Source organism: Ranitomeya variabilis, chromosome 2 (assembly GCF_051348905.1).
Source record: "Ranitomeya variabilis isolate aRanVar5 chromosome 2, aRanVar5.hap1, whole genome shotgun sequence".
In the NCBI taxonomy this organism is placed as follows: Eukaryota; Metazoa; Chordata; class Amphibia; order Anura; family Dendrobatidae; genus Ranitomeya; species Ranitomeya variabilis.
The window spans coordinates 594558665-594802457 of NC_135233.1; the positions used below are offsets into that span (position 1 = coordinate 594558665).

General features: G+C 45.4%; 4 protein-coding genes across 10 annotated transcripts; 3 read left to right on the forward strand and 1 right to left on the reverse strand.

Annotated features, from left to right (window-relative positions):
- The first annotated feature begins 39547 nt into the window (after positions 1–39547).
- Positions 39548–98668, forward strand: ACSF3 (acyl-CoA synthetase family member 3). 2 transcript variants are annotated; one of them, XM_077288438.1, is made up of 10 exons: positions 39548–39789; positions 46506–47294; positions 50175–50330; positions 61957–62111; positions 62451–62596; positions 71826–71938; positions 72750–72876; positions 79277–79411; positions 80017–80128; positions 80744–81891. In XM_077288438.1, exons 2-10 carry the CDS (start codon positions 46647–46649, stop codon positions 80859–80861), a joined length of 1710 nt encoding a protein of 569 aa, XP_077144553.1. In that variant the 5' UTR covers positions 39548–39789; positions 46506–46646; the 3' UTR covers positions 80862–81891. The 2 variants fall into 2 exon arrangements, with proteins under 2 accessions (XP_077144553.1, XP_077144551.1); XM_077288436.1 differs by lacking the exon at positions 80744–81891 and adding an exon at positions 98646–98668 and having other exon boundaries at positions 39556–39789.
- CDH15 (cadherin 15) lies at positions 98646–164301 on the forward strand. 4 transcript variants are annotated; one of them, XM_077288429.1, is made up of 14 exons: positions 98646–98778; positions 126567–126725; positions 127327–127482; positions 127577–127721; positions 127882–128042; positions 128128–128256; positions 128810–128995; positions 155099–155352; positions 156290–156432; positions 156776–157012; positions 157258–157497; positions 162547–162683; positions 163335–163499; positions 163577–163777. In XM_077288429.1, the coding sequence occupies exons 2-14, from the start codon at positions 126642–126644 to the stop codon at positions 163775–163777; spliced, it is 2238 nt and encodes a 745-aa protein (XP_077144544.1). In that variant the 5' UTR covers positions 98646–98778; positions 126567–126641. The 4 variants fall into 4 exon arrangements, with proteins under 4 accessions (XP_077144544.1, XP_077144543.1, XP_077144545.1 ...); XM_077288428.1 differs by lacking the exon at positions 98646–98778 and adding an exon at positions 111249–111960 and having other exon boundaries at positions 163577–164301; XM_077288430.1 differs by lacking the exon at positions 98646–98778 and adding an exon at positions 123017–123229.
- Positions 163804–201838, reverse strand: SLC22A31 (solute carrier family 22 member 31). Of its 3 annotated transcripts, none has more exons than XR_013221660.1 (10): positions 201332–201838; positions 171356–171459; positions 170207–170361; positions 169063–169231; positions 168624–168769; positions 168350–168458; positions 167228–167436; positions 167022–167133; positions 165252–165394; positions 164578–164711 (listed from the first exon to the last, which is right to left on the reverse strand). XR_013221660.1 is itself a non-coding variant. In XM_077288435.1 (9 exons), exons 1-9 carry the CDS (start codon positions 201617–201619, stop codon positions 164330–164332), a joined length of 1674 nt encoding a protein of 557 aa, XP_077144550.1. In that variant the 5' UTR covers positions 201620–201831; the 3' UTR covers positions 163804–164329. The 3 variants fall into 3 exon arrangements, 1 of the variants encoding a protein (XP_077144550.1); XR_013221661.1 differs by lacking the exon at positions 164578–164711 and adding an exon at positions 166627–166800 and having other exon boundaries at positions 165260–165394; positions 201332–201837; XM_077288435.1 differs by lacking the exon at positions 165252–165394 and having other exon boundaries at positions 163804–164711; positions 201332–201831.
- A 15955-nt stretch (positions 201839–217793) lies between these two features.
- LOC143803892 (uncharacterized) lies at positions 217794–239429 on the forward strand. The gene is made up of 5 exons (XM_077281651.1): positions 217794–217850; positions 236125–236199; positions 237021–237219; positions 237374–237536; positions 238324–239429. The coding sequence occupies exons 1-5, from the start codon at positions 217794–217796 to the stop codon at positions 239330–239332; spliced, it is 1503 nt and encodes a 500-aa protein (XP_077137766.1). The 3' UTR covers positions 239333–239429.
- The last annotated feature ends 4364 nt before the right edge of the window (positions 239430–243793 follow it).

The window sequence follows — 243793 nt, forward strand, 5'->3', positions numbered from 1 at the left end:
TAGGGAGGTGGCAAACTGGACTGACCGCAAATCTGAACCTATCCAAACACACTAGAAGTAGCCGGTGAACGTGCCTAAAAATCCTAGACGTCTCGAGCCAGCCTAAGGAACTAACTACCCCTAGAGAGAAAGAAAGACCTCTCTTGCCTCCAGAGAAATAATCCCAAAAGATATAGAAGCCCCCAACAAATAATAACGGTGAGGTAAGAGGAAGGCACATACACAGGGGTGAAAGCAGATTCAGCAAATGAGGCCCACTAATACTAGATAGCAGAAAATAGAAAAGGGAATCTATGCGGTCAGTAAAAAACCCTTACAAAATATCCACTCTGAGATTTCAAGAACCCCCACACCAACTAACGGTGTGGGGGGGAGAAACTCAGTCCCCTAGAGCAACCAGCAAGCGAGGAAATCACATTTTAGCGAGCTGGACTAAAAACATAATGAACGCTGATAATAAAAAAATGATCAAACAAAAACTTAGCTTGTCTTGGAGAGACTGGGAGCAAGGTAGACACAAGGAATCTGAAGAGCACTGAATACATTGATAGCAGGCAAGGAACTGAGTATCCAGGTGAGCTAAATAGGAAACCAACCAAGGATAACGAACCAGCTGATGCTGCCAACCTGCAGAAAGACAACACTATACAGTACCGCTTGTGACCACTAGAGGGAGCCCAAAAATAGAGTTCACAACAGAACTGCCTAACTCTTGCAGACCGGTTGTAGACCCTGGCCTGAGCTTCTTGTGCCTGGAGGAGGTGTTCTTTCATGATAGGCATCACCTTTGCAATCCTCTGCTGCATCAGGGCCATGTGCTCAATGACGTTTCTGTGGGGCGTGACTTCGGCTTCCCAGGTTTCCTTGGCTATATCCAGGAGACCTCGCGGATGTCGGCCATATAGAAGCTGAAACTGTGAGAACCCTGTGGAGGCCTGTGGAACTTCACGAATGGAAAACATCAGATATGGTAAGAGACAGTCCCAGTCTCTACCGTCTTTCTCTATAGCTTTTCTCAGCATGCTCTTCAGTGTCTTGTTAAATCTCTCAACAAGGCCATCTGACTGGGGATGGTACACCGAGGGCCTCAACTGGGAGATTTTCAGGACTTTGCATAACTCCCTCATCACCTTGGTCATGAAAGGTGTCCCCTGGTCAGTCAGGATCTCCTTCGGCAGACCTGTCCGGGAAAACACATGGACCAACTCGCGGGCTATACTCTTCGAGGAAGAATTTCTCAGGGGAATTGCCTCAGGATAGTGGAGCGCCCCCAGACGCAGGGCCGCGGGGTACTCGGTACCGGGCCTCTCTGTCTCGGTCCTGGGGTTGTCACGGTGGCTAGACCCGGTCCGTGACCCTGCTAAGGGGCGTCCAATGAAACATGTGATGATGGTGCGCGGTGCAAGGTGCAATGAATAACGAGGACACAGGGTTGCAGTCTCTTTACCTCTTTACTGAAGGCTTCAGGATCCGCAATCCAGAGCACTGCTAACAGGGCTGGCTGAGACCGGCCGGTCTGAAGGCACATCCAGAGTTTCCTTTGCAGATGGAAATCAGTGCCTACCTTCTAGTGCCTGTGTGTTGTAGTACCTCCCTGCTGAGCACCACGGGATAGTCCTCACAACTGTTGTGTCGGTTTCTGATGTTCTTTCTCACAACTATCGTTTCTGTTCTGATGTTCTTCTCCGTCCCCCAGATGATTTGGCTAGGACGCACCCGTATGACGGGTAGGCCTGGAGTTATTCTGGGACCCTAGAGACGCCCCTCTCCCACAATTGCCTCCTATGTCTGCTTAGGTGATTTAGGTGAGACAGCCAACCTATAATTAACTGTCCTGCCGCTGTTTGAAGTAATGCTTGGAGCCCAATACTTCCTCGGCGTTCCGGCCACCCACTACGCACCTCAGTAGGATGTTGCCACGATCTTAAGGCACGACTCCTACTGGTTCTATTCTCCTTTGTGCTGTGATCTCGTTTCTCACTTCTCCACAATAAGCCTCGCTTCGTGTCCTTTCTTAGGATGCCACCGCAACGGGTACAGGCGCGGCTCCGTAACGTTCTGTCCTTTTCGCTAGGCCGCTGTCAGGATCCCACCCCTGACAGAGACCCCCCTGAATCTTCCCCGCAACACCCTCTGCCACAGGATGTTGCCTGGATCAAACCCAGTCAGCTTCTCCCTAACTTCCTATCCAACCCCCAGTTTTACCAAATTGTGAGGAGTGGCCTAATACATAGAACCCTTTGCTCCCCCTGAAGGCCAGAGTGTGAAGTGTAGTGTGTGACTGTGATACCTGGTCAGGTGAACTCCTTTAGGGCCATCAGACGTACCATCACTCCCCTTAGTGGCGGAGCATCAGTACTGCAATGACCAGGACTCTGGGGTGCTGCACTCCCCCCCGGCTAAATCCAGTACTCCCAGACTGGGAAGAAGAACAACAATACATGTTAGCAAAAGACATACAAATTTTTGGAATGCAATGAACAAGTAAATTTAACAGTGCTTCCCTTTATGGGAGGTAAGGACGCTTGAACGTTACAAACAAAAACATATTTACATTTTTACTCAAGGTTATAAATAACACTTATGACTAACTCAACTATAAATAACCATCATTACCCAGCCGGGTATTCTATCTATTAAGTGCAAATTTTTGAACAATAATTTAACTTTTCCTTTAAGGGCGTATAAGCTGAACCCACTAAAGGCCTACTATAAAACTCTAAGATATAAATTAACTTTGTCTTCATTTTCTAAATATAACACTTTTACTTTGAACATGCAGGACCGCCTGGCTACTCGTCCGAGCCTACTGCCTCTTTTCTTCTATTAGCTCAATTTTTATTCACAGTACAAGATCAATCAACCATCTTTCTGTGGTTTCCAGGAGGACTCACTAACCCCTACGGGTTCACTTTATTGAAATTCGGCTTTGAACTCTTTCCTGTCCTCAATCTCTAGTAACATCATTAAACAATTCCTATTGCTATCTAACTAACTACATACTAGTTCTATTCAAACATTATTACAATCCAACTTTCTTAAGGCAACATCATACTTAAGTGCAACACGTGAACATTCCCTTTAAGAGGGACTCAAGTCTCTTTGAGGTAGTGCAGACTCTCTATCTGCAAGTCCGTTTAAAGGCAAGAACTTCTGCGCTGTATTCAAGAACAGTCTCTTCAAAAAGCTCTCCTTTTTGTAAAACCAGTAGGGGTCACCTTTAAGAAGGTTCGAACTATTTACAACACAGTTTGTGAACCATTCACCATCCATGATTCGGCAGTCTTAGTAAACAATGACGAACAAAAACAAAAACAAAAAGCAAAAACAATAGGGATCCCAGGTAAACAAAGGGATCCCTTTAAAAATAACCCTGGTCGGGTTTAAAGCAGCAAAACATCAGGAAGACAAACAAGTAACTATTTACAGTTTCAGAGTACCAAAGCTTACTCTGGTTCTGGCGGCCTCCACCAGGGCTTTACCTGACAGGTGGCCCTCTGTGGCCCAGGCAGGCTTGACTCCAAGTCTACTCCCGGCGCCAGGTACACTCCATGAGTTTGGGTCTTCTGAACGACTAGGTCGTTTGCCGCGATGAGTGTCTGCATGGGCCGGTGGATAATGCTGGCGGTGGCAGAGGCTGCTGCAGCCGCTTCGGCGGCAAGCTCCTCCCCCTCGGTTCTGGATACCGCCAGGACGGCTGTACAGCGCTGCATGTCCCGGGCCCACCAACCTCTTCCCTTGAGATGCCGGCGATACGTCACCACATCTCCCGGCTTCAGGAGGGACTTGGCGGCGTCTCCACACAGGCAGGGCTCCACCTCGTCCCGAGTGATGCGAACTCTCAGGGCCGCTCCAATTTCTTGGACGAAGCCTTTCCCTTCCTGAGGCTGGTAGACAATCACAACGCCCCATTTCGGCAAGGAGCCATCCAGCAGCTCACCTCGCGCTTCCCGCTCCACTTCTCGCTGGAACTCTGCGATTAGGTGGTTCCGATATTCTCCCCAAGGGAAGGGCCCGAGGTCGTGCCCCCCCCCGGTAATTTGGGGACAGGCGGCGGGGCCACCGGGGCACCAGTGGTCGCAGTGGTGACTGGGTCAGGTGCGGAGGTGAGGCGCCCTCTCCGGGAGTCGCGGCACTGAGTACCCTCGCTTGAGGTAACTCCTCCGGCGCCACTCCACTCTCCTGAGGGAGGCGTACGGACTGGGGACCGTTCAGGCATGGGATGCCCCATCGGCAGCTCCCACGGGTCGAAATCCTCCAACGAGGGCATGTCGGAGTAATCCTCCGGTGACGGGGGTCGGTGCGGGGCCATTCTTTTCCACAGGCCTTCTCTGGTCTCCAGTCCCACCTCATCTGAGTCATAGTTTTGTTTCTTCGGTCTCCACCCGCCATAGAAGATCAGGAGGCGGGTCTCAGCTGCTGACGGACACATCCTCAGGATACAGAAATATTCAGACTGGGCGGCCATTGTCTTTCACGCTCTCCAGCTCGAGTACGCCCACTTCACGCCCCTCTTCTTCTCCTGCACTCCTCGTAGCGCTGTAATGGCGGCGGTTTTGGTGGGCATTTTTGGCGGCAAATAGCAATACACAGTCTTTGCAATAAGTCACAGTTCAAGCACAATTCAGACACAGTTCCAAGGCACACATGACCCGATTCTTCAGGCTTAAGTAGATCCTGTTCGTGACGCCAAGTTGGAGCGCCCCCAGACGCAGGGCCGCGGGGTACTCGGTACCGGGCCTCTCTGTCTCGGTCCTGGGGTTGTCACGTTGGCTAGACCCGGTCCGTGACCCTGCTAAGGGGCGTCCAATGAAAGATGTGATGATGGTGCACGGTGCAAGGTGCAATGAATAACGAAGACACAGGGTTGCAGTCTCTTTACCTCTTTACTGAAGGCTTCAGGATCCGCAATCCAGAGCACTGCTAACAGGGCTGGCTGAGACCGGCCGGTCCGAAGGCACATCCAGAGTTTCCTTTGCAGGTTGAAATTAGTGCCTACCTTCTAGCGCCTATGTGTTGTGGTACCTCCCTGCTGAGCACCACGGGATAGTCCTCACAACTGTTGTGTCTGTTTCTGATGTTCTTTCTCACAACTATCGTTTCTGTTCTGATGTTCTTCTCCGTCCCCAGATGATTTGGCTAGGACGCACCCGTATGACGGGTAGGCCTGGAGTTATTCTGGGACCCTAGAGACGCCCCTCTCCCACAATTGCCTCCTATGTCTGCTTAGGTGATTTAGGTGAGACAGCCAACCTATAATTAACTGTCCTGCCGCTGTTTGAAGTAATGCTTGGAGCCCAATACTTCCTCGGCGTTCCGGCCACCGGCTACGCGCCTCAGTAGGATGTTGCCACGATCTTAAGGCACGACTCCTACTGGTTCTATTCTCCTTTGTGCTGTGATCTCGTTTCTCACTTCTCCACAATAAACCTCGCTTCGTGTCCTTTCTTAGGATGCCACCGCAACGGGTGCAGGCGCGGCTCCGTAACGTTCTGTCCTTTTCGCTAGGCCGCTGTCAGGATCCCACCCCTGACAGAGACCCCCCTGAATCTTCCCCGCAACACCCTCTGCCACAGGATGTTGCCTGGATCAAACCCAGTCAGCTTCTCCCTAACTTCCTATCCAACCCCCAATTTTACCAAATTGTGAGGAGTGGCCTAATACATAGAACCATTTGCTCCCCCTGAAGGCCAGAGTGTGAAGTGTAGTGTGTGACTGTGATACCCGGTCAGGTGAACTCCTTTAGTGCCATCAGACGTACCATCACTCCCCTTAGTGGCGGAGCGTCAGTACTGCAACGACCAGGACTCTGGGGCGCTGCACTAGCGTGTGGCATAGTCCAGGATGACTAATATATACTGATGGCCCCTGGCTGATTTAACTAAGGGACCGACCAAGTCCATGGCAATTCTCTCGAATGGCACCTCAATAATGGGCAATGGCAAAAGGGGGCTCCGGAAATGAGGAGTGGGGGCAGTTAGCTGACATGTAGGGCAGGACCTGCAATAGTTCACTATTTCCCGGTGACACCCAGGCCAATAGAACCTCTGCACAACCAGTTCCTGCATTTTTTCCACCCCTAGGTGTTCACCCTAGATGTGTGAGTGGGCCATGTCCAACACCTTCCGTCTATATGGACCCGGCACTACCAACTGCTCTACCAACTCCTCTCTTATTTTCGTGACCTGGTACAACAACTCCCCTCTCATCAGAAAATAGGGAAATCTTGTGTCTGCCCCCGGCTCCTGTACAACCCCATTAATAACTGTGACATTATTAAAGGCTTCCCTCAGAGTGGGGTCCCTATGTTAGGCAGTCCCAAAATTTTCAACGGTTACCTCTAACTCCAGAATGTCAGATGCAGGGGACACTGCCTCCTCATCCCCAACCAGGACACAAAGGAAACCTGTCTGTCTCTGGGTGTGGCGATACCTTTTTAGGGTTCATTGGTTCCCTAAAAAGGTATCGCCACACCCAGAGACAGACAAAGGAAACCTGTCTGTCTCTGGGTGTGGCGATACCTTTTTAGGGTTCATTGGTTCCCTAAAAAGGTATCGCCACACCCAGAGACAGACAGGTTTCCTTTTTGTGTCCTGGTTGGGGATGAGGAGGAAGTGTCCCCTGCATCTGACATTCTGGAGTTAGAGGTAACCGGTGAAAATTTTGGGACTGCCCAACATAGGGACCCCACTCTGAGGGAAGCCTTTAATAATGTCACAGTTATTAATGGGATTGTACAGGAGCCTGGGGCAGACACAAGATTTCCCTATTTTCTGATGAGAGGGGAGTTGTTGTACCGGGTCACAAAAATAAGGGAGGAGTTGATAGAGCAGTTGGTAGTGCCGGGTCCATATAGACGGAAGGTGTTGGACATGGCCCATTCACACATCTCCTGTGTTAAGCATTAGCCTTTTACTTTTATAGGTCTAACCACACCCAGGAACCCATCACATGATTAGACATGTGGTTATGACATCACCACAGGTGCTGAAACACATATAGATAGGCATGGTTATATCAGAGCGACAAGCCACCTATGTGACACATATCTCCCGTCGACTATACAACCTTTAGCCACGCTACACAACGATGATCGTTTTGGTGACATATACCAATGATGATCGTTTTGGGGACATTTACAAATGATGATCGTTTTGGTGACATAAACCAACGATGATCATTTTGGGGACATTTACAAATGATGATCGTTTTGGTGACATATACCAACGATGATCGTTTTGGGGACATTTACAAATGATGATCGTTTTGGTGACGTATACCAATGATGATCGTTTTGAGGACATTTACAAAGGATGATCGTTTTGGTGACATAAACCAACGACGATCGTTTTGAGGACATAAACCAATGACGATCGTTTTGGTCGATTGATGTCAGACTACCATCATCTAATTTCAGTAACATGTTCATTTAAAAAGAAAAGTCATTTGTCCCTTCCCTGGTATTATTGCTACTGTAATGGCCAATATGGACTTAAAAGTGAATGGCTGCTTGTGAGTAACGCTCTTTTGCCAGATTTTTTACCCATCATCTTTCTTCCACCTACTATGGATGTGGAAACTTGATTTTTTTCCTCTGACCACTCGATCCGAATGTAGCATCAACATTGGCAATGGGTCCATGGAAAACACTGGACTTGGATGACATCCGAGTGTGGTCTGATTTTCACGGACCGCCTGATGGAGAAATGTTGTGAAACCTTTTTTTTTCTCTCCACCTCAGAGGAAAACAAATCCCACTCTGATCAAACTGATCAGAGTCTGATCAGATTAATTGGACCGTTTTTTCTCGGATGGAAAGAAAACGGTTGGGAACCTCCATCAGTTTTATTTTTGCATGCAAGAAAAATGCATCCCACATGGATTATGAATTAGCCGTAGGTTAAGGACCGTATCAGCATCCATGCCAGCAGTCCTGATCTGGTTGGACAATTCTATGGACCGAACAGCAAAAGGAGTGCGGCTTTCTACAGAGGGATTCTCAGTTAACTCGTTCTGAGCCATTGATAGATAGAAAGCAAGCGATGCAAAATTATAAATGAACCCCAATTACAAAAATGATTTTTAACCCCAATTACACACGCATACATAAAAAAATTGCCCCAAAGCTCGATAACCCCTTTAGTTAAATTTTTGCACTGTAAAAGACTCAATGACACCCTGATAAAGGAACTATAAAGTTCAATAAAGACCTCTTAGGTTTTGACAAACCTTCTGATATAACTAAAAGTACCCCAAAAATTGCTTAGCGGCCCTCCTTTATCTGTCTCCACTACTGCTGTGGGTAATTTTATGTGCATTTGACTTAAGTTTTGACTGACATTTATCACATCGAGTGGAATGAAATTAGCGTTGAAGACCCAAATCAGTGGAAGGCTGTGAAGGTTGGAGACTGCAGATGTGTTAGTTGGCAGCTCACACCCTGTTGATTTCGGGGAATCCCTGAAATAAAACTGAAGGTTAATGATGAAGAAGACGACACACCTCAGCGTCTGGCTGCTGCATGTGTTAGAACGGATGTATACACCATGTTGCACCCCACCTTCGTCTGCACACAGTGTTTCCCTCCTCCGTGCTGCTTTGTTGTGGGTTTTATGGTTTGCAAGAAATTCTGTCTAAAAAAGAATATTTGCAGAAACAACATATGAAGATGTCGTATCGGGGTAATACTAAGCTGTAAAGGAAAAATCCTTTAGTTATATGGATTTCCATCCAATATCTGTGGCCCTTTTTTAAGGGTTAATCCACAACTGGACAACCCCAGGGTAATCCATTCAGTGCCTCACATACAGTAACAACACTGGATATTCACCTCCAGTATTGGTGCCGTACCAGCGATGTTGTCGTTGCTATTCTCTTGGGGAACGTGACTGGTGCCGCCAATCTGTGGTGCTAATCAATATTCTGTCATAGAGGCTGCAGCTAATCGGCAGGCGTTGACTGGCTCCAGACAAAAAAAAATGTCCCGTGAGCGCTGTGCGACCAGCTGTATCGGCATCGGTGGAAAAAGGTGAGTATAAGCTTTTCTTATTGTACTCGGGGGATTTTGGCATTTGGAAAAGAGTTATCCAAGTAATGGACAATTCCTTTAAAGCAATAAAGTTATGCAAAACTTGTGATGCACTATGCAATTCAATTTATGCTTCTCTGGTCTGGTGCCAGTCTGGTCCTAGATGGCAATCGGCCTTCACTTCTGTGACTGGTAACTTGGGCACCATTAATGCTCTCTAAACCCCTTAATATCATGACAAAGCATGATGCCTAGCCATCATTAAGTTGCAGAGTTGGACAGGAATGTATGCTGGTCCAAGGGTGCCATGAGCAGAAGTCAAGGTCAGGTTCCATGTTGGACGGGAATGGATGCTGGTCCAAGGATACCATGAGCAGAAGTGAAGGCCAGGTTCCATGTTGAACAGGAATGGATGCTGGTCCAAAGATGACATGAGAAGAAGAGAAGGCAAAGTGCCATGTTGGAGAGGAATGGATGCTGAATCAAGAATGCCATGAGCAGAAGTGAAGACCTGGTTCTATGTTGGACAGGAATGGATGCCGGATCGAGGATGCCCTGAGCAGAAGTGAAGGCCAGGTTCCAAGTTGGATGGGAATGGATGCTGGTCCGAGGAAACTATGAGCAGAAGTGAAGGCCAGGTCCCATGTTGGACGGGAATGGATGCTGGTCTGAGGATACCATGAGCAGAAGTGAAGGCCAGGTTCCGTGTTGGACGGAATGGATGGTGGTCCAAGGATGACATGAGCAGAAGTGAAGGCAAAGTGTCATGTTGGACAGGAATGGATGCTGAAATCGAGAATACCATGAGCAGAAGTGAAGACCAGGTTCTTTGTTGGACGGGAATGGATGCTGGATCCAGAATATCATGAGCAGAAGTGAAGAGCAAGTTCTATGTTGGACAGGAATGGATGCTGGATCGAGGATACCAGGAGCAGAAGTGAAGGCCAGGTTCCATGTTGGACGGGAATGGATGCTGGTCCAAGGATACCATGAGCAGAAGTGAAGGCCAAGTTCCATGTTGAACAGGAATGGATGCCAGATTGAGGATGCCATGAGCAGAAGCGAAGGCCAGGTACCATGTTGGACAGGAATGGATGCTGGTCTGCGGATACCATGAGCAGAAGTGAAGGCAAAGTGCCATATTGGACAGGAATGGATGCTGGTCTGAGGGAGCCATGAGCAGAAGCGAAGGCCAGGTTTGATGTTGGACAGGAATGGATTCCAGCTTGAGGATGTCATGAGCAGAAGCGAAGGCCATGTGTCATGTTGGACAGTAATAGATGTCAGACCATGGCAGCTGAACCACATTTCTTATTGCTGCAGTTCTCTCCTACTCCAGGACTACTTAAGTTGGGCTGAATGGATCTGCTACTTTGATCTACCAAAAAGAAATGTTAGTAAATACGCTCCATTTTCGCCGTCTAAAATAAATTCTGTCTTGTGCCTAAGGGGCATGTTAACATCATAGAAAGCGGCAATGGCGTACCTTAAAGCTCATTTACTCCAATGCAAAAGCTCCCACAGGACCCCCAATTATTGCAAGTCTTTAATTGTACTGGTCTTTTCATATAGGCCAAAAATACTTTTTGTGCCACTTAGGCTCCAGGACACGATGTGACATGAATGCAACCCCTGCACCTATTATAGTTACACCCCTGTAAAGCAGGATCTTGGGGGTTATTTTTAGGATGCCTTTCAATGCCGAATAACGATGGATTATGGATCACAATACAGGGTGAATGAGCTGTGATGACATTATATAGGGTTCTTTACTGTCACAGCATGTTTTTTTTTTTACTGTATGGACGTCTTCTAGCTGGCAGGGGCCAGAGAGCATCCAGAATTGTATACCTCTACTTTCTATGCCATCCAAAAGCTGGACGACATAGATCCATTTTTCCACGTAGATGTCTGTAGCAATTGCCTAGCATAATACTGATATCGAAAATAATGAAGGACAGCTCGAATTTTCTCCAACCGCATTTCTAAAATCCGCAGACAGCGTAGGTGAAGATAATGCAGCGCCAGACTTTAAAGAAGAGAAGTATAGATGGGTTTTGTGCCTGGGGAATGCAGTTTTTGTCACCACTGAAAGGGTTAATGTCAACCTGTCACATGAACATAACAAAAATACAGTCCTGGGGGACTTCACTCTACAGTTTACTAGAGGGGGGCACCAATTACGGGTTAACACCCACTCCAGAGACAGGCACAACTTGTCAATGTTCAGCGGCGAGTGGGCAATTATCAGGGTCCCTAGACGGCAATGCCCACAGGCTGGAGATAAAGGGGGGAGAACGGTGCGATTGTGAAGTAGGTACCAAAAAAAAAAAGTCTCCAAAAGTAGACATAACAATAACCATTTTTGAGCGTGACGAGCAAAATACATCATTTAGACATAAATCTAATATAAATCTACTAATGGCCCAGAAAGTCATTTCATGGGTTAAGAGCAAAAGTTTGCCAAAACAAAAGGTATAAAGTAAAGTTTTTGAACATCACAACAAAATAAAAAATAAAATAATAAAAAATGTAAACAGAAAATGTATTTAGCGATGGCAAAAAGAAAAGTTGCAAAATGTATTATTATATAGTAGTAAATTGACAGTGTGAGGCCAAGTGTTGGTGATTGCGGAGATCGTGTGTTTATTTCTGTTTTCTGATCTGATTTCTCGCAACATTTTGAGAATTATTTTTCTCGGCAGAGACAAATCTTTCTGGTAAATATCTCCATTCCGAGCGACTAATAAACAAAAATGAAAATGTATTTGTAAAATGAACTCGTAAAGGCTTTTATAAAAGCTCCCACTGGCAGAGACTTTGTGAAAATTAATTTGCAAAAAACATAATAGAAAAAAAAAAGAGAAACCATCTAATACCTTTCTGCAGCTCGCTGGATCTCAGAACTTGTCTACAGTTTCATTATTTTTCATATCTGGGTATTATGATCTTGGAGACGCAAGGGAAGAAGACAAGGTAGAGGCGCAAGGGAAGAAGACAAGGTAGACGCGCAAGGGAAGAAGACAAGTTAGAGGCGCAAGGGAAGAAGACAAGGTAGAGGCACAAGGGAAGAAGACAAGGTAGAGGCGCAAGGGAAGAAGACAAGGTAGAGGCGCAAAAGGAAGAAGACAAGGTAGAGGCGCAAGGGAAGAAGACAAGGTAGAGGCGCAAGGGAAGACAAGGTAGAGGCACTAGGGAAGAAGACAAGGCAGAGGCACAAGGGAAAAAGACAAGGTAGAGGCGCAAGAGAAGAAGACAAGGTGGAGACCCAAGGGAAGAGGACAAGGTAGAGGTGCAAGGGAAGAAGACAAGGTAGAGGCGCAAGGGAAGAAGACAAGGTAGAGGTGCAAGGGAAGAAGAAAAGGTAGAGGCGCAAAGGAAGAAGACAAGGTAGAGGCGCAAGGGAAGAAGACAAGGTAGAGGCGCAAGGGAAGAAGACAAGGTAGAGGCGCAAGGGAAGAAGACAAGGTAGAGGCGCAAGGGAAGAAGACAAGGTAAAGGCAAAAGGGAAGAAGACAAGGTAGAGGCGCAAGGGAAGAAGACAAGGTGGAGGTGCAAGGGAAGAAGACAAGTTAGAGGCGCAAGGGAAGAAGACAAGGTAGAGGCGCAAGGAAAGAAGAGAAGGTAGAGATGCAAGGGAAGAAAACAAGGTAGACGCGCAAGGGAAGAATACAAGGGAAGAAGACAAGGTCGAGGCGCAAGGAAAGGCAAGGTAGAGACGCAAGGGAAGAAAACAAGGTAGACGCGCAAGGGAAGAAGACAAGGTAGAGGCGCAAGGGAAGAAGACAAGGTAGAGGCACAAGGGAAGAAAGCAAGGTAGAGGCGCAAAGGAAGAAGACAAGGTAGAGGCGCAAGGGAGGAAAATAAGGTAGAGGCACAAGGGAAGAAGACAAGGTAGAGGTGCAAGGGAAGAAGACAAGGTAGAAGCGCAAGGAAAGAAGACAAGGTAGAGATTCAAGGGAAGAAGACAAGGTAGAAGCGCAAGGGAAGAAGACAAGGTAGAGATGCAAGGGAAGAAGACAAGTTAGAGACGCAAGGGAAGAAGACAAGGTAGAGGCGCAAGGGAAGAAGACAAGGTAGAGATGCAAGGGAAGAAGACAAGGTAGAGACGCAAGGGAAGAAGACAAGGTAGAGGCGCAAGGGAAGAAGACAAGGTAGAGGCGCAAGGGAAGAAGACAAGGTAGAGGCGCAAGGGAAGAAGACAAGGTAGAGGTGCAAGGGAAGAAAACAAGGTATAGGCGCAAGGGAAGAAGACAAGGTAAAGGCAAAAGGGAAGAAGACAAGGTAGAGGCGCAAGGGAAGAAGACAAGGTAGAGGCGCAAGGGAAGAAGACAAGGTAGAGGCACAGGGAAGAAAGCAAGGTAGAGGCGCAAAGGAAGAAGACAAGGTAGAGGAGCAAGGGAAGAAAATAAAATAGAGGCACAAGGGAAGAAGACAAGGTAGAAGCGCAAGGGAAGAAGACAAGGTAGAGGCACAAGGGAAGAAGACAAGGTAGAGGCGCAAGGGAAGAAGACAAGGTAGAGGTGCAAGGGAAGAAGACAAGGTAGAGTTGCAAGGGAAGAAGACAAGGTAAAGGCAAAAGGGAAGAAGACAAGGTAGACGCGTAAGGGAAGAAGACAAGGTAGAGGCGCAAGGGAAGAAAACAAGGTAGAGGCGCAAGGGAAGGTAGATGCCCAATCCATCTAACCTTGACGTGTGTCATTGGAGAATTGGGAAACCCCCCAAACACATAGGATACACTCACACGCTTGGTTTCTGTTCTCTACGGAAGAAGCTGCTGCCAGTAACCTCAGGTGGAGATTTGCAAAGGATTGGGCCTGAAGAAATAAGCCATCTATACCCCAACATCTGACAGCAGACCAATTTATAGAGTTTTAGTGCTAAATACAACATATTTCTGATTGAATATTTACTTACAAGTTGCAAAAAATTACATATTCTAGAAAGGTTACAGCTGTCTTAAAAAAATAAAAAAAATATGTTGTAACCATTTTTAACATTCAGAAAAATTTGCAAGTAAACTTGAATTGGTAGTTTATGCTGGTTTCATCCACTAGATGGCAGCACAAAATTCACAAGGATAGTCTGATAAATTTTTGTAATTGAAATTTTTTTTTCTAACACTTTTTTTTCTTTGCACACAAGTCAAGATGCAAAAAACATGCATGAAACACAAGTGCATATGAGTTCACTACCCTCTAACCTGCCTTGCATTTAGGTGGAGACTCTATTTAAGCCAATAGCATTTGCAAGATTGTGTTTTAAAGGATATTGGAGAAGCATTCCTTGATAGTCTAGTCTGGTCTGAGACCCATCAGGAGAAATAATAAATTGTCAGTTTACATATGAGGTGGACCATAACTGACAATTGTCATGACGGACCTGGAAAGCTTGATGGGGTCTCACAAGACTGCTTAGATTCTTTGGTAAATTTTGTGGTGAAATGAGAGAACTTCCCCTATTACCTGAAGGGGTGACTTAGAATTACAACTTATCCTTATCCAAAGGACAGGCATCCATAAAATATGGTGATTGGATACATAGTAAGTGACTGATCGCAGGTGGTCCCATCTATAAGGTAATCGGATAGGTAATAAGTGACTGATCACTGGTGGTCCCATCTACACTACTGTTCCAAAGTTTAGGGTCATCCAGACAATTTTGTGTTTTCCATGAAAACTCATACTTTTATTAATCAAATGAGTTGCCAAATGAATTGAAAATCTAGTCCAGACATTGACAAGGTTTGAAAAAAAGATTTTTATTTGAAATAATAATTGTCTCCTTTAAACTTTGCTTTCGTCAGACAATGCTCCCTTTGCAGAAATTCCAGCATTGCAGACCTTTGGCATTCTAGCAGTTAATCTGCTGAGGTAATCTGGAGAAATTTCCCCCCATGCTTCCAGAAGCCCCTCACACAAGTTGGTTTGGCTTGATGGGCACTTTTTGCACCATACGGTCAAGCTGCTCCCACAACAGCTCAATGGGGCTGAGATCTGGTGACTGCGCTGGCCACGCCATTACAGATAGAATACCAGCTGCCGGCTTCTTCCCTAAATAGTTCTTGCATAATGTGGAGGTGTGCTTTGGGTCATTGTCCTGGTGTAGGATGAAATTGGCTCCAATCCAGCTATGTCCACAGGGTATGGCATGGCGTTGCAAAATGGAGTGATAGCCTTCCTTGTTCAAAATCCCTTTTACCTTGTACAAATCTCCCACTTTACCAGCACCAAAGCAACCCCAGACCATCACATTACCCCCACCATGCTTGACAGATGGCGTCAGGCACTCTTCCAGCATCTTTTCAGTTGTTCTGTGTCTCACAAATGTTCTTCTGTGTGATCCAAACACCTCAAACTTGGTTTCATCTGTACATAACACTTTTTTTCCAATCTTCCTCTGTCCAATGTCTGTGTTCTTTTGCCCATATTAATCTTTTCCTTTTATTAGCCAGTCTCAGATATGGCTTTTTCTTTGCCTCTCTGCCCTGAAGGCCAGCATCCCGGAGTCGGCTCTTCACTGTAGATGTTGACACTGGCATTTTGCGTGTACTATATAATGAAGCTGTCAGTTGAGGACCTGTGAGGCGTCGATTTCTCAAACCACAGACTCTAATGTACTTGTCTTGTTGCTCAGTTGTGCAGCGGGACCTCCCATTTCTCTTTCTACTCTGGTTAGATCCTGTTTGTGCTCTCCTCTGTGTAACAACTCTGCTGGCATCACGGCATGGCATCTCATTTCTCACACTATCTTACCCACTGCTCCAGGCCATGATGTGGTTTCTGTTTCATGCCAGCTGCATATTCTGTCTCTTTGCTCTCTGCATGCTTCCTGGCTGTGTGCATAGGGGGCCGGCGCCTGAACTCTCTGGTTCTTATAGGAATCAGGTGCATCTGTCTAATCTGTTCCTGACCAATTGCCAGGAGGCCTCCAGTATTTAGTGCAATTCCACCCAGTGGACTGGGCCTGTGCAATGTGTTAGCTCAGTTAGTGTTTAGCTTCTGAGTTTGCCAGGCCTTGCTCTGTGTTACTCCCTCTCTGGAGGCTTTTCTCTGTGCTATTGCCTTGGTCTTGTTGTCCGCCCTCCAGGAGGCAGAATATCCTGATCCCTGTGTCTTTGTCCTTGTTTCTTGTGTTGTTCCATTTCCTTGTCTGAACTTAGTCTTATCTCGGTCTCCTTGTCTGTGGCTTCCTTCCCTGCTGTGTCTTTCCTCGTGTTCTCAGTCTGCTTACACTCCGCACTCTTGCGGCTCTGCCTGCTCTGTACCTTTTTGGCTTTACCTCTGCTCCGCACTCCTGCGGTTTTGCTCCTTTCTACTCTGCTTAGCTTCTGCAGCTGCCGTAATCTCTTGCTGCAGCTCCTCTCCGCATTCCTTGCGGTTCTGCTCTGCTGCTGCAGTTATCCCTTGCTGCAGCTCCTCTCCGCATTCCTTGCGGTTCTGCTCTGCTGCTGCAGTTATCCCTTGCTGCAGCTCCTCTCCACATTCCTTGTGGCTCCGCTCTACTTAGCTTCTGCAGTTATCCCTTGCGGCAGCTCCTCTCCACATTCCTTGTGGCTCCGCTCTGCTTAGCTTCTGCAGAAATCTCTTGCTGCAGCTCCTGTCAGCATTCCTTGCGGTTCCGCTCTGCTTAGCTTCTGTTGCTACACTATCTCTTGCTGCTCTACCATTCCTATCCGCAGCCTTGCGGTTCTCTTCCTGTGTGAACAGGTCCCAACCTGTTCCTTCATACCTCATTTTCTTTCTGCTTGTTTCCTTTCCTGCACCTCCTGTGTGAACAGGTCCCTACCTGTTCCTCCAAACTACATATCCGTACCTGCACCTCCAGTGTGAACAGGTCCCTACCTGTTCCTTCATACACCACATCAACCAGTCCTGTGTTCTCTGCCGTGCTTTCCAATCCAGTGTTCCTGCCAGTCCTGCCATTCCTGCCATGCCTTCCAGTCCTGTGTTCCTGCCATCCTAGCCAGTCCTGTGTTTCCTGCCGTCCCTGCCAGTCCTGTGTTCCTGCCAGCCCTGTGTTCTCTGCCGTGTCTCTGCCAGCCCTGTGTTCACTGCCGTGTCTCTGCCAGCCCTGTGTTCTCTGCCGTGTCTCTGCCAGCCCTGTGTCTCAGCCGTGCCAGCCTACTTGTCTGAGTTTCAGCCGTGCTCTTTTGCCAGTCCTGCCTGATGCCCGCACCAATCCTGGTGTTCCTGTCTCCCAAGTGGGATCAGCAGCCACAGCCAGACACCACCCTGGAGTAGCACCTGGCAGCTGCCTGCTGCACAAGCCTGACCTCACCATCGGAGGCTCCAGTGAAAACCCAGGCAGCTGTCATAGTCACGCCCCTTCCAGGGTAGTCTGGTTTGTGGCACAGTGGGGCCACAAATCCCCCGAGCTCACGCCCATCAGTCAGGGCGTGAGTGTGACACTCTGAAGGGAGTAGTACACACCGTTGTAGGAAATCTTCAGTTTCTTGGCAATTTCTCGCATGGAACAGCTTTCATTTCTAAGAACAAGAATAGACTGTCGAGTTTCACATGGAAGTTCTTTTTTTTCTGGCCATTTTGAGAGTTTAATGGAACCAACAAATGTAAAGCTCCAGATTCTCAACTAGCTCAAAGGAAGGTCAGGTTCATAGGTTCTCTAATCAGCCAAACTGTTTTCAGCTGTGCTAACATACTTGCACAAAGATTTTCAAGGGTATTCTAACCATCCATTAGCCTTCTTACACAGTTAGCAAACACAAAGTACCATAAGAACACTGGAGTTATGGTTGTTGGAAATGGGCCTCTATACACCTATAAAGACATTCCATTACAAACCAGACGTTTACAGCTAGAATAGTCATTTACCACATTAACAATGTATAGAGTGTATTTCTGAATTATTTAATGTTAACTTCATTGGAAAAAAAAATGTGCTTTTCTTTCAAAAATAAGGAAATTTCTAAGTGACCCTAAACTTTTGAACGGTAGTGTAATAGGTAATAGGATAGGTTGTAAGTGACTGATCGCTGGTGGTCCCATCTATGAGGTATAGTCGCAGGATATGTAGTAAGTGACTGATAGCTGGTGGTCCCATCTATAAGGTATAGTCGCAGGATATGTAGTAAGTGACTGATCGCTGGTGGTCTCATTAATCTGCTATCTCTACCACTCCTTTCTAATAAGAGACTCAGGACCCCCATTCTCCTGATTGATGTTGGTTCCAGCAGCAGACCCCCAGAGACTAGGCGTGACAGCAGAACAAGAACTGAAGCATAAAGTTGTTTCCACAGTTAATCAATGTAATTAATAATGTCCGTCCAACTGTGGTGAAATCAAACTGGTTTATCTACCTGCACTGGTTACTGATATTTGCACTTAAGCAAATAAGTGAAATAAATATTGGTATGGATGGATATTCTATAATGGGAATTACGCCTTCACCAAAGTTTGCATAAATCAATAGTACTGAAAAGGTGAATATACCAAACTTTGTAAAATATTTTTTAAGAGAATTCTGCTTTTTTTTTCTCCATATGAGGGACACTTCTTCCGCTCTCACACCTCCTGAACTAATCACCTACTCTGAAGAACAGCTAAAATCCATTTTACAAAATACTGTACATACTGTGAAGGGTCAGGTCACAGCCAATATTATAATCTTTGGGGAGATGGAGGATGTGTAAGAATACAGTTAGAAGGAAGCATAGAAAATTTGTGCTGACCTTTCCAACAAGTCTTTTATCTCAACTGGGTTCACATCTGCACCGCTCAGTACTACTGTATAATGTCTTCCATACTGCTGCTTTTTTCTGTGTGCTAAGGAATGAAGAGCGGGAATCACTCTGTGTGTGCTGTGCTGTGTATGGGAGAAATCAGCTAGTCTCATCCCAGCAGCTGCAACGTAAGAGACAGAGCTTGTAGAGGGGAAAAATGGAGAAAATGCAGAATACAAGTCATAAAAAGGCCAGATATAGTGTTATTCCAGATGTACATACGTCACCCTATTATGGAACGTTACTTAAAAGTATAGATCCTCTTTAAGGTTGGATGTTGACCTATTGTCACACGTTTACAGTGACAGTGAGGTGCCAGAAGACTGCGTTGTCTGATTTCACGTACTCCTGCACTGATTAGAAACACGTCTCCTTCATATGAAACAGTGCTGGTTTCTGCTAGCAGTGCAGGAGTTAATCTGTTCAGCTGAGAGCTCCTGGAAGCTTACCTGCATTGATGGTCTCAGCTGTTCAGTGTTGGTCACTCCCATCTCCTATATACACTTGTCTCTAGCAATCAGGGATTGTCAGTGTTAGTTTCATACTGCCTGGTTCTGAAGTTGGAGGTGTTGGTTGTTGGAGCAGGCGTTTGGAGTGTTGTTCAGAAGACTGTTGCTTGGTGATTTGTCTGTGTGAATATCCTCATCCTCTCCTATTCGGTTTTTCTTCCTTTACTTCCCAGTGTTCCACTCTGTTGTTTGTGAGTGCATATTTGTATGATTGGTATTTTCGTTTATCCCTGTACGTCTTCCCTTGTTAGTCTGGTTTCTGTATTCTTATACACTACAACTCTCCACTTCCCTGGGAGGGGGAGAGAGAAGGGAACAGATAAGGACTTATTTAGGAGCTCAGCAAGGCACGTGGCCATGGCGTCTTCACCATCAGAAGTAATCCGAGGAGCAGGGATAGCTAGGGTGCTCCCAGTTTTAGGGATAGGTGTTGTGAATTCTGCTCTTGGGCTCCCTCCGGTGGTTGTTGGTGGTAGTGCAGTTGTCTTGGGGTTGTAATCCAGGGCAGGTGTTTCTGCTGATTGCAGCTCTATTAGGTATTTAGGTGTGCAGGATCCATGAGTCAATGCCAGTTGTCCATTGTACTTGGAGGGATTGCATCTCTCTCTGGCTCCTCATGCCCTGCTGCCAATTCAACTAAGATAAGTGTCTGGTTTTTTGTCTCTGTGCACACATGCAGTGTGCTTTGCAATTCAGTGCTATTTATTGTGTTTTTGTCCAGCTTAGACTTTGTTTGGATTTTTCAGTCATGCTGGATTCTCAGGAGATGCAGATATATACTTTCTATGTCTTTAGTTAGATGTAGAATATTTGTATTATCTGCTGTGGATATTTTTAGGATTTTAATACTGACCGCTTAGAATTCTGTCCTGTCCTTTTCTATTTAGCTAGAAGTGCCTCTTTTGCTAAATCCTGTTTTTCTGCCTGCGTGTGTCTTTCCTCTTATACTCACAGTCAATATTTGTGGGGGGCTGCCTATCCTTTGGGGTTCTGCTCTGAGGCAAGATAGAATTCCCATTTCCATCTATAGGGGTATTTAGTCCTCCGGCTGTGTCGAGGTGTCTAGGACTTGTTAGGTACATCCCACGGCTACTTCTAGTTGCGGTGTTAGTTTAGGGTTTGCGGTCAGTACAGGTACCACCTACTCCTGAGAAAGTCTCTCATGCGGCTCCACGGTCACCGGATCATAACAGTACAACTGGCCAACAATGAGTTAAATGCATCTCAGAAGAAGGGAAGAAAGAGCCATTTTTTTTCTGTAGCCTGCTTTGTCTTTTCTTCCCTCTTTTCCTCTGGGTGACTGAGGAGCAGGGGCGTAACGACCGCGGTCGCAGCGGTCGCCATTGCGACCGGGCCCCGCAGGTCAGGGGCCCCGGGCCGGCAGGTCAGGGCAGGGCCGGGCTGGACATCGGGCACTTCTGGCAAATGCCAGAAGAGCCGATGCCAGTAGTGGGCCGCTGCACTGTTCCTCGCCGCCGCCGCCGCATTTAACTATACCGGCGTCTATGACACCGGTATAGTTCAATGCAATGATGGAGGAGAGCGTCACCTGACGCTTCCTCTCCCATCATTCCCCGCTCTGCCTCTGACAGTACACTGCGGGTGCGCGATGACGTCATATCATCGCGCACCTGCAGTGTCCTGGGCAGACTGCAGCCACCAGGAGCAGCGCGGGCAAAAGGAAAGGTGAGGAGAGTTTTTTTTTCTTCTTTTTCACCGGACTGTGGGGCCATTATCGGGGGGGGGGGGGGGGAGATGAGATGCGGGCTGTGCTCCATATACCCCTGTGCTGGCTGTGCTCTATATACCCCTGTGCTGGCTGTGCTGCATATACCCCTGTGCGGGCTCTGCTGTATATATCCCTGTGCGGGCTGTGCTGTATATATCCCTGTGCGGGCTGTGCTGTATATATCCCTGTGCTGGCTGTGCTCTATATACCCCTGTGCTGGCTGTGCTCTATATACCCCTGTGCGGGCTGTGCTGCATATACCCCTGTGCGGGCTCTGCTGTATATACCCCTGTGTGGGCTCTGCTGTATATACCCCTGTGCGGGCTGTGCTCTATATACCCCTGTGCGGGCTGTGCTCTATATACCCCTGTGCGGGCTGTGCTGTATATACCCCTGTGCGGGCTGTGCTGTATATACCCCTGTGCGGGCTGTGCTGTATATACCCCTGTGCGGGCTGTGCTGTATATACCCCTGTGCGGGCTGTGCTGTATATACCCCTGTGCGGGCTGTGCTGTATATACCCCTGTGCGGGCTCTGCTGTATATACCCCTGTGCGGGCTCTGCTGTATATACCCCTGTGCGGGCTGTGCTCTATATACCCCTGTGCTGGCTGTGCTCTATATACCCCTGTGCTGGCTGTGCTGCATATACCCCTGTGCGGGCTGTGCTGTATATATCCCTGTGCGGGCTGTGCTGTATATATCCCTGTGCGGGCTGTGCTGTATATATCCCTGTGCTGGCTGTGCTCTATATACCCCTGTGCTGGCTGTGCTCTATATACCCCTGTGCTGGCTGTGCTCTATATACCCCTGTGCTGGCTGTGCTGCATATACCCCTGTGCGGGCTCTGCTGTATATACCCCTGTGCGGGCTCTGCTGTATATACCCCTGTGCGGGCTGTGCTGTATATACCCCTGTGCGGGCTGTGCTGTATATACCCCTGTGCGGGCTGTGCTGGATATACCCCTGTGCGGGCTGTGCTGGATATACCCCTGTGCGGGCTGTGCTGGATATACCCCTGTGCGGGCTGTGCTGGATATACCCCTGTGCGGGCTGTGCTGGATATACCACTGTGCGGGCTGTGCTGGATATACCACTGTGCGGGCTGTGCTGGATATACCACTGTGCGGGCTGTGCTGGATATACCACTGTGCGGGCTGTGCTGGATATACCACTGTGCGGGCTGTGCTGGATATACCACTGTGCGGGCTGTGCTGGATATACCACTGTGCGGGCTGTGCTGGATATACCACTGTGCGGGCTGTGCTGGCACCCAACACCATGTTGCAGTGCAGGAGATTCCTGCAACAGTCCGAGGCGTATCTAGGGGAAGGGGGTGGGGGGGCGTCACGGAGGTGGGGGGGGGGGGCCCCATTTGGAAGTTCGCACCGGGGCCCATAACTTTGTAGTTACGCCACTGCTGAGGAGTCTTGTGCTAGCATGGATGTTCAGGGATTAGTTTCTCGTGTAGACCAGCTTGCTGTTAGGGTACAGGGTATTTCTGATTATATTGTTCAGACTCCGCTTTTAGAGCCTAGGATTCCTACTCCTGATTTGTTTTTTGGGGACAGGTCCAAATTTTTGAGTTTTAAAAACAACTGTAAACTGTTTTTTGCTCTGAAGCCTCGTTCCTCTGGTGATCCAATTCAGCAGGTTAAAATTGTCATCTCCCTGCTGCATGGCGACCCTCAGGATTGGGCATTTTCCCTGGAATCTGGGAATCCGGCCTTGCATAATGTAGATGCCTTTTTTCAGGCTCTAGCATTATTATATGATGAACCAAATTCTGTGGATCAAGCGGAGAAGACCTTGTTGGCCCTGTCTCAGGGTCAAGAAGCGGCAGAATTGTATTGTCAGAAATGTAGAAAATGGTCTGTGCTGACTAAATGAAATGAGGATGCTTTGGCGGCAATTTTCAGAAAGGGTCTTTCTGAATCTGTTAAAGAAGTTATGGTGGGGTTTCCCACACCTGTTGGTCTGAGTGATTCTATGTCTCTGGCCATTCAGATTGATCGGCGCTTGCGGGAGAGCAGAACTGTGCGCGCTGTGGCGTTGTCCTCAGAGCAGATGCCTGAGCCTATGCAGTGTGATAGGATTCTGTCTAGAACGGAACAACAAGGATTCAGACGTCAGAATAGGTTGTGTTTTTATTGTGGCGATGCTTCTCATGTCATTTTAGTCTGCCCAAAGCGTACAAAGAGAATCGCTAGTTCAGTTACCATCGGAACTGTACAACCTAAATTTCTGTTATCTGTGACCTTGATCTGCTCATTGTCGTCATTTTCTGTCATGGCGTTTGTGGATTCAGGCGCCACTTTGAACTTAATGGACTTTGAATTTGCCAGGCGTTGTGGTTTCCCCTTGCAGTCTTTGCAGAACCCTATTCCTTTAAGGGGCATTGATGCTACACCTTTGGCTAAAAATAAACCCCAGTTTTGGACACAGGTGACCATGTGCATGGCGCCAGCCCATCAGGAAGATTGTCGTTTTCTGGTGTTGCATAATTTGCATGATGCTATTGTGCTGGGTTTTCCATGGTTGCAGATACATAATCCTGTGTTGGATTGGAAGTCTATGTCTGTGACTAGTTGGGGTTGTCAGGGGGTTCATAATGACGTTCCTGTGATGTCAATCTCCTCCTCCCCCTCTTCTGAAGTTCCAGAGTTTTTGTCTGATTTTCAGGATGTATTCGATGAGCCCAAGTCCAGTTCCCTTCCACTGCATAGGGACTGTGATTGTGCTATTGACTTGATGCCAGGCTGTAAGTTTCCTAAGGGCCGACTTTTCAACCTGTCTGTGCCTGAACATACCGCCATGCGGAGTTATGTTAAGGAGTCTTTGGAGAAAGGGCATATTCGGCCATCTTCTTCACCGTTGGGAGCGGGATTTTTTTTTGTTACCAAGAAGGATGGCTCCTTGAGACCCTGTATTGATTATCGCCTCTTGAATAAGATCACGGTCAAGTTTCAATACCCTTTACCTTTGCTTTCCGATTTGTTTGCCAGGATTAAGGGGGCTAGTTGGTTTACTAAAATTGACCTTCGGGGGGCATATAATCTTGTTCGTATTAAGCAGGGTGACGAATGGAAAACTGTGTTTAATACGCCCGAAGGCCATTTTGAATACCTTGTGATGCCATTCGGGCTCTCTAATGCTCCATCTGTTTTTCAGTCCTTCATGCATGATATCTTCCGGAATTATCTTGATAAATTCATGATTGTATATTTGGATGATATCTTAATTTTTTCCGATGATTGGGAGTCTCATGTGAAACAGGTCAGGATGGTATTTCAGATCCTTCGTGATAATGCTTTGTTTGTGAAGGGATCTAAGTGTCTCTTTGGAGTGCAGAAGGTTTCTTTTTTTGGGCTTCATTTTTTCTCCCTCATCTATAGAGATGGATCCGGTTAAGGTTCAGGCCATTCATGATTGGATTCAGCCCACATCCGTGAAGAGCCTTCAGAAATTTTTGGGCTTTGCTAATTTTTATCACCGTTTCATTGCTAACTTCTCCAGTGTGGTTAAACCCCTGACCGATTTGACGAAGAAAGGCGCTGATGTAACAAATTGGTCCTCTGTGGCTGTCTCTGCCTTTCAGGAGCTTAAACGCCGATTTACTTCTGCCCCGGTGTTGCGTCAGCCAGATGTTTCTCTTCCGTTTCAGGTTGAGGTTGACGCTTCTGAGATTGGGGCAGGGGCCGTTTTGTCTCAGAGGAATCCTGATGGTTCCTTGATGAAACCGTGTGCCTTCTTTTCCCGTAAGTTTTCGCCTGCTGAACTGTCATGATCTCTGCAGGCAGAGATCATAGCAAGCCTATAGAGGGACAAGCTCTCGGAAGATGGAACTATACTGACCATGAACTAAGCCTGCCGCGCAACTAGAAATAGCCAGGTAGCATTTCCTATTTATCGCTAGATGCCCAGCTCTGGCCTAAGACCTAAATAGCTAGCAGAGGGAAATATAAGACCTGGCTCACCTCTAGAGAAATATTCCAAAGAAGACAGTAGCCCCCCACATATAATGACGGTGAGTTCAGATGAAACAACAAACGCAGCAGGAAAATAGTCTTAGCAAATTTGAGGTCCGCTTACTAGATAGCAGAAGACAGATAGTATACTTTCATGGTCAGCAGAAAAACACTAACAAAACACCATCCAGAGATTACCTTAAACTCTGGCATTAACTCATAACGCCAGAGTAGCAATCCCTGATCAACGAGAGCTTTCCAGACACAGTAACAAAACTTCAGCTGTGAACTGGAACAAATAGGCAAAACAAAACATGGACAAAAGTCCAACTTATCTAGTAGTTGTCTAGAAGCAGGAACAAGCACTGAGAGGCATCAGATAACATTGTTGACCGGCAAGAAACCACCAGAGAAATGAGCTTAAATAGCGACACCCACTACTGATGGAACCAGGTGAAACAGGAAAGAGGATGACAAGTCCAATTCCACAAGCGGCCACCGGGGGAGCCCAGAATCCAAATTCACAACAGTACCCCCCCCTCAAGGAGGGGGCACCGAACCCTCACCAGATCCACCAGGGCGACCAGGATGAGCCCTATGGAAGGCACGAACAAGATCAGAAGCATGAACATCAGATGCATTGACCCAAGAATTATCCTCCTGGCCGTAACCCTTCCAGTTGACCAGATACTGGAGTCTCCGTCTGGAAACACGAGAGTCCAAAATTTTCTCCACAACGTACTCCAACTCACCCTCAACCAACACCGGAGCAGGAGGCTCAACTGAAGGTACAACAGGTACCTCATACCTGCGCAATAACGACCGATGAAAAACGTTATGAATGGAAAAGGACGCAGGGAGGTCCAAACGGAAAGAAACAGGATTAAGAATCTCCAATATTCTATAAGGGCCGATGAACCGAGGTTTAAACTTAGGAGAAGAGACCCTCATAGGGACAAAACGAGAAGACAACCACACCAAATCTCCAACACAAAGCCGAGAACCAACACGACGATGACGGTTGGCAAAACGCTGAGTCTTCTCCTGGGACAACTTCAAATTGTCCATAACCTGCCCCCAGATGTGATGCAATCTCTCCACCACCGCATCCACTCCAGGACAATCCGAGGATTCCACCTGACCGGAGGAAAATCGAGGGTGAAACCCCGAATTACAGAAAAACGGGGACACCAAGGTGGAAGAGCTGGCCCGATTATTGAGGGCGAACTCTGCCAATGGCAAAAAAGCAACCCAATCATCCTGGTCAGCAGAGACAAAACACCTCAGATATGTCTCCAGGGTCTGATTAGTCCGCTCGGTCTGGCCATTAGTCTGAGGGTGAAAAGCAGATGAAAAAGACAAATCTATGCCCATCCTAGCACAGAATGCCCGCCAAAATCTAGACACAAATTGGGTACCTCTGTCAGAAACAATATTCTCAGGAATACCGTGCAATCGGACAACATTCTGAAAAAACAGAGGAACCAACTCAGAAGAAGAAGGCAACTTGGGCAGAGGAACCAAATGGACCATTTTAGAGAAACGGTCACAGACCACCCAGATGACAGACATCTTCTGGGAAACAGGCAGATCTGAAATAAAATCCATCGAGATGTGTGTCCAAGGCCTCTTAGGAATAGGCAAGGGCAACAGCAGTCCGCTAGCCCGAGAACTACAAGACTTGGCCCGAGCACAAACGTCACATGACTGCACAAAGACTCGCACATCTCGTGACAGGGAAGGCCACCAGAAGGATCTTGCCACCAAATCCCTGGTACCAAAAATTCCGGGATGACCTGCCAATGCAGAAGAATGTACCTCAGAGATGACTCTGCTGGTCCAATCATCCGGAACAAACAGTCTATCAGGCGGACAACGATCCGGTCTATCCGCCTGAAACTCTTGCAAGGACCGCCGCAGATCAGGAGAAACGGCCGACAAAATTACTCCCTCCCTAAGGATACCTGTGGGTTCAGAATTACCAGGAGAGTCCGGGTCAAAACTCCTAGAAAGGGCATCTGCCTTAACATTCTTAGAACCCGGTAGGTATGACACCACAAAATTAAAGCGAGAAAAAAATAAAGACCAGCGCGCCTGTCTAGGATTCAGGCGTCTGGCAGTCTCAAGATAAATCAAATTTTTGTGGTCAGTCAATACCACCACCTGATGCCTAGCCCCCTCGAGCCAATGGCGCCACTCCTCAAACGCCCACTTCATGGCCAAAAGCTCCCGATTCCCAACATCATAATTCCGCTCTGCGGGCGAAAATTTGCGAGAAAAGAAGGCACAAGGCCTAATGACGGAGCAGTCGGAACCTTTCTGCGACAACACTGCCCCAGCTCCGATCTCCGAAGCGTCAACCTCAACCTGAAAAGGCAGATTCACATCAGGCTGACGCAACACAGGGGCAGAGGCAAAACGGCGCTTAAGCTCCTGAAAGGCCTCTACAGCATGAGGGGACCAATTAGCAACATCAGCGCTTTGTCTGGTCAAATCAGTCAGTGGTTTAACGACATCCGAAAAACCAGCAATAAATCGGCGGTAAAAGTTGGCAAAGCCCAAAAATCTCTGAAGACCCTTAAGAGAGGAGGGCTGAGTCCAGTCACAAATAGCTTGCACCTTGACGGGATCCATCTCAATGGAAGAGGGAGAAAAAATATACCCCAAAAAGGAAATTTTCTGGACCCCAAAAACGCACTTAGACCCCTTCACACATAAAGAATTAGACCGCAGAACCTGAAAAACTCTCCTGACCTGCTGGACATGAGAGTCCCAGTCATCAGAAAAAATCAGAATATCATCCAGATATATTATCATAAATTTATCCAGAAAATCGCGGAAAATATCATGCATAAAAGACTGGAAAACTGAAGGGGCATTAGAAAGACCAAAAGGCATGACCAAATACTCAAAGTGGCCCTCGGGCGTATTAAATGCGGTCTTCCACTCATCCCCCTGCCTGATCCGCACCAAATTATACGCCCCACGAAGATCAATTTTAGAGAACCACTTAGCACCCTCTATACGAGCAAACAAATCAGTAAGCAATGGCAATGGGTATTGATACTTAACAGTGATCTTATTCAGAAGCCGATAATCAATACATGGTCTCAAAGAGCCGTCTTTTTTTGAGACAAAGAAAAACCCAGCTCCCAAGGGAGAAGAAGATGGACGAATATGTCCCTTTTCCAAAGACTCCTTTATATATTCCCGCATAGCAGCATGTTCCGGCACAGACAGATTAAACAAACGACCCTTTGGATATTTACAACCCGGTATCAAATCTATGGCACAATCGCACTCACGGTGCGGAGGTAACGACCCAAGCTTGGGTTCGTCAAAGACGTCTTGATAATCAGAAAGGAACTCAGGGACTTCAGAGGGAATGGACGACGAAATAGAAACCAAAGGTAAGTCCCCATGAATACCCTTACATCCCCAGCTCAACACAGACATTGCTCTCCAGTCCAAGACTGGGTTATGAGACTGCAACCATGGCAATCCCAGTACCAAATCGTCATGTAAATTATACAGCACCAGGAAACGAATAATCTCCTGGTGATCCGGATTGATACGCATGGTTACTTGTGTCCAGTATTGTGGTTTATTATTAGCCAATGGGGTGGAGTCAATCCCCTTCAGAGGAATAAGAGTCTCCAAAGGCTCTAAATAAAAACCACAACGATTGGCAAAGGACCAATCCATAAGACTCAGAGCGGCGCCAGAGTCAACATAGGCGTCCGTGGCAATGGATGACAAAGAGCAAATCAGGGTTACAGACAAAATAAACTTAGACTGAATGGTGCCAATGGAAACAGACTTATCAAGCTTCTTTGTACGCCTAGAGCATGCTGATATAACATGAGTAGAATCCCCACAATAGAAACACAATCCATTCTTCCGTCTAAAATTCTGTCGCTCGCTCCTGGACAGAATTCTATCACACTGCATACTTTCTGGCGTCTTTTCCATAGACACCGCCAGATGGTGCACCGGTTTGCGCTCCCGCAGACGCCTATCAATCTGAATAGCCATTGTCATGGACTCATTCAGACCTGCAGGCACAGGGAACCCCACCATAACATCCTTAACGGCATCAGAGAGACCTTCTCTGAAAGTTGCCGCCAAGGCGCACTCATTCCACTGAGTAAGCACAGACCATTTACGGAATTTTTGGCAGAAAACTTCAGCTTCGTCTTGCCCCTGAGATAGTGCCATCAAAGTTTTTTCTGCCTGAAGTTCCAAATGAGGTTCCTCATAAAGCAAGCCCAAGGCCAGAAAAAACGCATCCACATCGCGTAACGCAGGATCCCCTGCTGGCAATGAGAAGGCCCAATCTTGAGGGTCACCCCTGAACAAGGAAATCACAATCCTAACCTGCTGAGCAGGGTCTCCAGCTGAACGAGACTTCAGGGACAAATAAAGCTTACAATTATTTCGGAAATTCTGGAAGCTAGCTCTATTCCCTGTGAAGAACTCCGGCAAAGGAATTCTCGGCTCAGATACCGGAGCATGTACCACAAAATCTTGTAAATTTTGTACTTTCGTGATGAGATTATTCAAACCCGCAGTTACACTCTGGAGATCCATTATTGTCAGGTGCACACAGAGCATACAGAGATTAGGAGGAGAGAGAGAAAAAAGACTGCAGCAAGGCAGACTGGAGGAAAAAAAAAAAAAATTCCAGCAGACTTGTTATAACTCTCCTTTCTCAACCTGGGTCTTTAACACTTTATTGGCCGGTCAAACTGTCATGATCTCTGCAGGCAGAGATCATAGCAAGCCTATAGAGGGACAAGCTCTCGGAAGATGGAACTATACTGACCATGAACTAAGCCTGCCGCGCAACTAGAAATAGCCAGGTAGCATTTCCTATTTATCGCTAGATGCCCAGCTCTGGCCTAAGACCTAAATAGCTAGCAGAGGGAAATATAAGACCTGGCTCACCTCTAGAGAAATATTCCAAAGAAGACAGTAGCCCCCCACATATAATGACGGTGAGTTCAGATGAAACAACAAACGCAGCAGGAAAATAGTCTTAGCAAATTTGAGGTCCGCTTACTAGATAGCAGAAGACAGATAGTATACTTTCATGGTCAGCAGAAAAACACTAACAAAACACCATCCAGAGATTACCTTAAACTCTGGCATTAACTCATAACGCCAGAGTAGCAATCCCTGATCAACGAGAGCTTTCCAGACACAGTAACAAAACTTCAGCTGTGAACTGGAACAAATAGGCAAAACAAAACATGGACAAAAGTCCAACTTATCTAGTAGTTGTCTAGAAGCAGGAACAAGCACTGAGAGGCATCAGATAACATTGTTGACCGGCAAGAAACCACCAGAGAAATGAGCTTAAATAGCGACACCCACTACTGATGGAACCAGGTGAAACAGGAAAGAGGATGACAAGTCCAATTCCACAAGCGGCCACCGGGGGAGCCCAGAATCCAAATTCACAACACTGAACGCAATTATGATGTCGGCAATCGGGAGTTGTTGGCTATGAAGTGGGCGTTTGAGGAATGGCGACATTGGCTTGAGGGAGCCAAGCACCGTATTGTGGTCTTGACCGATCATAAAAATCTGATTTACCTCGAATCTGCCAAACGGCTGAATCCTATACAGGCTAGATGGTCCCTGTTTTTCTCCCGTTTTGATTTCGTGGTCTCGTATCTTCCGGGTTCTAAGAATATTAAGGCTGATGCCCTCTCTAGGAGTTTTTTGCCTGATTCTCCTGAGGTACTTGAGCTGGTCGGCATTCTGAAGGAAGGGGTGGTCCTTTCTGCCATTTCCCCTGATTTGCGACAGGTTCTGCAGGAATTTCAGGCTGACAAACCTGACCGCTGTCCAGTGGGGAAACTGTTTGTTCCTGATAGATGGACTAGTAGAGTGATTTCTGAGGTTCATTGTTCTGTGTTGGCTGGCCATCCTGGTATTTTTGGTACCAGAGATTTGGTTGGTAGGTCCTTTTGGTGGCCTTCTTTGTCGCGTGATGTGCGTTCTTTTGTGCAGTCCTGTGGGACTTGTGCACGGGCCAAGCCTTGTTGTTCCCGTGCTAGTGGGTTGCTTTTGCCTTTGCCGGTCCCTGAGAGGCCCTGGACGCATATTTCTATGGATTTTATTTCGGACCTTCCGGTTTCCCAGAGGATGTCGGTTATCTGGGTGGTTTGTGACCGGTTTTCTAAGATGGTTCATTTTGTGCCTTTGCCTAAATTGCCTTCCTCTTCTGATTTGGTTCCGTTGTTTTTTCAGCATGTGGTTCGTTTGCATGGTATTCCGGAGAATATTGTGTCCGACAGAGGTTCCCAGTTTGTTTCTAGGTTTTGGCGGGCCTTTTGTGCTAGGCTGGGCATTGATTTGTCTTTTTCTTCCGCATTTCATCCTCAGACAAATGGCCAGACCGAGCGAACTAATCAGACTTTGGAAACTTATTTGAGATGCTTTGTGTCTGCTGATCAGGATGATTGGGTGGCTTTCTTGCCATTGGCCGAGTTTGCCCTTAATAATCGGGCTAGTTCGGCTACCTTGGTTTCGCCCTTCTTTTGTAATTTTGGTTTTCATCCTCGTTTTTCTTCGGAGCAAGTTGAACCTTCTGATTGTCCTGGTGTGGATTCTGTGGTTGATAGGTTGCAGCAGATTTGGGCTCGTGGTGGACAATTTGGTGTTGTCTCAGGAGGAGGCTCAGCGTTTTGCTAACCGTCGTCGATGTGTTAATTCCCGGCTTCGGGTTGGGGATTTGGTCTGGTTGTCTTCCCGTCATGTTCCTATGAAGGTTTCTTCCCCTAAGTTTAAGCCTCGGTTTATTGGTCCTTATAGGATTTCTGAGATTATCAATCCGGTGTCTTTTCGTTTGGCCCTTCCGGCCTCTTTTGCCATCCATAATGTTTTCCATAGATCTTTATTGCGGAAATATGTGGTGCCCGTTGTTCCCTCTGTTGATCCTCCTGCTCCTGTGTTGGTTGATGGGGAGTTGGAGTATGTGGTTGAGAAGATTTTGGATTCTCGCTTTTCGAGGCGGAGGCTTCAGTACCTTGTCAAATGGAAGGGTTATGGCCAGGAGGATAATTCTTGGGTTTTTGCCTCTGATGTCCATGCTGCTGATTTGGTCTGTGCCTTTCATCTGGCTCGTCCTGATCGGCCTGGGGGCTCTGGTGAGGGTTAGGTGACCCCTCTTCAAGGGGGGGTACTGTTGTGAATTCTGCTCTTGGGCTCCCTCCGGTGGTTGTTGGTGGTAGATAGAAAAAAATTACCGCACACTCAATATTGATATAATGCAGAAAAAAGGTTTATGCCAATTTTATTCAGGAAAAAACAAAATGATAGTTCGCCACAGTGATAGAGTAGAACCCGACGTTTCGACCCTCCCGGGTCTTATTCATGGGGTTACTCTAGTCCTTAGGAATGTATGTACACAAGGTGGCAGTAGTAAACGAGGACCAAACGATCCCTGATACAGAGAGCAAAACCTTGGTAGAAGGCCAGTAAGGGTTATTATCCCAAAGAGTTAATTCAGAAGGGGTCGTGTACTTCATGGACCTGGTGTGGGTCCTATGGGGGTAAGCGGCGCATCCCGCGCCTTGCTGCACGTTTCCAGAGGTCCCCTGAATTAACTCTTTGGGATAATAACCCTTACTGGCCTTCTACCAAGGTTTTGCTCTCTGTATCAGGGATCGTTTGGTCCTCGTTTACTACTGCCACCTTGTGTACATACATTCCTAAGGACTAGAGTAACCCCATGAATAAGACCCGGGAGGGTCGAAACGTCGGGTTCTACTCTATCACTGTGGCGAACTATCATTTTGTTTTTTCCTGAATAAAATTGGCATAAACCTTTTTTCTGCATTATATCAATATTGAGTGTGCGGTAATTTTTTTCTATGTTAGACTTGACCACACGGTCAGTTTACCAGCACCTCACTATCCTACGACCTGAGTGCACACCATTTTTCTTATCTTCATGTTGTTGGTGGTAGTGCAGTTGTCTTGGGGTTGTAATCCAGGGCAGGTGTTTCTGCTGATTGCAGCTCTACTAGGTATTTAGGTTTGCTGGATCCATGAGTCCTTGCCAGTTGTACATTGTACTTGGAGGGATTGCATCTCTCTCTGGCTCCTCATGCCCTGCTGCCAATTCAGCTAAGATAAGTGTCTGGTTTTTTGTCTCTGTGCACACATGCAGTGTGCTTTGCAATTCAGTGCAATTCATTGTGTTTTTGTCCAGCTTAGACTTTGTTTGGATTTTTCAGTCATGCTGGATTCTCAGGAGATGCAGATTTACTTTCTATGTCTTTAGTTAGATGTAGAATATTTGTATTATCTGCTGTGGATATTTTTAGGATTTTAATACTGACCGCTTAGAATTCTGTCCTGTCCTTTTCTATTTAGCTAGAAGTGCCTCTTTTGCTAAATCCTGTTTTTCTGCCTGCGTGTGTCTTTCCTCTTATACTCACAGTCAATATTTGTGGGGGGCTGCCTATCCTTTGGGGTTCTGCTCTGAGGCAAGATAGAATTCCCATTTCCATCTATAGGGGTATTTAGTCCTCCGGCTGTGTTGAGGTGTCTAGGACTTGTTAGGTACATCCCACGGCTACTTCCAGTTGCATTGTTAGTTTAGGGTTTGCGGTCAGTACAGGTACCACCTACTCCTGAGAAAGTCTCTCATGCGGCTCCACGGTCACCGGATCATAACAGATAGGGAAGGAGCCCCTAGAGCCCTGGGATATCTTGAACAGTGCCGTGACACCTATACAAGCTCATCTCAGAGCTCTTATTTTTTGTCTCTTAGGATAATTAGGGATGAAAAGTTCTGTTTCAAATGATTTGGTTTACCAGGGGCAATGTGCTGCTTATAGCGATGATTTAAGAAACGATCCGATCACCCAACAACACCAAGTGTATTGCACATTTGTTGGATGATCGCTGGCACATTGGGACTAGGAGGATAATTTGATACAAAAGATTAGCTATTGACCTGGTGGTCCCATCTAGTCGGTATGGTAACAGGATAGGTAGTAAGTGACTGATTGCTGGTGGTCCCATCTAGTCGGTATGGTAGTAGGATAGGTAGTGACTGATCACTGGTGGCCCCATCTAGTCAGTATGGTAATAGAATAGGTAGTAAGTGACTGATCGCTGGCGTTCCCATCTAGTCAGTATGGTAATAGAGTAGGTAGTAAGTGACTGATCACTGGTGGTCCCATCTAGTCAGTATGGTAATAGAATAGGTAGTAAGTGACTGATCGCTGGCTGTCCCACCTAGTCAGTATGAAAATCCAAAAGCTGTGGTTATAGCAACCGAGAAGGGAAAAGACGTCTCCGCTGTAACGTGGATGAAGCACCAAACAAAGCAAGATTTCCAGTTCCAGGACGTAAATATAAAAATATTGTATCTTTATTCCATAATTTAAAATAGCAAAGGCTGACAAAAAAACGGAGAAAAGATCACACGGCAGTCATGACTGAACGTGTTTCGAACACTAGGTTCTTAGTCCTCAGACTGATCACTGGTGGTCCCATCTAGTCAGTATGGTAATAGAGTAGGTATCAAGTGACTGATCGTTGACAGTCCCATCAAGTCGGTATGGTAATAAGATAGGTAGTAAGTGACTGATCGCTGACAGTCCCATCTAGTCAGTATGGTAATAGGATAGGTAGTAAGTGACTGATCACTGGCGGTCCCATCTAGTCAGTATGGTAATAGGATAGGTAGTAAGTGACTGATCACTGGTGGTCCCATCTAGTCAGTATGGTAATAGAGTAGGTAGTAAGTGACTGATCACTGGTGGTCCTGTTGTGAATTCTGCTCTTGGGCTCCCTCCGGTGGTTGTTGGTGGTAGTGCAGTTGTCTTGGGGTTGTAATCCAGGGCAGGTGTTTCTGCTGATTGCAGCTCTATTAGGTATTTAGGTGTGCAGGATCCATGAGTCAATGCCAGTTGTCCATTGTACTTGGAGGGATTGCATCTCTCTCTGGCTCCTCATGCCCTGCTGCCAATTCAACTAAGATAAGTGTCTGTTTTTTTGTCTCTGTGCACACATGCAGTGTGCTTTGCAATTCAGTGCTATTTATTGTGTTTTTGTCCAGCTTAGACTTTGTTTGGATTTTTCAGTCATGCTGGATTCTCAGGAGATGCAGATATACTTTCTATGTCTTTAGTTAGATGTAGTATATTTGTATTATCTGCTGTGGATATTTTTAGGATTTTAATACTGACCGCTTAGAATTCTGTCCTATCCTTTTCTGTTTAGCTAGAAGTGCCTCTTTTGCTAAATCCTGTTTTTCTGCCTGCGTGTGTTTTTCCTCTTATACTCACAGTCAATATTTGTGGGGGTCTGCTTATCCTCTGGGGTTCTGCTCTGAGGCAAGATAGAATTCCCATTTCTATCTATAGGGGTATTTAGTCCTCCGGCTGTGTCGAGGTGTCTAGGACGTGTTAGGCACATCCCACGGCTACTTCCAGTTGCGGTGTTAGTTTAGGGTTTGCGGTCAGTACAGGTACCACCTACTCCTGAGAAAGTCTCTCATGCGGCTCCAAGGTCACCGGATCATAACATGGTCCCATCTAGTCAGTATGGTAATAGAGTAGATAGTAAGTGACTGATCACTGGTGGTCCCATCTAGTCAGTATGGTAATAGAGTAGATAGTAAGTGACTGATCACTGGTGGCCCCATCTAGTCGGTATGGTAATAGGATAGGTAGTAAGTGTCTGATCACTGGTGGCCCCATCTAGTCGGTATGGTAATAGGATAGGTAGTAAGTGACTGATCGCTGACTGTCCCATCTTGTCGGTATGGTAATAGGATAGGTAGTAAGTGTCTGATCGCTGGCGGTCCCATCTAGTCGGTATGGTAATAGAATAGGTAGTAAGTGACTTGTCGCTGGTGATCCCATCTAGTCGTTATGGTAGTAGGATAGGTAGTAAATGACTGATCACTGGTGGTCCCATTTATTAGGTAATCAGATATGTAGTAAGTGACAGTTCGTTAGATTCACCACTAGGGTAATAGCAGATATTGAGATGACAAATGGGGTTTGTATATTTTGTTTGCTACTGGAAAGAGGTAAATTATCATCCATTCTGCAGCTAAATAAAACCAATGCCTTGAAAGGTCACAAACATTCCCTTGGGCAGTCATTGCAATGGCGTTGAATATTCTCACCTGGCTTTTGGCAAGAGCTGCATTGATATTCCAAAGTCTACCGTCCTCCCACCCATGAGTCACAGTAGTAGTAAATATAAGAGGTGTATTTTGGCCTCGTGGAGAGCTCTAGGCTGCGGTACTGGTAGGTTCAATCACTCTTGGGAAAGTCGTTGCAGCTGTTCTATCACCTAATGTTATCAGCATAAGGACTGGCGTGTATACTTATGCAATGTTTACATAAGGAAGACAGTAATCGAGCGCTACAGGTAGGTGACACAATCATCCGTGCTGAGATAATAACACCACACATATTTGTGTGTGCCAACACATGGCGCAGCTGCTATCGGAAGAGGCAGATGTGCCCGACGTGTTCTGCGTGCCAAGTGGATTGTCATCTCAAAAAGCGGTGCGCTGTGCCAAGTACTTGCTCATCTGCTGCTGACACGCGCTATGGTGCTCACATGGGTCCCTATTCTCAACCAGATTTCCACATTCTTACACATGTCTAGGGCTGGGAAAAGCCTGGCGTCCCCACAGGGAGCAGCTGGAGTTGGGGAGTCTCAAAATACCTATAGAATGATGGTATTTTTGCGCACGGGGTTAGTAGAAACAAAAGTTTTAATTAAAATGAATAGGTGAATGCAAAATAAACCTGCACAATATCCATTATCTATTAATTAAAATAGTAGAAGACTGGTGCATTCAAACTATTGGATCCGACAATTTTCACCATCGCGCCAACGGCTTCGACTTCTATGTTATTTCAATTTTTTTTTGTGTTTTAAAATAGTTCACTATGTTTCCTTAAAGAAAAATTGACCACAAAGTTGATCGCCTTACCAAAGCCCACTATACACTTTACATGGTTGTTGGCTGAACAATGGTTTGGCCGATAGATCAATTGTTCAGCTGGCGGTCATCATGGCCGACTCTCCCATACACAGGAAAACTCATTCTGCCATTCTGTAAGAGAGACGCTGCCAAACATGTCTGCGGAAGAGCAAAGGGTTTGGCAATCCGAAATCGGACTTGACGGATCCCTAAATACCCCCTGATAATAAATTGTCCAGGTCCCCCATGTACATTATACTGTCTGCCAAACCTGTTGATAGCGGTGATTTTGGTCTAATGTGTATGCGTAAAGGCCTAATATATTGGGTTTCTGGTGATGGATCCAACCATTTTTGGTGCTACAGAGTAAAACTTCCTTCAGAATTCCATGAAACACAGTCTGAGTACAGTCCGCAATGTACGGATGGGCTGGGGGTCTGCTGACTTCAACTTGACAGCTTCATATATGTCTCTTAGGCTGTCACGGTCAGATCAGGAGACCCCAGGCCGGTTTGTAAAATGCGGTCAGGACTCGGAATGTTTTTTACAGACATTTGAATGAGGCTTTAAAATAATGTCTGACATTCTCAGCTATTCACTTCAGACATTTTACTGCCATTCATTCCGCTTGCATCCAAAGTTATGTGCATGCACACTTGGCTAAGTCATGATCTGCAAACTAAAGAAATGTTAAGATCACTGACTATAGCGAAAGTTCACGTTGGCGGTTTAATAATTTTGATATGAAGGATGATAGGAATTATCAGAACATCAAAACAGATAGAAAAGGCAGAACAATAAATATAAAACTTATATCACGCTATGTTGCGTAAGCGTAAACGCCATGACTTTTATAGTGTAGGGTTATTTGGGCAGAAAATCTTATTGAATTACTTGAATGGGTTTTCCATATTGATGACTTATCCCTGGGATAAGCCATTAACATCATATGTGACATCCTTTCCGCCATTGTGTACGGGCTGTGAATGGTACTACAAGCTTTGGTGGTGGTGGCCCCAGATTAGTAAATAATTAATAAAATAATAATAGTAAAAAATAATAAAAGTAATAATAACAATAATAATAAAAAAGTAATAATAAAAGTAAAATAATAATAATAATAGCAATAATAATAAAAAGTAATAATTCAAGTAAAGTAATAAAAATAAAACTCCTTTAAACAGTGATTTCCTACTAAAATATCATTATTTGAAATGCTGAAGCATCCAGAATTTACTGAAGGTCTATCCTTTGGACTACAGAGCGCAGTACACAGTGGTCTATACTCCATGAATGGGGTCTGGATTATATACTGTGGCTGACACTGAAATCAGCTGATCAGCGGAAGTGTCGGGTGTCGAGCCCAGACCGATCATACATTGACGACCCATCCTAAGGATAGTTCATCAATGCAAAGTAGTAGACAATATGCATCGAGATAGGGACTGTGGTAATCCACTGACACAATCACTCCTGCAGATAATGGGAGTGATGCTGGTATTCACATTTTATTGGTAAATTGCTTTACTATATTGATAAATGTCTGATAGATGCGGGTCCAGGGTTGGACTGGCCAACCAGAGAACGGAGAATCCTCCGGGGGGCCCTGGCTTCTCCCTCAGGCAGGGTCATCCATATTGGCAGACTTGGGGCCCTTGAGCCGGGGAGAACCCAGCGCCACCATCTGGATTTAAACAGAATCTCAATGATTACGTGATAATCAATCGAATCAGCAACATTATGTATCTTATGGCTATACTGTAAGATACGGTGCCTGACGATAATTAGCGCTGATCTGAAAAACCCCGTTAATGATAATGAATTGGTTTTGTATGGAAGATAGGTGGGACCTCAGAATCGAGTCCTCTGGGAGCCCAATGTTGCTCAGTCTGACATTGTGGGGGTCCCGTACCTATCCGTCTCAATGAAAAGGTGGCTCCGCGTTCATGGCTCTCTTCATTCACTTCTATGAAGGGTGAAAAATTGCCGAGCGTGTTTATTTCACTATCTCAAAAGACAAGTAAATGAAGAGAGCAGGGTATGAGCGGCCATCTCTCCCCTCACAGCGGCCCCTATAACCGTGAGACCCTCAACTGCCATTTATGATTTGTCCTGTGGAAATCCTATAAATGAGATGAGAATACCACTTTAACCCCTTAGGAACTGGGCAAGTTTTCATTTTTGCTATTTTGATCCTTTTTTGTTCCCCCGCCATTTTTCCAAGAGCCAGAACTATTTTTTATATATATTTTTTTGGTAAATATAGACGTATAAGGGCTCGTTTTTTTCTTTTTTTTTGTTACTTTTGAATGAAGTCTTTCATTTTACCATTCAATGTACTGGAAAACCGGGAAAAAAAATTAAAGTGAGATGAAATGGTGAACCCCCCCCCCCCCCCATAATTCTACCAATATTTTGTTTTTATGACCGTGCCGCGAGGCAATGCGACACACGACTGTGCAGGCCTAAGAAAATGTCATATTCAGCTAGGCCTCATGTAGTGTGCAGTTGCCTATAGCAACCAATCCGATTACACTTTGCATTCTCCCTAAGCAGGTCGGAAAATGAAAGCGGCGAGCTGATTGGTTGCTATGGGCCAACTCCGAAGCTTCCATGCAGGAGGCAGTGGCACTTCAGAACGATACACAAGTGATGAGAGCTGCACATTGAGACGACATTATTATTAGATATGGGGCACGTAAGAATGACATTTCGATAAGCACGGCTTTACTCGTTGGAAAGCACTGTACGGTACCTGACCGACAGGCGGAACCATGAGTCCTCGGCTCAGTTTCCGGGAGGAGCCGTGCAGTGTCGGACCTGTCCCCCAGTGATACAAGGTGAGAGCGATGTGTATTGATGAATAGTCAGGCTTCGTCTCCTGTAGACATGGCGGCTCTTCCTCCTCTCTGTAGCGCTGTCTGAGCTTGTTATACAGCAGGAGGGACATGAGCTCGGTTATTCATGTGTCAAAACCCATTTGCCCCCCATAGATAACCTGTTCACTGCTTGTGTCGTGACAGTGTGTCAGGATGGAGCTAAACCAAAAATTGCCCCTTACATTGCGATATGTCACTGCCCGAAGGTGTTTTTTTTTTCTTCAAACGCTTTTGTGCTTTATCAGGTCAGGCGCAGCTAGACGACAATTCGCTGGGGGTGCAGCCATCCAATAATCCCTTTAACTTCTTCAGAATGCTGTCATTTTTTATTTTTGCGCTTACGCCCCCCCCCCCCCCCCTTGTTTCCAAGAGCCATAACTTTTTATTTTTCCAGGGGTTGTTTTTTTTTTTTTTGCTTGACCTCATTAATGATGAATGAACGTGCTTGGATAAGGTGTTATATGAGCATGCTCCGGTGCTAGCCGAGTGACTTTGGCGTGCTCGAATAATATATTTGAGTCCCGTGGCTGCATGTCTCATGTTTGTTAGACCATTCCTGCGACTAACCGCCACGAGATATGCAGTCACGGGGACTGAAACGTATTATTCAAGCACGCCAAAGACACTTGCTTAGCACAAGAGCATGCTCATATAACACCTTATCTGAGCACACACGCTCATCACTATTCCCCATTCTTTTCACCATATAATGTATCAAATGGGGAAAAAACAAATTACAAGTGCTGTGAAACAGCAAACAAAAAGCATTAATTGTGCAGTAAAAATGTCAGTGCGATTACGCAGATACTGAACACCATATGTATTTTTCATGGTTAGTTCAGAACCTTGTAAAAAAAAGATCAAATAAAATGTAGTTTGTATCCCCATTAGTGACTATAACTTTTATTTTTCCATCAATGGAATTGTGCGATTCTTTGTTTTTGAGGGGGTGAGATGTCATTTTTATTGATACATTATGATCGCCTTATATTACTTTTTTTTTTTTGTGGGGGGGTATGGAAGAAATGCAGTGATGGCAACAGCAGTTCTAGCATTTCCATTTGTTTTTCTTTTTGCAGTTTGCCATTTTGGATAAACTATTTTACAGACATGGCGATACCAAATGTTTTTTTTTTAATTGGGGGGGGGGGAAGGTGATTTAAAGGGGTTCTCTCATCTTATTAAAGGTGTAAAATTGCAAAGTTGATTTTAAAGCAAGCAACATTGCAATTTACCTTTTATTAAGAAATATATCAATATATATATATATATATATATATATATATATATATATATATATATATATATAAAATTTATCAAGAGTGGAGGCTTTTTTTTTTTTTTGAAAATCTGTTTATTAGATTTTAATAAAATCATACAAATCCAAAATCAATAATACAGTATTGTGACAACACCATTAACATTGCATCCCAAAACCCTCCCAACCCAACATAAACCCAAACATGGCTCTCCAAACTCTGCTTACACCTAACCCAAAAGATCTTCATGGAACTGGTGATTCACCACCTATCCGCTGCAGTAAATACCATTGAGTAGCTTCAAACTGTGTTCTCAGTTTCTCCCTTGTTTCTAAGGGAAGTGATGGAATAAAGGTAGCCCATGTGGAAAAAAATTTGCCTACTTGTTTTTCTTTATTGGTCAGTGCCTCCAACCACTCCATCCTAAAAATGAACTGTATTTTTGTGCGAATAAAAGGAAGTGAAGGGACTAAGGGATTCAACCACTGGTGTAAAATACTCTTCCTGGTTGCCGAGGCCCATATCACAAGTGTTGCTTTGACGTGTTTGGGTAGTTTTCGAGATGTTTCATCTAGGATATTAAAAATAGCCCATTGTGGAGTAAGTACAAAACCGGCTCCACAAATTTTTTGCAATTCTTTATGTATCTCTCTCCAAAGTCTCTGAATTTGCGGGCAGCTCCATAAGTGATGATATATGTCAGTATTATGGGTTTTACATTTGGAACATGAATAGATGATGGATGGGGACATCTTAGATTGCATGCAAGGTGTAATATAGGCTCTATGTAATATTAGAAGTGCCATATCAGTATAGCTACTATATGGTAGAATTTTCTTTTGTGTCATAGTAGCTTCAAAGAGGTCACCCACCTCCAATTCAGGCAAATCTTTCAGCCACCTTGCCACACCCGTGATTTTCCCCTCCCCCACCCACCTCCGGCGCAAGATTGAATAAATGTTACTTATAGAGGCCGGATTAGACTTAGCATTTCGGATAAACCCATCTAGATTGATCCTCCCCTCAACCGCCTCTTTTAGGGTCTGATATTTCTGCGCCAGGCTACGTGCTTGGAGAAATAAAAACGGTTTATTGTTAAATAATGGGTAGCGTTGTGATGCCGTTTCAAAGGATATTATTGAAAAATTAAGATCCAAGAGATCCATTACTTGCCCACATCCCTGAGAGGCCAAAATCTTATAAAAGGACGATACGGAGCCCTCCATGAACCTCGGGTTTCCCAAGAAGGTCTGAAATGGGGATAGATTGTATTTTAAACCACAAATTTTTCTACATTGTCGCCAAGTTTGCAACGTTTGCCATAAAGACGGGTGGTCATGTATTCCTACTGGGAGTTCCTCCCCACCCAGATGTAATAAAGTTGGTAGTGAAATATGTGGGTAAAATTGTTGCTCTATTTCAACATTTGCAAAGTGAGAAAGACCCCTGATCCAATCAATTGCATATCTGAGATTGGCCGCTAGATTATATCTTCTCAGATCAGGGAAGTTAATACCACCCTCCAACTTGGTCGCTTGTAGTTTTGCAAGACTTATACGTGATCTACCTCTAACCCCCCAGATAAATCTTCTAAAGTTTAGGTTTAACAAATTCTGATCTGACTGGGTTAAGAGAAGGGGCAGAGTCTGAAAGGCGTAAAGTAACTTGGGAAAAACTATCATTTTAATTAAATAGCATCTACCAGAGAATGACAGTGTAAAGTGTTTCCAGGAGTGTAGAAGATTAATTATAGAGGAGATTAATGGTTTGTAGTTAACTCTATATAAGATAGATGGGTCCGCAGGTAACCGTATCCCCAGATATTTAATGGATTCTTGGCACCAATGGAATGGGAATGTGGGGTCATTCATCCTCCCCGATCTAAAAACTGCCAGGGCCTCAGATTTACTATAATTAACTTTGAATCCAGAGCATTTACCAAAACTCTCCAATATATGCATAATGGCTGGGATTGCTCTAACCGGGTTGGTAATAAATAGAAGAATATCATCAGCAAATGCCGAGATTTTTACCGATGTGGTTCCCAACCGCACCCCCTCGAAGGTCACCTCATTCTGTAATTTTCTCAGGAATGGGTCCAATGCTATGTCGAATAATAGTGGAGACAGAGGGCATCCCTGTCGGGTCCCCCTCTGAATCTCAAAAGGTTTGGATAGGACACTGTGGAGGCTTTTTTAACTTCTATAGTATACTGCTCGTGGAGACTGCAGAGGTGTCCGGTTTCCGTGGCCAGCTTTGCTGTCCCTGCACTTCTCCCGTGTATCAGCGGCAAAGCTTCAGCATAAAACGCACAGTTCTGACTAATGACGTAACCATGATGCTGGCCCATCTTGTCAATCTTCAGGAGGGCACCTTTCCTAAGCAAGCAGGAAGTTGTGAGCCAGAGGAGCAGAACGCTGATGATGCAACACCTTTAAACCTTAAAAAAAAATTAATATATTTTTTTAAATAAAATTTTCTCCTTTATTTTTTAGTCCCTTTTTGGTCTAGAACCTGCTCTCGTATGATCACTTTTACTGTATACTGCAGTTCTATAGCATTACAGTATGGAATGAACCCGTCGTTCACCTATATGTGATGGCATGACGTGATGAAATGAGTTACCCAGCGCTGACATAGAAAGGCACTGCTGACGTGGCTTCTAATGTTTGGCATGTATCACGCATGCATCCTGTTCTAATTAATAGGAAAGGTTCACGATACCTGCCAATCTTCTAGTGAAGGAAAATTCTTTACCCCTTTCCAAAGAAAAAATAACATATGGGGGGAGCACAGACCCCAAGACTGGTCAACAAGGTTTTCCGCTCATCACTATTCCTCCTGACCATCATTACACATGGGACTATTGTGTACTTAGTATAGAGGGGATTTAGCCACTGACAGGCACCTATGACATCAGTTTATCTCCATTAAATCGGATCTGTCACCAGTAGAGATAAGTGAATTGAATCATTGGAACCTGCAGCCAGGTGAGTATTCCGTGGGGCTGGATAGGAGCTCTGTAAACCGCCTCCTATCTGTTGGAGTGATGTGGGCAGTTAGGAGGTGGTTTGATGAGCTCCTATCCCTCGTTCACAGACTACTGACCTGGTGCTGGTCCAGAGTTCTGTGAATCTATTCACTCATCTCTGGTCACTAGGGTTGAGCGACCTTGACTTTTTTAGGGTCAAGTCATGTTTCGCGAAACCCGACTGTTGGAAAAGTCGAGTCGGGCGAAATCGGCTGATTACTGCGCAAAGTCGAGGATCGGCCGGAACACGAAACCCTATGCACCTCAATGGGGATTTTTTTTTTCTCTCTCTCTCTCTCTCTCTCTCTCTCTCTCTCTCTCTCTCTCTCTCTCTCTCTCTCTCTCTCTCCCCCCCTCTCCCCCTCTCCCCCTCTCTCTCTCTCTCCCCCTCTCCCCCTCTCTCTCTCTCTCCCCCCCTCTCTCTCTCTCCCCCTCTCTCTCTCTCCCCCTCTCTCTCTCTCCCTCTCTCCCCCTCTCTCTCTCTCTCCCCCTCTCTCTCTCTCCCCCTCTCTCTCTCTCTCCCCCTCTCCCCCTCCGTCCCAGCACAGAAAATTTTGTATTGCACATTCCAAATCCCTACTGCGCACAAGCGATAACATGACGATAGGCGTTCACTCCCCTAAGACCTATGTCATCACTCTGCCCACGCTCATTCATTGGCTGAAAAAATGGCGCTAAACGCGTCATATGAAACGCGACTTTTGCGCCAAGATCACGTACCGCATGGCCGACCCCGCACAGGGATCGGGTCGGGTTTCATGAGACGCCGACTTTGCCAAAAGTCGGCGACTTATGAAAATGAACGACCCGTTTCGCTCAACCCTACTGGTCACTAGTTTTCACAATACACACTGATTACTATATAGATCTCTAAGACCTGATGAAGCTGTTTTGTTTACTTTGATTATCAGTGTCAGAATGGCCATATAATTCTTTATAAAAGTTTAAAGGGGTTGTCCAAGCCTGCAGTAATTCTATGTGACTGCAGACTTTCGAATTCTTACAGTGTGCAGTGTGTGCTCTGTCAGTGTTCTCTGGTCCTAACACCGGGAGCAGGCAAGCACGTGACCGCAAGTATGAGATTTGCATAAATGCAGTTACGTGCCTACAAGACGTGCGTGGCCTCGCTCAATGCAAAATAATTGAGCAAGGTCAGACATGTCTAGTTGGAATGTGGCCAGAAGTATGCAACTTGGGGCTGTCCATCCTTGGGCTACAAGTCTGCAGTCACTGCATGTGACTGTAGACTTGTCAAGCTTCACATCGCTTGCACTGCACGCTGTCAGGGTTCTCTGGTGCCGGGAGCTGCGGGCCCTTGACTGCAAATATGCGATTTGCATACATGCTGTCACGTACCGACTAGATGTACATGCACTCGCTCATTGCAGGTACATTGAGTGAGGCCAGAATTTGGTCTGAAGTATGTAAATCACATACCTGAGATCACATGGCCGCCTGCTCCTAGCGCAAGCATGAGAAGATTGTGCACTGCGAGGATTCACAAGTCTGCAATCACATAGAGTGACTGCAGACTTGTACCCCAAGGCCGGATAAGCCCTTTAACTTGCTGTGCTCTGCCTGTTGCCAAGTGTAATCTGTCTGTGGTAGCAGAGACTCCTAGACAGATTACAGAAAGGGGGGCCCGATCTTTGCATTTCTGTTCTTGCTTTTCTGTCCATCAAGCTTCATATAAACCTATCAGGAAGGTGGCTTTGAGGTCACCTTGGGCAATCAATTGGATAATGGTTAACACACACATTACATGCTTGGAGGTCAGGTAAAGGAAATTACAGCACATATAGTGCTGGCTGAAAACTGATAAAAAAAAATATACCCACTGAAAAAGAATGTGCAGAGCATGTGATTTGGGATAATCCCTGGACTTATTGGACTGGAATGTACACCAAAAGCAACTTTATTTAAATCTGAAAGTGGACAACAAGACCATGTTTTTCTAATGGTGTGATAGGTTCACTTGTGTTCTCAATATAGAAGTAAGTTACTGCTGACACATCTGACAGCAACTTATCACCTGTAAGAGCAAAATAAATGTTCATGTTAAAATACATCAGCCTGAATAAAATGCGGCAAACCCCTAAGATTCCGCAAAAAAACCACAAATGTCCTGTATTTTGACATATATCTTTTTTTTTTGTGTCGAAGATTTTTTGGTTGCATGTGGTTATGGTGCCATCAGATGGCCAAATACTCAAGGGAGATTCGCATCGCAATCCTCGGACTGGATGTCGAGTTCTCCTGTCCTGAGAGTGACAGCTGAGTGCTCTAAACAGCAGCTCTGGAGCACAGACTGCTGCATTGTCCAATTTATTATTATCTGACAAGTATTCCAAAATAAAGTAACATTTTCCTTTTTCCTTTTTTTACAGCGCAAAGGAATCGCCCTGCTTCAATTGTTCATCATGGTTCATAGGTAAAATGACTTTGCTTCTAAGACCGGACATTGTGCTCCCATATACTGCTCTTCCTTTTTATTTTATTTTCCGTTCCACTGTAAGACACAGAGGGCAATGGCTGGAGGATGTCGCCTTCTATTATCAACACTAAGACTTCACTGCCTCCGTACGCTTTCCTGCTCCCTTCATACTCCTGGACCCAGCCAGACCCAGCCTTGTACTCCGGTGTTTTATCACGCTGCAGTCTATGGTCACAGAACAGCTCTGGTTGACCAACATGGATCTCACAGCTACCAAGATTTATATCTCAGGAGCTTCACTCTATCTAAAGAAATAACTCGTCTTCTGGGTATCCCCAGAAATGACCTCCCTCCAGAAAGAGTGTCCTTTATTTGCCCCAATGACTCCTCCTATGTGGTGTGTCAATGGGCAGCGTGGATGAGCGGTGCCATTGCAGTCCCTTTATTTAAGAATCACCCCCCTTTAGAGCTGGAGTACATATTGAAGGATTCCCAGAGTGCGCTGGTGGTTGCAGAGACAAACTACACAGATGTAATTGCGCCTTTAGCAGAGAAGTTGGGGATCGCAAACCTTACTGTACCTAATTTCCACCAGCACAGCATTACAGAACAAACAGTACATTTAGAGGATGATCCTTTTGACCTGGATTGGAAAGAAAGGGGAGCTATGATTATTTATACCAGCGGAACCACTGGAAGACCAAAAGGTGTCCTCAGCACCCACCAAAACCTAAGTGCTATGGTAAGAAATCAATGTGGAAACTAAAAGTAGACATCCTCTGAATAGGGTTGCAGCAAGAAAGATGGCTGCTTGTGTAATAGAACCATACCTATCCACAAGATAGATGATCTATGAGGGTCTCACTAATGTAAGAATCGGGATCCCAGATCTCGTCTAAATATAGAGTGGTCTTGTATTTGCACTACCGCTCCAATCATTGTCTATGGGACTGCCAGAGTGTTGTAGTGACCATACTCCATTTACATAGGTCATCAATATCATACTGGTGGGAATCCGATACCCAGCGCCTTCACTGATCAGCTGCTTACTGGTTCACAACTGTTGTAGAGCCTGGACAGCTTAGCTTGAGTACTGCAGCCCAGATGACAGAGGTATGGAGCTGAGATTCAGTATGCCAGAACAACTACTACTCGGTGTACGCCCCGGGGCTGTGGTGTCCTGGCTCCATACACAGCTACTTCCTCCTACCGTGCACCTGTAAATAGCTTCAGATAGATCATTAATATCGTATTCATGGGGGTCCGACACTAAACACCTCCACTGCTCTGATATTGGTGATCTATCCTGAGGATAGGTAATTATTAATATAACTGTCCTGGAACCCTGCGATGGAACCCATGGCCATTATAGGTGATAATTGTTCCTGATTTGACAAAGCATTGTCCCCGACAAAACCTTACATATAAGATATGCAATCATAGCATAAAAATGTTGCCTCTCTTAACACCTGATTCCCAAACATGCTGTGAAAAAATACGTTTTCTCTGCTTGAAAACTACATAAGTTTCCTAATGTGTCATATGGGCCGGAGTTGTCACCCAGTTTTTTTGAGGTTTCTGAAAGGAGAGTGTGCTAAGTGCCAAGACATGTATAGTTGCTTGTGAAAGTATTCACTCCCCTTGGCTTTTTACCTATTTTGTTGCATTACAATCTGTGTTTAAATATTTTTGTAATGTGATTTATATAGTCTCAAGTTGGTGAAGTGAGAAAAATGTAGGCATGAATTACAATTATGGGATCAAATAGCTAAAAATTGGCATGTGCATATGTATTCACCCATTTTGCAATGAAGCCCCTAAAAATTTCTGGTGAAAGCAATTCCATTCATAAGTCCCGTGCTTAATGACAGAAAGTCCCCTGTGTGCAATCTAAGTTTAACATGGCTGTCAGTATATACACTTTACCTTTCCTGAGAGGCAACAGAGGCTGCAACACCATTAACAAGAGATGCCACTAACCAAACACCACTATGAAGACCATGGAGATCTCTAAACAACACCATGAAGACCAAGAAGATCTCCAAACAACACCATGAAGACTAAGGAGATTTCCAAACAACACCGTGAAGACTAAGGAGATCTCCAAACAACACCATGAAGACCAAGGAGATCTCCAAACAAAACCATGAAGACCAAAGAGATCTCCAAACAACACCGTGAAGACCAAGGAGATCTCCAAACACCACCATGAAGACTAAGGAGATCTCCAAACAACACCATGAAGACCAAGGAGCTCCAAACACCACCATGAAGACAAGGAGATCTCCAAACAACACCATATAGACCAAGGAGATCTCCAAACAACACTATGAAGACCAATGAGATCTCCAAACAAGTCAGGGACAAAGTTGTTGAGAAGTACAAGTCAGGGTTGGGTCATAAAAAAAAATAAAAAAAAATCCCAATCTCTGATGATTCCCCGCAGCACCATGTTCCATTATCATCAAATGGAGAGAACACGGTACCACACAAACCTTCCAAGAGAGGGCCGCCCACCAAAACCCTCAGCCCGGGCAAGGAGGGCATTAATCAGAGAGGCAGCACAGAGACCAAAGGTAACCTTGAAGAAGCTGCAGAGTTCCCAAACAGAGACTGGAGTATCTGTCCATACGACCACAATAAGCTGTATACTCCAAAGAAGTGGCCTTTATGAAAGAGTGGCCAAAAAAAGCCTTTACTTACCCACAAAAATTGTAAGGCTCATTTTCAGTTTTCCAAAAGACATGTGGGAGACTCCCCAAATGAATGGAGGAAGGTGCTGGGGTCAGATGAGAGGTCAGATGAGACCAAAATTGAACTTTTTTGGTCACCGAGATAAACGCTATGTCTGGCGCCAAACTAACAGCTCCTCACCCCAAGAACACCATCCCCACAGTGAAACGTGGTGGCAGCATCATGAAGTGGGGATGTTTTTTAGCAGCAAGGAAAGTGGACAAGGAAAATGGTCCGAGTTGAGGGGAAGCTGGATGGTGCATAATACAGGGATATTCTTGAGCAAAACCTGTTTCTGTCTGTCAGTGATTTGAAACTGGGACATAGATTCACCTCCCAACAAGACAATGACCCAAAGCATACCGCTAAAGCAACACTGGAGTGGTTTAAGGGGAAAAGTGTAAATGTGTTGGAGTCACAGCCCAGACCTTAATCCAATCGACAGTCTGTGGTCAGACGTGAAGGTGAAGATTGCTGCTCACCGGAGGAAACATCTAACCTGAAGGACCTGGAGCAGTTTTTCCTTGAAGAATGGGCAGAAATCCCATTGACAAGATGTGGAAAATTCATAGAGACTTATCCGAAGCAACTTGCACCAGCTATTGCCCCAAAAGGAAGCTCTACAAAGTACTGACTTTAGGGGGATGAATAGTTATGCACACTGAAGTTTTCAGTTATTTTGTCCTATTTGTTTTTTGTTTCACAATAAAAAGAAAACCAAATGTCCACAGTTGGAGGCAGGTTCTCTACATGAAGTGATGCAAATCCTCAAAAAAACAGTGAAGTTCCAGGTTGTGAGGTATCAAAACACGAAAAATGCCAAGGGGGTGAATACTCTGATCCACTTAAGACCCTCATTCATTGTTATCTGCTGTTTCCTTCCTTGCAGGTATCCGCTCTGGTCAGTGAATGGTCGTGGACTAAATCTGACTGTATTTTGCACATTCTGCCTCTCCATCACGTCCATGGAGTGGTCAACAAATTGCTATGTCCACTGTGGGTGGGGGCGACCTGCGTCATGCTCCCTGAATTCTCTCCAAAAAAGGTAAGAAGTGATTAGTGTATTTAAAGGGACTGTGAGCAGCACAACAAAGCCCCTCTAGTTGCCGGGGGGGCATTGCTCTCCTGTGTGATTGACAGCTGGGCTGGTGACATTGCTGTGCCACTGCAAGGAGAGGACACTTTACTTCCTCAGAGGCACTGAAACTGACCGGATCCAGTGCTCTATAGCAAAGAACATGTAAGCATTCCACTCATTGCATAGGAGACCGACCACTGCAGATGGACTGCAGAGGTGGCTGATCACCTAGGCAATGAGCTGAAAACAATATAATAAAAAAAAACCTCCGTTCTTGAGAACAGAGAGGATTTATAATAACAAGTAAATTGCAAAGTTGCCTCTTTTTACAAGTCCTAGGCAATTTTAACAATGATTGTAACCCTTTAAATACACGGATATGTCTATGTTCAGTGCAGTAATTAAATACAACACTTATCATCTCATATTAAGAAAGCAATAGCTTTAAAAGATCGTAGGAGTATGCTTACATCATTCAAACCCCAAAACAATAGACTATGGCAGGGAAAGGGGAAAGGCAGTTGCTGGACTCAAAGTGCTGGCAGAATGCTGATGAGATAGAATGAGTGGAATGGCAAATTACAGAGCAGGAGAATCACAATAGTTCCTGTACATAGTAGAATGATATGTGCATCGAAAATGGGTGCAAGTTGTTGGGGAAGGGGGGAGTGAGAGCAGGGGTTGTACGGACAAATATGCTGTGAATGATACTGCAGGAAAAGGCAAATATTTTTGACGGCAGTGCAAGAGGTGAGTACACAGGTTTTTTCTTTGTACACTTAGGACATTTGTTAAAATTGCTTTTTCAGTAAAATATTGCTTAAAATGTCTCTTGTGCGTACAGCCTGATGGGACCGAGTCTTACAATATACAATGTTCCCTGTAATATAGGACATAACCTGTTCTGCCAATTAAAAGCTTCCGACTTCCATCGATCTGAGCCGACCATTAGCCAAAGACCCGGCCGCGTGGTCTGAACACTCAGCGTAGATTTTTCCAGTCTGCTCGTCCGGCTGCGCTGAATTAAGAGGTTCCTCTGCGGTCTTGATGTCTCTCTCAGCTGCAGTAAAGCGCGTTAATACTCGCAGCATTTTACAGAGAATTGTTCTGGAGCAGCGGTGTGAGGAGTAGGAGGGGAGCTGAGACCGCGATCAGCTCCTGGGAATCTAAAGCCTGGAGTTTTCTACAAGAACATGGAGGGCGTCCGTGTACTGAGGCACGGAGAGATTCACCTTTAATCAGTCCTGAGATGAGTTCTGCGCACAGCACGGGGCAGGAATGGGTCGGCATGTCAGCCTCCATTAGCAATCACATACGATAGTGGCATGGGATGGGGGGATGGGAGTAGTAAGGAGAACTGGACATATCTAGTTGGCCTCTACATATACATCATACCCTATAGGTAAGCCCTGCTTAGTTGTAGCACTGTGCAGGTGTCTCCATTATCATCACATCTGTTCTTCTTTCCAGGAGTTGTCCTCGCTCTCACTATCAGCACAGTAACTTATGCTTATGGCAATGTAGGCACTTTATGAATCAATTCTGCCTTTCATCCTCCATAGAGGACAATGTGAAACTTCCCAAACTATTAATATTTAGAAAAGAGGCGAATATGCTTCTATTCTTCCCACCTGTGATTTTATTACTCACAGCCAGTAGACATATCAATCTAATATTATATATATTTATCACACATATCTAATACCAATAAAACCAGTCTAATTAATCTAGGAACTGTCCCAATTCTCATGCTCTATAACTTGCCATCCAGTCCTTTTCATTGAGCTATTCCTCTTTGTCATCCTTCTGCCAGCACTATAGGTGCAAGAACTTCCTTTCCTTAATTTTCCTGCATGTATTCCTGCTACTATTGTTCAGTGGCTTGTCTGGTTTGAACTGAACGGAAAACTCTCCAATCTATTATGGCTGGATTCAGTTTGGCAGACCAGAAAGCAAGAACAAAGACCGAGACCCGCACCTGCTTCATGTAGAGGGCGGGCGATGACCCATCCATGCTTCATGAAGTGGGGGGGGGAGCAAAGACCCGTCCGTGCTTCATGAAGAGGGGGGTAGGGGAAACACCCGTCCCTGCTTCATGTAGAGGGTGTGCAAAGACCCGTCCGTGCTTCATGAAGGGGGGGGGGGGGCAAAGACCCGTCCCTGCTTCATGTAGAGGGGGGGGCTTATACCTGTCCCTGCTTCATGTAGAGGGGTGGTGCGTATATCCACCCCTGATTTGTGTAGAGGAGGGTAAAGACTCACCCCTGCTTTGTGTAGAGAGGAGGGTAAAGACTCACCCCTGCTTTGTGTAGAGAGGAGGGTAAAGACTCACCCTTGCTTTGTGTAGAGAGGAGGGTAAAGACTCACCCCTGCTTTGTGTAGAGTGGAAGGTAAAGACTCACCCCTACTTTGTGTAGAGAGGAGGGTAAAGACTCACCCCTGCTTTGTGTAGAGAGGAGGGTAAAGACTCACCCTTGCTTTGTGTAGAGAGGAGGGTAAAGACTCACCCCTGCTTTGTATAGAGAGGAGGGTAAAGACTCACCCCTGCTTTGTATAGAGAGGAGGGTAAAGACTCACCCCTGCTTTGTATAGAGAGGAGGGTAAAGACTCACCCCTGCTTTGTATAGAGAGGAGGGTAAAGACCCACCCCTGCTTTGTGTAGAGAGGAGGTTAAAGACCCACCCCTGCTTTGTATAAAGAGGAGGGTAAAGACTCACCCCTGCTTTGTGTAGAGAGGAGGTTAAAGACTCACCCCTGCTTTGTATAGAGAGGAGGTTAAAGACTCACCCTTGCTTTGTGTAGAGAGGAGGGTAAAGACTCACCCCTGCTTTGTGTAGAGAGGAGGGTAAAGACTCACCCTTGCTTTGTGTAGAGAGGAGGGTAAAGACTCACCCCTGCTTTGTGTAGAGAGGAGGGTAAAGACTCACCCTTGCTTTGTGTAGAGAGGAGGGTAAAGACTCACCCCTGCTTTGTGTAGAGAGGAGGGTAAAGACTCACCCCTGCTTTGTGTAGAGAGGAGGGTAAAGACTCACCCTTGCTTTGTGTAGAGAGGAGGGTAAAGACTCACCCCTGCTTTGTGTAGAGAGGAGGGTAAAGACTCACCCTTGCTTTGTGTAGAGAGGAGGGTAAAGACTCACCCCTGCTTTGTGTAGAGAGGAGGGTAAAGACTCACCCCTGCTTTGTGTAGAGAGGAGGGTAAAGACTCACCCCTGCTTTGTATAGAGAGGAGGGTAAAGACCCACCCCTGCTTTGTATAGAGAGGAGGGTAAAGACTCACCCCTGCTTTGTATAGAGAGGAAGGTAAAGACTCACCCCTGCTTTGTATTGAGAGGAGGGTAAAGGCTCACCCTTGCTTTGTTTGTGTAGAGTGGAGGGTAAAGACCCACCCCTGCTTTGTGTAGAGAGGAGGGTAAAGACTCACCCTTGCTTTGTGTAGAGAGGAGGGTAAAGACCCACCCCTGCTTTGTATAGAGAGGAGGTTAAAGACCCACCCTGTTATGGTCTGGTGATTAAGGAGCGACATGCGACTAGCTCTGAGCAGGTGGTAACTATACTGAACGCAGTTCCTAATCTTAACACAGACACTAGCAGTAGCCGTGGGATGTTCCTGTCACTCCCTGGACACCTCGTCACAGCCGGAGATCTAGCTACCCCTAAAGGTAGAAGCAGGAAAGCTATCTTGCCTCAGAGAAAATCCCCAAAGGATAGGACAGCCCCCCACAAATAATGACTGTGAGAGGAGAAGGAAATGACATACGTAGTATGAAACAAGATTTAGCAAAGGAGGCCACTACTAGCTAGAAAGAATTAGTACAGGACAGAACACTGTGCGGTCAGTAATAAAAACTAGAAAAAGTCCACCGCAGAGAAATGCAAAAATCTCCACACCTGACTAAAGGTGTGGAGGGCAAACTCTGCTGCCCAGAGCTTCCAGCTTAGCTGACTAGATACATACTGATAAGCTGGACAAATGAGCAAAACATAGAAAGTGCTAAACAACAAAGTCCACAACAAGTGAACTGCAAAAAGACAAGCAAGGACTTAGCTTTGCTGAAATGGTCAGAGTGACAGGGAAATCCTCAGAGAGCCATGACTCCAAGCTCAACAATTGACAACTGGCATTGAATTAGGGAAAAGGCCAGACTAATATAGCAGAGCCAGAAAGACGATCAGTGAAAACAGCTGCTGATGCTAAATCCAAGAAGCAGCCATACCACTCAAAACCACAGGAGGGAGCCCAAGAGCAGAACTCACAAAAATGCTACTTATAACCACCGGAGGGAGCCCAAGAGCGGAACCCACAACAGTACCCCCCTTGAGGAGGGGTCACCGAACCCTCACCAGAGCCCCCAGGCCGATCAGGACGAGCCAAATGAAAAGCACGAACCAAATCGGCGGCATGGACATCGGAGGCAACCACCCAAGAATTATCCTCCTGGCCATAACCCTTCCACTTGACAAGATACTGAAGCCTCCGCCTCGAAAAACGAGAATCCAAAATTTTCTCAACCACATATTCCAACTTCCCCTCAACCAACACCGGGGCAGGAGGATCAACAGATGGAACAACGGGTACCACATATCTCAGCAACAAAGATCTATGGAAAACATTGTGGATGGCAAAAGAGGCTGGAAGGGCCAAACGAAAAGACACTGGATTGATAATCTCAGAAATCTTATAAGGACCAATATACCGAGGCTTGAACTTAGGGGAAGAAACCTTCATAGGAACATGACGAGAGGACAATCAGACCAAATCCCCCACACGAAGCCGAGGACCAACACACCGACGGCGGTTAGCAAAACGCTGAGCCTTTTCCTGAGACAACGTCAAATTGTCTACCACATGAGTCCAAATCTGCTGCAACCTGTCCATCACAGAATCCACACCAGGACAATCAGAAGGCTCAACCTGCCCTGAAGAAAAACGAGGATGGAAACCAAAATTACAAAAGAAAGGCGAAACCAAAGTAGCCGAACTGGCCCGATTGTTAAGGGCAAACTCGGCCAACGGCAAGAAAGCCACCCAATCATCCTGATCAGCAGACACAAAGCATCTCAAATAGGTTTCCAAGGTTTGGTTAGTTCGCTCAGTTTGGCCATTTGTCTGAGGATGGAACGCCGAAGAAAAAGACAAATTAATGCCCATCTTAGCACAAAAGGCCCGCCAAAACCTGGAAACAAACTGGGAACCTCTGTCAGACACAATATTCTCTGGAATGCCATGCAAACGAACCACATGCTGAAAAAATAATGGAACCAAATCAGAGGAGGAAGGCAATTTAGGCAAAGGTACCAAATGGACCATTTTAGAGAACCGGTCACAAACCACCCAGACAACAGACATCCTCTGAGACACAGGTAGATCCGAAACAAAATCCATGGAAATATGCGTCCAAGGCCTCTCCGGGACAGGCAAAGGCAAAAGCAACCCACTAGCGCGGGAACAGCAAGGCTTAGCCCGGGCACAAGTCCCACAGGACTGCACAAAAGAACGCACATCCCGCGACAAGGAAGGCCACCAAAAGGACCTAGCAACCAAATCTCTGGTACCAAAAATCCCAGGATGACCGGCCAACACAGAACAATGGACCTCAGAAATTACCTTACTTGTCCATCTATCAGGAACAAACAGCTTCCCCACAGGACAGCGGTCAGGTTTATCAGCCTGAAATTCCTGAAGCGCCCGCCGCAAATCAGGGGAGATGGCAGACAGAATCACCCCTTCCCTAAGAATGCCAACCGGCTCAAGGACTCCAGGAGAATCAGGCAAAAAACTCCTAGAGAGGGCATCCGCTTTAACATTCTTAGATCCTGGAAGATATGAGACCACAAAATCAAAATGGGAGAAAAACAGGGACCACCGAGCCTGTCTAGGGTTCAGCCGCTTGGCCGACTCGAGGTAAATCAGATTCTTATGATCGGTCAAGACCACAATGCTGTGCTTGGCTCCCTCAAGCCAATGTCGCCACTCCTCAAATGCCCACTTCATAGCCAACAACTCCCGATTGCCGACATCATAATTGCGTTCCGCAGGCGAAAACTTTCGGGAAAAGAAGGCACATGGCTTCATCAAGGAACCATCAGAATTCCTCTGTGACAAAACGGCCCCTGCCCCAATCTCAGAAGCGTCAACCTCAACCTGAAAAGGAAGAGAAACATCCGGCTGACGCAAGACAGGGGCAGAAGTAAATCGGCGTTTAAGCTCCTGAAAGGCCTCAACAGCCTCAGAGGACCAATTAGTCACATCAGCGCCTTTCTTCGTCAAATCGGTCGGGGTTTAACCACACTAGAGAAGTTGGCAATGAAACGGCGATAAAAATTAGCAAAGCCCAAAAATTTCTGAAGGCTCTTCACAGATGTGGGTTGAATCCAGTCATGAATGGCTTGGACCTTAACAGGATCCATTTCTATAGACGAAGGAGAAAAAATAAACCCCAAAAAAGAGACCTTCTAAACTCCAAATAGGCACTTAGACCCCTTCACAAATAGAGCATTATCACGAAGGATCTGGAATACCATCCTGACCTGCTTCACATGAGACTCCCAATCATTGGAAAAAATCAAAATATCATCCAAATACACAATCAAGAATTTGTCAAGATAATTGCGGAAAATATCATGCATAAAGGACTGAAAAACAGAAGGAGCATTAGAACGCCCGAAAGGCATCACCAGGTATTCAAAATGGCCTTCGGGCGTATTAAATGCAGTCTTCCATTCGTCACCCTGTTTAATACGAACAAGATTATATGCCCCTCGAAGGTCAATCTTGGTAAACCAACTAGCCCCCTTAATCCGAGCAAACAAATCAGAGAGCAAAGGTAAAGGGTACTGGAATTTGACCGTGATCTTATTAAGAAGGCGATAATCAATACAGGGTCTCAAGGAACCATCCTTCTTGGCAACAAAAAAGAATCCCGCTCCCAATGGTGACGAAGACGGCCGAATATGCCCCTTCTCTAAAGACTCCTTTACATAGCTCCGCATGGCGGTATGTTCAGGCACAGACAGGTTGAAAAGTCGGCCCTTAGGGAACTTACAGCCAGGAATCAAGTCAATAGCACAATCACAGTCCCTATGTGGAGGAAGGGAACTGGACTTGGGCTCATCAAATACATCCTGGAAATCTGACAAAAATTCAGGAACATCAGAAGAGGGGGAAGAGGAAATTGACATTAAAGGAACATCACTATTTACCCCTTGACAACCCCAACTAGTCACAGACATTGATTTCCAATCCAGCACTGGATTGTGTACTTGTAACCATGGAAAACCCAGTACAACAACATCATGTAAATTATGCAACACCAGAAAACGGCAATCTTCCTGATGTGCTGGAGCCATGCACATAGTCAGCTGAGTCCAATACTGAGGTTTATTCTTGGCCAACGGTGTAGCATCAATACCCCTTAAGGGTATGGGACTCTGCAAAGGCTGCAAAGAAAAACCACAGCGCCTAGCGAATTCTAAGTCCATTAAGTTCAGAGCAGCGCCCGAATCCACAAATGCCATGACAGAAAAAGATGACAATGAGCAAATCAGGGTCACAGACAGGAGAAACTTAGGCTGCACAGTACTAATGGTAACAGATCTAGCGACCCTCTTAATACGCTTAGGGCAATCAGAAATAGCATGAGCAGAATCCCCACAGTAAAAACACAGCCCATTCTGACGTCTGTATCCCCTCTGTTCCGCTCTAGTCAAAATCCTATCACATTGCATAGGCTCAGGACTGTGTTCAGAGGACGCTGCCATATGGTGCACCACTTTGTGTTTGCGCAGGCGCCGATCAATCTGAATGGCCAGAGACATAGATTCGCTCAAACCAACAGGCGTGGGGAACCCCACCATAACATCTTTAAGGGCTTCAGAAAGACCCTTTCTGAAAATTGCTGCCAGAGCATCCTCATTCCATTTAGTGAGCACAGACCATTTTCTAAATTTCTGGCAGTATAATTCTGCCGCTTCCTGACCCTGGCACAGGGCCAACAGTGTTTTCTCAGCATGCTCTACAGAGTTAGGTTCGTCATACAATAATCCAAGCGATTGAAAAAATGCATCTACATTAAGCAATGCCGGATCCCCTGACTGAAGGGAGAATGCCCAGTCCTGAGGGTTACCACGCAGCAGAGAAATAACTATTTTACTTGCTGAATGGGGTCACCAGAGGAACGGGGTTTCAGAGCAAAAAACAATTTGCAGTTATTTTTAAAGTTCAAAAACTTAGATCTATCCCCGTAAAACAAATCTGGAGTAGGAATTCTAGGCTCTAAGGCCGGAGTCTGAACAACATAATCTTGAATACTCTGTACTCTTGCAGCAAGCTGATCCACACGAGAAAACAACCCCTGAACATCCATGCCCGCATCCAAATCCTGAATCACCCAGAGATTAAGAGGAAGGAAAAAGACAAAACAGACTAAAGAAAAAAAAAATGGCTCAGAACTCTTTTTCTATTCCTTCTTTTGAGATGCATTCAGCTCATTTTTGGCCAGTTGTACTGTTATGGTCTGGTGATTAAGGAGCGACATGCGACTAGCTCTGAGCAGGTGGTAACTATACTGACCGCAGTTCCTAATCTTAACACAGACACTAGCAGTAGCCGTGGGATGTTCTTATCACTCCCTGGACACCTCGTCACAGCCGGAGATCTAGCTACCCCTAAAGGTAGAAGCAGGAAAGCTATCTTGCCTCAGAGAAAATCCCCAAAGGATAGGACAGCCCCCCACAAATAATAAACTCTGCTGCCCAGAGCTTCCAGCTTAGCTGACTAGATACATACTGATAAGCTGGACAAATGAGCAAAACATAGAAAGTGCTAAACAACAAAGTCCACAACAAGTGAACTGCAAAAAGACAAGCAAGGACTTAGCTTTGCTGAAATGGTCAGAGTGACAGGGAAATCCTCAGAGAGCCATGACTCCAAGCTCAACAATTGACAACTGGCATTGAATTAGGGAAAAGGCCAGACTAATATAGCAGAGCCAGAAAGACGATCAGTGAAAACAGCTGCTGATGCTAAATCCAAGAAGCAGCCATACCACTCAAAACCACAGGAGGGAGCCCAAGAGCAGAACTCACAAAAATGCTACTTATAACCACCGGAGGGAGCCCAAGAGCGGAACCCACAACACCACCCCTGCTTTGTGTAGAGAGGAGGGTAAAGACTCACCCCTGCTTTGTGTAGAGAGGAGGGTAAAGACTCACCCCTGCTTTGTGTAGAGAGGAGGGTAAAGACCCACCCCTGATTTGTGTAGAGAGGAGGGTAAAGACTCACCCCTGCTTTTTGTAGAGAGGAGGGTAAAGACCCACCTCTGCTTTGAGGAGAGGAGGGTAAAGACCCACCTCTGCTTTGAGTAGAGGGGGGTAAAGACCCACCCCTTTGTGTAGAGGGGGTGAAGACCCACCCCTGCTTTGTGTACAGGGGGGTAAAGACCCACCCCTGCTTTGTGTACAGGGGGGTAAAGACCCACCCCTGCTTTGTGTAGAGAGGAGGGAAAAGACTCACCCCTGCTTTGTGTAGAGAGGAGGGTAAAGACCCACCCGTGTTTTGTGTAGAAGGGGGTCAAAGACCCGCCCCTGCTTTGTGTAGAGGAAAAAGATAACTGGCCCTGCTTTGTGTAGAGGGGGTAAAGACCCGTCACTGCTTTGTGTAGAGGAGGGGGTAAAGACTTGTCCCAGCAGTGTAATATATGTATGTATTCAACGTGTGCATGACACATCAAGTTTATGATTCACTTTGCTGTCAGCAGGATTTGCTTCAGGTTTTGCCAGCAAATCTGCAAGGAAAAAACGCAGCAAACTAGAACGTGTGCGCACAGCCTAATAGTATGTTAGGGAAACACTAGTCATGCAATTCCCTAATACTTTAGTATATAGATGAGCCGACATACCATCAGTGATCACGCGTATCCTGTGTCGTCCTCTCTGCTGTATCCCCAGCACATGATTCTAGGTTTTGCAGAGTCATTGTCCATTAGATATTTTCAGTTGCTGTTTGCACATCACTGGTTGATAGTTTGGGATAATTTACCACCCGTCCTCGCCGATAATGTATCTGAGCTGCTCTCTGTTGGAATATTATAAAAGTTTAAACCACTGTATTCATTTCCGCTGAATATATTTAATATTCAGGATATTTAATAGAAACTTTTACATAGTCTATAGCATATGAGTCCTTCTGTGAACCCTCCATTAACCTCGGTCAGGACATACAGTTGTGTTAAAAAGTTTGCCTGCCCCCTTCCTGATTTCCTATTCTTTTGCATGTTTGTCACACTTAAATGTTTCAGATCAACAAGCAAATGTAAATATCAGACAAACATAACACAAGTAATCACAAAATGCAGTTGTTAAGGTACCGTTACACTCAGCGACTCTGCAGCGATATAGACAACGAGCCGACCGCTGCAGCGTCGCTGTTTAGGTCGCTGTAGAGATGTCAAATACAGCAGCTCCACAACGATGCAGGAGCGATCCTGTGACGTAACGGTGACTCACTTATCGTTCTCACAGGTCGTTAGCTCCATGTTTAACATTGCTGACATCGTTGCTTTTGCTGTCAAACACGACGATACACACCGACCTAACGACGAAATAAGGTGCTGGCCTTCTAGCTCCGACCAACGATATCACAGCGGGATCCAGATCGCTGCTGCGTGTCAAACACAACGATATCGCTATCCAGGATGCTGCAACGTCACGGATCGTTGTCGTTCTCATTGGAAAGTTGTTCAGTGTGAAGGTACCTTTAAATGAAGGTCTTTATTATTAAGGGAAAAAGAAATCTAAACCTACAGTGTCCTGTGTGAAAAAGTGATTGCATCCTAAACCTAATATCTGTATTTCTTTTTCCCTTAATAATAAAAACCTCCATTGAAAAACTGCATTTTATGATTACTTGTGTTATCTTTGTCTAATATTTACGTTTGTTTGGTGATCTGATACATTTAAGTGTGACAAACATGCAAAAGAATAGGAAATCAGGAAGGGGGCAAACACCTTTTCACACAACTGTACATGATAAGTTTCCAGGGGCTGGAAAATACTGGAGTCAGAGGATCAACGAAATGTCAGGGCCATGGAATATTTCTAAAATGCGTCACCTGCTATAGATACTGTATTGTCTGAGAATATTCTGTAAAACATATCTCACCTTTCCAATCCCCTGCCATTTCAGTGCTGCCGGTTCAGTGGTCCCAACAGGTCCTGCAGATAGTCACATGTTGTCTATCATTTACATGACCGCTGCAGCCAGTCAAATGCCGTTCATGCCAGCATCGTCACTAAGGCCAGTAATGGCTGCTGCGATCATATGAGCTAGGTACCTGATGAAGTAGCAGAATTAAGTCTCTGAAAGCAATATTTCAGTGGTACAATCCTGGTGCCCATTGCAGGGTTGCCAATAAGGTACCACGGCAGCCGGTGGCCTCTTTTTATAGAAACTTGTACTATATACTGTAATAAAGATACTAAAAAAATTAAACAGGCATATTTGGTATCACCGAGTCCATAAAAGTCCAACCTATGAAAATATTAAATATTTTTGGGAAAGAAAAAAAAGTCAAATTTGTTGCTTTCTTTTCTGTAGGTATGGGAGCACTTTCTGAGCACCGATTCACCCTCTATTAATGTCTTCATGGCCGTACCCACCATCTACAGTAAACTGATCGATTACTATGACAGCCACCTCACCAAGCCAGGCGTTAAGGACTTCGTGAAGGCAATGTGCCGGCAGAATATCAGGTATTGTTACAACACTGATGACATGGTGAATCCATAGTATACTGTATGCCTGGATTTCTATGAACATTAATTGACAACCCAAAAATGCCCTTGTTTTAGTGGGAAGATAAAAAGCGACACCTCTACCTATACGTTATATACTATCACTTTCCATCCTGAGGATCTGCAGCTTTCGCAAAACTACAGCCCCCAACCTGCGAAGTTGTAGTTTTACAGAAGTTGGAGAACCACAGGTTGAAATTTTGTGATTAGTACACTTCTTTAGGTTTACTACTGGACACCCCGCTTCTTAAATGATGAAGTGCCCCTGATAAAATGACTGATTTTTCTATTTTTCAGGTTAATGGTGTCTGGGTCGTCTGCTCTTCCGGTGCCGATTCTGGAGCGCTGGAGAGAAATTACTGGCCACACTCTTCTAGAGAGATACGGCATGACCGAAATCGGCATGGCGCTGACAAACCCACTCAATGGACCGCGAGTACCAGGTAACCCATCAGGATCTAATATATGAAGACTGCAATACATATAGAAAAGTTTAGCCTGTTTCTTTCTGGTCTCATCTAGGGACCCCCTGGTCCAGGCCTTACATCGTTCATTGTTCCGTGATCCTGCTTCTGTTCGCTCCACAAACTTTTATAGTGAGCCTCCACCTTTTATTATCTTGCTGATTAATTATCACATATACAGTTATATGAAAAAGTTTGGGCACCCCTATTAGGCTGGTTTCACATTTGCGTTTGTGGCCGCAGCGTTTGTACCGCATATAAACGCATGTGTCGTGTATTCCTATATTTAACATTAAAAACGCATGCAGTTTTTTTTGTTCGCGTTTTGCCGCGTTTGACGACGCATGCGTCGTCTCGTCGTTTGCGGCTTGGCGCGGAAATGCAACATGTAGTAATTTCTAGAGGCCTCTATTTGCCGCCAGGAAATGCATGCGTTCGATTGCGCAAGGATTGCAACAAAAAAACGCATTGCTGTCAATGTAAATGCATGCGTTTTTAAGCACATGCGTTTTGTTGCGTTTTTTAACGCATGCGTTTCAATTGAGAAAAACATGTATAGACACTGATAAGCCACCCCCCACCATCAAGGTGATAAAGGGAGGGTGTGGACAGTTGCAGGTCACTTCTCACCAGACTCTGAAGCAGACGAGACACAGACAGGCTACATCTTGGAGGAAAGCAAGACCCTGAACAATGTGAGTATATCCTAGCCAATGCCTTCATTTTCTGTTTTCTGTCTCTACATGTCCTAATTTCTGCCATTTCTTTCTTTTTAGAGCTCTTCTACTGCGGCAGAGACAGGGCAGGAGCAGCGGAGTCAAGGTCCGGTGGCAAGACGGCAGCGGGTACGTATACAAGGCTGACTGTCCTCAGTGTAATATTCTTGAATCTTCCTTTCTTTCCACTCGTATTTCTTTACTTTTTTCTTCTGGAATCCTTTTGTATGTTGACTTTCCTATTCATGCCATTTCTCAGCATCTTTTTTCTTTCTTTTCCTTATGTTAATTGAGCAAACTTTAATGACTTTCTTTAATTTTTAGGTTTCACAACGGGAGGATGATCTGATAGAGAATGACCTCCTTATCACCCTGGTTCAGGAGCGAGTCCCGTTGTGGGACACCCGGGATCCACTGCACTCGAACAACATCACGATCCGGCGGTTATGGAATGAGGTGGCCCAAGCGATGTGGGATGGCTGGGACAACGCCCCGACATGGGTCCGAACTGCATTTGGTAAGTATAGCACTGCAGTGTGAAGTAGCAGAGACCTTGGACGTGTTCACTCGACTGTGTGTGATGAAAGAAACTCTCTGGAGTTTCTCTCATCACACACAGTTGTGTGAGCACGGCTAAAAGTACTTTTTCTGGCGACAATTTTTTTTTTAACAGTATCCAAAGTCAAAACACGTTGGCGTTCGATGAAGGACCGCTTCAACAAGGACCTGCGTCAAGAGAGCCGTGTTCCCAGTGGTTCAGGAGCAAGGATCAGATGTTACAAATACCATCGAGTACTGTCATTCTTAAGACCGGTCCTTGCCCAGAGAACGTAAGTATTTATCACGTGCATTAGGTTGTATTGTATTGCCATAATCTGTATTTTTACATTCCACAGGATTTTGCGTCTGGTAAATTTTTGATAGTAATTTTCTTTTTCCTTTTTTCACAGCACATACAGCACTACTGTTGGCCCAGGTTCTGGAGCGGTCCTTCATCCGACAGCCACTGACCCGTCCCAGCCATCCAGCAGCGCAGCAGCTTCCACACTGGGCCTTCCACACTAACGGGAGACCAGGGAGCTGGTCCATCAGGTCTTCCCCTTTCGCAGTCCTCTTCCACTGCCCCCTTTTTTTTGGGCTCCTCCCGGCAGCGGCAGAGGACTTCGGACAGGTCACTCATGCCCGAGTTTTTGCACTTGAGCTCGGTTTTACACGACGCAATCAAGGCTTTGGGTGACCGAATGGATGTTTTACATAACCTCTTAAATGCACGTATCCATGAGGTCAGCAAAAGCCTTGTTCAAGTGAAAGCCGACCTCCAGAGGCCAGCACATCATTTTTTTAATCAAATTGAGCAGGGCATGTCGGAACACCTTACTCCTGCTCTCCAGCTGAGTGTCATGCAGGCCTGCAATGCTGCTTACGTGCAGGCTATGCAGCAGAGTCGGTATTTCCAGCAGACAGTGGGGGCATATCCACCTGTGCCTTCACTGTCACGATTGACCTCAATGTCGACCTCTGCTGCATCCCACTGAACGGCCACCTCAATTCCTTCCACAGCCGGACACCACTACAGCACCACCACCATGCCGAGTGCAGTTGGACATCCCACCGCCACCACCATGACATCCGCTGCTCCTGCTTGGACCTCCTCCACTGACACCACGATGCAGCAGGACCCTGGCATGGCCTTCCGTACCGCCACCACCACGATGCAGCAGGACCCTGGCATGGCATTCCGTACCGCCACCTCCACGATGCAGCAGGACCCTGGCATGGTCTTCCGTACCGCCACCACCACGATGCAGCAGGACCCTGGCATGGCCTTCCGTACCGCCACCTCCACGATGTAGCAGGACCCTGGCATGGCCTTCCGCTCTACAAGCGCTATGGACTCTGGCATGGCTGCACGCTCTACGAGCACTATGGACTCTGGCATGGCTGCACGCTCTACGAGCGCTGTGGACTCTGGCATGGCTGCACGCTCTACGAGCACTATGGACTCTGGCATGGCTGCATGCTCTACGAGCACTATGGACTCTGGCATGGCTGCACGCTCTACGAGCACTATGGACTCTGGCATGGCTGCACGCTCTACGAGCACTATGGACTCTGGCATGGCTGCACGCTCTACGAGCACTATGGACTCTGGCATGGCTGCACACTCTATGAGCACTATGGACTCTGGCATGGCTGCACGATCTATGAGCACAATGGACTCTGGCACAGTGCAGCCGGACCCTGACAGGTCACCCGCCGCCTCGCCATATGAGCCCACCAAGACCTCCCACAACCAGGCAAACCAAAAAGAAATTACAAAAAAAAACAAAAAACAGAGGACTCTTAGCATTCCTCCCCCTTCACCTCCCAATGTGTCTGTAATGTCAGGTTTGTCTCACCCTTCCAGTGCGTCTCAAGCCTCTCATGTGTCAAGCCCCATCCCCGAACTTCCAGACCCTTCTAGTTTCATTGCCCCTTCTCCTGCCACCTCTGCGTCGTCCACAGTTAGCCAGGCCTCAGTGCTTCACACCCCCCGTTTACATCACTCTACCCCAAGCCGGCGCAGTAAATACATTTTTGGGTTGTTACAAAATAAAAAAAGTTTGATTTGCCCAAATTAGGTTTGGTTTATTGTGTCTTCCGCCGCCGGCAACACACACCGTGCGCCAAGAAACTTCGCCACACACTTACTTTTTGGGCCACATCATATCTCCACTAGTTAAAAATAAAAAGACTGCAGCTTTGTGTGTCTTTAGTATACAGATATGAGGTGGGCCAAAAAATATTACATGTATCTCCATAATCTCTTTTTGTCTGTGCCTAGTGTGGCATTCTGAAGAGAAAATGGTGGAAATACAGTGCAGACCTCTACTGAACAGGTCTACTGAACAGGTCAGGTGTCAAAAAACTCATTAGTTATGACATCTGACCTGTTGAGTAGAGAACTGCCTTGTATAACCACCATTTTCTCTTCTTCATACATAATCTATTACACACAACTTGAGGGACAATGGTGGTCACACACTACATATCTATGCTCACCTGCACAGGTGTCAGAAATAGTGAATTCATGAGCCTGTATATGTTTATCATTAATTCATTATTTCTGACACCTGACTTGATGAGTATAGATAGTGTGACAGTGATTGTCTCTTCAGCTTGTGTCCAATGGATACAGGAGAAGAGAATCATGACGCAATGACGTCAACAAGCTTACCAATAAAGCAACATGGCTGCCCTTACTAGTAGTATGTGGCCAGTGTTTTATATCAGTATTTGTAAGCCAAAACAAGGAGTGGAACAATTAGAGGTAAATTATGATATTAACATAATAACTAGCACCTCTGCTTTTATCACCCACTCCTGGTTTTGGATTACAAAAACTGATATTAAATACAGATCAAATACTGCCAGTTTTAGGACAGCCTTGGTTTGGAGAGGAAAAAGATAGGAGACACGGTCAACACAACCAAAACTAAAGTTTATTAATGAGAAATATTATAAAGTTTTTTTAATGAGAAATCTTATTATCATTGTAGAAAATTACTGGTACAGATCGAATTACAACAGGACCTTTACACAACATTGTCCTGCCATGACACACGTCCAATATCTGAATCGAAAAAGGCAGCAAATTGGTCCCGCATGTGACCAACGGCTGCAGTTGACCGCAGCGGGTGATGCTGGAAATCGGGCAGTGGGTGTGCAACTGATTCATCCAGTTCAATGTTGGGTTGCTCCTTAACCATTATATAATTATGCAGAACCACACAGGCTTTGACCACCTCGTCGACTGTTTCCACTTTTAGATTTATGGCTGATGCAAGAATGCGCCATTTAGAGACCAGAATGCCAAAGGTACACTCTACTGTTCTTCGGGCCCTGGTCAGTCTGTAGTTAAAGATCCTTCTAGTGTGGTTCAAGTCCCGACTGGAATAGGGCTTCAGTAGGTTTTCGCACATCTGAAAGGCCTCATCCCCAACCATAACAAATGGCATCGGTGGACCTTGAGTGTTGGGGAGAGGTTGTGGCGGAGGAAAATTGAAATTGTTGCCATACACACGGCGGCCCATATCCGAGTTCTTGAAAGTCTGGGAATCGTTGCCACGGCCAAAAGCTCCAATGTCCACGGCGATGAAGTGACAGTTCGCATCGGCTATTGCTATGAGCACAACAGAAAAATATTTTTTGTAATTGAAGTACTCCGATCCTGTTCTGGCTGGTTTGATAATGCGAATGTGCTTTCCATCCACCGCTCCTAAACAGTTGGGGAAATCACACACACTCCAGAATTTTTCCGCAATTTCAAGCCACATGTCGACGGTGGGTACGGGTATAAACTCATCCCGGAGTACATTCCACAAAGCCCGGCAGGTGTCCACAACTAGTCCGGACAGGGTGGATATTCCAAGCCGGTATTGGAAGTGGAGGGATGATAAACTCTCTCCGGTTGCCAGAAATCTGTAAGAAAAGCAAACACAAAAAACATTACAATCTATTCTTTTTATGGTGTGGTTACACTAAAGAAAGAAAGGAAAATACCCCAAAAAAACATGTCAGAAAACACTAAATTTGGACTGTCATTGGTTTAGATTTTGAACGTACCTTAATGTAACCAGTAGACGTTCCTCCGGTGGAATCGCTCTACGGAGCTGGGTGTCCTGTCTCCGTATGACTCCTTGGACACGAGAAAGCAAATCCCGGAACGAGTCTTGCGACATCCTAGTGTATTTCTGGAATTTCTCCGGGTTGGCATTAAGCTCGGCATAGAGCGTGTGATAGGCTCCACGGCTCTCACGTAGTTCTATAATGGGGTGCCTCCAAAAACGCCTACGTTGTCTCCTTCTCCATCTTTCGCGATTTCTGTCTTGCTCCCAAGCAAAAGCACAGGCAAGAAACAGCTTGAAGCTGAAATCCAGGTTGAAATAAAAGCTCTCCAGGCGAAGATCCATCATGACACAGGATACAGTAGCAAACTGTTAAAATTTCAGTAGCCCTAGGGTCCATATATAGAGATTCCATAATACACGCCCTCTGTAGTCCCATTGGCGGTGTCTGGTTATCTTGATTTTTCTCTTGTGAAATTTCTCATCATGCGTACCAAAAACGCAAACACAGGACAAAACGCATATAAACGCGTACAAACGCGGCGTTTTTTAACCGCATGCGACACCGCATGCGTCTTAAAAACGCCGCGTTTGTACGCGTTTATGTGCGTTTTTTCCACCACTTGCGGATGCGTTTTAAACGCTGCGGATTTAAACGCTAATGTGAAACTAGCCTTAGTCTTAAGCTTAATGTTTTCTAAAAATTATTTTTTTTGCAACAGCTATTTCAGTTTCATATATCTAATAACTGTTGGACACAGTAATGTTTCTGCCTTGAAATGAGGTTTATTGTACTAACAGAAAATGTGCAATCTGCATTCAAACAAAATTTGACAGGTGGATAAGTATGGGCACCTCACCAGAAAAGTGACATTAATATTTAGTAGATCCTCCTTTTGCAAAAATAACAGCCTCTAGTCGCTTCCTGTAGCTTTTAATGAGTTCCTGGATCCTGGATGAAAGTATTTTTGACCATTCCTCCTTACAAAACAATTCCAGTTCAGTTAACTTTGATGGTCGCTGAGCATGGACAGCCCTCTTCAAATGATCCCACAGATGTTCAATGATATTCAGGTCTGGGGACTGGGATGGCCTTTCCAGAACAGTGTAATTGTTCCTTTGCATGAATGCCTGAGTAGATTTGGAGCGGTGTTTTGGATCATTGTCTTGCTGAAAGATGCATCCCCTGCGTAACTTCAACTTTGTCACTGATTCATGAACATTATTGTCAAGAATCTGCTGATACTGAGAGGAATCCATGCGTCCCTCAACTTCAACAAGATTCCCGGTGCCGGCATTGGCCACACAGCCCCAAAGCATGATGGAACCTCCACCAAATTTTACTGTGGGTAGCAAGTGTTTTTCTTGGAATGCCGTGTTTTTTGGCCGCCATGCATAAAGCCTTTTTGTATGACCAAACAACTCAATCTTGATTTCATCAGTCCACAGGACCTTCTTCCAAAAAGAAATTGGCTCTCCAAATGTGCTTTTGCATACCTCAGCCGACTCTGTTTGTGGCGTGCTTGCAGAAACGGCTTCTTTCGCATCACTCTCCCATACAGCTTCTCCTTGTGCAAAGTGCGTTGTATAGTTGACCGATGCACAGTGACACCATCTACAGCAAGTTGATGCTGCAGCTCTCTGGAGGTGGTCTGAGGATTGTCCTTGACTGATCTCACCATTCTTCTCTGCCTTTCTGATGTTTTTCTTGGACTGCCACTTCTGGCCTTAACAAGAACTGTACCTGTGTTCTTCCATTTCCTTACTATATTCCTCACAGAGGAAATTGACAGGTTAAATCTCTGAGACAGCTTTTTGTATCCTTCCCCTGAACAACTATGTTGAATAATCTTTGTTTTCAGATCATTTGACAGTTGTTTCGAGGAGCCCATGATGCCACTCTTCAGAGGAGATTCAAACGGGAGAACAACTTGCAAGTGGCCACTTTAAGTAGCTTTTCTTATGATTGCATACACCTGGCTATGAAGTTCGAAGCTCAATTAGGTTAACCAAAAAAAGTGCTTTACTAAGTCAGTAAAAAGTAGGTAGGAGTATTTAAAACAAGAAAATGATAAGGGTGCCCATACTTATGCACCTGTCAAAGTTTGTTTGAATGCAGATTGCACATTTTCTGTTAGTACAATAAACCTCATTTCAAGGCAGAAACATTACTGTGTCCAACAGTTATTAGATATATGAAACTGAAATAGCTGTTGCAAAAAAAACAATTTTTAGAAAACATTAAGCTTAAGATTAATAGGGGTGCCCAAACTTTTTCATACAACTGTATGTCTATAACGTCTACCAGCAGCAGTATCTTTTTGTAGGTACTTTTCCACCAATTATTTTTTGTGATCCAATGTGCTAGATATAAGCGATATGCAAATCAGGAAGTATGTGCACTGGGGGTGTGTCAATGAACATGGAAGGCTGCTTCCGTCCTCATTACTTCTCACTTGGCGCCCCCCTCCTCCCTGATTGACAGCTCTGGCCTCCATGCCATCATCACAATGGCCGCAGTTACCCACACGTAAGATCCAACTAGGAAAGGTGGTAATGGCACCTGCGCCGGATTTCCGCTGTGACATGGATAACTTAATACAGGCCAGAGCTGTCAATCAGGGAGAGGAGGGTGGAGACGGGTGGCGTGGCGCGCACATACCATTACCCATGATGGTGACGCTCAGGTGACCATTCGCCAGGCCCCATAGATGTTCTACAAATCCACCGACATTGTTCTTGATTCTTGACCCATCCCATCCCTAACCTGTAGGGGGCGTCAGTCTCTGTAAAAGAAGGATACCGAAGCTCCCCCTTTTTTTAAGCGGGTTGCATAAAGGGTTAATTCCTGAGGTTTTTTTTCTTCTCTTCTTTCTCTCTCTCGCTTTTCTTCACGGCACAGAGCTATGAATTATTCATGGCTAGCTCACGCCTCGCCGGGTCTAATCAGCGCTTTAATTGGAGGTTTAGATCACAGTTGGCTAATGGCTGCTCCAGCGGGGACCCGGCGCATTGTGACAGGCGGATCGCAGTGTGTCTTATCACTGGCCTGTCTCAATCCTCCCAGGGCCCCACCGTACACAGCAGCATGTGGACCCCCCTGAGCCTTAGCACATGCAGCATCCTCAATTACACAGCCCTGCTCTCGGAAGAAGCCTCCGTATAGAGGATGAGGGTGCGGGAGGGGACGTGTGTGCATCAGGGGGCGCACGGCTGTCGGGTTTACTGAGAGTACACGAACTAACGCACTTCCACATCTTCCTTCTGGGCGGTCCATGTGCATTATATTAATACGTCCTTATAATCAATCTCAGCATCTTATAAGAGTATATTTAATTTTTTGTAATAGGACAGGTTCAAATGGAGTTTTTGTCTGTTTTCTTTTTTTTACACGGACTTAAATTATCAAAATTAGTGTTAAACTGCCCTCATTTTTTTCTTATATAGAGGCGGATTTCACCGCAGTAAGTTTTATAACTGCCTATTGGGTGAGATGTCGATTTCTGCACAAATTTTAATGCAGAATGGGGCCAATGTGCACATGGACCTAGCTGCAGTTCTGCTGCAAAAATCGTCCTTCTGGTTTCTGCGGACTAGACTTGCCCTTGAACGAAAATCTTCTATACAGGAATGTTGGTATCATTAAAGACAATGGAAATGTGTTGGTATTTAAGAAAAAAAAATGGATCCAGTATGGTTGTTATTTGACCCTGACCGTATTTATGAAGATGGCATAATCCATGCAAAATCAGGTCTCAGTAGCAAAGTTAGATTAGGTGCAAATACCTGTGCTTAATTGGTACACCCCAAAAAAGAAATAACACTTTCCAAATTTGGATATTACATTTTCACATACCGCTATTTTTTCTTCTTTTTTTTTGTCAGGATCAGTCGGAAACCCACTATCAGGAGTGGACGTCCGTATAGCCACGGAGATCCCGCAGGAAGAAGGAAGCTCCTACACTGTCCTCGCTCAAGGAAACGCTGCTGGCACAGAGGTAATGGCACATTGTGGGCAGTGCCAGCGATTTTTCGAATCCGTCCAGTCCTATCTGTCATCCTGTAATAACCTGATCGTTTCCTGGGAATCTGTGAATTATCGAATGGATTAGGAAAGCAATGAGTTCAGCTGAGGTTACCACCAAATAATATCTCATTTATTTATTTATTTTTTGTCAATGTTTTTCTTTTTTCATTCCGGATTTCCTGTAAGGCGTGTAAAATTAAAAAAAAAAAAAAGGAAGAAAAATCTGTGGGAAATGATAGCGCTTCTTGATTTTGTTTATTCCTTCAACAGATGGCTTTAGAAGAAATAACACCAAGCAGAAATATATTGTGAGATCAACATCGATGCTGAAAGCAAATATGTACAAAGATTGGTGCTAAATTATTTTACCAGGACTCTTAGATGTAGACAAGCTAAAAAATAATAGAAACCCACTTTTTTTTTTACTTTTGCTGGCATTAAACGGGTTTATTGCACCAATTCAAATAAACAGGCGTATCGGATACAAGTTTTTCGTTATTGTCTTCTCGCCTTTTCTCGACAAATCCCTCCCTCCTTTCACCCTCACCCTCTTATTTCTGCCAACTGGCGCCAGCCCCGTGCCAAGACTCCCAACTGGCAGATGCCGCGCGCAGCAGATGTTTTCCTAAAGATGTGGGAGCGTTACCAAAACTGTAGAAATCGCGCAAGGTCAACACCAGCTGCAGAAAAGGCGTATTTTTTTGAGGGATTGGTGGGGTTTGCGGCGGGGGAGGCGTACCTCTCTTGCGTGGCATTGGTTAATTTCAGGTGTCTCTTTCAAGGTCTCCCCAGGTTTCGAGGACAGGGACGGAGAGCTGCAGGTACGAGGCCCAGCTGTGTTCAGAGAATACTGGAACAAACCACAGGAGACCAGAGAGGCTTTCACTCCAGATGGCTGGTTCAGAACAGGTAGGAGAAATGCTCGGCGATATAAGACAGGGGTCATTAGAGAAAACTTATCAATAGGGAGGATGCAAATATACCACATTATTTACACACACACACACACACACACACACACACACACATATATATTATATATATATATATATATATATATATATATATATATATATATATATATATATATATATATGTACATATAATATGTATGTGTGTAGAACTGTCCAAGCCTTACAATGTGGAATTGTATTTGTGGTATATTTGTAGTATCCATAGTAATTGGCTTTCTCTGATGACCCCTGTGTGTGTGTGTGTGTTGTGTGTGTATATATATATATATATATATATATATATATATATATATATATATGTGTGTATATATATACAGGTCCTTCTCAAAAAATTAGCATATAGTGTTAAATTTCATTATTTACCATAATGTAATGATTACAATTAAACTTTCATATATTATAGATTCATTATCCACCAACTGAAATTTGTCAGGTCTTTTATTGTTTTAATACTGATGATTTTGGCATACAACTCCTGATAACCCAAAAAACCTGTCTCAATAAATTAGCATATCAAGAAAAGGTTCTCTAAATGACCTATTACCCTAATCTTCTGAATCAACTAATTAACTCTAAACACATGCAAAAGATACCTGATGCTTTTAAAAACTCCCTGCCTGGTTCATTACTCAAAACCCCCATCATGGGTAAGACTAGCGACCTGACAGATGTCAAGAAGGCCATCATTGACACCCTCAAGCAAGAGGGTAAGACCCAGAAAGAAATTTCTCAACAAATAGGCTGTTCCCAGAGTGCTGTATCAAGGCACCTCAATGGTAAGTCTGTTGGAAGGAAACAATGTGGCAGAAAACGCTGTACAACGAGAAGAGGTGACCGGACCCTGAGGAAGACTGTGGAGAAGGACCGATTCCAGACCTTGGGGAACCTGAGGAAGCAGTGGACTGAGTCTGGTGTGGAAACATCCAGAGCCACCGTGCACAGGCGTGTGCAGGAAATGGGCTACAGGTGCCGCATTCCCCAGGTAAAGCCACTTTTGAACCATAAACAGCGGCAGAAGCGCCTGACCTGGGCTACAGAGAAGCAGCACTGGACTGTTGCTAAGTGGTCCCAAGTACTTTTTTCTGATGAAAGCAAATTTTGCATGTCATTCGGAAATCAAGGTGCCAGAGTCTGGAGGAAGACTGGGGAGAAGGAAATGCCAAAATGCCTGAAGTCCAGTGTCAAGTACCCACAGTCAGTGATGGTGTGGGGTGCCATGTCAGCTGCTGGTGTTGGTCCACTGTGTTTCATCAAGGGCAGGGTCAATGCAGCTAGCTATCAGGAGATTTTGGAGCACTTCATGCTTCCATCGGCTGAAATGCTTTATGGAGATGAAGATTTCATTTTTCAGCACGACCTGGCACCTGCTCACAGTGCCAAAACCACTGGTAAATGGTTTACTGACCATGGTATTACTGTGCTCAATTGGCCTGCCAACTCTCCTGACCTGAACCCCATAGAGAATCTGTGGGATATTGTGAAGAGAAAGTTGAGAGACGCAAGACCCAACACTCTGGATGAGCTTAAGGCCGCTATTGAAGCATCCTGGGCCTCCATAACATCTCAGCAGTGTCACAGGCTGATTGCCTCCATGCCACGCCGCATTGAAGCAGTCATTTCTGCCAAAGGATTCCCGACCAAGTATTGAGTGCATAACTGAACATTATTATTTGATGGTTTTTTTGTTTGGTATTAAAAAACACTTTTATTTGATTGGTCGGGTGAAATATGCTAATTTATTGAGACAGGTTTTTTGGGTTATCAGGAGTTGTATGCCAAAATCATCAGTACTAAAACAATAAAAGACCTGACAAATTTCAGTTGGTGGATAATGAATCTATAGTATATGAAAGTTTAATTGTAATCATTACATTATGGTAAATAATGAAATTTAACACTATATGCTAATTTTTTGAGAAGGACCTGTATATATATATATATATATATATATATATATATATATATATATATATATATATATATATATATATATATATATATATATATATATATATATATATGTATATATACATATATATATATACACATATATATAATATACACACACATACTGCAGTTCCACATGGTAGGGATTGACAGTTCTGACTATATACACTGTGGCCCCAATTCATAACAGCATTTTTGCCATAATTTTTTCGACTCCCAGCTACGTCAAAATGGGGTGGCACTGGGGTGGGATGGCAGCGTGATGCCACAGCTCATCTAATTCATGGCTAACTGTGCCATTCCCTACCCCAGAAAACACCCTCCAGCCAGTGGGGGTCTGAGCGCTGGGACTCAGCACCAATCAGCAGAAAGGGGAACTTTGATCCCTATTAGAAGGGACCCACAGTGTGTATGTCACTGATGGGGGTCCCAGCATTTGGACATCCACTGATCAGCAATAGGACACCCCCTTTAGGCCATGTGCACACGCTGCGGATTCCATTGCGGAATTTTCCACAGCGTTTTTGATAAATCCGCAGTGAAAAACCGCTGCGTTTTTTCCTGCGGATTTATCGCGGTTTCTTTTGCGGTTTCCTCTGCGGGTTTTCACCTGCAGATTTCTACTGGAGCAGGTGCAAAGCCACAGCGGAATCCGCACAAAGAATTGACATGCTGCGGAAAATAAACCGCTGCGCTTCCGCACGTTTTTTTCCGCAGCATGTGCACTGCGGATTTTGTTTCCCATAGGTTTACATTGTACTGTAAACTCATGGGAAACCGCTGCGGATCCGGAGCAAAATCCGCAGCGTGTGCACATACCCTCAAACATAGTATTCCTGTCTTAGACAATTGTAACTGAGATTGGCCCTGTCTATGTGCGGCGACTTGAAGTTGCAAAGCTTATGAAAATCCTGTTTGCTTTGATGAGATTTGCGGTAACAGTGTAGGACAGATTGCTCAACTGTTAAATGTCATTCCATTTTCCTCCAGTATTCAATACCTGTGCTTGCTGTCGTTCAGTAGGAACCTTCATCGTTTAACTGCAGAGGATCCTATTCCGTCCGGCTTCTCATCAGAGTTGCATATTGACACACAACCAGAACAGATTTGCGTCCACTGGAAGTTAACAAAAGGGTGCTGTTCAATGACAGCAAGCAGGCCTCGTGATATCCTAAAGGAATGAACACAAAGTATTTTTTCATAAGAACTTTATTTGCTGAATGCATAACATACCCTTTTACCATAAGCAGAAAAAAAGGGGGTCCCTTTAGATGTTGCATGTACTTTTTGGGTGTATGCACAAAAGTGTCTCCTGATGGAATCCGCTTCCAATTAGGCACGGTCCAATCAAAAGGCTGCGGAAAAAAACTTTCAAAACTTTTAAAAAAGTTGTTTCCACTAGAAACCTCATCCTTAGAGTACATTCACATAGTTTTTTTCATGTGAATTTCGGTACCTCGCCAAAATCTACTCTAACCTCTCCCATTGTTTTGGGTTGCTGATTTTCCTGTTGCGGATTCAGAAAAGACGCCTGCGAAACCGCAGCAGAATTTCCAGCTCGAGCCTCCCGATTTTTTAAATTTTTTTTGGCTTGCAAGCGTTGCTAAATCCATCGTCATTCATTACGGTTTTTTTGCGTTCTCTCACTGCTCCTCTAATACGTCGTATCTTGCAGATTCCTGTACATCGCTGGTCGGCCCAGGGGTCCCCAGAGCTCTCGACCCCTCGTGTCCCTCTATGAACAGATTCCAGCACTGTATCAATCTCGCTTAATAGAGTGAAAGGGTTATTGGCGGGTGGCAGGTCTCCGGGAGCGGGTGTGAGATGGATGGCTCGTCTTCCCCCCGCCGGCCTCGCTGATGTACAATGAAATATTTATGATTTATTCCGGCTAATAAACTGAGATGAAGAGTGTGATGTATGCGAGCAGATGGAGGACTATTGATGCGGCTCCTTATGCGTGCGAGAGGGGAAGGGGGGAAATCTGGGGGATACCACACACGCACATGCGAGAGACCCTCCGTCAAACACAGCTCTGCTCCCCACTGAGAAGACACAGAGGCCGAGAACCCCCCTTGGTGTATTCCCAAATTTAAGAGGGGAAAAAAATAGATAAATTTGTCTCTGGCCAATCAGTAAAAGGAAAAAAAAAGTGAAAACCAGCGATGTTCTTACACAGCGCATCAGTAAAGTACACCTGGGTATAGGTTAAATAATTAATCGTCGTGAGAAATGCTGCATCATTACGGTTGTCATAATTGATAGCAATCTTTCTTACCATTTTGGACCAGCGCCACGTCTTTTTTTTTTTTATTTACTGATTTTTTTTTTAAGTGCTTTTATATTAATGCAGGAGGATTTTTAACTTGTGAATGTTTCCATACATGAGAAATGGAGGACGGGAGCGACGGCGTAAGACTGATCATCCAGCCTGAAAGAAAGCTGGACAGCGGCACGTTATTCCATTACAGTAATGAAGAAATGTCATGTTTCTTCAATTAGAAGTTGGCGCCGATCCCTATAAGTTTGGTTTCGCTAACCCCTAGATCGTCGTCATTAGGGGAAGCCATTTGTGGACACGTGCTCTGCCGGCGGCGTGACAGCATTACTATTACATGATTGTCCATGTCATGCAAGAGCTGCTCTTTTTGGGGGGCTCTCCAATATGGTCTGATTTCAGAAAAACACTGTAATCAACTGCAGGTTGCGTTTAGGAAAAAAAAAGTGCTTTACTCATTCTCCCTGGGTCCAGTGTTGAGTCTCCGACGCTGCTCCGGGTTTCTGTTTGTCTGCAGCGCTGCAGCCTTTCAGCGTCTCTCCTTGACCTCAGTGATTGGCTGCAGCAGTAGCAACGTGACATCAGCGTTGCAGGCAGTAACAGAAACCCGGAATAGTATTGGCGACTCCGCACTAGACCTGGGGAGGGTGAGTAAACCACTGATCTCATTTTATTGACCTGCACCTAAAGACAGAGGTTTCCTGAAATCAAAAAGGGTGGGAGTTTAATAGAGGAGGGTCCTGAAAAATGGCTTCAGAAGGGCATTTTACAAGGTCTCGTTTAACCAGGCAATCTCTGTAATACTCACAGTGGTGCAGAACAAGTTTCAGCAATGCAAACTGAGACTTTTAGGGTCTTCCTTATCCTTACGAGGCTGGTGGGGACATGCGGCTTGGAAGGATAATGATTAGGCCAAGGGGCTCTTCTTTTGGAAAGGGCTTGACATGGACTGAGGGTTTTTTTAAGAGGTTTTTGGAGAAGAATGCATAAGTTTCTGCTCCAAAAACGTAGTAATAAGATTCTGTGTGCACATGTCCGATGAGAATTTTTGGAAATTGGTATTTTGAGGACTAAAGAAAAAATGTCCATAAAGTACCATAAATTTCGGATACCTGTGGTCCCATCCCATCTCCCCTATTCCAGTTAATGTCCAACCAGCATGGAGCACAGAGGTGGCAGCGCGCGCGTTGGGTTCCCTTTATTCATTGCTTATAGGACTTCCTAATACTGTCAGCTACAAACCCAACTCTCATAGCCATGAATGTAGAGAGGACGCACCATGTTGGCATCCATCCGCCCCATCATCCCCTCTTGGTAGCCCCGACATCCCCACGTGTGAGCAGTGTATGTTAGGCCTGAGGTCAGTTTTTCTGTATCTGTCCAGTATCGCATGTTTTACTTGAAAACCCTTTTTTTCCCTCCCAGACCAATCCCGGTGGCAGTATCAGCAGTCCCCAGTTATGTGGACCACTCTGGGAAATAGATGATATGAAAGTCTCTTAATTCATTCTGAGCCCCCTCCCTCCTTGCGGACCACCCTGGGGAGCGCTGCTGTGTTTACTACCTTGGAGACATGACGCTCGAGGCTGGGGATGGATTATCTCGATGCCTCTTACCGGCTGGGATGGATGGCTGTGCACATTACAGGGGCGGACTGGGAGCAATTGGTGTAAACTGTAAAGCCGGAGACTATATGGGATATCAATAATTAGCCCTGACCCAGCTATAGATGGAGTGACCGGGGAAAAGCCGGTGTGTGGGGGCACCCATGAGAAAGAGCAAGTGCTTAAAGGACTATTCGTTTTGCTACGAATGAGTTAAAGGGATCTTCTGATTTCAGAAAAGCTCTATCCCCAGGCTGCTTTGTTTAAAAAAGAAAAATTACTTTACTCTCCCTCCCCAGGTCCAGCGCTGAGTGCCTAGGCTCTTATTGTTTGCATTGCTAACGTTACGCCTACGACGCTGCTGCTGATCAATGAGCTTGTGTTGAGCTGGGAGTTTGGTTGGTCCTTTATTGGCCGTTTTATATATTGTCTGTGTACGTGTACGTGTGTGTATATATACAGTTTGTGTGTAATATATATATATACTTGTATGTGTGTCTTCTCAGGTGACACCGCAGTCTACAAGGACAATTCGTACTGGATTCTGGGCAGAACCTCTGTGGACATCATAAAGAGCGGTGGATATAAAATCAGCGCCTTAGAAGTGGAGCGCCACCTCTTGGCTCATCCTAGCATTGCAGGTGTGTAAATTAATGGGTATTTATATTCGATACATGCTGCCCAAACCATAGACTGCATGAATGCACGCTTCCAGCCCGGTATGTCCTAAGAGCTGCTTGAGACTATAGGTAGAGGCGAGATTGACCCGGAGCAGTCCACCCGCCCCGCTCTAGTTGATTGACAGGTCTTTACCAATGTACTCACATAAGAGAGATGTGTCAATCACCTGGAGTGGTGCCAGCAGGAAGCGGTGCCAGACTAGTCTCGTCTCTGGCATTGCAAAGAAAAACATACCTTGCTGCAATCACGCAGCCAGGCTCTGATTCAGCCGTCCATGGTTTGGGCAGCATGAATCAATTGACAGGTTCGATTTAAAGAGTTTTCTCAAGATTTTAAGGATAGAGGATAATGTAGGGGTTCTGAACTCTGGGACCGGATCATTCTGGAACATCTTATTGGAGTGGAGGTTGAGCATGTGCACCTTGGCTCCATTTTTTCTTCTATGGGACTGCCAGACATAGATGAGTACAATGGGATGGGTCAGGGTCATAGCGGGTGTCCCCCAGCGATCATTAAGATATCTTCTATGAAACCTTATAATGAAACTTTGTTGTTCTGCTCCCAGATGTGGCTGTGATTGGCACCCCAGATGCAACATGGGGGCAGCGAGTATCGGCCATTGTGAAAGTACGCGAGGGGCATCTACTGTCCTTAAAGGAATTGAAGGAGTGGGGCAGGTGAGTAGACAATGGAGATGTGTGGAAGATGAGAGAGACGTAATGGTTATTTGGCATTAACATAATACCCTCATCCACTACAGGGATGCCCGTTTTGTGGGTGCACCTATGAGTTTTTAGCAAGGTTCGATATTACCAGCAGTGCTTTTTGCTCTGTTACAGCCATTTTCCTTTTTTTTGTGCAATATATCAGAAGTGCCTCTACAACCTTGCATATTTGTGGATCATTGCACAGATTCGGGGTTTGGTCAGTAACTAGATCCAGCCTTGTCAAAAGCTGAATTAAAAAAGGAAAGTATTGGGAAAGGTGGAAATGCCGTCTCCGAAATCATCTCCCAACCTCTGTAAGCTGCTGTAAAGCTTTATACATTCTGAATCCACCTATATTAAAGATCTATCGCCTGGCCAATCAAAATATGCTGTAGGAACTTGGCTAACTATTTGTAACATTAGGCACTATTATGATTTTGCTGAGACTTGTAGTCCTGCAGAAAGCGAATATGTATTAAGAATTAGTACAGCAGTAGCTTTCTTTATTTTCTTGACACATTTTGCATGCAGACCCGGCACATACGTGATACAAGTATCTAAGCCCTGTTCCCTTTTCTTATTTAGGGCAGTCATGGCCCCATACTGCATTCCTGCTGAGCTCATCCGGGTGGAAGAAATTCCCCGAAACCAGATGGGAAAAATCAATAAAAAACAACTACTGGCTCTCTTCTATCCACAGTGAGAAGGGAGGGGGGCGCCGAATATACCTTACCTGCCTGATCACACACCAAGACGAGTCTGCACACAGGCCGCAATGGAGAGTGTACACGGCTATGTACTCCAGGTAAGATACAGATGTAGCAGAGCTGAGATGTTAAGCCGTGCAATAATATAAAAGGGTTATCTGCATTCCTATGGAAATACTGCAGATATTGTTAATATTGTTTATTCGGCTCTGCTTCATCGGTATCACCCTGACCAGAGAGTTGTATTTCTACAATTGCACATGAAGCAAAGCCTGGAATCACACTTGTAGAAATCCACTGACATGCCGCAGACTCATTCCCATGCAGACGTATGGAACAGATTTTCAGTCGCCTATATTTTGGCAGCCAATCTGCCATGTGTGAACAGAGTTTTTAATTGGTCCATGTGACAATGTGGATCTTGGCTGTAATCAATGCGTGAATACGATCTCTCGGAGGATCACACTGATTGTAAAGGCAATAAAATCTTAATAAAATGAAATCCTTTCCCGCAAGATACTTACCGATCCAATATCGCTCCATCTCTCGCCAGTGGTGTCGTTACTCACGTGGATGACACGGCCCGTGATTTTTATTATATACTACAATACAGTTGCATTGCAGTATATAGAACAAGCAATAAAGACCCCTAAAGGGACTGAAAATGTAGGTAAAAAAATAAAATACAAGTTTTTGAAAATATAAAAATTTTAATATTTTTTCCTTTAAAACAAAGGAAGAAAAACAAAGATATTTAGTATCGCCATATCTGTGAAAGTCCGGTCTATCAAAAACATAGAATTAATTAGCCCGTACGGTAAATGCAGAAAAAGAAAATCTATCGCCACACTTCCTCAAAAAATAATGCAATAAAAAGGGATCAAAACATCGTATGTACCCCAAATTTCTATAATTAAACAATGAGTTCATCAAGCAGAATATAAGCCCTATGTTTATTTTTTTCAAACTTTGAAAAATGGCAACTTAATTAACCTTCCCCTAAAAAAAAAAAAAAAAAAAAAGATTGTGTGTGTGTGTGTGTATATATATATATATATATATATATATATATATATATATATATATATATATATATAATATTTTTATAAACCTCTGAAATTATATAGATAGTATAGATTTTTTTGTTGGGGGGTGGGGGATTGTATCGCCATCTTCCACAGTTTGCAAAAATAAAGTGAACTATATATATATATATATATATATATATATATATATATATATATATAGTGCTCATAAAGTTCAATGGAGAACTGTAACTGTCGTTTCAGGAGAACTTGCATCAGCATGTCTTTGTTGGCTTCTAGGTCCTCCCTAGAATGTCTGTGTGTTCCGCTAGCCCCTCCCTAGAATGTCTGTATTCCACTAGCTCCTCCCTAGAATGTCTGTGTGTTCCACTAGCTCCTCCCTAGAAAGTCTGTGTGTTCCACTAGCTCCTCGCTAGAATGTCTGTGTGTTCCATTAGCTCCTCCCTAGAACGTCTGTGTGTTCCGCTAGCTCCTCCCTAGAATGTCTGTGTTCCGCTAGCTCCTCCCTAGAATGTCTGTGTTCCACTAGCTCCTCCCTAGAATGTCTGTGTGTTCCACTATCTCCTCCCTGGAATGTCTTTGTGTTCCACTAGCTCCTCCCTAGAATGTCTGTGTGTTCCACTAGCTCCTCCCTGGAATGTCTGTTCCGCTAGCGCCTCCCTAGAATGTCTGTGTGTTCCGCTAGCGCCTGCCTAGAACGTCTGTGTGTTCCACTAGCTCCTCCCTAGAATGTCTGTGTGTTCCACTAGCTCCTCACTAAGATGTCTGTGTGTTCCACTAGCTCCTTCCTAGAACGTCTGTGTGTTCCACTAGCTCCTCACTAAGACGTCTGTGTGTTCCACTAGCTCCTCCCTAGAATGTCTGTGTGTTCCGCTAGCGCCTCCCTAGAATGTCTGTGTGTTCCGCTAGCGCCTCCCTAGAACGTCTGTGTGTTCCACTAGCTCCTCCCTAGAACGTCTGTGTGTTCCACTAGCTCCTCCCTAGAACGTCTGTGTGTTCCACTAGCTCCTCCGTAGAACGTCTGTGTGTTCCGCTAGCTCCTCCCTAGAATGTCTGTGTGTTCCGCTAGCGCCTCCCTAGAACGTCTGTGTGTTCCACTAGCTCCTCCCTAGAATGTCTGTGTGTTCCACTAGCTCCTCCCTAGAACATCTGTGTGTTCCACTAGCTCCTCCCTAGAATGTCTGTGTGTTCCGCTAGCGCCTCCCTAGAACGTCTGTGTTCCGCTAGCTCCTCCCTAGAATGTCTGTGTGTTCCGCTAGCTCCTCCCTAGAACGTCTGTGTGTTCCCCTAGCTCCTCCCTAGAACGGCTGTGTGTTCCACTAGCTCCTCCCTAGAACATCTGTGTGTTCCACTAGCTCCTCCCTAGAATGTCTGTGTGTTCCGCTAGCGCCTCCCTAGAACGTCTGTGTGTTCCGCTAGCTCCTCCCTAGAATGTCTGTGTGTTCCACTAGCTCCTCCCTAGAACTTCTGTGTGTTCCACTAGCTCCTCCCTAGAACGGCTGTGTGTTCCACTAGCTCCTCCCTCATCATAGAAATCTAAAAGCACCACCTGTCATCTCCTATCTCAGTAATGGGGAGAGTTTGTGTGCACTGATTACACATTTTACCCATGAAATGAGAGAGAAATATGAGTCCAAGAAGCAAATTTCTCTGATAAAATGTATTACAAAGTCGTTTATTTTCACCTGTGCTATTAATTTATGGAATAAAATATTAAACGATAATTACGATGTAAGACTTTTCTTCACCTTGTAGCACCCCATTAAATTGAGCGCATGCATGTGTGTCTTTTACAGGTGGTTGTACAAAAACTGTTAAAATGCATTACTATTTGCAGAGGCAGAACAACAGCTAAGATGCTTGATGATCAGTGTTGAAAGACCGCTGACCGGCAACGCTCTTATTGGTCGGCCATCATTTATATCTATTTACACATGCAGATCTCACTTCAGATGCGCACTGTATGATATCTAATAAATCTCTCAGCAGCCATTGTTCTCGGCAGCACAACTACTGTTTTGACAAGACGATGTGCTGCCGAAAACAGTGATCTTTTGAGCCTTACCTTCACACGAAACGACTTTGTAACGATATCGCTAGCGATCCGTGACGTTGCAGCGTCGTCGCTAGCGATATCGTTTAGTTTGACACGCAGCAGCGATCAGGATCCTGCTGTGATGTCGCTGGTCGCTGAATAAAGTCCAGAACTTTATTTGGTCGTCCGATCGCCGTGTATCGTTGTGTTTGAAAGCAAAAGCAACGATACCAGCGATGTTTTACACTGGTAACCAGGGTAAACATCGGGTTACCAAGCGCAGGGCCGCGCTTAGTAACCCGATGTTTACCCTGGTTACCAGCGTAAAAGTAAAAAAAACAAACAGTACATGCTCACCTGCGCGTCCCCCAGCGTCTGCTTCCTGACACTGACTGAGCGCCGGCCCTAAAGTGAAAGTGAAAGCACAGCGGTGACGTCACCGCTGTGCTGTTAGGGCCGGAGCTCAGTCAGTGTCAGGAAGCAGACGCTGGGGGACGCGCAGGTGAGTATGTACTGTTTGTTTTTTTTACTTTTACGCTGGTAACCAGGGTAAACATCGGGTTACTAAGCGCGGCCCTGCGCTTAGCAACCCGATGTTTACCCTGGTTACCCGGGGACCTCGGCATCGTTGGTCGCTGGAGAGTGGTCTGTGTGACAGCTCCCCAGCGATCAAACAGCGACGCTGCAGCGATCGGCATCGTTGTCGCTATCGCTGCAGCGTCGCTTCGTGTGAAGGTACCTTTAGACATTCTCGCCTCTCCTGCAGATCACTTTTACATCCCAGAAGTTGCAAGGAACTATGCTGAGCAGAGAGCTTCTCTCTTCTTTTCATCCTCTCCCCTGTCTGTCCCACAGAAGTGCTGCCTGGATCAGGTTACAACAGCCCACAAGAACCTCCAGCTGTTATAACTTTCCGCAGAAAAATTAGATCTATTTCCTGCAGAGCAGACATATACCATGGAGCACATTACACAATAATTACCCATAGAGGGGTAAAGCAGTACAATGTGCTGTAATATCCTACAGGGCAGTCCTGTAATATTATGTACATTATATTGTAATTTTCCATAGAGCAGTCATGTAACGTAATTCATTTTTGCACCATTGTTTCTTGCAGAATAGTGGAGTACATTATAATAGAAGTAGCTGCAAAAGTCATATTAAAAGTGTGAAGTATATACCGCCATACCCTGGCACACTGTACGGTATACCATAATGGCCCGTAAGCAGTCGGAGTATATTTTTACCTTAATAATCTATAAAACGGTCACATATGGAATGCTATGTGGCCATATAACGTGGATGAGAATGTATCAGAATTACCACAATGCAGTTATAGGACGCGGTGCACTTTTTTTTTTTTTTTTATTAGGGGTATGGTGCACTATAATCCTGCAAAGCTGTTCAAACCTAGTGCGGTACATTGTATGGTAACTTCTCTAACAGCAGTCATCCTACATGATGAGTAATTACCTGCAGATCACATATATGGCATACAGTACAATACAAAAAACCTTCATAACATGGTCTATGTTATACCGCAAATCATCTATAAAAGTTATATAACACCTCCTCACTGCTCTCACAGTAAAGAGTCCATAGTCTCACTGCTCTCACAGTAAAGAGTCCATAGTCTCACTGCTCTCTCAGTAAAGAATCCATAGTCTCACAGATCTCACAGTATGGAATCCATATTCTCAAGGCTTGTACAGCAAATAATCCATAGTCTCACTGCTCTCACTGTAAATAATCCATACTCACGGCTCACATGGTAGAGAATCCATAGTCTCATTTCTCGCACAGTAAAGAATCCATAGTCTCACTGCTCTCGCAGTAAAGAATCCATAGTCTCACTGCTCATGCAGTAAATAATCCTTAGTCTCACGGCTTGTACAGTAAAGAATTCATAGTCTCACTGCTCTCACAGAAAAGAATCCATAGTCTCACTGCTCTTGCAGTAAAGAATCCATAGTCTCACTGCTCATACAGTAAATAATCCTTAGTCTCACGGCTTGAACAGTAAAGAATCCATAGTCTCACTGCTCACATGGTAGAGAATCCATAGTCTTATTTCTCGCACAGTAAAGAATGCATAGTCTCACTGCTCATGCAGTAAATAATCCTTAGTCTCACGGCTTGTACAGTAAAGAATCCATAGTCTCACTGCTCACACGGTAGATAATCCATAGTCTTATTTCTCGCACAGTAAAGAATCCATAGTCTCACTGCTCTCACAGAAAAGAATCCATAGTCTCACTGCTCTTGCAGTAAAGAATCCATAATCTCACTGGTCTCACAATAAAGGATCCATAGTGTCACTGCTCTCACAGTAATGAATTCATAGTCTCAGTGGTCGCACAGTAAATACTTCATAGTCTCACTGCTCTCATAGTAAAGAGTCCATAGCCTCACTGCTCTCACTGTAAAGAGTCCATGCCTCACTGCCCTCACAGTAAATAATCCATAGACTCACTGCTTGCACAGTAAAGAATCCATAGACTCACTGCTTGCACAGTAAAGAATCCATAGACTCACTGATTGCACAGTAAAGAATCCATAGTCTCACTGCCCACACGGTAGAGAATCCATAGTCTTACTGCTCGCACCGTAAAGAATCCATAGTCTTACTGCTCGCACAGTAAAGACTCCATAGTCTCACTGCTCGTACAGTAAAGACTCCATAGTCTCACTGTTTGCGCAGTAATGAATCCATAGTCTCACTGTTTGCACAGTAAAGAATCTATAGTCTCACTGCTCTTGCAGTAAAGAATCCATAGTCTCACTGTTTGCGCAGTAATGAATCCATAGTCTCACTGTTTGCACAGTAAAGAATCCATAGTCTCACTGCTCTTGCAGTAAAGAATCCATAATCTCACTATTCTCACAGTAAAGGATCCATAGTGTCACTGCTCTCACAGTAATGAATTCATAGTCTCAGTGGTCGAACAGTAAATAATTCATAGTCTCACTGCTCTCACAGTAAAGAATCCATAGCCTCACTGCTCACACAGTAAAGAACCCATAGCCTCACTGCTTGCACGGTAAAGAATCTATAGTCTCACTGCTTGCACGGTAAAGAATCCATAGCCTCACTGCTCACACAGTAAAGAATCCATAGTCTCACTGCTTGCACAGTAAAGAATCCATAGCCTCACTGCTCACATAGTAAAGAATCCATAGCCTCACTGCTCACACAGTAAAGAATCCATAGCCTCTCTGCTTGCACAGTAAAGAATCCATAGTCTCACTGCTTGCACCGTAAAAAATCCATAGCCTCACTGCTCACACAGTAAAGAATCCATAGCCTCACTGCTCACACTGTAAAGAATCCATAGCCTCACTGCTTGCACAGTAAATAATCCATAGTCTCACTGCTTGCACAGTAAAGAATCCATAGCCTCACTGTTCACACAGTAAAGAATCCATAGTCTCACTGCCTGCACAGTAAAGAATCCATAGTCTCACTGCTCATGCAGTAAATAATCCATAGTCTCACTGCTTGTACAGTAGAGAATCTTTTCCTGTGATGATGTAGAGGATGTCCCCTTTTCATCACTGCAGAAGAGGTGTGAGAAGCTCATTGTACAGATCTCTGCTGTCCCTCCATACACCTGCAGGTTGTCAGCGATCGCCCTCAGCCTTCGGTCACACAATATGGAGCACATTACACAGGAATCACTTGCAGAGTATGTACACAGCACACAGTGCGCTATACCGTAATTACCCCCAAACCAGTCCTATAACATGGGGTACATTGTACTGTAATTACCTGCGGAGCAGTCAGACAACATGGAGTCCATTATACCCTAATTACCTGCGGAGCATTTCTGTACTGCCATTACCCCAGACTCGCTGGAATCAGTCAGCGAGCTGTCATGTCTGCTGCAAAAAATGTTGAAATTCACCGCACACTCATATGGATTTAGTTAATGTAAGAATTCTATAAGTTTATTGGGAGCGTAACAGAATATTACAGTATATGCGATAAACAACAACGTTTCGGCTCAACCAGAGCCTTTTTCACGTGTTCGCTGTAGAAAACAAGAAAATACGCAAAACACAAATAAATTAAATAACATGAAATAATACAACCAAAATAATCATGCGTCGTCCTAGAGGTAAAGGGAAGAAGCGAAAATACGTGTCCACTAACAGACATACGAAGACGTCTGTGGAAGTGACGACCAGGGGCCGAGTGTAGGTGAAGGTGCAAAATAGTCCTGCGCATCCTGTGGATAGGAATAACAATGAGTGCCAATAGAGTATCTACAATGCAGAGGAAAAGAAATACTCCTAATAGTACTTTATTACTACATATATAATGTAATCCAAGAACCTGATTTCACATGACTGCAAATGACAACAAAGCATGTCTCAGAATAAATGCCTCAGAATATAGGTAGTGAGTTGCACAGGTGATTACCTTATACGATAATAGATTGGTGCATAAGCAGGAAATAGTCCCAGCGGTGCAATATAGGCGTTCTGTGGAGATAGTGAGCAGAGGTTAGCTGCAGTAGTATATTTGGAAAAGGTGCCCATAGAATATGTTAGGTTACCTTGAATACTGTTTTAGGTATACATATACCAATAGAAGTTCCCTTCTAATAGTGTAGACCTGTTTTAGGGCAAGAAATGTGCATATGATACTCCCATAATATATCAGCCTGAATGTAGAGACCAAGGTGAAGCTAGTGGCTATTACCTGAGTAGTTCCTGTATGTGAGCGGCGCTCCCGCGCTGTGCTCAGTTGTAGCGTGTGCCTGGTCTAAGGTGGAGACGGCGTGCGTGTCTTTAATGTCCGCCGCACCGGAAGTGGTTGGTGCGGACCGGAAGTGACACGCCGCTGTACTGTGGGGCCTGATTGCGCAAGCGCTGGTGCTGGTAATGGTGTCCTAGCAACCAAGCGCCGCCTGCAGCTGGGAGTAACGCTGAATAGAGAAATTGTGCAGTACGCTGATGTGATATAAGGGCTGCGCACCGGTCTGGGAATGGCATAGCAGTGCTGTAATAGTGCACTACCTGTAGTGTGAATGAGGTCCTAGGGCTATATGATGGCAATAGTGCCAGAGTGCATGGTGTCTGGCTAGGGATATAGGAGTAATAAAATCTACCACAGGGCAAAAAGAGCTACAACCAAACAAGATTATATAAAATAAAATTAAAAATAAAAAATAAAACTAAAAAAGTCAAAATAAAAGCTGCACAACCTAGATAGGTAAGATACAGTTATGGAGGCTATAGGGCTCAGGGCAACTCACCCAATTTAGTGGAATGCGAGTGGTAAGATATTAACGAGTCTGAAAGAGAAATGTGGTTATGGATTAGATACAATAATTCAAATTATGCTTATACCTGCCAATCAATCTCTCTGTTGAGTCCCTTTGGAGTTAAGGTATCCAATTTATAAATCCAGTGTGTCTCGCGTGCCTTGAGGAGTTTAATATGATCTCCACCTCTCCTGGGGCGAGGTACGTGTTCAATGACTTGAAATTTGAGCTGGGCCACAGTATGTCTACATTTGGTAAAATGGTCAGGTAGAGGTAACCAATTTTTTCCGCATCTAATCGTGGACTTGTGGCTAGCAATTCTGTCCTTAATGTGCTGCGTGGTTTCCCCTACGTACAGGAGACCGCATGGGCATTTTATTAAATAGACCACAAAGTTTGAGTCGCACGTATGGAATCCGCGTACTGGATATGACTTCCCAGATCTTGGGTGGGTTATGGTGTCTGATTTAATTACATTTGAACAGGCTGCACAATTTAGGCAGGGGAACGTGCCGTTTCGCCGAGTGCTCAATACCTTCTGCATGGTGGTAGGACGCTTGCTACCTATATCCGCCCTCACGAGCTTGTCCCTAATGTTGGGGGGTCTTTTATTGCACATCAAGGCTGGTTCACTAAAAGGAGGAATAGTGGGATAAGCTTTCGCTAGGAGTGGCCAATGCCGCCTTATGATGGAATGTACTTTGGGTACCAGCGGATGAAATACATGTACGAAAGGTATCCTTTCTCGTGTATTTCTCGGGGGCTGAGGTGATGGAGGTGAAAGGATGCGTGTTTTCTCTACAGCGAGCAATTTAGGAGGATAGCAACGTGTTTGGAATTTGGAGGTCATTGTGTCCAATCTGTCAGATAATGTCACTGGGTCAGAGACGATACGTGCTACCCTTTGTAGCTGGGAACGCGGTAAACTATTTTTTAGTGAACGTGGATGGCAGCTGGTGTAGTGCAAGAGACTATTACAGTCAGTGGGTTTGCAATACATATCAGTGGAGAGACTACCATTGGTGTCCTTGAGGACCTTGGTATCAAGGAAGGGTACTGAGATGCTGTCGAAATGAATAGTGAATTGAAGCTCCGGGAGAACAGAGTTTAGGTGGGAGTGAAAGGATGTCAATGCGTCAGAAGTACCAGTCCAAATGAGGAAAATGTCATCAATATAGCGGTGATAACATAGAACGTGCTGCAAAAAAAGGTTATTGGTGAACACATGGGTTGTTTCAAAGTGGTTCATAAACGCGTTGGCATACGCTGGCGCAACGTTCGAACCCATCGCGGTGCCGCACTTTTGTACGTAAAAGGTGTCCTCAAACAAAAAATAATTCTCATGGAGCACCAGGGTAAGTAGGTCCATGCAGAGTTGTTTGGCGTCTTCTGATATTGAAGACAGACTTAGTAAATGTTTAGTGGCCTCGATACCTTTAGTGTGTTGGATTGACGTGTAGAGGCTATTTACGTCAAGTGTAACTAAGGTACTGTCGGGTGGTACTCTGTCAAGCCGTTTAATGATATCCAGAAAGTGTCCCGTGTCCAAGAGAAAGGATCGGGTGGTTCTGACTAGTGGTGTAAGTATTCTTTCCAAAAAGACAGATAGAGGAGACAGGACAGAATCTGTAGAGGCTACTATAGGTCGGCCCGGGGGATTTAGTAGCGATTTATGGATTTTGGGTAATATGTAAAAAACCGGTGTCACAGGATGGGGATTTATAAGGAAAGTGGCTGTTTTTTGATCGATGGTATGTTGAGTCAAGTAGGTGTCGATCATGGTTTTGATTTTGTGACTGATGGTTGCCACTGGATCTCTTGGTATGATACCATAGGTATTAGTATCAGCTAGTTGTCGGTTAATCTCCCCTATGTACTGTGTACGGTTCATAACGACGATCGCTCCCCCTTTGTCAGCTGGCTTCACTATAATAGATGTATTAGCGTGAAGAGAAGACAGAGCTTGTTTCTCAGTGGAGGAGAGATTGGAGTGAGGAGGAAATAGACCAAGACGCTGTTGGTGTATAAGTGAGTCGACCTCATGGTCCACCAAAGAAATAAAAGTTTCCGCCGCATGATAGGTTTTAGGAGGATAGAAATTGCTCTGATTACGGAGCCCAAGGGTGGTGATAGACAAGGCTGGTGACATATCAACTTCAGTTAGAAGTTCTGGAGCCCGAGTATGATCAGTATTCAAACCAAAATGCGTCTTAAGTCTAATTGTCCGATAAAAATTTTCCAAGTCCTTTTTGAGTTGCAAAGCGTTCCAATTAGGTGTCGGACAGAAGGACAAACCCTTCTGCAGTACTGAAAGTTCAGCTGGGGATAAAAGATAGTCTGATATATTAACCACTAGGTTCGTCGTCTCACCTGCGATCTTGTGGTCATTCTTTCGCTTTGCTCTCCTTGTGGGTCTCCTTCGCGATGTCCCCCTCTGCGTCCCTTGGATAAAAAATGGCGACGGTTGGAATGGGTCGAGGAGTCGCTTTCGGAGCTGTAGGAACCTTCTCTGCGTTGATATCTTGGTCTGCGCCAGGTGGAGGTAGAGGATTCGGTCCATTTGTAGACTTTATTGGTGGCGTAGTCCTCAGAGTCTCGTTGGAATTTGAGTCGTTTGCGCTCCTGTAGGACCTTCTGATGATCTGATAAAGCCTTTTCAGTCTTGGTCTTGAGGGAAGACCACTCCGTAGAAGAAAGGGTAGTAGAAAGCTGTGTCTCTATATTCTGAATATTCTGTTTAGTCTCCGCTATTGCCCTCTGGAGGAATTCTATTGTTAATATGATAATATCAAGAGAACACTTATTAAGGATCCTCTTGTATTTCTCACAATATTCGGGGTTCTCTGCAAAGAGGGTGGGATGTAAATTGCACCTGAGTCCCCTAGGTATCTTATTTTGCCTGTGGTACTCTGCTAGGGTTGTGCAGTGAAGGTCGTAGGAGAGAAGCCTACGTTTTTCTTTTTCAAAATCCCTGGTCCTCAGTTCGTTCACTGGGGTCCTTAGGAATTCACTTGAACCTGTCACATGGGACAGTATGTCAGAACTTGTGGCCACATCATAAGCAAATGTGTCAGTAGACATGGGAATATTGCAAAGACGTTATAAGGACTGGCCGGTGCAACTACCAATAATAGTAGTAGTAAGAAGGGTTGATTTGGTGTGCACTCAGCCTGAATACAGGTGAGGTGCTGGTGCAATGGACCAGTGGTCCCAATAGCAAAAAATGTTGAAATTCACCGCACACTCATATGGATTTAGTTAATGTAAGAATTCTATAAGTTTATTGGGAGCGTAACAGAATATTACAGTATATGCGATAAACAACAACGTTTCGGCTCAACCAGAGCCTTTTTCACGTGTTCGCTGTAGAAAACAAGAAAATACGCAAAACACAAATAAATTAAATAACATGAAATAATACAACCAAAATAATCATGCGTCGTCCTAGAGGTAAAGGGAAGAAGCGAAAATACGTGTCCACTAACAGACATACGAAGACGTCTGTGGAAGTGACGACCAGGGGCCGAGTGTAGGTGAAGGTGCAAAATAGTCCTGCGCATCCTGTGGATAGGAATAACAATGAGTGCCAATAGAGTATCTACAATGCAGAGGAAAAGAAATACTCCTAATAGTACTTTATTACTACATATATAATGTAATCCAAGAACCTGATTTCACATGACTGCAAATGACAACAAAGCATGTCTCAGAATAAATGCCTCAGAATATAGGTAGTGAGTTGCACAGGTGATTACCTTATACGATAATAGATTGGTGCATAAGCAGGAAATAGTCCCAGCGGTGCAATATAGGCGTTCTGTGGAGATAGTGAGCAGAGGTTAGCTGCAGTAGTATATTTGGAAAAGGTGCCCATAGAATATGTTAGGTTACCTTGAATACTGTTTTAGGTATACATATACCAATAGAAGTTCCCTTCTAATAGTGTAGACCTGTTTTAGGGCAAGAAATGTGCATATGATACTCCCATAATATATCAGCCTGAATGTAGAGACCAAGGTGAAGCTAGTGGCTATTACCTGAGTAGTTCCTGTATGTGAGCGGCGCTCCCGCGCTGTGCTCAGTTGTAGCGTGTGCCTGGTCTAAGGTGGAGACGGCGTGCGTGTCTTTAATGTCCGCCGCACCGGAAGTGGTTGGTGCGGACCGGAAGTGACACGCCGCTGTACTGTGGGGCCTGATTGCGCAAGCGCTGGTGCTGGTAATGGTGTCCTAGCAACCAAGCGCCGCCTGCAGCTGGGAGTAACGCTGAATAGAGAAATTGTGCAGTACGCTGATGTGATATAAGGGCTGCGCACCGGTCTGGGAATGGCATAGCAGTGCTGTAATAGTGCACTACCTGTAGTGTGAATGAGGTCCTAGGGCTATATGATGGCAATAGTGCCAGAGTGCATGGTGTCTGGCTAGGGATATAGGAGTAATAAAATCTACCACAGATGTCTGCTGCATACGCCAAATTCCATTAAACTATTCTATAATTACAAAAACATGTAACATGCAGGACATTATGTGCGCACCGTAAACCAGACATGTACCCTGCAGAGCACGATACCGTAATCGTGTGCAGAGCAGATCGCGTTCGCTTTGTCATTATTCTGTGCTGTCCTGCGCACCGTAAAGGGTTAATCCCTTGGCTTTGTTCCCTGGTGTGGTCCTGATTTTGGTGACATCTCTCGGACTTGGCAGTCGGATCAATATGGAGCAGCAGAGGCTCATTCATAACTGCTTCGCTGACAGGCAGGACCCAGCAGGGAATAAATAGCAGGCCGGCCGCTAACGATCCATCTCTCGGCCAGTTCAGCCGTAGGTAATGAAGGGGAATATGCCTGTTTCTTTGTGTGTTGAGGGGGGGAGTGACCGGGGGTCCGGATCATTAGTATAATTCTAGAGGAATCTGTTGTGATAGATTGGATCTAAAATGGGAGTATTTGGCTCGCTACGCAGCAATTAACCTCCTGACCTAGCCACAGGACCAGTGACGGGACTAATTCTTGCAGGAGTAATGACATGCACAGTCCAGGGCCAACGAATACTCAAAAAAGCTGTGCATGCGTATAACATTACAGTTCCATGCAAAATGCATCAAAGAAAAATCCACTCATGCAAAACCCCACTCAGGCCCGGCCCGAAATATAATCCAGCGCTTCTATTTTGTCCCTCGAAATTTCACTTTCCAGACATATCCTCTCTTCAGAAGACAATGGAAGCAAAGAAAAAGTTGTAGAGAAGTAAATATACTTTCATTGGTGCACAGGTGACCTATCCTAAGTCCCCAAAATCCCCATCCGGAGTGGAAGTGAGCAATGTCGATGATGTTCGGACCCCCGTGAGTGAATGATCAACAGGCACCGTGCTCATGTCTCGTTCTAGGATGCGACCACAATCAGCAGGGTGGTGGGGTCGGACCATCATCAGCACTGCTCACCCCTCATGTGGCTCCGTTATAACGCATTTAATTATTTTAAACATTCCTCATATTTTGGGAAGAAGTAGAGATCATGGGGAAGATTTTTTTTATGCTTCCCGTCTCATTGAATACACTACAGTAGCACTCTCCCAGCCTGAAACGGCTGATAGCAGGTAACAATAGAGTCTATAAGGTTGAAGGTAGACACAAGACCTTCCAGTTCAACCTATAACCTAACATGTAGATCCAGATGAAGGCAAAACCCCATGAGGCCGTTGCTAATTGTCCCATAATACGAGCGAAACGGCAATGAGATTAGCTCTGTAATATTATATTTTTCTTGAAAGGCATCCAGGTCCTTCCTGTTCTTTTGTAGTGAATCGACCATTACAACATCATGTGGCAGAGTTTTTCACTTTTACTGCTCGGACAGAAAAGAATCAATAGTCTCACTGTTCGCACATTAAAGAATCAATAGTCTCACTGTTCGCACATTAGTCTCACTACTTTCACAGTAAAAAATCCATAGTCTCACTGCTCTCACAGTAAAGAATCCATAGTCTCACTGCTTTCACAGTAAAGAATCCATAGTCTCACTGCTCTCACAGTAAATAATCCATAGCCTCACTTCTCTCACAGTAAAGAATCAATAGTCTCACTGCCTGCACAGTAAAGAATCCATAGTTTCACTGCTCTCACAGTAAAGAATCAATAGTCTCACAGCTCTCACAGTAAAGAACCCATAGTCTTAATTCTCACACAGTAACAAATCAATAGTCTCACAGCTCTCACAGTAAAGAATCCATAGTCTCACAGTAAAGAATCCATAGTCTCACTGCTCATACAGTAAAGGATACGTATTCTCACTGCTTGCACAGTAAAAAAATCCAAAGTCTCATTGCTCACACAGTAAAGAATCCATAGTCTCACTGCTCTCACAGTAAAGACTCCATAGCCACACTGCTCGCACAGTAAAGAATCCATAGTCTCACTGCTTGTACAGTAATGAATCCATAGTCTCACTGCTCTCACAGTAAAGAATCCATAGTCTCAGTGCTTGTACAGTAAAGGATCCATAGTCTCACTGCTCGCACAGTAATAAATCCATAGTCTCACTGCTCTCACAGTAATGAATCAATAGTCTCACTGCTTTTACTGTAAAGAATCCATAGTCACAATAATGACTCCATAGCCTCACTGTTTGCACAGTAAAGAATCCATAGTCTAAGTGCTCACACAGTAATGATTCCATAGCCTCACTGCTCTCAGAGTAAAGAATCCATAGTCTCACTGCTCGCACAATAAGGAATCCATAGTCTCACTGCTCGCACAGTAAAGAATCCATAGTCTCAGTGCTTGTACAGTAAAGAATCCATAGTCTCACTGCTCTCACAGTAATGAATCAATAGTCTCACTGTTCGCACATTAAAGAATCCATAGTCTCACTGTTTGCACAGTAATGAATCCATAGTCTCACGATGTACAGGATGCCCCCTTGTCCCGATTGAAAGCCTAAGTGTGTAAAGATCATTGTACAGATCTCTGTTCTGTCCCCTCATATATTTGTACGGTGTAATAAGATCGCCCCTGAGCCTTCTTTTTTCCGTACTCTATACCCCCCAGTCTGATAACCCGTCTGTCACCCATTTCCGAATGTCGGTTGCTGTCCTCTGCACCCAATCTAGTCCAGCTCTGTCCCTATACACCGGAGCCCAATATCATACCCAGTATATATGGCTAGTGTGCCTGCACTAGTGACTCTAGAGGAAACGACTCATTACTGAATGCAGGTGGCATGGCGCCCTGTAGTCCAGGGCACAGTGTACCTCCTGCCTCGCCGCCGCCTGCTGTATTTGGCATGCACTGCCCTGTGCCTCCTTGCCTTGGCGCTATCTTGTCTACTCTGGGCTTCCGTGCCTTGATTAATTACATTAATCTGTCCTTTTTGTAATATTCTCTTAAGCTGGTGACCTTATTGGTGTTTTGCATTGCAGCCCTCCCCTATATAAAGCTTCTATTGGGGGTGTTGTGTTCTGCCAGCTTTAGCTCTGCACTCTTGCCGCTATTATGTGCCCATTGTGCCCTGCTCGTCGGGTGTAATGAAGGCTTATCTCTCAGAGGTTATGCCATCCTCTCGCTTTCTGCCTGCTGTACTGCGTGCCCAGTGTATTGTCTGCTCTCCGCATTGTGCTGCGCGCTCCCTGCGCTCTGCCCGTGCTGTGTCTGCAGCGATCAGCAGACGGTGGAATGTGTGCCCGGGGGGTGCTGGGCTTCCAAGTTTCTTTATAGCTGACATTATCTTTTATTGCCAGATAAAAATTCCAGGCTCGGCTGGTTTTATTACTGCTATATGTGCGGCTCATCCTATCCTCCCAGGATTCTCTCCCTTGACAACACACGGTGCACTTCTGGTACTTTGCGAGGGGGGAGAAGGGGATTAATGCCCCTCTGCCTCATTTTTTTTAGGACTAAGTCGTCTTCTATATGTCTGTAGTCGTAAGAATGACCTTCCTTTGGCTCCTTAAACCGCCGCGACCTCTGTAATGTAACCTTAGACTGATGCATCTTTCGGAAGGTATTTGCCCCCCATGGTGGGGTATACAGGGTCCTGCATCCAATTCATGCTTTTCTCATGGATTGGATATATTCTCTACAATTGCACAACATTTAAAAGCAATTTTTTAAAGAATTTTAGAATGATGGCGGGGGTCTGCCATGGGGGTCTCGTCTACTTTGCAGAAAGAAGGAGCAGCGGCACCACTCTCGCCCATTCACTTGAGTTTTTGAATGACATTACCACTGCAAAAAAACGAAAAAAAAAAAAGTGTGTATCAGGATTAGGATTCGGTCTATTCTGAAACAAGCCCCCCAAAAACTTTCCAGTGCAAATAATAAAAAAACTATAATAGTGCCATAAAGAAAGTGCACAAGGATTTGGTCTATTGCAAGTCCTCTCCGAAAGGAGGCCCCCAAAAAACTTTCCAGTGCCAAAAACAAAAAAAGTATGGTGGTGCCATAAAAAGTGCACAGTGATTCGGTCTATTGCAAGTCCTCTCCGAAAGGAGCCCCCCAAAAACGTTCCAGTGCCAAAAACAAAAAAAGTATGGTGGTGCCATAAAAAGTGCACAGTGATTCGGTCTATTGCAAGTCCTCTCCGAAAGGAGCCCCCCAAAAACGTTCCAGTGCCAAAAACAAAAAAGTATGGTGGTGCCATAAAAAGAAATGTCTATTCAGTCTATTGCACGCCATCTATGAAAGGAGCGCCAGAAAAACTTTCCACCTCCCTCTGCATCTGAAGATCTCAGCAAGAGTAGGGTTGCAACCCGAATATCCACCATTACCCGAACTGCGTAGCTCTTGTTCCAGCAGAAGGAGAAGCGGAGGTTTTAACCTGATGGCCACACTCATGCCCTAGACCTCCCTCCTGTAGGATTGTGTGTTGTAGTATATACTACAAGTGATCAAACTATCACAGTTTCAAGACCCCCAGGGGTTTTAAAAAAATATTTTTTTTAGTATATTACTTGATAAAATGGATGATGTCTTTCAAAACTAGAAACTTCCCGATTAAAATAATCCACTGTCCATTATTATTATTTAGGAACCCTATAATTATGCCATAAGGAAGTGCTGCCGTATGCACATAGAGGACTTGTCACTTGCATATAAATATGTAATATTATTATATTATGTCAATGCTGTGGTTTTCCTGAATCCGGCGATGTTTTTCTTTTGTTCCTGCGCCTTTTCATTCCTGAGATATAGCCTTGAATATAAATCTAGACTTTTAGCCAAGTAGGCGTGATCTTCTACTCTTCTTCATGGGCGTGTCCTTGAAGAGTCTCTCCCAGTTGACTAACAAGACTAACCAAGGAAGAAGGGGCCGTATCTCAGGAACGGAGAGGAGCAGGAAGAAAAGAAAAACCGCGCCGGAATCGGGAGAACAGCGGCTTTTATTTTTTGAAAAGTGACTTAATTTTGGTACATTTCTATTTATTAAATATTAGAATGTAATGAATACCAGCGGAGCCAACACCAAGCACTTATTTGGTATATACTTGTGAGCACGCACCCAGCCGTGAACTCTCTGCACAATCACTACGTAGCGGCATCCTCCTTTACAGCGGTTATGTAGATGAGGTGAGTTAATGCATTCGTTTTACTATTTTATGGCGGTGGGGGGTGGAGAGAATTTTCAGCCTTTGTAGTATTAGTGCCCAGGGCAATGTGAATCCTTCAGCTGGTGTGGAGGACAGACAGAATATGCTTAGTGCTGCTCTGGCATAATGTGATGTGATGTGGCTATGCCCAGGCTAGAGAATGCCAGTGGCAGGCAACATCTGCTCGGCTGCCCCTGTCCTGCGCGGCAGCAGGCAGGTCAGCGAGGGGAAGAAGGGTGGTGCCTATGGGTATAGGATGTGCGCTCATGTGGACGTACACGGTGGGGGCGGACTGCGCTCTTGTTGAACTGTCTAGTCCATTAACACGATAAACAATATCCGTCAGTGACATTAGTCAAGGACACGAAGACATTAAAGATGGACTTACAGACAGCGGGAGCAATGGCCACTGCGCTGTCAGGGAAGAGTGACAGCTATTGTGACAGGCGGGGAAGATTTTTCGGAACGGTTTCCTTTCCATATACTGCATGAATTTATATACATGGCGAACTGTACATCTCACAAAATTGCACCTACCCTGCAAGTCAGCCCCTGACCCTTTTAAAGGGTGAATCCGAAGATTGATAGGTGCTAATTTGGGGTCGCAATGATGCCATGAAAGGGTCTGAAATTCTTTTTTTTTGGGGGGGGGATGAAACGGTGGCAACACTTGCACATCATCGCCCTTTACATGGGACATCTATGAACACAGCTGATGGCTAGCTCTGACATAGAGGAAAAATTGAGTGGTGTTGGCCCTGTTCTTGGGATCAGGGGGGCTTCCAGCTGTGGGACCCTTCCGATTCCCACGTTATTGCTTAGTCTTTTGGATAGGTGACTTATGGGGTAGTTACCACTCCTAGGATGCAGATTTTCATACTTTTTCCCCCCATAAGGAAAACTTAACACATTCACAAAACTTCTCACAACGGTGTTACCCTACACTTAAAAAAAGCCAAACAAAGTAATGTAATTTTTGTGAAATTTCCAGCAGCTGGTGAAGATTTTCGCCGTGACTTTCCATCGGGCTTCTCTCGTGCTGCACCTGTGCTCTCCAACACAATGCACTTTCCTGCAGGTTCTGCTTTCAACAATTCAGGGTATCCTATGAAATGGGTGGATTAATTGCGGGACATGCAGCCGCGGGGACTCAAACATATTTTTCGAGCACGCCGAAGACACTCGGTTAGCACCCGAGCATGCTCAGATAACACCTTATCCGAACACGTATGGTCATGACTCATCACTAGTAATTATCCATCCAGGTCTTATCTGACATAGACGCTTTTATAAGTAGAACCAACATCATTGTCAATGAGAATCATATTTTAGATATTTTTTTCATCTCTTATGTGATGGTGGAAGGAAGCTGAGCTGACGCTTCGTTTTCTATATACTGCTAAGGAAGAAACCAGTTATAAACACCAAACCGCACCACCGGCGCATGTTAACGCAGCCATAATATCACAGGATGGCTCCCGATATTCATTTAGTAGGGAGAGGCGTACATTTTCCCATCAGCACACGCCGGCCGCTAATGACTCTCGATAAGCCAGTAACGGCGCATACATTTACACCAGTATGGAAAAAGCCCTCACCGCGCATCCATCCATCCGGCCACATCCGCACATTACTACTCCCATACGTGCCCAGGACGGTTAACACCTCCACACCGCGCCATCCTGCAAAAATTAACACTACTCCACACTCAGCATTTCTCCAGCCATTAACACTTTCATACACTCAGCATCTATTTCTCATCCCCCCCAGATTTGTGAACGTGGCTTATTATCCCCAGCGGTGGCATAAAGTTAATGCCAACTCTCGGTGTGTTCTCAGCCATGTCTGCAGATAAGGCTGTGTGCACACTGCTGCGGAGCCGATATTCCCACAGGGAGACGGCCGGGGTCTGCCAAGGAGACTTTACCTTTTCTTTTCTGCAATGAAGTACCAACAGCTGGCAGCCTTTACCCACTACACTGGGTGCCAGCTCATGTACGCCCTCTGCTGGAGGCACGGCTCGAGCATGGTACGATCTGGTACGATCACACAAACTTTTTATTCCCCTGAGTCTCACAAATTCAGTATGATTTTTCCAGAGAAATCCACATCAGAAATCAAGGTGCTGTTTGAAGAGGTTTCATATCTGACGTGTTTTTTTCCCAACACCTTTAACTTGACAATGTCAAATTTCTAGCATGTTCCACAATTTCCAAATCTTATCGGGAAAAAAAACTCACTGTATGAACAGCAATGTGCATTTCTCAATGGAATCTAGGGAAAAGCATTTGAAATGGCTTTCAGTTATAAAACTTCATGTGAACACACACTAAAGTCATACTGAGATTTTTTAATGCTGTTTTGGACGTGGTTTCCACACTAAAAAACACTTCAAAACTGCTTGCAACTTCACTTTCATTACATTGGAAAAAGCTCCTGTAGAACACATTTTTTTTTGGGGGGGACAAGCATCATGTATGGTAATTACTTTACGTAAACTGCATTACGAAATGTAGCACTGCATCGTTAATTGTCTATCAGACTGCCAAAGGTGAGCGCTGTTTTTCGGTAGTCATATGGACAATGAATGGAGTAGTGATTTGCATATTTGACCTCCACTCAGAGAGGGCCCTATTATACTCTTTTTTCAGGATGGTTTGGGGTTCCCAATGGTCAGACCAATTCTATAAAATATCCCCTATTGTATGGATAGGTCATAACTTATCAACTTGGTACAAACTTTTAAAGATCCCTGTATTGGTGGCTGTTTGGAGCGCTGATGCTGGATGCTTTGATGCTTTGGAGTGCTGATGCTGGATGCTCTGATGCTTTGGAGCGCTGATGCTGGATGCTATGATGCTTGATGCTTTGGAGCGCTGATGATGGATGCTCTGTTGCTTTGGAGCGCTGATGATGGATGCTCTGTTGCTTTGGAGCGCTGATGCTGGATATTCTGATGCTTTGGAGCGCTAATGCTTGATGCTCTGATGCTTTGGAGCGCTAATGCTTGATGCTCTGATGCTTTGGAGCGCTAATGCTTGATGCTCTGATGCTTTGGAGCGCTGATGCTTGATGCTCTGATGCTTTGGAGCGCTGATGCTGGATGCTCTGATGCTTTGGAGCGCTGATGCTGGATGCTCTGATGTTTTGGAGCGCTGATGCTGGATGCTCTGATGCTTTGGAGCGCTGATGCTGGATTCTCTGATGTTTTGGAGTGCTTATGCTGGATGCACTTATGCTTTGGAGCTTTGGAGCGCTGATGCTGGATGCACTTATGCTTTGGAGCGCTGAGGCTGGATGCTCTGATGCTTTGGAGCTTTGGAGCGCTGATGCTGGATGCTCTAATGCTTTGGAGCACTGATGCTGGATGCAGTTATGCTTTGGAGCGCTAATGCTGGATGCTCTGATGCTTTGGAGCGCTGATGCTGGATGCAGTTATGCTTTGGAGCGCTAATGCTGGATGCTCTGATGCTTTGGAGCGCTGATGCTGGATGCTCTGATGCTTTGGAGCGCTGATGCTCTGATGCTTCGGAACGCTGATGCTGGATGTTGTGATGCTTTGGAGCGCTGATGCTGGATGCTCTGATGCTTTGGAGCGCTGATGCTCTGATGCTTCGGAGCGCTGATGCTGGATGTTGTGATGCTTTGGAGCGCTGATGCTGGATGCTCTGTTGCTTTGGAGCGCTGATGCTGGATGTTGTGATGCTTTGGAGCGCTGATGCTGGATGTTGTGATGCTTTGGAGCGCTGATGCTGGATGTTGTGATGCTTTGGAGCGCTGATGCTGGATGTTGTGATGCTTTGGAGCGCTGATGCTGGATGTTGTGTTGCTTTGGAGCGCTGATGCTGGATGTTGTGATGCTTTGGAGCACTGATGCTGGATGTTGTGATGCTTTGGAGCACTGATGCTGGATGTTGTGATGCTTTGGAGCGCTGTTGCTGGATGTTGTGATGCTTTGGAGCGCTGATGCTGGATGTTGTGATGCTTTGGAGCGCTGATGCTGGATGTTGTGTTGCTTTGGAGCGCTGTTGCTGGATGTTGTGATGCTTTGGAGCGCTGATGCTGGATGTTGTGATGCTTTGGAGCGCTGATGCTGGATGTTGTGATGCTTTGGAGCGCTGTTGCTGGATGTTGTGATGCTTTGGAGCGCTGATGCTGGATGTTGTGTTGCTTTGGAGCGCTGATGCTGGATGTTGTGATGCTTTGGAGCACTGTTGCTGGATGTTGTGATGCTTTGGAGCGCTGATGCTGGATGTTGTGTTGCTTTGGAGCGCTGTTGCTGGATGTTGTGATGCTTTGGAGCACTGATGCTTGATGCTCTGATTATTTCAATCAGTGCAGAATGTGTAAACATAATTATGAAATGGTGTAATAAGATGAGCATTCACATTTGGCCACATCATTTTTTTTTTTACTTGTAGCTAAAAAAAAATAATAATTTTTGCCATTCGTTTTCAATACATTTGCCTTCTATTGCTTCTATGTTGCACTGTCTATCGCTGACCACAGAATGATTTAACTGAGACTCTGTCAGCGAGCTCATTCTGACGAGACTTTGTAACTCTTTTATGTCTTTTTCCGAGCGCCTCTCATCTGATCGCATCAAAGTTGAATGTGTCGGGAAACAAAGATTCTATACAAGCAAAGCGGTGCAATTTTTTTTTTATGAAACCCAATTGCAAAAATGATTTGTAGTCTCAAATACATGCATTTAAGTAAAGAAAATTGGCGCTAAAGGTGTACCACCCCTTTAAAAAAAAATAGTCTAAATCTGTGTTTACGGTCCCTTTAAATGTGAGAACAGGATGTTTTTTTCTTTATTACATGATTTCCAATGGCCGTGTGTGCCAGTCTACCACCCAGCTGTGACTCCGAGGATGTCTAGCGCTTTGTCGCTGACCGAGGCGGCGAGCGATCGGCGGGCAGTCAGGTGGGATGAACGTATACGGTATATTTGTGTGCGCGTTATAGACGCCTCCTCTTACCTCCAGCTGCCGTCATATGAGCTGAGCATATGTGGGCTGACAAGATGGCACTGCCTGCGGGCATCCTGGGTGGCACAGCTTCTGTGACTATATGAGCTGTGACAGCAGGAGCCAGGAGGGCCTCTACAGCGCCACAGCCTGCGGCAGCAGCTCTCCCTCCTCTGCATGTGTATTCGCACAATACATACTGATGACATAAATTATTTGAAGTGAGCCTCGCTGACAGACACACTCACAAGTGGAGGTGAAATTTTTTCTTTTTTTTTTTTTTAGAAAAAAAAACATCTCATTAACCCTTTGACTGCTGGAACGAACTACGAAAGGTGCTCTACAGGCACCCGAAAAGTATATTGAGGCGTAGAGAAAAACCATTGTGCGTCTAAATGTCACAAAGTTTACAAAAGGCTCCAAAATGGCAGTTTTAGGTAAAAGATTACATCACCCTATAATGTTATTTGTAACTTTGTGAACCAGGAGGGTCAGGATGAACAATAAGTACTGCAGTGTACAGATATGTGGGAAGGTGACTATATTCTAAACTGGGTTGGATAGTACTTGAAAATACAAGCAATTTTGCAATTTACTGCTTATTAAAATTTCCATCCGTTCTTGAGATATTGACACTTTGGTTTACAGGTCGTTGCCTTGGAGACCGACCACCGCTGCTAGACAGCAGAACATGTGCTGTGCTTATCAGCTTGTTTCTATTGAGCTTGTAAGACCAGTTTTCAAGTCGGTCAGGATTGTTGGAGTGCATTATTACCCCCTAACTCGTGCCAGCTTCAGCGCAGTGCTTAAAAGCTAGACAGCAGAGGAGGTCGGACTCCTAGGCCACAAAAGAAAAATGTTAATAGCTCAAGAACGGCTGCAAATTTTAAAAAGCAGTAAATTGCAAAAGTGCTTGTTTTTACAAGCGCTATCCGATTATATTCATCTATGAAAATAGGAATAAACTGTTAACTACTGAGAAGACTTGAAAAGGTATCCTCTGGTGTCTAACACCAAGGCGTTAGAAGCAGATCCTTTAAAGGTTTTTACATATGGCCTCAGTGGGGTAAAAATATATAAAGAGAACCATTTACTCATCTCTGTCTCCCTGTGTCCTCCGCTCTCTCTTTTTTTCTTCTGGGGTGATTGATGCTGGTGATTGGTGGCCGCAGCCATCGCAGACAACTTCTTCAAGAAAGAAATGGAAAACCCCGAAAAGGGTTTGTGCCAAGATTTGAAGTTATGCCCTATCCGCAGAATTTCCTGTTTGCTGTGAGGTCCAGCTGCTGGGACCCCCAGTGATCCTCTGAAGATCTGGATGGAGCGGTGGTTGAGCATGCACCTCCCCAGCTCCATTCATTCTTGATGAGACTGTAAGGAAATTATTCCAGATTCTATGGATAAGATCTAATTTTTTATTCAAAGTCCTGTAAATTGGGAGGTGCGTCCTCCATGGATTGGACTTGTTTTTCCAGCACATCACATAGATGCAGATGATGGGGTAGAGATCTGGAGATTTGGAGACATTCCTATGAACTCTTCATCTAGGGTTTCCTATTGTAGGCACTTTTGGCAGTGGTCAGGGTCAGTACAAGCTCTTCATATCCTGACACCTTTCTATCATAGCCAACAGTAATCTGTTACAAAAGCTCTTCTATGGGATCGGAGCAGAAGGACTTGCCATCGTTGCCCTTGGTCACGTATGACCATGTCGCTTGGTCACCGTTTATCCATCCTTGGACCACGTTTGGTAGGTTCTAATCATTGTGTAAGGAGAACACCCATCAGGTCCTGCAATTTTGGAGCCTCATCATTAAGATTTCACCTTTGTTGATCAGATCCTTACAAGTGTCAATAAATCACTAACTTCAAGAAATGACTGTTCATCTACTGCCTAATGTATCCCACCTTCGACATACACCATTTTATTGAGATAATCAATGTTCTCCTCTTCAACAGTCTGTGCCAACAAGTCCCACAATTGTGAGCAAAAATGTCCAACAATGGCCCACCATGGAGGGTGACGTTTCGGCCGGCTCTGCCCTTAATGTTAGGTCCCACTGATATAATTTGGTCCCAAAAAGTAGGATTTGTAGCAGCTGTCACTTCATAACGTGCGCCTGGACCTCGTTCTGCCTCTGCATTAGGCACATGCTCTTCATTTATTCTGGATGGTATCAGTTCAGTCTCATCCAGTGGACTCTGTCGCCACCATCTGCTTGTGTTTGGTACTGCAACGATGCATCAGGGTGTTTAGGATTTCCAATATAGTGGTTAAGTCCACTGGAAGAACAGATATTCCCACATTCGAGATAACCCCTTAGCTGAAATGCTTAGAATGACCTACCCTGTCCTCAGGGTTGTTAATGAAGCCATATTGGGGTTTGTGCACATTGAGGGTTTTTTTTAGGAAGTTTAGGAGCAGAAACCCCAGGTTTTTGATTAGCTTTGGGGGAGTATTTGGCGAGTTTCTGCTCCTAAAACTACTAAAATGAACTGTACATACCCACAGGTTAGGTTCCCATGGTGTGTTTTTGATGTTGCAGATATTTTACACCCATTAAGTAAAATAGGTTACTTGCATTTTTCCGAAAAGACTCTCCCCCAAAAAAAAACCTCCCCAAAAAACCATCATAGAAACCGCTTTTTTTTTTTTAAAGCTTTTTGATTGACAGTGCCTAGTTTGGAGCAGATTCTGTCAGGATCCGCTTCAAAGAAATGACAAGTTTCTTTTTTCCACAGAGTGAGTAGGAAGCGTTTTCCTTGTGTTTTTGGAGGTTCTCTTTAAACCTATATAGTTTTATCATGTGCCTATCTTTTTAGTTGTCCTTTTTAGGATGTACATGGGTGAAATACAGTAATAAGACTCCCACCGTTTTTCTGTATACAGCTCATATACAGAACTATGGGTCTCCATGGCGACAGACTACAAACAGGTGCTGCGCGTAGTCTGATCCTGCACTTATGTCACCCCTTCCATCTGCCATTTTTTCTACCGTCTGTAGGTGAGACGAGGGTGCAATAAAGAGAGCAAATTGGTCTCCAAAGGGTATGCAGCATGTAAGGATCATCTTCAACTGCAATTTCCATGGCTGTCGATAGTATTGAAGTATGAATGCCATTTTATAGGATCCTTTAAAAGAGAAAAAAAAAATCTATAAAGTTTCTTGTGCTGCAGAACTTTCTGCAATGGCCGTGGAAACTTACCTATGGTTGGTCTCGTAATGCAGGTTTCTTCTATAGACGGATGGTGGGAAATGTAGACATTGTCATATATGTGTTACATTCAGCATCATCATCATCATCATCAAGAGAGCAAGATCACTGATACTATATTACACTTCTGATTTTTCTCCTTAGGGTCCCTTTCCACTTGCGAGATAAAAAACGGTCCGTAATCTGGACCGAAAAAACGGATGGAACGTATGCGATTTTCATGCGAGTGTCATGCGAGTACAATGCGATTTATAATCGCATCATCCGTATGACATCCGTATTACTGTCCGATTTGTACGCACCGGTGTCCTTTGAAAAGCCGGCAATTCAGCGCGGTGTACAGTAAAATCACACTGACAGGTTAGAATAGACTAGATATATACACATAGAATAGGTATATATACATATATATATGTCAGTGAGACACCTATATATGTATATTTATATTTAATGCAGCGCAAGATAGCATAAAAGCCGCTAATTCAATTGCCGGCTTTTAATTTCTCCTTCCCAAACCCGACAGGATATGAGACATGGTTTACATACAGTAAACCATCTCATATCCCCCTTTTTTTTGCATATTCCACACTACTAATGTTAGTAGTGTGTATGTGCAAAATTTCAGCGCTGTAGCTATTAAATTTAAGGGTTAACTCGCGGAAAAAATTGGCGTGGGCTCCCGCGCAATTTTCTCCGCCAGAGCGGTAAAGCCAGTGACTGAGGGCAGATATTAATAGCCAGGAGAGGGTCCATGGTTATTGGCCCCCCGTGGCTAAAAACATCTGCCCCCAGCCACCCCAGAAAAGGCACATCTGGAAGATGCGCCTATTCTGGCACTTGGCCACTCTCTTCCCACTCCCTGTAGCGGTGGGATATGGGGTAATGAAGGGTTAATGCCACCTTGCTATTGTAAGGTGACATTAAGCCAGATTAATAATGGAGAGGCGTCAATTATGACACCTATCCATTATTAATCCAATTGTAGGAAAGGGTTAAAAAACACACACACACGATTTAAAAGTATTTTAATGAAATAAACACAGCGGTTGTTGTAATAATTTATTGCTCTCTCAATCCATCAGGAACACCCTCGCTTGGCAACATAATAAACGCACAAGATACATACCCTCAGATGTCAGATCACGTCCCACGATGTAATCCATCTGAAGGGGTTAACTAATATTACAGGCAGGAGCCCTGCTAATGCAGCGGTGTGCTCGTGCCTGTAATTCCCCGGCGAATGAATGAAATGTAGGTCATTGACCTACATTTCCTTCAGTCGCGGTGATGCGCCCCCTGGTGGATGTCCTCATATGACCTGGAGCGTGGGAAAAAGTTCCCAGGCTGCAGTTTATGAGAACATCCACCAGAGGGCGCCTCACCGCGACTCAATGTAAGTACAGATCCAGCTTTCCTTTCAGCACCCGGGGATTACAGGCACCAGTGAGTGGTTTATCGCAGCTCGTGCCTGTAATATTAGTTAACCCCTTCAGATGGATTACCTCGTGGGACATGATCGGACATCAGAAGGTATGTATCTTGTGCGGTTATTATTTTGCCAAGCGAGGGTTTCCTGATGGATTGAGAGAACAATAAATTATTACAACAACCGCTGTGTTTATTTCATTAAACTACTTTTAAATCATGTGTGTGTGTTTTTTAACCCTTTCCTACAATTGGATTAATAATGGATAGGTGTCATAATTGACGCCTCTCCATTATTAATCTGGCTTAATGTCACCTTACAATAGCAAGGTGGCATTAACCCTTCATTACCCCATATCCCACCGCTACAGGGAGTGGGAAGAGAGTGGCCAAGTGCCAGAATAGGCGCATCTTCCAGATGTGCCTTTTCTGGGGTGGCTGGGGGCAGATGTTTTTAGCCACGGGGGGGCCAATAACCATGGACCCTCTCCTGGCTATTAATATCTGCCCTCAGTCACTGGCTTTACCGCTCTGGCGGAGAAAATTGCGCGGGAGCCCACGCCAATTTTTTCCGCCATTTAACCCTTTATTTCAGCAGCTACAGCGCTGAAATTTTGCACATACACACTACTAACATTAGTAATGTGGAATATGCAAAAAAAAGGGGATATGAGATGGTTTACTGTATGTAAACCATGTCTCATATCCTGTCGGGTTTGTGCAGGAGAAATGAGAAGCCGGCAATTGAATTAGCGGCTTTAATGCTATCTAGCGCTGCATTAAATATAAATATACATATATAGATGTCTCACTGACATATATATATGTATATAGACACATTCTATGTGTATATATCTAGTCTATTCTAACTTGTCAGTGTGATTTTACTGTACACCGCGCTGAATTACCGGCTTTTCAAAGGACACCGGTGCGTAAAAATCGGACAGAACTCGCATGGTGCGAGTGCTGTGCGATTTTTTTCTCGCACCCATTGACTTGCATTGGCGAGTCTCGTCCGAGAATCGCAGCAATACGCAGCATGCTGCGATTTTTTTCTCAGCCGATCCAGATTTTTCTCAGTCCGATTTCGGCTGAGAAAAAAATCGCAAATCAAAAGACACCTATTAACTAACATTGGTCCGAGTGCAATCCGATTTTTTATCGGATTGCACGCGTCCGTTTTCCTCGCAAGTGGAAAGGGACCCTTATTCCCTGTCTCAGTTTATCCCTGACTGTCTCAATGCCTGGTAAGTGTGAGTCACTGACTGCAGCTGTCTCGGCCTCACCCATCTCTTTTCATCCATAACTCCCCCATTGCTGGCGTAGGCCTACGTGCCAACCATGGCGGTGCCCCGATGCTTCTCGTCTTCCATTTTTTTTCCTCACCCTATTGATGGCCGCACAGTAATACCCCCCTCCCCATTAGTGCTGTACACCATCATCGTCCATCTGTGCCTGGACTTGACATGGTTAACGGACCAGAAATTAACAACCATGATGATATCATCAAGAACATCGTGGTAACGGCAAAATCCGGAGTTTGTTCTTGATAACATCTGAAATTCCTATTCTCCTTTTAAACTCCAGTAACAGGATGTTAACACTTTAAGGGTCAAGGAGACTGTCCGGTGGTGAAGGGAGCGCAGCATCTTATAACGTGGAGGATGCTTCCTGCAAAATAAAAATCCTACATACTACATACATACTAATATCTGTGTCTGGACGCCATTACGATTTGGCACATTCACTATATTGATTCAATACTTTAGTTTTGCGGGGGCCCTCTGTATAGCATGACACGGCAGCAGAAGTACAAGAGACAAAGGGACACTTTTTTTTGGTCTCCCTAGTGAAAGGAGCTCTATGAATACATTTAAAGTAAATCTGTCATAGGTTTTTGCTATGTAATCTGAGAACAGCATGATGTAGTGGCTGAGACCCTGATTCCAGTGATGTATCACTTGCTGGGCTGCTTGCTGCCATTTTCATAATCACTCCTTTCTCTGGCAGAGCTCAGAATACAGAGCCCTGTATAACCCCGCCCACACTGACAGAAAGCTGCCAATCAGTGGTGGGGGCGGGGTTACGCAGAGCAGGAGGACTAGACACCTAGTCCTGTAGTGATAATCTCCTGCTGATAAAACACTGATTTACAACACACAGCCTAATAAGTGATACATCACTGGAATCAGGCTCTTGGCCTCTACATCATGCTATAGCAAAACTTGTTAACAGATTCCCTCCCTTTTAAAGGGTTATTCTCTTCTTCAATCTACAAGAGCGCATCGCCCCCTAGCCTAATAATTTCCTGCTTGCTGGAGGTATATGCCTCATGATTGACATTGCGGTGCCTCTGGTCTGAGCCGTGATGCTGTTAGTAGGAGCAAATTTGCCTCTGCGGCATTGGAAGAGTACAAGGGCAGATCGGTTGATTGTAAGCTCTAGATATTTGCAAGCAAGCCTCCTTACCTCGGATACCGGCCACCGCTGATTCACTGCAGAGGTGGCCGGTAACCTGGGAAACGAAATTAATAAAAATCCCTCCATTCCTGAGAACGGAAGGGAAAATTACAAAGTTGCTTGTGGTTCCAAGCCCTTGTACTCATTTCAGTAGTGGAAACCACCCCTTTATTGTGTGTATTGTGCCCTGAATCGTAGTCGGACTTGGGGCAAAATCATATAGGCTCCATTTAAATGTATTTGTTTTGTTCTTTTATTTGGTTTTAGGTTTCTTCTAATTTAATAGTTTGTGAACACGGGAAGTCTGGACTCGCAGCAGACATCCTAAATGTCTGACGTGAATCTCTTAATTATCGTAATGGAGTTTCTTGGCCGAAGACGGTAGATCAGGTATTCTCATCAGTGACGCAGACAACAGATGGGAGAGCGGCAACGATCGCTGCGGGTGCAGGAGAAGACGAAAAACTGCCCCCCGATTTATACAGCACCCAACTTCCTATTTTTTTCGGGGCGCCTAGTCGGACAGCGGGGATCGCTCGGAGTTAATGGGATGAACGTTTTAGCAGATCCTCGTATTCCCCGCGTGCGTTGTTATAGGGGATTTGGAGAGATTTCGAGTAACAACAAGCGCCCACTGTTTCCCCACCGGACTCTTTTAACCCTTTCTCCCACCAGGGATTTGTGATACGGTTGATCTGGAGACAGGTGGCACGTGTTACATTGCACATACGTTCTCTCCTGTATGATCCCCCCCTCACCCCAAGAATACAGGGGTCTGAGGGCCGGGAAGTGACCTTGAAACAGAGCAGAGTCTGTAATGGGCACAGCTGCAGACCCCATTCTCCCCCCTGTCCAAACACAGAGTACACCCCCGACACCCCAGTGATTCCCCCTCCCACCCCACCGACTGGAGTAAAGTTACAACTCACAACACTTGTGCTGTCAGTCACCCCGGGGAAAGGGAATCCGTCACACAGCCAGGCGGACGCAGACCCTCGTCCTTTTCCCACAGAGACTACTTCATTCCAAGCAGGATGGAAAGACGGATACTCCTGGCCATGTGCTGTCTGGTGTCCACCTGCGGACAGGTAAGAGACCACCTCCGCCAGGGTAGGGCTCTGTGCACACCTGTATGGCCTCGCCATAAGTCTGCGGGGATGGAATTGCAGTAATAGGATTACTTTCCAAATTTCCATTCTCAGGGTGATTTTGCAGGAAGCAATTTCATTTAAAAAAGGAAATAATTTAAGTAGGAGTTCCCCTTTAAATATAGTAGGCTTTGATGGCTCCCCTATACGTGTATGATGGTGAACCTGATGGAAGAGCAGCAATTGCGGAGCTAATAGAGGAGAACATCATTGCCATAAATGAGGGGGTACTTCCATAGATATCACTAGGGCGACGTGTTTAGGAATGGGTGCGGAATTTGGGGCGTTCATGAATTGCGCATGTATTAGTGTTGTACAAGTCTATCAGAGCAACATTTAACCATTGATGTGAATGGGCGAAAAAAACGGACATTAATCTGGATTTTTTTTATGGACACCATCAGAAAAAAAAACGGATATATGACCCTCCATAGACTATAATAGGTCCGGATAGAATAGGTATGTGAAATAACGGACATGGATTGGGCTGCACGTGGATTCCCCTTTAACTCAGCGTTTTGTATATTATTAAACGGGAAAAAAATGTATAAAAGTGATCTAATAACTGGGATTGCGATGTCCGGACCGCCTGCAGGTCTCCTCACCTGGACATAGCAGCCCCTGTGCTCATGAGGCTGCCGGGGTCAGGAGGATCGCAGCCGCTCAGGACATCACCTTGTGTCCACCTAAGTAGGGGTTCTCCTTTAAAAAAAAAATGTCTCCGCTTTTCTGAAAAAATAATTAAAACATTCACACTCATTATGTCATGGAAAGTTCTGCAACTTTTTAATATATGTTTAGTTTTGATTTCTAAAGAGGATCTGTGTTCATATCTCACCATACAAGCTGCATACATTATTAAGGATGATTCCCCCCCCCCCCCAAAAAAAAATCAAGTTATTCCCTATAACTTGTTGTCCGAACATTGGGACCCCCAGTGATACAGAGATCAGGGCTCTGCAGCCCCATCCTGAGTTGGTACATGTGCCCAGCCTCCACCACATTCATTGTCATGGGACTGCTGGAAATTGCTGAGTGGTGTGTTCTGTAGTCCGATGGAAATGATTGGAGTGGAGGCCGAGCATGTGCACGTCTGCTCCAATCGGGACGGGGCCGCAGAGCCTTGATCTCGGAACTCCCAACATTAGCAAGATAGAGCCTGATTTTTATTTATTTTATTTGGTGGGGGGCCCTTTAAAAATATCTATCTGAACTTAATGAGGCTGGTGTACTTACTTTGAAAACCCATAGCAGAATGTCTGATTTTAAAAATTAGCATTTTTGAGTCCGGCTAAAAGGCTCATTTTAATATTAGACAGGAAAGCTTCCAAAAGGAATGTTCTCCCAATTCTGGTGGGTTTTAAAGTAAGTACACCAGCCTCATCGGGTCTAAGAAATCCATTTAATATTTTATGCAAAGTTTGTATTGTGAAGGCTGGCGACAGATCGGCGTTAGCTGCCAGAGGCGATGCTTGCCTTGTCACAGTGTATCGGCGCACTCTCTCGCAGAGTCATTTGCACATGATCAGGACATTACTGGAATTTTGCATATATATTAGTACGGGTGCGCCCTGATGAATGGGTATATAACTGCGTGTTAGTGACAGCTTCAGCATTGCTCCCATTATATCCAGATGTCCCCCATAATAATTTCATATCAGATTGTGTCATTATATTTCTCCGGTTAAAGAGACAGCGCCGGGATAAATAACACCTTGGCGATGTACTTCGCCACCCCGTGCCGTAGCGGTTTGATTAATGGCAATCTTTATGATAATTTTGGTATCTCTCACAGCAGCCTGTGAACTGAAACATATGTATCCGAGCTTTCATCTGTCTGGGGAGATTAATGATACACCCTCGTGATGATACAATAAGCAGATAAGGACCCCGCACGTGCTCCCAGCCCTCGTACAGCGGCAATTACACAGTTAAAATCATCGTAATGATGAAATGACTGCGCTGCTCTTTTATTTCCATGATTACAGACGCATTATGGAAAATGCAGAGGGAATAAATAATTGCAAGAAAAGATACAGGACCAGACACTGGGGTGGTGGGAATTTGGCTTATGAGCAACAGATGGGCTATTAAATGGTCTACGCATGACGGATGGAGGAAGCGGTGAGATAAGCACCTGAGCAATGGCCAGTAGGTTACTGGGCATAATGGTTATGCAATGCCCCAGATAAATCCAAACCCTTTGGACTCGGGAAATATTAGGCTTCTTGGAAAATGGTAGATCGTAGTAAACCAGCCTGGTCTGTTAATTGCAAACCTAGACATGGAGGTCGCCTCTGGGGATAAGATATTAGCTGCTGTTCTCTGTTGTCTGTCAGTAAGCTGATCAGTATGTACACCGAGGTAATGGATATTCAGTATTTCCCAGCATTGGCGTATGCGCCATATAGAAGATCAAAGCCCCTCAGCTCTGATCATTATATCTCTATGGTACCATGACGGAGCCTGCACAGATGTCTCAGGATTAGGGGTCTTCCAGGACAATATGATAGTTTTTGCTTTGTAGATGGCAACAGTCTGATCTTGTGGGTGAAGTGCAGGGTCGTGGCGCTGGTAATGTGCGTAGGATGTTCACCGGTGACAACTATTACTATAGACAGTGAAGAAAAGTGGTCTTCTATAGTGGTGGACTTCTCAAAGATGCATCGTAGCTAAAACTCTGTCATAGGAAATCTGGTTTGGACAAAGAGGCTCTAAATTCATTTATCTTTTAATTTCTATATATTCAAGGACTTCTCTCCTGCAGCTTTGTCTCCCGAGCTTGGCACACAACCTACGTGAATCCAAGTCCTAGCTGTGTTGGTGGAGAGCTTCCCTTATTTCCACCTGCCCATGGATGCCCGTGGCACCCTGCAACACCTGTAGGGTCATCCTCCAGTCTTCCCACACTCCATACCTTGTTAACCCTGGTTTCTTTCACAATGGTCCTCTTGTGGGTTATAGAGTCTCCCTTTCCACCTGCGCCTCTTCCTCTGCAGGATAATCCCAGCACATTAGGTCGAGAGCCTCCATATTTTCTAGATATTTTCAATGGTGGAAATTAGAGGGAACAGCGGCCAGACACTTGGTGCCATCTCAGAACAGAAGTAAGAGTATCAGCCAAGAAGATACTTAGGAGGATTTGGCCACTTATCTCCTGCTGAAACATTAAAATAACGCTCCGGTTGACAGTGCCAGTGTGCACGATCATGGTGAAGATGGCTTTTAATGGGGACTGTATCGGCATCAATCATTTTGCCATATGCAGGTCTATCCTTACATTTAAAAACTAAACCTGAACCTAAAATACAGATGCGTGACCGCACCCTACGCGCCACTGTTTTTCTATTCTGACCCACCGACCATAAAGACACAGCAGAGGAATCTGTGACAGCCATGAAATGTCAGGAATGTCTTGTATCTGTGACTCAGCGAGGACCAAATGTTTCTTCATTTAGCCATGGTGCAGATGCCTCATATATCTGGGTCACCAAGAGGATGACATCGACACATGGTCATGGGAATGTATGGGAAGCGATCACATATGGCGTTGCTGTGTGATCAATAATGGTAGATTATATATAAGGTTATATGTGGTGTGTCGTAGTCCATGTAGAGCTTTTACATTGCTTTATGTCAGGGACGTTGTTAATAAGGCAATCCTATAGGGGGGTAAGCTGTGCGTAAATTTTTATATATATTTTTAATGGGGTTGCTATGTCATAGGTCTCGTGCACAATTGCCATATTGGTTTGGTATTTCATTTTTTGACTTTTCCGTCCCTGTATTAGTGCTTTCTCATACACAGATTATATGCAAGTGATACACATGTAAAGAGCCATGGAATAAATGGCTGTAAAGAGCCATGGAATAAATGGCGCTATAATAGTAAATAATAATACAGTGATCTGCTAATCTATAAAAGGGACAGGAGTCGGTGATTGGATTTTGCATCAGCACCTAAATAAAGTCCTGGTTAATGATACACCACATCCCTACATTGTTCCGTTCATCACTATAACTCTCTGCCTTGCTACCATGTCCTGTAAATATCATGGGCGGACAGCTGGGCATATTTGTAATTCTCAACAGGAGCTGAGATGAGAATCACATACAGTGCCGGGACTAGAGGTAGGGACTCGCCTAGGAGGCTGCCTTCCCGAGGGGGGCACACTTGAGAAAAACAAAAAATGACATGGCTGAATGTCTGCGGCCGCCCATCCGCAGACATTCAGCACAATCACATCCACCTGCTTACAGTATGCACACAGTGCTGACATGGCAGAATATAAATTACTTCCATGCATGGTCACCATGATGGCTTGCAATCACAAGGTCACTGATTACTCTCTGCTTTATTGTTCAAGTGTAAATGTAATGCCTTTTATGACACATTCGACTTTCACAAGTGCCATCAGTTTGTACCAAAAAGCTAAACATCTAGGCAGCCATGTCAATCCCATGTGCATTTCCACTGTGGATTTCACACAGCGAATTCCGCAACTGAATTTACCAATGCGGGTAATGGTGCGGGTAAGCCAGACATTTTACATGTGGACATGTTCTTCTTCTTGTCGATAGAGATTTGTGTTGTAAAATGCAGCAATTCTTGTCTATTTTCGACCATGTGTCAAGTTCCCTGTGCAAATAATTAAACAATCACCGACCCAAAAGGTCTAGAGTTCTGCCATCTTTCTATCCCATTCTATGTTGGACCAATTTTAGAGGCCAAACCATTAACCAGATGTCCTTCGTTCATCTTTTGAATGCTACTTATCATTTCTTGGTCAACTCATAACTCTTTATTCCTTTTCCATTTTCCAAAAGAGACGAATACAAATACTCACCTTTGGGGTCAAGAGATGGCTCACAGCTATAAGATTTTTAATGGTGGTCCTGTTGGTTGTCACACAACTTAAAAAAAATGAATATAACTAATAAATGGCTGAATTAGAGTATTTTTTGGGCAACTCGATAAAGATGGACTAATCGGGAATACGCTTTGTGACAAAGTTGGAAGATTCATTAAAATGGATAAAGAATTCTTCCCAAAAAGGTAAGTAGCCCCTATTCACAGGAAAAGGGAACTCCTTGAGCAGCATGTCCATGGTCAACTTTCCTCCCACCTCTCATCTCTCTCCTTGACAACCTCCAATCTGGCTTCCGCCCCCACCACTCCACCGAAACTGCCCTGACAAAAATTACTAATGACCTAGTCACAGCCAAAGCTAACAGACAGTTCTCCATCCTCCTCCTTCTTGACCTGTCCTCTGCTTTCGACACAGTCGATCACTGCCTACTGCTACAGATTCTTTCTTCCCTTGGCATCAAAGACCTCGCCCTGTCCTGGATTGCCTCATACCTATCCAACCGCACATTTAGCGTTTCCCACTCCCACACTACCTCCTCATCCCGCCCTCTCTCTGTTGGAGTCCCTCAAGGCTCTGTCCTAGGACCCCTACTTTTTTCCATCTATACCCTTGGCCTAGGACAACTCATAAAGTCCCATGGCTTCCAGTACCACCTGTATGCAGACGACACTCAGATCTATCTCTCTGGCCCAGATGTCACCTCCCTGCTGTCCAGAATCCCGAAGTGTCTGTCAGCCATATCCTCCTTCTTCACCTCTCGCTTCCTAAAACTCAATGTAGACAAAACCGAACTCATCATCTTTCCCCCACCTCACGTATCCCACCTACCCAATCTATCTATTATGGTAAACGGCATCACGCTCTCTCCCGCTCCTGAAATCCGCTGCCTCGGGGTAACTCTTGACTCTGCCCTGTCCTTCAAACCTCACGTCCAAGCTCTTGCCACCTCCTGTCGCCTCCAACTCAAAAATATTGCCCACAATCTACCAAAACTCTTGTACATGCTTTCATCATCTCCCGCCTCGATTACTGCAACACCCTCCTCTGTGGCCTCCCCGCTAACTCTCTTGCACCACTCCAGTCTGTCCTCAACTCTGCTGCCCGCCTAATCCACCTCTCTCCTCGCTACTCCCCTGCTTCTCCCCTCTGCAAATCCCTCCACTGGCTCCCAATCCCCCAACGAATCCAGTTCAAACTACTAACACTGATCTACAAAGCCATCCACAACCTATCCCCTCCCTATATCTCTGAACTAATCTCCCAATATCTTCCTTCACGTAATCTTCGTTCATCTCAAGACCTCCTATTCTCCTCTGCACTTATTCGTTCCTCACACAATCGCCTCCAAGATTTCTCCCGAATATCCCCCATCCTCTGGAATTCCATGCCTCAACACGTCCGATTATCCACCACCCTCGGATCCTTCAGACGGAACCTGAAAACCCATCTCTTCAGGAAAGCCTACAGCCTACAATAACCGAGCCGCCGTCTCACCACCGCCAGAGCCGCCGCCGCCCACCCCTACCTTCTGTATCTTCCCCACTATCCCATAGAATGTAAGTCCGCAAGGACAGGGTTCTCTCCCCTCTGTACCAGTGTGTCACTGTAAACCTGTTTACTGTAAATGATAGCTATAACCCTGTATGTAACCCCTTTCTCATGTACAGCACCATGGAATTAATGGTGCTATATAAATAAATAATAATAATAATAACATGCTGATCGCAGGAGGATCCCCCAGGGATGCCAGGATCTGGTCTTTTGAAATCCCAAGATTGTAGATGTGCCGCCCAGTCCTGAATGGAGCAGAGGTGCACATGCTGGTCCTTCTATCCATTCATTGTCTATGGGTCTGGGAGAAGTAGCCAAGAGCAATTCTCGTCAGCCCCATAGACCAATTAATGGAACAGACGTGTGCACCTCTGCTAATTTCACGACGGGGCTGCTGAGCCCCATCCTTTGGGTTACATAGTCCCAATCTCTTGATCCCTTGAGGTCACAGCAGTCGAAGCCCCCAATGATAAGCAAGTTATCCCCTATAATATGAATATGAGATAACTTTGTTTTAGGGGGAATAACCGTTTAAAGACTATTATATCCTGCATTCCTCTGCCGTAGGACTGACCACATCACAAGAGCCAGGATCCTGGTAGCTAATGGGTCTTAAATACTTGTGCGAGCTCCAGTATAGATCCCCCAGGCTTCCAGACTTGCCATCTTCTTTCTAATTTCTGGTAGACTGCTGCCATGGTCTTCTAATCCTCTGCCTGGTAGCTAAGATCACCATTACTATCGTAAGCAGGGCTGTATTTAGAGTTTCTGCTGCCCTAGGCACTTTTAGTGCTGCCTCCCCCTTTGGTGAGTATGACACTATCGGCAGTGACTTTGGCAAGAATCGCTGATGTGAAATTCGCCTTTTGCAGCAGATCGGGCAGTTTTTCTGCATCTGTCGCGTAACAGATCACTTACCGCAACACTGCGTTTGGATTCATTCATTCATTCATTCATTCCCTATGGGATTTGCGGCACTTGCTGTGATCTGGCAAATGCGGTACCATACCTCCCAACTTTTGAAGAAGGGAAAGAGGTATACGCGGCAAATTTTAGGCCAAGCCACTGACCACACCCATTTCACAACTAGTCACACCCATATCCACGTCCCAACCACAGTCATTTAGCACTGCTGATCACACTGTTTCATATACAATAATTATAACAAAAAAAAATGGCCACACAGTGCTCCATACTGTATAATGGCCACACATGATGCTCCATACTGTATAATGGCCACACATGATGCTCCATACTGTATAATGGCCACCACACATGATGCTCCATACTGTATAATGGCCACCACACATGATGCTCCATACTGTATAATGGCCACCACACATGAAGCTCCATACTGTATAATGGCCACCACACATGATGCTCCATACTGTATAATGACCACACATGATGCTCCATACTGTATAATGGCCACACATGATGCTCAATACTGTATAATGGCCACATATGATGCTCCACGCATACTGTATAATGGCCCACCCCCCCTCCCATCCTGTATGCATGGCTCATCGGCTCCCCGCTCCCATCATGCATGGCTCATCTCTCCCCCCCCTCCCTGTATGCATGGCTCATCTCCCCCCTCCTGTATGCATGGGTGGCTCATCTCCACTCCCTCCCCCCCTGTATTCGTGGCTCATGTCCCCCTCCCTGTATGCATGGGTGGCTCTGGCTCATCTCCCATCCATCCCCCCCCCTATGCATGGCTCATCGCCGGCTCCCATCTTGCATGGCTCGTCGTCATCTCTCCCCCCTGGCCAGCCTCCCCCTCCATGCATGGCTCATCGGTCATCGTCATCGGCTCCCCGGACCCCGACGCTCCTATCTTGTATGGCTCGGCTGAGCGGCTCCCCGTCCACGGTCCTCCTTCATCCTCCCCCCCCCCCCCGTCCTCCCTGGCCTGGATGTCATCATACTCACCTTTCGGCTTTTCCACACCGGCGACACCGCGCAGAACGTCCACCTCTGTCCCGGCGCAGCTCCCTCGTCCTGTGTGAGCGGTCAGGTGGTACCGCTCATTAAGGTCATAAATATGCCGCATATTCATGATCTTAATGAGCGGTACCACCTGACCGCTCACACAGGACGAGCTGCCATCGCTGAGACCAGACCAGGCATCGCTGGAGCAGCTAGGTGAGTATGTATGACTCATACTGTATCTGCATGATGTCAAGGGGGGCAAGGACTCGGAGGCAAGCGAGTGAGCGGGCGGGGGGGATTAAGGTGACCCCGGCCCGGACTTCATACATTAAAACAAAAAACCCTGCTCAGGTGCCACCCCTCGCGTCGTCCCCGCCCTAGGCACGTGTCCTTGAGTGCCTAGTGGCAAATACGGCCCTGATCGTAAGTAAAAAAAAAAAAAAAAGTGATTAATGTGCAAGCAAATTTTTGGAATCTAGTCCTCTATGGTATTCTTTAACAAGGGCTTATGTAGTCTTAACAAGACCTAACCTAGTTGGTGCCCTTGTTACCCCACCACAAGATCTGCTGTTGTCCCAATATGAGGGTAAAAAAAAGAAACATTTGTGCTATGCAAGAGAGTGCATTCACCTCAGCTGATTGACCAAGTCGAAATCCATGACTCCTTGGGCTATGTTCACACTGAGTATTTTAGGAGTTTAGTAATAGCACTCCTCAGCTATCAAGGGTCTTTAATAGCATTGGTCTCCTCTCATGGGCCAGACATGTGCCCCCTTAGCTCCAAAGTCTGGGTGAGACTGTAATCCCTGCACCCAGTATGGCTACGCCTTGTTAATCAAAACTAAAATGCTAAAATCTGATTGGCTGTTATAGGTAACCTGTAATGTATGTGTCACCATTACAGAGAATATTGCACTATTTCACTGAGATTCCTGAGATGGAGATGTACAGTGTCTTGCAAAAGTATTCACAACCACCTCCCCCCCTCCCCATACTTTTTTGTATTTTGCTACCTCACAACCTGGAATTTCACTTGTCTAGGCTGTGACTCAGCCACTCCAAAACATTTGCACATTGCCCCTTAAAGCACTCCGGTGCTGATTTAGCAGTATGTTGTGGGTAATTGACTAGTTGGAAGGTGAACTTCCGTCCCAGTCTCAAATCACTGATAGACAAAAACGGGATTTGGTCAAGAATATTGTGTATTTCGCACAATCCATCTTCCCCTATACTTGGACCATTTTCCCTGTCCCTTCTGCCGAAAAGCATCCTCACTTCATAATGCTTCTACCACCATGTTTCACTGTGGGGATGGTGTTCTTGGGATGATGAGCTTTGTTGGTTTGGAGCCAGACATAGAGTTTACCTTGGTGGCCAAAAAGTTCAATTTTGGTCTCATCTGACGACAGCACCTTCCTCCATACATTTGTGGAGTCTCCCACATGTCTTTTGACAAACTCAAAATGAGCCTTACAATTTTTGTGTGTAAGTAAACGCTTCTATCTGCTCACTTTTCCATAAAGGCCACCTCTATGGAGTGTACGGCTTATCGTAGGACAGATACTCCAGTCTCTGCTTGGGAACTCTGCAGCTTCTTCAGGGTTACCTTTGGTCTCTGTGCTGCCTCTCTGATTAATGCCCTTCTTGCCCAGGCTGAGAGTTTTGGTGGGTGGCCTACTCTTTGCAGGTTTGTTGTGGTACCATGTTCTTTCCATTTGATGATAATGGATTTGATGGTGCTTCGGGGGTTCATCAGAGATTGGGATATTGTTTTATTACCCAACCCTGACTTGTACTTCTCAACAACTTTGTCCCTGACTTGTTTGGAGATCTCATTGGTCTTCATGGTTTTTGTTTGGAAATCGCCTTGGTCTTCATGGTGTTGTTTGGAGATCTCTGTGTTCTTCATGATGTTTGGAGATCTCCTTGGTCTTCATGGTGTTGTTTGGAGATCTCCTTGGCCTTCATGGCATTGTTGGAGATCTCTGTGGTCTTCATGGTGGTGTTTGGAGACCTCCTTGGTCTTCATGGTGTTGTTTGAAGATCTCCGTGGTCTTCATGGTGTTGTTTGGTTAGTGGCGCCTCTTACTTAATCGTGTTGCAGTCTCTGTAGCCTTTCAGGAAAGGTAAAGTGTATATACTGACAGACATGTGACTCTTAGATTACACACAGGAGGACATCCTGTCACTAAGCATGGGACTTATGAAGGGAATTGCTGGGACCAGAAATGTTTAAGGGATTCACAGGGTGGATACATATGCACACACCAATTTTTAGTTATTTGATCCCTTAAATTTAATTAATGCCTGTATTTTTCTCTTTTCACTTTGCTTATGCATCACACACAAACCGGATTACACAAATATTTAAACACAGATTGTAACGTAACAAAATAAGTAAAAAGCCAAGGGGTGTTGAATACTTTTGCAAGCCACTGTAATACTAATCAGAGTTGCAATTTCGGTTTCTGGTATAACTGGGAGCTGTAATGGCAGCCATCTTGGCTTTTTTTAGCTGAGATCCTTGGGACTACACCTGTTGCCAAAGCAACCAATCAACATCGCTGCTATCATTTAATAATCTGCTTTGGAGAAATGTAAGCTGGAATCTGATTGGTTGCTAGGGGAAGCAGCTCCAGTTTTCCTCTGCATATTTGTTTCTATGGTCAACACCAAGTTCTCCTTCCTTCTTTCTATATCTTCTCTCCTTATACATTTCCGAGGAATATCTTAATTATGGATATAGGTTTGGCTGGGACATGAGGTCACATGTGTAGGAAAGGGCACACAAATCCCTCAGTCAGGCCTTGGGAGCAGGGTAGGCCTCACTCCCAATTTTGTGTAGGAATGAGGTAAATTCCTCGGAGGTCTGTAATGTGATGCCGCCCTTGAAATCCAGGGGGGCAGGGGCAGCAGCTGGTACTTTCGGGGCCCCTGGGGACGGCTATACTCCAGTTAATCCCGCATTTGTTTTCTGGGCAGCTGTATAATCAGTTACTGCACTCGGCAGGGAAGGGGGGGTTTATACATTAATGCTTTCACACCTACTCGGCGGGCGAAGGGTTAAACGTTGCGCCATATAGCGCATCATCTGTATTTTCTCCTCCGCACATTTTATGGGGGCCCATGGGCGTCAGGCTATGCCCCTGCTGTCATCATGGGGGGACCATATTATAGATTTTGGGGCATCGATTAGGTTTTATAAAAACAAACGTATATGGGAAATGTCAGCGTCACATTAGGAAGCACAAATCGCACCGTTCACTCCATTCCTATAGCGCTGATATTTTTCCGTTACTTAAAGGGGTTTACACACCTCCGTGTAGGTCATCGATATCAGTTTGGTGGGAGTCCGACACCCGGCGCCCACATAATCAGCTCTTTTCTAGCCGCCACGAGAGCTTGTAACAACTGATCTCTGATCTCACGACCGATCTGATACTGATAAGTCATCAATATCCTAATAGTGGAAAACCCCTTTAATCACCAGCAAGCAACCGGATATGAGGTTTCCTTATAGGAATCTAGAAGCAGTAGAGCGCCCCCTTATGGCCTGTGCGTCACCACAATACACCCGGGGCCCCATTCATTATTGCATTTGCTACTTTTTTTTCTAGTTTTCCACCTGTTTTCATTTGCCCCTTTTTTGTAATTTTTTACTTTTTTTTCATTTGCTCCTTTTTTCTAGTTTTTCACTTTTAATTTTCTCCTTTTTTCTAGTTGTTTTTACCTGTTTTTCATTTGCTCCTTTTTTCTAATTTTTCACCTTTTTTTTCATTTGCTCCTTTTTTTCTAGTTTTTCACCTTTTTTAATATGCTCCTTTTTTTCTAGTTTTTCACCTTGTTTTCATTTGCTCCTTTTTTCTTGTTTTTCACCTGTTTTTCATTTGCTTCTTTTTTCTAGCTTTTCACCTTTTTTTCATTTCCTCTCTTTCTAGTCTTTCACCTTTTTTTCCATTTGCTCCTTTTTTTCTAGTTTTTCACCTTTTTTTATTTGCTCTTTTTTCTAGTTTTTCACCTTGTTTTCATTTGCTCCTTTTTTTCTAATTTTTCACCTTTTTTCCATTTGCTCCTTTTTTTCTAGTTTTTCACCTTTTTTTATTTGCTCTTTTTTCTAGTTTTTCACCTTGTTTTCATTTGCTCCTTTTTTTCTAATTTTTCACCTTTTTTTCATTTGCTCCTTTTTTTTTAGTTTTTCACCTCTTTTTTCATTTGCTCCTTTTTTCTAGTTTTTCACCTTTTTTTCATTTGCTCCTTTTTTTCTAGTTTTTCACCTTTTTTTCATTTGCTCCTTTTATAAAACCTGTTTTCTGTCTTTGCCTGTTATTTATTTATTTATTTTTTTAGGTTCGTCATTGTTTTTGAGATTTCCAGATATCTTTGTCTGATTCATCAATTGCGAAAGTTGTGCAATTTTTGCCCCATTTATTTCCCTCCCTGGAGTGATTTTATGCACATCCTGTTTTTTTTTGTTTGTTTTTTGTGTGCAAATTTTGCATCATTTAAATGAAGTCTTAAAAAAGAGGTTAAAACAAAATGTAAAAAAAATATTTTTTTTTGTATTGCACAAAGTAAAAAAAAAAAAAAATTATGTCACTTCTTTAACGTGGATCCCGACCAAACTGTCCAAAACTCTTCTAAAGTTGGACCCCCACAATCTAGGGAAAAGGGGGTTCATAGGATTTTGGCCCCGTACTGATGCCGCCATTACTGTACGCTGCCTCACGTACAAGAATCAATCTCGTTACATCGTATTAAATGGCTTCTGGCGACAGTAATGAGTGTCCAGCTCGGCGGAGGGTGGGGAACCTCGACAGATGGCTTTTCGTTAATTGCTGACCCCTCTGTGACAGGCACCATTTGGCTTTTCTGGCAGACAGCAGCAGCTTGGATGTCCTGAAATCAGGGACAAATTACTCCTTACTGAGAGAAGGGGCACGGGAACCACAGGAGCCATTGATAAATCGAGTACTGGCAGTGCAAGAGTTAAAAAATGTAAAGGCGCAGGAGTTGTAGAACTAATAGTTCCAGCAATGCTTCACCAATGGGGGTAGTAGTAGGGATGATGGGGCTTGCCACTTTACAGCATGACGCCGGCTCAGCATTTATAGATCGGTCCCATGTGTAAGGGGCATTATAAGGACCCACATATGGGGGCCACACCTGCTATTTCCCATCGCAGGGAATGCAATAATGGTCCTGTTAGAGGATATGTTTGTGTACCAGGCTTTTTCCTCGGATTCATGGCCTGAAAAGGGGTTTTACGGGATTAGAAAAATATCACTGCTTTCTTCAGGAAACAGCGCCACTCCTGTCCACAGTTTGTGTCTGGTATTGCAGTTTAGCGTCACTAATGCTGATGAGCTGCAATATCAGATCCAATACATGCCATACCCATACACTCCAACATATGCAAAATTGTTATGTCTTAAAAGGGTATTCAAAATATTTAAACTTTCTGTTCCGATTTCTGGAATGGCGAGCAGTCCTGAGAATGGAGCATCGGAGCACCAAGGACAAGGCCCTGCAGATCCATCTGAGTATAGCGTAAGTGCTCATGCTCGGCCTCTGCTCCATTCATTGTCTATGGGACTGTCGGAAATAGCTGGCGCTGTACTGGGCTTTCTCCAGCAGTCCTATAGACAATGAATGGAGTGTAGGGGCTTAGCCTTGTCCTCAGGCCTCTGGTGTCCTGTTCTCAGGATTGCTGTATGTTCCTGCGTTCGGACCCCCAAGCGAGTTATCCCCTAAAATGTGCATTGGGGTTAATTATCAATTTTCCGAAAACTAGTTTTAATATATATGATTAACACAGAGACTTATGCGGAGAGGGGAGAAAGTGTTTTCTGGACACCTCTGGTGGATCTCCTTCTTGAACAAATGATTGAACATGATGAAATCGATCAGCCTGATCCTTCTCCCTCCCCAATATCTGCTATTGGGGGAGAAGTGGCACCATACACATTGCACCATACACATTAGATGGTCATCTGATAATTGTAGGTTCATCAAGGGTCTGGAGGGGAAAGGTCAGGCCCTTCTGACCTTGGTGGGCAAACCAGGCACCATGGTAAGGGATCCTTTTTAATCTGTGTTATGAGGCCCCCTTTCTGCTAATGGGTCTGAATGTGAACCGTACGCCCCGATAATAATGTGATATAACCCGGCAATGTCCATCTCGTCCCGCAGGTCGTCAGCGAAACACCAGATGAAGACGTCAGCGTCCTGCACCCCTGGCACCAGCTGTTTAAGGCAATCGGTGGGATGCAAAGGTCTAAAAGAGCCTGGGTCATTCCTACAATTTCAGTCTCAGAGAACCTTAAAAGCATCCCCTCTCAAGTAGTGCAGGTACGGAAGGCAATTTAGGTCCAATATGAATTACAATAGGTGTTATTTATGCCCCCAAAATCCTGAATCCAGCGCCATTCACCCAATTACTAAAAGGACGCCATTTTTTTATGGTTTACTGAGTACAAGGTGAATGCTGCCCTCTGTTGTACACAAGTGGAATTACATAGTACAAATTTGCCATTTAATTCAGGATACAGCTCCTGATGCCGTGTACATGCCCGAGCCGCAGACGTTCCTGTTTAGCACTTTATTTTTTATGAACAGAAGTACCAATTAAGATCTTTCCAATTGTTGGATCATTTGCTATGATCGCTTTTCTAGCAATCCCAAGAATGGGGCTCCGTCTGAATGGAGCGGAGGTCAAGTATTGTCACCTGCATGCCATTTGTTCTCTATAGGACTGCCGGGGGAAAAAAAAAGCCTAGTACAGTGCTTGGTTACTTCCAGCAGACCCATAGATGGTGTGTGCATGCTTGACCTTTTTCTCTTTTATGGCGAGCCCCATTCTGCGGGCACATCCCCAGCAATCGGTAAAGTAGCCCCTATCCTGTAAGATCCTCTGTGTCAGTTAGTGATTATTTGTGTTTCCTTCTCGCAGATTAAGTCAGATAAGCAATACCAGAGCAGCGTTATATACAGCATCAAAGGGCCAGGGGTAGACGAGGAGCCCAAAGGAATCTTCACCATCAATAAAACTACCGGAATTGTGTATCTGAACGCAGTGCTGGATCGTGAGAAGATTGATCGCTTCAAGGTATGTCGTACAGCGATATCTTTATATCCGTACATAGTACGTAGATGTCGTCATTGCTGAGTCTTCATCACCTCTTTCTCCTCCTCCTCCTTAGCTTCGGGCTTTCGCACTGGACAGCGATGGAGCTCCCCTCGAAGACCCCACTGATTTAGAGATCGTCGTTCTCGATCAAAACGACAACCGTCCAGTATTCTCGCAGGCGCTGTTCAAAGGATATGTGCTGGAGAACGCAATTCCAGGTAAGGTGGATTTTATCTGCGTGCAATATTTGTAGGTTCAGAAGATGTATGGTTTCCTCCACCCGTATCCAGGAGCTTCTTTTATTTTCCTGGACCCTTATAATAACCCATTAGATTGTAAAGACTGTGACCATCTTGCTTATTTATTTCCCTCCTTTAGGAACTATGGTAATGAGGGTGATTGCCAGCGATGCAGATGATGCCAACACAGACAACGCTCAGCTGAAATATGCCATCGTCCACCAGGACAGTCCAGAAATGTTCAGTATTCACCAGGACACGGGAGAAATCAGGACCGTCCAAGTGGGGCTGGACAGAGAGGTAAAGCCACCTCCAGGTTACATGTGTGAAGAATGGTGAGATTTTAATGGAACATTAAATAATTTACCTGTCTCTGTCCCTACAGTTGGTGGCATCATACAACCTCACTGTACAGGTGGCCGATATGATGGGAGACGGGTTATCCAGCACGGCCAGTGCAGTCATATCCATAGGAGACCTCAATGATAATGCACCTCTGTTCACCCAGGAAGAGGTAAAGCTGCAAATCACAGGTGTCCTAGTCCTTGATAATCCTTTTGCCCTATGAGATTTGATTTATTTTTACCTATAGAGAACCCACTGAGGGGTTCCGTAGTATAGTCAAACCCACTGAGGGGTCCCGTAGTATAGTCAAACCCACTGAGGGGTTCCGTAGTATAGTCAAACCCACTGAGGGGTCCCGTAGTATAGTGAAACCCACTGAGGGGTCCCGTAGTATAGTCAAACCCACTGAGGGGTCCCGTAGTATAGTCAAACCCACTGAGGGGTCCCGTAGTATAGTCAAACCCACTGAGGGGTCCCATAGTATATCTGTGTGCCTCCAAGGATAAGACATACCAAAATACAACCTTCCTTATTGCACTCCAACATCTACCATTAGTGAACAGTCGGGGAGAGCCCCCCAATACACATTAGATGATTGGCAGGATTCGACAACATATTTAGTGTTTGGCCGCTCTGTCTCCCGTATAATAATAATAATGTTGTGTATGACTGATTTCTGATTTTTTTTTTTTTTATTATTTCTTTATTTTTCATTGTTGTAGTTTGTTATGGATGTCCCAGAGGAGAGCAGCGGGTTAGATGTCGGCAGAGTGAGCGTGACAGACAGAGATCTGCGCGGTTCCCCAAACTGGATGGTCAAATATTCAATCATCAGCGGAGACCCCCAAGGTGCATTCTCTATTCGCACAGACACGCAGACCAATGAGGGGATTTTGTCCCTTGTCAAGGTAAAAACAAGACTTGCACCACAGGTAGATGAGATTTTAATAAGAAAAAAAAAAATATATGTGTGTGTGTATTATATATATATATATATATATATATATATATATATATATACACTCACCGGCCACTTTATTAGGTACACCTGTCCAACTTCTTGTTAACACTTAATTTCTAATCAGCCAATCACATGGCGGCAACTCAGTGCATTTAGGCATGTAGACATGGTCAAGACAATCTCCTGCAGTTCAAACCGAGCATCAGTATGGGGAAGAAAGGTGATTTGAGTGCCTTTGAACGTGGCATGGTTGTTGGTGCCAGAAGGGCTGGTCTGAGTATTTCAGAAACTGCTGATCTACTGGGATTTTCACGCACAACCATCTCTAGGGTTTACAGAGAATGGTCCGAAAAAGAAAAAAAATCCAGTGAGCGGCAGTTCTGTGGGCAGAAATGCCTTGTTGATGCCAGAGGTCAGAGGAGAATGGGCAGACTGGTTCGAGCTGATAGAAAGGCAACAGTGACTCAAATCGCCACCCGTTACAACCAAAGTAGGCCTAAGAGCATCTCTGAACGCACAGTGCGTCGAACTTTGAGGCAGATGGGCTACAGCAGCAGAAGACCACACCGGGTACCACTCCTTTCAGCTAAGAACAGGAAACTGAGGCTACAATTTGTACAAGCTCATCGAAATTGGACAGTAGAAGATTGGAAAAACGTTGCTTGGTCTGATGAGTCTCGATTTCTGCTGCGACATTCGGATGGTAGGGTCAGAATTTGGCGTAAACAACATGAAAGCATGGATCCATCCTGCCTTGTATGGAGCATCTTTGGGATGTGCAGCCGACAAATCTGCGGCAACTGTGTGATGCCATCATGTCAATATGGACCAAAATCTCTGAGGAATGCTTCCAGCACCTTGTTGAATCTATGCCACGAAGAATTGAGGCAGTTCTGAAGGCAAAAGGGGGTCCAACCCGTTACTAGCATGGTGTACCTAATAAAGTGGCCGGTGAGTGTATATATATATATATATATATATATATATATATATATATATATATATATATATAATCCACTATTTTCCCCTCACTCCCCTCATTTTGCACTCACACCTCTTCATATAACTGTGTCATCTCCTCCTGTATATAGTATGTCCCTGTATGTCATCTCCTCCTGTATATAGTATATACCTGTGTGTCATCTGCTCCTGTATATAGTATATACCTATGTGTCATCTCCTCCTGTATATAGTATATACCTGTGTGTCATCTCCTCCTGTATATAGTATATACATGTATGTCATCTCCTGTATATAGTATATACCTGTGTCATCTCCTCCTGTATATAGTATATACCTGTGTGTCATCTACTCCTGTATATAGTATGTATCTGTATGTCATCTCCTCCTGTATATAGTATATTCCTGTGTGTCATCTCCTGTATATAGTATATACAGTACCTGTATGTTATCTCCTCCTACATATAGTATATACCTGTGTGTCATCTACTCCTGTATATAGTATATACCTGTATGTCATCTCCTGTATATAGTATATACCTGTATAGTATATACCTGTATGTCATCTCCTCCTGTATATAGTATATACCTATGTCATCTCCTCCTGTATATAGTATATACCTGTATGTCATCTCCCCTGTATATAATATATACCTGTGTGTCATCTCCTCCTGTATATAGTGTATACCTGTGTGTCATCTCCTGTATATAGTATATTCCTGTATGTCATCTCCTCCTGTATATAGTATATACCTGTGTGTCATCTCCTCCTGTATATAGTATATACCTGTGTGTCATCTTCTCCTGTGTATAGTATATAGCTGTATGTCATCTCCTTCTGTATATAGTATATACCTGTGTGTCATCTCCTTCTGTATATAGTATATACCTGTGTGTCATCTGCTCCTGTATATAGTATATACCTGTGTGTCATCTCCTCCTGTATATAGTATATAGCTGTGTGTCATCTCCTCCTGTATATAGTATATACCTGCCTGTCATCTCCTCCTTTATATAGTATATACCTGTGTGTTATCTTCTCCTGTGTATAGTATATAGCTGTGTGTCATCTCCTGTATATAGTATATACCTGTGTGTCATCTCCTCCTGTATATAGTACATACCTGTGTCATCTCCTCCTGTATACAGTATATACCTGTATGTCATCTCCTCCTGTGTATAGTATATACCTGTGTGTCATCTCCTCCTGTATATAGCTGTGTGTCATCTCCTTCTGTATATAGTATATACGTGTGTCATCTCCTCCTGTGTATAGTATATATCTGAGTGTCATCTCCTCCTTTATATAGTATATAGCTGTGTGTCATCTCCCCTGTATATAGTATATAGCTGTGTGTCATCTCCTGTATATAGTATACACCTGTGTGTCATCTCCTCCTGTATATAGTATATACCTGTGTGTCATCTTCTCCTGTATATAGCATATACCTGTGTGTCATCTCCTCCTGTATATAGTATATAGCTGTGTGTCATCTCCTCCTGTATGTAGTATATTCCTGTGTGTCATCTCCCCTGTATATAGTATATACCTGTGTGTCATCTCCTCCTGTATATAGTATATACCTGTGTGTCATCTCCTCCTGGATACAGTATATAGCTGTGTGTCATCTCCTCCTGTATATAGTATATTCCTGTGTGTCATCTCCCCTGTATATAGTATATACCTGTGTGTCATCTCCTCCTGGATATAGTATATAGCTGTGTGTCATCTCCTCCTGTATATAGTATTCAATTCAAAAAAGCTTTATTGGCAGGACCAAATAAACATTAGTTTTGCCAAAGCACGTGTACAGTAGGGAATATGGAGTAGGGACTGTGGGGATAATGGGTGGGGACAGTAGGAATGATGGATGGGGGGTACAGGGTGGGCGGTAAGGAAGTCCATGGCATATCATGGTTGTCTTTCTCGCAGCCTATGGCACGCGCTCACATACTGCGCTGCTATCTCAACTGCGCTCTCTTCTTCCCCCAGCAGGATATATGTTTTCTCTTCCTCCTTCATGGAGCTGAAATCCGGGAAGAGATCAGAGAGCCCCTGAAGTGAGTGTCCCTCACTGCTGAATATTTGGTGCAGTGTAGCAGGAAGTGGTCTCATCCTCCAGGTTACAGTGTAGGCACAGTCTGTCTTCCCTGGGCTTGTAGCTCTGTCTGTGCCGGCCAACCTCGATGGCCAGATTGTGGACACTGAGTCTATACCGGCTCAGGATCTGGCGGTCTCTGGGGTCTGAGAGTTTCTCCAGATATGGAGCCAGTCTGTAGTCTCTCTGTAGACTCTGGTACACGGTCAGTTTCTGTGAGCTGCTGATATCTTTCCTCCAGTCACTTACGTACCTCTCCTGTCCCTCGTCTACCATTTTCCTGATTCTGGCTTTTGTCAGGTTGCTTTGGTTAACGGTTTGGTCAAGTTGGGTTCGATTGAGCTTTTTCGGGGGTTCTAGTTTGTGGGGACCACCTATATGTAAAATGGCTTTATGGTGATGGGAGCTTGGGTTGCTACTCTGTAGGTGAGCCTGGAAGGACAGCGCCCTCTTCAGGACTGCTAGGTCCAGTGGGAATCTGCGCAGCTCAGCCCGACAGGCATTGTTGGTGGTGCTCCGATGGACCTGGAGAAGGTGTTTACAGAATTCCAGGTGGAATATTTCTTTTGGACTGGAATCAGTCTGGATATGTGTCAGGTACTGACTGGGGCTGAAATTCAGCCCTGGCATTTGAAATCACACATGCCCTTGTAGTTCCCGTCGCCAAGAACCAGATGGGATAAATTACTAATATTACCCTGGATGAAGGAAAGGAAGATTTTCTACAAGACCAATATTTCTAATGATACCCGTGGCCTGCTGGGGTAAGTGACGGAGTCAGCAACTTTGTGCTCCATCACAACTCTTTAACAGTATGGGTGTCTTGAGAACACTGATTCTGTTAACCACGTAGCAAACAAGGCAGCCCGTGACCAGACAGGCCCATCTGGCATTTGCCAGATGGCTAGTCCAGCCCTGGTTTTATCCTAAGTCATGTGACAAGGCTCCTTAAAGGGTCGACATTGACTTTTAAGATTGCTACTCCCAATAGGTGGCACTAGAGTTCTAGTCCTCTTCCTCTCTGAAGAGACATTTTGCATATTTCCCGGGGTAGAATTGCGGCTTTAAGTCTCCTCATCTCGGCATGCTTAACATGTCACTCTCCTCAAGGAGAAACGATATTTCTTGTATCCCGGTTAGATGCCTCTCATACAGCCAAACCAGATCTCACACTTTGTACTGACGAGGAACAGTACCCCGAAACACAACGTCTGCAAATTGAGATTCTGGTTTGGCTTTTATTTCCACCTCACTTTAGATATTGAAATCAATGAAGAGATTGGCTAGATATGTTGGGCAGCTATGTCTGTTTTTCGTGACTTTCCCATAGGTGCTGGGAGTCATATTGATGACTTACCCAGAGGTTAGTACTCAGGCAGCATGATGGTGCAGTTGTTAACACTGCTGGTGTCCGATGCTGGTGTCCTGGGTTCAACTCAGATGGAGGACAATGAGATTCCTCCTCTCAGGTGTATTTTAGAAATTGTAGTCAGTTTTTTCTGACCATCCCATAAATGTTGAGAGTCCTATTGATAATCTGGCCAGAAATAAACTCTCAGGCAGCTCAGTGGTTACCTTCATTGCCATCCTACACTTGGGTCCTTAGTTATTATTATAGCACCATTTATTCCATGTCGCTTTACATGTGAGGAGGGGTATACATAATAAAAACAAGTACAATAATCTTAAACAATACAAGTCACGACTGGTACAGGAGGAGAGAGGACCCTGCCTGCGAGGGCTCACAATCTACAAGAGATGTGTGAGGATACAGTAGGTAAGGATAGAGCTGGTCGTGCAGTGGTTTGGTGGATCGGTGGTTACTGCAGGTTGTAGGCTTGTCGGAAGAGGTGGGTCTTAAGGTTCTTTTTGAAGGTTTTGATGGTAGGCAAGAGTCTAATATGTTGTGGTAGAGAGTTCCAGACTAGGGGTTATGTGTGAGAGAAATCTTGTATGCGATTGTGGGAAGAGGAGATAAGAGGGGAGTAGAGAAGGAGATCTTGTGAGGATCGGAGGTTGCGTGTAGGTAAGTACCGGGAGACGAAGTCACAGATGCATGGAGGAGACAGGTTGTGGATGGCTTTGTATGTCATGGATTGGGTTTTGACCTGGAGTCTCTGGGTAATGGGGAGCCAGTGCAGGGATTGACAGAGGGGAGAGGCCGGGGAATAGTGGGGGGACAGGTGGATTAGTCGGGCAGCAGAGTTTAGAATAGATTGAAGGGGTGTGAGAGTGTTAGAAGGGAGGCCACAGAGCAGGAGGTTGCAGTAGTCAAGGCGGGAGATTATGAGGGCATGGACTAGGGGTTTTGCAGATTCTTGGCGGCAGGAAGTGGAAAGGGCTTGGATATGTGGTTTGAAGGAGAGATCAGTGTCAAGGATTACCCCGAGGCAGCGAGCTTGTGGGACTAGGGAGAGTGGGGAGCCGTTTACTGTAATGGATAGGTTTGTTGGGGGGGGTCGTGTGAGATGGGGGAAAGACGATGAATAGGATGAAATAGCGGACAGACATTGTGACGTCACCGCTGTGCTCTGCTTTTACTTTCCGGCCGGCAGTCAGTCAGTGCGGGAAGCAGACGGCTAGGGACCTGACGGACACCGGAATGTGAGTATGTATGGTTTGTTTTTTTTACATTTACGATCGTAACCAGGGTAAACATCGGGTTACTAAGCGCGGCCCTGCGCTTAGTAACCCGATGTTTACCCTGGTTACAAGCGAACGCATCGCTGGATCGCTGTCACACACACCGATCCAGCGATGACAGCGGGAGATCCAGCGACGAAATAAAGTTCCAAACGATCTGCTACGACGTACGATTCTCAGCAGGGTCCCTGATCGCTGCAGCGTGTCAGACACAGCGCTATCGTATGGATATCGCTGGAACGTCACGGATCGTACCGTCGTAGCAACAAAAGTGCCACTGTGAGATGGTACCCTTAGGTCAGAGTAATTCTACCTCTCAGTTGTACTTTATAAATTGCAAATGGACTGACTCTAGATTTTCATGACCTGTCGGTGGGCACTGATAGACATATTGATGACCTAGCCATTGTGTAATTCTTAGGCAGCACGGTGGCTCAGTGATTAGCTCAATTACAGTACCTTTCAATGCTTGGGTCCTTAGTTCAATTCTGACTGAGGTCTGAGTAATTCTACCTCTCAGTTGAACTTTAGAAATTGCAAATGGACCTGCTCTAGTTTTTCCTGATCTTCCCATAGGTGCTAGTAGTAATATCAATGACTTTGCCAAAAGTTATCTTCTGAGCGGCATGGTGGCCCAGTGGAAAGCACTGGTGCTTTGCAGCTTGTGAGTCCATGGTTCAGATCCCACCATGGGAAATTGCAAATGGACCTTCTCTAGTTTTTCCAGATCTTCACATAGGTTCTGGTAGTAATAGCAATTACTTTTTTGACTTTGTCAAAAGTCTTCAGCGCAGCACGGTAGCCCAGTGGAAAGCACTGGTGCTTTGCAGCATGGGAGTCTGGGGTTCTAATCCCACCATGGGAAATTGAAAATGAACATCCTCTAGTTTTTCCTGATCTTTCCATTGGTGCTGGTAGTAATATCAATTACTTTGTCAAAATTATTTCTTGAGTAGCACAGTGACCCAGTGGAAAGCACTGGTGCTTTGCAGCTTGTTAGTCCAGGGTTGAGATCCCACCATGGGAAATTGCAAATGGATCTTCTCTAGTTTGTCCTGATCTTCACATAGGTGCTGGTAGTAATATCAATGACTTTGTCAAAATTTGTCTTCCGAGCAGCATGGTGGTCCAGTGGAAAGTACAGGTACTTTGCAGCATGGGAGACCGAGGTTTGAATCACACCATGGGAAATTGCAAATGGACCTGTTTTAGCTTTTGCTGATCTTCCCATAGGTACTGGAAGTAATATCAATTACTTTGACAAAAGTTATCTTCTGAGCAGCACTGTGGCTCAGTGGAAAGCACTGGTGCTTTGCAGCATGAGAGTCCAGGGTTCAGATTCCACCATGGGAAATTGTAAATGGACCTTCTCTAATTTTTCCTGATCTTTCCATTGGTGCTGGTAGTAATACCAGTGACTTTGTCAAGTGTTGTTTTCTGAGCAGCACGGTAGCCCAGTGGAAAGCATGGTGCTTTGCATCATGGGAGTCTGGGGTTTGGGTCCCACCGTGGGAAAATGCAACTGCTTTAGCTTTTCTTGATCTTTCCATAAGTGCTGGTAGTAATATCAATGACTTTGACAAAGGTTATCTCCGGAGCAGCACGGTACCCTAGTGGAAAGGACTGGTGCTTTGCAGCATGGGAGTCATGGGTTTGAATCCCACCATGGGAAATTGCTAATGGACCTGCTTAAGCTTTTCCTGATCTTCCCATAAGTGCTGATCGTAATATGTATGACTTCGGCAAAGGTTGTCTTCTGAGCAGCATGGTAGCCCAGTGGAAAGGACTGGTACTCTGCAGCATGGGAGTTCACAGTTCTGATCCCACCATGGACGACATCTGCAAGGAGTCTGTATGTTCTCCCTGTGCTCAGATTGTCTGCCATCCATTCTTGAAAGACATACATGTGATGGATGTGCTGTGGCTGATGATGTGTCACCTGTGCAGCATCCAGGAGGGCTGCTTGCCTGTTCCCCCTTTAGGCAAGTATCCTGATTGGATCAATGTTCTGACACAATTAGCAACAAATTGATTTGTATATAAGCAGCTCAGCACAAGCAGAGCTGTAAAAATGCCTTTTTTGAACTTAGAAAACATTTTCACCCTTATCTCAATATATCCTAATATTCCTCCAAAACACAGTATAGGAGCTGTTGACCCAGGTAACACCACAGAACATCATATATCCATTGTATGTCTTTAGAGCATGGGTGGCCACCCACCTGAGCACAGGGAGAACATACAAACTCCTTGCAGATGTCGTCCATGGTGGGATTAGAACCGTGGACTCCCATGCTGCAAAGCACCAGTCCTTTCCACTGGGCTACCATGCTGCTCAGAAGACAATCTTTGGCGAAGTCATTGATATTACTACCAGCACCAAGAAGATCAGGAAAATGTAGAACAGGTCCATTTGCAATTTCCCATAGTGGGTTTAGAACCCCAGACTCCCATGTTGTGAAGCACCAGTGCATTCCACTGGGCTACCATGTTACTCAGTAGATAACTTTTGGCAAAGTGATTGATATTACTACCAGCACCGATGAGAAGATCAAGTCAAGAAAAACTAAAGCAAATCCACTTTCAATTTCTCATGGTGGGATTTAAAACAGCAAGGTGGCTCAGTGGAAAGCACAGGCGCTTTGCGTCATAGGAGTTCTGGGTTCTAATCCCACCATGGGATCTGCAAATGGACCTGCTCTACATTTTCCTGATCTTCTTGGTGCTGGTAGTAATATCAATGACTTTGCCAAAGGTTATCTTCTGAGTAGCACGGTAGCCCAGTGGAAAGGACTGGTGCTCTGCAGCATGGGAGTCCATGGTTCTAATCCCACCATGGATGATATCTGCAAGGAGTTTGTATGTTCTCCCTGTGCTCAGGTGAGTAACCACCCATGCTCTAAAGACATACATGTAGGGGCAAGTGATGTGGTGTTACCTGGGTCAACAGCTCCTATCCTATGTTTCTGAGGAACACCAGAATTTACTGAAATGATATTGGGGAAAATTTTTCCTAAGTGGCATGTTCACAGCTCAGCTTGCACTGAGCTGCTTATATACAAATCAATTTGATGCTAATTGTGTCAGAAAATTGATCCAATCAGGATACTTGCCCAAAGGGGGGACAGGCAAGAAGCCCTCCTGGATGTTGCACAGGAGACACATCATTAGCTACAGTACTTCCATGTATGTCTTTCGAGAATGGGAGGCAGACAATCTGAGCACAGGGAGAACATACAAACTCCTTGCAGATGTCATCCATGGTGGGATTAGAACCCTGGACTCCCATGCTGCAAAGCACCAGTCCTTTCCACTGGGCTACCGTGCTGCTCAGAAGATAATCTTTGGCAAACTAGTTGATATTACTACCAGCACCAATGGGATGAGCAGGAAAAACTATAGCAGGTCCATCTGCAGATTCCCATGGTGGGATTAGAACCAAGAACTCCAATGCCGCAAAAGCACCTGTGCTTTCCACTGAGCCACCGTGCTGCTTCAAATCCCACTATGAGAAATTGCAAATGGATGTGCTATAGTTTTTCTTGACTTGATCTTCACATTGGTGCTGGTAGTAAGATCAATGACTTTGCCAAAGATTATTGTCAGAGCAGCATGGTGGCCCTTTGGAAAGGAATGGTTCTCTGCAACATGGGAGTCCAGTGTTCAAATCCCACCATGGGAAATTGCAAATAGACCTTTTTCTTGACTTGATCTTCCCATTGGTGCTGATAGTAATTTCAATGACTTTGCCAAAGTTTAACTTCTGGGCAGCATGATAGCCCAGTGGAAAGGACTGGCTCTCTGTAGCATGGGACTCCAGGGTTCTAATCCCACCATGGACGACATCTGCAAGGAGTTTGTATGTTCTCCCTGTGCTCAGATGGGTGGCCACCCATGCTCTAAAGACAGCCAGACATACATTGTAGGGGCCAGTGATGGAAATTCTGTGTTGTTACCTGTGTCAATATCTCCTATCCTAGGATTGGAGGAACATCAGAATTTACTGAAATGATATGAAGAAAAAGGGGAAAATCTTTCCTAAGTCCCAAAAAGACTTTTTTGAGAATGGGCATATACAAATCAATTTGTTGTTAATTGTGTCAGAACATTGATCCGATCAGGACACTTGCCCAAAGAGGGGAAAGGCAAGAAGCCATCCTGAATGCTGCACAGGAGACACATCATTAGCCACAGCACTTCCATCACTGGCCCTTACCTGTATGTCTTTGGAGCACAGGTGGCAGACAATCTGAGCACAGAGAGAACATACAAACTCCTTGCAGATGTCATTCATGGTGGGATTAGAACCATGGTGGGATTAGAACCCTGGACTCCCATTCTGCAAAGCACCAGTACTTTCCACTGGGCTACCATGCTGCTCAGAGGACAACCTTTGTCGAAGTCATACTTATTGCGACCAGCACCAATGGGAAGATCAGGAAAAGCTAAAGCAGGGACATTAGCACTTATCATGGTGAGATACAAACCGCAGACTCCCATGCTGCAAAGCACCAGTCCTTTCCACTGAGCTATCGTGCTGCTCAGGATACAACTTTTCTCAAAGTCATTGATATTACTACCAGCACTTATGGGAAGATCAGGAAAAGTTAAAGCAGTCAAATTTGCAAAATCCCATGGTGGAATCCAAACCCCAGACTCCTATGCTGCAAAGCACCAGCACTTTCCACTGGACTACTGTGATGCTCAAAAAACAACCTTTGACAAAGTCATTCATATTACTACCAGCACCAATGGAAAGATCAGGAAAAACTAGAGAAGGTCCATTTGCAATTTCACACGGTGAGATTAGAACCCCAGTCTCCCATGCTGCAAATGACCAGTGCTTTTCAAGGGGCTACCATGCTGCTCAGAAGACAAATTTTGACAAAGTCATTGATATTACTACCAGCACCAATGGAAAGATCAGGAACCCATATAATGGAAAGATGAGACCTGTGTTTCATCTCCTCCTGTATATAGTATATACCTGTGTGTCATCTCCTCCTGTATATAGTATATAACTGTGTGTCATCTCCTCCTGTATATAGTATTTACCTGTGTCATCTGCTCCTGTTTATAGTATATACCTGTGTGTCATCTTCTCCTGTATATAGTATATACCTGTGTGTCATCTCCTCCTGTATATAGTATATACCTGTGTCATCTCCTCTCGTATGCAGTATATACCTGTGTGTCATCTCCTCCTGTATATAGTATATTGTTATGACCCCAATGGCGAGGGTCTCAGAGATATCAGCAAGTCTGCGAAGTACAAAAATCCAGCTCATAGGGCAGTGGTAACTGGGTTGACCATATATCTACTCCTAACGCCAACCCTAGAAGTAGCCGGGGAACATGCCTACGTTGGTCGCTAGATGTCTTGCGCCAGCCGGAGAGCTAACTACCCCTAGAAGAGGAAAACAAAGACCTCTCTTGCCTCCAGAGAAAGGACCCCAAAAGTAGGATATGAGCCCCCCACAAATAATAACGGTGAGGTAAGAGGAAATGACAAACACAGAGATGAACTAGGTTTAGCACAGAGAGGCCCACTTACTAATAGCAGAATATAGTAAGATAACTTATATGGTCAACAAAAACCCTATAAAAAAATCCACGCTGGAGATTCAAGAACCCCCGAACCGTCTAACGGCCCGGGGGGAGAACACCAGCCGCCCTAGAGCTTCCAGCAAGGTCAGGATACAGATTATCTACAAGCTGGACAAAAATAGCAAACAAAAACAAATTGCAAAAAGCAAAAAAACAGACTTAGCTTAATGAAGCAGGAACCAGGATCAGTGGACAAGAGCACTACAGATTAGCTCTGATATCAACGTTGCCAGGCATTGAACTGAAGGTCCAGGGAGCTTATATAGCAACACCCCTGACCTAACGACCCAGGTGAGCATAAAAGGAATGACAGACATACCCAGAGTCAAATCCCTAGTAGCCACTAGAGGGAGCCAAAAAGTAAATTCACAACAGTACCCCCCCCTTAGTGAGGGGTCACCGAACCCTCACCAAGACCACCAGGGCGATCAGGATGAGCGGCGTGAAAGGCACGAACTAAATCGGCCGCATGCACATCAGAGGCGACCACCCAGGAATTATCCTCCTGACCATAGCCCTTCCACTTGACCAGGTACTGAAGCCTCCGCCTGGAGAGACGAGAGTCCAAGATCTTCTCCACCACGTACTCCAACTCGCCCTCAACCAACACCGGAGCAGGAGGCTCAGCAGAAGGAACCACAGGCACAACGTACCGCCGCAACAAGGACCTATGAAATACGTTGTGAATGGCAAACGACACCGGAAGATCCAGGCGAAAAGATACAGGATTAAGGATCTCCAATATCTTGTAAGGACCAATAAATCGAGGCTTAAATTTGGGAGAGGAGACCTTCATAGGAACAAATCGAGAAGACAGCCATACCAAATCCCCAACGCGAAGTCGGGGACCCACACCGCGGCGGCGGTTGGCAAAACGCTGAGCCTTCTCCTGTGACAACTTCAAGTTGTCAACCACATGATTCCAGATCCGCTGCAACCTATCCACCACAGAATCCACCCCAGGACAGTCAGAAGGCTCCACATGTCCCGAGGAAAAACGAGGGTGGAAACCAGAGTTGCAGAAAAATGGCGAAACCAAGGTGGCAGAACTAGCCCGATTATTAAGGGCAAATTCAGCCAACGGCAAGAAGGTCACCCAATCATCCTGATCAGAAGAGACAAAACACCTCAAATACGCCTCCAGAGTCTGATTAGTTCGTTCTGTTTGACCGTTAGTCTGTGGATGAAAAGCGGACGAAAACGACAAATCTATGCCCATCCTACCACAAAAGGATCGCCAGAACCTGGAAACAAACTGGGATCCTCTGTCCGACACAATATTCTCAGGAATGCCGTGCAAACGAACCACGTTCTGGAAGAACACAGGAACCAGATCAGAAGAGGAAGGCAGTTTGGGCAAAGGAACCAGATGGACCATCTTGGAGAAACGATCACATATCACCCAGATGACAGACATGCCCTGAGACACCGGAAGATCCGAAATGAAATCCATAGAGATGTGTGTCCAAGGTCTCTTCGGGACAGGCAAGGGCAAGAGCAACCCGCTGGCACGAGAACAGCAAGGCTTAGCTCGAGCACAAGTACCACAGGACTGCACAAATGACCGCACATCTCTTGACAAGGAAGGCCACCAAAAGGACCTGGCCACCAGATCTCTAGTGCCAAAAATTCCCGGGTGCCCTGCCAACACAGAGGAATGAACCTCGGAAATGACTCTGCTGGTCCATTTAGCAGGCACAAACAATCTGTCAGGTGGACAAGAGTCAGGCCTACCAGCCTGAATTCTCTGCAACACACGTCGCAGATCTGGAGAAATAGCTGACAGGATAACTCCTTCCTTAAGAATACCCACAGGTTCAGCGACTCCAGGAGCATCAGGCACAAAGCTCCTAGACAGAGCATCGGCCTTCACATTCTTAGAACCTGGTAAATATGAAACCACAAAGTCAAAACGGGAGAAAAACAATGACCAGCGGGCCTGTCTAGGATTCAGGCGTTTAGCAGACTCGAGGTACATCAGATTTTTGTGATCAGTCAAGACCACCACACGATGCTTAGCACCCTCGAGCCAATGACGCCACTCCTCAAATGCCCACTTCATGGCCAACAACTCCCGATTGCCCACATCATAATTTCGCTCAGCCGGCGAAAACTTCCTAGAGAAAAAGGCACAAGGTCTCATAGTAGCACAACCAGGGCTTCTCTGCGACAAAACGGCCCCTGCCCCAATCTCCGAAGCATCCACTTCAACCTGAAAGGGAAGTGAGACATCAGGCTGGCACAAAACAGGCGCTGAAGTAAACCGGCGCTTCAACTCCTGGAAAGCCTCCACGGCAGCAGGAGCCCAGTTAGCCACATCAGAGCCTTTCTTGGTCATATCCGTCAACGGTTTAACAACGCTAGAAAAATTAGCGATAAAACGACGGTAGAAGTTAGCAAAACCCAAGAACTTCTGAAGACTCTTAACTGACGAGGGTTGAGTCCAATCATGAATAGCTCGAACCTTGACTGGGTCCATCTCCACAGCGGAAGGGGAAAAAATGAACCCTAAAAAGGGAACCTTCTGTACACCAAAGAGACACTTTGAGCCTTTAACAAACAAAGAATTTTCACGCAAAATCTTGAAAACCATCCTGACCTGCTCCACATGCGAGTCCCAATCATCAGAAAAAACCAGAATATCATCCAGATAAACGATCAAAAATTTATCCAGATACTTCCAGAAAATGTCATGCATAAAGGACTGAAAAACTGAAGGTGCATTAGAGAGCCCAAATGGCATCACCAAGTACTCAAAATGACCTTCGGGCGTATTGAATGCGGTTTTCCATTCATCTCCTTGCTTAATGCGCACAAGGTTGTACGCACCACGAAGATCTATCTTGGTGAACCACTTGGCACCTTTAATCCGGGCAAACAAGTCTGACAACAACGGCAAAGGATACTGAAATTTGACAGTGATCTTATTTAAAAGCCGATAGTCAATACAAGGCCTCAAAGATCCGTCTTTTTTAGCCACAAAAAAGAATCCCGCACCAAGAGGGGAAGAAGAAGGACGGATATGCCCCTTCTCCAGAGACTCCTTGATATATGAACGCATCGCGGTATGTTCAGGTACCGACAGATTAAACAGTCTTCCCTTAGGAAACTTACTGCCTGGAATCAAATCTATTGCACAGTCACATTCCCTATGAGGAGGCAATGCACTTGACCTAGACTCGCTGAAGACATCCTGATAATCAGACAAATACGCCGGAACTTCCGAAGGCGTAGAAGTAGCAATAGACACGGGCAGGGAATCTCCATGAATTCCATGACAGCCCCAACTTGACACTGACATTGCCTTCCAGTCCAAGACTGGATTATGGGTCTGTAACCATGGCAACCCCAAAACAACCAAATCATGCATTTTATGCAGAACAAGAAAACGTATCACCTCCCGATGTTCAGGAGTCATGCACATGGTAACCTGTGTCCAAAACTGCGGTTTATTTTCTGCCAATGGCGTAGCGTCAATACCCCTAAGAGGGATAGGATTTTCTAATGGCTCAAGAACAAAACCGCAGCGCTTGGCAAATGACAGATCCATAAGACTCAGGGCAGCACCTGAATCTACAAACGCCATGACAGGATACGATGACAGTGAGCAAATCAAAGTTACAGATAGAATGAACTTAGGTTGCAAATTACTAATAGCGACAGGACTAACAACCTTAGTAAGACGCTTAGAGCATGCTGAGATAACATGTGCAGAATCACCACAGTAGTAACACAAGCCATTCTGGCGTCTATGAATTTTCCGCTCATTTCTAGTCAGAATTCTATCACATTGCATTAAATCAGGTGCCTGTTCAGATAACACCATGAGGGAATTTGCGGTTTTGCGCTCCCGCAACCGCCGGTCAATTTGAATTGCCAGGGCCATGGAATCATTCAGACCTGTGGGAATGGGAAAACCCACCATCACATTCTTAATGGCTTCAGAAAGGCCATTTCTAAAATTTGCAGCCAATGCACACTCGTTCCACTGGGTCAGCACGGACCATTTCCGAAATTTTTGGCAATACACCTCAGCCTCGTCCTGGCCCTGAGACATAACCAGCAAGGCTTTTTCTGCCTGAATCTCAAGATTGGGCTCCTCATAAAGCAAACCGAGCGCCAGAAAAAACGCATCAATATCAGCCAATGCCGGATCTCCTGGCGCCAGCGAGAAAGCCCAATCCTGAGGGTCGCCCCGTAAAAAAGAAATAACAATTTTCACTTGCTGAGCGGAGTCTCCAGAGGAACAGGGTCTCAGGGACAAAAACAATTTACAATTATTCCTGAAATTTCTAAACTTAAATCGATCTCCGGAAAACAGTTCAGGAATCGGTATCTTAGGTTCTAACATAGGATTTCTGGTAACATAATCTTGTATGCCCTGCACACGAGCAGCAAGCTGGTCCACACTTGTAATCAAGGTCTGGACATTCATGTCTGCAGCAATCACAAGCCACTCAGAGGTAAAGGGGAAAAGAAAAAAAAATGAGAGAGAGAAAAAAAAAACTCAGAGCTTTCTTTCTTATAATCCCACTTCTGCAATGCATTTAACATTTAATACTGGCCTGGCAAACTGTTATGACCCCAATGGCGAGGGTCTCAGAGATATCAGCAAGTCTGCGAAGTACAAAAATCCAGCTCATAGGGCAGTGGTAACTGGGTTGACCATATATCTACTCCTAACGCCAACCCTAGAAGTAGCCGGGGAACATGCCTACGTTGGTCGCTAGATGTCTTGCGCCAGCCGGAGAGCTAACTACCCCTAGAAGAGGAAAACAAAGACCTCTCTTGCCTCCAGAGAAAGGACCCCAAAAGTAGGATATGAGCCCCCCACAAATAATAACGGTGAGGTAAGAGGAAATGACAAACACAGAGATGAACTAGGTTTAGCACAGAGAGGCCCACTTACTAATAGCAGAATATAGTAAGATAACTTATATGGTCAACAAAAACCCTATCAAAAAATCCACGCTGGAGATTCAAGAACCCCCGAACCGTCTAACGGCCCGGGGGGAGAACACCAGCCGCCCTAGAGCTTCCAGCAAGGTCAGGATACAGATTATCTACAAGCTGGACAAAAATAGCAAACAAAAACAAATTGCAAAAAGCAAAAAAACAGACTTAGCTTAATGAAGCAGGAACCAGGATCAGTGGACAAGAGCACTACAGATTAGCTCTGATATCAACGTTGCCAGGCATTGAACTGAAGGTCCAGGGAGCTTATATAGCAACACCCCTGACCTAACGACCCAGGTGAGCATAAAAGGAATGACAGACATACCCAGAGTAAAATCACTAGTAGCCACTAGAGGGAGCCAAAAAGTAAATTCACAACAGTATATACATGTGTGTCATCTCCATTATATAGTATATACCTGCATGTCAGCTCATCCTGTATATAGTATATATAGTACAGACCAAAAGTTTGGACACACCTTCTCATTTAAAGATTTTTCTGTATTTTCATGACTATGAAAATTGTACATTCACACTGAAGGCATCAAAACTATGAATTAACACATGTGGAATTATATACTTAACAAAAAAGTGTGAAATAACTGGAAATTATGTCTTATATTCTAGGTTCTTCAAAGTAGCCACCTTTTGCTTTGATGACTGCTTTGGACACTCTTGGCATTCTCTTGATGAGCTTCAAGAGGTAGTCACCAGGAATGGTCTTCCAACAATCTTGAAGGAGTTCCCAGAGATGCTTAGCACTTGTTGGCCCTTTTGCCTTCACTCTTCGGTCCAGCTCACCCCAAACCATCTCGATTGGGTTCAGGTCTGGTGACTGTGGAGGCCAGGTCATCTGGCGTAGCACCCCATCACTCTCCTTCTTGGTCAAATAGCCCTTACACAGCCTGGAGGTGTGTTTGGGGTCATTGTCCTGTTGAAAAATAAATGATGGTCCAACTAAACGCAAACCGGATATAATAGCATGCCGCTGCAAGATGCTGTGGTAGCCACGCTAGTTCAGTATTCCTTCAATTTTGAATAAATCCCCAACAGTGTCACCAGCAAAGCACCCCCACACCATCACACCTCCTCCATGCTTCACTGTGGTAACCAGGCATGTAGCGTCCATCCGTTCACCTTTTCTGTGTTGCACAAAGACACGGTGGTTGGAACCAAAGATCTCAAATTTGGACTCATCAGACCAAAGCACAGATTTCCACTGGTCTAATGTCCATTCCTTGTGTTCTTTAGCCCAAACAAGTCTCTTCTGCTTGTTGCCTGTCTTTAGCAGTGGTTTCGTAGCAGCTATTTTACCATGAAGGCCTGCTGCACAAAGTCTCCTCTTAACAGTTGTTGTAGAGATGTGTCTGCTGCTAGAACTCTGTGTGGCATTGACCTGGTCTCTAATCTGAGCTGCTGTTAACCTGCGATTTCTGAGGCTGGTGACTCGGATAAACTTATCCTCAGAAGCAGAGGTGACTCTTGGTCTTCCTTTCCTGGGGCTGTCCTCATGTGAGCCATTTTCTTTGCAGCGCTTGATGTTTTTTGCAACTGCACTTGGGGACACTTTCAAAGTTTTCCCAATGTTTCGGACTGACTGACCTTCATTTCTTAAAGTAATGATGACTACTCATTTTTCTTTACTTAGCTGCTTTTTTCTTCCCATAATACAACTTCTAACAGTCTTTTCAGTAGGACTATCAGCTGTGTATCCACCAGACTTCTGCTCAACACAACTGATGGCCCCAACACCATTATATAAGGCAAGAAATCCCACTTATTAAACCTGACAGGGCACACCTGTGACGTGAAAACCATTCCTGGTGACTACCTCTTGAAGCTCATCAAGAGAATGCCAAGAGTGTGCAAAGCAGTCATCAAAGCAAAAGGTGGCTATTTTGAAGAACCTAGAATATAAGACATAATTTCAGTTGTTTCACACTTTTTTGTTAAGTATATAATTCCACATGTGTTAATTCATAGTTTTGATGCCTTCAGTGTGAATGTACAATTTTCATAGTCATGAAAATACAGAAAAATCTTTAAATGAGAAGGGTTGTCCAAACTTTCGGCTTGTACTGTACCTGTTTGTCATCTCCTCCTGTATATAGTATATATATCTGTCATTTCCTCCTGTATATAGTATATACCAGTGTGTCATCTCCCCTGTATATAGTATATACCTGTGTATCATCTCCTCCTGCATATAGTATATAGCTGTATGTCATCTCCCCTGTATATAGTATATACCTGTGTGTCATCTCCTCCTGTATATAATGTATACCTGTGTGTCATCTCCTCCTGTATATACCTGGATGTCATCTCCCCTGTATATAGTATATATCTGCGTATCATCTCCTCCTGTATATAGTATATACCTGTGTGTCATCTCCCCTGTATATAGTATATACCTGTATGTCATCTCCCCTGTATATAGTATATACCTGTATGTCATCTCCTCCTGCATATAGTATATATCTGTGTGTCTTTACCTCCTGTATATAGTATATATCTGTCATCTCCTCCTGTATACAGTATATACCTGCGTGTCATCTCCTCCTGTATATAGTATATACCTGTGTGTCCTCTCCTCCTGTATATAGTATATACCTGTGTGTCATCTCCTCCTGTTTATAGTATATACCTGTGTGTCATCTCCCCTGTATATAGTATATTCCTGTATGTCATCTCCTCCTGTATATAGTATATACCTGTGTGTCATCTCCCCTGTAAATAGTATATACCTGTGTGTCATCTCCCCTGTATATAGTATATATGTGTGTCATGTCCTCCTGTATATAGTATATACCTGTGTGTCTCCTGTATTAGACCTCGCTCACACGTAATTTGGTCGGTATTTTTACCTCAGTATTTGTAAGCTAAAACTTGGGAGTAACACAATCAGAGGAAATGTTTATTAGAAACACGTTAACACGTCTGTATTTTCTCCTACTCCTGGTTTTGGCTTATAAATACCGAGGTAAAATACTGACCAAATACTGACCGCGTGAATGTGGCCTTACACACAGCCTCTCTATCCATGAGGCTCCTTCCTTTCCCTTGACGTCATACCTCACAGGAGCAGCTCCATTCTAGAGACAACGGAGCTGGATGTGGCCTGTGCCTGCTATGTGGAGTGGGCAGGGCTTGCTACATACACAGACACACACACACACACACACACACATATATAATCGTCTAAGGGTCACTTCCGTCTGTTTGTCTGTCACGGAATTCCAGCGTCGCTGATTGGTCACGGCCAGCCGCGACCAATCAGCGACGGGCACAGTCCGGCCGCGAATTTGCCCTTCCCTACTCCCCTCCAGTCAGTGCCCCCATAGCGGTGTAGCAGTCCGTTAACGCTGCTATTAAAGTGTGACCAACTTTTTACTATTGATGCTGCCTATGCAGCATTAATAGTAAAAAGATCTAAAGTTAAAAAAAAATAAAAAATCATTATATTCTCTCCTTCCGGCGCCTTTCCCACTCCTCGCGACGCTCTAGTCCCAAGAATGCATTTCGGCAATGACCGGAGATGACGTAGCGGTCTCGCGAGACCGCTACATCATCACGTGTTATTGCCGCAGTGCACTCTTGGGACCAGAGCATCGCGAGGAGCATCGCTTTAGGCTACTTTCACATTAGCGTTTCCCTGATGTGCGGCAGGCTGCGGACTTCCTCCGTGAAGCCCCGCCCCCGGCCGCTAGCTCCGCCTACTTATGCATGCGGCCCGCATGCGACCTCCGTACCTATCTTTAACATTAGGTACGCAGGTCGTGCGGCTGTATGCAGATGCTGCCGCATGCGTCGTTTTGACGATGCGCCGACCAGCGTAGGACGCAGCCTGTAGCATTTTCTTTTTTCCGCATCGTCAAAACGACGCATGCGGCAGCATCCGCATACAGCCGCACGACCTGCGTACCTAATGTTAAAGATAGGTACGGAGGTCGCATGCGGGCCGCATGCAGAAGTAGGCGGAGCTAGCAGCGGAGGTGCGGCCGGGGGCGGGGCTTCACGGAGGAAGTCCGCAGCCTGCCGCACATCAGGGAAACGCTAATGTGAAAGTAGCCTAAATGCCTGGGCTGGATCCGGGGGCTGCCGGAAGGTGAGTATATAACTATTTTTTATTTTAATTATTTTTTTAACAGGGATATGGTGCCCACATTGCTATATACTGTGTGGGCTGTGCAATATACTATGTGGCCTGTGTTATATACTACGTCTCTGTGTTATATACTACGTGGCAGTGCAATATACTACTAGGGCTGTTATATACTGCATAGGCTGTATTATATACTACGTCTCTGTGCTATATACGTCTCTGCTATATACTACATGGGCTGTGCTATTTACTACGTGGCTGGGCAATATACTACGTGGCTGTTATATACTACGTGGGCTGTGTTATATACTACGTGGTTGTGCAATATACTATGTGGCCTGTGTTATATACTACGTGGCTGGGTAATATACAGTCATGGCCAAAAGTTTTGAGAATGACACCAAAATTATATTTTCACATGATCTGCTGCCCTCTGGTTTTTATTAGTGTTTGTTTGATGTTTATATCACATACAGAAATATAATTGCAATCATATTATGAGTACCAATAGGTTATATTGACAGTTAGAATGAGTTAATGCAGCAAGTCAATATTTGCAGTGTTGACCCTTCTTCTTCAAGACCTCTGCAATTCTCCCTGGCATGCTCTCAATCAACTTCTGGACCAAATCCTGACTGATAGCAGTCCATTCTTGCATAATCAATGCTTGCATTTTGCCTGAATTTGTTGGTTTTTGTTTGTCCACCCGTCTCTTGATGATTGACCACAAGTTCTCAATGGGATTAAGATCTGGGGAGTTTCCAGGCCATGGACCCAAAATCTCTCTGTTTTGTTCCATGAGCCATTTAGATATCACATTTGCTTTATGGCAAGGTGCTCCATCATGCTGCAAAAGGCATTGTTGGGCGCCAAACTGCTCTTGGACGGTTGGGAGAAGTTGCTCTTGGAGGACATTCTGGTACCATTCTTTATTCATGGCTGTGTTTTTAGGCAAGACTGTGAGTGAGCCGATTCCCTTGGCTGAGAAGCAACCCCACACATGAATGGTTTCAGGATGCTTTACAGTTGGCATGAGACAAGACTGGTGGTAGCGCTCACCTCTTCTTCTCCGAATAAGCCGTTTTCCAAATGTCCCAAACAATCTAAAAGGGGATTCGTCAGAGAAAATGACTTTGCCCCAGTCCTCAGCAGTCCTCAGCAGTCCTCTCCCTGTACCTTTTGCAGAATATCAGTCGGTCCCTGATGTTTTTTCTGGAGAGAAGTGGCTTCTTTGCTGCCCTCCTTGAAACCAGGCCTTGCTCAAAGAGTCTCCGCCTCACAGTGCGTGCAGAAGCACTCACACCAGCCTGCTGCCATTCCTGAGCAAGCTCGGCGCTGCTGGTAGTCCGATCTCGCAGCTGAAACAGTTTTAAGATACAGTCCTGGCGCTTGCTGGTCTTTCTTGGGCGCCCTGGAGCCTTTTTGACAACAATGGAAGCTCTCTCCTTGAAGTTCTTGATGATGCGATAGATTGTTGACTGAGGTGCAATCTTTGTAGCTGTGATACTCTTCCCTGTTAGGCCATTTTTGTGCAGTGCAATGATGGCTGCACGTGTTTCTTTAGAGATAACCATGGTTAACTGAAGAGAAACAATGATACCAAGCACCAGCCTCCTTTTAAAGTGTCCAGTGATGTCATTCTTACTTAATCATGCCTGATTGATCGCCAGCCCTGTCCTCATCAACACCCACACCTGTGTTAATGGATCAATCACTAAAACGATGTTAGCTGCTCCTTTTAAGGCAGGACTGCAATGATGTTGAAATGTGTTTTGGGGGTTAAAGTTCATTTTCTGGGCAAATATTGACTTTGCAAGTACAGTAATTGCTGTTAAGCTGATCACTCTGACATTCAGGAGTATATGCAAATTGCCATTAGAAAAAATGAAGCAGTAGACTTTGGAAAAATTAATATTTGTCTCAGGGTATGTGCACACGTCCGGATTTCTCGCAGAAATTTCCTGAAGAAAACCGGAAATTTTCTGCAAGAAATCCGCATTTTTTTTTTGGCGGTTTTTTCACGTTTTTTTAGCATTCTGCAAGCGTAATTAGCTTGCAGAATGCTAAAGTTTTCCAAGCGATCTGTAGCATCGCTTGGAAAACTGACTGACAGGTTGGTCACACTTGTCAAACATAGCGTTTGACAAGTGTGACCATCTTTTTACTATAGATGCTGCCTATGCAGCATCTATAGTAAAAGATAGAATGTTTAAAAATAATAAAAAAAATAAAAAAAATGGTTATACTCACCTGCAGGCGTCCGTTACTATAGATGCCGGTGTGGTTCAGGACCTTCCATGACGTCGCGGTCACGTGAGCGGTCACATGACCGGTCTCGACCAATCACAAGACCGCGACGTCATCGCAGGTCCTTCACCGCACACCAGCTATAGAAACCGAAGCGGCAGCATGCAGCGGAGAGGCGGGAAGACATCGAAGGTGAGTATATGACTATTTTTTATTTTAATTCTTTTTTTTTGACCAATTATATGGTGCCCAGTCCGTGGAGGAGAGTCTCCTCTCCTCCACCCTGGGTACCAACCGCACATAATCTGCTTACTTCCCGCATGGTGTGCACAGCCCCGTGCGGGAAGTAAGCAGATCAATGCACTCCTAGGTGTGCGGAATCCCCTGCAATTCCGCATTTTAATTAACATTTTTTTTCCGCGATGCGATTTTTTCGCAGAAAAAAAGGCTACATTTGCACAAAAAATGCGGAATACACTGAAAATAATGGGAGGCATATGTTAGCGTTTTTTTCGCGTTTTTATCACGTTTTTATGGCGAAAAAAACGCGAAAAATACTGAACGTGTGCACATGGCCTCATTCTCAAAATTTTTGTCCATGACTGTACTACATGGGCTGTGTTATATACTACGTCTCTGTGTTATATTCTTGGTGGGCTGTGCTATATACTACGTGGCCTGTGTTATACAGGTCCTTCTCAAAAAATTAGCATATAGTGTTAAATTTCATTATTTACCATAATGTAATGATTACAATTAAACTTTCATATACTATAGATTCATTATCCACCAACTGAAATTTGTCAGGTCTTTTATTGTTTTAATACTGATGATTTTGGCCTACAACTCCTGATAACCCAAAAAACCTGTCTCAATAAATTAGCATATCAAGAAAAGGTTCTCTAAATGACCTATTACCCTAATCTTCTGAATCAACTAATTAACTCTAAACACATGCAAAAGATACCTGAGGCTTTTAAAAACTCCCTGCCTGGTTCATTACTCAAAACCCCCATCATGGGTAAGACTAGCGACCTGACAGATGTCAAGAAGGCCATCATTGACACCCTCAAGCAAGAGGGTAAGACCCAGAAAGAAATTTCTCAACAAATAGGCTGTTCCCAGAGTGCTGTATCAAGGCACCTCAATGGTAAGTCTGTTGGAAGGAAACAATGTGGCAGAAAACGCTGTACAACGAGAAGAGGTGACCGGAACCTGAGGAAGCAGTGGACTGAGTCTGGTGTGGAAACATCCAGAGCCACCGTGCACAGGCGTGTGCAGGAAATGGGCTACAGGTGCCGCATTCCCCAGGTAAAGCCACTTTTGAACCATAAACAGCGGCAGAAGCGCCTGACCTGGGCTACAGAGAAGCAGCACTGGACTGTTGCTAAGTGGTCCCAAGTACTTTTTTCTGATGAAAGCAAATTTTGCATGTCATTCGGTAATCAAGGTGCCAGAGTCTGGAGGAAGACTGGGGAGAAGGAAATGCCAAAATGCCTGAAGTCCAGTGTCAAGTACCCACAGTCAGTGATGGTGTGGGGTGCCATGTCAGCTGCTGGTGTTGGTCCACTGTGTTTCATCAAGGGCAGGGTCAATGCAGCTAGCTATCAGGAGATTTTGGAGCACTTCATGCTTCCATCGGCTGAAATGCTTTATGGAGATGAAGATTTCATTTTTCAGCACGACCTGGCACCTGCTCACAGTGCCAAAACCACTGGTAAATGGTTTACTGACCATGGTATTACTGTGCTCAATTGGCCTGCCAACTCTCCTGACCTGAACCCCATAGAGATTCTGTGGGATATGGTGAAGAGAAAGTTGAGAGACGCAAGACCCAACACTCTGGATGAGCTTAAGGCCGCTATTGAAGCATCCTGGGCCTCCATAACATCTCAGCAGTGTCACAGGCTGATTGCCTCCATGCCACGCCGCATTGAAGCAGTCGTTTCTGCCAAAGGATTCCCGACCAAGTATTGAGTGCATAACTGAACATTATTATTTGATGGTTTTTTTGTTTGGTATTAAAAAACACTTTTATTTGATTGGTCGGGTGAAATATGCTAATTTATTGAGACAGGTTTTTTGGGTTATCAGGAGTTGTATGCCAAAATCATCAGTATTAAAACAATAAAAGACCTGACAAATTTCAGTTGGTGGATAATGAATCTATAGTATATGAAAGTTTAATTGTAATCATTACATTATGGTAAATAATGAAATTTAACACTATATGCTAATTTTTTGAGAAGGACCTGTATACTACGTGGCCTGTGCAATATACTACATGGGCTGTGTTATATACTACGTGGCTGGGCAATATCCTACGTGGGCTGTGCTATATACTACGTGGCTGGGTAATATACTACATGGGCTGTTATATACTACGTGGGCTGTGTTATATACTGCGTGGGCTGTGCTATATACTAATCTGCATATTCGAGATTACCCGATGCGTTAGAATTGGGCCACCATCTAGTATATATGTATATATATATATATATATATATATATATATATATATTTATTTATTTTTTTTTTCTTTTTTACTTGCAGTACCCTATTGTAGCCTCCAGGTGGTACTGTGTCCACTATAATTATCCAGAAGAGTGGACCGGTTTATGGCATCAGGATCAGTCCCGTCTACACAACTTTAAGGACGGGCGCAATTTGGGACATTTAACAATCTAAATAATTTGGCGTGTGTAATGTTTATGTTGATAAAACACCAGGACTGCAGTACAAACCATAGAAACCCAAATCTGAGGACATTCCCAAGTCTTGATTCACATTTTTGGGCGAGCACTGAACTTGTAAATGTGGCCATTCTGAGCTTTTAAAACCAGTTTATGTACTGTACTGTCTGGCATGTCACTTTATTTATTTATTTTTTTTACTTAAAATCAGTTTTGCAATTGGGTTTCATAAAATTTTTTGCACCGTTCGCCTCTTATAGCTTCTGTATTGCCCACTGTATTACTGGCTGCAGAATGAGTTAACTGAGAATTCGTCAGCGAGCTAGTTTTGACAGTTCAATGGGGGAGGTTTCTCTTTTTTGTTATCTCACGGGGCATTTGTTTTAGCTCATCTCAGCTGATTCATGACCACATTTAATGTTGGACGTGCAGGAAAACAAGGAACCTGTAATAGCCAAATATTTAATGAAACTAAATTGAAAAGGTAGAAAAATGGTTTGCTTTAAATATATACATTTAGGTAGGAAAAAAACGGAGGTGTAATGGTTTTTAGTCTGTGTTTTGGATAAAATCTCCATGTATAATTGTGCATTATGGGAGATAATGTTGATGTTTCTGCCAGCAAAGTGCTAAATGCAGCTTTGGGTGTGAGTAGAGTGAGTCTGCTTTATTTATCTGATGTGGAGTTACTAAAGATTATAATACGAGATGTTAAAAAAAAATAATTCTTCTGTCTCCTGCAGCCTCTGGATCACGAAGTGGACGCCATGCATAACCTGAGTGTGTTTGCCGAGAATGAAGCCTCACTTCTCCCCTCCGTCCCCCGCGCATCCCGCTCTCGAGCCCGGATAAAGGTCATTGTAAAAAACCTAAATGAACCCCCCGTGTTTCCGGAGAACCCCATGATGGTGAGAGTGAAGGAGAGGATTGACCCAGGCAGCGTTATTGGCACCATCACTGCAAAGGATCCAGACGTCAGTCTGTCCCAGGACATTCGGTGAGATGACGAGTGTCGCGGGACTTCGCCATATTTCCTCCTACCAGTGAGCGATGGAATCCCATCATACTTGCTGGAGAGAGACAGTCATATAGAGCGGTCCATATTAGAAAAAACATGGCTGCTTTCTTCCAAAAACAGCACTGCACACATTCATTTCAGTAAAACCAAGCTGCAGAACTGCACTTATTTTTTAATTAAGAAACCAGTCATGTTTCTTCCCGTTCAAGGAGTATTTTAACTGTTGCAAGTGATAGGAAGTCATTTAATGATAGAGCCTTTGGGATCCTCAATAATTGGAAGAATTCCTGGACTGCACCCCTTCACAGCAGCACTCAGGACCACCTTTACGTGGATCCGCACGGCCGTCAGTTCCACTGTGCAGGGAGATACAGCAATGCAGTCCCTTCATTCTTAGGAATGTTGAAAGTCTGCCCCCTACTGATTATTTAAAGGGTTATCTGGTGCCCCTCACTTGGGCATTGAGAGGTGCTACAGGACAGACTAATAGAATAGGTGGCAGAGCGCCGATACCTGGCTGTCAGCATCTCCGCTATATGTCCTCAGTAACAGGTGGACATAGCCTTCTAAGGGTAAACTAATTTCATCATTTCCTTATGGACAAGAAAAAAAAAAAAAGGTGTAAGGAATCTTTAGACTTTTCTATCGTTTTTTGAAATTTCTTTTCATAAGGACGTTGCGATTTTTAGTGCCCCAAAAAGAAAAAGTAGGGTACAACCCTATCTGCATCAACTGTTAGAAGGCACCTGAAGGACTTTTACTGTCAAGTTAGGAAATTAATGACTATATTTATTTGTATTGAGAAATGACATCAACTTTCCCAGGATCCTGAATGGCAAACTTGCCTAATGATACATTACTTTGGGAATATATGACGTGCTGTTCGGCTTCTTAATAACTTCATATTTTTTTTCAGATATTCGTTGGTTTCTGACCCTGCAAACTGGCTGCTTGTAGACGTTCAGTCCGGACAAATTGGGACCAGATACAGCATGGACCGGAAGTCGCCGTTTCTGGAGAGAGGGTGGTACACGGCTCTGATCACGGCTGCGGATAATGGTGAGAGTGGGTATACTTATAGTGTGGTGTATGGATGTAATATACTGGTGCAGGACTGGAGATCTTCATTCCTAAAAAGAGGCCTATTGGGTCCTGCTGGGATCTTTAGTTCAACCCCTGCAAGGTTGTTGAAGTGTTTGTTATCAAGTTGATGGATGAGAGTCCTAACAATCACCTTCTACCTCCCTGCTTCCGTGGCTCTTCTACTGATTAGCATGGTTGTGGAGTGACGTTGTGCAAATCCGGATTATCAAAAGGAGAGCAGCAGATACCAGGAGCAAAGAGGAAATTACCAATATTCTATAGCTTATTATATGTTCATGTCGCCATTTGTGTATTTCAGCTGTGCCCCCACTGAGCTCCACAGGAACGCTCTCTGTGGAGGTGATAGAGCTGAATGACCATGCTCCAGCAGTGTGGCAGCATTCTGCGGAGCTGTGCAGCAGTCCACACCACGGTCAGGGAATATTGCTAAGCGCCACGGACGACGATATGCCACCCCAGTCGCATCCGTTCCACTTCCAGCTGGATCAATCCTCCATAGCCCACACCCTTAACTGGAGTATCAGCGAGGTTAACGGTAAGTAGGGGAAAAAAGTAATCTCCGTCATAGCTTTGCAAATCTAGACCACAACCCTGGCTTTAATGTTTAGGTAGAGGCCGCCATTAATTCTTGTCGGTGGAAATGTGAGATTATCTTAGAGTGAATGTTTGTATAGCAATTTCTCGGAGTTGGCAGTCAGTTTGCTACTTCGAAAGGTCAGAACAAAGAGTCCTGCAAAATACTTAAGTTCTGCTTAATAAAGCATGTCTCCCCCTCCTTAGGTACCCATGCCATGCTGGAACTACTCAACGAGGTGGAAGAAGGAGCGTACACCCTGCCCTTGCTGGTGTCAGACTCCGGTGACCCACCCTTGGCACAGCTGCACATGCTGAACGTATCTGTCTGTCGCTGTGATGCTGTGGGCATTTGTCATGGTAGCGCAGCAGCTCTCTTCAGCCCTGGAGCGGGCATCAGCCTCAGTGCCCTCATCATTATACTGAGCAGCGTGGCCCTGTTATTGGGTAAGTCTGAAGAAACACTTATTTAGTGCTGACTTAACGTGAAGGCTCACATATTACTTTCTGCCCCAGTCTGGATGTTGGCCATTGTCATTCCTTTACAATAGCAGTGTAGTGAAGCTCAGTGTCAGGCAGCTGCATTTTCACCAAAAAAACCCCATTGTATTCCCCCCCCCCCCATTCATTTTTTTTTTTTAAATCATATCAGTAAGAATGAAACAGACAAGTTGTACAGCAGTGTATTTAATCATGTAACGTGGCACATTCAAGCTGCAGAATGCTTTTACACAAACAGGTCTCCATCTAAACAGGGGCATCTCACAACATTAGAGTATCATCAAAAAGTTAATTTATTTCAGTTCTTCTATACAAAAAGTGATACTCATATAGAGTCATTACACACAGAGTGATCTATTTCACATGTTTATTTATGTTAATGTTGATGATTATGGCTTACAGCCAATAAAAACCCAAAAGTCATTATCTCAGTAAATTAGAATACTTTATAAACACCAGCTTGAAAAATGATAAGGTTTTTAAAATCTGATATGTTGGCCTACTGAAATGTATGATCAGTAAATGCACTCAATCTTTGGCCAGGTCTCCTTCTGCATCAATTACTACATCAATGCAGCGTGGCATGGAGGCAATCAGCCTGTGGCACTGCTGAGGGGTTATGGAAGCCCAGGTTGCTTTGATATTAGCCTTCAGCTCGTCTGCATAGTTGGGTCTGGTGTGTCTCATCTTCCTCTTGACAATACACCATAGATTCTCTATGGGGTTAAGGTCAGGTGAGTTTGCTGCCAATCAAGCACAGTGATACTGTTGTTTGTAAACCAGGTATTAGTACTTTTGGCAGTGTGGACAGATGCCAAGTCCTGCTGGAGAATGACATTTCCATCTCCAAAAAGCTTTTCGGCAGAGGGAAGCATGAAGTGCTCTAAAATTTCCTGGTAGACGGCTGCGCTGACTTTGGTCTTGATAAAACTCAGTGAACCTACACCAGCAGATGACGTGGATCCCCAAACCATCACTGATTGTGGAAACCTCACACTAGACCTCCAGCAGCTTGGATTGTGGCCTCTCCACTCTTCCTCCAGACTCTGGGACCTTGATTTCCAAGGTCTAGTGTGAAGTTTTCTTTATCAGTGATGGTTTGGGGAGCCATGTCATCTACTAGTGAAGGTCCATTGGGTTAAAAATGTAAAAATCAAATCAAAACACACTGGAGAAAAAAAGAAAAAAAACAAAGCTGAGGTTTCCTGTACCAAGAATGGGAACCTCAGATATAACCCTATAAACAGAAATCTAAAACTCATGAAACACAACCTATGATAAAAAGAAAAATGTGCAAATACTTTACATTAAGTGAATAGTAATAGGAGTGTACTCAGTTGACACTTTTGATAAAAAAATAAAATAAAAGCAAAGCATAAAAGCCATCCCTCCACAACAAGGTGACCCAATAGAGATGTTCCTCTCTCAAATGTAAAGCCTCTGTATGTGCCAGCAGGCCTCAATAGATTGGGACAGAGTAGAACCCAGACCTGACTAGTCAGACACCATGCCGGATGAAAGCTATATAAACTAAATTGCATGTCGTCTATTGAGGCCACAGCAGCACCGGGAGAGGTTTTTTACTGGAGTTGAGAGAATTTGATCGGGTCCCTGCTTATTCGGTAAGCTATAGTGCTCGTCATAAGCTGCAGAGGAAACCTGGATACATGGAGCGTCGGTTGCTCAGCTGTCCGGCGCAGAAGCTGCATGTGTCTCGGCTGTGTCACAGTCACAACACACAGGCTCTCCCCATGCATGTGCTGTGACTGTGAAACAGCCGAGACACATGCAGCCGCCGCTCCGGAGAGCTGATCAGCCACAGCTCCATGTATCCAGGTTTCCTCTGCATCTTATTCAACAAGCGCTATAGCTTACCGAATAAGCAGGGACCCGATCAAATTCGCTCAACTCTAGTTTTTACATTAGAGAGGACCATCCCGATGTGTATTCCTTGTTGTGGCGGTATAGCTTTTACATTTTTTTTTTTTTTATATTTTTTTTTTAAATCAAAACAAAGTGTTAACCAAGTACTGTATGGTATTTACATGCACTTTACTTCCTGCAAGGCATTTGCTCATTTTGTTTTTATTCTAGGTCATGTTTGTTAATGGCTGCGGCGTGAAGGTGCTCCTATACAGTGCACTTACCAGGTGCATCTCACAAATTTAGAAGATCATTAAAAAGTTCATTTATTTCAGTTCTTCAATACAAAAATTTAAACTCATATTTAGAGTCATTACAAACAGAGGGATCTATTTCACGTGTTTATTTCTGTTAATATTGATGATTATGGCTTACAGCTAATGAGAAACCGAAAGTCATTATCTCAGTAAATTAGAATACTTTATAACACCAGCTTGAAAAATTAGTTTAAAATCCGAAATGTTGGCCTACTGTAATGTATGTTCAGTAAATGCCCTCAATACTTGGTTGGGGCTGCTTTTGCATCAATTACTGTATCAATGCGGCGTGGCATGGAGGCGATCAGCCTGTGGCACTGCTGAGGGGTTATGGAAACCCAGGTTGCTTTGATAGCAGCCTTCAGCTCGTCTGCATAGTTGGGTCTGGTGTGTCTCATAGTAACATAGTAACATAGTTAGTAAGGCCGAAAAAAGACATTTGTCCATCCAGTTCAGCCTATATTCCTATATTCCATCATAATAAATCCCCAGATCTACATCCTTCTACAGAACCTAATAATTGTATGATACAATATTGTTCTGCTCCAGGAAGACATCCAGGCCTCTCTTGAACCCCTCGACTGAGTTCGCCATCACCACCTCCTCAGGCAAGCAATTCCAGATTCTCACTGCCCTAACAGTAAAGAATCCTCTTCTATATTGGTGGAAAAACCTTCTCTCCTCCAGACGCAGAGAATGCCCCCTTGTGCCCGTCACCTTCCTTGGTATAAACAGATCCTCAGCGAGATATTTGTATTGTCCCCTTATATACTTATACATGGTTAATATATAATCTTCCTCTTGACAATACTCCATAGATTCTCTATGGGGTTAAGGTCAGGTGAGTTTGCTGCCAATCAATCAAGCACAGTGATACTGTTTGTAAACCAGGTATTGGTACTTTTGGCAGTGTGGACAGGGGCCAAGTCCTGCTGGAGAATTAAATTTCCATCTCCAAAAAGCATGTCGGCAGAGGGAGCATGAAGTGCTCTAAAGTTTCCTGGTAGACGGATGCGCTGACTTTGGTCTTGATAAAACACAGTGGACCTACACCAGCAGATAACATGGCTCCCCAAACCATCACCGATTGTGGACACTTCAGACTCTGGGACCTTGATTTCCAAGGTCTAGAGTGAAGACGCCACAATCCAAGCTGCTTGAGGTCTAGTGTGAAGTTTCCACAATCAGTGATGGTTTGGGGAGCCATGTCATCTGCTGGTGTAGGTCCACTGTGTTTTATCAAGACCAATGTCAGCGCAGCCGTCTACCAGGAAACTTTAGAGCACTTCATGCTTCCCTCTGCCGACAAGCTTTTTGGAGATGGAAATGTCATTCTCCAGCAGGACTTGGCACCTGTCTACACTGCCAAAAGTACCAATACCTGGTTTACAAACAACAGCATCACTGGGCTTGATTGGCAGCAAACTCGCCTGACCTTAACCCCATAGAGAATCTATGGGAGTATTGTCAAGAGGAAGATGAGACACTAGACCCAACAATGCAGACGAGCTGAAGGCGGCTATCAAAGCAACCTGAGCTTCCATAACCCCTCAGCAGTGCCACAGGCTGATGGCCTCAATGCCACGCCACACTGATTCAGTAATTGATGCAAAAGGACCCCCGACCAAGTATTGAGTGCATTTACTGAAAATACATTGCAGCAGACCAACATTACAGGTTTTAAAATCATTTTTCAAGCTGATGTTATAAAGTATTCTGAGATAATGATTTTTGAGTTTTCATTGACTGTAAGCCATAATCAACATTAACAGAAATAAACACTTCAAATAGATCACTCTGTAATGACTCTATAGAATATGAGTTTCTCTTTTTGTATTTTAGAACTGAAATAAATTAACTATTTGATGATATTCTAATTTTGTGAGAAGCACCCTGTATATCAACATGTGCTCCAGCTCATTTCCTTGGTTTTACTCACCAAGTACAGGTACACCCCCCCCCCCCCCACAAAAAAAATAAAAAAAAAAACGTTTAGGCCTCAGTCAGATGATCATATTGATTAGAAATACTCATTTGACTGAGGTCCTACTGCCGGCATTTTCTATCATTATCAGAGTGGGACGTAAACAGAGAAATCTGTAATGGAACGCGAAGATTTGTATGTCTTCCACGTTTGGGAATGGGGCGGAAAATTCTGTCCAAAATACTACAATGTGAATGTGGCCTAAGGCTTAGGTTACACAGCTTTGGCGTTCGCCTCCACGTGTAAAAACCTCATTTACTTCCACTGCATTGATCCTTGATTCTGAGCCCACCAGTGGATATCTGACAACTATACCCCATAACAGATCCGATACTTCCATTTAGATTTTCTCGTGTGCAGGAAATCACATGACAATATGGACGATTTTCCATTGGACCGGTTTTAAAAAATATCTCCAGTTTACCCCAAAAAAAACGTTTCAAGAAAGCGCTACCCTACTGGAGTTTTCCACTCCAGGGAAAAAAAACACTTATCGAGTTTCAGGAATCGGACAGCCCTACAAACATCTGCTCTGTAGCGGCTGGAGTGGTACATGGGATGTATAAAACATTTAGGGACATAAGCCTCCACTGGATCAAACATGGTGGCCAATAGCGGGATCTGCAGGTCAAAGTGATATGTGGTTATGGCCGACTGTGAGCTGGAGATGGCTCCGCAGCTGCTCCGTCCATTAGTCTGTCAGACACAGATATGGAGGTGCAGTACCATTCAACTGAAAAACCCAAAATGCTACATTACACGAGATCCGGGACCAGATTGGACCTGTACATAACATATACATCTAATTAATGCCCACGTTATTTGTTGCAGTCCTCGCTTTGCTGCTTCTCCTGTTTCGCTGCACGGCTAGTAGTACGGCACAGAAGGGGTTACTGTGTGAATCGGAGGACGACATACGGGACAATATCTTCAATTACAATGAGCAGGGAGGTGGAGAAGAAGACCAGGTACCGGAGTGCATTAATAACATGTTAAATGGGGTCTGGTCGGCTAAACGGACAGCATAAAATGCAAGAATCACACCTTCAGTTTCTGCAGAGATCACAACCCCAAGGCCCAGATTCATCAAATCTGGTGTAAAACACTTTGAAAATTTACAAAAATGTTGGTATTCTTATGCCAGTTACGGGCAGATCTGTGGCAACGGTCCCCATGAAATTCTTCATAATCAGAGCACCATACTTATTTTGTCAGATGGAACCAGACAGCTGCTAAACGCTGCTCCATCCAGTCTGTACCACGTCAGGTGCTTGTGTGACTAGTCTGAGGGTCCCGGCTGCGTCATCTCATCCTACTTCCCTTTAGTGACCGTCTCCCTATGTGTGCACACTGAGACCTGTCATTGTAGGAGGGCAGGGAGAAGCTACTGGGGTCAGGCCTCGTCACCCTAGCGGCCGATGTGACACGCTGCCCCAACCATGCATCTGCAAGCAGGTTTCTTTTAATTGCTGTCTCCGTTCTGCAGAAACAGAAGGTGCGATTTTTCCGTCCTCCACCTGCCTATGTGCTTGATGTATACTTTATTTGGGGAAGACTATTTTTTTTGCAGTTTTACTGCAGAAAAGGCCGGTTACACTAACAATACTGATATCACACAGGATGCCTATGACATGACCCATCTCAGGAACCCCGCCATGGCAGTGCCACCATCACCCCGCTTCAAGCCTCCAATCCGCAGAGATGCTCCATACAGTCAGACACTTCCCCGCTATCCCCGGAGACCCTCTGACCGACCTTCTGAGATTGCAGACTTTATACAAGATGTGAGTTGCTGGGTTTTATCGTTTGCATCCTTCTGGTGCCTTCTGATTCCGCTGTAACCACTGTTCTTCATCGCTAGGGACTGCAGACGGCAGATTCGGACCCCAGTGTTCCCCCATATGACACCGTACTCATTTACGATTACGAAGGAGAGGGGTCAGTGGCCGGGACCCTGAGCTCCATCTTATCTAGCGACGATGACAGTGACCAAGATTATGACCACTTGCAGGAGTGGGGTCCACGCTTCCGCCGGCTGGCAGACATGTATGGTAAGCAGTGACTATGATGACGGCGGCTCTCCATGAAGAGACTATAAATCCTCTGTCTTATGCTGGAGCCATTACACCAGTCTGGAGATCAGAAAGTAGAAGCTTCAGTGAAGATTTTCCACAGCAATCCCAATGTATATATTGATGGTTTGGAAATGTGCCATTTTTGAGACACTGTAGGTCTCCATGGTCCACGTGTAAATTTAAAACAGAACGGTTTACTTATTTATGGAGCGGCAAGCGAGCGGGACCAGGAGGGGTAGGGTGATGTGGAGAGAAGACGTGGCCGATTGCAAAGTTTCTAGGCTTCTCTCTGCAGCAGAAAGTTTGGATCAGGGGGCCGATAAACGAGAGACCCTTTTATTAATGCTGAGGACTAATACATAATGGAGGGTCCCTGGCAGGAAGAGCAGAAGTGCTGCTTGGACGGACGTCATTACACCTCGATGGAAACGGGTTGGTGGTTTTACATTTTGGGAAACTTCCTGATAATTCCACATTTTATACATGTAATAAAAATCACTTTGTGGCAATAGTTTGTGAGAAGGAACGATTCCTGGCTTTTAATCATTGGTCAGAGCTTTATTATCATGCACATTTTTAGACTTCGTTCTAATCATTTTCTTTGTAGCACTTGCCAGCCGGGCATAGTTATCTGGGTTGTAGTCGGCACGGGGCTTGCCATGGGAAAGCAGCGGCACTGCGTCCTGAGTGGCTTGTAAGAGGAGTGGAGGACGGCGCAGGCCTTCTCCATGTCTCAGCGTGTCCGGGAGACCTTTCCTTTTAGTTTCTGGCAGTAGAAGAAGACTCAGGACTGATAAGATGCAGAAGGAGGATAAGACAACATGGTGCAGGAAGTAACCAGATCTCTGCTGAAGGATGATGATTGGAAGAGAAGCTCGACCCAACATACTGAGCCCCAGAATAACGCCCAGGCCAGAACCCCTAGAGGTAAGATGGAAAACATAATTAATATTACATTGATGAAATACACACACCTTAAGGGCTGTAAGCTCCTGGCCATAGGAGGTAGTACTGAGAAGGTATAGCATGTTTATGCAATGTTCATATCAATGGCCTCTGATGGACATATAAGCCAGGAAAAGATCCTGACATATGCGTTCAACAGAGGCATCAAAGACCATGCAACAGCAATTGTCACCCATAGGGTCCCATATTGAAGATACTTGTAATACAGTTGTGCTCAAAAGTTTACATACCCCGGCAGAATTTTTGCTTTCTTGACCTTTTTTCCAGAGAATATGAATGATAACACCAAAACTTATTCTCCACTCATGGTTAGTGGTTGGGTGAAGCCATTTATTGTTAAACTACTGTGTGATCTCTCTTGAAATCATTATGACAACCTAAAACATCCAAATGACCCTGATCAAAAGTTCACATACCCCGGTGATTTTGGCCTAATAACATGCACAGAAGTTGACACAAATGGGTTTGAATGGCTAATAAAGGTAACATCCTCACCTGTGACCCGTTTGCTTGTAGTCAGTGTGTGCATAAAAGCTGAGTGATTTTCTGGGATCCAGACAGACTCTTGCATCTTTCATCCATCCACTGATGTTTCTGGATTGTGAGTCATGGGGCAAGCAAGAGAATTGTCAACGGATCTATGGGAAAATGTAGTTTAATTGTATAAAACAGGAAAGGGATACAAAAATATATCCAAGGAATTGATAATGCCAGTCAGCAGCGTTCAAACTGATTAAAAAATGGATAATCAGGGGCTCTAAAAACAAAACCACGGTCAGGTAGACCAACAAAAATGTCATCCACAACTGCCAGGAAAATTGTCCAGGATGTAAAAAAAAAAAACCCCACAAGTAACATTAGCTGAAATACAGGTCTCCAAGTAGCGGTGTGGCTGTTTCAAGATGCACAATAAGGAGGCACTTGAAGAAAAATGGGCAGCATGGTCGAGTGCCAGAAGAAAGCCATTACTGTATCTCTCCTACAATATACAAAACAGCAAAGACAAGCCTCAAAACTTCTGGAACAAGGTCATTTGGAGTGATGAGACCAAAATTGAACTTTTTGGCCACAACCATAAACATTACATTTGGAGAGAGGTCAACAAGGCCTGTGATGAAAAAACACCATTCCTACTGTAAAGCACAGAGGTGGATTGTGGATGTTTTGGGTATGTGTGAGCTACAAAGGCACAGGAAACTTGGTCAAAGTTGAAGGAAAGATGACTGCAGCATGTTATCAGCAAATACTGGAGGCAAATTTTCAATCATCAGCCTGGAAACTGCGCATGGGATGTACTAGGACATTTTAAAGTGACAACGATCCAAAAAACAAGGCCAAGTCGACCTATCATTGACTACTTCAGAACACAGTGAAGGTTCTGGAGTGGCCATCTCAGTCTCCTGACCTCAATATCATTGAGCCACTCTGGGGAGATCTCAAACGCGCAGTTCATGCTAAACAGCCCAGGAATTTACAGGAACTGGAGGCTTTTTGCCAAGAAGAGTGGGCTGCTTTACCATCTGAGAAAATAAAGAACCTCATCCACAACTACCACAAAAGACTTCAAGCTGTCATTGATCTTAGAGGGGGAAACATGGTATAAAGAAATGGGGTATGTGAACTTTTGATCAGGGTCATTTGGATGTTTTATGATACGATACACTTTATTGATCCCGGGGGAAATTACGGTATTAATTTGGGTTGTCATTAGGATTTAAAAAGAGAAAACACAGTAGTTTGACAACAAATGGCTTCACCCAACCACTAACCGTGAGTGGAGAAAAAGTTTTGGTGTTATTCATATTCTCTAAAAAAAACAAAAAGGCCAAAAAAAATTCTACCAGGTATGTAAACTTTTGACCAACTGTACCATGGTGTGCAATCGTGGGATCCAATACACAATTCCATTCCTTTTTTTTTTTTCTTCTGTTCTTTGCGGTGCACTGACATCTGCCAGCGTGCAGGAGGCCAACAGGCTAATGGAGCCTTTCGCTATATGCCTAGTTTGTGCGCCAGGAGCTTTCCCCACCATAGCATAAGGCACCTGCAAACCACAATGGGGAAATAGATGTGTATGCCAGAAACTGTCTTTTGTGATTTGCATCATATTTACGATATGTTTTAGACACTTTTTGCGCCTTTTCTGATGAGAGATCATAATTTTTCTGAAAGGTGCTTGGCTAAGCTGAAAAAGCAAGATGGTCCAACTTGTGTCAGAATTTGAGAGCAAATTTCTGGCCTGAACTAAGCGATTGTTGTTCTTACCTGATTACTGTTGGCAACACCTCACTGGCGTAGAAGACACTCAGCATGACTACCGCATGAGCAGAGAGGGACCCCAGCACGGATATGGCTATGGATATTGCTGTAAAGAGGTCTGGATTGGAGACAAAGGGAGAGGGGGCCGTTATTACTGAAAGTCTAGGGAGTAGGATCTACTGTAGGACCAGCGGCATGTGTGGGGGTCTTACACGGTGTCAGGGCCAGGAGCAGCAGAGAGCAGAACCCGGTCAGGATGGTGCACAGTAGGAGGACCGCACGACGGCCCCAGTGGTTCACCGTGATGCAGAGGAAAATACAGGCAAGGAGTTCGCTACCAGCTTGGAGAAAATAAGGAAAAGAGCCACCGAGAGCCATGAGGTTCCGAGCAAAGCACGGTGTGATGCCACAGCCGATGAACCTGTGTGAGGGGAAGATCATGAATATTGGGATAAAAACCTAGACTCGTACAGCAATTGTGCAAATGTCCAGGCAGAGAAAGGTTCTACAACTTGGGCTGGCTGCATCCAACTTTCACGGTCCAAGTATGGACTGAAGTCCAGACTAGCCTTACGTCTCTGGACCCCGAACTCGTACGCCTATGAGACTGTTGAGTTTCGATCAGAAGACTGGGCCACATATATAGACCATACTCAGATTGTGAATGTCGGATGTGAGAAAACAGATTTATCCATAACTGGTCGTATCGTAATAATTTGTAGGATGAAGGCTTATGGCTCCTCGGCAAGTACCAAACTTTTCTGAACAACCCTTGATGGTTTCCTCTCCTGAGGACGCCATGAAGTGATGCAAAGTACAGTAGTGAGTGTACCCAAAGGGCAATACTAATTTTTTAGATATAGAAAAGTTGTATATCTTGGTACAGTGTTAGCCAGTAGATAGAAAAATATTTAGAATTGAGTGTCCTCGGTGGTTGATACCTTTTTAATGGCTAACTGAAAAGATGGTAAATTGCAAGCTTTCGAGACTACTATGACTACTGATGAAGGGACCTCAGTCTTGAAAGCTTGCAATTTATTACCATCTTTTCAGGTAGCCATTAAAAAGGTATCAACCACCAAGGACTCTCAATTCTAAATATTTTTCAAATTTTTTATACTAATTTTGATGAATCTCCCTCAAAGTACAGCCATAATTTAAGATTGGAAAGTGAGAAGGAAAACTGAATACCAATCTCGCCACTTTATAGGGTGTGGACATCCAGTAGCGAGGTTCCTATAGTTATGAACTTATAGATCTGGTCGACCTCTCACTTTACATTCATTGTACAGAAAAGAAAACGGTGGATCGCTAGGACTAGGGAAGAGACTTACGTAGTAAACCCAAGGATCAACGCGTTCCGCCAAATAAGACGGGTCCCGAACAGACTGCAGAAGCTGTAATACCGAGGGCGAGGAAAACCCTCCCAAAGCGAGTCTATTTCTGTAAGGGAGAGGAGGTCAAGGACGCACTTAGCGGAGAAGCATTAATAATTGCTATACATTCCATTCCATTTGCAGCAGGTCTAAGGGCGAATTGTCATCTCAGATATTTATTCATTACATTTCTGGATCTTATTAAATGCCAAATTGTGTTTGAGCTGCTCACCTGAAAATAGAGTGTCCCGGCTGGCAAAATCCTCTCCTGTGTCAATCCCATTCCCCCTGGAGAAGACGCAGAGTTCGGTTTTGCATCGATTTAACTGCTGTGTTGCCAGAAGCCAGCGGGGTGATTCAGGGAAGAGTAACCGGCAGCTAAATACAAGGGGAGACGTGAGCAAAGCGGGAAATGATGGACTGATAGCGATACTAAATCCCTGAAAAATGGAATTTGGACGGAACCCCCAAATAGAACCATTCACTACTAATAGGCAGGTCAAGTCACTTTTCTGCCCTCCAGTCCAGAAGTGTCCACAAAGCCATTGTCTCATTTTAGTTAATGGTTCCTCGGTGGCGGTTCCAATACCATTTTTAAGGCTTCAAATGGGAGTCCTGACTTAGCAGACCCAAATGTGACGTGACTCCAGCCCACTACAGGAATCACTTACCACCAATATCCGAATAGTAACAGTAATGATCCCATTATTGCCCCTTGTAAGATCTTCCAGTCGGAGCATAGCACGGCCATCCCTGGCAGCAGCAGTTTACCTCCCAACCAGAAAAATCCTCCAATCATTGTAATCATGAGTCGGAGACCAGGAGGACAAAGCTCTAACCCTGAGGAGTCAAGAAAGAGTTTCATTTTATGGAGAATAACCGTCAGAGCAGGTAGAGGAGAGAACGTGCACGAAGAAGTCACCAATGATGCTCACCTAGGAGTCTGCCACATCCAGGAAAGCAGAATAATGAGAAAGCAGAAAACAAAAGGACGGTTAAACATCTACCTACAGGTGACTAATAGGGCGATTATCGATTCTTACAACCCCATGGTTATTAAACCGCGACTGACCCTACATGACAACACAATGACTGATTTTGTGCAATGTGCCTGCCTTCAGATTTGGCCGCTTTTACCCGAATCAACAAGTTCTGCTCTTATTTACACAGCAAATATCCGTGCGCAGACACGAGCCGCAGGCTCAGCGACTCCAGTAATTGCTATTTACAGGCTGAAATTCGCTAATAGTCTCCCAGTGGCAGATTTTATAGGATGTCGCTAAAATTCTTGGCCTGGTTAAAACATAGCTTCACTCCGGAAAACCTGAATAGTTACACATTACACCTGAATTCCACAGAAAACAGTGGATAAGTGTCATAGAAGAAGCCGTGCTGCTTATCTGAGTATGTGTTTCGGCAAAATTTTACACATTGCAAGGGTGAAGTTTGCACTTAATTCTGCACAAAGAATGGACACGGTGCAGTCAATTTATGTATAGAGGACGTGTAGATGAAGGTTTTTTTTATTTTTTAGATCTCAAGCTAAAAATTACGTTTTTTCTCTGCGTAGAAAATCTGCACTGTGTGCATTTATCCAATGTTGTCCACTGCTATGATTTGTTGCAATGTAACGTGTCCTCGGTGCAGACGCCGTCCCCCTCACCCTCCTTCCACTTCACATTTCGGTCACAAAGTTATTGCAAACACAGAAACCTCCCAAAGCAAATAACATGAGACAAGGCGAGGAGGGGCAGAAACACCAAGACAAGCGGGTGCTGGACGTCAGGCGCCGAGCGGCCCACATACTGCACTCACTTGTTATGTAGAAAGACAGGAGGATTCCTGCCAGAGCCGCACCAAATACTATTCTGATCGCCAGGAAGCTGAGATACCCAGGACTGAAGCACAAGGCCACCCCGAGGGGCAGCGCCATCACCAGGGCACTGATAAAAGCGTTCCGTCGTCCAAACCTGAAATAGACATATGCAGTGAATGATAAAAGTAGAACACAATTATGCACTTTGATGCTTTGCTAAATGTATAAACCGCCTGTACCCTGCTGGTGGGGAGCAGGGAGATGGCAGGGACATTTCTATTCCCTCTGCTGTCCTGTTTATATATTGAAAGCCAGAGATCCTTCTTTACACCTGAGTGCGCTAAAAAAAGTGACTAACTGCGCCACAATGAAAAAAATGCATTAGGATGCATAACCTTGCCTGAACCATTCCCCGTGCCTCAGAGCCGGCATCTGCCTGAGCTGCCACCCAAGTGAGAACTAGGAGCAATCGGCTGTCGGCTCAGGGAGGAAAGCCAGGGGGGAGCAGAATCGAATGGCCACACACTCTGCCCCCCTAGACTGATCAGAAGGGAACCACATCTGGAAAGTCCTAAATGAAAATACACAGTGACAAAAAAAAAAAAAAACCTAGTGAAGGTTACCCAGTATAATATTGGTAGGACTTTCGACTGGGAACTTAAAAATTCCTCATGCTTGCCAGAAGGCCTCTAATAGGGGTGCGTGCTAAATAAGAAAAAGTAGTGGTAATGAGGTGTACCATAAACCCAGTGGGGTTCCCAATGCCCGGAATCAAACCCAGTGAAGTCTAATGGCTTTGGTCCTGGGGGCCATGCTTGCTGCACCACATTAGGGGGCTGCTATTTAAGCAATTCTCCATTTTCTGTGTACTTTATGGATGTTTGGGGTGCGGTACTAATCCGATTTATGGAGATCGCTAGTGAGACATGGGACAGGCAATGCTCCCTGGGAAAAAGGCACGCAAATTAGCAGAGTAATCTAGCTCTCAACTGCCATGGAGGCAGCTTCCCTATAAGTCTATGTCCAACTCAACGAGTTGGGTCAGGTAAGTCATTTCCATGCTGTGTGGGCCGATGCTATAGTTATGGGGCGAATTCCCCCCAATCAGTCCAGATAGCGATAGCTGTGTCATTCGTTTCATCTCTTACCTGTCACAGACAAATCCGAAAATGATGAAGCCCCACAACCAGCCAATCAGGTAACAGATCTGCTCCAGCGGCACCTTCCATCCGTTCTCACAGACAAGGTCCCACTGATAAGAGAAGGACAAAATGCTGTGAACCGTCAGGTCCTACCATAAAGGGACACTTTACACCCTTATCGTAGTGCCCACCTCATACATGAGGACATATATATGTGCATGACAGCTATTGTTATCACTGCGGTTGGTCAGTCAGATCCGTGAGTGCTTACGACAAGTTACTTTGGGCCATTATCGCCGCCAGTGGGCACATGCCCAATATTAATCCTTAATCTGAGAAATTAAAAGTATCAGAATGGTCTTATTCACTAGCTTCCCGTCAACCATCATGGCTCCCTGTCGTGTCCTTCCATTGATTTTCTGACAGGAATGATGCCCCGCTGGGATCTGACGTCCATCTCAGCCGTTCTTGGCATTTAGCCGCATTCCTGTTGCATGTCTAGTGCTTTGTAAAAGGTAATTTCCAAGAATAGTATGCATCAGAGCCGATGTATCTAAGCCGGTCATGAGTGATACAGAGGGACGCACAGCACAACAAAATCCTCCATGAAGGGCTCCGGAATCTTAAAGGGATTGTGGTCACAAAGACAAAGCTTTTCCATATATCCCAACCCGGAAGACGCAGCATGTTCATAGGGGGAAGGGGTGCAATTAGAAATGCCTCCGGGTGGCTGGCACCCATGGGTGCCCTCCAGGATTACAAGTCTCATTCTGTGTTTGCAGACGGCCCCGATGTTCCCGCAGGCAGCAGGACATGTCACAGTGCCACAAAACACGTGGCTGGTATGTCCACACCTCATCGCCCTGGGGATCTGTGCTCTCAGGAAAGCAGAGAAGTAAAAATAATAAGGTGAACATGAAGGGAAGAAAACTGGAGGAATTAAAGAATTCCGATAGCTGGAGACCCCGATTATTAAAGCTCATACATCGCAGAGCAAAGAGTTCCAATTATTACACATTCTATACAGCGTGGAGCACAGAGCCCCCATTATTGCACCTTCTATACAGCGTGGAGCACAGAGCCCCCCCATTACACCTTATATACCGTGTGGATCACACAGCCCCCCATTATTACACTTTCTCAGCATGGAGCAGAGCCCCCATTATTACACTTTGTATACAGCGTGGAGCACAGAGCCCCCATTATTACACCTTTTATACAGCGTGGTGCACAGAGCCTAACATTATACCTTCTATACAGCGGGAGGCTCTGTGCTCCACATTACTACATCTTCTATACAGCGGAGGGCACAGAGCCCCCATTATTACACCATCTGTACAGCGTGGAGCACAGATCCCCTCAATATTATACCTTCTACACAGCGTGGAGCACAGAGTCCTCCCATTATTACACCTTCTATACAGCGTGGGGCACAGAGCTTCCCATTATTAAACCTTCTATACAGCATGGAGCACAGGACCTCCCCCATTAATAAACCTTCTATACAGCGGAGGACTGTGCGCCATATTACTACACCTTCTATACAGTGTGGAGCACAGAGTCCCCCATTTTTATACCTTAAATGCAACGTAGAGCACAGAGCCCCCATTATTACACCTCCTATACAAGAGTGGAGCAAAGACGCCCCATTATCACTCCTTCCATACAGCGTGTAGCACAGAGCCCCCACCATTATTAAACCTTATATACAGCGTGGAGCACACAGCTTCCCATTATTACACCTTGTATACAGTGGGGGGGGAGGCTCTGTGCTCCACATTATTACACCTTATATACAGCATGAAGTACAGATGCCCTCAATATTACACCTTCTATACAGAGAGGAGCACAGAGACACCCATTAATACACCTTCTATACAGCGTGGAGCACAGAGCCACCCCCATTATTACACCTTGTATACAGAGTGGAGCAGAGCCTAACATAATTTCATCTTCTATGCAGCGGGGGACTCTGTATAGAAGGTGTAATGATGTGGAGCACAGAGGGAGGATCTGTGCTCCACATTATTACACCTTATATACAGTGTGGAGCCCAGATACCCCCCCATTATTACACTTTCTATACAACGTGGCGCACAGAGCCCCCCACATTATTACACCTTGTATATAGCGTGGAGCACACATCCCCGATTATTACACCTTGTATACAGCGTGGAGCACAGAGCCTAACATTATTTCACCTTCCATGCAGCAGGGGGGTTCTGTGCTCCACATTATTACACCTTATATACAGGGGGGGGCTCTGTGCTCCACATTATTACTTCTATACAGTGGGAGGCTCTGTGCTCCACATTATTACACATTCTATACAGTGAGGAGCACAGAGCCACCCATTATTACACCGTGGAGCTCAGAGCCCCCAATTACTACATTTTGTATAAAGCATGGAGCACAGAGCCTCACATTACACCTTCTATGCAGCAGGGGCTCTGTGCTCCACATTATTACACCTTCTATACAGCGTGGAGCACAGCTCACCTCAATATTACACATTCTAAACAGCGGGGGGCTCTGTGCTCTACATTATTACACCTTTTATACAGCGTGGAGCAGAGCCCCCCCATTATTACACAGTGGAGCACAGAGCCCCTCCATTATTACACCTTCTATACAGCAGGGTGCTCTGTGCTCCACATTATTACACCTTATATACAGTGTGCAACACAGAGCCCCCATTATTACACCCTCTATACAGCGTGTAGCACAAAGCCCCCACCATTATTAAACCTTATATATGCAGCGCCCCAGAGTCCTGGTCGTTGCAGTATTGTCGCTCTTCCACCAGGGGGAGTGATGGTACGTCTGATGGTACTAAAGGAGTTCACCTGACCAGGTATCAGTCACACTACACTTCACACTCCGGCCACCAAGGGGAGCAAAAGGTTCTATTAGGCGGCTACTCACACTCGGGTAAAACTGGGGGTTGGATAGGAAGTTAGTGAGAAAGCTACCTGGGTTTGACCCAGAGAAGACCTGTCAGGTGGACAGAGAGAAGGAGGAACATCGGAGCTGTAGACAGAGGTCCCTGTCAGGGGTGGGTCCTGACAGAGATATAGCAAAGAGATAGAATGTTACGGAGCTGCGCCTGCACCTCATTGCGGCAGCATCCTAAGAAAGGACAAGAAGCGAAGTATATTGTGGAGAAGTGAGAAACGAGATCATAGCACAAGGAGATAACACCAGGAGGACTCCTGCCTTAAGATCGGCAACATCCTTCTGAGGCGCGTAGCCGGTGGCCGGAAACCGGAGGAAGTAATTGGCTCTACGCATTACTTTGAAAAACGACAGGACAGTTCAATTCCAAGTTGGCTGCCCGACCTTAATACCTAATGAAGACAACGGAGACAAATTGTGGGAGAGGGGCGTCTCTAGGGTCCCTATAAAATAGCTCCAGGCCTACCCCGTCATAAGGGTCGTCCTAGCCATACCATCTGGAGACAGAGAGAGAACATCAGAAATATACACGAGAGTTGTGAGGACTATCCTGTGGTGCTCAGCAGGGCGGTACTACAACACACAGGCGCTAGTAGGAAGGCTACTGATTTCCAAAGGGAACTCTGGATGTGCCTTCGGACTGGCCGGACTTAGCCTGCCCTGTGAACAGTGCTCTGGACTGTGGACGTTGAAGTCTTCAGTAAAAGGTAAAGAGACTGCAACCTGTGTGTCCTCGTTATTCATCGCGCCTTACAACATCCACCATTACCACCTACTCATCAAGGGAAGCCCTGGGGACATACTTCACCTGTGGGAAGGTATAACATCTAGCTGCCATTCCATCACCCCAGCGGACCCCTAGCAGCGCCGGTCACCCTGACTGAACACCACAGGTGGCGTCACGAACACTTGACAAACTACACCTTTGATTGGGCGCCCCTTAGCAGGGCCACGGACCGGGTCGGGCCACCGTGACATCCCCAGAACTGAGACAGAGGGACCCGGTACCGAGTACCCCACTGCCCTGCGCCTGGGGGCGATCCATATACAGTGTGGAGCACAGAGCCTCCCATTATTACACCTTCTGTACAGCGAGGAGCACAGAGTCCCCAATATTACACCTTCTATACAGTAGAAAAAATAGGTATTAGTCCTACCGGTAATTATGTTTCCAGGAGTCCATACTGACAGCACCCTGGAGGACGTCCTCCTCCTCCTTGCTGGGACAGGAAACACACGAGAGTTCAAATATCCGGTACCTCCCACCGATCCTCAGTGTTGTAACAAGGACCAACTCATGGAATGATGCAAATAAATTTTTTTTAATATTTGAAACTCCATACAACAGTATATAAACATAAGACTGAATATATATGCATTCTATAACGTATATGGGGGGGGAACTACCGGTGCTGTCAGTATGGACTCCTGGAAACATAATTACCGGTAGGACTAATACCTATTTTCCAGGACGTCCCTCCTGACAGCACCCTGGAGAGTACCAGAGCATCTCCTTAGGGTGGGACTACCGCTTGGAGGACTTTCCTCCCAAAAGCCGTGTGCTGATTAGACATAACATCAAGCTTATAATGTTTGCAAAAAGTGTCGGTTCTGGCCCATGTGGCGGCCTTACAAATCTGTTCTACGGTAGCTCCCGCACGCTCTGCCCATGAGGCAGACACCCCACGAGTAGAATGGGCTTTTAAACCTGGAGGAGGGGACAAACCCTCGGACTGATAAGCGTGAGAGATTACTGTAGTGATCCAACGGGCAATAGAGGCCCTAGAGGCCTTCTTACCCCTATTTTTTCCCCCAAACAAAATAAAAAGGTTAGGATCTATACGCCAAGATTCTGTGGCTTGTAAATAATCTAACACTCCTTGCCTGACATCAAGAGAGTGGAGAGCCTTTTCTTTCTCATTGGAAGGGTTATGACAAAAAGAAGGGAGAATTATTTCTTGGTTCCTATTTTTGGTGGAAGCTACTTTTGGTAAAAAGGCTGGATCTAATTTCAGGATTAGGCTATCCTCCCTAATCTGTAGGTAGGGATCCCTGATACATAGCGCCTGAATCTCCCCAATCCTTTTAGCTGTGGTGATAGCGACTAAGAAGGCCATTTTCCGAGTGCGAATATCTATAGGCATATCATCGGCCGGGGTGTAAATGCCTTTACATAGTGCTCTAAGGACAAGGTTAAGGTCCCAAGAAGGGGACAAGTGCCGAATGGTGGGACGCATTCTCTGGGTGGCCCGAATAAAACGTATTATCCATGGGTGGGATGCTAAAGGGTAGTCTAGATAAGAACTTAGCGCTGACACCTGAACTTTTAATGTGCTAGGTCGAAGACCCATGTTAAACCCTTTCTGTAGAAAGTCCAAGATATTAGGAATATTCGGAGAGCTTGATACGTCGTCGGACCTGCCACTTTCTGAACAAAAACGTTTCCAAATCTTCTGATAAATGGCTGATGTAACAGGCTTTCTACTGCTTTGTATAGTAGATATAACCTGGTCTGACAGGCCTTTTGACTTCAGGATGACCCTTTCAGGATCCAGGCTGAGAGACAAAGTCTGCTTGGATCTGGGTGATACACTGGACCTTGGTGGATGACTCTCCCGCTGACCGGCAATATGACTGGGTTGTCGATTGCTAAGGTTCCCAGCACGGGAAACCAGCTTCTCCTTGGCCAATACGGGACTACCAGGATGATTGTAGCTTGATCCTCCCTGATCTTCCGAAGAACAGCTGGAATTAATGCCAGTGGTGGGAATGCATATGAGAGGGGATGGTTCCATTCCTGACTCAGGGCGTCTACCCCTTCTGGAAGATCCAATGGGTTCAGGGAGAAGAATCTTGGAGTCTTTGAGTTCCTTCTGCTTGCGAAAAGGTCGATGCTGGGAGTTCCCCAGCGTAAGCATAGTTGCTGAAAAATGTTCTGGTCCAGTTCCCACTCTGTTGGACACAGTTTTTTTCTGCTTAAGTAATCTGCTATTATATTCTGAGAGCCTTCTAGGTGGATAGCTGTTATGGATAGAATAGTGTCCTCGGCCCAGCTGAAGATCTCTTCTGCTAAATCCTGCAGAGGCTGAAATCTTGGTCCTCCTTGATGATTCAGAAATGAGACTGTCTACGTTGTCGGAGAAAATTCTTACGTGACAGTTTAGGAGGACAGGCTGATTGTGTTTTAACGCTTGCCATACAGCATACAGTTCTTTGAAGTTGGATGACCTGTTCCTTATGTTTTCTGGCCACTTGCCCTGCAAGATTCTGCCTTGTAAGTGAGCTCCCCAGCCCCATGCGCTGGCATCTGTAGTGATAACTACGTATGGAGAGGAGATCCACAGCACGCCCACCTCTAGGTTTTCTGTGCGAGTCCACCACAGGAGGGATCTCCGTGTTGGACCGGTCAGCCTCAATGTAGCTTCTAGTGAAGACTTTCGGCGGTCCCATACCGACAGGATCTGTCGTTGTAGCCGTCTTGAGTGCGACTGTGCCCATCTGACGCATGGGATGCAAGCCGTCATTAGGCCAAGAACCTTCATAGCCATCCTTATGGAAACTCGATTCTCCAGTAGGTACTTGACTCGAGCCTGAATTATTCTTCTTTTGCCCTCCGGTAAGCAGGATATTCTGCGACTGGAGTCCAGGAGCACTCCTAGGTAGGTCTTTCTTTGATCTGGAAGAAGGTCGGATTTCTGTCGGTTTATCACCCAGCCTAGGTGTTCCATCACTGCTATCGTTCGATCTCTGATCTTCCAGAATTTCCACTGAATCTGCCACTAAGAGGAAATCGTCCAGATACGGGATTATTATGATGCCCTGTCTCCTCAGAAAGGCAACCATTTCTGACACAAGCTTTGTAAAAATGCGAGGAGCAGAAGCCAGCCCGAAGGGGAGGCCCTGAAATTGGAAGTGGCAGGTCCGGGTTGGCAGAGCTACTGCGAACCTCAGCAGGTTTTGAGACAACGGATGTATTGGAACCTGATAATAAGCCTGTTTTAGATCTATAGTGCACATGACCGCATTTTGATTTATTAACTGAATTGCTGAACGGATAGATTCCATGCGGAACCTTTTGTATCTCACCCAGGTGTTTAACGGCTTTAGATTTATGATTGTGCGAGTGTCGCCTGATGGCCGTGAGATAGTGAATAGGGAAGAGTAGTGACCCGTTCCTATCTCTGAGTGAGGGACCGGAATTATTACCTCGGTCCTGAGCATGTTTTGTAAGTCTTTTAGGATGGCTGAATCTGCAGTGACAATAGTTGGTGCAATATACCTTTCTGGGGGAGGAGCGTAGAGTTCTATATTGTATCCCCTGGAGACAACGCTGAGAACCCACTGATTCTGGGTAATCTGAGCCCAGTTTGCTGCGAACCTCCGGAGCCTCCCCCCGATGCCTGTGGCGTCATAGTGACTTATTCTTGTATGAGGGGTTAAAGAAGGAACCTCTGTTCCTGTTAGACTGTCCACGGGAACCTCTGAAGGATCCTCTACTGGACCGACCCTGGCTTTTAGGTTCAAACTGTTTTCTGGGAAAGAAGAAGCCTCTCCGAAAGGACTGAGTACGTTTATTTTTGTCCTCGGGGAATCCTTTCTTTTTATCACTAGCTGACTCAAGTATGGAGTCTAAAGCAGGTCCAAAAACTCTCTGTCCCGAAAATGGAATAGAGCAGAGTTTGGATTTAGAGGCGTTATCACCAGACCATGACCTCAACCACACGGCTCGCCTAGCGGCATTGGATAAAGAACTATTACGAGCTGAGAATCTAACAGATTCCGCTGTCATGTCCGACAAAAAGGCTGTTGCTGATTTCATTAAAGGAAGGGAATTTAGTATATCTGCTCTAGGGGTCTTATTGGATAACTGCTCTTCCAACTGCCCCATCCATAGGTACATCGACCTGGCCACTGAAGTGGCTGCAATGTTTGTTCTGATCAGGGCTGCAGAAGATTCCCAAGTCCTCTTAAGAAGGATGTCAGCCTTCCTGTCCATAGGGTCACGAAGGCTAGAGGAGTCCTCGAAGGGTATAGCGTTTTTTTTAGTAACTTTCGCGACCGGAACGTCAATCTTAGGGACCTCCTCCCATAACTTGACTTCCTCAGTCGAACGGTAGACGACTTTTAAAGTCCCGTGATAGCACCAAACGGCGTTCGGCCTCCTTCCATTCCTCTAGGACCATAGCCTTGATATGATCACTTATGGGAAATACAGTCAGATTTCGTGCCACTAGACCCCCGAACATCAAGTCCTGTCTGGACTGTGGTTTAGAAGTATCTTCAATCTGCATCGTATTCCTCACAGCGTGGACAAGTCCATCTGTTTCGTCAGATTGAAAGAGATACTTTCTGGCTCGGTCCGAATTCTCCACTATTTCTCCTTCTTCCTCTGAGAGCGAATCCCTGAGAGTTCAGAATCTTCCTCTGATGAATACTCAGGCTCCCCCTGCGTTTCCTCCCGTCTGGGACGTTTATGACCAAGTCTGGGACTGGCGGGCCGAGACTGCGATAAGCTGGCTATAGAGGTTTGCACCTCTTCCCGTATAAGGGATCTCATCTCGGAAAACAGGGTTGTCTGCTCATCTTTCATGACTTTGGAAGTACATGATGCACAGAGGGTTTTGCCATAGGCTTCTGGGAGCTTAGAATGGCATATAGGACATCTGGCGCTCTTCATCGTGGCCTTCCCGGACCTTTTAACTGACAGTGGAGGCAGCGGGGTTTCCCTTATCCTAAATGATATAAGATAGGGAGTAATAGGCTAGGATATACGGGGAAGCTATGGGGTTAGGACGTACTGCTCCAGGCAGGCTTACCCCTTCCTCGTCGATTCTCTCTTCCATAGTCGATTCTGGCAGCCGATCTCGGCAGACAGCGTGGTCACTGCAGGTGCTGGATGCTAAACCGTAGCGACCGCTCTATACAGTGTACTCCGGTATGGAGCGTCTGCCTCCCCGCTGAAAAGAACGCCACCGGAAGTGACGTTCCGCCGGCTCCTGTGATACCGGAAGTGACGCGGCTACCTTAAACCCGGAAGTAGCGGCCGGCTGTAACCTCTCCGGGACTGCGTACTCTGCAGAATGGAGGCTGGATCGTTGCTGCGTCCTGAACCGAGAGCCCCCCCGCCGGGAGGAGCGGTTCAATCCCGGAGTATCGTCCACTCCGGGCCTCTGGGGTAGAGGGACTCCCCTCTGGGGAGTTTCGACCCTGAGCCGCTTGACAGGGGGAAGGATTGGAGAACCGCCCGATCCCCCTGAGCTCGGTAAGCATTGCTGCTTCTCTACGTGTGTCCCTCCGTGCAGGGACAGGAAAAACACTGAGGATCGGTGGGAGGTACCGGATATTTGAACTCTCGTGTGTTTCCTGTCCCAGCAAGGAGGAGGAGGACGTCCTCCAGGGTGCTGTCAGGAGGGACGTCCTGGAAAAAAGGAGTAAAACGGAGAAAGCAAATACTACAAATAATTTATTTAGTCATACAAAAGTTAGTACATACAAGTATAATAGCAATATAAAAAGGATGGTAAGGATAGAGTGAGTCCCCACCAGTATAAGCCACCACCTGAATAGAAATATAACTTATCTACTAGTAATATGAAGGCAGCCGCCCATAAACATAAGGTGAGCCCTGGGAGACACAAATTCATCCCCCACACTAAGAATACTGGCAACCAAACAGGCGCTTACCGGCAGGATACAGAGGTGGCGTGTACCGGGTGGGATTCAGTCCAACGGGACCCCCGACGCGCGTTTCGCTAGCGCGGGTGCTTTAGCTTTATCAAGGGGAAACCTTCTATACAGTGTAGAGCACAGAGCCTCCCATTATTACACCTTCTATACAGCAGGGGGCTCTGTGCTCTACATTATTACACCTTTTATAGAGCGTGGAGCACAGTGCCCCCCATTATTACACCGTGGAGCACAGAGCCCCCAATTACTACATCTTTTATACAGCGGGGGCTCTGTGCTCCACATTACTACATCTTCTATACTGCGTGGAGCAGAGAGCCCCCATTATTACACCTTCTATACAGCGTGGAGCACAGAGCCTCACATTATTGCACCTTCCATGCAACGGGGGGGGGGGCTCTGTGCTCCACATTACTACATCTTATATACATCGAGCACACAGCCCCCATTATTATACCTTTACACCATGTAGCACAGAAACCCCATTATTACACCTTCTATACAGTGTGGCGCACGGAGCACACATTACACTTTTAATAAAGCGTGGAGCACAGATCCCCCATTATTACACCTTGTATACATCGTGGAGCACAAAGCCTAACATTATTACACCTTCTATACAGTGGGGGGCTCTGTGCTCCACATTATTACACCTTCTATACAGTGAGGAGCACAGAGCCCCCAATTATTACACCTTCTATATAGTGTGAAGCACAGAGCCTCCAATTATTACATCTTGTATACAGCTTGGAGCACAGAGCCTCACATTATTGCACCTTCTATACAACGGGGGGGGCCTCTGTGCTCCACATTATTACATCATATATATAACATACATCGTCGAGCACACAGCCCCCACTATTACACCTATACAGCATGAAGAACAGAGACCCCATTATTACGCCTTCTATACAGTGTGGAGCACAGAGCGTAACATTATTACACCTTCTATACAGCAGGGGGGGGGGAGGTTCTCTGCTCCACATTAATACCTTATATACAGCGTGTAGCACAGAGCCCCCATTATTACACCTTATATACTGAGCAGGACAGAGCCTTCCCCCATTATTACACCTTTTATACAGCGTGGAGCACAGAGCCTATTTTCATTACACATTCTATACATAGTGGAGCACAGAGACCCCGCAATATTACACCATATATAAGCGTGGAGCACAGACCCCCCTATTTTCACACCTTACATACAGCGTGGAGCACAGATCCCCATTATTACACCTATATAGCGTGGAGCACAGAGCCCCCATTATTACAGCTTGTATACAGCCGGGAGTACAGACCCTAACATTATTACACCTTCTATACAGGGGGGACTCTGTGATCCACATTGTATCTTCTATACAGAGGGGGCTCTGCTCCACATTATTACACCTTCTATAGAGAAGAGCACAGAGACTCCCATTATTACACCTATACAGCGTGGAGCACAGAGTCCCCCCCATTATTACACAGTGGAGCACAGAGCCCCCAATTACTACTTCTTGTTTACAGCATGGAGCACAGAGCCTCACATTATTACACCTTCTATGCAGCGGGGGCTCTGTGCTCCAGATTATTACACATTCTATACAGCGGAGCACAGATCCCCCATTATTACACCTTCTATACAGCGTGGAGCACAGAGCCCCCATTACACCTTGTATACAGGAGGGAGCACAGAGCCTAACATTATTACACCTTCTATACAAGGGGGCTCTGTGCTCCACATTATTACACCTATACAGCGTGGAGCACAGATTGCCCATTATTACAGCTTCTATACAGCGTGGAACACCGATTCCCTATTACACCTTGTATACAGCGGGGGGCTCTGTTCTCCACATTAATACACCTTCTATACAGAGTGGAGCACAGAGCCCCCATTACACCTTGTATACAGCAAGGAGCACAGACCCCAACATTACACCTCCTATACAGCAGAGCACAGACATTCCTCCTAATTATTACACCTTCTATACAGAGTGGAGCACAGATCCCCTCAGTATTGCACCTTCTGTACAGCGTGGAACACAGCCTCCCATTATTACACATATACAGACTGGAGCACAGAGCCGCCCTTTATTACACCTTGGAGCACAGAGCCCCAAATTATTACATCTTTTATACAGCTGGGGGCTCTGTGCTCCACATTATTACACCTTCTATACAGCATGGAGCACAGATCCCCCATTTTTACACCTTCTATACAGCGGGGAGCACAGACCAACATAATTGCACCTTATAAACCGGGGGCTCTGTGATCCACATTATTACATCTTTTATACAGCGGAGGCTCTGCTCCACATTATTACATCTTCTATATAGCATGGAGCACAAATCCCCTCAATATTTCACCTTCTATACAGCGAAGCACAGAGCCTCCCATTATTACACCTTCTATTCAGAATGGAGCACAGAGTCCCCAATATTACACCTTCTAAACAGTGTGGAGCACAGAGCCTCCCTTTATTACACCTTGCATACAACCGTAGGCTGTGCTCCACATTATTACACCTTCTACACAGCGTGGAGGACAAAGCCTCCTCCTTATTATCACTCCTCTACAGGGGGGGGGCCTCTGTGCTCCTCATTATTACACCTATACAGCGGGGGACTCTGTGCTTACATTAACATTTTATACAAAGTGGAGCACAGATCCCCTCAATATTGCACCTTCTATACAGCCTGAAGCACAGAGCCTCCCATTATTAACACCCATACAGAGTGAAGCACAGAGACCCCCATTATTACACCGTGGAGCACAAAGCCCTCAATTATTACACCTTCTATGCTGCAGGGGGCTCAGTGCTCCACATTATTACTCCTTCTATACAGCAGAGCACAGGGTCCCCCCCATTACACCGTGGAGCACAGAGCCCCCAATTACAGCATCTTTTATACAGCATAAAGCACAGATCACCTCAATATTACACATACTATACAGCGGAGCAAAGAGCCCCCCCATTATTAAACCTTATATACAGCGGGGAGCAGAGTCCCCAATTATTGCACCTTCTATACAACGCGGAGGACAGAGCCCCCCATTATTACATCTTCTATACAGCGGGGGGGCTCTGTGCTCTACATTATTACACCTTGCATACAGCGTGGAGCACAGATTCCCTCATCATTACACCTTCTGTACAGCATGGAGCACAGATCCCCTCGATATGGCACCTTCTATACAGCGAGGAGTAAAGAGCCTCCCATTATTACACCTATACAGCGTGGAGAACAGAGGCCCCCCTCCCATTATTACACCTTCTATTACAGCATGGAGCACAGATTCCCTCAATATTACACCTTATATACAGCGTGGAGCACAGAGTCTAACATTACACCTTCTATACAGCGGGGGGCTCTGTGCTCCACCTTATATACAGAGTGGAGCAAAGATCCCCCCCTCAATATTACACCTTTTATACACAGCGAGGAGCACAGAGCCTTCCCTCATTACACATTCTATACATAGTGGAGCACAGACCCCCAATATTACACCATAAACTTGGAGCACAGACTCCCCTATTTTCACACCTTACATACAGTGTGGAGCACAGATTCCCCAATTCTTACACCTTCTATACAGCATGGAGTAAAGATCCCCTCAATATTACAAATTCCATAGAGCGGAGCACAGATCCCACATAATTACACCTTGTATAAATCGTGGAGCACAGACCCTCCTCTATTACACCTTCCATACAGCATGGAGCACAGAGCCCCCTATTACACCTTATATACAGCATGGAGCACAGACCCCCATAATTACACCTTGTATACATCGTGGAGCACAGAGCCTCACATTATTATACCTTCTATACAGGGGGGCTCTATGATCCCATTATTACACCTAGTATACACCATGGAGCACAGAACCCCCTATTATTACACCTTCTATACAGTGTGGAGCACAGTGCCCACATTATTACACCTTGTATACAGCGTGGAGCGAAGAGCCTAACATTTCACCTTCTATGCAGCGGGGGCTCTGTGCTCCACATTATTACACCTTATATACAGTGTGGAGTACAGATCCCCATTATTACACCTTCTATACAGCAAGGAGCAGAGCCCCCCATTACTACACCTTCTATAGAGCATGGAGCACAAAGTCCCCCCATTATTACACCATGGAGCACAGAGCCCCAATTATTACATCTTGTATACAGCGTGGAGCACAGAGCCTCACATTATTACAGCTATGCAGCGGGGGGCTCTGTGCTCCACATTATTACACCTTCTATAAAGCGTGGAGCACAGATCCCCCATTATTACACCTTGTATACAGCGGGGAGCACAGACCCTAACATTATTACACCTTCCATACAGGGAGGGCTCTGTGATCCACATTATTACATCTATATAGCGTGGAGCACAGATGCCCCCATTACTACACCTTCTATACAGCGTGAAGCACAGACTCTCCTCATTATTACACCTTCTATATAGCTGGGGGGGGGGGGGGGGCTCTGTGCTCCTCATTACTACACCTTATATAAAGTGTGGAGTACAGATCCCCTCAATATTAGGCTTTCTATACAGCGTGGAGCACAGAGCCCCCCCATTATTACATCTTGTATACAGCATGGAGCACAGAGCCTCACATTATTACACCTATGCAGCGTGGCCTCTGTGCTCCACATTATAACACCTTCTATACAGCGTGGAGCACAGATCACCTCAATATTACACATTTTATACAGCGGAGCACAGAGCCCCCCATTATTACACCTTCTATACAGCGTGGAGCACAGAGCCCCATTATTACACCTTGTATACAGCGGGGAGCACAGACCCCAACATTGCTACACCTTATATACAGGGGGAGCTCTGTGATCCACATTATTACATCTTCTATACAGTGGGGGCTCTGCTCCACATTATTACACCTTCTATACAGTAGGAACACATGAGCCGTGCGCAGTGAACAAGCCTGTAGAGATGCGTTCACACCACCTTCTATACAGCGGAGCACAGATCCTCCCCATTATTACACTTTATATACAGCGTGGAGCACAGAGCCCACATTATTACACCTTGGATACATTGCGGAGCACAGAGCCTCCCATTATTACACCTTCTATACAGCGGGGGGCTCTGTGCTCCACATAATTACATCTTCTATACAGCAGAGCACAGAGCCCCCCATTATTAGACCTTCCTTACAGAGTGGAGCACAGATTCCCCCATTATTACACCTTCTATACAGCGTGAAGCACAGAGCCCCGATTATTACACCTTATATATGGCAGGCACGGTACCGCATAGGGAATGTGCCTCTGACTGCGGAGCCCCTTATGGAAGAAGCTAACCGGAAACACCGTGCAGTGCCTATTCCCCCCTCACACTACTCCCCCAGGTGATGCACTAATTGGGACGCCCAGCGGACCAACGGGAAGAGAGAGGAAGGGGCATCTGGCCACACCCACAAGGGTTAAATCCAGGTGCCGGGGTCAGTTCCTTCCTCTTTCTCCCCGGCTGACCCTCTGGAAGCAATTGTCCCACCCTCCCTCCCCTACATATTTACTAATGTTTATGTTGTTTAAAAAATGTTTTAATACTTGTAATCTAAAGCTGACGATAATAATACTGTTATTTTTAAGTCACAGCGGAAATGGAGGGAGGGGCGAAGCTTCGTAACCGCTCATTGGCTGGCCGCCGGTCGGTCGCAGACTGGGCCCACGGCTGTGAGCCAGTTGCGAAATTTAATTTGCCCCTCCCTGCTTATTAAATTAATAAACTGTGACCGACTAGTTCAACCCACCTAAGCCTGTTCGCGTTGTCTTTTCGGGATCGGTGGTAGGGGGGGAAAGGCACTAGTTACGACAAACGGGTCTCCGCAGTCCAGCGTGGAGCACAGAGCACCCCCCAATATTACACCTTGTATACAGCGTGGAGCACAGAGCACACATTATTACACCTTGTATACAGCGTGGAGAACAGACCCCCATTATTATACCTTATATACAGTGTGGAGCACAGATCCTAACATTACTACACCTTCTATACAGCGGGGGCTCTGTGATCCCCATTATTACAACTTCCATACAGCATGGAGCACAGAGCCAACATTATTACACCTTGTATATAGCGTGGAGCACAGAGCCCAACATTATTTCACCTTCTATGCAGCGGGGGGCTCTGTGCTCCACATTACACCTTATATACAGCGTGGAGTACAGATCCCCTCAATATTACACCTTCTATACAGTGAGGAGCACAGCCACCCATTATTACACCTTATATAAAGCATGGAGCACAGAGTCCCCCCATTATTACATCTTGTATACAGCATGGAGCACAGAGCCCCATTATTACACCTTGTATATATTGTGGAGCACAGAGCTGAACATTATTACACCTTATATACAGCAGAGCACAGAGTCCCTCCCATTATTACACCATGGAGCACACATTCCCCATTATTACACCTTGTATACAGCGTGGAGCACAGAGCCTCCCATTATTACACCTTGTATATAGCGTGGAGCACAGAGCCTAACATTTCACCTTCTATGCAGCGGGGCCTCTGTGCTCCACATTATTACACCTTCCATACAGCGTGTAGCACAAAGCCTCACATTATTACACCTTCTATACAGCGTGGAGCACAGAGCCCCCACCATTATTAAACCTTATGTTGGAGTCTGTGCTCCACGCTGTATATCATGGTGGGGGCTCTGTGCTCCACTTTACACCTTATATACAGTGTGGAGTACAGATCCCCTCAATATTACACCTTCTATACAGCGTGGAGCACAGAGCCCCCCCATTATTACACCATATATACAGTGTGGAGCACAGAGCCCCCCCCCCATTATTACATCTTATATACAGCGTGGAGCACAGAGCCTCATATTATTACACCTTCTATGCAGCGGGGCCTCTGTGTTCCACATTATTACACCTTCACCGTGGAGCACAGAGCCTCCACCATTATTACATCTTATATACAGGGAGGACTCTGCTCCATATTATTACATCTATATAGCATCGAGCACAGATCCCCTCAATATTACACTTTCTATACAGCGGAGCACAAAGCCCCCCCCAGTATTACACTTTATATACAGCGTGGAGCACAGATCTCCTCAACATTACACATTCTATACATCGTGGAGCACAGAGCCCCCACCATTAAACCTTATATATAGCGGGGGCTCTGTTCTCCACATTACTACATCTTCTTTACAGCGTGGAGCACAGAGCCCCCATTATTACTCTGTGTATACAGCAGGGAATAAAGAGCCTAACATTATTTACACCTTCTATACAGCGGGGGGGCTCTGTGATCCACATTATTGCATGTTCTATACAGCGGAGCACAGAGCCTCCCATTATTATACCTTATACAGCATGGAGCACAGATTCCCTTATTACACCTTCTGTACAGCGTGGAGCAGACATTCCTCCTCATTATTACACCTTCTATACTGAGTGGAGCACAGATCCTCTCAATACTGCACCTTCTATACAGAGTGGAGCACAGAGCCTCCTATTACACCTATGCAGCGTGGAGTACAGAGCTCCCCCATTACTACACCATATACAAGCGTGGAGCACAGACCCCCTATTTTCACACCTTATATACAGCATGGAGCACCGAGCCCCGATTATTACACCTTGTATACGGCGTGGAGCACACACCCATTATGACACCTTGTATACACCGTAGAGCACAGAGCCACCCCATTATTACGCCTTCTATACAGTGGAGTACAGAGCCTCACATTATTACACCTTCTATACAGCGTGGCGCACATAGCCTCACATTATTGCACCTTCTATACAGCGGGGGGCTCTATGCTCCACATTATTACACCTTCTATACAGCGTGGCGCACACAGCCTCACATTATTGCACCTTCTATACATCATGGAACACAGTGCCCCCATTATTACACCTTGTAAACAGTAGGGGGGGGGTATGGGCTCTGTGATCCAAATTACTACACCTATACAGCGTGGAGCACAGATCCTTCCCCATTATTACACCTTCTACACAGGGTGGAGCACAGAGCCCCCAATTATTACCCCTTGTATACAGCGTGGAGTACAGAGCCTCACGTCATTACACCTTCTATGCAGCGGGGGGGCTCTGTGCTCCACATCATCACACCCTCTATACAGCATGGAGCACAGACCTCATTACACCTTCTATAGAGCGTGGAGCACAGATCCCCTCAATATTACACCTTATAAAAAGAGCAGCACGCAGTCCCCCCCCCACCATTATTATACTTTCTATACAGCGGGGGGCTCTGTGATCCACATTATTACACCTTTTATACAGCGTGGAGCACAGATCCCCCCCACTATTACACCTTGTATAGAGTGTGGAGCACAAAGCCTCCCATTATTACACCTATACAGTGCGGAGCACAGAGCCCTCCATTACTACACCTTCCATACAGCGTGCAGCACAGAGCCCTCCATTACTACACCTTATATATAGCGTGGAAAACAGAGCCCCCCAAAATTACACCTATACAGAGCAGCACAGAGCCCACCATTACTACACCTATACAGCGGGGGGCTCTGTGCTCCACATTATTACACCTTTTATACAGCGTGGAGCACAGAGCACCCAATTATTACACCTATACAGAGTGGAGCACAGAGCCTCCCCAATATTACACCTTCTATACAGCATGGGGCAGAGTCCTCCATTATTACACCTTTTTGCAGAGTGGAGCACAGAGCTCCCCATTATTATACCTTCTATACAGTGTGGAGCACAGACCCTCATTATTACACCTTCTATAAAGCGTGGAGCAGAGTCCCAAATATTACACCTTCTATACAGCCGGGAGCACAGAGTCCCCCCCCCATTATTACACCTTCTATACAGCATGGAGCACACAGCCTCACTTTATTACACCCTCTATACAGCGGGAAACTCTGTGCTCCACATTAGCACACCCTCTATACAGCATGGAGCACAGACCATCCTCATTATTACACCTATACAGCGTGGAGCACAGATCCCCTCAATATTACACCTTCTACACAGCGGAGGACAAAGCCTCCCATTAATACACTTTCTATGCAGCGGAGCACAGATCCCCATTATTACATCTTCTATACATCCTGGAGCAGAGCCTCCACCATTATTAAACCTTATATACAGCGGGGGGGCTCTGTGCTCCACATCATTACACCTTTTATACAGTGTGGAGCACAGAGCCCCTATTACACCTTCTATACAGAGTGGAGCACAGAGCCTCACATTATCACACCTTATATACACTTATATATAGCTTGGGGTTCTGTGCTCCACATTATTACACCTTCTAAACAGCGAGGAACACAGAGTCCCCCCCCCCCCCAATATTTGACCTTATATACAGTGTGGAGCTCATTGTTTCAACAAGCTAGGTCAATAGGTCATTAGCTATCAGATGGCAGCAACAGCCATTCATCAATTAGCAAACAACAACAACTCATCCTACAAGAGAACACCATGAAAATCAGTAAAATATTAATACAAAAAATGATCCCCACGTACCATATCCCACCATCACAACTACTCCCCCCTCTTAAGTGAGCATGCCATAAGGTCTACACAGACTTCTGGCCTGCTCACTTTAGTCCACTTTGCTCCACTGTTTAGTTTCTTGTACAGTGGCAGGGGTTGCAATAATCATGAGCACTTGTCCTTCCAAAAATTTCCGGGTCCTGGTTTTACTGTCATGCCATGTTTTTTTTTGTTTTGTTTTTTTAAACTTGACTGGGCATTTGCTGATGTTCATTAGCCAAGATAGCTAGCTGGGCGAGAGTCTGAACTCCAGAACGTAGAGAATGATGGGCGTTCCAATGTCTGCGATATCTCCCACCAATTGTTCTTTCAGAAGAGTGAGCCCCACGGACCTTCTGGCCAAACAGATTACACCCCTGTGAGAACCGGATGTCGTGGTGCTTGATGGGCCTGTAGTCGGGTGACTGCTTCCACAAAATGACCCTAACTCCCCAATTTCATTTCCAAGGACGATATCTGCAGGAAGTCCACCCATGACTCCAATCCAAAGCTCACTGTATAGGTTTGCGGACACCCCCACCGCTAAGACAATGGGAATTCCCAGGCCCTGGTTAATTGCCTCATGTCGAACCATACGGGGGTCAGAGTCAGGAATGCCCCAGTGTCTCTAAATCCCGACAAATTATATCCATCAATTAAGACATCCTGCAGGTGGCGTTGCCGTTGCTCTGCATTTCTGAGGGACAAAGGCCAGGGTCTCCGGGAGTGGTGTCTATGGTGCTCGGGTTGGTGGTCCTCTCAGGTGGGGGTGGAGGTAAGTCTTCCTCAGGCAGGATGGAGTGCACAAGATGCACTGGACGAGGTGGGGCTCCCTCCGAAGCCTTAAGGTTACCCACACCCATAACATCTCTCAGTGATATCCCCAGGTCGTGGTCAGAATTGTTGGTGCCCAGGATTGTGAAGCGCAATTTTCATCGGCCTGCAGCTGGGTGGAAGGGCAGATACAGTCTGAGGGGGCCAGGGAGTGGCAGCAGGCTGTGGTTTATTATCCATAAGCCTCCTCAATTGCAGTCAAATAGTAAGGGCCTCAACGGCCAGGGCTGGAGCTCTATCCACAGTGTGCGCTCCCAGACCCATTCCTGTAATTCTGCAGGGCACTTAGCAAAAAGCCGGATTACTTACCGGTAATGCTCTTTTAATGAGTCCACGACAGCACCCCACATGAGAGAGAGGGATCCGCCCCATAGGAACAGGAAACCTACAGAATAAAAGGAGGCGGTCCCCTCTCCTCCTCAGTTTAGTTTACAGAGTATAAAAAGGGAACCACAAAAGCTTTAGTATAAATTCTTATTCAGCAACATAATTATCTTAAACTCTATACAACCATTATTTGTGAGCTTAAAAGAAAGAAACTGTGCATAATTAGGGAGGGTAGTAAATGGGTGCTGTCGTGGACTCATTAAAAGAGCATTACCGGTAAGTAATACGGCTTTTTACCCTTCGCCACGACAGCACCCCACATGAGAGATTTTCAGAGAGTCATTATTTGGGTGGGATTACTGTACTAAGAACAGCTCTACCAAAGGTCAGATCAGAAGATGTAGATAGATCGAGTCTATAATGGTTGTAAAAGGTGTAGACCAGGTTGCGGCCTTACATATTAAATGGATCGGTACATCTGCTTGTTCCGCCCAGGAGGAAGCCATGGCTCGTGTTGAGTGCGCTTTAATACCCACTGGAGGAATCTCGCCTTTTGACGTATAGGCCAAGCAGATAGCCTCTCTGATCCACCGAGATATGGTAGCTCTTGTGACCCCATGTCCTTTCTTGTGGCCCTGAAAGGAGACAAACAGAGCCCTACTCTGCCTCCCTGTCTGAGACCTCTCTATGTACGTCAGGATGGCTCTTCTGACATCTAAGGTGTGGAACTTATGTTGTTCTGGAGTTATAGGTGAATCAAAAAAGGAAGGGAGAACTATCTCCTGTGATCTGTGGTAGGTGGATGCTACCTTAGGGAGGTATGAGGGGTCTGGTTTTAGGACTATCCGATCATGAAATAGCAGTAAGAAGGGTGGGTCTACTGATAGGGCCTGGATGTCGCTAACCCTTCTAGCTGAGGTTAGGGCTACCAATAGGGCTACTTTATATGTTAGGATGTTTAAAGGTATGGAATCTAGTGGCTCAAAGGGGGAGCTTGTTAAGGCCTCTAGTACTAGATTTAAATCCCACGGAGGTAGACGGGGAATATGGACCGGTTTGCTACGTTCACACGATTTTATAAATCTGGAGATCCACCTTTTAGCTGCTATATTGCATCCATATAGGGCTCCTAATGCCGAGACCTGAACTCTTAAGGTATTTACTGATAACCCTAACTCTCGGCCTTTTTGCAAGAACTCTAGAATAGGAGTGACTGGAACTTGCTTAGTGAACGGTACTGTGTAAAAATCCAAAAACTTATTCCATACCCTACTATATATTAGGGTGGTAGATCTTTTCCTGCTCAGTAAAAGGGTGTTTACTAGTTCTACCGAGAACCCTCTTGAACTTAATAGCTGCCTCTCAAATTCCACGCCGTCAAGTGAAGACCTTTCACTTGCGGGTGGAAAAAGGGGCCCTGGGACAGCAGCTCCTTGTCTGATGGGAGAATCCATGGGTCGCATAGGCACATGGTCTGGAGACAAGAGAACCATGGTCTTTTCGGCCAGAACGGTGCAATGAGGATCACTCTTGCTTGTTCCCTCCTGATTTTTCTGATCACTAGTGGAATCAGAGACATCGGAGGAAAGTCGTATGCCAGTCCGAACTTCCAAGGATGGTGGAGAGAGTCCAACATATCTGGGTGATCCATGTAGTGCAGGGAAGCGAACCTTTTTACTTGCCAATTGTCTCTTGTGGCAAACAGGTCTATTTGTGGTATCCCCCATGATTCTGTTATCATTTTGAATATGGATTTGTTTAAGGTCCATTCCCCTTGACGTAACTCGTTTCGACTCAGGTAGTCTGCCCTGATGTTCTCTACCCCTCTGATGTGTAGGGCTGTTAGGGACGCGAGATGAATCTCTGCTAGTTGGAAGATGTCTGCTGCTATGGTCATCAGACTTCCTGACCGTGTACCACCTTGACGGTTCACATATGTCACTGCGGTGGAATTGTCCGAGTAAATTCTGTATGTGCTCCTTGAATCTGTGGAGGAAAATGATTTAAGGCATATTCTACAGCTTTTAACTCTTTCCAATTGGAAGAACATGTCAATTCTGCCTGGTCCAAAGTATCTTGGGCCAGACTATCTTCCATGTGTGCACCCCACCCAATAGGGCTGGCGTCGGTGGTAATTATGATAAAGGATTTATTATCCACGGTACACCTCTTGAAAGGTGTTCCATATCTAGCCACCAGGATAGAGATTCTAAGACATCTTTGCAAAGAGTTAATTTACTTTCCAGACGTCCTTCTTTTCCCTGAGCCGACAATACTTCATACTGTAATTGGCGGGTATGAAATTGTGCCCACGGTACAGCTGGGATACATGAGGATAATGATCCCAGTAAGGACATGGCTTTTCTTAGTGTCATGTAGGGGTTGTCCATTGCCTCTGATACCTTTGATTGTATAGTCAGTCTTTTTGACTGAGGAAGGAAGCATTTCTGACTTACGGAGTCTAGCTGGATTCCTAGAAATGTTTGGACGTTTTCTGGATTCAGCCTGGACTTTTCGAAGTTGACGATCCAACCTAACTCCTGTAGGGACGAGATCGTATTAGATAAACGAGTTTTACACTGAAGTATAGAGTTTCCTACTACTAGAAAATCATCTAGGTAGGGTATTATCAAAGTGTCCCGTTGGCGTAGATGAGCCATCACTTCTAGTATCACTTTAGTGAAGATGCGGGGAGCCATAGAAAGCCCGAATGGCATTGCTACGTATTGAAAGTGACGAACCTGTCCCTCCAGGATGACTGCTACCCTTAGGTACTGCTGATGTTCGGCATGTATGGGAAGATGATAGTAGGCATCTTTTAGGTCTATCCCGGCCATGACACACCTAGGGAATAAGAGTTTTATGGTAGAACTAATGGATTCCATTTTGAAGGTATGATTATGCAGAAAGGAATTTAGTTTTTTGAGATTTATGATGGTTCTGAACGAACCATCTGGTTTATTGATCAAGAATAAAAGGGAATAGAATCCTCTCCCTTCTTGATCCTGGGGAACTTCTATCAGGACTTTAGATAGAGATAGGATCTCTGATTCCAGAGCCCTTTGTTGATCTCGTCCTTTTGGTGATGTTACTATAAAAGAATCCCAAGGGATTCGATCGAACTCCAACTTTAGGCCGTATTGCACAATGTCCAGAATCCATTGGCTAGATGTTATTTGTTCCCATTTGGGAAGGAAAAATCTTAATCTGCCACCCACTTCATGGTTAGCGGTATTTGTTACGTTTTGGGTTATGGGATCCGCTAAAAAAAGGCACCTTTTTGCTTCGGATCTTTCGTCTCCCATCGCTCCCTTTGTGCGAACGGTTTGTTCCTGGTAAAGGGGCGTCTTCTGAAAGCTCTCCTGTAAGACAGAAGATATTGGTTAGGGAAGCCTTTCTTCCTTTCTCCTGCTTTATTTAGGAGTTCATCCAACGTCTTCCCAAAAAGGAACTCACCCTGGCAGGGGATCGCACAAAGTTTTGCTTTTGCCTGTGTGTCCCCTTTCCAGTTTAACCAGAGTGCTCGCCGGGCTGTGTTCACTAGGCCGGCTGACCTGGCTGCTAGGCGTAGCGAATCCACGGAGGCATCAGCCAGGAATGCTACTGCTTCTTTAATTAGAGGGAATTTCGGCAAGATTGACTCTCTCGAAGTTCTACCTCTAATCTGTTCCTCCAGTTGTTCCATCCACACTAGCAGCGACCTTGCAGTGCAGGTACTGGATATAGTGGGCCTGAAAGCCCCCGTGTTAGCTTCCCACGATCTCTTTAGTAAGGCTTCTGCTTTACGGTCCAGCGGGTCTGTCAGGACCCCTGAATCCTCAACTGGTAAGACCGACTGCTTGGTTGTGGAGGCTACTGCGGCATCAACCTTTGGTACTTTTGACCAGGAATTCAGCTCCTCGTCGCTGAAGGGATAGAGTCTTTTAGAGGATGATGGTAGGAAACCTCTTGTGTTTTGCTTATCCCATTCTTTTTTAATAATTTCTTTAATAGTTGGAATGACAGGGAAGGATCTACGTTTTTTCTGTCCTAACCCCGCAAACATTATGTCTTGAGCTGATTTCTTCCCCTTTTTGTCTGAGCACCCCATCGTGCTCCTGACAGATTTCACTAAGTTGTCTACACTGCTATTGGGTAGACAAAGTCCACCTTCAGTTTCGGATGAACTCAGCTGAGATCCTGATTCGTCCGAGGATCTATGTACATCCTCTGACTCTGAGGTTACTGGAGATCGGGACCTGCTAGGTTGACGGGTACTGGTGCTACTTGTATGCGCCAAACCCTGCATCTCTTCCCGGATTATGGCTCTGACATCAGATGGAGTCATTATGTTCTCCTGCCGCAATGTTTGCATGATACATTCTGAACACAATCTCTTAGCATAATCATCCGGGAGGGGCTGCGTACATAAAGCACATTCTTTGTGCTTGGACTTGTGTGTCCGTTTCTTAGTCTAGAGGAAGGGATACAGGAGGAACATATATCAGCATATAGGAAGAGACTTTTTTTTTTTTTTTTAAACTCACCCAGTGAAGCTGACAGGTACCGGTTCTGGAGGCGGATTCTGTTTGGTGGTAGATCTCTTTTCTGGAGGTCGACCACCACTTTTTGTGCTGCTCCTATCGCTTCTCTCCTTGCTGGGAGAACGCTGTTCTGCTGCAGGCAGGTGCGCTTCGTCGGCCGGTGAAGCCATCTCACACACACTGGTCTGACGCCATCGCCGCTTTTTAAATTTGGCGCCGAATCTCCTGCCTCCCCGGACCAACCCGGAAGTGCTCCAGCGACTTCCGGGTTAGACACGCCGCTCTCACTCACCATGCGGCGGCCAGAGGTATTAAGCTGGCCGCTGCAGCGCGCGTGTCCTCATGGTGCCGGGCGGACCCACGGTGACCGGACCCGGACCACGGATGTTTGGCCAGACGAGGGGGGAGGCTGCAAGCAGGGGCTCCCCCGCCGCTGCTTCTGGAACCGCAGCCCCTGCCGCTCCCACAGAGACCGACGCAGGCGGGTGCATGGCCCAGGGATCCTCTTCATCTGTAGGTAAGCAGGGATTCCTATAGGAACAGGAAACCTAAACTGAGGAGGAGAGGGGACCGCCTCCTTTTATTCTGTAGGTTTCCTGTTCCTATGGGGCGGATCCCTCTCTCTCATGTGGGGTGCTGTCGTGGCGAAGGGTAAAAAATTGTTCTATAAAAGGAACACCTGTATAACATCTTCCACAGTAAAGGAGTTTTCTACTTCCAGCCATCTCAGACATGCCTGGGACATCTTATGAGCATACATCCTAAACGACCTCCCCATGGTGCATAGGAGGTCTCGGAACACAGCTCTATGGGAGTCTGGGGTGATGGCATGGTAATCCAGGATAGTCCGCTTTACAATGTTATAATCACAGTTTCGCTGGGATTCAATGGTTCGGTAAGCCTCGGCTGCACTTCTGATCAGGAGTCCCACTAATACGCATCCAATCACAGTGGGGTCCTTCCATCACAGCACACTGCTGCTCAATGTCCTTGAATAACCCCTCCACATCTCCAGAAGCCTCATCAAATGGCTTTAAGTCAGTCCAAGTGATACGTACAGGCTCCCGGATCGTGGTGGTTACACACCACATTGCATTACTCACTCTTTCGATCTACATCGCTTCTTGTCTCCACTGTGCTCGGCGAGCAGCCTCCTCCTTATACTCCTGAGTGATGCCTGGACCCAGAACCGCCATATTTTCTTCGTACCACACCACCCACTGACTTTTTGGTGTGGGGGTCCTCGTCTCCAGTGCTCGTCCTTCAGACATATGGGAGGAGGTGGCCGGGCTAGCACCCACCAGTAGGTAAATTAAGGCTTCTTTAGTCAGTCCCTGGTAGTTCAGGCCCAGGTCTCTGGCTCTCTCCTGTAAACAGTCCAATTTCTGTACTCACTCTGAGTGGTTCTCCATTTGGTCACGCTCTGTTAATCCCACTGCTTGCCACCAGTTGTCACGGGGGTCCTTCTCCGGTATCATACAATCAACAGAGCAAGAGAAGAGTGAACAATCCCAAAACCTATATTTAGGCAAAAATATGAAAGGTTCATATACGATCCACCACACAAAGGATAAGATAGTCCAGAACCCGAATGCAGTTCAGTAAGAGGATAAAGGCCTAGGAGATGAGAGTCCAACAATCTAGCAGACAGAGGATAAAATAGTCCATATACTCTTCTTTCTCTCTGAGGTGCTGTGTTCACATCATAGTTCCACACACAATCTGAGATTTTGTCTCACCTCAATGATATTTTATAAGTTCCCCTCCTCATTCACAGGACAGGGGGGTAGGTTGCAGGGGCTCATTGTTTCAACAAGCTAGGTCAATCAGTCATTAGCATATTCGCAAACAATACAGTACTTTGGGGGCAGATATCAGATGGCAGCAACAGCCATTCATCAATTAGCAAATAACATCCTACAAGAAAACACCATGAAAATAAGTAAAAAATGTTAATACAAACAAAATGATATTCACATACCATATCCAAGCTGCATATAAGGGGTAATATTGGGGACGCTGTGCTCCATGCTGTATGGAAGGTGTAGAATTGGGGGGCGGGGGGGGGGGGATCTGTGCTCTTCGCTATATAGAAGGTGTAAAAATGTGGAGCACAGAGAACCCAGCTGTATAGAAGGTGTAATAATGGGGGGCTCTGTGCTCCACGTTGTATATAAGGTGTAATAATGGGGGCTCTGTGCTCCACGTTGTATATAAGGTGTAATAATGGGGGCTCTGTGCTCCACGCTGTATAGAAGGTGTAATGGTGTGGAGCACAGAGCTCCCCGCTGTATAGAAGGTGTAATAATGCTCCACGATGTATTGAAGGTGAAATAATTGGGGGGGGGGGGGGGGGTCTGTGCTCCATGCTGTATAGAAGGTGTAATAATGGGAGGCTCTGTGCTCCACGCTGTATATAAGGTGTAATGTGGAGCACAGAGCCCCCCCGCTGTATAGAGGGTTAACAATGGGGGTCTCTGTGCTCCACAAAGTATAGAGGTTGTAATAATGGGGGGGGGGATTCTGTGCTCCACGCTGTATGGAAGGTGCAATAATGTGGAGCACAAAGCCCCCCTGTACAGAAAATGTAACAATGGGGGAGCTCTGTGCTCCACGCTGTATAGAGGGTGTAATAATGTGGAGCACAGAGCCCCCCGCTGTCTAAAAGGTTAAACAATGGGGGGCTTTATGCTCCATGATGTATAGAAAGTGTAATAATGGGGGGGGGGGGGGCTGTGTGCTCCAAGCCGTATAGAAGGTGTAATAATGTGGAGCACAGAGCCCCCTGCTGTATAGAAGGTTTGACAATGTGGGGCTCTGTGCTACATGCTGTATAGAAGGTGTAATAATAGGGGGCTCTGTGCTCCACGATGTAAGTAAGGCATAATATTGGGGGGTTCTGTTCTCCACGCTGTATAGAAGGTGTAATAATAGGGGGCTCTGTGCCACACGCTGTATACAAGGTGCAATAATGGGGGGGCTCGGTGCTCCACGCTGTATAGAAGGTGCAATAATGTAGAGCACAAAGCCCCCCCGTACAGAAAACGTAAATAACGCTGTATAGGTGTAATAATGGGAGGCTCTGTGCTCCATGTTGTATAGAAGGTTTAATGTGGAGCAGAGAGCCCCCCCCCCCGCTATACAAAAAGTGTAATAATGGTGGGGCTCTGATCCATGCTGTATAGGAGGTATAATAATGGGAGGCTCTGTGCATCACACTGTATAGAAGGTGTAATAATGGGAGGCACTGTGCTTCATGCTTTATAGGAGGTGTAATGATGTGGAGCACAGAGCCCCATGCTGTATAGAAGGTGTAATAATGGGGGGCTCTCTGCTCCTTGTTGTACATAAGGTGTAATAATTCGTGGCCATGTGTTCCACACTGTATATAAAATGTAATAAAGGGAGGCTCTGTGCTCAACGCTCTATAGAAGGTGTAATCATGGAGGGCTCTGTGCTCCACGCTGTATAGAAGGTCTAATAATGGGAGGCTCTGTTCTCCACGCTGTATAGAAGGTGTAACAATGGGGGGCTCTGTGCCACATGCTGTATATAGTGTGAAATAATGGGGAGCTCTGTTCTTCACGCTGTATACAAGGTGTAATAATGGTGGGCCCAGTGCTCCATGCTGTATGCAAGGTGTAATAATGGGGGGGGAACGACTGTGCTCTGCTGTATAGAATATTTAATAGTCGGAGGACTGTGCTAGACGCTGTATAGAAAGAGTAATAATGGAAGGTTCTTGTGCACCACACTGTATAGAAGGTGTAATAATGGGTGGAGCTCTGTGCGCCACTTTGTATAGAATGTGTATTAATGGGGGGGCTCTGCTCCATGCTGTATAGAAGGTGTACTGGGGGGCTCTGTGCTCTACGCTGTATAGAAGGTAGGTAATAATGAGGGTGGGGGCTCTGTGCTCCATGCTGTATAGAAAGTGTAATAATGGGGGGGGGGACTCTGTGCTCCACGCTGTATAGAAGGTGTAATAATGTGGAGCACAGAACCCCCCCCCTGCTGTACAGAAAGTGTAATAATGGGGGGGGGGGGGGGGTCTGTGCTCCACGCTGTATAGAAGGTGTAATAATGGGGGGTTCTGTGCTCCATGCTGTGCAGATGGTGTATTGTTGAGTGGATTTGTGCTCCACGCTCTAAATAAGTTGTAATTATGGGGGGTGTGATGGTGGGATATGGTATGTGAATATCATTTTGTATGTATTAATATTTTACTGATTTTCATGGTGTTCTCTTACAGCATGGTGGCTCAGTGGTTGGCACTTCAGCCTTGCAGCGCTGGGTACAAATCCCACCAAGGACAACATCTGCAAGGAGTTTGCATTTTCTCCCCGTCTTTGCGTGGGTTTCCTCACACATTCCTAAAACATACTGATAGGGATTCCAGATTGTGAGCTCCATCGGGGAAAGGGGTGATGTGTGCAAACTGTAAAGCGCTGCCCGAGTATGTTAGTGCTACATAAAAATAGATAATTATTATTATTAGGATGAGTTATTTGCCAATTGATGAATGGCTGTTTTTGCCATTTGATACCTTACCCCCCCCTTCCCCGAGATCAAAAGAATCAGACGTATAAAACCCACCTCTGATTATTCTCTTCCTCCAAACATCTGCAATTGAGGGAAGAGTCAGGATCCCCCATACTCGTAGACAGGACCCCTGCCTGGGCCGTCACTAACAACATGGCTGACATGGGGACATTACAGTGTCCACAGGTTGGGTGGACAAAGTTATTCACAGCTGGACACCATCATAGCCGCCAAGGAACTGAGCAAAGATCCATCAACAGCAACTTGCTGACGGTTTCCAGACACTGAATTCTGCATTTCACGGATTAAAAGAAAAAAAAACCCCATAGATAACATCTACGGAAGATATCGGAGTCTGCTCCATCCATGCCGTCTCCGTACGTCATGTGACCAGCGGGCGGACGCCGCAGTTTGGGGGTGCTGCGCTTTAGTCACTGATCAACAGGGGAAAATACAAACGTTCCAGGATGGAACCCAAATTGTAACAAAGTAAAACTTTTTTTTTTAAAGAGACAGTGCATCAAAATTAAGAGAAATTCTGTGACTCGTTAGTGCTGGAAGGGTTAACAGTACAGCGAGGTCCGCCATGTGTGGCCCTCACCTGGGTGATGATGGTGCTGTGCAGCCAGCTCTGACTCCGGGGCTCCCAGCCTTCGGGGCAGCTGCTGCCATTGCGGAGTGTGGCCCCCGGGCTGCTGCTGCTGTTGTCGCCTCCGCAGGGGCCCCCGCTCTCCCCGTGGCACTGGTACTCCGGGACGCTGGTGTACAGGACGTCCGAGGAGAAGCCCAGAGACACGAACACATTGGGCAGCCAAGAGGCGGCGGCCACCAGCCGGGTGTAGCGTCCGAAGCCGCCGGCCAAGGGCCACACTTTCCCGTCAAAGTCCATGAAGCCGACAACAGCGGAGACCGGAAAAAGCCGAAGACTGAGGAGAGAGACGAGAGCGGCGGCGTCCACAGATGCAGGTGTCTGCGAACGACTGACAGGAACAAAGGCGGCGCCACGTCCTCTTGTAACACACCAGAAACCAATCACGGCGCAGCTGGCATCCTCAAACCTGCGCTACACATGAAAGCTGCAATCTGATTGGTTGTTAGGGGCCTGCAATACGTTGTCACCATTCCTGCAGACTTCTGTAGTGGGGCAGTTCACATAGGAAGTCTGTCATGGACGCTCAGGGCCCCGGCTCCTGGGGTGAGGGGTCGTCCGTCCCAGGGGCACTCCTCGCTGTCCATTTTCCGCTCCAAACAGCTGTATCCGGAGCTTATTCTCCGCAGCACGAGCTGGAGATTTCAGAGTCATGTAACGTTTTTTATCTCCTTGTAGTCTATGCTGTTTTGATGGATCAAAGTAACCATTAAACAAGGGAGTCCGACATTTTTATTTTTGCTAGTTTGGCCCTCACAGTCCAAGATAAATATGTGATGTTATATTGGGTCACACACACAGTGATATAAAATTCTTATTATTTTAGGCTTTATTAAACCTTCCTATTATAGGAACTTTTATATTTTATTAATATATGTTACATTATTTCCTCAGTTCTCCAGGGGGCAGAGCCAGCATTAGGGGCAGGCAGACTGGGCAGCTGCCTAGGGACCCCACTACACCAGGGGAACAAGGCCAGCATTAGGCAGCTGCCCAGTCTGCCTGCCCCTAGGGCCCCCACTACTCTATGAGGCAGGGCCAGCATTTGGGGCAGGCAGACTTGGCAGCTGCCTAGGGCCTCCACTACCCAGGAATGCAATCACCCAATTATAGTAGGTCCAGTGGGACACCATCAGCCCCCTATTTACAAACAATGCCATCACAATCATGGCATCTAAGGGGGTTCAGGGGACCCCAATACAAAAGCTCCAACGAGGCCCCAATTATTGCAAATCTTCTATAGTATTGGCCTTTTCATATAAGTCAAAGATACTTTTGGGGCCCCTTAGGCTCCAGCTGCGATTGAAACCCCTGCACCTATCATAGTTATGCCCCTGTAAGGGCCACAGAGAAAACAGGCCCCTTGCAGTCCAATAGCCCATCATAATGCACAGTTGCACCTGTTTTTGAGATGGTAGGGGACCCTTACCTCCTGGGCCCTTGTGTGGCTACAGCAATGATATGTCCGCCCCTATATTTGTGGCTAAAAAACATTTTTGCAATCCGGCTTCATTACAAAGCTTGCACAGTTTGGCTTCATCGATGCCCTTTATTTCCCACATTTTATTTTAATGTGGTCATAAATCAGCCGATTGGAGCTCAGAAAAAGACAGATAAGAGAGTCACAAACTTACCGGTCAGACCGTGGGCACTGGTATCCGGGCATCTTCCTGTAGCACAGCCTATACAGGCAAATGGTGCTACATTGTCTAGGAAACCCAATGGCAGAAATGATTTTTAGCTGCAATTATATAACATGTATTTAAGTAAAAAAAATAAAATAAAAATTTAACTGAATCATGGCCAATAGCGGAGGCATCCTGTGAAAAATGTAACCTGCGTAGCGATCATCATGAAGGCGCAAACAACCCCTCTCCCCCCCCCCCTCCTACCAGCGATATCTGGGGCTTCCTTGCTGATAGACTCCTATTATTGTTTGCCGGAAACATAAACCAAGTCTTCAGATTACAACCACAGCTGCAAATTTTAAAACATTACTCAGATTAAAAAACCTTTTAAGGGAATGTTCAGAAAATGACCTAATGTGAATGGTGGATCCTGTGTTATCTACTGTATATAGAGGTGTTATCAGTCATTGTACAGGAGGGGGAGGAGGTGAGCTGTGACATCACCTATTGTGAATGGTGGATCCTGTGTTATCTACTGTATACAGAGGCGTTATCAGTCATTGTACAGGAGGGGGAGGAGGTGAGCTGTGACATCACCTATTGTGGATCCTGTGTTATCTACTGTATATAGAGGTGTTATCAGTCATTGTACAGGAGGAGGAGGTGAGCTTTGACATCACCTATTGTGAATGGTGGATCCTGTGTTATATGCTGTATATAGAGGTGTTATCAGTCATTGTACAGGAGGAGGAGGTGAGCTGTGACATCACCTATTGTGAATGGTGGATCCTGTGTTATCTACTGTATATAGAGGTATTATCGGTCATTGTACAGGAGGAGGTGGTGAGCTGTGACATCACCTATTGTGAATGGTGGATCCTGTGTTATCTACTGTATACAGAAGTGATATCAGTCATTGTACAGGAGGAGGTGAGCTGTGACATCACCTATTGTGGATGGCGGATCATGTGTTATCTGTTGTTAACATGACAGTTACTAACATACAGTATAACAAAAAGGAGACCAGTGAACCAAGGAGGATGATATAAGATCTGCGCACATTATAGTGGGAGGTCTGTGTATGACTTTTTTCAGCCCTTCCTTAAATCTTTAATAGTTTATCCAGGTTCATCATCTGCATTGATAATGGGCGGAGGGCAGTTTGTACTGGCAGAATATAGTGTCCAGCAGATTCTAGATAAAGAGTAGATACCACCATGACCTGGCGCTGTGTAGCGTCTCGTGCATGGCGCTTGTGCTGCCTCATGGTACCACTGCAGAATGTACAATATAGTTTAAGTTTACGGATCATACAAGAAGAATGTGCATGTGCGTATTATATACAGTGAAGTCATGGCCAAAAGCTTTTTTCCCAGAAAATTATTGCCATTGTACGTTTAGTTATACACGTTTATTTCCTTTATATGTAATGTAACGACACAAGAGAAATGTGGCAAAATTGGACATCATTTCACACAAAACCCCAATAATGGGCCAGATAAAATTGTTGGCACCTTTCCGAAATTGTGGGTAAACAACTTTGTATAATGCACATGTTGCTTGTTCAAACTCACCAAAATCCTTCTTGGAAAAAAGTGTTGTTGACAGATGAGACCAAGATAGAGCTTTATGGTAAAGCACATCATTCTACCATTTACCGAAAACAGAATGAGGCCTACAATGAAAAGAACACTGAACCTCCACCATATTTGACTGTAGGTACTAAGTTGTTTTGGGGTGGATTTGCTGCCTCTGGCACTGGATTTTGGGTCACAATGTAGTGCCCAGTGTCAGAAAGCTGGGTTTGCATCCTAGGTCAAAGGGTCTTCAACGAGAACAATGGCCTAAAACAAACTTCAAGAAGCCTCAATACACTCATTCAGAGGAGCGTATAATAGGAGCATGAGCACCAAGGACCACACATGTACTAGCCGATGTACCAGTTTTATGGGTACTTGTGCTTACCAAAAACTGCACCATCCTGAGACTATGACGATACGATATGTCGCATTACAACATTCACAGTCCATATCTAGCAGACCATAACGTTTGGACCGGCCACAATTCTCCCATCACTGCTCACTCATGGTCAATAGCGGTTTAATGTGTGATATAATAAAGAGTTAACCCCCTACAGGTGGCTCAGCTCTGACTCCTCTGCCTCCAGCACTCATGCTATTACATTCCTGGGCCCAGCCCATCTCTTCAGGCATGTTATAAGGACGTTGTGCAGGGGCTGAACACTGCAGAATCACTATATATATATATATATATATATATATATATATATATATATATATATACACACACACACACACACACACACACACACATACATACATACATACATATATATATACACATACACACATACATATACACACACATACATACATACTGTATATATTCCCATATTGAACCAGCGCCTCCTTTCTCTACAGGCAGCGCCTAGTATTGCACCTCAACTACATTGAGACAACATACACGTGTCCTGTGTGTAATTTCATAATAAATCTCCACCATGGAGGGTTTTACCTTAACCTGTCGTACTTGATAAAACCAGTTACACACTGACAGCCCAAGGGGATGATGATCCAGAATAATCCGTGAGTAATGGGTAGCACTGTATGTACAGGCCCGGAGCAACGCAGACTGTACAAGTGTGGTTACTCGTGTGATATATAAACAGGCTCAAGCAGGTGAAATATTTAAAACACCTAGAAAAAATAAAGATGTATGTAAATCGAGTAGTTTTCTGTAGCTTGTATATATCTTGCAAGTCAGTACTTATAAAAGGGAGCGCTTATATCAGGTAATTGCCATTTATGACGTCCCTAGCTCTAACTACCAATTTACATGCTCAGACAGGCTTAAAAGGCTTTATACACCTGATTTATTTCCCTGTTTATATTCTGCAGCTTGCAGGTATTTCAATACACTGCAAGCTGCTCTATCCCTTCGCAGCCCAAATCCATCAATAGAGCCCAGTGACAGCGAGAGAGCCCAGCTCTGAACGAGTACATCATTCCCTTCTAATTTGGTTGCCCAGATCTAGTAGACTTCTTTGCTTTGTTCACTCTACCCTTAAGGTACCGTAAACGACTTACCAACGATCACGACCAGCGATACGACCTGGCCGTGATCGTTGGTAAGTCGTTGTGTGGTCGCTGGGGAGCTGTCACACAGACCGCTCTCTCCAGCGACCAACGATCAGGGGGAACGACTTCGGCATCGTTGAAACTGTCTTCAACGATGCCCAAGTCCCCCTGCAGCACCCGGGTAACCAGGGTAAACATCGGGTTACTAAGTGCAGGGCTGTGCTTAGTAACCCGATATTTACCCTGGTTACCATTGTAAAAGTAAAAAAAACAAAACAGTACATACTCACATTCTGATGTCTGTCACGTCCCCCGGCGTCCACAGGGTTAAAACTGCTTTCGGCAGGAGCGCTGGTAATGGACACGCTGCTGCCGAGAGCTTCCCTGCACTGAATGTGTCAGCGCCGGCCGTAAAGCAGAGCACAGCGGTGACGTCACCGCTGTGCTCTGCTTTACGGCCGGCGCTGACACAGTCAACCCTGTGGACGCCGGGGGACGTGACAGACATCAGAATGTGAGTATGTAGTGTTTTTTTTTTTACTTTTACAATGGTAACCAGGGTAAATATCGGGTTACTAAGCGCGGCCCTGCACTTAGTAACCCGATATTTACCCTGGTTACAAGTGAACACATCGCTGGATCGGCGTCACACACGCCGATCCAGCGATGACAGCGGGTGATCAGCGACCAATAAAAGGTCCTGATCATTCCCATCGACCAACGATCTCCCAGCAGGGGCCTGATCGTTGGGCGCTGTCACACATAACGAGATCGTTAGCGGGATCGTTGCTTACGTCACCAAAAGCGTGACGTTGCAACGATATCGTTAACGATATCGTTATGTGTGACTCAGCCTTAAGTCTATCAGGTTGTGCACATGAACCACTCCTGTGCTCCTGCCATGTGACAGCATATTAGATATGCAGATGGCCAGTAATTACTGTTCCCTGCCCTCTTTTACAAAGCTATTGTGCTGTCTTATGGCAGGAGAGGATGCGAACGCTATCCAGGAGGAATTTACATATGTTGGATTGGAACCATTCGCATGATCAGAGCCGGGCGCAGAAGGAAAGCTTCGCACGGTGATCTTGAGATTGATTTGGGCGGCGGGAGGATAAAGCAGCTTGCAGTGTATAGAAACACATGCAAGCTTTATATAAAATAAGAAAAAAAAGTATCACAACTGGGAAGCTGGAGGCTGGAGACCGGGTTCTTGTCATATAAGAGGACACCAGAGCTATAAATGACTGATGATGATTGTGGAGGCCCCGCTATTGATTTTATATGCTATCCCATGAGCTTTAAGCTACTTGTTCTGAAAAATTGGAGACCAAACTAATAATCCTGCTAATTAGCTGCTCAGTGATGACAAAGGACATGCAGTGGATTTAGTGTTCATTCCATTTTTATTAGTCTGATACTTGAGCGATAGAAAAAAAAAGGAAAAAGTGAAGTTTCCTTCGCACGACCGTCTCCTGCGTCACTGCGATGCGGCATTATGAGATCTACGTAAGAGATTATTTGCCCAGCGCAGGTAATTGTGGATTTCAGGAGGCAGAGACGACCTCACAAGTGTTAGCATAAAAAGCCATAAGAGTCGCTCTGCTAACCTGAAGGAGCACTGAGTTGTACAGCAAGTTTTTCAACTTTTTTTTTTCCTGACTCAAATTATCACTGAACCCTCCAAATGTGAAAAAAGTTATACTACCAGATCTACTGGGAGGCGATCCAACCCCAGGAGCAGCGAGCGATGACCATGCATCAATGTTCAGTTTTTTTAATAGAAATTTAGGTCCATAACCTGTCCTCCTCCATAATCTAATCTCCCAGCACAATCTCCAGTCTGCAAACCATCTCCTCCATAATCTGACCCAACCTCCAGCTCATGTACTGTGCAGGGAGGTAACTGGAGATTGTCCTCCATAATCTGATCTAATCTCCAGTCCATAACCATCTCTACCCTAATCTACTAATTGCTCCACTCCATCTTTGGTCCTTAAAATATCTCCTTTGCTCTTTTCACGTCCACTTAACACAGACTCCAACACATCTCTCACATTTTCCTTGTACCTTTCTCCCAACCAGACTCTCCCCCACCTCTGAAACCTTCAAAATAAACCTCTTCAGAAAAAGCCCAAAAACCAACAGTAACTCTGCTGTTGTCACCACAAAACCACGAAAGTAGCTTCTACCCTCACTGGTCATGGAGGTCATCATTCTGCAAAACCGCTGAACAATCTGTAGGACAATGGATCTTGTGTAAGCATAGATAGGTCTACCAGGGTCTTCACCATTATCTTGATCGCATCAAGCCGTCAGGTTGCTGATCTTCCTCTTCACCTTGCTCCTTTTATTCATCCTTCTCCAGTGATTGATCTGTTCGTATGATGTGTCCAAAGTAAGCATGCCGTAGCTTGGTGATCAGGGCTGCCACTAGAAATTTCGGGGCCCCATACTGGCAAAATTTTCGGGGCCCCCTTAAGACTCCGCCCAGGCTCCACCCCAGCCCCGCCTCCAACCCTCGAACTGTCCACAGCACCACCGCTGTCTCTTGGAAAAACTCCACTTCTCACCAATCACACATTAACAGTTCCCATCACCAGATCACACACATAGCCAGCAGATTTTGTTTTGGCCAAAAGGTTTTTTTAATCTGCCATGATGACAAGGTAGACTCTTTTGGCCGGGCGCTACTCTACTCTAACTTATTAAACATTTGTTAAAATATGCAATACAATTTAGGTATATTTTTATTTATTTTTCAATTTTTCAAATGACCAATAATACCACATACAAGGGACAAATACCACAACACCATGACCAGACACCACATTATCACCACATAGTGACATATAATACTATCTACAAGGAATAAATACTGCCACACCATGTGCAGACCAGATATTACCACCACAGTGACCGAACAATATCGCATACAAGGGACAAATACCACCGCAGCATGTACAGACCACATATTACCACCACATGGTGACCAACTACATACAAGGAACAAATACCAACACAACATGACCAGACCACATATTAACACCACATAGTGACCAAATAATAGCACATACAAGAAACAAATACCGCCACACCATGGCCGGACAACATATTACCACCACATTGTGACTAAATAGTACAATACTGATCATTAATAAAAAAAATACTTTCACCATAAGTGTCATACATAGATCTGTACTTAGTATGCAGTGTCTGTGTACAGGTAATACAGTGGTCACCGGTGCCATTATACACAGTAGCTCTATATATAGTGTCAGTGTACATGTAATACATTGATCACTAGTGACATTATACACAGGAGCTCTGTGTATAGTGTCAGTTTACAGGTAATACAGTGATCACCAGTGACATTATACACAGGAGCTCTGTATATAGTGTATAGTGTACAGATAATATAGTGATCACCGGTGACATTATACACAGGAGCTCTGTATACAGTATACAGTGTATGGTGTCAGTGTACAGGTAACATACTGACTCACCAGTGACGTCTCTAGCTGAAGTCCTTCATCTTTGCGTTTCTTTTTAATCCAGCGCAGACCGCCATCACTTCTTTCAGCCAGGATTCGTCTCTGCATAAAATAACACAGTTATCTAGAGCACATTCCCCACTTTTTCCCTTTCTTGTACACTACACATCTGAATACAGACATTCACCCACCATTAATATATACTGTAATTGGTTATTATGCAACCCACCATTCCAAATATAAAATTATAATATGCCACTGAGCCCCTTCTAGCTATACATAGCCACTTTCCCCATTTAATATATAAATTAATTAGCACCTGTACTCTTTCCCCCAATTTATTTCTAGTCACTTTATCCTCAACGATCCCACTATGTACCTCCCGCACTAACCCTAACTCCGATTCATTATAGTTACATGCCCCTTCTGCCTCAATTCATTGTCATGTCTTCTCTCTCCCACCCTCTATTCATTATCATCTGCTCTTCCCCCACCCTCAAAATTCATTATTTGCTCTCCCTACCTTCAATACACCATTGGCTCTCCCCACCTTCAATTCAATTGCTGTCCACCATCCCTCACACTCACTTGATGAACAGTCCCCATCACCCCCACTTCATCATTTGCAGTCCACCTTACTTCATCATTTAGTCGACTATTCCCCCTTCACTTCATCTGCAGTCCCCCTTACTTTATCATTTGCAGCCCCCTATCATTTCATCATGTGCAGTGCCCCCTCAAACACTTCATCATCTGCAGCCCCCTATCATTTCATCATGCGCAGTGCCCCCTCAAACACACTTCATCATCTGCAGCCCCCTATCATTTCATCATGCGCAGTGCCCCCTCAAACACACTATCATCTGCAGCCCCCTATCATTTCATCATGCGCAGTGCCCCTTCAAACACACTTCATCATCTGCAGCCCCCTATCATTTCATCATGCGCAGTGCCCCCTCAAACACACTATCATCTGCAGCCCCCTATCATTTCATCATGCGCAGTGCCTCCTCAAACACACTTCATCATCTGCAGCCCCCTATCATTTCATCATGCGCAGTGCCCCCTCAAACACACCATCATCTGCAGCCCCCTATCATTTCATCATGCACAGTGCCCCCTCAAACACACTTCATCATCTGCAGCCCCCTATCATTTAATCATGCGCAGTGCCCCCTCAAACACACTTTATCATTTGCAGCCCCCTATCATTTCATCATGCGCAGTGCCCCCTCAAACACACTCCATCATCTGCAGTCTCACTCCCCCCCACAGAAAAAAACAAGAGAAAGGATATGCACATACAAGGGATCAACCTGAATATTCCACTTTATTTAAATGACTTATATAAACAAGGCAAAAAAAAGGGGCAACACATTTAAAAACATTTAAAAACCACAAAAGGCTAAATAGCCCAAACATAATCACCCCAAACGGACCCAATGATGCAATGATGGCAGTGCTCATACAGGATATATAAATAGATTAAATACAAATCTCCAAATACGCAAACTCTCATGTTAATCAAAAAATATATACAATACAATAGGCTGCCAGCTGACCCATCAAAAAAGGCTTGTTCTAAATATACAGTTAGGTCCATATATATTTGGACACAGACATTTTTCTAATTTTGGTTATAGACATTACCACAATGAATTTTAAACAAAACAATTCAGATGCAGTTGAAGTTCAGACTTTCAGCTTTCATTTGGGGGTATCCACATTAAAATTGGATGAAGGGGTTAGGAGTTTCAGCTCCTTAACATGTGCCACCCTGTTTTTAAAGGGACCAAAAGTAATTGGACAGATTAAATAATTTTAAAGAAAATGTTCATTTCTAGTACTTGGTTGAAACCCCTTTGTTGGCAATGACTGCCTGAAGTCTTGAACTCATGGACATCACCAGACGCTGTGTTTCCTCCTTTTTGATGCTCTGCCAGGCCTTCACTGCGGTGGTTTTCAGTTGCTGTTTGTTTGTGGCCTTTCTGTCTGAAGTTTAGTCTTTAACAAGTGAAATGCATGCTCAATTGGGTTGAGATCAGGTGACTGATTTGGCCATTCAAGAATATTCCACTTCTTTGCTTTAATAGACTACTGGGTTGCTTTGGCTTTATGTTTTGAGTCGTTGTCCATCTGTAGTATGAAATGACGACCAATCAGTTTGGCTGCATTTGGCTGGATCTGAGCACACGGTATGGCTCTGAATACCTCAGAATTCATTCGGCTGCTTCTGTCCTGTGTCACATCATCAATAAACACTAGTGACCCAGTGCCACTGGCAGCCATGCATGCCCAAGCCATCACACTGCCTCCGCCGTGTTTTACAGATGATGTGGTATGCTTTGGATCATGAGCTGTACCACGCCTTCGCCATACTTTTCTCTTTCCATCATTCTGGTAGAGGTTGATCTCGGTTTCATCTGTCCAAAGAATGTTCTTCCAGAACTGTGCCGGCTTTTTTAGATGTTTTTTAGCATAGTCCAGTCTAGCCTTTTTATTCTTGATGCTTATGAGTGGCTTGCACCGTGCAGTGAACCCTCTGTAGTTACTTTCATGCAGTTTTCTCTTTATAGTAGATTTGGATATTGATACGCCGACCTCCTGGAGAGTGTTGGTCACTTGGTTGGCTGTTGTGAAGGGGTTTCTCTTCACCATGGAGATTATTCTTCTATCCTCCACCACTGTTGTCTTCCGTGGGCGCCCAGGTCTTTTTGCATTGATGAGATCACCAGTGCTTTCTTTCTTTCTCAGGATGTACCAAACTGTAGATTTTGCCACTCCTAATATTGTAGCAATTTTTCACATGGGTTTTTTTCTGTTTTCGCAGCTTAAGGATGGCTTGTTTCACCTGCATGGAGAGCTCCTTTGACCGCATGTTTACTTCACAGCAAAACCTTCCAAATGCAAGCACCACACCTCAGATCAACTCCAGGCCTTTTATCTGCTTAATTCAGAATGACATAACGAAGGGACTGCCCACACCTGTCCATGAAATAGCCTTGGAGTCAATTGTCCAATTACTTTTGGTCCCTTTAAAAACAGGGTGGCACTTGTTAAAGAGCTGAAACTCCTAAACCCTTCATCCAATTTTAATGTGGATAACCTCAAATGAAAGCTGAAAGTCTGAACTTCAACTGCATCTGAATTGTTTTGCTTAAAATTCATTGTGGTAATGTCTATAACCAAAATTAGAAAAATGTCGTCTCTGTCCAAATATATATGGACCTAACTGTATATAGGACATAGGAGATATACTGGTGGGTATCTTGTCCCCATAGTTTAATACAAATCCAGTATAGCCCCTATGTGTCCTGTCAACCCTATGTAACGTACAATTAAAGTGCACTACCGACTAAGCACCCCCTGGCATATAAGTATTAAAGAATCATACTGACCACAATATCACACAAGTATAGTGACCAGCCTAAGCAAAATATCTCACAAAATAACACAAGCGCTGTTGGAGCGGCCGGCATCTCAATTCCATAATGGTGGTCAGATTTGCCAGAGCAGTAGCATGATACCAAATACAGTCCGTGAGGAGTGAGAAGGCCCCACGCGTATCGACGCTGCTAGAGCGTCTTCCTGAGCCCTCTCCCCTGAGCACCCAGGGGGTGCTTAGGCTACGTTCACATTTGCGGTGTGCGCCGCAGCGTCGGGCGCCGCAGCGTCGCCGCATGCGTCATGCTCCCCTATATTTAACATGGGGGCGCATGGACATGCGTCGCACTTGCGTTTTGCGCCGCATGCGTCCCTGCGGCGCCCGTTGCATTTTTGCTGCGTCCAAAATCAATGAAAAAAAGGACGCATGCGGCGCAAAACGCAGCGTTGTGCATGCGTTTTGCTGCGTTTTTGTTTGCGTTGTGCGCTGCGGCGCCGACGCTGCGGCGCACAACGCAAATGTGAACGTAGCCTTAGTCGGTAGTGCACTTTAATTGTACGTTACATAGGGTTGACAGGACACATAGGGGCTATACTGGATTTGTATTAAACTATGGGGACAAGATACCCACCAGTATATCTCCTATGTCCTATATATATTTAGAACAAGCCTTTTTTGATGGGTCAGCTGGCAGCCTATTGTATTGTATATATTTTTTGATTAACATGAGAGTTTGCGTATTTGGAGATTTGTATTTAATCTATTTATATATCCTGTATGAGCACTGCCATCATTGCATCATTGGGTCCGTTTGGGGTGATTATGTTTGGGCTATTTAGCCTTTTGTGGTTTTTAAATGTTATTAAATGTGTTACCCCTTTTTTGCCTTGTTTATATAAGTCATTTACATAAAGTGGAATATTCAGGTTGATCCCTTGTATGTGCATATCCTTTGTCTTGTTTTTTTTTCTGTGTTGTTTCATATGCAGTTGGTAGATCCCTGTTGAGTACATTGATGTGGTACCCGCTATATCTGCTTTTCTCACTCTCCCCCACCTCACCCATTTAAAAAAAAAAACAATATAAAAATGTTTTTTATACTTACCTCAGTCGTTCCCGGGCCGTCTAGTGTTTCCAGTTGTGAAGCAGCAGCTAGAATGTATGGGCTGCTGAGAGGACCTGACAGGAGCCCATACATTCTAGCACATTCACTACTGAGATTGCTAGAATGTATGGGCTGTAGTCAGGACCTGCAGGGAGCCCATACATTCTAGCTACAGCCGAGCAGGAGCTGCGCAGCCGACTAGGGCACAGCAGTGCACAGCTTCAAAACGGCTCCCGGGCCCCAGCGCCGACATGTGCGCCGCAGTGCACAGTATTTTTGTGCACGATGGGGCCCAATCAGTAGAAGCACAACAGTGGGGCCCCGGATCTGCGGGCCCCTCTGTGCACTGCTGCTGACCGGGCCCCATACAGCAGTAACGGCTGTAATGCCCTGATGGCGGCCCTGTTGGTGATCCTTGCTTTGCGTGACATGTCTGGTTTGATTTGTTCCAAGATGGATTAGTTTGCTCTTCTTGCCATCCATGGTATTGATAACATCCTTCTCCAGCACATTTTTATACACCGTCACTTGTTTTCCAGCAAAAAAAAAAAAAAAAAAAATTGCAATGAGAACTTAGTTTTACGAGATGGACCCAGATACTAAGAGTCTGCTGCCCCCTGGTGTTAAAATTGTGTAATCAATATTTCCTGACTAGAATTTCTCCACATAAATTTGGCACATACGTCTTTCTTGGTGTCAAGGTTCCTACAGCTAAACAAGGCCATTAAACAATAGTGCAATAGTTACCAACCCGTGTAACAACTAATTCCCAGCATGCAGGCAGAGCACTCTGGCATCTGTAGTTCTACAAAGAATAGAAACATTTGCTCTATGGCCGATCATTTGGAGAATCCCGCTTTGTATTACACACAATACTTACCGTCAGATGCAGAAAAACACGAACGAAAATCAGACCTTAATTTTTGGCTTCATTATCAATCAAGGGAGAAAAACTATCGGAGCAGAAAAACACTTGAAAAACTTTAAAATATTGAAATTGCGCCAGGCAGAGTCCTATTTAAAGGGAATCCATCCAGCGAAATAAAACATGGCTTCTTGTGCTTAAAAGTATATTAGGACGTTGTACTTACCCAAGGCTACAAATGTCCGTCTCGTGGCCCTAATACCTCAGCCCCTGGCTCACGTGATAACTTCCTGCGCCCAAAGGGTTGAAAGCCGGCAGGATATTATGGCTCAGGTAAGATTTAACATCTGCAATTATACAAAATGATCCGCGGGTGTAGCAGAGGGGACAGTGTTGAAAGGTGAGAAAGCTTTAACAGGTTGAACATTTTGTTCAAGGTCTTTCCATACAAATTTGATGAATTGAGCCGCTGATTTCTGCCATCTTATGCTTAGTGGAGCCCCCCCGACTCATGTCATTGGGGGGAAATAAAGAAGGATCATAATTGCATTTTTAACACCCAAATTCTTTTGTGTTCAGCCAAGAAAAGCCGCAGCCGGAGGAGTGAAGTATTGGCAATATCCGATCTCCCCATCGTAAAGGCACGAGCACTTATGCGCATGGGGGATAACCAGGAGAGACGGCCGTCAAACATTTTTGATAATACATCAAACGTTGATCTGAACTTTGATGTGGTCATGAAGACGCAGGGGGAAAGAAAGCTTGTAAAAGCCTGAGGCTATGTGCACACTTTGCGAATTTTGCTGCGGATCCGCAGCAGTTTCCCATGAGTTTACAGTACAATGTAAACCTATGGGAAACAAAAAACGCTGGGCACATGCTGCGGAAAAAGCCGCGCGGAAACGCAGCGGATTACATTCCGCAGCATGTCACTTCTTTTCTGTGGATTTTCACCTGCTCCAATAGGAAAATGCAGATGAAAAACCGCATAAGAACCCGCAGTAAAAACCACGATAAATCCGCAGTAAAAACCGCAACGGGTTTTCACTGCGGATTTTGGAATTCCGCTGTGGAAAAATCCGCAGTGGAATCAGCAAAGTGTGCACATAGCCTAAATAGGCCAATTTTTTTTTGATGAAACGACAAAATTTTAAAGCCCAAAATACATCAATTTCTCTTAAAGAAAGAAAAATCGGATGTGTTCACAGCACCATAGACTATCAGAGGTACAAGATCCATCAGTGAAAAGCATAGATCACCCTTGTCGGAAAAATACTGGTTGTGTGCACAAGCCCTAAAGCCGCATAAACACCATGTATTGGGGAATGAGGGGCTCAGGGCCACCCAATGTTAGTGTTTGGTGGTAGGGGTCCTCACCTATCCAATGTAAGCACGCATTGAAACCATCGGGGAAGGGCACCAATGTTATAAAGAGGGTCATGGTATGCACAGAATTGAATGATTTAAGTCTTGAGGGGCCAAGACCCAATTCTCTGTAGGACTTTGGTTTTAAAGGGAACCTGTCACGCCCAAAATGTAAGATGAGCTAAGCCTACTGGCATCAGGGCTTATCTACAGCATTCTGGAATGCTGTTTATAAGCCCCCGATGTATTCTGAAAGATAAGAGAAAGAGGTTAGATTATACTCACCCAGGGGCGGTCCCGCTGCGATCCACTGGGTGTCGCGGTCCGGGGCCTCCCATCTTCTTACGATGACGTCGTCTTCTTGTCTTCAAGCTGCGGCTCCGGCGCAGGCGTACTTTGTCTGCCCTGTTGAGGGCAGAGCAAAGTACTGCAGTGCGCAGGCGCTGGGAAAGGTCAGAGAGGCCCAGCGCCTGCACACTGCAGTACTTTGCTCTGCCCTCAACAGGGAGATAATGCTGACAGAATGCTGTAGATAAGCCCCTAATGCCGGTGGGCTTAGCTCATCTTCCATTCTGGGGGTGACAGGTTCCCTTTAAGCAGAAGTGCATTAGTTTAGTGTTGGAGCGGTGCAGACAGAGGGTCATAGTGATAATTGGGAAACCTAAACGATAAGTTGTCACCTTTATACCCATGTATTTCTGCAAAACCTAACATTCACAACTACCAGCAGAACCGGCATCATCTGCAAGGTAAGATTTCTTAGAGCCACCTTGCGAAAGAGATTAAAAAAAAATAAGAAAATTATAATATATATATATATATATATATATATATATATATATATATATATATATATATATATATATCTCAATCTTTACACCAAAAGAAAAGATGCTGAGCGAACACCAAGGCAGCAACAACAGGAAGGAGAACAGGAACATGACGCACCAGAGCAAGACAAGCTGCTGCATGGGATGTGCCATCGGCAGATAATGAAGGTGGCTGCTATGGAGAAATCCTACCAATGGCTGGAGAAAGTGGAACTTCGAGACACCACAGAGGCCCTAATCATAGCGGCACAAGAGCAAGCACAAAGTACCAGATCCATAGAAGCAGGAATCTACCACGCAAGACAAGACTCAAGGTGCAGACTACGCAAACATCAGAAACCTTCCAACAAATAGTGGCAGGATGCAAAATGCAAGAACAGCGTATACCTAACACCAAGGCGTGGGGATTGTATACAGGAACATCTGCACAGCATAAGGGCTAAGTCCCCCTAAATCCAGGTGGGAGACCTCACAAAAAGTGGTGGAGAATGAAAGAGCTAAGATCCTGTGGGACTTCAAGATCCAGACAGATAAGCAGGTGTTGGCTAACCAACCAGACATAGTGATAGTAGACAAGGATCAGAAGACAGTAGTGATCATAGATGTGGCAGTGCCAAGTGACAGCAACAGCAGAAAGAAGGAATATGAGAAGCTTGGAGAAATACCAGGACCTCAAAGGAGAACTGGAAAAAATGTGGAAGGTAAAGGCAACAGTGATTCCAGTGGTGATAGGAGCCCACGGAGCAGTGACCCCTAAGTTGGAAGAATGGCTACAACAGATCCCAGGAGCAACATCTGAGCTCTGTCCAGAAAATCGCAACTCTGGGAACAACAAATATCCAGCACAGAACCCTCAAACACCCAGGCCTCTGGCAGAGGGCCCGAGAATGAGAATAGTCAACAAAGGCCAATATATATATATATATATATATATATATATATATATATATATATATATATATATATATATATATATATTTATATTTTTTTTTTCATTATTGTAGACACAATCTTCATGGGAGAAATACAACGATAGCAAATTCCTACAAAGCAAATTCCCCAAAAAGTCCTTAAAAAGGGGTGTAAGAAGGATAGGACAAGGGTACTAATATTTACTGTGGAAATTCTTCTTTCGGACTATAGTAAAGAAACCACTCTTGTCAAAAGCGGCCATACCTGCTGTATGGCAGATTAAGAGAGTGAAAAAATGGTTATTTAATGGTTGATTTTTGGGGGATTACACATTTCAGAGTTGGCTTTTAACCCCTTCACCCCCGGAGCTTTTTCCGTTTTTTTTGTTTTTCGCTCCCCTCCTTCCCAGAGCCATAACTTTTTTATTTTTCCGTCAATATGGCCACGTGAGGGCTTATTTTTTTGCGGGACGAGATGTAGTTTTGAACGATACCATTGGTTTTACCATGCCGTGTAACAGAAAACAGGAAAAAAATTCCAAGTGTGATGAAATTGCAAAAAAAGTGCAATTCCACACTTGTTTTTTGTTTGGCTTTTTTGCTAGGTTCACCAAATGCTAAAACTAACCTGCCATTATGATTCTCCAGGTCATTACGAGTTCATAGACACCTAACATGTCTAGGTTATTTTTTATCTAAGTGGTGAAAAAAAAATTCCAAAGTTTGCTAAAAAAAAAAAAAAATTGCGCGATTTTCCGATACCCGTAGCGTCTCCAATTTTCGTGATCTGGGGTCGGGTGAGGGCTTATTTTTTGCGTGCCGAGCTGGCGTTTTTAATGATACCATTTTGGTGTAGATACATTCTTTTGATCGCCCGTTATTGCATTTTAATGCAATGTCGCGGCGACCAAAAAAAACGTAATTTTGGCGTTTTGATTTTTTTTCTCGCTACGCCATTTAGCGGTCAGGTTAATCCTTTGTTTTTATTGATAGATCGGGCGATTCTGAACGCGGCGATACCAAATATGTGTATGTTTAATTTTTGATTGTTTTATTTTGATTGGGGCGAAAGGGGGGTGATTTGAACTTTTATATATTTTTTTTTATATTTTTAAACACTTTTTTAAATTTTTTTTGGCATGCTTCAATAGCCTCCATAGGAGGCTAGAAGCATGCACAACTCGATCGGCTCTGCTACATAGAGGTGAAGTACAGATCACCTCTATGTAGCAGAAATCCAGGTGTACTTTGAGCGCCGACCACAGGGTGGCGCTCAAAGCAATCGGCCATCAACAACCATAGAAGTCTCAAGGAGACCTCTGGTTGTTATGGCAATGCACCGCTGACCCCCGATCATATGACGGGGGTCAGCGGTGCGAGCACCTCCGGCCGCGCGGCCGGGAGCGCTAGTTAAATGCCGCTGTCAGCGCTTGACGGCGGCATTTAACTAGTTAATGGGCTCGGGCGGATCGCGATTCCGCTCGCGCTCATTGCACGCACATGTCAGCTGTACAAAACAGCTGACATGTCGCGGCTTTAAGGTGGGCTCACCGCCAGAGCCCACCTTAAAGCAGGGGATCTGCCAACTGACGTACTATTCCGTCAGCTGGCAGAAAGGGGTTAAAGTTCCCGTAATGTTGCAAAACTTAATACTGTGAACAAAACACTTCCAATAAGACTAGAAGTCTGGATACATTTTTTTTTTTTTTTAAGTTTGTACAATGAGCTTGGTGATTGCAAAACTGGCAGATAGTTGAAAAAAAATCTAAAGTCCTTCTATGTAATTTAAGGATTTTACAAACCAACCCTTATAGCATTACACCTAGGTAAACACTTCTCAAGAAGGGCTTATTGGGTCATAGTTAAGGAATATTTTCAATAGGTAAAAAAATCAAGCAGGTTTTTCCTGTATGAACTGGTCTGTGTAAAGCGCAGGTATCCGTCAACCCCCAATTATGTAGAAAGACAATTATAGAGCTTCGGGTGCACAGTAAATTTCTCTGAACATATGACATAGCCGGTTTTGCTCCTACAGACTGGTGGCCATCCATGCTATAATATCTATGAAGCAAGACCTTATCCCACTGTCATACCCACTGGATGATAAGCAAAAATGGGGACACTTTGTACTTAATTGAATATTTAATACTAGATGGTGGCCCGATTCTAACGTATCGGGTATTCTAGAATATGCATGTCCACGTAGTATATTGCCCAGCCCACGTAGTATATTGCCCAGTAACGTAGTATACAGCACAGAGCCACGTAGTATATTGCCCAGCCACGTAGCATATTGGCCAGTCACGTAGTATATTGCCCAGCTACGTAGTATATTGCACAGTGACATAGTATACAGCACAGAGCCACGTAGTATATTGCCCAGCCATGTAGTATACTGCCCAGTGACGTAGTATACAGCACAGAGCCACGTAGTATATTGCACAGCGACGTAGTATACAGCACAGAGCCACGTAGTATATTGGCCAGTCACGTAGTATATTGCCCAGCTACGTAGTATATTGCCCAGCCATGTATGTCACAGGTAAAAAAAATAAAAAATAAACATATACTCACCTTCCAGGGACCCTTGTAGTCCTGTCGCCTCCTTCTCGCGCAGGACCTGTGATGATGTCGCGGTCACATGACCGTGACGTCACGGCTAGGGTTGAGCGAAACGGATCGGACAAATTGAAAAATCGCCGACTTTCGGCAAAGTCGGGTTTCATGAAACCCGACCCGATCCCAGTGTGGGATCGGCCATGCTGTCGGAGATCTTCGCGCCAAAGTCACGTTTCGTATGACGCTTTCAGCGCCATTTCTCAGCCAATGAAGGAGGACGCAGAGTGTGGGCAGCGTGATGACATAGGTCTCGGTCCCCACCATCTTAGAGAAGGGCATTACAGTGATTGGCTTGCTTTCTGCGGCGTCACAGGGGCTATAAAGGGGCGTGCACGGCGACCGCCATCTTACTTCTGCCGATCTGAGCATAGGGAGAGGTTGCTGCAGCTTCGTCAGAAGCAGGGATATCGTTAGGGAGGGAAGATTAACCCCCAAACCGCTTGTGCTGTAGCGATTTCCACTGTCCAACACCACCTTTTCTTTGCAGGGACAGTGGAGGCTATATCTTTGTGCATCAGCTCTGTAGCTTATAAGACTCCCTGATAGCTGCATTGCTGTTTGTACGCCGCTGTGCAAACCAACTGCTTTTTTAAAAGCAAAAATCCTGTTGCTCCTTTCTGCACAGTTCTATTGTTTATTTGTCCACAGTTTTGTGTGCAGCAGTCCTTTTTATTGCTGCCTGCCATACTTGTCCTGAGATCATTGTAGGGAGATTGTTATTGTAGTACAGTCCCTTTTTTTTATATATATCTTCCAGCCACTTTCTGCCACTTACATTGTGTAGTGTAATACAGTGGGCCTGGTTTTTGCAGCAGTCTCCCACATAATAAAGGGGGATTTAAATTGCCCCTAAGTGGACCTGCGTCAGCTCTGTTTGTCGTATATCTGCCAGCCACGTTCTGCCATTTACATTGTGTAGTGTAATACAGTGGGCCTGATTTTTGCAGCAGTCTCCCACACAAGAAAAGGGAGATTTAAATTGCCACTAAGTGGATCTGCGTCAGTTCTGTTTGTCGTATATCTTCCAGCCACGTTCTGCCACTTACATTGTGTAGTGTAATACAGTGGGCCTGGTTTTTGCAGCAGTCTCCCACACAAAAAAGGGAGATTTAAATTGCCACTAAGTGGACCTGCGTCAGCTCTGTTTGTCGTATATATGCCAGCCACGTTCTGCCATTTACATTGTGTAGTGTAATACAGTGGGCCTGATTTTTGCAGCAGTCTCCCACACAAGAAAAGGGAGATTTAAATTGCCACTAAGTGGATCTGCGTCAGTTCTGTTTGTCGTATATCTTCCAGCCACGTTCTGCCACTTACATTGTGTAGTGTAATACAGTGGGCCTGGTTTTTGCAGCAGTCTCCCACACAAAAAAGGGAGATTTAAATTGCCACTAAGTGGATCTGCGTCAGTTCTGTTTGTCGTATATCTGCCAGCCACGTTCTGCCACTTACATTGTGTAGTGTAATACAGTGGGCCTGTTTTTTGCAGCAGTCTCCCACATAATAAAGGGGGATTTAAATTGCCCCTAAGTGGATCTGCGTCAGCTCTGTTTGTCGTATATCTGCCAGCCACGTTCTGCCACTTACATTGTGTAGTGTAATACAGTGGGCCTGGTTTTTGCAGCAGTCTCCCACACAAAAAAGGGAGATTTAAATTGCCACTAAGTGGATCTGCGTCAGTTCTGTTTGTCGTGTATCTGCCAGCCACGTTCTGCCACTTACATTGTGTAGTGTAATACAGTGAGCCTGATTTTTGCAGCAGTCTCCCACACAAAAAAGGGAGATTTAAATTGCCACTAAGTGGATCTGCGTCAGTTCTGTTTGTCGTATATCTGCCAGCCACTTTCTGCCACTTACATTGTGTAGTGTAATACAGTGGGCCTGATTTTTGCAGCAGTCTCCCACACAAAAAAGGGAGATTTAAATTGCCAACAAGTTTATATACACCTTCTACCTTGTTTTACAGTACCATATAACGGTTGTTAGTTTGGTTACATTTTCCCAAAAATGAGGAAGTCTGGTGGAAGAGGCCGTGGGCGGGCGTTGCCAGCTGGTAATGATGGTGGTGGTGGAGCATCTGGTGGTAGTGGGAAAAGCAAAATAGCACCTAAGGCTCAAGTTGTTCAGACAGCGTCATCATCTGGCTACACAAGGCCTCGAAGGCTCCCTTATCTGGGAGTAGGAAAACTGCTTTTAAAGCCGGAGCAGCAGGAACAAGTTTTGGCTTTTATTGCTGACTCAGCCTCTAGCTCTTTCGCCTCCTCTTCAGAAAGTTTGAAATATAAAAGCATCGAGTCGTCAGTGGATGCTCCCGGTCAGGAACAAGTCGCTTTATTGTGTCCTTCACCCAAAGCAAAAGTGAAGGATGCAGCAGGCGACACTACAGTTTACTCCATGGAGCTCTTTACACATACTGTGCCAGGGTTAGAAAGGGAAATAGTTAACAGCCCATTACAAGATGAATCGGACATGGAGTGCACAGATGCACAGCCACAGCTAGATTATTATGCTGTTCCATTGACTCAAGATCACTACATTGCCCTCGCAGTGTACTGAGCCAGAATCTGACCCTGAAGAGACTATGGTGCCCCGTCCCGAACGCTATAGCACCTTACATGATGACACAGAGGAAGGTGCACAGGACATTGAAGAGGAGGTGATAGATGACCCAGTTGTTGACCCAGATTGGCAGCCATTGGGGGAACAGGGTGCCGCTGGCAGTAGCTTTGAAGCGGAGGAGGATGATCCGCAGCAGGCATCAACAACGCAACAGCTTTCATTTGGCAGGCCCATATCAGGCCAAAAACGTGTGTCTAAAACAAAAACAGTTTTAGGACAGCGTGGCCATCCGGTGAAAGTAGCACAGCGTGCAATGCCTGAAAAGGTATTCGATAGTAGGAAGAGTGCAGTGTGGCAATTTTTTAACCAAGATCCGAATGATCAGTGCAAAGTTATCTGTAAGAAATGCTCAAAGACCTTTAGCAGAGGGAAGAATCCCCTAAATTTAAATACAACGTGCATGCGTAGACATTTAACCAGCATGCACTTGCAAGCCTGGACTAACTACCAAATGTCACGTAACGTTGGTGCACCCGCTCAGAATGAAGGTAGTCAGCAATGCTACATTGCTTCCCTCACTGTAAGCCCACCGTTTAGGACACCACCTGCAGCAAATGTGGAGGTATCGTCGCAAGGCCAAGGCAGTCAGGGAATCACCAGGTTCTTGGCAGGAAACACTGTATGTAGGCCAACATCAAGAATACCATCACCAACCCTCTCTCAATCTGCCATGTCCACCACCACCCCCGCTAGTTCCACCATATGCAGCTCTCCAGTCCAGCTCACCCTACAAGAGACTCTCGTTAGGAAAAGGAAGTACTCATCCTCTCATCCGCGTACACAGGGTTTGAACGCCCACATTGCTAGACTAATCTCGTTAGAGATGATGCCCTACCGGTTGGTTGAAAGCGAAGCTTTCGAAGCCCTGATGGCCTATGCAGTACCACGCTATGACCTACCAGTCGACACTTCTTTGCGAGAAAAGCCATCCCAGCCCTCCACCAGCACGTCAAAGACCGTATTGTCCATGCACTCAGTCAGTAGAAAGGTGCACCTCACAACAGATGCATGGACCAGTAGGCATGGCCTGGGACGTTACGTGTCCATCACGGCGCACTGGGTTAATGTGGTGGATGCAGGGTCCACAGGAGACAGCCATAGTGGGACAGTTCGGCCTAGCCCATGGTCTAGGAAACAGTTGGCAGTAGACGTTCGACACCCCTCCTCCTCCTCCAAAAGCTCGTCCACAGAGCGCAGTCGCCCTACCACTCCATCCGCAGCTGCCAGTGTTGCACACGAGGTGTCCCATTATGGAACAGCTAGTGGTAAGCGTCAGCAGGCTGTGTTGGAAATGAAGTGTTTGGGCGACAACAGACACACCGCGGAAGTACTGGCAGAGCACTTGCAGCAAGAAACTCAGTCATGGCTGGGCAGTGTACACCTTGAGGCAGGCAAGGTAGTCCGTGATAACGGAAGGAATTTTATGGCTGCCATAGCCCTTTCAGAACTGAAACACATACCTTGCCTGGCTCACACCTTAAACCTGGTGGTGCAGTGCTTCCTGAAAAGTTATCCGGGGTTACCAGCCCTGCTACTGAAGGTGCGAAGACTTTGCTCGCACATCCGCCGGTCGCCCGTACACTCCAGCCGTATGCAGAACCATCAGCGATCACTGAAGCTTCCCCAGCACCGCCTAATAATCGACGTTGCAACAAGGTGGAACTCCGCACTGCACATGCTTCAGACGCTGTGCGAACAGAGGCGTGCTGTAATGTATTTGTAGGATACACATACACGGGCAGGCAGTCGGATGGCAGACATGGAGTTGTCAGGTGTGCAGTGGTCAAAGCTACAAGAAGTCTGTCAAGTCCTTCAGTGTTTTGAGGAATGCACACGGCTGGTAAGTGCAGACGACGCCATCATAAGCATCCCACTAATGCGTCTGCTGATGCAAAGTTTGACGCACATTAAGGAGCAGGCGTCTGCAGCCGAGGGAAGTCTTGATGACAGTCAGCCATTGTCTGCTCAGGGAACTCTCCTGGACAAGGTGGCGGACGAAGAGGAGGATGATGATGGGGATGAATATTTATGGGAGGAGGAAGCTTCTCAGGGGGCAATAGAAACTGGTGGCGTTGCAAGGTCAGGTACAGGGTTTTTGCAGGAGACAAGTGATGTTGATTTGCAAGAAAGTGCTCCTCAACCCAGCACAAGCAGTGAATTGACACCTGGAACATTGGCCCACATGGCTGATTTTGCCTTGCGTATCCTAAAAAGGGACCCCCGCATTATAAAAATGATGACCGATGACAATTACTGGTTGGCCTGCCTCCTGGATCCACGCTACAAAGGGAAATTACAAAATATCATGCCACATGAGAACCTTGAGCAAATATTGGCTACCAAACAAGCAACTCTTGTAGACCGTTTGGTTCAGGCATTCCCAGCACACAGCGGCAGTGATGGTTCTCACACGAGCCGTAGTGGGCAACATGGCAGAGGTGTTAAAAGCACAAATCAGAAGTGGCGTTGGACAGAGGGGTTTTATGACCAGGTTGTGGATTGATTTCGCTATGACCGCAGACACGACAGGTACTGCTGCATCAATTCAAAGTGACAGGAGACAACATTTGTCCAGTATGGTTACGAACTATTTTTCCTCCCTTATCGATGTTCTCCCTCACACGTAATTCCCCTTTGATTACTGAGCATCTAAAAGAGACACCTGACCTGAATTGGCAGAATATGCATTGCAGGAGCTCGCTTGCCCAGCTACTAGTGTGCCATCAGAAAGAGTCTTCAGTGCTGCTGGTTCAATACTGACCGAAAAAAGGACTCGTCTGGCTACCCAAAATGTTGATAATCTAACCTTCATTAAAATGAACCAATCATGGATTTCTATTTATTTTGCCCCACCTTCCCCTGCTGACACGTAGCTTGCCTGAAAAATGTCTTGCTTTTGACCTCTTCTTACTGACTGCTCCAATTCCTCCATTTGCAGCTGCTGAATGTCCACCATAGGCCATTTTTTTACCTCCCTAAATAGGCTGACTCCCCCCAGAGGGCCGTGGTCACCACCTAGCGCAAGCACCCGTGCGAGTGCAGTTTGCCTGGACAGGTGGGTGTGACCACTCTTGGGCGACGGCACTAGCACAGGGTCCCTCATAGTACAATAAAGTGTCTCTGACGGTGGTGCACAAGCAATGTCAGACACACCGTCGTAATATGAGGGGCCCTGTGCCACGAGTGTGTTCCCCCACTGCTCGAACAGTGCTCTACCACTTGCAATACTTACCTCTCCCTGCTCCACCACAATCCTTCAATGGCACTGCCAATACAAATTTGTGGAAATGATAGATGATAGTTAAAATATACAGGGGCCCTGGCCTCCATTTAGACCATTTTTTACTTTGCGCCAACTACCACTGTCTGCTACTCAGCAGAGGAACCCACCCCTGTACGTAGCTATGACACCTGTTTAGTTTTGAAAATTTTTTTGGCAGACATTTACCTAACTTTATTATTTTGGCCTACTGTGTCAGCCACTCCTTACAGTTTGTCCTCCGCTGAACGCTATGCCGCCTGTGTACCCCTGTAACCAATTTTAAACTGCATTGAGCCTACTATTTTATTTTAGGCCTACTAAGTCTGTCTGCGCCACTCCTTACAATCGTCCTCCGCTGAACAACGCTATGCCACCAGCTCACTCCTGTAACCCGTTTTGAACTGCATTGAGCCTACTTTTTTATTTTAGGCCTACTACCTGTGTGTCTGCGCCAATCCTTACAATTGTCCTCCACTGAACAACGCTATGCCGCCTGTGTACCCCTGTAACCAATTTTAAACTGCATTTGGCCTACTTGTTTGGTTGGGCCTACTAACGGTGTCTGCTGCTCCTTGCTTTTCTCTCCACTGAACAAAGCTGAGCTTCAATTTTCAGCCTATATCACATATTAAACTGCATTTGGCCCACTTTATTACTTGGCCCTACTAACTGTGTCTGCCACTCCTTACAGTTGTTCTCCGCTGAACAAAGCGATGCCGCCAGTTAACTCCTGTTACCAATTTTGAACTGCATTTAGCCTACGTACTTTTTTGGGCCTACTAACTGTCTGCCACTCCTTACAATTGTCCTCCGCTGAACAAAGCTATGCAGCCAGTTCACTCCTATTACCATTTTTGAACTGCATTTAGGCCACTTTATTATTTGGGCCTATATCTGTGTTTCCTCCTCATCCTGCCCATTGCCCAGCCACTGCTAGATGAGTCTGCTGGTACATTGACACAGACCACTACATTCCCCTTGCACTCTACACAGCCAGAATCTGACCCTGCTTAGAGTCAGGTTCCCCTTCCCGCATACTATACCACCTTACACGGGGACAAACAGGAAGGTGCAGATGAAAGTGCAGGTTCCTTCATCAGGTGGGGGGGCATACTCGGCAACGTCACTGGCACAGGGCCCCTCATAGTACGCAAAAGTGTCTCCGCCGGTGGGAGGCGCCCCCGCCATCAAACACACCGCCGTAATTTGAGGGGCCCTGTGCCAGTGCGAACGAGTGGGCCCCCCCGCTTGCTTAGGATCACAGCACTTGCAAAGTTGAAATACTTACCTCTCCCTACTGCACCGCCGTGACGTAGTCCGCATTTCCTGGGCCCAGTAAAAACTTGAACCAGCCGTACCCCCCCCACAACTTTAGCCAAATGACCCCGAATTTTCAATGCCTAACTATTATTATAAAGTTAATTAAGATTGTCAAGCTTCAGTAATAAGAATTTATGTTTTGGCATTAAAATAGGCACTTGTAGGTGTTTTCCTGTCCTCCACTCTCTGCCGACTTTGTGTCCTCCACTCTCTGCCGACTTTGATTCCCCATTGACTTGCATTGGGTTTCGTGTTTCAGTCAGCCGCCGACTTTTCGCAATTATCGGCCGATTTCACCCGACCCGACTTTTGACAAAGTCGGGTTTCGAATCCCAAAAAAGTAAAAAAGTCACTCAACTCTAGTCACGGCAGGTCCTTCTCGCGCAGGACCTGTGATGATATCGCGGTCACATGACTGACGTCATGGCAGGTCCTTCTCGCAGACCATCCTTGCAGCATCAATAGTAAAAACTTGGTCACACAGGGTTAATAGCGACGGTAACGGAGTGAGTTACCCGCGGCATAACGCGGTCCGTTACCGCCGGCATTAACCCTGTGTGAGTGGTGACTGGAGGGGAGTATGGAGCGGGCGCTGGGCACTGACTGCAGGGGAGTAGGGAGGAACTAATCGGACTGTGGCCGTCGCTGATTGGTTGCGGCAGTCGTGACAGGCAGCTGGCGAGACCAATCAGCGACTTGGATTCCATGACAGACAGAGGCCGCGACCAATAATTATCCGTGACAGACAGAAGGACAGAAAGACGGAAGTGACCCTTAGACAATTATGTAGTAGATTTCTCATCAGAACTTTTTTCTCCATGGAAACAAAACAAATACAACGCATTCCGATTCTGCAGTCAGACCTCCTGCGTCACCCATTTTCAGCCATTGCGCAGACCGAAGCAACTATCAATGTGGAATCTGACTAGTTTGTTTGTAGTCGGTTACCATGGAGACAATACATTGCTCTGCATAGGCGCTGAAGACATTGTAGAGCTTACAAAATGTCTTACCTTTCTCCCCTATGTAGGTCTATGAAACTTAGTCCATCGTGTTAGGCCACAGAACTTTAACCCCTTTCTAACATCGGACATACTATCCCGTCGAGGTGGGGTGGGCCCGTATGACCACCAACGGGATAGTACGTCCAGCAGGATAGTACGTACAACGCGATCGGCCGCGTTCACGGGGGGAGCGCGGCCGATCGCAGCCGGGTGTCAGCTGACTATCGCAGCTGACATCCGGCACTATGTGCCAGGAGCGGTCACGAACCGCCCCCAGCACATTAACCCCCGGCACACTGCGATCAAACATGATCGCAGTGTTCCAGCGGTATAGGGAAGCATCGCGCAGGGAGGGGGCTCCCTGCGGGCTTCCCTGAGACCCCCGGAGCAACGCGATGTAATCGCGTTGCTCCGAGGGTCTCTTACCTCCTCCTCCCTGCAGCAGGCCCGGATCCAAGATGGCCGCGGCATCCGAGTCCTGCAGGGAGGTGGCTTCACTGCGCCTGCTCAGAGCAGGCACCGGGAAGCCTCCAGGAGATGTGCACGTCAGATCGCCGATCTGACACAGTGCACAGCAAAGTGTCAGATCGGCGATCTTATACTATAACATCATGCCGCCCCCCCCTGGGGCAATGTTCTAGTGTAAAAAAAAAAAAATTTTCACGTGTAAAAAAAAAAAATATATACATATATATTGTTCCTATAAATACATTTCATTATCTAAATAATAAAAAAAACAATAAAAGTACACATTTAGTATCGCCGCGTCCGTAGCGACCCGACCTATAAAACTGTCCCACTAGTTAACACCCTTCAGTGAACACCGTAAAAAAAAAACGAGGCAAAAACCAACGCTTTATCATCATACCGCCAAATAAAAAGTGGAATAACACGCGATCAAAAAGACGGATATAAATAACCATGGTACCGCTGAAAACGTCATCTTGTCCCGCAAAATACGAGCCGCCATACAGCGTCAAAGAAAAAATAAGTTATAGTCCTCAGAATAAAGCGTTGCAAAAATTATTTTTTCTATAAAATAGTTTATCGTATAAAAGCACCAAAACATGAAAAAATGATATAACTGAGGTATCGCTGTAATTGTACTGACCCGAAGAATAAAACTGCTTTATCCATTTTACCAAACGCGGAACGGTATAAACGCCTCCCCCAAAATAAATTCATGAATAGCTGGTTTTTGGTCATTCTGCCTCACAAAAATCGGAATAAAAAGCGATCAAAAAATGTCACGTGCCCGAAAATGTTACAAATAAAAACATCAACTCGTCCCGCAAAAACAAGACCTCACATGACTCTGTGGACCAAAATATGGAAAAATTATAGCTCTCAAAATGTGGCAACGCAAAAAATATTTTTTGCAATAAAAAGCGTCTTTCAGTGTGTGACGGCTGCCAATCATAAAAATCCGCTAAAAAACCCGCTATAAAAGTAAATCAAACACCCCCTTCATCACCCCCTTAGTTAGCGAAAAATTAAAAAAATGTATTTATTTCCATTTTCCCATTATGGTTAGGGTTAGGGTTAAAGTTAGGGCTAGGGTTAAGGCTACAGTTAGGGTTGGGGCTAAAGTTAGGGTTTGGATTACATTTACAGTTGGGATTAGAGTTAGGGGTGTGTCAGGATTAGGGGTGTGGTTAGGGTTACCTTTGGGATTAGGGATGTGTTTGGATTAGGGTTTCAGTTATAATTGGGGGGTTTCCACTGTTTAGGCACATCAGGGGCTCTCCAAACGCAACATGGCGTCCGATCTCAATTCCAGCCAATTCTGCGTTGAAAAAGTAAAACAGTGCTCCTTCTCTTCCGAGCTCTCCCGTGTGCCCAAACAGGGGTTTACCCCAACATATGGGGTATCAGCGTACTCAGGACACATTGGACAACAACTTTTCGGGTCCAATTTCTCCTGTTACCCTTGGGAAAATACAAAACTGGGGGCTCAAAATTAATTTTTGTGGAAAAAAAAAAAGTTTTATTTTCACGGCTCTGCGTTATAAACTGTACTGAAACACTTGGGGGTTCAAAGTTCTCACAACACATCTAGATAAGTTCCTTGGGGGGTCTAGTTTCCAATATGGGGTCACTTGTGGGGGGTTTCTACTGTTTACGTACATTAGGGTCTATGCAAACGGAATGTGACGCCTGCAGACCAATCCATCTAAGTCTGCATTCCAAATGACGCTCCTTCCCTTCAGAGCTCTGCCATGCGCTCAAACGGTGGTTCCCCCCCACATATGGGGTATCAGCGTACTCAGGACAAATTGGACAACAACTTTTGGGGTCCAATTTCTTCTCTTACCCTTGGGAAAATAAAAAATTGGGGGCAAAAAGATAATTTTTGTGAAAAAATATGATTTTTATTTTTACGGCTCTGCATTATAAACTTCTGTGAATCACTTAATATGTCAAAGTGCTCACCACACATCTAGATAAGTTCCTTAGGGGGTCTACTTTCCAAAATGGTGTCACTTGTGGGGGGTTTCAATGTTTAGGCGCATCAGGGGCTCTCCAAACGTAACATGGCGTTCCATCTCAATTCCAGTCAATTTTGCATTGAAAAGTCAAATGGCGCTCCTTCGCTTCCGAGCTCTGCCATGCGCCCAAACAGTGGTTTACTCCCACATATGGGGTATCGGCGTACTCAGGAGAAAATGGACCCAAAAAGTTGTTGTACAATTTGTCCTGTTACCAGGGCCAGACTGGGACTAAAATTCAGCCCTGGCATTTGAAGTCACACAGGCCCACTTGTCACATGGTGACTGTATAATATCTTTGTACACTTGTAGGCTACAAGAAGTGAGGGGAGTGTAACACGACTATATAACATATAATTACAGCTGTATCCAGCATTACAGCTCAGCCCCCATAGAATGTAATACAGCACAGCCCCCATAGAATGTAATACAGCCAGCCCCCATAGACTATAATACAGCACAGCCCCATAGAATGTAATGCTGCACAGCCCCCATAGAATGTAATGCAGCACAGCCCCCATAGAATGTAATGCAGCACAGCCCCCATAGAATGTAATGCAGCACAGCCCCCATAGAATGTAATACAGCCAGCCCCCATATAATGTAATACAGCCAGCACCCATAGAATGTAATGCAGCACAGCCCCCATAGAATGTAATGCAGCACAGCCCCCATAGAATGTAATGCAGCCAGCCCCCATAGAATGTAATGCAGCCAGCCCCCATAGACTATAAGGGTATGTTTCCACGGTCAGGAAACGCGGCTTGTTTGACGCTGGCGCAGAGCTGCAGCGTCAAACAAGCAGCGTCCAGATGTTCCAGCATAGTGGAGGGGATTTTATGAAATCCCGTCTCCACTATGCGTGGAAACCCGCACGCGGCGGCCCTGCGACTACGGACATGCTGCGCGTCTTTTCAGATCGCACCATGTCCATACACCTTGCGGGGACGCAGCGTCCCCGCAAGGCATATCACAGGGCGCTATGGGAGCGAGCGATCATCCCGGATGTGAAGAGTTAACACATCCGGCATGATCGCGTCCCAGAAAGGGGGCGGGGCTTAGGATACCGCCGGCCATCCTGAACGTGGAGACATAGCCTAATACAGCACAGCCCCATAGAATGTAATGCTGCACAGCCCCCATAGAATGTAATACAGCACAGCCCCCATAGAATGTAATACAGCCAGCCCCCATAGACTATAATACAGCACAGCCCCCATAGAATGTAATGCTGCACAGCCCCCATAGAATGTAATGCTGCACAGCCCCCATAGAATGTAATGCAGCACAGCCCCCATAGAATGTAATGCAGCACAGCCCCCATAGAATGTAATGCAGCACAGCCCCCATAGAATGTAATGCAGCACAGCCCCATAGAATGTAATGCAGCACAGCCCCCATAGAATGTAATGCAGCACAGCCCCCATAGAATGTAATGCAGCACAGCCCTCATAGAATGTAATGCAGCCAGCCACCATAGAATGTAATGCAGCCAGCCGCCAAACAATATAATGCAGCACAGCCCCATAGAATATAATGCAGCACAGCCCCATAGAATGGAATGCAGCCAGCCCCATAGAATATAATGCAGCAGAGGCCCATAGAATGGAATGCAGCACAGGCCCATAGAATATAATGCAGCAGAGGCCCATAGAATGGAATGCAGCACAGGCCCATAGAATATAATGCAGCAGAGGCCCATAGAATGGAATGCAGCACAGGCCCATAGAATATAATGCAGCAGAAGCCCATAGAATGGAATGCAGCACAGGCCCATAGAATATAATGCAGCAGAGGCCCATAGAATGGAATGCAGCACAGGCCCATAGAATATAATGCAGCAGAGGCCCATAGAATGGAATGCAGCACAGGCCCATAGAATATAATGCAGCAGAGGCCCATAGAATGGAATGCAGCACAGGCCCATAGAATATAATGCAGCAGAGGCCCATAGAATGGAATGCAGCAGAGGCCCATAGAATATAATGCAGCAGAGGCCCATAGAATGGAATGCAGCACAGGCCCATAGAATATAATGCAGCAGAGGCCCATAGAATGGAATGCAGCACAGGCCCATAGAATATAATGCAGCACAGGCCCATGGAATGGAATGCAGCCAGCCCCATAGAATATAATGCAGCAGAGGCCCATAGAATGGAATGCAGCCAGCCCCATAGAATATAATGCAGCAGAGGCCCATAGAATGGAATGCAGCCAGCCCCATAGAATATAATGCAGCACAGGCCCATGGAATGGAATGCAGCCGACCCCCCCCCCCCCTCCAATAGCTCCACAATCCAGTCATCACTCATTGATAGAAAAAAAACCAAAACACTCTACTCACCTCTCTCCTCGTGCCCCGCGCTGCTCTGGCTCCGGTCTCAGCAGTCGCAGTCTGCCCGCCCGGTCACACAGCAGGTGCGCGATGGTATGACGTCATCGCGCACCTGCAGTGTCAGCGGCAGGCAGAGCGGGGAATCAGAGGCGTAGCTAGAGCTTTGGCCGCCCGGGGCTGTTCCCGAGTTTGGCGCCCCCCCTCTATAATACTATCTACAAGGCACAAATACCGCCACACCATGACCAGATGACATATTACCACCACAGTGATCGAATAATATCAAATACAAGGAACAAATACCAAAACATCATGACCAGACCACATATTACCACCACATAGTGACTGAATACTATAGTACTGATGAATAATAAAAAACCCTCCACAATACTATCACCATAAGTGCCATTATACACAGGAGATCTGTACTTAGTATGCAGTGTCTGTGTACAGGTAATACAGTGATCACCAGTGACATTATACACAGGAGCTCTGTATATAGTGTATAGGTAATCCAGTGATCACCAGTGACATTATACACAGGAGCTCTGTATATAGTGTATAGGTAATACAGTGATCACCAGTGACATTATACACAGGAGCTCTGTATATAGTGTATAGGTAATACAGTGATCACCAGTGACATTATACACAGGACCTCTGTATATACACTCACCGGCCACTTTATTAGGCTACGTTCACATTTGCGGTGTGCGCCGCAGCGTCGTCGCCGCACCAAAACGCATGCGGCGTGCGGCCCTATCTTTAACATTGGGGCCGCATGGCGCCGCATGTACATGCGTTGTCATGCGTTTTGGTGCGTTGTACGCCGCATGCGGCGTTAGGGCGCACCTGTCAGGGCGCGGCAAACGCAACATGTTGCATTTTTTGGGCGGCGCAGACTTTGGAAAAAACGCATGCGTCGTGTTTGCGTCGTCGATGCGGCTTTTTTCCCATTGACTTGCATTGACAACGCAGACGACGCAAGTACTTGCGTCGTGGTGCGTTGTACGACGCATGCGTTTTTCAATAAAAAATGCAAAACATTGTCTAGACTTTTGTCTAGACAAAAAAAAACCACTATATATAGAGAGAAAAAAAGGGGTTTGGCATTGTCTTTCACAAGGCTATCTACAGAGAAGACTGACTGAAGGGAATCTGCTTTCCAAACCTGTAAGTATATATTTCTCTTTGCATATTTTTTATTCTGTGTTTTATTTTTTGATTTGGATTTAATTTGTGCAATGTTTGGTCTGTGCTATTGTACGGTTATGGCACTGTGGGTTGTTAGTGAAAAATTGTGTTTTTTAATCTTGTTTTGATGTACTTCTGGCGTTATATGCTGGCGTTTATTGTCACCGGCCTTGCTTGGTTTTGGATTGGTTTTATGGATTTGGGGTTGTTCTGGTGTCATGCGGTTGTTCAATGTCTTTAAATTTGGCAGATTTTTATGTTAAATTTCTGGTGCATGTCTTTTTCTGGTTTCTATTGTTGGGGGTATCCGTATGGCATTTTCTTGGCTCATGTCTTGATGTGTTTTATGCTGTTGGCATTTTTTTTTCTTTCCTTGAGTGTCTTTTCTTGCTGGTGGGGGGGCTACATTTATGATGTTTCATTTGTATTGTATTGTTCTGTGCTGCTATGCCATTCTATTTTCAATTGTATTTTCCCTTTTTTTTTTTTTTTTAACTGATGGTTTTATGTCGTTTTCCCTATGGCTTCCGTATGTATCTCCTTTCTTGAATGTTTCCATTGACAAGTGTGTAGTATGGCTTTTTTTTTTTTTTTTTTTTAGTTGGGGGCCTTTTTTTTTTAATTTATTGTGTTTTCTTTTCATTTGGACTATGTTTTATCTTTTGGGTTGCTGTATATTGTAACAGCGGTTGTCCCGTACTGTTTATTGCTTATTATCTAGAATGTTATTTAGCGCCTTTTTCTGATGTATTTTGGTGGATGTCACCAGATGGTGTTGTTTTGGATTATGTCTTGTTGTAATTGTAAATTATGGCGTTCATTAGTTTGCTTATTTCATTGTGCCTTTTTTTTTTCCTGTAGAAATTTTTACATAGGTGTCTATTTTTTCTGAATTTTATTTGGGTCTATTCTTGTATTGTTTCTTCGATTGTGTTCTCTTGCAATGTATGGCGTTGTGGTGTCGCTTTTTGAGTTTGCATTGTCCTATCAGTCAACAGTCAATTGTGGTTGTTTTAATGTTTTGGGCCTATTTTATTGTATGTGGCATTGGATGTGATTTTTTGCTCATTTTTTTCATTGCAGAACAAACTTGCAAGAATGCCAAGTTCTTCGGAGCATAGCCAATCGGCGCGGGGGAGTGCGGTGAGTAATTATGTCTAGTTGCTTACAATTCGCTGCCATTTGTAGCATTGACAATAATTTTTGTATACAATTTTTCCAGGCTTCTTCAAGTGAGGGGGAAGACGGTCAGCGGGAGCAGAGAGATCGGGGCCAAGATGTGGCGTCAGGCCGGCGAGTGAGTATTTTTTTTCTTTATTTTTTTTTTTCCAGTAGCATCCTGCTGTGAGGAACATTACATTTGAGGAGCATCCTGCTTTCACTAGGGATGTTTACTAAGCTTAGGCCCCCGTCACACATAGCGAGATCGCTAGCGAGATCGCTGCCGAGTCACTAGTTTTGTGACGCAACAGCGACCTCAGTAGCGATCTCGCTATGTGTGACACGTACCAGCGATCAGGCCCCTGCTGTGAGATCGCTGGTCGTGTTGGAATGGCCTGGGCCGTTTTTTGGTCGTTGAGGTCCCGCTGACATCGCTGAATCAGTGTGTGTGACACCGATCCAGCGATGTCTTCACTGGTAACCAGGGTAAACATCGGGTTACTAAGCGCAGGGCCGCGCTTAGTAGCCCGATGTTTACCCTGGTTACCCGGGTGCTGCAGGGGGACTTCGGCATCGTTGAAGACAGTTTCAACGATGCTGAATTCGGTCCCGATCGTTGGTCGCTGGAGAGAGCGGTCTGTGTGACAGCTCCCTAGCGACCACACAGCGACTTACCAACGATCACGGCCAGGTCGTATCGCTATTCGTGATCGTTGGTAAATCGCTATGTGAGACGGGGCCTTTATACATTATAGATTTTCAGGGCAGCAAGTATTGGGGGAAGGTAAAATAAAGTTGAACTCCCTGCACACAAACATTCCAAAACACAGGTGTAGAAAACATCAATATACATACATCAAATGGCAAAGGATAGGGCAAAGGTACCTATCATTCCAGGTACTGGTGGTTGTTATTATTTGCATATTTTTAACCTATTTGTTTTCTAATTTTTTCTAGGTTTCACAACGGGACCAAGGAGACAGTGGAATAGATGTGGACCTCCTGATCTCCAGCATCCAGGAGCGTGGCCCGTTGTGGGACAGCCGTGACCCTCGGCACATGGACCAGGTGGTGTCGAGGCGTTTGTGGGCAGAGGTGGCAAAGTCGCTGTGGGATGGCTTTGACAGTGCCTCAGCGAAGGCCAAAGGCAACTTTAGTGAGTATTGCAGACACGCTGCTATGACCCATCTTGCCAGGATAAACACAACCGTGTGTGATGCGATCAACGCCTAAACTTTGCATCGCTCACGGTTGTTTTATCCTTTTAAAATGCTAAATATGTAACCATTTTTTTGTCTTTACATTCACAGTGAAAAAGTTGAGGACCAGATGGCGATCCATGAAGGACCGTTTCAATAAGGGGATCCGTGCTGCGGAGGAGCAAGCTCGGAGTGGTGCTGCTGCGTCCAAGTCGGTGCCCTACAAATATAACAGGGCACTCCAGTTCCTAAGACCGGTCCTTACCCGCCGACAGTAAGTATTTTGGCCACATAACATATTGCACAGCCACATTGTACATTGCCCAGACACATAGCATATTGCACAGCCACATAGTACATTGCCCAGCCACGTACATTGTGCATCCACATAGTAGATTGCCAGGCCACTATATAGCAGCCACATAGTACACGTTCTAGCTACATATACACATAGTATATTTCAAAAGGAACATAGTGTATTGGCCATCCATGTAGTCATTGTAGCATTTTGGCCATCCTTTTACCCTAGTGGAATGGTATATAGCCCATTAGTAATTTTTTGGTTAGGCGTGAGTCATTGTAGTCCATGACAGGTTACGTTCTGAGTCAGGGTAGTTCTGATCGCATGAATAATGATGACGTCTGGATCACATGATCCTAACGTCATGGCCGTTCCTGCGATCAGATCAGCAAAGTTTTTTTTTTTTGTTTTTTTTTTAAATGTTTTTCTTGACTTTAAATTTTTTACTAATTTTGCGGCATAGGCAGCATCAAGAAAGATTTTTTTTTTTTAAATGTTTTAAAACGATGACAGAGGTATGCATTGACTTTTGCAGCGGGAATGACCAGTCATTTTCTACCGTAGGTATGTCCATGATTGTTATCGTCAGCCCTAATGGTCAGCTGGCGGTAACAATCAGCAATTTATTATAGGCAACACAGACTGAGAGACAGGGGATTGTAATGTATTGATGTGTCATGTAATGTTAATTTTTTAACAGGAGTTGGCGTATGTGATAGGTTATTAATTGAAGACTAATTTTTTCCTTATCTTTTCACAGGACACACAGCAGCACCCTCGAGCGAGCTCCCCCCTGTGAAGCGGAACTTCATGGATCGCCATCTGACCCGTCACAGCCCTCCCACAGCGACAGCAGGCTTGCACCACCATCATCTGGAGAACCGGCTGCCGGTACATCAGGTTTTCCCCTGCCCGAGGCCTCTGGCGCACCTTCGTTCGGGAATTCCCGACAGCGCCAGCGGGCCTCGGACAGGTCAGTCATGCCCGAATTTTTGCACTTGGGCACGGTGTTCCAGAACGGTTTCAAGGCGTTGAGCGATAAAATGTCCAGTATGGAACGGCGCCTTGAAATCCTGGAAGCCGAGCTCTCAAATCCGGCAAAGCATTTTTTAAGTACAATTGCTCTAGGCATGGTGGAAAACCTTACGCCGGAACTCCAGATTTCGGTGATGCAGGACTGCAACAATTCCTACGTGAGGGCTCTGCAGCAGTCTCGGCGCATGCAGTCAGCGACACTGCCAGTAGTACCGTCGCTGGCTAGCATGACTCCGACTACTGCTGCAGAGCCACTCCAGCCACCCCACCCTGGTCCAAGTGCCGAGCGACGCCACCACAGTCACCATAGCAGTGTGCCGCTGACTCCTGCTCCTGCCAGGCCCTCATCCTCCCGCAGCCATCATTCTGGGGGAGCCGATACAGGAAAAAAAAGGAAAAGGAAGAGCAAGAAAAAAAAAAGCAAAAGGTCACGCACTGAGGCTCTGGCTGCTCAAGGTCAAACAAGTACACGTCGGGGCTCTAGCCGCAGCAGGAGCAGCCAGAGCCAACCAAGAACTTTGCAAAGGCTCGTGTTGCCTCCTCCCTGCCCTGCAGAGGTGGCGGTTTCCTCCCCATTATACCCTGTGGAGGGTTTAGACCTGCCATCCAGCCTCCTGGACTATAGGTCAACATCCTCCTCCTCGTCGTCGTCTTCATCAGCCTCATTTTCCTCTCCCCATTCCCAAAAAGAAACATACCATTCCCCCTTTGTGGCACAGGTTGATACCCCCTAAGTTTATTTCCCCTTTTTTTTTTCTGTTTCCCCCAAATAAAAAATTTTGGTTTGAATACAACAATATTTGTTCTTATTTTCATGTATACTTCTCAGCAAGTCACACCGTGCGCCGTCTACACATATTATGTGTTTAAAACAACTCATATATGCAATGTCAGACACTATTTTTAACTTTTTTATTTTGCCTTTTTTGGTGTGTCTCTCATTGCTGTATGAGGTGTTTACAAACAATAAAGTGTATGAGGTGTTTTCAATCACTAGGGTATGTGTCCACGCTCAGGATTGCATGAGGATTTGGTCACGATTTTTCATCAGTATTTTGTAACCCAAAACCAGGAGTGGGTGATAAATACAGAAGTGGAGCAGATGTTTCTATTCTACTTTGCCTCTAATTGTTCCACTCCTGGTTTTGTATTACAAATACTGAAGAAAAATCGTGACAAAATCATGATGCAATCCTGAACGTGGACACATACCGTAAAGGTACCTTCACACTTAACAATGCTGCAGCGAAACATACAATGATGCAGATCACTGCAGCATCGCTATTTGGTCGCTGGAGAGCTGTCTGTGTGACAGCTCTCCAGCGACCAACGATGCCGAGGTCCCTGGGTAACCAGGGTAAACATCAGGTTGTTAAGCGCAAGCCGCCGCGCTTCCGATGATTACCCTGGTTACCAGTGTTTTGTAAATCAAACAACAGTACATACACTCAGAATTGCGTCCCCCGGCGTCCGCTTCCCTGCCCTGACTGAGTGACGGCCCTAACAGCAGAGCGGTCACATCACCGCTGTGCTGTGCATTCACTTTCCGGCCGGCGCTCAGTCCGTGCAGGAAGCAGACGCCGGGGGACGCGAAGATGAGTATATGTACTGTTTTTTTTGTAAACTTTCACACTGGGAAACAGGGTAAATATCAGTTTACTATGCGCCGCCCTACTCTTAGTAACCCGATATTTACCCTGATTACCATTGTAAAACATCGCTGGTATCGTTGATTTTGCTGTCAAACACAATGATACACGGCGATCTGACAAACAAATAAATATGTTATATGGTATGGTATAAATTTTGTCTTTGAAGCAGGGTAGAAAACTTAAGAAATTTTTTTTATTAAAACACAACATTTTAAAAACAAAGGGTTACAAGTTTTTTAGATAAGGCACATTACATTGGTGAACTATTTTAAGCATAGTCACACCAGAATACAGTCCAACAGTTTACTACACCATTGTATCTTGCCATGACAGACGGCCAACATCTGACACAAAATAGGCCGCAAAACGATCCCTCATCTGCGCAATTTCCACACTTGTCCTCAGAGGATGATCATGGAAATCGGGCAATGGGTTGGCTATGGTTTCATCGAGATCAACGTTCAGTCTCTCTTTGGCCAGAATAAAATTGTGGAGAACCACACACGCCTTCACCACCTCATCCACTGTCTCAGTTTTCAGATTAATGGCGGATCCTAATATCCGCCATTTGGAGACAAGGATGCCAAAGGCGCACTCCACAGTCCTTCTGGCCCTGGACAGTCTGTAATTGAACACCCTTTTCGTATGGTCCAAGCCCCGACTGGAGTAGGGTTTCAATAGGTTGGCAGACATTTGGAATGCCTCATCCCCAACCACAACAAATGGCATCGCAGGGCCTTCGGTGTGGGGAAGAGGTCGTGGCTGGGGGAAATTGAAATTGTTGCCATATAATTTTTGGCCCATATCCGACTCTTTGAATGTGCTCGAGTCATTTGAACGGCCAAACGCACCAATGTCGACTGCGAGAAAACGGCAGTCCGCACCGGCAATTGCCATCAGCACAGTGGAAAAATATTTTTTTATAGTTGTAGAAAAGGGATCCACTTTTCCCTGGCTTGGTAATCCGAATGTGCTTGCCATCCACCGCACCAATACAGTTTGGAAATGAACACACTTGGTCAAATTTCTGGGCGTTGGCCAACCAGATATCGCTTGTAGGGACGGGTAAAAATTCTTCCCGGAGATTATCCCACAAAGCGCGGCAGGTCTCAGCAAGAATTCCGGAGAGAGTGGAGACTCCAATCCGGAACTGAAATTGAAGGGATCTCAAGGTCTCTCCGGTAGCCAGGAAACTGCCAAGAAGAAAAAGAAATTACATTAAAGTACATTGCAATTTATAAAAGTACATTGACCATACCACCCCCAAAAAAAATTAAGAAAAAAAAAAAAAAAAAGGGAAGATGTGAACGTAGCCGAACATATCTCAGTCATTCAAACAGCTACGTACCGTAGAGTCACCAGAAGCCGCTCCTCTGCAGAAATAGCTCTCCGGAGCTGCGTGTCCTGCCTGCTAATGGCTCCTTCCACCCGACGCAGAAGATAGCGGAAGCTGTCCTGAGACATCCTGGTGTACTCGAAATATTTCTCCAGGTTCTCATTCAGTTCGCCAAACAAGCTATGGTATGCTCCACGGCTCTCCCGGACTTCCAAGATAGGGTGTATCCAAAATCGGCGATGAATCCATCTCCGTTTTTCTCTTTCTCTTTGATGAGCACAGGCGACAGCATAGGCATGAGCCAAGGCAAATTCCATCTCCATATCCATGACGATACTGTCCATGGGACGCTCCATCATGAATACCAGCAAAATGGGAGGAATTCATGTCTGCCATGGTATATATACACAATTACATAAACACCAACCCTCTTCTAGCCATTGGTGGTCCTTATCTATTGTGTAGACACTTTTTTTGTGGGTGGGATGAAGAATGACTCACTGCACAAAAAAACGCATGCGGCGCAAAACGCTGCGTTTTTTTTGTTGAAAACGCAACTGCGTTTACAAAAAACGCTGCGTTTTGCGCCGCATGCGTTGAAAGCATGCGGCGCAAAACGCAGCGTTGTGCATGCGTTTTGCTGCGTTTGTTTGCGTTGTGCGTTGCGGCGACGCACAACGCAAATGTGAACGTAGCCTTAGGTACACCATGCTAGTAACGGGTTGGACCCCCTTTTGCCTTCAGAACTGCCTCAATTCTTCGTGGCATAGATTCAACAAGGTGCTGGAAGCATTCCTCAGAGATTTTGGTCCATATTGACATGATGGCATCACACAGTTGCCGCAGATTTGTCGGCTGCACATCCCAAAGATGCTCCATACAAGGCAGGATGGATCCATGCTTTCATGTTGTTTACGCCAAATTCTGACCCTACCATCCGAATGTCGCAGCAGAAATCGAGACTCATCAGACCAAGCAACGTTTTTCCAATCTTCTACTGTCCAATTTCGATGAGCTTGTACAAATTGTAGCCTCAGTTTCCTGTTCTTAGCTGAAAGGAGTGGTACCCGGTGTGGTCTTCTGCTGCTGTAGCCCATCTGCCTCAAAGTTCGACGCACTGTGCGTTCAGAGATGCTCTTAGGCCTACCTTGGTTGTAACGGGTGGCGATTTGAGTCACTGTTGCCTTTCTATCAGCTCGAACCAGTCTGCCCATTCTCCTCTGACCTCTGGCATCAACAAGGCATTTCCGCCCACAGAACTGCCGCTCACTGGATTTTTTTTCTTTTTCGGACCATTCTCTGTAAACCCTAGAGATGGTTGTGCGTGAAAATCCCAGTAGATCAGCAGTTTCTGAAATACTCAGACCAGCCCTTCTGGCACCAACAACCATGCCACGTTCAAAGGCACTCAAATCACCTTTCTTCCCCATACTGATGCTCGGTTTGAACTGCAGGAGATTGTCTTGACCATGTCTACATGCCTAAATGCACTGAGTTGCCGCCATGTGATTGGCTGATTAGAAATTAAGTGTTAACAAGAAGTTGGACAGGTGTACCTAATAAAGTGGCCAGTGAGTGTAGTATACAGTGTATAGTGTCAGTGTATAGGTAACACACTGACTCACCAGTGACGTCTCTAGGTGAAGTCCTTCATCTTTCATCCCGCACAGACCGCCATCACTTCATCCAGCCAGGACTCGTCTCTGCAGGAAATAACACAGTTATCTCGAGTTCCACTTGCAGAACACATTACTTAATTTTCCCAACTTTTACATTACACCACACGAAGAAGGCGACAGTGTCACTGTACACAGTAATAGGACCGCCCCTCCATTTAAAACAGTATACTCAAAAAATAAAATAAATACATCACTGCAGTAATAATATCCCTTAATAAGCCCTTATGGTAATAATATTCGCCATCCTAGCCCCTGTGTGTCTCATTCCTGGCGTCAGCCATATGTTCTCCCATCCTGCCCTAATGAGTATCCATCCTGCCCCATCTGTCTCCATCGTATCCATCCTGCCCCATGATCCTGCCCCATCTGTCTCCAGTCATGCCGCCATGTCTGTCATCCTGCCCCCTGTGTCTCCAATCATGCCCCGTTTCTCCATTCTGCCCCCCCGTGTCCAGCTTTCTGCCCCCCCGTGTCCAGCTTTCTGCCCCCCCGTGTCCAGCTTTCTGCCCCCCCAGCGTCCAGCTTTCT

Coding starts and splice junctions, on each gene's coding strand:
- SLC22A31 (XM_077288435.1), bottom strand. CDS start 201,619: ATGGACTTTGACGGGAAAGTGTGGCCCTTGGCCGGCGGCTTCGGACGC. Junction 169,232..170,206: donor CCTGTCTTTCTACATAACAA/GTGAGTGCAGTA, acceptor TTGACTCCTCAG/GGTTAGAGCTTTGTCCTCCT. Junction 167,437..168,349: donor TTGATCCTTGGGTTTACTAC/GTAAGTCTCTTC, acceptor CCCCTCACACAG/GTTCATCGGCTGTGGCATCA.
- LOC143803892 (XM_077281651.1), top strand. CDS start 217,794: ATGAGAAGCTTGGAGAAATACCAGGACCTCAAAGGAGAACTGGAAAAA. Junction 217,851..236,124: donor AACTGGAAAAAATGTGGAAG/GTAAAGGCAACA, acceptor CAATTTTTCCAG/GCTTCTTCAAGTGAGGGGGA. Junction 237,537..238,323: donor CCGGTCCTTACCCGCCGACA/GTAAGTATTTTG, acceptor ATCTTTTCACAG/GACACACAGCAGCACCCTCG.
- CDH15 (XM_077288427.1), top strand. CDS start 126,268: ATGATGAAATCGATCAGCCTGATCCTTCTCCCTCCCCAATATCTGCTA. Junction 126,448..126,566: donor TGGGCAAACCAGGCACCATG/GTAAGGGATCCT, acceptor CTCGTCCCGCAG/GTCGTCAGCGAAACACCAGA. Junction 157,498..162,546: donor CAGCGTGGCCCTGTTATTGG/GTAAGTCTGAAG, acceptor TATTTGTTGCAG/TCCTCGCTTTGCTGCTTCTC.
- ACSF3 (XM_077288438.1), top strand. CDS start 46,647: ATGGCTGGAGGATGTCGCCTTCTATTATCAACACTAAGACTTCACTGC. Junction 71,939..72,749: donor GAAACGCTGCTGGCACAGAG/GTAATGGCACAT, acceptor GTCTCTTTCAAG/GTCTCCCCAGGTTTCGAGGA. Junction 80,129..80,743: donor GAATTGAAGGAGTGGGGCAG/GTGAGTAGACAA, acceptor TTTCTTATTTAG/GGCAGTCATGGCCCCATACT.